Source organism: Podarcis cretensis, assembly GCF_951804945.1.
Source record: "Podarcis cretensis genome assembly, chromosome: 11".
NCBI lineage: Eukaryota > Metazoa > Chordata > Lepidosauria > Squamata > Lacertidae > Podarcis > Podarcis cretensis.
In genome coordinates this window covers 45,424,046-45,712,403 of record NC_137180.1, presented here as the reverse complement: position 1 = coordinate 45,712,403, position 288,358 = coordinate 45,424,046, and the positions used below count along the sequence as shown (strand labels likewise).

The following is a 288,358-nucleotide window of genomic DNA, read 5'->3' as shown; positions in this document are numbered from 1 at the left end:
TAGATTTATTATGCCTAAGGGATTTTATTTTGGGCTGCTGTGGCTTTTTCATTTGTTTGTTTAAATCTTAGCACCCCCTCCTTCCTCTTCTCTGTGACTGGTCCCAATTTATCCTTAGAGGGAAGCAAGAAAGAAAGCTACAAAGTATGACTAGACAGTAAGAGAGAAATAGATTCTCAAAGGTACCCGTTAGAAACAAATGAGGTTTAGAAATACAACTTTCATTCCACAGGGGTAATCCAGATCAGGAAACTTCATAGCTATAGGACATTCCTTAATTAAACCTAGATTGCCCCAGAGGAAAATTGTATTTCCAAAATTGTGTTGGGCTCTAATAAACCCGTCTTGTCTAAGTCTTGTCCTTGCCTTTAATAACTCTTTTTTGTGAGCTTGGAGTTTTTGGGTAAAACTCCTCACAACACACAAATGCATGTAATGGTAGCCAGATAGCAAGGAAAACTACTTGGGGAGGTAAGTGAGGAGATAGAATAAGTTACTTAATCCTTTCACTGCCTGCTGTTATTCCCCTTCAAAAGCATTCCTTAAGGAGCATCCCCCCCATTCCGCCCCCAAAAGGTGTTCAAATGCATTTGCAAGGACCATTTGGAGGAGGAAACATTGAGGGGAGAAGTTCAGCAACCTCTCCCATCCAAATTTTTCAGATCCCAGTAATTTGGGGGGGAAGGGTCATAGATCAAAAGGAGAGCATCTGCTTTGCATGCAGAAAGTCCATGCCTTAACCCTGGAGGCCACTGTCAGACCACATCAGCACCATGCATTTAAAGCAGTTTCATACCACTTTAAGGTAGAAGAAGTTGACATACTTGGTAATGGGAAGGGTGGGGCAGTTGGATCTATTTATAGGGGATGTGCATGGGTTAAGGACCAGCTAGGGGAAAGAAAATAAGAGCAAAGGTCTTTATCTCTTTGGGATAGCTTCCAATGTGCATCACTGTTCAGAAAGCTGGATCACATGCATGGTTCATATCTCATTCTAGCTGATGGAGCAGGTGGGATTTGATGACCACTGAGGTCTTCTAAAACCCTTTGATTTTTGATCATGGTGTTTTGCTCATTGTGCAGCAAGGTCTCCTTAGTAACTGTTAATTAGTCACATCATTAAAAGTTTATGCTATACTCTACCTAAAGAGTAAGAGCACATCCTTTCTGTCTTCCTTGTAGTGCTATAAACAAAGTGAAAGAAAAGGCTGTCTTTCGACAGGAGGAATAGTTCTGAAGCCTGATATAATTAGGTTCTTCCTCTTAGCTTTCATTGAAAAAATATGTAAACGAAATGCGCAGCAGTCAGTAGAAATAGCACAAAAGTGTAAATATCCATATCAAAGCTCTACCAGTTGCAGTGTTTTTTTCCTCCCATTTATTCTAACTGGCATCTAGCATTGGATGAATGGCAGGTTCCAAAGCAGAATGTGCTAGATTTTTGTAGCCTTCATTTGCGCCCCGAGGCCCCCAAGCCCCAAGTGAGCGGTATTGGCCTAGGCATTGGTCAGAGACTATAACTGACTCCTGCCTCTGACTGGTAGTCTGAAAGAGTAAACACCAAACGAGGGAGCAGCATGGGTGAAGATCGATTGAAGCTCACCCTGGGTTCCTGTGGTCCTGGCATGGCCCTAGCTCCTCAAGCGGACTCTGGATGAGATCCAGGACCCCCAGATTCCTTTACTGGAATACCCTATTTCTGGAGGGGCAGGTGATGGCCACACCTCCCCTCCCACACATTTCTATAAACCAATGCCTAACTGCCAAACCTTACAAAGTTGTGACGATTGCTAAGGAGGTAGGCGAAAACCAAGTGGCCAAAGCCAATCTGCCAAATGGAAAAATTCCTACCCAGCCCCTGCTCTAAAGCAGGTGACCCAATCCAAAGCAAGGCCAAAGCAGCAGCACCAAATTGGTGGGGGGTGGGTGGGTTCGGCAGCGCGAAGCGAGTGCCCCACCCACATCGTGCTGCCGCATTTATAGGACCCTGGGATCACGCCACCTGCCCCAATTGGCCCAAACAACCAAGTACGATCCCAGGGCCCAACTGACAAGGCTTGGGCCACGCCTAGTAACAACTCACCCCGTGGGGGTGGCTTAAGGGGCCCGAGCGCAACCAGGACCCTCAATTTAGGAGGATCCCATTTACACCATACATCTTACAGAGCTCAAGGGAGCCCAAGTGCAGAACCATCTTCTTACCACACTCCACAAGTTCTTGGAAATATTAGGTATGATGATGCATTGATCATTGGCTAGACTGCCGAGTGGTCCAACATGTGGCCTCAGCAACATTTGATGCCCCATACCCACCCTTTGTGCTGCCTTTCCAAAGCCAAGTAAACTCAAATCCCTGCTGCAAAAGTTAACCCTGACCAATGGTCATTCATCTACAAGGACTAAAATAAATGATGATAAATTCTACTTGCATATGGCAGGGATGGGGAACCTGTGGCTCTCTATTGTTGTAATCCAACTCTCTCTTGCTGGTGTGCAACAACTTCTGGAGGGCCACAGAGCCAAAAATGAGTGTACACAATATGCCTTGAAAGCACATTTGGAGAGCATTCATTGCATCAAAGAATTCTGGGCACTGTAGTTTATGTTGGGATACTGCCAGGGAGATAAAGCCCATCATGGCCCCCACGTCACCTCCGGACGATCCATCGATCTCCCGTAGATATAGTATCAGCAATTAGCGACACAAGCTCCAGAAAATAACTTGCCACATTCCAGAGCTGATGCACGCTCTATCAGCAGAATTCGCACAGCGAAAGATGCACGCAGGAGAGCATTATTTAGAAGTTTATTCAGCGTTGGTCAGAACAAAGGAAAAAACATGACTGCCTGCTTGCGTGTTCAGGCACAGAGAGAGAAACGAAAGCATAGACACAACAGAAACATCCTGTGAACAGGAAATACGCAGGCTGTGACACAAACATCCTGCTCCCTTTTAAGGTGGAACGGAAATATCCCAACAGTTTACCCCTCATAGAGTTAGAATGCCCAGCCACCCTTAATGAACTACAGTGCCCATAATTCTTTTTTTTGGGGGGGGGATGAATGTGTTCTAAATGTGCTTTAAAGGCATAATGTTTTCACAGCCCAAGACCCAAACTAGACACGACAGCGGAGCTGCTCTTGAGCTTCCATCGCTCATGATGAAAAACAACACTGGTGGAGTCTACCCTTCACCGTACTTCAGGCCTGGAACTTTCACTGGAAATAAGCCAGGGCTAGCTAAAAAATTTTTAGGGCGATGGCACTAAAGGAAAACCGGGATTCAGTGTGTGTCAGGGGGTGGGTTAGGAATGAATGAATAGCATACCTCATTTCCATCTTGTTTGGGCCTTGACCTAATTAAAAGACACATCCTCTTTTCAGTGAAGCCTAGGAGCTGTAGTTCTGTTTGAGTGGCTTGGGACCTCTAGCAGAAAATTCTCCGTGCACTTATCTGTCAGCCAGATAAGTGGATCTAACCCCCCATGGCAGGTCTCCAGGAATGGATAAGACAAGGAAAAGTCCTTACCAGTTGCTTTTTATTCAATATTCACAGAGAGAGGCTTGGAAATGCCACCTCTTGGAATAATGGCGTTGCCTCGAGTGAGACTCCACCCCCCCCTTCATGCATCATCACTATGGGTGCTGAGATGTGCCCTCTGTCTCTGAGCTCTCTGTTCTCCTACTTTCATTGCTTGCCAGGTTCTGGGAGATGGGGGTCTGGAATGCTTTCTAAAGACACTGTGTCCGTCAGCTGTCCCCCCCCCCCCCCAGTGTTTCTTCTTCCTCCTCTCCCATTATTTCCCAGCTTTTCCCCTCATCTGCCTCTGAGCTTTGATCTCCCTCAAACCCCTGTTGTGACTCTGAACTGTTTTCTTCTTCTCTGGAAGGGTCAGGCTGTGGAGGCAGTCTTCACCATTCCTCCTCTGCCCAGTCCCTGACTTCATTCTATCGTTTCCAGGTTTCTTTACGGGAAGCCACAGCAATTGAAGTGGCCTAAAACTTAACCACAGGGACGCAGGTGGCGCTGTGGGTTAAAGCCTCAGCGCCTAGGACTTGCCGATCGAAAGGTCGGCGGTTCGAATCCCTGCGGCGGGGTGCGCTCCCGCTGCTCGGTCCCAGCGCCTGCCAACCTAACAGTTCGAAAGCACCTCCGGGTGCAAGTAGATAAATAGGGACCGCTTACCAGCGGGAAGGTAAACGGCGTTTCCGTGTGCGGCTCTGGCTCGCCAGAGCAGCGATGTCACGCTGGCCACATGACCCGGAAGTGTCTCCGGACAGCGCTGGCCCCTGGCCTCTTAAGTGAGATGGGCGCACAACCCCAGAGTCTGTCAAGACTGGCCCGTACGGGCAGGGGTACCTTTACCTTTACCTTTTAAAACTTAACCATCTTTATAGTTGTGATGGCCTGGGATTCGGACTCGGATGCTGAACCTGAGGGATCCCAGCCTGCACAGGATTCCCCACCTCCAGAACCGGCTGAGCTGGGCTGCAGCATGAGCCCAAAGGGTCCTCACCTGTACTGGATCCTCAGGTGCAGACACCAGCTGAGTCTGCTCTGGCTCCTGAGGTGATGGAGGACCCATTGCCTGCAGGTGTTCCACTCTCAGCCCAGTCAGGGGAAGCTGAGGTTGCCTCTGGGTCCGGTAACCCCCCAGCCTTTCCTGAGCTGCAGAAGCTCAGGGCAGAGAGGCGGAGGGAACTATGTTCCCGCAGGAGGAGTGCTTGCCTCCAGGCCAGAAGAGGCGAGTCACCAGAGGATCAGGGCCACCCTATGCCTCAGGGCAGATAAAAGCCCGCCAGCCCCCAGTCCCAAGTTGCGGGAGCAACATTGTTGGTTGCTAGTTCCTGCCTGAACCCTGTCCTGTTTTTCTGCCAGAGCTCCTGACCCACCTTGGCTCTCTGCTTGCATGCCTGTTCCTGACTACACCCAACTCCCTGCCCTGCAACCAGCTTCAGCTACTGATGACTGCCTCCACGTTGCACCTTTGACCACAGACCAGAGTTGGACCGTTCCTCTCGGGTAACCCATGGGACCGGCACAATAGTGAAGAGAGATACCCTAGATCAAGGATAGTTCCCTACTGACATTTTGGACTACAGCACTCATCAGCCCCAGGCAGCATGACTAATACCCGGGGATGAGAGGGGTTTGCAATCCCAAAAATATCTGGAGGACCCCAGGTTGGCTACCCTTGCCATAGATGAAAAGAGATTGGCATTTCATTCTTCAAGTGTTTACTCCCAGGGGCTAAATAACAATATTCAACATTGACATAGCACACAAAGAAATACAATAGGAGGGAAAATGCTTTTTTTTTTTAAAAAAAAAAAATCTCCATAAGATTCTATTTAAAGAACCAAAAGGAAGATTTATTACTGCAAAGCCATTTTGCGCCAATGAAATTATATGCAGTGACCATGCTGTTTATCTCAGTTAATGAAATAAAGTTCCATTAGTACTGATTAAGCTGACATTATTGACAAGCATCATTGTGATTGCAGCACATTTTTCATTTGTGAGCTATTAGCGTCGCAAGGTGGAGGGTAGCCTGGGGTTAAGCAGAAGATGGGAACCGTTCCTGGACATCTCTACTGAAAGAAGCAAGTGAGCTATAGATGGCTGGATAGAAGCCAAATGGTTTCCCTCAGCTAAGCATCTGTCTTCATTACCGGCTACTGCTCTCTCTCCCTCTAAAGTTTTACTGGAGTTGCATAAGTATATTAACTTGAAACACTCCAGTAAAACCAAAGAGACACTCGGCATGAGATCATGAACTTCTTAATCATTCAAAAGCCTGGAAGATGCCAACGAGGGAAAAGGAGGTCAAGGACAGGCTTCTAAAACTCTTACTATGTCTTCTGGCTCCCCCCCCCCCCACTTTACAAATACCGCTCATCTTCCCTTAGCGCTGAGCTTAAACTGGAGACAAGTTTCGGACACATTTCTGAACCCCCCAGAAATGTGCTGCTAAGGGGTTGACAGCAGATAATAATAATAATAATAATAATAATAATAATAATAATAATAATATATTATTTATACCCCACCCATCTGGCTGGGCCTCCCCAGCCCCTGACTCGGCCCAGCAGGTGTTTGTTGAGGGGAACCTGTGCAGACTGGGACTCTTCAGGATCAGGCCCCAGACTTGGTTCAGATGATGCCTGAGGCAAAGGATCCAGTGCAAACTGAGTCCCCTCTGGTTCCAAGTCCAAGCCCGAGTCCCAGGCCATCACACTGAGTACCTGGGACAGAATGGAGGGGGGAGTGCTGCGTTCTAAAGCTCATCAAGTATCATAGCACATAAACAGAGATGCCATTTTGTTTGTTTTTTGTTTGTTTGTTTTTAAAATCTAAACCCTAATCCCCCTCACAGAGCTACAGTTCCCAGAGTTCCCTGGCAAAGGGGATTGATTATTAAAGCAATCTGGAAATTGTAGGTCTGTGAGGGGAATGGGGGTTTCTAAACAAGCCTCTTTAACAAACCCTGATTTCCAGTTCCCAGGATTCTTTGGGGAATGGCTGTTCAAAATGGTATGATACTGCTTTAAATGTGTAGCGTAGGTGGGGCATACAAAAAGCACAAATACCTTTGCTGCCTTGCATTGATAACATTGCATACTCTCCAACATTTCTCTGATTAAAATAGGGATGTTCCATCCCATAATGATCATTTTACTATTTATACCCCACACATCTTATTGGGTTGCCCCAGCCACTCTGGGCAGCTTCCAACATATATTAAAGCATAATAAAACATTAAACATTAAAAAAAAAACACCTTCCCTATACAGGATTGCCTTCAGACGGCTCAGGGGTTGGATAACTCCATACCCTCCAACATTTCTCCAATGAAAATAGGGACATCCTAAGGAAAAATGGGACATTCCAGGATCAAATCAGAAACTGGGACAGCTTCTCTAAATCAGGGACGTCCCTGGAAAATAGGGACATTTGGAGGGTCTGACATTGCTCTATGAGGAATGAATGGGAAAATAATCACAAGAAATGTTCTTACCACACACACACACACACACACACACACACACACCCTTTGAATGAGTCAAAGAGTGGACTGCTGGACCTTGTTTAATGATGCTTAAGATGTGTTTTAGTCCTCAGGAAATAGCTCATCAGAAACCCTCAGCAGGGATGTAGCTGTGAAGAAATGGGTTGGAGGATTACATAGCCCCCAATCCCCTAGACGCCCCTGTCTTTCTTCCCAGAAACTTTTTTCCTATCCAAGGTTTCTTGATACTGTAGAGGTGACTGCCACCAGCAGGATTCTGAACCTTAACTGGGTTTGTTCATGACAGGATTGATGACTGGTTTGATTGAAGACTTGTGAATTGTTGTTACCTGGCCTTGCTTAACATTGTCTCCTCAGAACATTATTAATCTTGATCCTGACCAGAACTACAGGTGCACATCTACCATAGAATTCATTGCTTGTCACTTTGTGCTGAGGAGAATCAACATGGGAGACATTTCACCCCCTCTGGAGTCACGGTCATGCTGACAAGAAATATTAGAAGTATTGATTTATCCCCTCAGCTATCGCTCCAGTGCAGCATAGCACAGTTACTGTGGACTGTATTCAATCTGAAGTTGTTTGCTTCACTCAGAGGTGCCCCCTCACCAAGTGCTTAGCTGAGCTAAATGTGTCATAAAATCAACACCACTGTTCTGTCCTAGGTAGTAGTCTCAGACAGCTGAAGTTCTAGCCAATGCTTAAAGGTGAGAGAACTACAACTCCCAGAGTGCACTGGAAGAGGGATTGATTGTTAAACTGCCCTGGGAATTGTTCCTCTCTCAGGGGAAGAGGGATTGAGCCAATGGTCCTTCTAGTCCAGATGCCTGGAGGATGCTCCAACCAGGACCCAAGCTCAAAGTACTATTCTCTCCAGCAACTAGTGACATAATAATATCCTCCCTAGATAATCATAATATCTGCATTCACATGGATTTATTCTGTTTTCATGACTTTCCCCTAACTGTTAGGTTCTGCATTGTATTTGAGCTTTCACACAACATAAAAGCCACTTCTGCAACTATAGTTTAGTTTAGTGCTAATTTCTGTGTTACTTGCTTCCAGGAAAAAAAGGGGGGGGGGAATCACAAATAATATGGAAATGAGTGCTATATTCCATGACAGTTCCACTATATTCTGCTAGTTTTGGAAGTGGCTTCAACATTTTGTGAAACCTCATGTGGAAGCATCAAGAAAATGGAATTAACTGCCATATGAATGCAGCCCTTGAAAGACTCCCTCAGAATCATCCTAATAATCACTTTTGCTTACTCCTACTGTTGCATCATTAATAATTTTTTTTTAGCTTTGTTATCGTAGATTCTCTTGTGTCAAACAGGGACACATGTATGAATTGCCTCTCCCTACTATGCCCTAAACTCCTCTTGTCAGCAGAAGTTTAGACATATGGAAGTGGAAACGAACCAAATGGTCATATCTTCAGGCCAGATGAGCATGTCACCCATGGGACAGATCTTCAGCCTGTGTAAGCTGTAGAAGGCGGGTGTACTTTGAAGATTTTTCAATAACAAAAGAGCAATGCATTTAATCACTTAAATGTCGCTGATCTTTGTTTTTACGAAGCAAAGCAGCTGGCGTAGTGAAAGATGCACATGGAGAAATTCAGAAGGATGGGTCATTCATCTTTTGATAATTCATGCGTCTGTGATCACCAGCCCAAAGTGTTTTGAAATAACGCTCACAACACTGGGTGTTTATTATTTGGATCACATACTATAAGAACACAAGCCTGGGGTAATGGGCCATTAGGACAACAGAGAATCAAAGGAACTCAGGGTGAGATGGCAAATGGGTGGCGTCTCTTCCTACAGATAAAGCCAAGAACTCAGAGCCAAAATCTAAAGCAAAGCTACAGGCAGGCAGAGAGCCATGGCTAATGTCTGTTTGAATCCAGGGCTGTGCATATGGGAGAAGCAAGAACCTCTTGGTGTGTTGATGCTCTGAACCTCTTTTCAGGTTGTATATATGGATAAATAAACCAAATACCATAAATACCCAACGGTCTCCACTGTGCCTCATTTCCAAAAGGAAACATGAACTCTGGGTAAGCACCTAGAAGCCCTGGACTCCTGCATCGCTCAGAGATTGGGAGTGGCGTGCAACAATATATAATCCAGCAAAATTAATCATAATTCTGTCTTAAAATGCATTTGTCCCACTGTTCACTTTCTGTTTTGTCATCCTCACAGTGATATTCTAGACGCAAAAAAGAAACTCAGAAAAGTATTAACTTAATGCCATTTCAGTGGCAAGGCACACAATCTCAATCAACATCTGTTTTCCAATTTCCTGTTCCTGGCAGACCAGAGTGACCTCAATAGAAATCTCACTGTGGGGCGGTAAACAAGCAGGAGATCAAGCAATCACGCAAGCAAAAAGGAAAGAACGAAAATCACCACTGCTTCTGTGTGTGATTGTATTCCGGCTGCTGATATTAGCGGGTTGGTTTGCATGTTAAAAAAACCACGCCCATGTTGTGTGTTCTCTCGCTATAATTCATATGAATGGCATTTTGATTTATTTTTATTTGCATGTAAATGTGTGACTTCACTTATCAACAGATACAGCCACAGATGCTTAAGGATAGGGTGAAAGTTGCTGTCATGGAAGGCTTAGAGGACACACCCATCAGGAACCAAGACAAGAACCAGGATAGAGCACAGAAAACACTCCACCCGAATTCAACTAAGTCCACTGCCACTTAGTGATGAAAGTATATAATGACACTATCCACACAGTCACCACAGCTGTGGAAACTGCTGCTTGATCACTGCTACACTAGCCACGGGTGTGTTGCAATTGGTATATGACTTCCACATCAACCTTCCAGTGAGAATGGTTTGGGCTGCATTGCGTGCAGTACTCAGTTGTCTCGGAAAGGGCTGTAGTTCAATGGTAGAGGATCTGCCCTGCAAGTTGAAAGTCCCAGATAGATCAATCGTCTGACTCAGTATAATAATAAATAAATAAATAAATAAATAAATAAATAAATAAATAAATAAATAAATTTATACCCTGCCCTCCCCAGCCAGAGCCGGGCTCAGGGCGGCTAACACCAGTAAAATTACAATAAAAACATAATGGGGGGGGGGGACAATTTAAAATACAGGTTAAAATGCAATTTAAAATGCAACCTCATTTTAAAAGTAGCCCATAGATCACAACCATAAGGGGAGGGAAACATAAGGGTCAGACTGAGTCCAAACCAAAGGCCAGGCAGAACAGCTCTGTCTTGCAGGCCCTGCGGAAAGATGTCAAGTCCCGCAGGGCCCTAGCCTCTTGTGACAGAGCGTTCCACCAAGTCAGGGCCAGTACTGAAAAGGCCCTGCCCCTAGTTGAGACCAATCTAACCACCTTGAGACTTGGGACCTCCAAAATGTTGTCATTTGTGGACCTTAAGGTCCTTTGCGGGGCATACCAGGAGAGGCGGTCCCGTAGATACGTGGGTCCTAGTATAAGGCAGGTTCCCTCCAGTTTTAGCCTAATCATATCTCATTCCTAGTTCAAATCTCCTGGTCTTTGTAACCTTTTAAAAGGAGTATCAAAGAGGGCTACAAGAGAAAGGATGAAAGGCAAGAGGGACATATTAAGGTGTGTGTGTGGGGGGGGTGTCGTTTAAGACAAATGCTATTCACATCACCAATGGGGTGCTTCCAGTCTGCACACTGGTATTTAATTTTATCACATACGGTAGTAAAACTCTGGTATCCCCCCATGATTCCAATGTAGGTATTTTGGTGAAGTGGGATGCTAATCCACAATACTAATTGCCAGTAATATGTCTAGGGGTTTGATACACTGATGATGATGATGATTGTAGATCATTAAGTTTTCAAGGTAGATTTCAAATGTGAAAATAAGAAGAAAATATTGCATACACAAAGGCTTTCTCACCAGGACAAGCGGATCTTTATCGCGAGTAGCTACTTGTTAGGGTTTTAGTCTTGTTTCAAATATATTTGCTGCTTTTGCTTTTTAATTGTTTGCAATCATCTTACATGTTAACTACCTTGAGACAGTTGTTTAGAATGTGATTGATAAATCAGTCAGGAGGAGGACGACGATAATACAAGAACAACACTTATTTCCAAGTAGAATAATAGAATCGTAGAGTTGGAAGGGAGCTCAAGAGTCATCTAGTCTGACCCCTGGCAGAGCAGGAATCACAACTAAATAATTACGGACAGATGACCATCCAACTTCTGTTTATAAACCTCCAATGAAGGAGAGTCCACTACCTCTGGAGGCAGTCCGTTCCAGATTAATTAGTGAATTAGGTAGATAAATGTTGATTGAAGTAGTGTAATGTATATGAATACAAGAACACAAAGCATATTTCTCTATTATTTATATCACCACAATAAAGTACTTAATCTGCAATAAAAGGTAATGTTTTCTATAATTTATTTATGTCTTCAAATAAGGAGTACAGAGTTGTTTGTTCTTGCACCTGTTGTTCCAAACAATGCTTTCTTGGGAAGTCCCTTCTTGTGTTTGATATTCACAGGTACTGAATGGCTGAATAGGTTTTAATGCTCCCTTTGATGGTAACTGGTGTGTTTTAGCAAAAAAAAAAACCCTTATTGTGCATTACAGAGGCTTTGGGGCTGAGAAGCACTCTCTGACTTTCCCAGTTTTGAGCTGTTCTGTCTATCTCAGTAAAGGAAAGGCTTAATGAAATTGAAGCTCAGAATATTATGAGATACTACGGGAAGGGCACTGGTATCTTAAAGATCAAAATGTAATAACTTTTGGAATTGGTTTTTAATCGGTAAATTGCCACACTTGCCTGGCCTTGAGAGCAGAGCAAGTTACAATATAAGTCTATCTGTGCTCTTATTGGTATTGTCACCTAACAAATTCATGGGAGAAATAAAAGCAGGATTATTATTATTATTACCATCATCCTAGCTGAATGCCAGGCTCTCCACATGGACGGGAATAATAATAATTCTGCTTTTATTTCTCCTGTGAGTTAGTTGGGCGAAAATACTAATAAAAACACAGCTAGAGACAAGGCACTTCCGACCTGATTATAACGGCAAAATGATCCAATAGGTGTGCCCAATCTTGTTACAAGGCCAGCCAACCGGCTTGCTGCAACAATATAAAGATGAGAAGCATCCCAGCAACATTTGTCACTAAAAACTTGTGGCATGGAGACACGCATCTAGGCTGGGCTGGGATTCATTGACATCACACCAAACATTACCAGTTCATTTCTGGTTGATAACTCACTGTTTGTCTCTTGAACTTTCTTTGTTTCCTCTCTCCCTGGTTTTAAATGGAGGCACGAGTTTAGGAATGTTCATATGTTACATGGAACACAGGCACCATATCTCTCTCTCTCTCTCTCTCTCTCTCTCTCTCTCAGTACACACACACATTAGTGTTAAAACGTGTCCACTTGTTGAATTGTGTAGCTCAACTACTGTGTACACAGTTGCACAGACTCTAGACTCGCTGAATATTAAACAACATTGCATTCGACAAGTGTAAAATCTGTGCACCTGTGTACACATATTTGACCAGTACATTTGTACGTTTATTCACATGTAACGTTCAACAAGTGTACAGACGGTGTACCTGTGTACACAATAGTTGAGCTGCACAAATAAAGAAGTGCACGCTTTTCCACACATACACTTACTCCTATGTGGAGTGTCATGCGTGAACAGCTGTACAAGTGTACAGTTCAACTATTTGTGTATATTACTGCACACAAACCCTGATAAGAGCATGCTCATTCAGTGTATGAGCTAAATACGTGAAAGGGACTTCGGCCTTCACTTGAAAATCAAATAACAGGACCCTGTTTCAGATGGGCCACTACATTAACTTTGTAATCCTATGTATGTTAATTCAGATGCAAGTCTGAGTTCATGTTAGAGGATTACAACCTTTTATGTGCAGTACACCCATCACTATTTCTAGTGGGGGTGGGTCACTTACACATTGCCAAAACAGAGAAAATACATCAGACGTGTATGCATGCTTGCATAAAATTAGCACCTGCTAATTAAAATCTATAGACCTGCTGGCCTGTGCTCAGCCTGCAGTCTGGGTACCAATGGTTGATGGCAACTTCAAGACTGGGTCTGCTGCTCTCCCCTCTTGCGATGCTTTAGCTTTGAACTGGACTTGGACTGGACAACCCTTCAAACAAACGACTTCTTCACCACCCTAGTTTCTGAATCTGAATTCTGAGGAGAATTTCTACTCCTAAGGGGTTCTGCTTTTAAATAAACCCTACTTTCTGCCAAGATTGCCACACAACTCTGCTCAGTTTCTTTAGAGATTATTTGTTAATCTGGGCAAAGTCACGTAAGAGCATTACCGAAGTGCCAGAAGTCTTGACCAGGACGATAAGTAGGGCTAAGTTTTACAAGATTACAAACGCAAGGGCATTCTAGTAGGTATCACAGAGCTAACAGTGAAAGTAGGAACATATGATTTCAAATTAAATGGCAAGGAGCCCCCATGAACATTCGCAGCACTTGGTTATCAATAAACAGATAACAGATAATGGGTCACTGGCCCATTTGATTATTCCAAGACCACCTAACAGAGCACTTTAGGACAAACTCATTTAGTTGTAGCTTTTGTAGCCCAGCTGGCGAAGGTGCTTAAGTGACAAGCTAAAGCCTTTATCTTACACTTGTCCAGTTAGCAATGATCACTCCCCACATTAAATGGGGACACCCTTTGCATCGTCGCGCACAGCCCCCTGGACCCTATGTGGCACCATTAGCACAGGCTTGACTTTGCCTTCCCCAGGTCTCCACCTACCTCAGCCAGTTGCCCAATCCCGCCTGGGGAGGTGTTGCCAAGGGGATCAGGCCAGGTAGGGGGAGGGAACACCTGCTCACACAATAGGGGGGGGGATCTTACCTGGGAATCGTCAGTTGGCTCCAGAGTTTCTCCCACCCTACCCACACTCAGTTAAGACTTCTTTTGCAGGTTAACCTTTTCTCCACAGGTATGCGGGCGCTGTTGAAGGGCCAGAAAGGAATTCTCCTGCATTGGCAGGTTTGCCTTTCCTGTAGCAAAACATCACAACTTTGGCGGTATCAGGCCTTGGGCGGAATCCTTTAGTCTATCTTTGTGGCGGCGATACCAGGGTTCCCCGTTTAACAGGTTGTTTTGAAGGGAGGCTTTGGCCATATGCTTAGAGGTTGTCATTGCTCCCCCCTGCGATGGCGGCGTAACATATGTTCTCCAGAGCCAGCCCATTCCCCCCCCCCACTGGATAACCCTGATGTTCCCCAGATCCCTGGTGGGGGACTGGGAGGGATAAACGCCCAATGCCTGAGCCAAGGTCTACCCACATCTGAAATATAATAAAGCTGTGGCCAATTTTAATCCCATAGCACGTTTTCTTGCGTTGTTATTCCACACGGGGGCCACCCAGGGTTTGGGGGACTCCGCCTGTCCAAGCAATGGAATCTTCCATCAGTTTTTAACCCTTGCTGAGTACAAGACCCCAAGAATGGGAAAGGGACTCATGGGAAAGGGACTCGGGCATGATGCAGATGGGCCCTCCAAACCTGCAACAATATTGTTTCCTTTCAAATGATTTGTTTTTAAATTGGAAACCCTACTCAACAAACATCTCAGTTTGTGCTTTTGAGAGGGGAGGAGGAAGTGAGGAGAGGGAGAACAAGGCATACTGCCTTTGCTTCTGAATTAATGCAAAGGGTTTTTTTCCTGCCACTTGCCAAAAATGACAGGAAGGAAGGAGAGAAAAACGCATCAAAGGACCCCAACATGTCAAAAAGAGAGAGGAAAAACTGTGATCCTTTAGCAGGCACTGGTTTTAACTCTGTTTGTGGTAAAAAGCTTTCTGACTCAATCTGCTAGGTCACTGCTTGTTGCCTGAAAGTAGAAGAGAAACAGAACAAAGAAGAGAACAGTTTTTATATGGGGCTGCCTTTGCAGCCTTTTCCAGCTTTGTGGGGAGAAACGTGGCAGATTGCATCCAGGCTGTGCATATGTGTGCATACACTTCAGACACTATGTTCTGCTTAGAATCATAGTATCCCACAGATGGAAGGGCCTGGAAAGGTCATCCAAGCCAATGACCCCAACTAATGCAAATATCCTCTACTACTGCATCTCTGATAGACTGCTATAGTGCCTTCCAAAGCAGACTGTTTCACCATCAAACAGTTTGTGCCATCAATGTTGCTGTTGTTTAGTCGTTTAGTCGTGTCCAACTCTTCGTGACCCCATGGACCAGAGCACGCCAGGCACTCCTGTCTTCCACTGCCTCCCGCAGTTTGGTCAAACTCATGCTGGTAGCTTCGAGAACACTATCCAACCATCTCATCCTCTGTTGTCCCCTTCTTGTGCCCTCCATCTTTCCCAACATCAGGGTCTTTTCCAGGGAGTCTTCTCTTCTCATGAGGTGGCCAAAGTATTGGAGACTCAGCTTCATGATCTGTCCTTCCAGTGAGCACTCAGGGCTGATTTCCTTCAGAATGGATAGGTTTGATCTTCTTGCAGTCCATGGGACTCTCAAGAGTCTCCTCCAGCACCATAATTCAAAAGCATCAATTCTTTCACGATCAGCTTTCTCTATGGTCCAGCTCTCACTTCCATACATCACTACTGGGAAAACCATAGCTTTACTATACGGACCTTTGTTGATAAGGTGATGTCTCTGCTTTTTAAGATGCTGTCTAGGTTTGTTATCGCTTTTCTCCCAAGATGCAGGCGTCTTTTAATTTCGTGGCTGCTGTCACCATCTGCAATGATCAAGGAGCCCAAGAAAGTAAAATCTCTCACTGCCTCCATTTATTTCCCTTCTATTTGCCAGGAGATGATGGGCCCAGTGGCCATGATCTTCCTTTTTTTGATGTTGAGCTTCAGACCATATTTTGCACTCTCCTCTTTCACTCTCATTAAAAGGTTCTTCATTAAATGACACCTCATTAAAAGGTGTCATCAATAGGCCCATTCAAAATCCATTTTCTTGAAATTTGAACCTAGTAATTCTGGGCCTATACAACGGAGCAGCCTTCCCCAACCTGGTGCCCTCTGGATGTTTCGGAGAACAACTCTATAGTGATTGGGAATGGTAGTTAAATGTTGTCTCCAACTATGGGTTGGAGCTAAGACTGCAAAATCTTCCCAAGAGTCAAACGTAGAGAGGGACACGTGGGCAGTGATTTTTAACAGACAACAGTGGAAAGCCAAGATGGCTGTGGTAGACAGAGACTACCGGAGAGCGTGAAAAGTTTTGTGGAACTTGAAGTTACTTGCGAACAGTGTTCATGGCCTACATTCTCCGAAAATGAAGGCTACCATCATGACGTTCTACCTGTGCTGGTGCTTTTGAAGAGCATCTGTGGCGATGCTGTTCCACTTAGAACCTTGAACTGGTGCACTTGCAATTTCCCACCTGTGACTCGCTTAATGCACCAGCTCATTTTTCATTCTCCAGAGGTGAAGGGCCAGAGGCAGGGCTCCACTTCACATAATTGGGAGGCCTTGTCGAAGAAGCACGAGGCACCACAAGAGTCGGTTTTCCAAGTGAGACTTATATTGACAGTATAAAACGTCGAGCTTATTTGGGCAAAAATATCTCAGCAGTACTGACAGTGGTAGCTTTTGCTTCACTCTTTTCCAAGAAGATGGAGAGAGAGAGAAAGAAATAGAAAGAAGGAGAGAGAGGTGACTATCATTAAATGTCCTGCAATAGAAAGGAACCCTGGCTGGTTGCTGTGTAACTTAAAAGTGAGGTACTGAAAAATACCCACTTTGCGAAAATGGTAAACACCGTACATGCTAGGGATTCAAGGCTTAAGGTGAGGGAGATATTTATGGCCTTCCATGAAAAGAATATAAAAGATGTGACATTAAGGGAATTTATCCCACCTCTGTGCCCAGTCTGAGCCCCCCCCCCCCAGCTTCCTGCTATTGAATGCATATTTATCTGCTTCTTAAAGTTTCTCTCTCGCAAGGTGCAGTCATTTTTACTTATAGAGATTTCCATTCTCTGAATGCTGACCCTTATGCTAGCCAAAAGAGAACCACATGGAGAGAGAACAGGGTGGCCTTTGAGGCTCAGGGGTTCTTTGCAGTTTGCAGAAGTAGAAAAGAACTCTGTTTTCCAACACCTGCTCCTTGAGCATGCAAAGAGGGAGGTCTGTGGTGGTAGAGTATTTGTCTTACATGCATATATTTCCCAGGTTCAATCCCCAGCATCTCCAGACAGGGCTGGAAGAGAACCCTGTTTGAAACCATGAAGAGCTGCTGCCAGTCAATGCAGGCAGCACTGATGGTCTGACATGGTAAACCTCCTATGTTCCAAAGCAGCTTCCCTATCACTTCCCTTTAAGCAGACAGAGCAGGCACACAAATCACCTGGTCTCTTCCCATACCCTCCAACATTTCTCCAATGAAAATAGGGGTGCCCTATTGCATCATCATCATCATCATCCCCACCCATATGACTAGGTTGCTCCAGCCACTCTGGGCAGCTTCCAACACATATAAAACCATAACAAAACATTAAACATTAAAAAACCCCAAAAACCTTCCCTATACAGTGGTACCTCGGGTTAAGTACTTAATTCATTCCGGAGGTCTGTTCTTAACCTGAAACTGTTCTTAACCTGAAGCACCACTTTAGCTAATGGGGCCTCCCGCCGCCGCCACACGATTTCTGTTCTCATCCTGAAGCAAAGTTCTTAAGCCGAGGTACTATTTCTGGGTTAGTGGAGTCTGTAACCTGAAGTGTATGTAACCTGAAGTGTATGTAACCCGAGGTACCATTGTACAGGGCTGCCTTCAGGTGTCTTCTAAAGGTTGTATAGTTACTTATCTGCTTGGCTTGGGGGTCGCATGACTCCATACCCTTCAAGATTTCTCCAATGAAAACCGGGACATCCTAAGGAAAAGCTTCTGTGAATCTGGGATTGTCCCTAGAAAATAGGGATAATAGGGAGGTCTGTCTTCCTCACTACGGTGAGATGTAGAATTAAATTTCTATTTAAATTATAGTCATTATTTCCAGATTGGTGTCTGTAGGTTTACATTGCCATATGCACATTTTATGCAAATGTTGTGTGTGTATACGATGCAAATCTTCTCTTGGCAATACATAAATAGCCATCCGAGTTGCTTTGAGGACAGAACAGGAGGACTCCCTTCACACAGCCGCAAGCTCCTTGGAAAAATACAAATGTCAAATCCAATAAATAGATTTGTGTAAAGGGCATACCTCTCATAGGTGGAACTGAAAGTACATTTCAGTCTAATAATTCTGAAAAGCAGCCTACAACATTACTACATTTGAGCCCAAAGGGAATTTTTGTAGTTCAAGTGTAATCTTCTGAAAAATAGGATGGATAATGAAACTGCATAGTATTACAAATGACACTGCTTCCTATGTTTGTTATGTTCCCCCAAGGCTGCCTCTGTTTGAGCAAATGGGATCTTGGGAGTTTATATGGGGATGGGGAGAGTTTGTATTGAGAAGCGGAAAAAGTTCAGATAATAGACCTTCAAATCTCAATTGAGCTTGTTCCAGGTATTTTTTTTAAAACAATAGAATTATAAAATGTTGGGGGGTTTTCTGTGGGAGAAAGGGCAGTTCATTAAAACATTCTCATTCACCTGAAGAAGCTTTTTCATCCATCCCAAAACTAAAATGGAATATCCCACTCCAGGAATGATTTAATCAAGTGAGGTTCATTTCACGCAAACCTATTAAGTTAGAAAAGTCTCTTGCACGTGAAGCAATGGGGTGGAATTACAGTTGCTAATTCTCACTGACAGGCTCATTCAGCAATGGGAAAAGGCAAGCTACAATAGAGCAATGATGAGTTTCAAAGAGAAATATGTGGCAACTAATTACTTTTAAAACCGTGGTGAGTTGATAGGACTACTTCAGAGAGAGGTCTCTTTTGTTCCTTTTGTTTCAATAGCAGTGGAATGCAAAATCACAATTGGAGGTATCTGTGAATACACTTTTTGAATGAAATATTATTCAGATATCCACGTAGTCATCTTCATGTCCTTTGTAGAGAAATATATATTTAAAGTTACGCAGCAAGATGAATCAAGGGGCTTAGTTTTCATCCTCCAAACAGCAGCTTAGCCAAATAACCACATGGCGGCGACAGCAACAACAATCTTTTTTCATTGCAGAAGGAATAAATCCCATTGACACCAATGGGGCTCAGTTCTGAGATGCAACATCTATCTGATAGGAAAGTGTGACAGCCCTGCCCAGTTGTCTTAGCAAGGATGTTCCCTTCGCTTGACATGCTAATTTAGGCTGACAAAGCTTGCCAATTTGTTCATTGCCCATCAGAGTTTGCCAGCAAGATCATTTCCATTATTCAAATGGCAAGGCATTATAAAGGCTGGCTTTCACCCAAGCCACAGAAAAAGCCTTTGGTAATGTTGTTCATTATCTGTGATTCAATCTTAAATCATACTAATTCTAGAATTTTCATTGTAATCTATAAGAGCCCATTGATTTTTTTGTTATATTATATTGTTACTGTAATTTATTTTGTGAGTGCATGTGTATTGCAGCAAAAGCCAGGGGACATGAAGTGGGTGGGGCTGAACTGGTCCAGGATCCATTGGATCCCAACCCAGTCTCATTGCAGTTGGATGACAACATTGGTTCCAATTCAGGGCCTATTACTGTGCCAACTACTAGACAGGGGGAGGCTGATATGGCGTGGGGATGACCTAGGCTCACCCATTGAGCCTCATGGCTAAGCAGACAATCAGATTTGTCTATTCCTTTTCTAAGTCCAACACAGCACGTAGCAGCATGACTATGTAACTTGCACATCTTTATTGTGCTACAGCATTATGCCTGCCATCCTTTCTTCTTTCTTCTGTTGTTGCATTACAATTAAACTGAGGAAAAGTATATTCCAGGCCTAGCGCCAGCTGCACAACATCCTGCTGGGTCCTAACAGGGCCCATCCTGCCTCGGGTCTCACTAAACAATTCTTCCTCCCAGATTTCTTTCATATGTTCTGGACATCTGGGTCTGAACGCTACCATTTTAATTTCTGAAAAATGCATTGAAGATAGTTAGGTGCATGGTGAGAAATGTAAATGACAGGGTCCCCTGGAGGGTACCATTTTAGTTCCCCACAATGCCCACGGCACAAAATTGCTCCAGTGCATTGTGGGAAAGTTAAATAATGGCTCCCAGGCATCCTAGTACCTATTGGAACATAACTTCCCACTGGCATTGCATTGCCAGTTAAGCTAGCCATGGGTTCTCTGAAATCTGAAGAATCTCTTCTGATTGGCTATGTTCTAGTCTTTAAAAAAGGTAAAGGTAAAGGGACCCCTGACCATTAGGTCCAGTAGTGACCGACTCTGGGGTTGCAGCACTCATCTTGCTTTATTGGCCGAGGGAGCCTGCATACAGCTTCCGGGTCATGTGGCCAGCATGACTAAGCCGCTTCTGGCGAACCAGAGCAGCGCACAGAAACACCGTTTACCTTCCCGCCGGAGTGGTACCTATTTATCTACTGGCACTTTGATGTGCTTTCGAACTGCTAGGTTGGCAAGAGCAGGGACCGAGCAATGGGAGCTCACCCCGCCGTGAGGATTCGAACCGCCAACCTTATGATCAGCATGTCCTAGGCTCTGTGGTTTAACCCACAGCGCCACCCACGTCCCATTCTAGTCTTTACTAAGTACTTAATCAGCCATCATATCCTCTCTCATACAAAAATATGGGGAAGTTAGGAAAGAGAATCTCCCATTTGAAGAAAGGCATAATTGCAAGATTCTATGACCTTTGGCTAAACTTGGATTGGAACCAGGATACATGTATGAGAAAATGAGTGTTAGATTTGGATCATATAATAACCAGGAAACAATGGCACTGGATTTGGGACTACTTCCATTCTAATATAATTTCAACAGACCTAAATGAGCACTATGTTAAAATCCTCTATCAATGGCATTTAACTCCTTATAAATTGAATTTAATATATAAATCAGGATTGGATAAATGTTGGAGATGGGGATTAAATAAAGCAGATTACCGTATATACATATCTTTTGGAGTTGTTTTCAAATAGAAATATTCAGGAAATCCATTCAGACTCATATCTCTGATATGTTAGGGTATCATATGTGCTTGGAACCTAAAATATTTCTGCTTGGTTATCTAAAAGATGTTATTCTGGAACATGAGCAATAAATAGTGTTCAACTTTATAACTGCTGCAAAGATTGTAACAGCTAAAATTTAGGGTGGGGTGGAGCATATCTCCTATTATATCTGAATGGATTGAGAAAATTTGCTTCACAAAAAATGACTAACTTATTATAAAAGAATACATATAAACCAGCCTAACAGGTTTATGGAAAAATTGACATTTTTGTAATTTTTTGGAACAACAAGTTCAGTGAGGCTGCCCAACCTTATGCTGCTTTCATCCTGCTGTAACAGTATTTCTTTATGCTCTTTATCTTTAGTAACAAAAATTTCTTTAAAAAAACAAAACAAAGTAATTCCACCTAAGTGAGCTAGACTTCAGATCACCCAATGAGCAATATTAGATAGGTTACTGTGGGGAAAAAATGTACTATTTTTTTTTTATTATAGTGAAATGCACCACGGATTCTTTTGCTCAAGGAATGTTTCGAAGTGGGTGGAAAGGCATAATTATTGAAAGGAAAGCTAAATAACAAACCATGGATTAAATGATGACCAACTTCTAGATGCAATATGAAGGCATACAATTAAAATGCTATTTATGGTAGCATTTGAACAATGACTAGACAAGCCAGGCATCAGGGAGGGCTAATCCTATTAACTCTAATCACCACTGTTTCCTTGTATACAATGTGTTGGCAGAGCAATATGATTCAAATAACATTATATCATTACATGTGTATCCTAGTACAATATGCAAGGGTCAAAAATTACGCCTTAAGAAATGCATTCGTAAGCAAATCCTTTGTGCTGGGAATGATGCCCTTGTAGAATGGGAGGGTGAAATAGGGCCATAGCTCAGTGGTAGAGATCCTGTGCGGTGTCCAAAAAGGTCCCAGGTTCAATCCATGGCATCTTCAGGTAGGGGTAGAAGAGACCCCCGTTTGAAACCCTGGAGAGCCTCTGCCAATCATGGTAGATGATAACTGTGCTAGATGGCCCAATGGACTGACTCAAGGCAGCTGTTTCGGTTCCTAGATATTGCCAAACCCGTGATCAATTGCTGCAAAAAATGGATTCATAAATTCATTGACATTTCTGTTTATTGCACATAAGGGATTAATGGTACCAGTGTGGTCTAAACCACTGAGCCAAGGGTTTGCTGATCGGAAGGTTGGCGGTTCGAATCCCCGCAACGGGGTGAGCTCCTGTTGTTCAGTCACTACTCCTGCCAACCTAGCAGTTCGAAAGTGATGGTAGATAAATAAGTACCGCTCCGGTGGGAAGGTAAACGCCGTTTCCATGCGCTGCTCTGGTTCACCAGAAGTGGCTTAGTCATGCTGGCCACATGACCCGGAAGCTGCCTGCGGACAAATGCCAGCTCCCTCAGCCTATAGAGCAAGATGAGCGCACAACCCCAGAGTCGTCCGCGACTGGACCTAATGGTCAGGGGTACCTTTACCTTTACAACAACAACAACTTATTTATACCCCACTCATCTGGCTGGGTTTCCCCAGCCACTCTGGGCGGCTTCCAACAAAAGATTAAAAATACATTAAAACATCAGTCGTTAAAAACTTCCCTAAACAGGGCTGCCTTCAGACGTCTTCTAAATGTCAGATCGTTGTTGATTTCTTTGACATCTGATGGAAGGGCGTTCCACAGGTCAGGTGCCACCACCGAGAAGGCCCTCTGCCTGGTTCCCTGTAACTTCACTTCTTGCAGTGAGGGAAAGGCAGTAGCTGATCTCTCTCCTTTCTCGCCTGATAGAGCCAGACAAGAACCTGAATCTCCTGAAGTTTCTCACCCTTTTTGAAACCTGGAAAAAATGTGGTACACATGGTACATTTCCCTCTGAAAGTTGGCCTAAATTGGCATATATAAACATGTAGAATTTATGCAAATCTGAGGACATGACTGAAGTCTTTCAAGGACCTCACAGTACCATCTACTTTTTTTTTTAATAATATTTATTAAAGATTTTCAAATATAACAGAAAAAGAAAAACATCCAAATTTAAAACCTAATTTTCATTGGCATCCTTCCAGGACTTCCCCTCCCCTCCCCCTCTTGTATTCCAATTCTTTCAAATAGATTCAACAAATTCTTACCCCAAATTTTAAAATTATTTATCATTGACCCAATTTAAAAAATATTTTCCCATCCCCTAAAATCGACCTGTTCCCTTCCATGAGTTCCCCTCTTTAATATGCAATACAGATTAAAATAAACAGAAAAATAGAAAAAAGAATAAAATGTAATTTAACACCCTTTGGATTCCAAATTTCCCTCCCCCCTTTCCCGGTTGCGATCCCAATGTCTGTCAATATCTACTGTCATCCTGGAGCTCCCACATCTAAACCACAGTCCTTCACCAGTCCGCTTTGCCGTCTTTTTATTAGTCTTTGCCGTCTTTTGGTCATCTTTGATTTCACATGTCCAATCTTGGAAGGAGTCTATCTTCCAACTTTGTCCAGTTCTTGTTATTCTTCTTGTTCTTGTTGTTCTCTCTCCTCCTCTTTTTTTTTTTTCCTGCTCTCCTGCACAAATGTTCTAATTCCAAAAGCTTCTAATTCCTCTGCAGAGGCTTTGTTATTCAGGAACAAAACATTACGTCAAGTCCCTTCCATTCTTCAATAGATAAATCTATTGTCTCCTTTAGTGTGTAGACCTCTGTAGACAAAATAGTGTTCCATTTCTGCAGTTTCCCAGGAGATAAAAAGTCCTATTCAAATTTGATGCCAACAATACTTGTAGTGTCCCACAGCTCCTCTAGAGGGATTATAGTAGCTCAGTTTCCTTCCCGATCACACCCAACAGTCAAAGTAACTTATTATTCCTTGTTTTAAACAATTTATATCCAATTTGTAACAAATGTGACCAGCAAAGTCCTCGTAACAAAGTTCTCTTTTTGTTCTTCCACTTTGACAGCTCCTTTGACAGCTGTCGAAACCTCTATTTCTCCTCTCCCGGCGCTCTTACGGATCGCTCCCGGGGTTTCCGGGGGGGGGGGGGGTTGCCTTTTAATTCACATTCCACTTTTCTCCTCCAGCCCAGTCTTATAATTTTCCATCGCGAAGTTAATAATTTTATCAAAAAAAGGTTGCACTCGATCTTAGTTGTCAAATCCTTTGCTTTAGCTCCTCTACAACAGGGGGGAGGCTGACTTCCTTTTTGCACCTCCCCCGCTCGCTCCGAATTTAAAAAGAATTTTTCCCCTTTTTTAATCCAAGTTCCAATTACTCACGGGTTATTCTTTTAAAGTCCAAATTTTCAATGGAAGAAGTCAGCGCTCTCCGTCGAATGGCATGCGGCTTCGCTCGGCAGGGGAAGCGGAGGACTCACAGCACCACCACCCCCCTGTCACCCGCTCTGCAGCCTTTAAAAAGGCTCCTTCGCGGGTCGGGGGGACGCAAACGGTGCCCGCCGAGTCACCATGCCCATGGGTTTCAGCGCCCATGGTTTTTGAGGGTCCCCGCGTCGCCGGCGCGGTAGAACCCAGCCCCTGCCGAGCAGGCTCCCTCCGGAGCTCAGAGGGAGTCCGCCATTCGGCAATGGCGCCAACCCGGAAGTCCAAGGACCTCACAGTACCATCTACCACCTACCAGATCCTTTTAACTGAACTTGCCATTGGACCTGGGACCTTCTGCATATAAAAGCATGTGCTCTACCACTATGCAATGGTTTTCTTTCTTGTGGAGCTGTGGAAACCTAGTAGTGCAAGTCAGCTGATGTTCAGATGTTGAGAGTGCACCTGTTCCTTTTTTTTTAAAAAAAAAAAATATTAAATTTTCCAACATACATTTATAGTATCCAATCTAAATTTATCACATATTTTCTCTTTTAGACTTCCTTCAACCTCTCTGACAATCATCCATTATTCAAATTTTTTTAATACACATTTCCTAATTTTATATTGCATTTTATAAACCTTCACACACTTAGTTTTCATCAATACAATAGTCCTCTATCATTTACAGAACTTCTTGAAATCCCACTAGCGTTATTTGCTCATCACATACACATTTCAGATAGTCTGAAAATTTTCCCCAGTCTTCAATGAACTTTTGATCTCGTATATATCTGATCTTTCCTGTTAGTTTGTCCAGTTCAGCATACTCCATCAGTTTCACTCTCCATTCTTTGAGGCAGTTGTTCCTGTTTCCATCTTTGGGCCAATAATATTCTCGCTGCTGTTACTGCATATTGGAAAAGTTTACAGTCCATTCTATTTATTTCATTTCCTACTATTCCTAAAAGAAAAGCCTCTGGTTTCTTAACAAACGTATATTTCAACAACTTTTTCATCTCATTATATATCATTTCCCAGAAGCCCTTCACCTTCTTACAATCCCACCACATATGATAAAATGTTCCTTCTTTTTCTTTACATTTCCAACACTTATTACATGTTTTATACATTTTTGCCAGTTTCACAGGTGTGATGTACCATCTATAAATCTTTTTCATATCATTTTCCTTTAATGCAGTACATGCCGTAAATTTTATACTTTCATTCCACAGTTTTATCCAATCATTAAACTGTATATTATAACCCAAATCTCTGGCCCAGTGTATCATAACCGATTTAACTTCCTCATCTTTTGTATACCATTCTAGCAAGATTTTATACATCTTGGACAAAATTTTATTTTCATTGTTTATTATGAGAGTGCACCTGTTCCTAAGGTGATATTTCATTTGGCGAGGTCTGCCTTTCCCTCCTCCCTCCCTTATAAGGGCAGCGTCGATCATAAGCTCTCTTCACTTGTTACTCCCATGAAGAATGTAAGCGTTGTGACAGAGGCTGTGTGGCCATGTGTTTAGCCCCACCCCAAAGCTCCTCGGCTCCTCCCTTTCCTACTGCAACTGGGAGGAGCTTCACAGCTTTAGGACAGACCAAAGCAAGCAACATCTTGAGATGACCTTAAGCAGTTAGGCAGAAGCAGCTCACCAGCTTCTGGTCTCCATCCCGGGAAGCAACTGTGACCCACCAGCCAGGAAATAAACCTCGCAGATCCACCTCACCAGCAAGTGACTCCTGTGATTAGGATTAAAGAAAGAGGCATTGCTGGAGTTGTACCAAATATTCGTCATGCTCAAAGTAGACCCATTGATATTGATAGGGCATGCCGCATGACCAAGCTAGGCCCATTAATTTTGGTGGATCTTATCTGAGTAAAAAGCTTCAATGGATCTCTGTTCTCACTGCAAGAGATGGCGGATGTTGCAAAACAGAGGTGGAGAAGGCGTGTATTTCACAGAATGAATATTTTATCGAGAGATCTATTTTGAACAAAATTTGCCTAGACAGCTGAATCATACACATCATTTCCCCGCTTCCTTACTGCTGACATTCTCACAGCATCCACAGTTTAGATGAGCTTCTTTTAGGAGGGCGGGTGATTAAAAACAGCTATGCATTTCTGTAAAGAAATACTAAAAAAAAAAAAAAGCATTTAAACAAACAACTGGAACATAGGAAGCCGCCTTACACTGAGTCAGGCGATTCATCCATCTAGCTCAGTGCTGTATCATTTACACCGACTGACATTGTCTCTCTGCATATGAGGCAGGAATCTTTCACTTCCCTACCTGGAGATGCTGGGGCTTGCACAGGGAACCTTTTTCATGCAAAGCAGATGCTCTCTGTTAATGAGCTACCACCTTTCCCCAGGAATTCAGCCCAAACTATTCTAAGGAGTGGGATCTGTAGGCTTTGCTCCTTTTTTGTGCAGGACTGAAGCTGTTCCCAGGGTCCTGCATGCTGTTCACCTCCCTGTGGGGGCGCTTCAGAAATTTGCACAGTATGAAACTCTACCTCTTTTGTGTCTGGTAGTAACTATGTGCAGCCATTGTTCCTCACTGATGCTGCAGCAGTAAGTCTCTCTTCCCCTCTGTTTCTATATTCCAAATGATCCCAGCCAATCAGACATCACATACTGGATGTGATGCTGTGACATAGCTATACAGCCCCTAGCCAACTAAGATCACCCAGGTCAAATTAACCTAGTGTGAGAGAAAGACCTGTGCTGATTACTTCAGTGATCTTAGGGGAGGAGGGTGGGACAAAGCCTCTAAGAATCAAATCCCCTTCACAACAACCCTCTGATTTTATCAGCCTTTTCACAATGATGCCTGGAAAATTGGCAAAAGTGTGGCTGTATTTCAGTTCTGGAAAATACTTCCATGGATCGCCACTCCTTCCCCACCATCACTTAAAAGAAAATCAGCTCAGGGCTGCTTTTGACCCAAATATGAGTCTCATTCTGGACTAGAGATTCAGAAAGCATTCGGATGCTACTTTCTCTTCCCAACAGAAGGCTGAGCCAATATGATCGATCAGTGCGCACTCAAGTGATCTCACCACAGTGAGTCATCCGTTAGACCAATTGATTTCTAATGATATAAAAGCTGAAGAAGCTAAGAGGGCAAAGGTCAGGGATAGTTATTCGGCAAAGCTGCTGCCCACGAGACACTGCCAGGCACAGCAATGTCAGTGCCCTCAGCTACAACGGCAGTAACTAATAAGGGTCAGTGGAGATCAGAGCTTAAGATCAGAATGTTCCCATCCCAGATGGTATAGGAAGGCAGATCCAAAAATAAGCATTAAAGGCATGATTCAGTTCGGCTTTCCTGTTAAATGACACAAATCCAAGAGAGACTTTCTAACTTGTATGTGTAAGTCTGATTATATATTCAACTTTCCCAGCAGCACGACTGATCATTTTCGTAACAACTACAGTGGTACCTCGGGTTAAGTACTTAATTCGTTCCGGAGGTCCGTTCTTAACCTGAAACTGTTCTTAACCTGAAGCACCACTTTAGCTAATGGGGCCTCCTGCTGCCGCTGCACCGCCGGAGCATAATTTCTGTTCTCATCCTGAAGCAAAGTTCTTACCCCAAGGTACTATTTCTGGATTAGCGGAGTGTGTAACCTGAAGAGTATGTAACCCGAGGTACCACAGTAATTGTAATTTACAATGAAGATGCACAGGACTGTGCTGTACTATGGTGATTTCATATTTTGGTTTCTATTTTAAAAAATACAATGTTTGTATGAATCCACTTTAGCAATGCTACAGTCTCATCGTATGCATGTTTAATTAGAAGCAAGTTGCATTGACTCCAGGGAACATGAGATTGTAGACATATTTGCAGAATCAGAAAGAAACCTTGACTGAAATTTAGCTAACCTGGTCTCAGTTCCATAGGACAGAGTTAGTTTGTACTGCTTGGTTTGCATACAGAGAGAAATGAAAGCCTCAAACAGCATCAAAGTACGTTTGACAACAGCTCCCATAATCTCTGACAGTTTGTCTCTGAATAACAGCTACTGGAAATTTCAAGTGGAGATTCTCATGTCCTCCTTGCAGGCTTCCCATTTGCCACTGAGAGAACAGGATGTTGGATGAGACAGGCCACCGGCTTGATCCAGCAGGCTCTTCTTATGTTCTGCCAGGGACTGGCTGGATGATGAGGAGTGATGGGAGGCACCAGCTTGGGAACCCCAAGGGACACCTCAGAGGTGGAAAGCCAGGAGCCAGGAGACTGGTGGTGGGACACTGAGGAGAGATCAGAGGGAGTTGCTGGATGCTAAAGAGGCAACGGGCTTTAGTGAGCAAGGAGAGCCTGTAACAGGGAATAGTTCAGACTCAGAGGCTGAAGCAGAGTAGGAGGAGGGGGCAAGAGGCTGCAGAAGAATCCCAGGAGTCTGTTTCTCCTGCTGCAACATGCTCCCCTCCCCCATTGTCTCCAAGGGCATGCAGGATGATGCATAGATTGGAACAGAGATTACAGGTGCCCAGATGCAGTTTGAAACTGTTTGGGAAACATTCATCAAAGGAGGAGACTTAGAGGGGATTGAAGGCAGGGACAGTAAGTCCTGGCAACTGCTCTGTAGGGGCAAGACTTGCTGGGTGTTTCTGAGATGTATGCAGGTTTTTTGAATAAAGAGTTAGCTTCTCTGACAAACTCTGCTTCTTGCTTGCTAACCTGCATCTGACTGCAGCCCAGACACGTTCTTACAACATTAGCAACATAGGAAACTGCCTTGTAATGAGTTGGAATATTGGTCCATCTCACTCAGTATTGTTTGCATTGACCAGCAATGGCTCTTCAGGGTTTCAGACAGAGGTTCTTCCCAGGTCTACCTGCTGAGGCCAGGGATTAAACCTGAGAGCTGCTGGATGCAATGCAGATGCGCTGCCACCAAGCCATGGGCTTTTTCGTGACATTTGCCATGCTGGCTGGACTTGAAAGCTGTTGAAGCCTCAAAATATCAGAAGGGCCTCCCTGCCACAAGAGAATTATATCAAAGCTCCATCACAACCATGGTTGTGAAGATTTCCCTGCAAATGTATCCACCAATAGGGGGAGCCCTATGATATACATCAATTAAGAGCACCCCCAGGGTCACCAATGGGGTTGTGGCGTGGCCCTAGCCCACACCCTGGCTTCGGACAGGAACCACACCCCAGATCCCATATATATATATATATATATATATATATATATATATATGCATGCCTGTGTCATTGCATGCAAAATCCCACTTCTCTCTTATCTGATTGCATGACATGGATGAATAAAGGTCTTGGAAGACAATTCTGTTGCGTTTATCCCAGCAAGCAAACATGGTAACACTTCTGGGAATTAAATCAATGCATTTCACAAATGTTTTATTCATCAGCCCTATCATGATAAGGAAATGTGACACTTTGTCATATTCTGATCTGAAAGGCCAGAAACCAAAACTGAAATGCAAAACGTATACAGAAATAAACCAAATGGATCCCCACCCCCACCCCAAGCTCTGTATTAGGATGCAGAAATGCCTCATTTGCCTGTGCTAGACCAGAAACAAAACTGAGGTTAAATTCCAAACAAACAAACAAGCAAATATGATCACAGAGCAGATCCCAACCAATTACCGTAGTCTATGGTCCAGCCCTCTGCGACTTAGAGAGATCCTCCTATTCATTTCAGAGCTGCAGAGCACTTATCATACAAACTGGCTCATTGCTTCCTATAACCCACAGATATGCTTTCCCTAGGTGGATTGCCTAAGCTATCATATCAGAAAAATCTTTCTTTAGCTGCTGCTGCTGCTGCTGCTGCTTCAGCCCATGTGAAATATTCATAACGTGCATCCTCTTATCATGAAAGGGTATGTCAGGCTATCAGGGAAACTGACTGTTTAAAAAAAGTGGGGGCGGGGAGCCCAAGCCACAAAAATGAATGGAAAGAAAGAAAATCCAATTTAAGTTTTACTGGAGATACTTGAAAATTGGTCATCCTCCATCAGGGCAGATCCAGACGTTCAGTGGAGCACATGGCAAGGATGTTGCAGAATTGTTCCCACATTTAACCGGAATGGAGATAGATTAATTATCACCATGTTTTATTTCCACCATGCACAATTGTTCTCTTTTCAGCCATGGATTCTGTGAGCTGTGGATGGGGAGCTGATGGCTTTCCAAACATTGTTGGGCTCTTAACTCCCATCAGCACCAGCCAGCATAGCCATTGGTCAGGGGTGATGGGAGTTGTAGTTCAGCAATCCTTGTGTGATTTGGTACATATATGCAATGGAATGATGCTGTGTGGCATCAGATTTATGGACTTAGGTTTAAGTAAGAGGTGTGCTGAGAGGCTGCATGCTTATATGCACTGTTAGGAGCCAGGCAGCCATGAATCACACAGAGTGAGTGAAGTTAACTCTGTATTAGAAGAAACAGGATCTGCTCAGGAGTCCTGGGCCTATTGAGCACAGCAGCTCTTCTTCGATAGTCTCTGCAACTGCCTGACAGGGGCAAGACCTAAGGGCCCCTGCTTTCTCACAGCCAGTGGCGTAGCGTGGGTTGTCAGCACCCGGGGCAAGGCAAGTAATTTGCACCCCCTAACCTGTGGATTTGCGCCCCCTAACCCTAACCCCCAGATGTTGCGCCCGGTGCGGCCGGCCCCCCTGCACCCCCCACGCTACGCCACTGCTCACAGCTGCATAAGTCTCCAGGGTTTTTCCCAAGCAATCTGAGACTGCACTGGCATGCCTGCCTTTGTTCCTCCCACTTCATGCCTCTTCTGGTCCTGGGAGATTCAGGAGGATGGGAACTTGGTCACAGCAGGAGGGGGAGACCCCATGCTTCTTCACCAGCCTGATTCATCTCTGCCCATTGGCAGCTTCAGCTTCAGCTTCTTATTCTGATACTAGATTCCCTGCTGACTAAACCCTGCTACCTTTTCAGCTTCCAACACATCTTCCTCCCAGTCTGCTCCCTCTTCTCTCTTTGACCACTCCTTGTCATCCCACCACCAATCTCCAGCCTTCTTCCCATGGTGGTTTTCCACCTGGTGCCTCCCATAATTCCTCTACATCCAACCAGACCTTGACACACACTTACCTGCAAGTCCCGTTGTATTGCTGTATATGGTAAGTATTGCTGTATAAAGACAACACATAAGATGGTGACTCCAAGACTCATCAGATCCACCTTCACCAGTGTAAAATGTCTATAAATCACTTAGACATCTCTGTTGGCATACTAATTAATTCATTAACACCTCTTGCATTGAAAACAGCGGTCATTGAAATCTGACCATATTTTTGGTGTTAAAACTTTACCATCATGACTATCCTTTTTAAAATAATGCACTATACCAGTTTTAGATAGTTTCCGTCAAATAGCTACAAAAACATGTTGGTAGCACATGTTGCCTCAAAAATATTTTGTTTTGCTGTGTAATGGGCTATGGTTTTGGTTTTCCACTGAAACAGAGCCTACAGCTGTTGTGTGGGATGTGATTAACTGATGACTGAATACACAGGCGTCTAGAGGAACATGCTTCGGTGTGTATCAGAACTTCCTTGCAAGGGTGTATGAATGCACAAACATTAGAGGCAACAGGGAACAATCTACCAATCTGCTGCTGGTGAACCTTGCCTTGCAAAAATGTGCTTGGCAAAAATATGACCCTTTGTTTACAAAGATTAGGAAAAATCCACACTAAACTACTGATTAATTTTAATGAGAACTTTAAAAATAAGTTGCAAATTGATATGGAAACACAGAGAACTAAAAATGAAGAAATTAGCAACAGAGAGAAGCCAAAACTGGCAGATTTGCTTATTCCTGTTCTGTGGCCAGTGGAAGTCTAGCTAAGATCAAGCTAATTTTAAATTTAAAATATTTCTCTTTTTTCTGCCCTTCCCCCTACTCTTTTGGGAAAAAATGTATTAAAGAGCTGAAGTACCAATTATTCTACAGCCAACCTTTCTTGATACAAGCAGAAGAGTTAAGTAATCCAGGAATGGGATATACATTTATTTGTCTATTTTTAAGCAAGCAGTTTCTTTACTGACTACATATATCACATCCAGATACCCTGAAATGTCACAAAGTGTTAGGTGGGCAAACCAGGAAAGGGTCTTGATAGGAATTCACTCAGCAAGTGAAGTGACACAAAACTATATTTAAGGGGGGAAATTTAACCATGTCCCACATTAAAGAGACACAGCATTTTAAACAATGCCAACCATCTATGCAAGTTAATGAAGAAAGCATCACCCAACTAAAAATAGCCTACTGTAGTTTGTACAATACCAGGATGTTGCCTGGCAGCTATATCTAGGCTTACGGGAGACAGATGATACAACTCAAGAGTAGATGGGTATGACACTAAAAGCAGCTGAATGGAAGTTTCTGTTTTGAGCACAGACAAAGAAACCAACATGGTAAGAACATCTAATGTGTCCATCCAGTTCTTCATCACTCATCATCATAAAGGCGTAAGTAATACTTGGAACTGAGAAGGTTTGCTTTTTAATTTATTTTATTTAAAAAAATAAATCTCAACATTATTCCAAGTGGAACATATGGCAGGTATTTTGCGATCCTTAAAAAACATTTTTTGAATGTAAGAGAAAGTGGAATAAAAATGTAGCAGGTGTTCCATGTTTCACAAGAGTTTCCCTCTATGGTTAAGGCAGTGCTATGTTAGAAACAGGGATGCGGGTGGCACTGTGGTTTAAACCACTGAGCCTCTTGGGCTCACTAAGGTCGGCAGTTCAAATCCCCGCAATAGGGTGAGCTCCCATTGCTCTGTCCCAACTTCTGCCAACCTAGCAGTTCGAAAGCATGCCAGTGCAAGTAGATAAATAGGTACTGCAGCAGCGGGAAGGTAAATGGTGTTTCCATGCACTCTGGTTTCCATCACGGTGTCCTGTTGCTTCAGAAGTGGTTTAGTTATGCTGGCCACATGACCTGGAAAGCTGTCTGTGGACAAACGCCGGCTCCCTTGGCTGAAAACGAGATGAGCGCCACAACCCCATAGTTGTTTTTGACTTGACTTAACCGTCCAAGGGTCCTTTACCTTTATATTAGAAACAACAACATTTCCGTAATGTCTAAGTGAACAAAATAGTTCCCACTGCTGTCAGGAACATAGAAAGCTGCCTTATACTGAGTCAGGCCATTGTTACATCTAGCTCAGTATTGTCTCTACTGATTGACACTAGCTCTCCTGGGTTTCAAGCAAGATATGTTGGCATCTCTCTCCCATCCTGGGACCCAGTTGGCTGAGCTGGTGTAAGTTCTGAAAAGGGGACATTCTAGGGGCATAGGGGTGGGCAGACGTGGCATAAGGTAAGCCAGGAAAAAGGGCGATGTAACTCAACACCATCTTAAAGGTGTGTTTTCCCTCTGACAGTTCAGCCAGATGCAGATCCACTGCTGAGCAGAGTTTGAATCTGGTGTAACTTTACACAGGCTGAGCTCACACTGGCTTGCTTTAAGACAGCTTCTTGTGTAAAGGATTACTCCCGTAGAATATCTGGAAGAAATTTTAAGCATTCATATCCCCACACAGCAGAGAATGTGAAGGTTGTGAGGAGCAGTATCATTCAGCTATCAAAAGCCTGGGTGTACAAAGATGTTTTCAAATTCCTCACAATGTCAGTAATGATGGGAAGGGACACACCTCACCAGGGAGGGTATTCTATGAATGGGAAGCCACCACCAAGAAGGCCCTTTCATGGGTTAGTGTCAACCAGGCAACACCCAGTAGCGGCATTACCAACGACTGTAGGTCTTCAGATGGTTGATACTGTATTTTTACTCAAAGTATACATTGGTAGATGTGTTTTGTCTCAAAATGTGCATTTAAGACACTTTCTGATATTTTTTCAGCCAAGAGCTGCATCTCAAAATTCAGAACAGTGCAAAAGTCAAATGATAACTATGTTCTGTCCACCCATTATTCTGGGAAGCACAACTCTGTTTGGTTCAAAAAGATCCAATTCCTCAGTCATCCCAGATGTTTGGAGCACAGACAAAACAAATTGTATTTTCTCAGAAAACTGCATCCACTGGCAAGTCTTATCTGAGCTACTTGAAATGTGCATTATACATGAATGTAAATTATATATAAGTGTTTCCTTCAAGATGTCCTGCATTTGCATGAGTAATTACTTCTTTACTGTTGTCCCTGGGCATGTGCCACTGGGGGGAAAGGTTCTCATGATCATTTAAAGGCACAGGGAAATAGAATTGCTGTTGGGATAGCGTTTATTTGTACCTCTGAGTGATCTAAATGGTCATCGGAAGGAGTGGGGGGAAGTTGCATGAATATTTTCACATTAGATGTTGGCCATGCCTTAAGATACTACAGAGAGGAAGAACATTCACTCTTCAGGTTCCAAAGATGGCAGATTTTATTATCCCAAAGAACTTGTGGATAAGACAATATCCCACCCCACCCTCCGCAATTCTTAACTGCTTTACATATCAGAAACCAGGAGCATAAATAAAATAGTGGCAATCTGGCCAAAGCCAAGCACCCTTACAGCATTTTGATTTCCATTTAAACATGTATTTTAATGTCTCCCGTTGAAATTAATGGAACTTTCCAGTGTTCAATTTTGGCTGAATTGTGTCGAACAACCACAACAGTGAGGCTCTAGAGATAACTCAAATTGCTAGGACTGTATTAACTGCCCAAGCACCAAGAAACTGTTTTACATCCTGATTCCTGGATGTATTTACATTTATTTCAGTGTGAATTGCTTTAAAGTCTCAGGTGCACAGACTTAGGCTGCAATCCTAAACACACTTAGTAGTTAATAAGTCCCACTGAGCACACTTACTTAGTAAGAATGCTTATTATTTCAACACTCAGTATTCAATACTCGGTACTGCCAGTACACATCAGCTGAATGTTGTACTAATCAATAGTTGGGTTCTGCCAAGGGATTGTTATTGACATAGCTATACATTCAAAATGTTTGTTGTCATGTTCCAGATGGACAGCTGATCAGCAGAAAAACACAGCCTATAGCTATGTAACAGAACATCCAATTAAAGAGAAGTTAGATAAGAAGGTTGGCTGTTTCCTGATCTTGTAGCTTAATTACTGTATTTAGAAATAGGTCAGGTCACATAGTTTCTTTTGGCACACCCCATGCTTGCAAAACTTGGTAAGAAGATTACAGAAAGATTTGGTCTCTTAAATTTGACTTTATGTCCCACAATGAGGATGCTTCACAGTGCTGGCGTTACTGCATTAGAACCCACATTTCAAGGTTCCTGCATCACTTCCAATGCCTGTATCACTACCTAAATATTTTTTTTTTTTAAAAAAATATTTATTAAGATTTTTTAATACAAAAATGCAAAAGTAATAAACAATATAACATATATCATAACGTATTGTCAAAACTTCTTTGGACTCCCTCACGTCTCCCGCTCCCACTTGCATCATTACAAAACTTTTTCCAGCAATTTATCAACTTATTTACATTCTTAAGTCTTATTCATTTAATTTAATCTGATAATTCTCCAAACGTCTAATTTAGTGGTGCTCAATTGTTTATGATCTGGCATCCTTCTTAACATTCAACCAAATTACAGTGTTTTTGTAAATAAATCCTGAATTTCTTCCAGTCTTCTTCAACCCTCTCCTCTCCCAGGTCTCGGATTCTGCCGGTCATCTCTGCCAATTCCATATAGTCTATCAGTTGCATCTGCCATTCTTCCAGTGTGGGTAGATCTTGGGTTTTCCAATGCTTAGCGATGAGTATCCTTGCTGCCGTTGTTGCATACAGGAAAAAAGTTCTGTCCTTCTCTATCACCCTCTGGCCGACAATACCCAGGAGGAAGGCCTCTGGTTTCTTAGGGAAAGTATACTTAAATACCTTTTTCAACTCATTATATATCATTTCCCAGAAGGCCTTCACTCTAGGGCACGTTCACCAGAGGTGAAAGAATGTTCCTTCATTCCCTTTACACTTCCAGCATTTGTTGTCAGACAAATGGTATATTTTGGCAAGTTTAACTGGGGTCATGTACCATCTATATATAATTTTCATTACATTTTCCTTCAAAGCATTACATGCAGTGAAGTTCAACCCAGTGGTCCACAACCTTTCCCAGTCCTCAAACATAATGTTATGCCCAATATCCTGTGCCCACTTTATCATAGCCGATTTAACCATTTCATCTTGTGTGTTCCATCTTAACAGCAAGTTATACATTCTTGAAAGTACCTTAGTCTTAGGTTGTAACAATTCTGTTTCCAATTTCGATTTCTCCACCTGGAACCCTAACTTTTTATCATTTTTAAAGACTTCTTTAATCTGAGCGTAATGTAACCAGTCTCGCACTTTATCCTTCATTTTCTCCAAACTCCAAATTGTCTCCATCTTTTTCTAGTATTTCCCCATATTTTGGCCATTTGGCCTCCATATTGAGTCTTTTTCGGGCCTTAGCTTCCAGAGGTGATAGCCACCTTGGAGTTTTATTTTCCAATAAGTCTTTATATTTTGTCCAGACATTAAACACTGCTTTTCTGACAATATGGTTCTTAAAGGCCTTATTGATCTTAACCTTGTCATACCATAAGTATGCATGCCAACCAAAAGCATTGTTGAAACCTTCCAGATCCAGTACGTCAGTGTCTTTGAGAAGTAGCCAGTCTTTTAGCCAGCAGAAAGCTGCGGCCTCATAGTATAACTTTAGGTCTGGCAGGGCAAAGCCCCCTCTTTCTTTCGCATCAGTTAGTATCTTAAACTTAATTCCGGGCTTTTTGCCCTGCCAGACAAACTTAGATATATCTCTCTGCCACTTCCGGAAGCACTCCGTCTTGTCCCCAATCTGTAGTGTTTGAAACAAAAACAACATTTTTGGCAATACATTCATCTTGATAGCAGCAATTCGGCCTAACAAAGAAAGTTTCAATTTTGTCCAACTGTCTAAATCTCTCTTAATTTCTGACCAACATTTTTCATAGTTGTCCTTAAATAAATTCAGATTTTTTGCTGTTATGTTTACCCCTAGGTACTTTACTTTTTTGACCACATTTAATTCTGTCTCTCTCTGAAACCGTTCCGACTCTGTATCTGTCAAATTTTTCCCCAATACCTTGGTTTTCTGTTTGTTTAATTTAAATCCCGCCACCCGACCAAAGTCTTGAATCAATTGTAATACTCTTTTCGTACTAGATTCTGGCTCCTGCAAAGTCAAAACTAGGTCATCTGCAAAAGCTTTAAGTTTGTATTGTTTCGCTCCGACCTGAATTCCTTCCACCAATCGGTCCCCCCTAATCATATTCAAGAGCACCTCCAGAACCAAAATAAATAACAGAGGGGAAATAGGGCAGCCTTGTCGTGTTCCTTTTTCAATTTTAAACTCTTCTGTGACCACATTGTTAACTATCAATTTAGCCTTTTGTTCTGATTATATTGCATCAATCCCATTCTCAAAACCCCGTCCCACTCCCATTTCTTTTAAGTTTCCCTTCATAAATTTCCAGGAAATATTGACAAAGGCCTTCTCCGCGTCTATAAAGATTAACACTGCTTTTGTATTTATATCTGTTTGAAAGAGTTCCAAAATGTCAATAATGTTCCTTGTGTTAGCAAACAAGTGTCTACCTGGGAGAAAGCCCGCCTGGTCCTTATGAATTACTTCGTTTAAAACTTTCTTAAATCTACTTGCCAGAATATCTGCAAATATTTTGTAATCCACATTTAAAAGAGAGATGGGACGATAGTTCTTAAGTTGTGTCTTTTCAGCTTCCGATTTTGGTATCAATGTGATGAAGGCTTCTTTCCACGAATCTGGTGCCCTCCTTCCCTCCATAATTTCATTGCTAACCTCCATCAGTGGTTGTATCGGGTAGTCTTTTAGTGTCTTATAATACTTGGAGGTCAGCCCATCTGGTCCTGGAGATTTGCCCAATTTCATGTTCTGAATGGCTTGTTCAATCTCTTGTCGTGTTATTTTACAGTTCAGGATTGATCTATTTTCTTGTGACAATTTTGATAGTCCATTTTTTTCCAAAAATTGTTTAATCTCAATCTCATCTTGCGGCCCTTGAGTATATAATTTTTTGAAATATCTCTGGAAGCACTTTCTAATATCCACAGGGTTCTGGATGTTTCTTCCTTCAATCTCTAAATTTGTAACTGTATTTAATTTTTGTCTCCTCTTCAACTGCCAAGCCAGCAGTTTTCCACATTTATTCGCCGATTCAAAAGTTTTTTGTTTCATTAATTTAATCTTCCACTCTATTTCCTGGTTTATCAATTTAGAATATTGTGCTTGATGAAGTTTAATTTCTCTCAACGTCGGCTGTGACTTCGGATTTAATCTTAGCTTCTTTTCTAATTCTTTAATTTTCTCCAAAATTTTATCTTTCCTCTCATTTTGTGTCCTTTTCTTTACAGCATTCTGTTGTATCAAGAACCCCCTCATCACTGCCTTGCTTGCGTCCCAGATAATACTTTTTTCCACCGTAGTGTTCATGTTTATCTCAAAATAGTCCTTTAGAGCTTTTTGGGCCTTCTTGATAATCTCCTGATCTCTAAACAGATTGTCATTCATCTTCCATCTAAAGGAGCCGGTTGGTATTAATGTCATATCCATCTTTACTGCATTGTGGTCGGAGCAGGTCTTTGGACAGATTTCCAACTTCTTGACCTTGGGTGCCAGACCTGTAGATATCCATATTTGGTCGATTTGGTCCAGGTCAGTTGGGCTTCAGAGAAAAATGTTCCCTCTCTTCCCAAGGGGTTCTTTATCCTCCAGATATCAATCAAATCCATATTGTCTGTCATTTCAAAAAAGGTCTTTGGTAGTCTGCCATCTTTTGTAACACTTTGGCTTTGTGACTTATCCATGTTGGTTGATACGACCCCGTTCATATCTCCCATCAAAATGATGTTGTTGTAGTCCAGATAGTCCAGCATGGTCTCATGCAACTTCTTATAAAATTCCGATTTCCCCTCATTTGGTGCATAAATTCCTAATATCAAAAATTTCTCTCCTTGATATTGTATCTCAATTGCCAAAATTCTTCCATGTTCATCTTTGAATAGGAATTTGGGTGACAGGCTCTCTTTTGCATAAATAACCACACCTCTCTTCTTTACTCTGTCCGAAGATATAAATTCCTGGCCCAGTCTTTTGTTTATTAGCACTTTTCTATGGAGCCTAGTCACATGTGTTTCTTGCAGGCAAATAATGTCCAATTGTTCTTTTTTTAATATATGAAATATTTTCCTCCTTTTTTCCGGGATGTTACAGCCATTTATATTCCAGCTCAGAAGTTGCAGAGACATCCTGAAATAATCTAGTTATTTTTCCAGGAGTGGTATCTTGTTCGCTAAGTCTTCAGGTTCCAAGGGTGCCGGTACCGCCGGTGCTCCAGGCCCAAAAGGTAGTTCAATTCCTTTTTGAAGGTCCTCTCCATATGTAGTCAGAAATTTGTCTTTATCTTCCAGTGTTCTAATTTTAACCTTCTTCCCTCTGAAGGTGAAAGATAATCCTTGGGGAAATTCCCACCTAAAGATAATTGAATTGCTCCTAAGCAGTTTAACCAGTTCAAGGTAGGCGGATCTAAGGTCCAACAGTTGTTTAGGAATATCTTTGTAAAACTCAATTCTTCTATCCAAAATGTCCAGTGACTTTCCGTAATGTAGGCCCAAAATCTTATCCCTTTCCTCCTTTGATCTCAATATTATCAAACAGTCTCTGGGCTTTTCTTTCTTTACAAGTCTTCCAAGTCTGAAAGCAGACACAATTTTAAAGTCCTTTTCCTCTAAATTCCAGAACTTGGAAAATTCTTTAGTCAGAAACTCAGCTAGGTTGCCTTCTTCCACTTCTGGTATCGACCTTATCCTTAAATTACTCTTCCGGTTCCGCAGTTCTATCATAGATAGATAAGTCTGATGTTCACCTACTTGTTTGCAGAGTGGTCTTACCTCTTGTTCTAAATTTTCTAATTTTTGACTAGTGTCCTCAGCCAATTTCCGATTTTCTACTGTGGCCTCTGTCAACTGCCCAATTGCTTGTGTGTTCTGTGATACTTGTCCAGTTAATCTATTTAGACATTCTGTATTTTGTTCAATTTTGGCTGTTTGTTCATCAACTTTCTTGTCCAAAGATTCCCCTCTCTTGTCCAGAGATTCCAATTTTTCATAGATTTTCTCTAGGATAGAAGCAGCTCCTGAGGCCATATCTTCCAATTGTAGCTGCTCAGTTTCTCCCTCTCCTGCCCTTGGCAGAGAAGCAGCTTCTTCCTCTGAAGGCAAAGTAGGTACAGATGATCTACGTGCCTGCGAGACTGAGGTTAAAGTTGTCAAAGTTGCTTGTCTAGTTCTTCCCCTCCTTATTGTGCCACTCATTCCAAAGTTATCTAAAAGTCAAGGTCAAGCTGAGTTGTTCCCATGAGAAAGTAGTGGCCCAGAGGAAAACAATCAAACAGGAGGTCGGGGAAAAGGAAAGTGAAATAAAGTCACTGCTGTAAATCCCAAATCCTCTAGGGGGAGCTTAAAATGTCTCAAGGGAAGAGTCCAATTCTAATAAATTTACTAGAATCAAATTTAATGTCCAAGGACCTTCAATAGCAGGTTTTAAACAGAGTTGGTATTAACAGCCACATTGTATCAGACAGTGCATACTGGTACTTCAGTTGATGTTTCAAAGTAACAAGTCCAAACCCCATCAGATTGTTGCAAGTTCTAATACACAATAGCCAGATCTGCAAAACTGACAGCTCAAGTTGCTCAGGCAGCTCCAGCACCTGGGTTTCTCATCCAAATTGTAGTTCCAATAGAAGAAAGTTAGCTCAGTCCAAGTAGAAAGAGAGGTCATATGATTAATGTCCTTATTTTGTTTAAAAGCAACTTCAATGGATGCTCAGATCTTTTAGATTGAAAGTTTCCTCTAAGCCTCCACCCCTCCAGCTCTTTACTTTGAAGTTCAGTAGCAGCGGAAGATGGACTTCCTGTTTTTACGTCTCTCCGCTTTCAGCCAAATTCAGTGATTTAGTCTCAAATTATAAAAGTCCTTCTTTACTCATGGGTTGTTGCTTTTTTCTGAGTCAAAGTTTCCAGGAAAAAGGTCAGCGCTCACCGGCAGCAGCTGCGCGGCTTCACTCCACAGATTTGCGATCAACTCACAGCGCCGCGATACCCCCTCCACATTCTGGAGCCCCTTACGGGGTTCCTTCTGCGTTTTGGGAGCCGCTTCTGGCGCCCGCCGAGTCTCAAGACCACAGGCTCTTGCTGCCTGTGGGTTTCCGATGTGGGTCTCCGCTTCGCCGTAGCGGACGACCCAGTTTCCGCGGAGCTTCCTCCTCACGAAGTGAAGAGGACCGCCATTACCGTTCGCGCCGCCTCCGGAAGTGTATCACTACCTAAATAAAGACTGCTTCTCTTTTTCCATCTTGTTCCAGAAAAACATTGCTGTCAAAATGTTGAAAAAACCCTTCAATCAATTATGATGGGGCTTTCTAGAGCATGTTAGGTGCCATTACCAGGAAGGAGGTGCTACAAGATTCTTTTACTGTACAACATGTCTGGGCAGAACATAGACTCATGATCTGCTGATGATCCATTAGGCAGTTTCTGATGGTTCAGTCTCTGCCTGTTGATTCCTGGGATTCTTGCAAAGACTTCTGGCCTTGATCTGACCAAGAAAAGAACTTGTGTTCTTTAAACAAGTGGGCATAGCCTAAATCACTTATTAGTTATATCTTAGCTGTTAAGTGATTCTGACTATGAAAAACTGCTTTGTAAATGTAAAACACATTGATGGACATTGACGGTTCTGCTAACGGGGGTGAGAGTCAACTAACTGGTCCCACTGGTGAAAGCCTGTGGAAGGACATTTTCTAGCACAATAGGGTCACCCCTCTATTCCCCACAACCTTTGGGATTCAGTCAGGGAGTTGGTAGAACCCCCAAAACAGCACACAGGGCAAGGGTGTTTCAAATGACCTAAGACCACCCGTTTATAAAGAGTTAAGATGGAATAAATGTAGATTTTTAAAGAAAAAGATATGCAATGCAAAAGTTACAGAAATCCAACTAATTAAAAAAAAATAGAGTGTTAAGAGAAAGATATGCAATGAAGAGTGTATAGAAACACAATATATTCTTTTGGAACAAAATAAGAAAATAAAGTACAGTTGTACCATGGTTCTCGAACGCCTTGGTACTCATCCGTTTTGGCTCCCGAATGCCGCAAGTGAGTGTTCCGGTTTGTGAACGTTTTTTGGAAGCCGAACATCCGATGTGGCTACTGCAGCTTCTGACTGAGTCAATCAGAAGCCGTGCCTTGGTTATCAAACGTTTTTGGAAGTTGAACGGACTTCTGGAACAGATTTTGTGTGACAACCAAGGTACCACTTTAGGTTCACATGCCATTCATTTAAGCAGTCTCTCATTTCACCAAACTCTCAGAAGAATCTTACTCTTCAGTAGTAACCCTTGCTCTTTGTTTGCCTCTCCCAGGTTTTCAAAGCTTTTTCTTTATCACACTGAGATATACCTAGATCTAAAGGGCCTCCAATCTGGCAAACTGCAGTTATAGGCTACCTTGCTCTGCCCAACAGACTACAGGAAGTCATGGAGTCCTTCAGAAACTTCTCATCTGCAATGAAATTCCCTCTTACCAACTGAGCTTTTTGGGTAATGCCAGGCTTCACAAGTTAGCCCTATAATCCCAAAACAGACAAGACAGATATGCATTCTCAAATAACACACAATAGTCCCTACAGGAAAAGTCCATACAAACAGTCCAGGTCAGCAAATTCCAGTTCCTTTACACATACAAAGATTGGCATGATCATCTAACAGCAACAAGGATGTAGACTAATACAGAGAGAAGGAGTTCTTTAGGGATGCATGTCCCAAGTTGTCAAGATCAAACAAATATGCACCGAGATAACATGAAAAGTTTTACATAGATATAGATGGTTTTCTTTTTTAAAAAAAAATGTAGTGGGTAAATACCAAATTAAATGAAGGAATAAATATGATGATCCAAAAATATTGTCAGTGAACGTAATCGTAGTTCCTGTGGCCCACTGATATCCTTGCTATTCCTTTTCAATTTATGTAAAAGAAAATGAGACAGCAATTTGGCCCACGTGGAGACAGCAAGTGTCAGTCAATGAAGAGGTAATGTATTATCTTGCTCCATTATTTCCTGAGTATGAAACTGAAAGTTATTAGTATGCTTGTCTGGGTAGATGGCCAGGTTGCTAAGGGCACTTTGTGGGTCAGAATATGGGTTGGCCTTCCTTATTCTCTGGGCTCTGTGGCAAAAAGGTTCATCTTGTAGTAGGAAAGCAAGGCCAGGGGGCTGTGCAGCTCTTGATAAATGTTCCCTGGTCATTTATAGTCCCACAGGATCCTTTGGCTTAGATCTTCTTAACAATGTGAAGACGAGCCATTTGTTCTCCTAAGTGATAACAGTTATTTCCAGCCTGAAAGTGGACTTTATAAGGTTAACTAAATGTTGGCACTGGGCAGGAAGGTGCCGCCAACCTTTGAAGTACACCCAGAGCACTCTGGAAATTATATTTGTTCAGTTGGCCTAGAAATGGTTTTAAAAATAAATGGAGTGCCCCCCCCCCCACGGATGAAAGATAAGTGAACAAATTTTCCGCTTTTGCAGTCCTTATTTGAAGCATTTATGTTTCTGTCCTTATTTGGGGGCATGCTGTAATCACCTGGAATCCCCACCTGGAATCATGATGCTTGTAGCCCCAGATGGAAAAGGCACTCAGACTGTCATTTACTACCTGGGAAATGGCCCATCCTGCTTCCCTTGTGTTTTGCTGGAACCCACAGCTATGTGCTATTCCCTTCCGCAAGGTGAGACACGCCCCCCTGTTTGTTTCTTTTACTTGGGCTGCAGAAAGGGTTAACATACAGTGTACGACAGGGTTGGTTGTAAGCAAAATAGAGATGGAGACCAATTTTAAGTTGGACTCCCAAGGTTATCTGGTTGACTGTTGTGGGAAACGTGATGCTGGGCTAGTGTCACAGCTTCCGGGAATCGAGTCCCTCCGATAGTGGCAGCCAAGAAGTAGAAAAACAAGAAGAGTTCTTACCAGTCTTTCATTCAATATTCACAGAGAGAAAGAGAGAGAGGGAGAGAGAGAGAGAGAAATACTGTCTCTCTTGGATAATGGCGTTGCTCCAAGTAAAGTCCCACCCCCTCTGTCTCTTCTATTCTTCGTCATCCCTGTGCCGGCTAATCTGTGCTTTCTGCCTCTGAGCTTTCTGTTCTACTATTCTCAATACACGCCATGTACTGGGAGAGCGGGGCTCATGAATGCTGTCTAAAGACACTGAGTCTGTTAGCTGTCTCTTCCCTGGTGCTTCTTCTTCATGCTGCTCTTCCAATATTTCCCAGCTTCTCCCCTCTGCAGCCTCTGAACTATGACCTTCTGCAAACCACTGTTCTAAATCTATACTGTCTCCCTCTTCTCTGGGAAGTGCAGGAGGGGGACCAGTTCCTAACAGCTAGGTAGGACTTTGGTCTGCTTCAGTACAACTCTTCATATGCTCTTACAATTCCTGATTTAAAAGTATTAATCACAGTATCTCTTACACTGTCTGCCTACAATGTGGCCATCTCCTCACCCTAAAGGAGAACCAATGTCTTATTCAGCAGCAAGTCATTCTGGATCTGACTGTGCTTCACTATTTGCTACTAAATTCTGACCTAGGCCATTGTCTAGTGAACACATCTGAGGCATAAATTAAGAATTCATATTTCAAAAACCTGTTCAATGCATTTGTCTTTAGTAGATTCATATCTCCTTGAGGGAGCACAACTAGGAGTCAACACAGACCAGTTATCTAGTATGCTGGACACATTAGCGCTCGGTTTTGTCATACATTTAAAACTTTTATAACAAGAAGACAGAAATGTCCTGCTACTTTCAATTTCATCACTCTGTTCCTCCAATGTCTTTGTTTAGAATAATGATGGCCCTAAAGGCATCCATATAATTAATTCTCATACATGAAATTTCCCTAATGTGATTATCTCTTCCTGCAGTAATGAGGTTTCTACTCTGGCAGATTTGCATGTCGTCCTGCTCTCCTTCTTGCTTTTGCTGTGCTTCAAAGTGAAGAAGAACACCGATTTAGTCAGAAGGACCAAATGCTCCTTTGCCCCTAAACCATTCTGGGTTAAAAGCTATCGCTCAAATAGATAATTTACCTTAAATGCTGAGGAGGGGAGGGAAATCACATCTGTAGCAAATTGAGTAACAGAGCTCTTGATGCAGAGCTAAAATACTTTTTCAGTGCTAATTGCTGGACAGAGGAGGAGAGTGAAACTCTGAATGTGTGTGTGCTGCATGTGTGTATTTGTGTGGCATGTACATGTATGTATGTATGCATGGGTATCAGTATTTGTGGTGGGTGGGTGTTATATGTGAGTAGCATTCAGACAAAAAAAAGGTCCCCCAATCTGTGCAGCATTAATATTTTTGCCTGGTTTTTAGAGCACCCCTTGTTGAATGAAAATGTGCAGGATGTACTTTCCAGAAATAAGTAAATAAAAATTTAAAAGGAATAATCGTCTGGTTCAGTGCCTGCTGGTTTTTGTTGGCATCGGTCTCCTAGTTTAATTAAACCATAAAACCTAGAGATACAGTGAATTCACAGATGTGCACTCATCACTTGAGGACTGAACTGGTACCTGCATTTCAGTTCTCTTCTTCAGATAATTTGGAGAGCAGCATTTAATATTCTTCCCACAAGAATCTTGAGAGGCATGTAACACTCACCTTGCCCTTCGCAACTCTACATCTTGCCTGCCATATTAAAGACTTAATATTGTAAGCAACTAAGTCCTGCTCAGAGTCTATCCGATGAAATGAATGAACCTACATTAGCCATGTCTATTCATTTCAATGGGTTTACTCTGAGTAGGAATAACATTGGCCGCAACCCTTGGCATGTCTATATAAAGGAACAGTCTTAACTCTTCCTAAAAATGTCTTTAAAGATAAAGGATATTTTTCCATGTTTGCATCCACACAAAAGGCCTCCTATGGCCTTTTTACCTCTGTTGGTCATAATGAGGAGAAAATATGGGTTGTTAATGCAATGGTGTTAAGTGGCTCAGGAATTTTAGGGTCTTTGAGGGGCTAGCTGGTTTTGATGGGCAAGTTCTCTTTGCTTCATCACCTACCTGGTGCCCACTAAACACCAATTTCTTCCCTATGCCAAGCCCCCTCCCCCTCTACCACTGTTCTCTCCCCCTCCCCAATTTTCTTAGTATAAGATGGGGGGACCTGGCCCTTGGGGCCTATCCTCCCACCCCCAGCAAAGGGGGAAATATACTGAATGGCAATGGTGGTGGGGATGGATGTGGGAAAAACAGGAAAAGTGAGAATGCTGAAAGGAACAATTGATGGTATATATTGCACAGAGGCAGGTACCTTGGGAATCACTGCTGTCAATCATCAGTGCTGATTAAACCACTGATGAGACATCAAGGGTGAATCAGTTCTAAGTACCATTCAAAACAAAGCTGGCTGCTTTTTCTCAACCCCATTCTCAATCACATTTTCTTTACATTCACAGCCATATTATATGGTGTTCAATGAAACCAGGCCAACAAAGTGAGTGTGATCCCAGTAGCATCTTGAAACATTTCGGTTAATTAACATGATTCCAAAGTAACAACTAGAATAATAAATGTCAGTTTTCAGACCATTATCATAATTAAAATCAGCTTGGTATTATGATGTCCTCACTAACAATAACAGTTTTTAAAAAAACATTACACTGGTTGATTCTCATTAGCATCTTTATTAGAAGCACTCTGTTTAGAATTAGTGAAATAATTGATTCCAACTAACAATATGAATGTGTAATATATACATTAGCACCATGCCGAAAAGTTCTACTGCATTTCCCCCTCCGACTGCTTCCCACCAATTAATGAGAAAAGACATTGCATTTTCAGCAATTATCAGTGGGGATGGAGCATCACAGTGATATTGTCATGGGTGGAAGGCGGGAGTTCTGCTAAGTTTACCTTACTTTTGTGTCGGCCGATGTATCGGAACATATGGAGTTGCTTTAGACCAAGTCAGACCACAGGTACATCAAACACAGTATTGTCTACACTGACGGTCAGCAGCTGTCTGGGGTTTCAAGCAGGAGTCTCTCCTGACGCGCAACATAAATTTATAATGCAGAGTCTTCTTCAGCAAAAGAATAAAAGCTTTGTTGTTGTTGTTGTTTAGTCGTTTAGTCGTGTCTGACTCTTCGTGACCCCATGGACCAGAGCACGGCAGGCACTCCTGTCTTCCACTGCCTCCCGCAGTTTGGTCAAACTCATGTTAGTAGCTTCGAGAACACTATCCAATCATCTCGTCCTCTGTCGCCCCCTTCTCCTTGTGCCCTCCATCTTTCCCAACATCAGGGTCTTTCCCAGGGAGTCTTCTCTTCTCATGAGGTGGCCAAAGTATTGGAGCCTCAGCTTCAGGATCTGTCCTTCCAGTGAGCACTCAGGGCTGATTTCCTTCAGAATGGATAGATGTGATCTTCTTGCAGTCCATGGGACTCTCAAGGGTCTCCCCCAGCACCATAATTCAAAAGCATCAATTCTTCAGCAATCAGCCTTCTTTATGGTCCAGCTCTCACTTCCATACATCACTACTGGGAAAACCATGGCTTTAACTATACGGACCTTTGTTGGCAAGGTGATGTCTCTGCTTTACTGGGTTAAAATAAACTTGTTTGCAAATAACAGCATAATGAACAGAAGATTAAACTAGCTTCAGAGCATACACAGAGTTTCCATTGAGTGCAGGCTTCACAGAGCACAGGCCGTGAGAGAGACACAGACTGAGTCTGCCTGCAAGCAGATACATTACAGTCATACCTCATGTTACATCTGCTTCATGTTACATTCTTTCAAATTATGTCCCGCAGCAACCCGGAAGTACCGGAAAGGTTTACTTCTGGGTTTCACCGCTCGCGCATGCGCAGAAGCGCAAAATGTCGTCATGCGCATGCGCAGATGCGGCGAATCGCAACCCGCGTGTGCGCAGATGTGCTGCTGCGGGTTGCACTCTTTTCATGTTGCAAATGGGCCTTCAGAATGGATCCCGTTCACAACCAGAGGTACCACTGTACAGTGGTACCTCAGGTTACATATGCTTCAGGTTACAGACTCCGCTAACCCAGAAATAGAACCTCAGGTTAAGAACTTTGCTTCAGAATGAGAACAGAAATTGTGCCACGGCAGCGCAGTGGCAGCAGGAGGCCCCATTAGCTAAAGTGGTACCTCAGGTTAAGAACAGTTTCAGGTTAAGAATGGACCTCCAGAACAAATTAAGTTCTTAACCTGAGGTACCACTGTACTTATACAGAGAATGAGTCATCCTCAAGATGAGTCTCATTGATGTAGCATGCTAAATGATTCCGCAGCTTTTCACAGCATTAAACCTGGGACCTTCTGCCTGCTGAGCTATGACCTTTCCCCATGTGTGTTTGTATCTTTGCTTTCATTCCACGAAGAATGCAGCCTTCCTGGGTGCCCGTACTTCAAAGCTTCCAGGTTCTTCTGCAATGGAATACTTTGAGTCAGAGCGACATCAACAGGCCACAGGGTCAGGGAACTGACTCCATAGGTTCACCTGAGAACACTTCTGGGGCTGACCCAGCATGCTCTTCAGAGCCCCACATCCCCTGCCGATGAAGAGTCCAACTCCAGGGTTATGACACCAGCTCACTTTTGCCCCATGAACAGTAGCTTTTTCTGGTGGTGGTAATCTGGCCCTAATCCAGTTGCATGGGTGCACTGTAGATGATGGGCTTCCTTTTTAACCCCATGGGTGTCCCCATGGAAAGCAATCCCTAGTAATTGCACTCACTACATCAAACCAGCTCTCTAGCACATAGGAAACCTAAAAGGTGGAGAATGGGGCTGGGGAATCTTTGCCCTCCAGAAGCTGCTGAACTACAACTCCCATCGGGTCTAGCCAGCATGGTCAGTGGGCAGGGATGATAGGAGCTGCATTTCAGTAACATTTGAAGGGCCACAGGTTCCCCACCCCTACTGAAGATAATACAGGCTGTTATCCCTCCCCTCTTTTAATGGTACCAGCCTGATGGAACTCCTTAACAATACTGTATTATCTCTGTTTAAGAAAAGTCTCCTGCTCCCAATTAATTGATTATGGCTTCTTGCCAACATTTTAATGTGTAAATTCATCTTTATCTTCCCGCTCTTGAGACCTGGCTAGGTAACTGTGGAACAATAATTATAATAAATGTGTTGAACAAAAGTAGGTGATGATCTCTTAAAATTGCCTCTTAAATGTTTTATCGCCGTTGTGCGGTAAGATAGTTCCATAGAGAATGTTAGCCCCCCCAAAAAAGTGCTGTTTTTTAAATACTTGTCACAGAGAAAGAAAATAAGTCAAAATGTGCATTTAATGCTATAAACTTAACAGGAGTGATTATTGAGTCATTATACCTATTAACACAGTAGCATATACATGTGGACTTTTATGGATTATGAGTGTGAAGCTGGTGGATGAAGAATGAATTTAATTTTGTAAGGCATTTGGGGACATTTAAGAGAAAGGACATCTTAGAGACGGAGAGATTGATAGCTGAGAGGGAACCAGACCAAAGAGCAAAGTGCGGTGGTGGTGAGTTTTGATGTGTCAATGACATCATACCTTTCTGCTAAGGGTGGCAGGAGCATGAAATAGAACTGTGAGACAAAATGGAATGACAATAATAAAGCTACGAGAATGGCTAGTAGCAGGCAGCCCCCCAAAACACAGGATTCAGATAAAGCTCATCTGCAACCATGGCTGTTATGGAGAATGAGAGTCTTGGGAAGGGAGATCATCACTCTGAGGAAGAAATAACCCATTCCTTGAGGGACAAGCAGTTATTCCCCAAGCTGAGGTCTGGGGGTTGGGGAGAGCTTAGTAGTTGGTGATTCAATTATTAGCTGGGTGTGGGGCAGCTGTGCCAACCATTTGGTATGAGGTTAGTAGATGCCACCTACTGTCTAGGTAGCATGGTGGCAGTGGCGTGGCTAGCCGCTCAGGTGCCCGGTGTGGCACGCACATCCTGCAGCTGGAGGTGGGGTGAGCTGCCCATGGGGGAAGGGCAAGCTGTGTGGAGCCTCTCCGCCACCTCCCCTTCAGCTGTAGGGCGGCTGAGGGAGAGGCAGTAGACAGACGCAAGCCCCACGCTGCCATTTCAGGCAGCACAGAGCCTGCAGGTGCCCAAGCCACCACATCACGCCCAGGAGAGATGCATGGCTTGGGCATGTTGCAGGCCCCTGGTTTGGGTAAGTGTTGGCCCCTGCAGTGTGTTGCCCAGTGCCAGCCGCATTTTGTTACGTTTCTTGATGGAGCTAAAAAGTTTCGTGAGCCCTTTTTTTTTTTTTAAAAAAAAAAAAATACACCTCATATTTTTGTCACCCCCCTCAGTAATGACATCATCATGTTTCTCAGATACAAGTTCATGAATGCATTGAAAGAGTTGCGCACATTGTCCTTTATCTGTCCTTGATATAAGCAGATCTTAAATCTGCCTTTCTCCCTGTGGGCATAAATGCTAATGTTAACAGTGTATTAAATTTTCCTTCATAATGATTCTAGCTAATTGCAAGAGTTTTCTAAGATCAATAAGAAGAACGCTGAGCTCAATGCTCAGCCGTTGACCCATGAATGAGAAAAATGATTGCAGCAATCCAAATGGGCAAGATATGTCATCTTGGCTATGGCCCAGAATCCAAGACTATTTCCAGTCATTATACTAGCTGCTGTTACATTATTTTTCAGTCCAGCCTTCTCCAACCTGGTGCCCTCCTGATGTTTCAGACTATAATTCTCATCAACCCCAGCCAGGTCCAGCTGGAGTTGTAGTCCAAAACATCTGTTGTTGTTTAGTCATTTAGTCGTGTCCAACTCTTCATGACCCCATGGACCAGAGCACGCCAGGCACTCCTGTCTTCCACTGCCTCCCGGAGTTTGGTCAAACTCATGCCGTTAGCTTCGAGAACACTGTCCAACCATCTCATCCTCTGTCATCCCCTTCTCCTTGTGCCCTCCATCTTTCCCAACATCAGGGTCTTTTCCAGGGAGTCTTCTCTTCTCATGAGGTGGCCAAAGTATTGGAGTCACAGCTTCAGGATCTGTCCTTCCAGTGAGCACTCAGGGCTGAAAACATCTAGAGTGTACCATAGAAATTATTGGGTAAAGACAGGCAAACAGTCTAAGCATTATGGAAGTGGTTTGAATAAATGGCATCTGTCCTGGGAAAAATGCACTGGAATAAGTGAAACTGAGTTGTTGGTTCTAGATTCAGGTAGGTAGCTGTGTTGGTCTGAAGCAGAGGAAATAAATAAATAAAAATTAAAAAATTGTCCTGTAGGACCTTGGAGACCAACTAGGTTTGTTCTGGGCATAAGCTTTTGTGTGCATGCACACTTCTTCAGATTGGTGGAATTTTTAAAAATCACTTTCTTCTGACAACAGTTCCCATAATTCTTTCGGAAAAACAATGTGCTTTAAATCTATGGTGTGTGTGCAGTCTTAATATGTGAGGTGGACAGCTGATGGGACTTTCTCATATTTTTTATTGAGAAGCCTTTTTTATTCTAATCCCTCCATATATCTCCATTTTTTATTAATCTGTGAATGAATCTTATTTTTAAAATAGTATTCATTGGTAGAACACTAGCTAGATTGAGCAAAATTTATCCAACAGTCAGTGATCAATGGTGGACCTGTAAATAATCTAATTTGTGCTTTGTGGGAATGCCCTGTAATAAACACTGCTAAGGAATCTGTTCTGGCAGAAATAAGGAACAACCCAGGCTGTGAACTTGCAAGGGAGCCAGTTGTGATTTTATACGTGTCTCTTGGGAATATCACACCTCAGCATGTTTGAAAAGGCAGCTTCCCTTTTAGCAGCAACTAAAAGGAAGATTTGTCAGGTCTGGAAAAATCCTATAGCACGTTCTACTAATTCTTGGTAATGTAAAGTTTAGGAAATAGCTAATCTGGTCAAAGTTTGATTAGACAATGGGAAAGCAGACAAAAATATAATACATTTGTAGAAAAATGGAGCTTGCTCTATTGGAATGAATAGAGCAAAATATGATGGGGATTATTGAAAAAATCAACTTATCATGGCTGCAATTTTCCTAACCTTTCTTTATGATTTTGCTTGTTTAGAAAAAGAGAGAGATAAATAGGTGTATATGATGGAAACATATTTATATATGTTTTGATAACATAGTTGACTAGATTTGTATATTTATATGCTTGTGTGTGGGATGGCAAGCTTACCAGCATTATCCAGCAAGAAACACTCCATTCACAGTTAGGAAAGAGGGCAATTGCAATTTATTTTGCAAACTTACCTCATTTATATTTTCCAAAACAATCTGTGAGCTGAAACGCAGCCATCCTTTGAAATTCACACTTTTCCAAGTTGTGCACTGCCCAATTTTCCAGCTAAGTGATATATACAAAGAGGCAAAGACTAGGGTAAAGTTTGCACAAAAATGTGAATATTAGTGAAAAGAATGTACAAAACTGATTGAATTAGGGGAGATTTATTTGCAGAATGTGTATATTAGGTGAAATGGCATACAAAAATTTGTATATTGGAAGAAATTCACTGATAAATTTACAGAAAGATTTTTTTAATTGTGTGTTTTTAAGAAAAAAACAAACTGATGCAGAAATGAGAAGTGAATTTATGACTGGAAAAATGAGAAACTGAAACAGACAGATCTGCCCATCCCTATTCACATCCTTGGTTGCTGGCCTGGAGTAGGATTCAGGGTGCAAGTAGTATTTTTTGGGCAGGGGGTGCTGTATTCCAAGGATGATTCCAGTGAGGAAACCAGTTTCTGTACATGGAATGGATTGAGGCAACTGAGTTCACATCTATTTCAAATTACAACATCTCATAAAACATCAATGAACTCCCAAAAAGAAAACATATTATAGCAGGAGCATAATCTCTGTGATCCAGCAGGCATAATTCACATCTGAAGTCAGCTTTTGATAAATGGATTGCCTTGCTTCATGCCCTCCATATCTGCAACAGTGTGCTGTGTCAGGGAAACCGCCCATCCAGCCCCTCCATTACGGATTCATCTATAGACTTCCTTGTTGGATCAAGGCTGAGGAGGACCTGGCATATAAATGTTGCCAGGGCTGTCTTAAGCATATGCGGTGCCGGGGTGCAAAGATTCGCCCGGCACGCCCCCACCCCCCGATTGCCCAGTCCTAGGTGTGCAGGAGGGTGGAGCTAGCTGGCCGCCTCAGCATCTCGCTGGCTTGTTCGCCCCCGAACTTGCAGTGCAGAGCCGCCCGCAGCAGAAGAGCCCGTTGCGGTGCTCCAACTGACAGGCAAGCTCTTCCCCCAACTCAACTCTTGGGCCCCAGACTCTCAGCCTGGCGCTCCTGAGAGTCTGGCGCCCGGGTGCCCGCACCCCTAGCGCCTATGGGTAAGACGGCCCTGGATGTTGCAAATAAATTGTTAAAATAAATAATCTATTTGAGGTGGAGGAAAAATGAATTTTTAAAAGCCATATTACACCAACACTGAATGACTTGTTATATTCTCCTATTCTATATTGTGGGTGTGCATGTTATAATTTCAGTTTTCATTTTCCCCATTTAAAAAATAATAATATTTCCAACAGTGAGAAATGAAAGACATTTCCATAGAATTTAGCCACAGTGGGGCCAGTTAAGTGCACTTAGAGCTGCCCATGTCCCATGCATACCTGTTTGTGAAAGAATGGTGCTTTTCTTTATGAAAAGATACAATTTCTTAATGCCATAATGTATTATTCAAAACTTATTAACCCTATTAACCTTGTAAGCAAATATTTGCCAATATAGGCAACGATTGATTTACGTACGTCCAATTGACGGGCGATCACGCAGCTGCACACAGCGCCGAACCTGGAAGTGACCCCAAAACATCACTAAAACATCACTAAAAGCAAGGAATGGTGGCAGGGTGGGGTGGAGTGCTTTATGCAGGCCCCACTGATGTTCACGAGGGTCTGAAATGTAACCCCTGCACAAAACAAAGATTGTAGCTTCATTTTATCTTTAATATTATATAAGCTGCCTTGCCACAGAAAAAAAAATTCAGTGTCTTATGCTTACCTAGGATATCCTGTATGCTGTTTCTTTTCTTCTAATTATTGCTTTAAACTATTTAAAGGTAAAGGTAAAGGGACCCCCGACCATTAGGTCCAGTCATGGCCGACTCTGGGGTTGCGGCGCTCATCTCGCTTTACTGGCCGAGGGAGCCGGCATACAGCTTCTGGATCATGTGGCCAGCATGACTAAGCCACTTCTGGAGAACCAGAGCAGCACATGGAAACGCCGTTTACCTTCCCGCCGGAGCGGTACCTATTTATCTACTTGCACTTTGATGTGCTTTCGAACTGCTAGGTTGGCAGGAGCTGGGACCAAACAATGGGAGCTCACCCTGTTGCAGGGATTTGAACTGCCGACCTTCTCATTGGCAAGTCCTAGGCTCTGTGGTTTAACCCACAGCGCCACCCACGTCCCTTAAATATTTAGGTGCTGCCTATAATTGAAAGCCCTCCGCTTTAGGATGTTAGTGTACAAAATTGTGTATAATATTCCACTATTTCAACATGTTCTACTCCTAGATAAAATGTGTGGTCCCCCTCCCCCAATTGATTTAGACATCTATTGACTGCACATTTCTAATATTGGAATGTTTTAAGCGTTTGCCAAACAGCAGGAAGTTTAGAAATCAATTTAAGTCAACAAAAGGCAGTTAGTAATGGGATGGAGGGAACAGGAAATTAGATGAATTAGTCAGGGCAGGGAAACATCTTCCCCTTGTGACTAGACTCTTGGAAGATGAAAGGGTGGGTCAGTATTAGATACGTCTCTGTTTTCAACTTTCCTTTCCACATTTCCAAAAGTGTTAAAACTGAACAGGTACGGCTGATGAGAAATCGCAGTAGCAAATGTTCCAGGAGATTGAAAATGATCAGGAGATGGGAAATGCAATGTTAAAGTTTGCAATTTCATTTTAATGGATCTATAGCCTTGCACTACAACAACCTGGTATTGAGCAATCAGAAGAGGAAACTTTCCAAAACCACTGTGAAAGTAAAACTATATAGCCTTGCCATCATCAAACTGGGTTTTGCCCAAAAGCCTTTCTTTCAAGAATTGGGGGTTTGTGTGTGGAACCACCTACATCCAGAAGGACTAGGCTCTCAAACACATGGTAGAATGAAGTTCCCTAGTTTTGCAAGGTGATGCACCTGTTCCTGTTGCAGGATAGCATAGAGTCTCAGGGGTCAGCAAACTTTTTCAGCAGGGGGCCGGTCCACTGTCCCTCAAACCTTGTGGGGGCCCAGACTATATTTTGAAAGGAAAAAAATGAACGAATTCCTATGCCCCACAAACAACCTAGAGACGCATTTTAAATAAAAGCACACATTCTACTCATGTAAACACATGCTGATTCCTGGACCATCTGCGGGCCAGATTTAGAAGGCGATTGGGCTGGATCCGGCCCCTGGGCCTTAGTTTGCCTTCCCATGGCATAGACAGAAGAGGAATAGGTCATCGTTGCAGGAAAGGCCACAGTGATACATGCTTTGGTTACATCCCATTTGGATTACTGTAACACACTCTGCATGGGGCTGCCTTTGCAAAGTCTTCAGAAACGTAAGCTGGTCCAAGATTCTGTGGCTGGATTGCTGACCAGAGCAGTGGCGTAGCGTGGGTTATCAGCACCCGGGGCAAGGCAAGTAATTTGCGCCCCCTAACCCATGGATTTGCGCCCCCTAACCCGTGGATTTCCCTAACCCCCATATGTTGCGCCTGGTGCAGCCGCCCCCCCCCCCCCCCGCACCCTCCACGCTACGCCACTGGACCAGAGCCAGTCACAGGAAGATCTGAATCTCCTTGTTCCTATAACTCCACTGGCTACCAGACTATTTCCATGTACAGTTTAAGTTGCTGCTTATTACATACAAAGCCTCATAAGTCTTGGGCTCAGGCCAACAAAATTATTGTAACTCCCGATAGAAGCCTGCTTAGGCTTTGAGATCTTCAGGGAAGGGTCTGCCTTGGTTCCAGAAACCTCACATTTGGTGAGGGCACAAGAGAAGGCCTTCTTCATAGCTGCTCCCAGAATGGCCCCATCTCTGCTTCCCTTTTTCTGGTGGGCAGAAATTTTGTTCTGACAAGTCTTTCTCCATTAACCAGCAGTTGTGGCAGAGTCTACTGAGGAGGGGAGGGAGGTTTGTGTGTGTGCTTTTAAATGGGTTTAAGTGTTTTCCCATTGGTTTTTAAAATAGTGTTACTTATTTAATTGGTTTTTAAAATATTTAGATTTATCCCACCTTTTAGTTTTATCCGTTCTAATTTATGCTATGAGCCACCATGAGTCCTGTGGAGGTAGAAAGGCCAGATATAAAATAAAGCAATTGCAAGACAGCTCTTCCTCAGCATCAGCGAAAGAGACTGACAGTACATAAATATCCCAGAAAGACGTGGGTTGTTTTTTGTTTTATTTTTTGGAAACTGTTATTATTTAATCCATTTGTTTATTGCTTCCTATGAAGCATTTCAAAGCAACTTCACACTGCAATAAAGACATATACAGTGGTACCTCGGGTTAAATACTTAATTCGTTCTGGAGGTCCATTCTTAACCTGAAACTATTCTTAACCTGAAGCACCACTTTAGCTAATGGGGCCTCTCGCTGCTGCTGCGCCTCTGGAGCACGATTTCTGTTCTCATCCTGAAGCAAAGTTCTTAACCTGAGGTAATATTTCTGGGTTAGCAGAGTCTGTAACCTGAAGTGTATGTAACCTGAAGTGTATGTAACCCGAGGTACCACTGTATAAACAATTGCATATTAAAAAAAACAGTTAAACAATTACACACACACACATATCTAATTCAATATAAAAGCCATCTGGGATAAAAAAATAAAATCTCCCAGCTCTTTCATTTGAGGTCTTTGTATTGAATATTCATTTATGCTTTGTCTTTGTCTAGAAATGTTGGCATCTGTGGACGGCAGCTCCAGGTGGTGAACTGTTGAATTGCAGGTGGCAGTTTCTCAGTGAAGTACCTTCAGGCCCTGGGCTGCCTCCACCCATCCAAACTGGTCACTGATATTTCTGGATTGGAAGGGGTATAAGAGGGCTTCCTTTTCTAGTTGAGCTATGAAGCCCTCCTGAACTCTGGTGTGTTCTTGTGTCCTTTGATCCTACATTAAGGCTTACTACTCCATCCTGCTTCCTTGTTTGACCTGAGTCAAAGAAGGAAGCAGCCCTGGCCATTGGCTGGCTTCTTCACATTGTCTCCTGGCATTGGTCATGACTTGCCCTTTAGTCTTAATGACTGGCTTGTCCCAGAACCCCAGACTCATTCTCTTGACTCTGCTCAGACTACTGCCCACAGGCCAAGCTTTTCTCTGTGTCTTCGATATGTAGCAAACTTGCCCCTTTCTCTCTCAGTGCCTGAAAAAGCATACCAGAGTCAAAAGATGCCCTACCCAGGTGGGGACTTCTTTCATCCCAATACTTCTCATAATTCTACCTGCTTATTGGTCTGTGTCCTTTCCCAGTGTACTACTTTTTAAAGCAATGTGAGTTTTAGCTTACATTTGTCCATTTGATTTAGATTAATTAGACATGGTGCTAATCCCTTCCAGATTATGAACTGAAAAAAGTGCATGAGGGGGGGGGGAATCAGGTTGCCTAACAGCTGCATTTTGTAGGTCCCTGACACATCACATCTGAGTACTGTCAGGTCATTCCATACCCACCCACATCCTGAACAAAACCCTCAGTTGGACTTGAATAGAATAGACTAATTTTTTGAATTGCAAAAGGAAGTACATTTTTAAAATAAATGGCAGTCTGCTGTGTTATGCCCCCAGTTTAGGGACAAAAGACCAATTGATTTTCAGGCAACAGCTTAATGAGTTCACCTAACTAGCATGATAAGCTCATGAATAAGTGCCCAGTGAGATAGATATTATATATGTAATAAAATCACTAAAACATTTCCCTACTTACCTGACTATTTTGGGAGTATTTTGATCCCCAGAGATCACGGGCTATTTCTGTTTCTAGCTTTGCAAGTGTGGCTGTTTGAGAGGCTCACGGCATGTACAATACATAGATCATCCAGTCTCAAATGTGTCTTATTTTATGTACTAAAATATATTTGCAGGCTTGCAGTTTATACTGCTGAGTGGCTTTATAATATCAAAGACATGTACATGCAAAAGTTCAATGGGATTTAATAACTATTGTACAATACACTTTGGGCATTAAGAGATTATATCTTTTCATAAAGAAAAGCACCATTTTTCACAGACAGGTAAGCATGGGACATGGGCAGCTCTAAGAGCATTTAACTGGCCCCACTGTGGCTCAATGTATGGAAACGCCTTTCATTTCTCACTGTTGGAAACATAAAAAAATATTGGTGTAGCTTCACTAGAAAAATAGAAATAGCAGAGAAGTTCAGTGCTGTATTATTATTTTTGCTTTATAAGCAATTATAATCAAACTCTTCTGCTCCCGAAGAAGATCACAGTATAACCAGTATATAACACTCCAGCCAATATGATCTAACAAACAATATATAAAAAGCTGATGACATATCCAAGAATCCCAACCCTCCTCTCACCTGGTGTCAAATCAAGTGCTTGGTTGCATTTGGAAACCTGTGATGACTTTCACACAGGTGAGTTCCACTCTTAAGTTCTCAGAAATTTAAAATCTAAATAGGAAATAATACGCAAGTCACAGAACAGCCTCCATCCATGCCTCCAAAATCAGCCACCCTTTCCTCCGGTCCATTGTTTTGTTTACAATCTAGTTTGATGAGGAGTTGAACACTACTTTGTAATATTTAGATTTTCCTGAGTAAGGTAGATAGATCCCTAATGTAGGTTCAAGATTTTCTCATAAAGTTTAACATGATTGTTAATGGAGCAGGGGAGAATGTTTCTCAGTTTTTGAAGTTTTCGGAACCACTGCCACAGACAATTAAAATGACTATGGGTTATAATTATTCTTTTAATCAGTGAGGCTGCATCATTGCATCAACAGCTTCTTCTTTGGATTTATTACTGAAACAACATGTGGTCCTTCTTTCTGTTCTTGCCAAGTAATGAGTTCATTGGCAACTTTAGTACATTAGAGTATTCATGAGCTTTGACTGAGTCAAGTTAGACAATTCATTGAGTTCTGCCTCTTGAAATTCTGTGTGTACATTTGGTTGTTAGTTAGCGTCTAGGAAGGGGTGGCTTTCCCCATTTCATAGCCCCATTGAAGCATTCTCCATGTGCAGTGGAGGCTGTTCCATTAGGGCAGGTGAGACACTGCCCCACCAACCTCATTCTGCCCTCAGACAGCCTGCTATCTTACAACCAGTCCCAGGAGTGGCATTGCAGGCCAAAAACACAGGAAGCTACTTCATACTATAGGCTCCATCAAGTTCAGTGCTGTCTACAGTGACTGGCAGTGACTTTCTAGGATTCCAGATGGAGGGCATCCCTAGTGCTAACTACAAATGCTGGGAACTGAATCTGGGACCATCTTCATGCAAAGCAGAGGCTCTACCACTGAGCTATGCCTCTTCAGTCTCAGCTTTGTCACTTGCAGAACTCAGTAGGGAAGAGCACTTCCTGTCATTGGTTCTAGCGCCACCTACTGTCAGCCTCCCTGCCTTCCACCCTATTAGACCCAATTAGCATCAGCCACCACGGCCCATATGTAAGGCCTATGCATGGAAAGGGGGACAGGGAGACTATGCTGCTGCCACTGCACGATGCCCCTGGCCCCATCCTCTGGAATTCTGATAAGGGAAGATCTATGCATGAGCATTTCTGGGCAATTGGAGCCCTAGGACACATGGAAGCTTATGCATGGTCAGCGTTCCCTTTGCACTTACCCACATAGCACCTTGTAAGCAGCTGAGCAATACAGAACTGCTACTAAGGATTAATAATGGGGAAAAGTATAGGAACCTAGGAATTCACCTGTTACGTTTAACTTTATTACTCGTTAAAAAAATAGGCAACAGTTTAAAAGACTGACTATTATCTAGATTTTATATATATATTACAAGAAATCACATTTCTGCTCAAGGCTTTTAGTGTACTTAATGATCCATTTCTTACCAAGTTAAGTGTGATCTCAGAACGTCCACTTCCCATGAACTATGCAGTAGCACCAAATTTACTTTTTAAAGTCTGTACTTACTACTTGATTTTTTTAAAAAAAAATTCCCATGGCTATAAATTCCTAGTCAATCACTATGGTACTCTATATTTTATGTGTCTTAAAGACTGCCTGCATGAACTTGAATTTCTCTATTGGAGGATATACTACCACAGAGTGGCAACAATAAAGGCCTGTTTGCCTGGCAACCAGGAGATCATGGAATCAGGGGATCCTATCAATGACCATGGGAAAATATGAAGCTGCATTCTGTTGGGTCAAAGGGTTGGTCCTTCTAGTTCAGTATTGTCTACACTGACTGACAGCAACTTCTCCACAGTTTCACATAGGAGTCTCTCCTAGAACTGAACCTGGGACCTTCTGCATGCAAGACGGAGACTCTACCTCTGGATATTAGCCCTTCATTAGGATGAAGTGAATATTAGGCAAATACTCTCTTACAAAACAAATGCACCTTCTCTCCAATATGGTAGCAATCGATAGCTCTTATCCTACTTCCACTGAAAACTCCCAAGCGTTCCATATTACTATCCTCACAATTTTAAATGAGAATCGTGAAATTAAACAATATGCAGCATTTTACTGCTTGAGGCAAAGCAGGAAGTACCACCTTGCTGCATAATAATAATAATAATAAGTTATTATTTATACGCCGCACATCTGGCTGGGTTTCCCCAGCCACTCTGGGCGGCTTCCAACAGAACACTAAAATACAATAACCTATTAAACATTAAAAGCTTCCCTAAACAGGGCTGCCTTCAGATGTCTTCTAAATAATAATTGCTTGCCCCTCCTGCCCCACTGCCTCTGCCACTTACAGAAAAGTGGTGCCAGTTTGGTGGCAATTTTGGGCAAGGTCTTGCCCAAAATCAGCAACAATGCCATCGCCTCTTCTCCGTAAGTGGTGGAGGCAATAGGGAAGGCAGGGCACCCATGTGGGTGGCATCTTCAGGGTTTCTGCCACTTGAGGTGGTGGCCTCACTCTGTCTAATGGCTGCGCCGACCCTGCTGTACAGAAAGTGTTAAATGATTAGCGATGGAGTGATTGGAGGGGGCTTTTTTTAATGGGCAAGTTAAAAATGGTTCAGTTTTTCAATAACTGAACCCACTATTTGCCATGAGGAAGACAAGACAAGATGCAATACTGTCCAGATTAGCACCACATTGACAATTTCTTTTGCTTCTTTCGCTACCGTTCTTCATCAATTAATGAGAAAATAAATTTCATTCAAACATTATCAAAAGGGAAGGTGAAAGTCCTATGGGTGAGATGCAGGGCTTCTACTGTGCTTACCTTACTTTTGAGGTGGCTGAAGGGTCTTCTGAGTGTCCTTTCTTTCATTCTACAAATCATCTCACTAGTGGTCTGCACTCTGCAGCCTCCCCAGGTGTCTGTGCTTCAGTGAAAGCCCAAGGGAAGATACCATGAGGTATCATGTATGACTGCATCATTCACGCAGGCAGATAGCAGCAATAGGACTAACCCTGGATGGGAGGTGGATACAAACTTTAGCCTCCCAAACCTCCTATTTATTGCACCTGCATATGGAGAACAGGAGCCTGTTGAGGAGCTCCACCTGTGGAGACCAAGATAACATTGGGCAGCATTCAGTTCAGTTTTAATCAGAGCAGATCTGGTCCTAGATAGGCCCCATTTGCACAGAACATTCAGGGCTGCATCATACCACTTTAAACAGTCAAATCTCCCCCAAAGAATCATGGGAACTGTAGTTTGTTAAGCTCTTGAGAGTTGTTTGGAGACCCTTATTTCCCTCACAGTTCTCAGAGAGGTTCCTAGGGAAGTCTGGGAACTGTACTTTTAACTAATGTGTTTTCATGTTCATGCTGCTGTTTTATTGAAATTTTATTCCTGTCATTCTAGAAACACATTATATACTGGCTAAATTTATATTTTAATATTTTATCCCAATACTTTATTATTACTGTTGTTTTCTGTTTATATTGTCTACCACCATGGAAAATGGAATGGGTACACATTGCAACTTTACTACATAGTATTCTTCCCCTCAAAGAGTTAGTTAATGCTTTTTGGGAATTGTAACTCTGTGCGGGTGAAACTACCATCTCCAGAATTCTTTAAGGTTTAGTATGTGCACAGCCAAAGTCTTACCACACCAACATGTACCTGTACCAACATTCTCCCAGTCTTCCAGCTGCCTAAAAAGCCATTGAAATGGCAGAAATTACAGCAATCCTTTTCCTCCATGTATGCATGTGCATTCAGTTTTACATGGGGCACATGTGTAAGTCTGCAGATGAGAGAATGTGGCAGTGCTGCATGTTTTAGTCATTCCAGGGTACATGGGTATTAGGAGAACTTGCCCCACCTCTGCTGTGCAGTTGCAGTCCAGTTTAATGGGGCATGCCCATTTGGAACTCAAGAAAACACTATCAAAGGAGGCTATGCTAGAAGAGTGATTGGCAGACAAGAGCCTGAGGGTGTAGGAGGCTAGCTGTGACGTCAAATTCTTGTGCCTGGCTGGAATTCACAATTTATTCTGCCCTTGAAAGTCAAATTAGATGGTCCATTAAATATGTGATCGTATGTGAATATAGAATTGTTTGAATAGAAAATATGGATTCAACACCTGCAGCCCTCTCTTCCTTGCAAATCACAGGAGGATGGGCGGAGTGGTTAAACCTTTCATCGACCTCATTTTCTTGTTCTTTGCCACAGAAGGCAAACTTCAGAAAATTAAAAATATGAAAATGCAATCAGGTATTTTAACATAGCACCTGAGCATGCAGGAGCTCCATTTGTGCAACAGTGAAAAGAAGAGAGAGCTAAAATCTTGCATTGTCATAGCTTTGGTTCATTTGTTTTTAATGATGATGTAGTAGATTTACTAATCCAGGTGTACTTTCAGGAGTAGATCTTCAAAAAGAAGCAGGAATCCACGCTCTCTCTCTCTCACACACACAGCCTTTTGGGGGTATACACAGATATTAACCTATTCTTTTTGATTTGTGGTATTAACTCCCACTGCTTTAGCTTCAGATAAATAATCCCCATGTAACAATATATTGCCCAAAAATGGTTCTTTTTTTAATTAAAAAAGGGGAGTGGTGCATGAAATAACTATTCCAGCTGCAGAAATTTCTCTATTCCTTTGCATTTCAACTGCCAATCACTGAATCATTCACCAGAAAAGTCTTCCTAAATATGGTTCCTTGGCATTTGCAGGAGTTTCGTTTTCATTTTTTGTATTTTAGGGTATAAATTGAGTTATGGAAATTCATTAATATATGATATGGCCAACCCATAAAAATTATAACATTTCATTTCCATTAACTTCCAAGTATACACATATTCCATTGATGCTACAGGCTGATCATTTTAATGAAATATTGAAGGCCTCAGGTCAGCATGGGAATCTCACCAATGCGTCTTTTGAATGGACCTCAAAAAGGCTGCATATCCTTTAAACAATTTTTCAGATATTTGGAAATAATATAACTGGTGTATTGAAAAATGACAGTGTGAGCTATTCGTATCAAGAAAGGGCAGAAACATTCAGGGCTTAATAAGATGTGAAACACAAAACGTGGGCAAAAGACTAAAAACATGCAAAGCCATGAGCAGGTTGCAGAAAGCGATTAAGAATAAATGGTTCATTTTTGGGGGAACACATTAATACAAACAGAAGAAGAATAAAGTGGAAGTCAACTGCTTAAAATTAATGAACCTAATCTTCCCAGTCACAATGGTGTGACACTGTAATGAATTTTTGAAATAGGTCTGAGCCAACATGCCCTGTCCCTAGTTTTGGCACCTGATTTTGTGAGCCCTGCAGTGCTGTTGGGGTTGAGCTTGAGTTGGCAGGAAGAAATGGTGTGTGTGAATTGTGGGGACCCTGGGTTGAAGGAGGGTGGGCCTCCCCTTTGCACCCAGACTTTGGAAGGGGTGCAGGGATGCTAGCATAGTGTATACCTTCAGCTGAGGCTCAGGCGGCCTTTAATGAGCTCAGGGTCAGCGGGGCAGGGGGAGAGACTGAGCAGGAATTGGTGATGACTGAACCAGAGGCAGAACAGGAAGGAGCAGTTATAGAATCATAGAGTTGGACGGTACCAAGGATCCTCTAGTCCAACCCCTTGCAATGCAGAATATGCAGCTGTCCCATATGGGGGTCAAACCTGCAACCATGTCGTTATCAGCATCACAACTGAGCTATCCATGCTGTCACCTAGAACCAGGAACCACCTTCACAGATGGGAGCAGATTTGCCCCCTACTTGAAGTCTTGGCATTCCCACAAGGCAAGAGTCTTACAAGTGACAGTGCCATGCCTCATCATTAATAATAGTAATAGTAATAGTAATAGTAATAGTAATAGTAATAAATAATTTTATTTATACCCCACCCTCCATGGCCAGAGCCGGGTTCAGGGTGGCTAACACCAATAAAATCACAGTAAAAACATAATAGAGGAAAAAGGGGGGGGGGGAATTAAAATACAGGTTAAAATGCAGCCTCATTTTAAAATAGCTGAGGGGAGGGAAACATAAGGGTCAGAGGGAAACCAAAGGCCAAATGGAACAGCTCTGTCTTGCAGGCCCTGCGGAAAGATGTCATCTCTTGCAGGGCCCTAGTCTCTTGTGACAGAGCATTCTACCACATCGGGGCCAGTGTTGAAAAGGCACTGGCCCCAGTTAAAAACCAATCTAACCTCCTTGAGGCTCAGGATACCTCCAAAGAGACCTTAAAAGCTTGGTGGGAGGCATGAGGAAACTTGTTGGGACATTTTTGGTGATTCCATCCAGTTTTGAAATCCTTACGCTGCTCCTGAACTCCTGAATTGTCACTCCTCAGCACTGTGCCTGCTGCAAGAGCTGTGGGAGGTGATATTCACACTGGATCACTAATCTCCACATGGATCTGTCATGGATGCTTTAGCTGAGATTCCTGCATTGAAAGGGCTTGGACTAGATGACCCTAGGGGTCCCTTCCAACTCTACAATTCTATGATTGTACAGTAGGCCAAGGAGCTTGGAGGTAATCGCCTGCTACTGATCACAGTTGCTTTAGACACCGTTGGTTGGATCCAAAGACTGCATGGGACGTGAATTTTCCCTCCCCCCCCACTTCCTCAGAACAGCATACCCAAAAGTTCAGAGTACTGTCCTAAACTGCATGGACTGTATCACAGGTAGAGATGGAGAGGTTTGGTTCAGTTCACACTGAATGGCGAATCTACATAATCTACATGAAACAATATGTGAACCAGAACACAGTCATCCTTTCACATTTTCACTTCTCTGAATTTTGCAATGCAGTTCTCCAGCCAACTGAAGTCTGGGGAAATGAAAAATTGAAATTGACAGATCCCCCCCCCCAACCTTAGTCACAGGAGCTTGTAGTAGTGGGAGATGAAAATGGCCTCAAATAGAGCAGAAACTCCCACAAAGTGCCTTCAGCTGATATGGCGCTGTTCCCCTCTCACACTGCAGTCCTCGTGTGCTCCAGCCCAGGCTACTCAGGGGTGCACTGACCATCCAGACAGGGGATGATAAGGGGCTGAAGGAGATAAGGGGCTGAAGGAGAGAAGATATGGGAAGGCTGTTTGCACTTCTACTGAATCCATTGACTCTCAACACACGTTCCACACACAGATACCCTGCACCAGAGAACAGGGAAAATCAGGCTTCTAGAATGCAGTGGTAATTGGGGTGGGGCAGAAGCCACTTTGCATGATGACAGCAAAACAATCCAGTGTTATGGGAAATGGTTATTAGAAAAGACAAATGCTTCCATTTACAACATGCATCATGGTAATGGACTTTATGAATCATTATGTCTCAGTGAGCTAGATTGGTTCTCAACCTTTCTACCATCCTTCATATTGAAACATCAGTTTTTTCCAAGATCCCCCAAAACTAAACCCACAGGTTGTTGTTGTTGTTGTTGTTGTTGTTGTTATGGTTATGTTTTTACTTTGGTAGGTTGGGTGCACCACAAAAATACATGAAAATGGCCTATCTAAATAACCTATCTCAAATTCCAGGTATGCTACACTAAGTTATTATTTCTCTCTCCCTTTTTCTATTACAGTGTTGGGGAAATTGTAGCCTTCTGATTGTTGTTGAATTTTAACTCCCATAAGCTCTAGCCAGTGTACAAATGGTCAGGGTGATGGGTGTTGGAAGTCAACAGTTTTCCCACCACGGTTATGTGAAATATTGGTTACAATGAGATGTAAGCAGTGGGACTGTACACGAAGTTACAACCAAACACTTGAATTCAGAAAGTATGAGCTACAGGTAAGCAACAGAGATGTGCAATGCTTAGATGGGTCTACTAAACTGGCTGTTGGCATCTTTTGCTGTGGACACATCTTCTTGTTCATGACCTACTTGTACCCAAGCCCAAGGTCAGTAGAGAACATGGTTTGTAAGCAGATGGTCTCAGATCCCAGGCAATTATAAATCAATGATCTCAGGTAGTGTCAGGGACTGTGCTGAGGAGGGCTGACCTGAGGAAGAATGGTGGGAGCCACCCCCTGCCCCTGATCCTGAATCTTCCCGGGAGCAGGAGGACAGTATAGATTTGGAACAGTGGTTTGCAGAGGGACACAGTTCAGAAGGCAGAAGCTGGGAAATACTGTATGGGGAACAGCTAGGAGAAGAAACACTAAAAGAGAGAGAGTTAACAGATTCACTGTCTCTGGACAACATTCACCCCCTGTCTCCAAAGTCATGGAGAGCTCAGAAAATGTCAGAACAGAAAGCGGAGAGGCTACAAGCTCAGATTACAAGACATAGGAGTGACCGTTAATTAGGAGTATTTCTATTTCTAGGAGATGTGTTCTTTGTTCTCTTGCTGTGATTATTAAAATTCTAACTGGTAAGATGTTCCTTTCATTTGATCTTCTTATCTACTGCCATGGGGGGGGGGAGGAAGCCAATTCCCCAAAGCCTGGCAGGTAGCAAGACTGGGGGTGATCTGTGCCTCAGGGATTGGAGAGCTGCTTCCAGTCCAAGTACACAGAGCTGAGGGACCCATGCTCTGACTCAGTATATGGAATAGGTACATGTATAGGTAGGTTCACATGTATAGGTAGGTTGGGCCCAAAGTCTCCAGATATGTGAGAATGGCATTTTAGGTTTGTTTCCAACTAAGGTCTACAGAGAGCAATCCTATTGATACTAATATTTAGTCATGCCCATTAATTCCAGTGGGTCTCCTCAGAGCTCTTTGGAGTCTTCTCAGATGGTCAGCCCATCATTTGACAAATACATGAGTGAGTCTCATCAGGGAGCCAGAACATAGAGCTTCTGCCAGAGCTTCATTTCCCTGGAGCTCAAACTGCAGTATTTTGTTAAGGGGAAATAGTAGTTACCCTGTCAGCTACTACCTAGCCAAGTTTTAGCTTGGTAGACCTGCAGGTCTGATTCTGAGTCAGCCGTGAAACATATTAGGGGGCATCTGGCAAGTAACTCAGCCTAATTCACGTTTTAGCACAAAATGTTTCACTAGGAGTTCTTTGAAAGCAAGGTTGTGTGCACTCTGAAAAATATATAGGATATGTGAAAGATGGGATCATGTAAGGTTACCTACTTGTTTCAATGAAATTATACTCATGTGTTCAAAAGGATTTTGTGTGCAGACCAGTCCCATCCATTGAAGTGAATGGATATTTTCATTGGTGTGATTTTCAAAGCACCTGCTGCAAGTCAGTAAACTGGGTAATTACTTTTCTGATTCTGGAAGTGTTTGTAGGCAGATTTAGATGAGCCAAGTGATGCTTTCTTAATTCACAAGCAGATGTAACTGTTTTATTTTTATTTTTTTTAAATATTTTTTTAAAATTTTTTAAACATAAATGCAGAAATAAAAAACAATGAAACATATATCATAACATATTTTCTTAGCTTCATTGGACTCCCTCACGTCTCCCGCTCCCACTTGCATCATTGTCAATTCTTACCCGCAATTTATCATCTTGTTTACATTCTTATATCCCATTCATTTAAAATATAATCTATTAATCCTCCCAAAGGTTTATGTTTTTTCCTCAATCTCACTTGTCATCCTAATTCCATCTAGTTTAGTGGTGCTCAATTATTTATGATCTAGCATCCTTCTTAACATTCAACCAAATTACAATGCTTTTTAAAATAAATCTTAAATTTCTTCCAGTCTTCTTCAACCTTCTCTTCTCCCAGGTCTCGGATTCTGCCGGTCATCTCGGCTAGTTCCATATAGTCTATCAGCTGCATCTGCCACTCTTCCAGTGTGGGTAGATCTTGGGTTTTCCAGTGCTTAGCGATAAGTATCCTTGCTGCTGTTGTTGCATACATAAAAAATGTTCGGTCCTTCCTTAACACCTTCTGGCCGACAATACCCAAAAGGAAGGCCTCTGGTTTCTTAGTGAAGGTATACTTAAATACCTTTTTCAGCTCATTATATATCATTTCCCAGAAAGCCTTCACTCTAGGGCAACTCCACCAGAGGTGAAAGAATGTTCCTTCATTTTCTTTACATTTCCAACATTTATTATCAGACAAATGGTATATTTTGGCAAGTTTAACTGGGGTCATGTACCATCTATATATCATTTTCATTACATTTTCCTTCAAAGCATTACATGCAGTGAAGTTCAACCTAATGGTCCACAACCTTTCCCAGTCCTCAAACATAATGTTGTGCCCAATGTCCTGTGCCCACTTTATCATAGCCGATTTAACCATTTCATCTTGTGTATTCCATTTTAACAGCAAGTTATACATTCTTGAAAGTACCTTAGTCTTAGGCTCTAACAGTTCTGTTTCCAACTTCGATTTCTCCACCTGGAACCCTAACTTTTTGTCATTTTTAAAGACTTCTTTAATCTGAGCGTAGTGTAGCCAGTCTCGTATTTTATCCTTCATTTTCTCCAAACTCTGCAATTTCCAATTGTCTCCATCTTTTTCTAGTATTTCCGAATATTTTGGCCATTTGGCCTCCATATTGGGTCTTTTTCAGGCCTTAGCTTCCAGCGGTGAAAGCCACCTTGGAGTTTTATTTTCCAATAAGTCTTTATATTTTGTCCAGACATTAAACACTGCTTTTCTGACAATATGATTCTTAAAGGCCTTATTGATCTTAACATTGTCATACCATAAGTATGCATGCCAACCAAAAGCATTGTTAAAACCTTCCAGATCCAGAACGTCAGTGTCTTCGAGAAGTAGCCAGTCTTTTAGCCAGCAGAAAGCTGCGGCCTCATAGTACAACTTTAGGTCTGGCAGGGCAAAGCCCCCTCTTTCTTTCGCATCAGTTAATATCTTAAACTTAATTCTGGGCTTTTTGCCCTGCCAGACAAACTTAGAGATGTCTCTCTGCCACTTCCGGAAGCACTCCGTCTTGTCCACAATCTGTAGTGTTTGAAACAAAAACAACATTTTTGGCAATACATTCATCTTAATAGCAGCAATTCGGCCTAACAAAGAAAGTTTCAATTTTGTCCAACTGTCTAAGTCTCTTTTAATTTCAGACCAACATTTTTAATAGTTATCCTTAAAAAGACTCAGATTTTTTGCTGTTATGTTTACCCCTAGGTACTTTACTTTTTTAACCACAGTTAGTTCTGTCTCTCTCTGAAACCGTTCTGACTCTGTATCTGTCAAATTTTTTCCCAGCACCTTAGTTTTCTGTTTGTTTAATTTAAATCCCGCCGCCCGACCAAAGTCTTGAATCAATTGTAACACTCTTTTCGTACTAGATTCTGGCTCCTGCAGGGTCAAAACTAGGTCATCTGCAAAAGCTTTAAGTTTGTATTGTTTCGCTCCGACCTGGATTCCTTCCACCAACCGGTCCCCTCTGATCATGTTCAAGAGCACCTCCAGAACCGAAATAAATAGCAGAGGGGAAATGGGGCAGCCTTGTCGTGTTCCTTTTTCAATTTTAAACTCTTCTGTAACCACATTGTTAACTATCAATTTAGCTTTTTGTTCTGAATGCAATATATTGCATCAATCCCATTCTCAAAACCCCGTCCCACTCCCATTTCTTTTAAATTTCCCTTCATAAATTTCCAAGAGATATTGTCAAAGGCCTTCTCCGCATTTATAAAAATTAACACTGCTTTTGTATTTATGTCTGTTTGCAAAAGTTCCAAAATGTCAATGATATTTCTTGTGTTAGCAAACAAGTGTCTACCTGGGAGAAAGCATGCCTGGTCTTTATGAATTACTTCATTTAATACTTTTTTGAGTCTACTTGCCAAAACGTCTGCAAATATTTTGTAATCCACATTTAAAAGGGAGATGGGACGATAGTTCTTAAGTTGTGTCTTTTCAGCTTCCGATTTTGGTATCAATGTGATAAAAGCTTCTTTCCACGATTCCGGCGCCTTCTTCCCCTCCATAATTTCATTGCTGACCTCCATCAGTGGTTGTATCAGATAGTCTTTTAATGTCTTGTAGTACTTGGAGGTCAGCCCATCTGGCCCTGGGGATTTGCCCAATTGCATGTTCTGAATGGCTTGTTCAATCTCTTGTCGTGTTATTTTGCAATTCAGGATTGATCTATTTTCTTGTGACAATTTTGTTAGTCCATTTTTTTCCAAAAATTGTTTAATCTCAACCTCATCTTGCGGCCCTTGAGTATATAATCTTTTGAAATATCTCTGGAAGCACTTTCTGATCTCCACAGGGTTCTGAATATTTCTTCCTTCAATTTCTAAATTTGTAACTGTATTTAGTTTTTGTCTCCTCTTCAACTGCCAAGCTAGCAGTTTCCCACATTTATTTGCCGATTCAAAAGTTTTTTGTTTCATTAATTTAATCTTCCACTCTATTTCCTGGTTTATCAATTTAGAATATTGTGCTTGATGAAGTTTGATTTCTCTCAGGGTCGGCTGTGACTTCGGATTTGATCTTAACTTCTTCTCCAATTCTTTGATTTTCTCCAATATCTTGTCTTTCCTCTCATTTTGTCTCCTTTTCTTTACAGCATTCTGTTGTATCAAGAACCCCCTCATTACAGCCTTACTTGCGTCCCAGATAGTTCTTTTTTCCACCGTAGTGTTCATGTTTATCTCAAAATAGTCCTTCAAGGCTTCACTCCGTAGCTTGCGAAACGACCCACAGCGCCGCTACCCCCTCCCCTTACGGGGTTCCTTCAACGTTTCAGGGGTTGCTTCTGGCGCCCGCCGGGTCCCGAGACCACAGGCTTTTGCTGCCTGTGGGTTTCCGACGTGGGTCTCCGCTTCGCCGTAGCGGACGACCCATTTCCCACGGAGCTTCCTCTTCACAGAAGGAAGAGGACCGCCATTGCCGTTCGCGCCGCCTCCGGAAGTCTCGCAGATGTAACTGTTTTAGAACAGGAAGTATTTAACTCAGCTTTCAGAGTAAAAGCCATGTTAGTCTGTTGCAGCAACGGTAATCTACACAGGCTTATGCCGTAATATATTTCCTTGACTTCCCATGCTACAAGACTCTTGGTTGTTTTAACTTTTTAAGTTTATGATTCGTAACCAATACAGTGGTACATTGGGTTACAAACGCTTCAGGTTACAAATGCTTCAGGTTACAAACTCCACTAACCCAGAAGTAGTGAAAGCACACCTCAGGTGAAGAATGGTTTCAGGTTAAGAATGGACCTCCAGAACGAATTAAGTTCGTAACCCAAGGTACCACTGTACATATCTTGTACATATCTAGAGTATACAAATTACCCAGGCCTTTATCATTGTAACATGACTCTCCATAATTGAACCACTTATATTTCCCCACCTTAGACCACCAAATAACATGTTTTTCCAGGCATGGGGAAAATCAATCTATCTCAGGAATTCTATAATACAGAATGTGTTTTACAAAATTTGCCACACATTCATTTGACAATGTAAGAAAACATTTAGGAACACCTTGAAATAACATGACATACCTTCGTGGAAACACCACAGATCAAATAAAATATTCATGTTTTTTATTGTTTTATATTTTTGTTCAATTTATTAATAATCTTTATATTTATATATATATTTATGGCTTTGAGCAAAGACAAAAGAAAAAAGTCTAACTCATCCCTGATCACACAGTCATTGTAAGAATCAGTTTGATGTATATTGTCTTTTCAGCAGCAACATGATCCAACCTCATCATAAATACATTTCATCCTATACAGATGCAAGGTTCCATATTTAAGGGCTTAGTTATATACAGAGAAAAATAGGTTGATTCTCAAAATAGCAATGGATATTCTTTATACAGTATTACAGAAATGAGAGTCATTTGATTCGTAACCTAAATATATATATATACACATTCATACATACATATATGTATATCATTTTATACCCTGTACCATTTTTAGTTAACTTACAAATCTTAGATTTTGCCCACTCTATTACAAAGTCATTAAAAAGGTTTTTTTTAATGGTTTCACTGAAAGACCATGTATGTTAATGTTTCTTTATAGTACTTAAAATAAAATAAACATATGTATAAAAATAGTTCACTACCAACTCCATTATACTCCTATCAAATGTAAACCTTGAATAGTTTTAAGGACCAGAATATGATCATCTTAAATTGGATAAAATTTATTATCAGTATTAAAATAAAGTCAGGGTTCTATTGTACCAAAAAATAAATGGTCTTGCAGTTTACCCATAGCGTTACATTCCTTGTATGTGATTCATGACCACTCCCATTCAACCACCATCATCATATTCACGGAATAAATTACGTCAATAACTTTATTTCAGTTGGGAACGGGGATTCGCTAAAACCTTTAAGTAGGCATTTGAAATAGCATCAGAGAAAAGGCATAACAGGCAAAATGACTTTGGGCGGCACTCTCGAAGCTACCCTTCCTTCTACAGTGGCCTTATTGGGGACAAAGAGGCTCCTGTAGAGAAAAGACTCTGTACACTTCAAAGACCACCAACTTTGAAACCATCCGTTGGGGTGTCTTCAGAATAAATCCCATTGGAATGGATGCATCTTGCACAGGGAAAACATTCCTGGTGGGTTGTGTTTTTCACTGGAATTAGGACACGCTTAACCTTCAAGTGTATACGAAAGCACCACAACATACACAGATGCGAGGTGCCATTTTGTTCTTCCACTGCTCAGTGATGTCAGTACTAATGGGCATGTTCTCTTACCAGGCGTTACCCATTTTGGGCTGAAGGGATGGGCAGTGTTGTTTGCACCGCCGTTCAGTTACGGCATGGTCAGCTTAACCGTGGCCCTCCCCAGGCACTATCAATTTGCTAAGGGGCTTCCTTTGTGAGGAGGGTGACACAGGTCTTGTACAATTTCCTCCATGTCTGCTTCTGAGATGGAGGATCACATCAGAAGGAAAGAATGTCCCGGGGAAAAGGAACAAGGGATTTGCTTGCAACAGGTGCTCTATCAGATTCTTATATACGCTGAACTTTGTAGCTCCCAGTCTACTACCTGGATCAGAAAGGATCGACAGAGTTTTCTAGCATAGCTTATATGAGGAGGCAGCAACACATCAAGCCCTGGTTTACATATTACTTACAGCAACATGATGTTCACCATGCCGGGACAGCTGCTCCCAGCAGTTCTGTCTTATTGTGAATCAGACTGTTGGTCTATTTAGCTGAGTATGGCTGGCAGCAGCTCTCTAAATCTTCATTTCAGATGTGGGACAATCCTACTCCTGTCTGGACATGCCAGGAATCGAGAACTTTCTGCTTAGACAGAAGATGCTGAACCACTGAGCTACAGTTGCAGGAATGTCTGCAGCTTCTGTTCCACACAATAAGAGAAAAGTGTACTGTTATGTTTCATGCTAGCAAACCCATCTCCAATGCGACAAGCACTAGGAGCACGGTAGGCAACATTTGACTGGGGCCTGAATCAGTTGGAAAATCCTCCCCCTGGAAGCCCTTGTAAGTCGTATGTTAACTTGAGAACGGAAGCGAAGGAAAGAAAAGGTTTACAAAACCGTATGCTTTAACCCTGCCTTCTGTTAATGACTCCCTCCCTTTTGTGCAGACATTAGAAGAAGAAAAAATTAACCTCATTTCTACGGTTGACAATACATGCCATAGTAGAATATGATGTCCAAATTATTATAGTACACACTGAGCAAGTCGTGCATTCCCAAACAAACAGGATGCTATAGTATACTTATTTCTTGTTTGTAAAATATCGTCACAGTCAACTACAGGACTACAGTGAGGACAGAGAACACACCTGAAAGCCTAACCGAAGCAGTGATTGACAAAATAATTCATTCAAAAAATCAAAACAAATTCACTTTTAGTTATTAACTACAGATTTGAAGTCAGCATTATAGGAAATGAAATGCAGAAACCATCCATTCACATTGATCATTTTCCAAGTTTTAAAAAGACACATTTGGGCTTTTCCCTAAAACGGCTGACTGAAGCGATGAGTTGTACCGGGGTGCAGGGTACTTTTGTTGTTCATTTTTTTTGGTTTGTTTACTGCTAAAAAAAAAAATAAGAATCCAAGCATGCGTGGAATATTTTCAGATACCACCTAGGGCAATGAAGAAATAGGTGATGGTATTGGTGAAATACACAGAGCAGGATCAAGCATATAATTTTGCATAAAAACACTGCATGTAAAAGGAGCATTGTAGGTCTCAAGCCATTGCATTACAGCTGTGTTGCATTTTATATTTCGTAAAATTTAATTTTTTTATATTTTGGCGTGAAGAGTTGCAAACTAAATTTCTAAACAAATACTTTGCAATGGTACACCACACAGGAGCTATTTTTGTTTTTGTTGTTGTTGTTGTTGTTGTTATTTGGGTCTAAAAAGTTATTTACAGTAAGATTAATGAGTCTCCACTAATTTTACCCCCCCCCCCAATATGAAGATAGAAGTCCACCCAGCTTTCAGAAAGAGGAGAATGATTCTGAGGTTAGATTTCATCCAAAACAAGCAGTACTGCTAGACCTTTTTCTGTAGACAGGAAGAATTTCATTGATCCTTCAATCGAAAACCTGAATGTAAAAGCACCAAAAAGTAATCTGGACCTCTAAAATGGGAAATGTGTCTCAATTATTTTTGTTTAAGAAAAGTTAAAAACTACTGTTTGCGAATTCCAAGCTAATGGGTGCATTATGTATGGATTTTTATTAGTGTTATTGTTATTATTATTTCTGTGTGGCTTAGTTCCTGGAATTATTAATACTGCCTTTTAATGTAGAATAAAAAAAGGAAATCTCTTCATATTTCTAACCAGGTTAAAAATAAATAACATTACAACCACTGTTTTTAGACTCATTTTAACAATTTCTAAGAAAGGAAGACATGAGAGGCCATTTTGGATTTCTCTTCTCTCTCCCTCTCTCTCTCTGTCTCTCTCTCTCTGGTGTCCATCTGTCTCTCTGTCTCTCTCCATACATTCAAGGGTTCAGTTTGTCCAAAGTGCTCCTTTTCATTGTAGACAGCTGGGATCTATTGGAAATCCTGGGAGTGATCTCAGTTTTATGTCAGTCTCCGCTTATTCGAAGTCTGCATGAATCATAAGTTTGAAGCAAACCGTGGTTTATCGCCCTCTAGTTCCGTGCTTAAGACTGCAGAAGAATCCCTTTGCAGCGTGGCAGCTGGTGGTGTGGGCCCTCGCGTAGGTGGAATTGCTCCTGAAGACATCTGGCGGAAGAGGGCCACTCTTTGGGGGACAGTGCCTTTGCTCCCAGCCTGGATACCTGTGCTTTGGAAACCGGAGACGGGCTGTGGAATGGAGGCTAAAGATTCTCCCACTGTCGGGTGAGGTCTAGAAATCATAGTGGAAACCTCGTGGGGTAATGAAGGCTGTGAGGCAGAGAGGGGTCTCACCTCTCTTGTCAGACTAGCATTGTGAAGAGCTTGTGTACTCTTGTGGACTTCACTCTTCTGCGACCCACTAGGCATTTGCTGCTGCTGCTGTTGCTGTTGCTGCTGCTGCAGTTGCTGCTGTTGCTGCTGCAGCAGCGACAACTGTGAGGCTGTGGGCGTTGCATACTGAAAAGTTCGGCTGGCTAGAGGGCTTTGTACCGGTGGGCTGCAGACTGCGGAAGGGTAGGAGCAGGGGGAGAAAACGGCAGCTTGCTGAGGCGTCTGTGTGCTCGGCGTCGGAGAATTCAGGCTCATCACAGAATACACAGGCGGGGATTGAGTCCTCATCTGCATCGAGGGGGCAGTGGTCAAAGGACTCGAATTCAGTGCTGGCATTTGCTGCAGATTTGCCGGCCCGACTGCCTGCACCATCTCCCGGTCGTGTTTCACTATCTGTTTCAAAATTTCGCTCTCCTGGTTGTTGAAGACACCAGTATTGAGATCTTTTTGGAATTTTTGCAGCAGAAGCGAATTCTTCTTTCCTTTGTGGGCGAAACGGACACAACATAGCATGCAAGTTAGCATCTCTCTGGTGACCTGTCAGATCATACCATATCTATCTAGCTGTCTGTTTCTTGCATCAAGGCAATAAGGGAAATGGTTAAAATAGCCAAAAGACTTAAAATCAGTCACATTCTTTTTTATATTCCTCAGATTACGTCACACTATAAGAAAAATAACATAGGGGATGATCAGGCAGATTGATGAGGCTATCCAAAATGGGAATAAACACAATTCTCAGATGCTAGAGTAACTGGGATCATCACTACAGGGCAGGTTAGGTCCCTTCCCACTCGTGTCTTCCATTACATCCTTTCACTTTCCCCCATAGGAAATTGCAACCGTTCACTTCTATAGTTCAGGTTCCTGGGAAACCCACAAACACAGCAGGAAGGCAATAGACTCCTCTTGCCTTTCCTTCCCAGAAGCTATGATTCAGTGGCGTGCTGCCTCCTAACATAGATGTTCATGTCTAATAGTCATTAATCCCCACTTTTAAGGAACATGGGTCACTGCTGTGATGACAGTGCCGTGCCCCATGGTGCCCCATAGTGCATATAAAGACACTATGTTAACTGCTTTTAATTATCTTATGTGTCAATTTCCTTAAGGTGGCTGTTTACAAGGAAATTAATAAGTCGATGATGCTGTTCATAATACTACTAATCACAGGCATGATGCACATGAAATGAAAGCAAAAACCTGTCTTGCCCTCGCTGACAAGGGTTTGTGTTTGTGTGTGCACAAGTGAGCATGAATGCACAGCCAATTTTGCACATGGCGAGCAGACACTTACTTATGGATCACCTATAACCATAAATCTCTAAGAAACTTACAACAAAATAAAATACAAAACAACATACGTCATAAAATAAAGCAGAGTATTAAAAGTGGCCAGATAAAAAAGAATGTTCCGGAAATGCTTGCTGAAATAAAAATGGTGCACCAGAATCCAAACAATGCCAACGTCTGATTTGCTCAGCATCCTATGAAATGTTGCATGAATATTTGCATGGATTTGCAGTATCCTATGAGCCGTGGTTAGCAATCCCTTCCCCAAAAAAACACTTAACACAATGACCACCATCGTGATGAGCATTTTACTATTTGTTAACGATAAAGGCTAATGCCTGCTAATACTTCTGCATTTTACTCCTATTATTGTGGGGACTGGTTTGACTCTTAACGTGCAAATATACTTTGCAATCCAATCATGACAGGTTGCCAGCAGTGGAAAGGAAAGGAAATGAAGTAACTAGGTTGTGTTAAAAGAGTCTCTCTCTCTCTCTCTCTCTCTCCTTGTTGAGCTGCCCTAATTTTTGAAATGCCCAATGTGTTATGTAAGTTATAAATACATGTGTCCATTTAACACATTTCCTGGAACTAATTATTAAACATTGCTTAAGTAGTGACCACCAGATTGAGAGTAGTAATCTTTCCAAATGGCTGTGAACTAATATGAACTCAGGGGATATTATGTAGTACCTGGTTGTGTAACACAAGTCACTGCATGCAAACTGACTATACTTGATTTGGGTGCTGCGGAACGTGAGATCTATATCATCCACTGCCCCCAAAGTAAGTCTACAGGCCTCAGAAACAACTTGCATGACTCTTGAAGCAACGCCCTACAGCTTCAGTCTAAACAGCAGAGCAAAATGCATTTGAATGCATTTGCAGCAATCGCCTGAATTAATCTGCAGTTTGAATAAACAACACTGCTTTGGAAACTGAAGATACATTCAGCACCTGAGGGCCTTCTCTCCATGTCCCTTTCAAGGGTGGTTCGGAGGCTGGCAACATGAGAATGAGCCCTGCTTATGAAATGCTCTCCCCAGGGAGGCATTCCTGGCGCCACCACTGGAAAAAAATCTTTCTGTTTACCTAGGCTTTCATCCCTTAAACTGGAGGGTTTTCGATTTTTGTGGCCTCCTTTCAGCGGCTGGGATGCGTTAGACCTGCCTTTTTAGTAATGATAATTAATAATAATTTTATTATTTATACCCTGCCCATCTGGCCGGGTTGCCCCAGCCACTCTGGGCGGCTTCCAGCACATATAAAACATCAAACATTAAAAACTTCCCTATACAGGGTTGCCTTCAGATGTCTTCTAAAAGTTGTGTAGTTCTTTATCTGCTTAACATCTGAAGGGAGGGCATTCCACTGCCAAGAATGCAGTGTTTTAGGGTTTTCAGTTTGTTTTGGTTTTTATATGCATTTCAACCTTTGTGCTATTTTTGTAAGTTGCTTTGGGTTACTTTTTGTTATATAAAAAAGAAGTAGCCTACCAATTGCAATAAATGATAATACTAATAATAATTCCTACAGGTGGAGGGGGGGTTGGTACATGTCTATGGACCTCGGTGATCATATGGATAATTTGAGGATAGCGAAATGGGGAATTTCCAGCTCAACATTTGGCCTGGCTGATTGTCTCCATGCTGCTGGTCTGTGGTGGTTTGAAGAATATTTCTGACAAATTTCTGTAGGTGATGTACTGCACATGTCTGCCATGTTTGCCAACTTAAAAACAGCCTTGATACTGTATTCACTAGGCTCAGCCATAATTCACTAAATCCAAGCCATACACAAATATGGTCCTATCATTTTGGCTCACAGACTCAGAGACGCCCCCCCCCCCACTATCTGTGCAATAATGACCTTTCCCAAGAATGCTGCTGACAGCCTCTATACATGATTAATAAACAATAATAAGTATGACTTCCAAACTTAGATTCTTAGGGGATATGTGAGAGCCTCGGATTACTTAAATTTCACTTACACTTTCTCTTTTATAGCAACACATCTCTTATTCATAAATCAACATGGCCATTTAATGGAATGGAATGGGATAGTGGGCTGCATTTGTTTTGTTTTTTTAGGTTTTAAAAGTATTAATATTTGATTTTGGCCACTTCTCTGCAGTACCCGTGGCTCTTTATTTAAAACATTTATAAGCCACCTTACTATTAAAAGGAATCAAAGTGGTGTATAAAAGGAACGGAAAAACAATAAGAATGGCAAAAGACAGCAGAATAATCATGACACTCTCATAAAACTTAGCATGCGCTGCACTGCATTGCAGTGATTCTGCTCCTACCTATGGGGCTGTGTCCAGCGGTGACAATTGGGAGCCACTGTTCGGCGCCATGGGAATTGACCTGTGGTGTCCTACAGGGCTCCATCTTGTCACCCATGTTGTCTGACATCTATATGAAGCTCCTGGGAGATTTCATCAGGGGATTTGAAGTGAGATGTCATCAGAATGCTGATGGCACCCAGCTCTATCTCTCTGTTCCATCTGAATCAGAAGCTGTTGAGTTCTGGACCAGAGCCTAGAGGTGGTTATGGTGTGGATGGGCGCCAATAAATGGAAATTGAATCCAGCCAAGATGGAGGTATTGTGTGCCGAGTTCTTGAGTCCGGGAAGTGGAGAGGTGTCCTGTCCTAGGTTTGCTCTCCCCTGGGAAAGGGCAGGTTCATAGTTTGGGGGTGCTCCTGGATCCAGCATTGTCATTCGAGGTGGCCTCGGAGCACCAACTTCCAGCTACAGCTAGTTCGCCAGCTACGACCTTTCCTGGAGAGAAATGACTCGGCAACAGTGACCCAAGCTCTGGTAACCTCCAGACTGGACTATTGCAATGCACGGGGGTGGGGAGGAGAGAGACTCGGACACTGCAGCTTGTACAGAATGCAGCAACCAGACTGGAATGGCCAACAGAACCCATATTGAGAGAACGGCACTAGGTAGCTATTTGCTTCTGGGCCCAATTCAAGGTCTTAATTTTGACATATAAAGCCTTAAATTAATTGGGTCTAAAATACATGAAAGGCTGCTCTCAGAGCTCTGTGGGACAGTGGTGTGGCCCCCAGACTTTGGTACTTGCTACATTTTGCTGTGGGCCTGGCATATATCTGGAGTCATGCAAAAGATTGTACCTTCCTTATTCTCACCCTTACCTCTCCTAGTGTTTCCAATGCTTCTTGCATGCTACTCTTGCCTTTGCAAAATGTTTTAGAGATTCTGCAAAAACTCAAATGGTTAAGATTCAGCAAGACTCTTTTATATGTCACAAGAAGATCTGAAAGCAAGTGAGCTGTCCTTCCTTGTTTTCATGTTTCCACTGCAACATGCAAACATGTGGGGAGAGTCATGTACCACAGGACTAGGGGGTGCAAGTGCTGCAGATGCAGAGAGCTGCACGGTTCTCCTATTTCACCCATTACAACGGATGACTCATTTGTGCAAACTGGAGTATGCAAACTAAGCAATGTTGAACAAAGTAGTAATTCATGTCGCCCTGGAGTAGGGATGGATGGACCCATTAAAGTCTGGTCCACATCAGTTCTCCATGGGGACAGAACTAAGTCCATCCCATTTCCATGTGGATTTTTAAAGGGAAAATTATTAAAAATCCACAAGGAAACACAAAGGTGGTTTTTTTTAAAGTACTTCCAAGGGTGCTCCATTGATCTAAAATATACTTCTTTCTTTTAAACTTTAAAAACAGGTAATCCACCACTATTTGTGTTTACATGGTGGCAGCCATGAAAACTTCCTTATAATTCCTTCTGAAAGCAACAGAATGTCATTAGGTCCCATTGCTCCCTAAGGGACTTGCTGTATTGTATTCACGGTATACAGCAACAAGCAGCAGCAAATGCTAGCCACTCCAGACTATGTGGAAAGAAATAAGTTTTGGAGGAATGGGGACCACACTGCAACCTCTTGGACTGCTTCATAGAGGGGCCCTCAGAACAGTGGATTCTGAAGGGAACCCATGATTTGATTTGAGTCATGATCTGCCCAGCTTGAATCAGTAGTGCCTGCTTGGAAATCTGAGTTTGGTGGATTCCTCTTCTGACCCTACCTTGGAGCTTCAGAGGCTCTGTTCCAGGGTATGGCAGTCAAAACAGTCCTGGGGATGGGGAGCTTTTAACATGCAGAAAAGTGTGGCTTTGCTTCCTTCCCTCCTCCTCACACATATATACACATGCTATCATACCCAGCCTTCTTCAAAGGGTTATCATTATTGGGTTGGCCCTATTATTTGGCAGAGAGAGGCATCTGCCTCAGACAGCACAGGCTGGGAAGTTGGGGAGCGGTAACGAAGTGCGAAGAGGACAGAGGTGTGTTTGTGCGTGTGCCACACAGTCTGCCTTTACCCCACTAAGCAAACTAACTTCTGCTCCCCTCAGGTGCAGTGTATGGGGAAGCCATCTTGTCCTCAGGCAGCAAAATATCTTGGGTTGGCTCTTATTTTTGCATTTATTTACTGTAGTTATTTATCCCTCCATACCTTGAAAGATACCACTATGTTAGTAGAGCACAATGTTTTAGTTTTCTTGACCTAAAAGACAAATACTTCTGTGGCTGGTGCTATATGAACAGAAAAGGGGGGAAAAACACCAAAAACATACCTATCCTATCCAGCCTGTCAATGGCTACTGTTTCAAAGGCTCTTCTCATCATGGGGTATTCCTCCAGAACCTCGTTGAAGTTGTCCACAGAGAGAGAATACAGGCGGCAGTACGTGTCGGCTCTCACACTGGCGGTGCGGCGGCCCTTGGTCAAAAGGCAGATTTCTGGGATAAAGGAAAGAACAAAACACAGGAAGGAAAAGAGATGAAATGGTTTCAAAAAGTAACTGATGAGTGAGCAGCAGAGGTGGGGAGGACAGCAGCAATTCAAACCCAGCTCCAATATTTCCTGCTGTTTTGTAAGCACCTCGTGCCTCTTCACTCCGGCTCTTTTCGTTAGGTTTATTTCCTGCCATTTCAATCTAGGCAACGACCAATTTACACATGCCCAGTTGATGCACAACCACACATGCATGCATTGTGACTACCCAGAAGTGGCTGGAAAAGCAGGTAAAATGGGCCATCATGCATGATGACCCAGAAAGCAACTGGGTTGCCTGTATAAAGACATTATATATTTTTACCCCAGAACAGGGCTAGGAATGTGTGGCCCTTCAGACATTGTTGGACTCCAGTTCCCACCAGCCCCAACCAGCCAGGCCCAATGCTCAGGGATGATGGGAGTTGTAGTCAAGCAACATCTTCCCTATCCATACCCTTGTATAGAAACAGCAAAGTGCAACATTTTGATAAAATAAAATGCCTGCATGGAAATCAAGATATTTAGTACCTGCACTAAATCAGAAGGCTCCAAGCCTTTTTCTTACCAACCTCTCTCAGTAGATGCAGATCCCATACTGTGCTCAGCCTATTTTGCTGCTCTAGGTGGATGTTCCTTTTGTCACTGCCCTCCTTGCATTGTCATAAAGGAAGCTAACATGCTCCCTCCCTCAAGGGTCTGCCCCACCAATCACACACCTCTTCATGTGCTCCATACACATGAACAATGCGTTGGGAGATGGGACACAGGTGCTTTTGCCCCAAGCTTCATTGCTCTGGGGTGGGGGAATGGAGAAATGTGTGTCTCCCTCATGTGTTGCCCTTGTGATTCTATTGCCTTGGGACGTAACTCATTGAAGGGAGGCTTATTTCCTCCCTCCCTTATTTCCTCAAACTCCCTCTTCCTGCTAGCACCATTTCCCACACTATTCTCAAGGTTTCCCCAACCCCCAGCAGCAGATTTCAAGGTTGCAGCATGACTGCAAGGCAGGAGGAGAAGCCCTCTTCCATGAACTTGAACTCCATTCCATTTGTAGGAGGGAAATTAGGAGCCACTGTGTTCCAAAGATGGACACCCACCACATCTTCCTCCAAAGAACACACATTTCCAGTATTTGCAAAGCTGGACCCAGTTGTGATTAGCATACTTACTGTATATTAAAAATAAGGATTCAGTTAGCAATACAGAGACATTCCCAAATGCTAGCAATCGCATTATTAGCTAGAGATGGCATCCAAATGAAATTTTCAAAATTGGAACCGCGCTGCCACATTGGTAGAGGCTCTGGTAGAGGCAAACCCTGCTTAGAACAGTTTATTAACATGTCCCTGTGCATGCAGCTTCATCAACAGAGTGAAAGAGGATATATATATCATTTTGTGAATCCTTAATATGAGGATCACACTAAATTAACTTGAGGTTATCATTTACTATCACTTTGGGAATCCCTGCAACTGAAACAGTGCTGTGAAGAACCACTGGCTCATGAGCCCTGTGCCATTTCTTGCAGGAAACTTGATCCCACGGGACCAATATAATTCCGTGTGATATTAATGGCCACCCTCTGGTTCTGGAGGGGGGGGGGGACATTGCAAGAGAGGAAGGGAACTTCTGGAATTCATATAGAAATCTTTCCACTTTCCTATGAAACATCTTAAAAGTTTGATCCCCCAAAAAAGTTAAATCGCAAGCAATTGATATCCTGGAAGTGGTTAACTAAAATAGCTACTGTATATGGCTAACAGAGCAATCCTATATCCTTGAGCTGTGTTCCTGATAGGGGGATACAATTGCTTCTAAACCCCTTTGTCCAGGTGGAACACACAATGCTTGAAAACACACACACACACACACACACACACACACACACGCACGCTCAGTTGAAATGATATTGGAGGGACTCTTGTCAAGCAAGATGATAAACTGGCCAAAATTCTGTGATCGCTAAGGAGTTGATCTTGCCCCTGATGACAGAGTGACATTATACCTGCAAAATAGATGGTGTTATAATACTAAGTCAATAGAGTCAACAGAGAACACTGGACATCTGCCCTCATGGAATTTTCCGAGCTGTAACATTGTAACGTACATTCGTTCTTAGTCACACCACTTTCCTCTGCAAAAATTCTGGCTCCCTTCACAGAGATATCAATACAAGAGTCCATGATTTATTTTATTTTATTTCCCCCCTGAGTGGACGGGTTGTTCCTAAGTGGATTCAAATTCAGAATCCTCAGAGTTCTCTTTGTAGACTTCCTACCCATAGTTCCATGAAGGCACCTGGTCGTGCGTTCTGTGTGTTTGTGGGAGACATTTGCACAGGGTTGCATGGAGCCCATTTGACTATCTACACTTGCTGGTTCTTATCTTCTGGGACTGGCTACTCCGGGAGCACAATATGTGGCTGGAATTGTGATTAGTGGGTGGTTGAAAAAAATCCAGAGATTCCTTGGGTGTGTCTGTTGGCATCAGCGCCAGCTCCAGGTTTTTGTGGGACCTTGGTGGCTTTCAGAGGGCTCACCAATTCGCTTGCCCTCTTCCTATGGGCCCAATCCATATAACCACAATTGACCTTTAAACCACCCAGAGACAGAATCTGATTCAGGCGTATCGTAGGAGAGATTTAAATGAGGAGGAACTCTCATCAATCTTATCTGACAGCTTAGTAAAAGCCATTGCATGGTTCTTAAAAAAACCAAAAACCAATTGGGGTGAATTTCTCTCTCTCTCTCTCTCTCTCTCTCTCTCTCACACACACACACACACACACACACACACACACTAGAATTTGTGGATAACGAGCATTCTGAAAGCAGGACACCTGTGTGTATTTTTGATTAGCCAATCACCTTAATGATTGTCCATATCGTTTTCAACAGTGTTTAATGTTTAAATGTTGTACACCAACTAGATATTTTATGATTTTGTTGTATATTAATACTTAGAAATAAATAACAATAAGCAATGAGTGTGAATGCTAGACGAGACAGAAGATTCAAATGAGAAATATAAAATTATCTTAAATATTTAGATGATCCATTATGTTACATTTTAGGTCCAATGAAAGTATGGGGAGCCTATGGTCCTCTAGATATTCTTCCAGGATTCCTGACCAATGGCTGTGCTGGCAGGGGCTGATGGAGGTCCAATAACATCTGGTGAGTCAAAGGTGTTTTTGGGGTGGAGTGTAGGGTTCCCTTCAGCAGAATGAGCAGGAGGGCCCACAGATGAACCCCTACCCCAATAACTCACACATCACTCATAAATTTTGTTTAAGGTTTTTGGCATAATTTTGGCCACAACTTTATTAAACATACAAATTGTGAGTGGTTGCTTAGGCAGTGGTTATGACTATCTGCCCCCCCCCCCGCCTTGGGGGACAGCACTGACTCCCGGATTCCAGCGAAAGCCAGTGTGGAGGAACAAGATCAGGGATAACTGGAACTGTGGCACAGACCCTCAGCTTCTCCCCGCATGCTCCCAGGGGCTTATTCGGCCCAAACCTAATTCCAGGGGTTTGGACGAAAGGATGGTAAGCCCCTGAATTCCTTTAACGGAATTCCCATGCAGCAGCATTGGAGGGGCAGGCCCAGCCAATCCATACCCCTCCACCAACCAATGTAAACCAATGCCTAACCGCCGACCTTACAAGTTGTGACGATTTGCTACGCAGTAGGCAAAATCCAAATGGCACACACTAATCAGCCAAATGGAAAAATTCCTACCAGGCCCCCGCACTAAGGCAAACAACCCCATGACAGGCATAGCAAGGTCAAGGCACAAGCCCAAAACAAGGGAGGGCGGGCGGGTGATCTGGTGCCCACCGCAAAAGAGAAAGCAGCTTGCTGTGAACCTTGTTTAAATAACCTCTGTTCCCACCCCAAATTGACAACATCAAATTTACCCCAGCAACACCAACCACCAATCCAAGCCAGGCCCCTTTCAGTCTATCCTGCCTGGCAACTACGGGGTGCTTTGCCTGGCCCTATCCGCAACACGTGCTCTCCTTTAGTGAGAACACGCTTTATCATTTAGTGAGAACATGCTTTATCATTCGTTGCACCACTTTTTAAATGTCTTTTTTTCCCCCTTACAAGACTGGAGAGCAGAGTCTTTTGTTTAAAATTTAGTTAGAACACCTGATTTTTAAAATATGCTGTGTAACTAATAAATATTGTCACTATTTAATCACACACCTTCTCTGAGCTGCCTTCATTTCATTTCAGTTTTGCCTACTAATCATTATCCCAGTTAGGACAATTTTACAATGCTATTTTAGCATGCTAGCAGAAAGTTCTCAGAAGGTATGTAAAATATTCCCCCCTCAGTCTCTTATTTTGCCCTTATCCCTGCATTCTGAGTTCATTCTTTTGTTTGGAAGGGGGAATCTTTTAAAGAGAGATGTATTGGAATTCCCCGTGTTAAACTGAAGCATATCTGACTTTTATCCAACTGGTGCTTACTGTGCTGCACAGAGAACTGTAATTTACTACAGTGATTCATGCCTGACGGATTGGTTTTTGAGTCTTGTGTTGCATTTCGTGCCTCACCTGCTCTTTTATAGCTACTTCAGAATTAAAGGTCTGCAGAATTAAAGGAGGAGGATCACAGCTCACTGGTAGAGCATCTGTTTGCATGTAGAAGCTTCCAGGTTCAATCCCTGGGAATCTCCAGGCAGGACAGAAAGAATCTTACCACTGCCAGTCCATGCAGACCATACTAAGCTACATAGACTTAGTATAAGGCAGATTTCTGTGTTTATACAAGGTCTGGTACATCCTGAGTGAAGAGGACTAGCCAGGAAAATGACTAGGTTACCTAGACCTCTGGGTCTGTATTATTTTGATTATACAGCGGATGCTCGGGTTGCGAATGTGATCCGTCTGGGATGCACATTCGCAACCCACAGCGTTCACAACCCGCGTCTGCGCATATGCGGGTTGCAATTTAGCGCTTCTGCGCATGTGCGACCGCTGAAACCCGGAAGTAACCTGTTCCTGTACTTTCGGGTTTCGGCAGTCTGCAACCCGAAAAGACGCAACTTGAAGTGGCTGTAACCCAAGGTATGACTGTATTTCCAGCTTTCTTTTTTTATCCTGGCCCAATTAAAAGATCAACTATGCAATTCTCATTAAAATTTGAGCCGAGCTTTTGCTTTTTTTTGTGATTGTGGGAACACACTTCTGTTTGTGTGTGCATTTGTGCTCTCAGTTGCCCACCTGGCACTATGTCTATTTCTCATCCAAGTCCTGTACGCCAGAAGGAAGCAGGAGGAAAGAACCAAGGGTAGTTTCTTTTTTAAAAGGTTCCAGAAAACTGTGTGGTTGTGAGCCAGCCCAGAAGGTGCAGCTCAGGGAAGCTCTTGAGGCCTGGAAAGGAGGGTGTCACACAATACTTAACAGAGCTAGAACTGAGACACAGCCCTGCGAGACACTCTATGAACGCCAGCTCAGTCCATGCAAATGGCAAATAGGATGGACACTGATAACATCACCAAAAGAGAGGGCAAATGAGGACAGAGATATTTTTTTAAAAAAAAAAACCCAACATGTACGTACGCTGGATTACATGTATAAATGCAAATTTAGAAATGATGGTTGTAAGTTAAATAGAAATATATCTCACTGCAGCGGGGAAGGCTGTGATCTGGTGATACTTGTGGCTGCTCAGCCTGCTAGTTGTTGATAGGCAACTTCAAGGGCCCAGGTAGCTCAGCTGGTGGAGCATGAGGCTCTTAATCACGGGGTTGTGGGTTTGAGCCCCATGGTGGGCAAAAGATTCCTGCATTGCAGGAGGCTGGACTAGATGACCCTTGTGGGTCCTTCCAACTCTACAATTCTATGATTCTATATTTACCCTTCTTATGAGTCTTTATAGAGAAGATTCCTTCAAACAGAGCTCTCCAAGCAGAGGACTGTGAAGTAGGGCACATGACTATCTGACTGGTACACCACCTACCTGGCTTATAGATAACATGGACTAGGATGGGGGAAGAAAGGTTCAGAGTATATGGATGGAATACATTTTGGCTTGCATTTCATCTCAGTTAGAACTTGATGACATTGGTCTTACAAATTGCAGGGACTGCACATTGGCCTGCCTCAAAAGGTTCAGTGGCTCCTGTTAGATGTTCTGTGAACTATCTTAGGAATGCAGTCTCTTGGTGCCCTTTCTCTCTCTCCCTCTCTGCATTTTCACCGCTCTGTTTTTTGTGTTCACATGATTTACTTAGCTGTTTCATTCAAGATTCTCCTTTGCTGAACACCTGACACTAAATGCAACACCTGACATTAAAACTGAAAGACACAAAAATTTAGCTAAGCCCCAATTAAAAATTATGCACTAGCATCATTCAATGGCAGATTTATTTATTTTTTAAGTTACTTGGTCTTTATGAACAACTCCTCCCATGAAAACTGCTTTTAAAAAACAATAAGGTTGATCACTTTCCTAATGGGAAGAGAACCATCTGAAGGCAGCAAGGCAATGCTAAAAAGCATCAGTTTATTTCCTCAGGCCAAACTGCATAATGACAATTAGAGGTTTAATTAAAAAGGGGGGGGGGGAGTCATGATTCGTGCTGCCCCTAAAACAGACGGCGTCACATATCTCCAAAGCAAATTCAGTCGTAATGCCTTTGGAATGTAGAATTAGCGTTCAGCTAAGCCTGTCTCAAGGCTTTCAGTAAGAGGGTAGGACTTCTAGAGAGGCATCTACAAATCATGAATAGAAATCTGAGGTGCAGAAACTAATTCAAGTTATGTCCCCATCTTCCTCTATATTGAGTATGGCAAGGGCAATACTGAAACTAACAAGAAGGAGCACCATCCCTTAGACTAGTTCCAAGTAAGAAGGCAGGCCAATGGGGGCTAGCAGAGAACAGACTGGGGTTGGTAGGGCCTTTATGGACCAGCCTCCAATGTTAAGCCAACAGACATCACCCTTACAAAACCTGTAATTCCGTTTATCTTTTTATTATAAAATTTATATGCTGCCCTTTGTTAAAAGACCACAATTATGGCACAAGCACAAATGAAGAACTGAAAGGGTGCATGGAGCTATTAATTTTAAAGCTTTGTATAAGGAGAAACATATTGAATGTCCATCAGCCCTGGTCCTAGTGGTCATATCAGCCAAAGACACTCTATGAACGCCAGCTCAGTCCATGCAACTGGCAATTACTCCATAATGATATTTAAGGAACACCTGAGCTCTCAAATCTGTTTGTCACAGATCATTGCAAAGTTTACCAATAAATAATGGCGCGGACAATTCTTTTTTGTTTTCCCCTCCCTCTTGGGTGTTACAGAGCTGCTGTGGTGTGGTGGCTGGACTAGGACTGGAAAGATCCAGGTTCCACTCCCCCTCAGATATTAAACTCATGGAGTTACCTATCTAACAGGGTTGCTGTAAGATCAAAGTAGGGTAAAGACTACGTAGACTGCTCTGATCTCATTAGAATAAAGGCAGGATATAAATGAAACATAGGGTGTAGTTGTATTTTATTCCATATTCCTGCATTGCAGGGGGTTGAATTAGATGACCCTCGGGTTCCCTTCCAACTCTATGCTTCTATATGGATTGGCCAGACTGCTATACATTTTTCTGCGGGAAGGTATGTATTTATTGTCCTGCCTCCTCCAAGCGAACCCAGGCCTTTGCTGTCATCTGGTGCAGAATTCAAATTATAGGCTGTAATGAATTATATCCTTCCAGCTGAGGAAAGCTGACTTCAGCTTTAATTTCTCAGCAGGGAGTGGGTGTTTCATCATGTACCAGGCATATTATGTTGCTGTCTAAACGGGCAAGCTGTTTATCTAGGCCATATGGTAGTTTTCAGCAGGCAAAGGAAGAAGAGGACGCAGCCAGGTCTATCTATCAAACAGCCCAGTCTTGCTTCCCATTGGCTGTGGGGTTCATTGGTCAAGCTATAAGTTCTTTGTGGTGGGAGGAGGGAATCTAAGAAATTATTAAATTCTACTGATGTTGAAATCATTTATTGATAATTCTTACGACCCTCCATTTCATTATGGATTAAAGACTCCTCGAGAACTCCAAGCAAACAGATTTCCGCTCACACTAAGTAAATGGCTGGAGGATTCAGTCAATCACTTTTCTAATACGCACATCCTTCTCCCTTACAGAGAAAGGCAGCTTCGGACTCCAGCATCTGTCACCAGTTCTCAGCTCTGTTTGCTCATAAATCTTAAGATTTGTACCCATCAACGTTAGAAAGGGAGAGCAAGAGCCCATATGGAGCAGACCAGTGCTCCGTCTAGTCCAGAATTCTGTTTCCCACAATAATATACCATATTTTCTGGTGTATAAGACGACTGGGCATATAGGACAGCCCCCAACTTTCCCAGTTAAAATACAGAGTTTGGGGTATACTCGCCGTATAAGACTACCCCTCTTCCAATGCACACACACACACACAAAAAAAAACCAGTCTCCAGTTCGGCTTGGAAATCTGCTCCACTTCCCAGTGGCTGGGGGTGCGCTTAATGCTGTTGTTGGTTCCCTGCCATTGGTGTGAGCCTTCCCTTTTCTTTTACTGTGGGGGCTGCTTGGGCTGAGGCAGCGGCCACGTGTCTAGTTGCTGGGGCAACGCGAGGCTGCCATTTTGGACCACATGGTCTACTACCGGGAGCAGTTAGGGTCATTCTGTTGCTGGTGATTGGGGGGGGGGGCTTCTGGGGCCAATTTTCAAGCGTATTTCTGCTTCATCTAGAGAGCTTGGTGCCTTCTGATTTAATTTGCTGTTGTTTTGTCCTTTGGTGGGGAGTTGCTGCAGGAGCTGCTGCTGTAGCCGGTGTATAAGACGACCTCCGACTTTTGAGAAGATTTTCCTGGGTTAAAAAGTAGTCTTATAATCCAGAAAATACAGTATATATAAAAAAAGAACAGTCCTGCTGAATCAGGCCAAAAGCCCATCTAGCCCAGCTTCCTGTTCTCACAGTAGCCAAGCAGATGCCCATGAGAACCCCGCAAGCAGGACTTAAGCGCAACAGCTTTATATTGTTTGTATTGCCCATGGTAGCACATAAGGTATCCTTGTTTTATCCTCATGGAGGTGAGCCACCAGGGCCAACCCTACCATTAGGCAGAGTGAGCTGGCCACCTCAGGCAGCAGATTTGTGGAGTCATGAAAGGGCAGCAAAGACATCCAATGTGTTTCATATGACCGAGCAGTGGTTTAAAATGACCAACATTTCAAACAAAATGAAACACACAGCCAAAATATAATGTGCTTAAAGTTAACATGGTGGGTCACAGCTTTCGTCATATCCATTTTTGCAGTATGGCAAAGTGTAAAAATACATAACTGTGCAAAGGAAGCACAGAATGGCAGATTGCATTACAAAGAACAAGGCAATGCTGAATTTGTTTTCACTAATCTTATGCGTTATGATGTGGTGACATCAGAGTACACAGAGCCTAATTAAAAGGGATTTTCTCGTACATAATGCAATGTAACACTGCTTCCCAGTTCATAATTTTACAGTACTGATCTAGAAAACACAGATAGCTGCTCCTCTAAACCATAAGCAGATAGGTCAAAGTCTTCAGCAACCTAAACAGACTGAAAGGCAATATCCTGTTCTGATATGGCTACATTACTGTCAGAAATCATGCATACACAATAAAAACATTAAAGATAATACAAAAAGAGGAGTGCTGGTGCCCTGATATACTGCAAGCAACAGCAAAATGCTTAAACTTGGCTCTTTTGCCTAGTCAGCAACCCACACGCAGGCAATACAGTTATGGAAGCAAAACTGTAATAATTCACAAACCCTTCCTTTGAAGGGAGAGGGAATTATTTTGCCTGTAGGTTGGCTTAAACAGTCTGGAGCTTGCAGTGTCCAGTCTTATTTTAGAAATACATTAAAAATCCAAAATTCAACTATTATCCATTTGCTATTCAAGTTTTGTCCCCGTCCTCCTCCCTGCTGAATCCCACAAGGGCACTGAATCCCACTGAATCCCACTGAGATGGAGGAGAAGGAGAAGGAAGAAGATGGCAGTCAGTGCCATCCCATTCATTGACTGGTTTTAAGGAGGAAGGTAGAAAGGTGGTGGAAAGTTGAGGCGGGTGGGACAGTGTCCATTCATGCAGATGCACCAACTTCCATTGCCTTTATGTATGGAAAATGTTCCAAAATTACAGTATACAATTCCAGCAATCTACACAAATAGCTGGATTTTACACTAGTTTAGCTTTGTCAATGTTAATTCATCCCCTCTTCCCCCCAAATCCCTAAATCTTGAAAAATAGGCTTACTACTTTTTTTTTCCAGACCTGCGTAGGACTAACCACTGCTTGTATAGGATTGCACTGTTGGTAAAGCTGAAATCTGATGTGATGGGTGCACACAGCTTGTGTGAGCATTCTTGCCCCAATGTGCATGTACAAAAATGTACTTGAAACTATAGCATTTTGGCTCTTTTTTAAAACACCACCACCACCAAACCAACTCACTGCTCTGGTGTTAATTTAAGTACACTCCCTCAGGTGTAACTGTCATTAGAAATTGAACAAGCAGCAGGAGCTAAACTTTATTAAGTACAGATATAGGTTCAATGACCCAAAGTATCCATTTGCCCACCCATAGGAAGTAGAAGGTTAGGAAGTGACCAGGAACAAGTTCTTCTTAAATACTTGCGTTATCCAGAGCAGTGTGTGTGCACTGGGGTGAGGGGATACTGCAGAAACTGAAAGCTCATACTGAATGAACTCTAAAACAGCACACCATTTAAATTAGCTGGAAAGAAAGGGAAGCAATTTACATGCATCGTTGTTTAAAATTAATCACACAGCCTTCTCAGTGAGCCATCCATGCATCAAGATGGGAAATATTTAATGGAAAGTCATTATGATGTTTCTTAAGATGGAAAGTATCACTGGTGCAAAGGATCCTTCAAACATTGCATTTCTGCTCTTTTACTTCTTAACTCCATTGTTTATCCAAACGTAATTCTTATCTACTTAATGTGTCTACCTCAACTGCACTGTAAAAACAAAACAAAAAAACACACACAAAAAACAAAACAAAACAAAACGTTCCTCAAACTTTTGTGTAATGATCCTTTAAAATATCACAGAGGATAACATCCTAAAGACAATTAACAATAGTTGGGTCACAAAATGGTAATCACATAATGAATAGTGGTATGTGTTCAGGGAGACTTCTGAGATTACAGGTGTTGCACAGTTTCATTTTTCTTGTGTAAATAAGAATGTTTTTGGCTTGGAATACTTGGCTTAAATATGAGGTGAGAATTGAGGCTCTAAAAGATCTGCTCTGGCTCAGATTTTAATAGAAATTGAGAACTCCTGCTCCTCTGCTATCAGAGATGGATTTAGGGGAGGGCGCAGAGTCTTGGAGATGCTGTGACTGTTATTTAGAATGGAGTACAAGAGGTGAGGGTGCACTGAATTTTGGCATTGCACATGGCACTGATGAAATTTTAGACCCCAAAGTCAGCCACCGCTGCTATCAACACACACACCTCCAAACTCCATCTCGCACCCATGTGTCTTTCTTGCTACTTAGATGGTGATTCCGTCTCCTCCTCTCTGCCTCTAACACTGGGATAGAGAACTTTTTCAGCCTGAGATTGTTGCATTTCCTCGCAGGCAACTTTCTGGAGGCTGCGTGCAAGTGGAGAGTGAGGCCAGAGGCCAAGGCAGGCAGAGCAATGAGTGTGACTCTTAGCTTTGTACAGCAGGCTGCATTCTAGCCATGCAAAGGCCAGAGGTTTCCACATACCTTCATCTCTCAAACCGAGAAAGGTATTATCACAGTTCATGGCGCGGGGGGGGGGGGAATCCTTGAAGGTACAGGTCAGGCCTGGAGCGCCATGTGGGAATGTACCAAGGGCTGGTGAGACGAATGGAAGACCACATTCGACCTCTGAGCAGAGGTTCGCCACCCCTGCTCTAGTGTACTGCATGCAGTGAAGACTATGAGAAGTTCCAGGTACAATGGAAAATATCATTTTGACAGCACTGTTCACATCTGTTTGGAGGGAGGAAGGCATTTTACAGGGGAAGCGAGATTCCCAGTGACCTCAATGGCATCAAGGGCTTAATGTGTTCTGATTCGGTTTTCTATTTTCCTGCACCCACCAGGCTTGTTTCTTAAAAAATAAAAAATAAAAATCCAAAGTGAAGGATTTGATGCAGTTCTGAATCATGGGATTCAAGAAAGACATTAATGCCATGCCTAACTGCCAGCCAAGTCTGAAATTTCACCCGGTAGTTTTGCCAACAGATTGCTTCCTGCAACAGGATGTAACTTAGTAAACATTGTGATAGATTAGCACCCATTTTAAGCTAACCAGAAATTAGCTGTTGTTGTCGGGAAACTCAATACATACCACCCTGTCTAGTGTAACCAGCTGCAATTAGGTAGTCTTTGTACAGACATACATTGAACTTTGAAAAGATCGGATGATCATCAATTAGCAAGTCTGGATAGGAGAAGGGTTACCGTCAACTAGCAAGTCACATATAGGAAAGGCTTGACCAACTGCATGATCCCTTAAGAATAATGATGAAAGTGTGCAGCACAAGAGGTTTGTTCCTTTTATAGCATGGTCCAAGATTAGAGGAGATGTCTATTGGGACTTGAGTCAATGTGGCTGGGGGCAGGCTACATTCATGGATTAAAAGACATAGCTCATTCTTCCTTTATCATTTAGCTATGTATTTCTGTATGGATAAGCAAACACTGTGGACTTTTACAGTACGCTGGGCCTTGATCCTGCAATGGAATCTTGTACACATAAACCAGACATCTTAGCTAGATTGGAAAGGTGCGTGCAGATAGCATGCAGATGTATTCAGATTAAAAAAACCTGCAATCCTAAACATCCAACAAGCGTTTTATGTAAGATGGAAATACTGGTGGTAAAAAGGAAGGTCCAACTTGGTGGGGATGCTCAAAATATTGTACTTCTCCTGAAGGAACAGGTGTGTTCTCTGGTAAGGCTCTTTGGCCCAGTTTTGCCCTCAAGTAGATAAGGATGATCTTGTCATTTTGAAATTAGCTTATCCAACACACATTACATGGCGCTGCTCTTGAACGTGCCTAGAGGTTTTACTTGGTACTGAATGCAACAGCCCCATATTCTGACTTCATGGCACCAGTACTTTAACAATTGCACTGGCTTCCCAGGGGCTAGTTATCATGCCGATAATGGAGAAGGGCTGTAGCGCAGCGGCAGAAAACCTGCTCTGTATGTGGAAGCTCCCTGGTGCAATCCCCAGCATCTCCAACTACAGCTGGAAATGTCCCCTGCCAGAAACTCTGGAGAGCTGCTGCCAGTCCGTGTGGGCAATATTAAGCTAGATCAACAAATGACCCTTTTGCTCATTTTGGTTTTGTTTTTTTTAGTTCCCCCCCCCTTTATTTCCCTTTCTTTCCCTTTTCTCTCCCCTTCTCTCTCTCTTTCTTTTTTTTGGTGTGTGTGTGTGAGAGAGAGTGGGTTTCTCTTTTTCTTGCCTTTTCTTCTTTCTGACTTTGTTCTTTTTCCAACTAAGTATCTGGTTATCTTAGTCTATTATATTAAAAAAAAGATATTTTGTAATGGGTTCGTATTTTTGTATAGCTACGAATAAGTATCAATGAAGAAGTTATAAAACAAAAACAAAAACAAACAAGTAAGCAAATAATCTGGCTTGGAATGAGGAAGTTTCCTATGTCCCTTCCTATGTTCAAAGCCCCAAACAGTTTGGGTCCAGGATATGGGAAAGACTGACCTACACTGCATGCAGACTGTAGTCATGTATGCAGACTGTATAACATATAAAACCTGCTTTGTTGGGTTTTCTGTTATAAGAGTCTCTTTCTTCATCTGCTTCCCCCTATATGGGGAGAAGCTAGAGAGGGAGAGAGGAAGTGGGGTGATTTTTAACAGAAAAATAGCTATGGGGAAAGGATTAGCAACAACCCTCCCCAAGGCTGCTTTGGGTTTTTTTTAAAATAAAAAAATAGTCAGGTGAAGGATACATGAGACTGCATGTCACATCTAGTGTGGGCTGAAGAAACAATGAGGGGATTCAGTAGCAAATGACACACAGCGGGGAACAAAATGAAACAATTGCAGTATTTATCCGAAAGCACTCTATACTTGTGGGTGGGTGGGGGGACCAGGGCCTGTTGCTGACCTGCTGGCAAGACTGCTGTTCCGCTGAATTCCAAATCAACATTGCTATAGTTACGTGTCTTTCAGTTATTAAATGCAGAGGGATAGGCTTGTATTCATGTGTTGGGCATTTCAACTAGCAGGAAGTAAATGGAAAATGGCTCTTTATCGCAAAAACAAAACACAACCCATTAAAAAAAGACAAAGCAAACAAATATATTGCAGCATATATTGCAGTCCATGCACTAGAATGCACTTCCATTAGATACAAAGCTGTCAAAGGAAGACACACACACCCTGCCTGCCCCCCAGCCCAAATATACATATATATTTCACTACTTTAGGTATAACTAACTGAAGTATATGTAACTGAAATAATGACATATCCTCCCTTTGTTTATTCCGGCCTCTATGGCCCTCTCCTTTCCCTCAGGTTTCCTTTGTGTCTATTTTTAGACTGTAATCCCCTCAGGGTAGAGACCTGTCAAAGCTATTCTTTGCAAAGTGCCATCTTCATAGATGGCGCTGTACAAATAAACACATACACAAATTGAGAGAGAGAGAGAAGGAGGCACAGTGAAATTTGTAAATGGGCTAAAAAAACAAGGCAGAGTCCAAATGCATACAAGGTAACAACAGACTGATCCATTCCTAAACAGTCACTATGGTGACTATGATAAGCTGTGCTTATTGTACTACCTGCACTATGCTAATTTGACATCTCTAGTGGTGAAGACACTCAGAATCCCAAGCGGGAGAAGCTGGTCTATTAGAGCACATGGGGCGCTGTCCCACTAAACTCAGCTGGCCTCACCTATCTGCCTTCTTCCTTACAACCAGCTCAGAGGGTGGCTGTCAGGGACTGGCTGCATGAGGAATGGTAGTGGGCATTGCCGGCTCAAGAGCCCCCCAGGGATGAAACAGAAGAAGACGACCTAGACCCAGGACAGTGATGGTAGGACACAGGGGACCAGTTCGCAGAAGGGACAAGCTGGGAGATGCTAGATGCAGGAGGGCTGAGTGATCAGGGAGGGGGGGCGTCAGAAGAAGGAGGCCCTTTCAGGGCAGGGTTCGAGGCAGAGAGTCTCAGTGTGAGTGCCGACTCAGACAGGGAGGGGTCAGAGGTTGCCCCTGCTGCTCAGGAGCTGGACAGTTCCAGTCCTGCTGGCTCTCCTCCCCCTCTGACACCCTCCGCTCGAGGAGAGTCCAGGACATTGCTGAGCAAGGGGCCAAGCAGGACAGGCACAGAGAAGAAGTCCACCCCCTCGCCGCAGTCTGTGGCTGCTTGGGAGGGATCAGGAGTGAGAGGCTAGAGGGGGAAGGCGGAGTCAGTGGTCAGTTCCAGCAACGGTCTTCAAGCTAGGTGAGATGAGCCACAGGGACTCTGCTGTGTTGTTTACTTTCTGTGAATAAAAGCTAATTGCATTCCATGTCTCAAGTTCTTTCCTGCTCTATGAATGATTTGTATTCGCCTGACAGCTCCTTGACTGCCTATCAGTTTCTTCCTCCCACAGCCTCAGTGTTGCCCTTGTAGAATTCAACAGGGAAGACGATGGGGTCAAAACTAGAATGGGCACCATGTAGGAGATTATGCTCTAAGGAAGGCTAATATTGTGTGAGTTAAAAATGAAACATACAGTGGTACCTCTAGTTATGAACTTAATTTGTTCTGTTCTTAACTAGAGGCGTGCTTTTGCTAATGGGGCCTCTTGCTGCTGCTGCGCCGCCAGCACACGATTTCTGTTCTCATCCTGGGGCAAAGTTCTCAACCAGAGGTACTACTTCGGATTAGCGGAGTTTGTAACCTCAATAATCTGTAACCTGAGGCATTTGTAACTCGAGGTACCACTGTACACTTATCAGATTCATTATCAAAATTGGGCGGTTTGGTGCGTGCGTGTGCTAGATAAGTTATATTGCTCCCTTCTCTTAGTTAGAAGCTATTGAAACTTATAAACACAAATGGATAGGAGACTTGACAGGAAATGGCAAGCCTATCTCTGAGGTTTAATAAAAATGAAAGCATTCAAAGATTAAAGCTATTTCCATGCAAAATAATATTATGCTAATTGAATCTTTGCACACCTAGTCTCTCCTAAGGCATGGAAAACATTTATTTGTCATTAATCCTAAGTATAATCAAACTGAAAGAGAAGTTGCTGCAAGATTGCTCTCTCTCCCCGCCTCAAGAAGTTATTACCATGTTGACGTAGGAGACCGTACTATCTAAAGAACAGCAATACCTGTAAGACATCTTTCCCTACTGCTCTGAGGAGCTTCCAGATCCACTGTCCTTGCTGCCACGCACCAGCATATGCAACATTAAGTATGGTCATTGCATACAAACAATCATGAAGAAGCTAATTGGTTGTACTGAACATCACATGGGCAGTATTATACTTGTGCAATGGAGCTTCCCTTTCTTCTCTTCCCTCTTAAGCCCCTTCAGCTCCCAAATCTGCTCCAGAGAGTCCCCCCAACATTATAGAGCAGATCAGAGGACATGGAGAGCTTCCTGGGGAATGAGAAGAAGTGCCATTGTGCATGTTCCAGTGGTACATAAAGTACAGTTGGAAATAACCCAATGCAGGTCCTGCCATGTCTCTTTTTGTGCCAAATAGACATCCATGTGCTCTGTGACTGCATATAAACAGCATCATAGTGAGTTCACACATGCATTTGTCAATGACAGCAGCATCAAGCAATGACTTTTGAAGACCACAACCAGTCATTTCGTATCAACCACTGTCCCCCCAAAACACAATGTTTTTATACAGCATTAACTTAAACATTTTTCTGTGAACCATTAACCAATGAGCAATCAAAATGCTGTGGAAGTGTGAGTGAACTAGCAAATCAGGACACAGGCCATCCTTCTTGGCAATTTAGCAATGAGTGCAGTAGAAAGCTTTCAGATGAGTTACTGTATCCTGTTGCCACAATCCTTAAGGAAGGAAGAGAAAATATACCCAACAGATGTGCTATGTTGTCTTCATAACCTTCCTGAATCCAAAGGGTTTAATCTGCATTCACTCCCTCTATATATAAACCTCAAGGCATGCATTTCCTTTGTACTCACCTCCAAAGTAAGAGCCATCTGTCAACTTCATCTCTTTACTGGATTTAGTGATAACACCGGCAACCCCATGTTGAATGAAATACATCTTTTTCCCCACAGCCCCTTCTCGGATAATGTAATCTCCAGGCTGGAACACCTCAAACCGCAGCTTGCTCAGCATAGCCGTTACAAAATTTGGGTCAGCATTTGCAAAGAGAGGCATTGTGGCGACAAGCTTCCGGCAGTTAAAGTTGACAATCTCCTAAAAATGGGAGGAAAAATAATTGGGGTCATCACAAAGGCATGTTCAGATGGAAGGAAATTAAATGGAAAAGTGAGAAAGACACAGAATCATGTGGCAAGATCAAGAGGCAATCTAGTTCAGACATCTAGCACCACAAAACTATATACACACAGCTACTTGACTGGCAAGGAAGAAGTTGAAGTTAAAAACACAATGATTCATTAGGAGTGTCTTCTGTGTACACCCAACAGAAACGAGTGGCAGCTGTGTTAGGAGCAAATATGTGCTTTTGTGCATGCCTTGTTGATTCAGATTTGCCCAGAAGTACTTCCTGGACTGTGTATGTGCAGGTGCACTTATTTCAATGCAGCAACTTTACCAATGAAAATCTTTTCAAAAAAATAATTGCCGATCCAAAGAAGCAAGTTGTCCAGAAAAAAGGCAGGAGGACCAACAGGATTTTGTCACCTCTGCAAACTCTCTTTCTCTTTTAAAAAACTGCATCAAACAAGCAGCAAATACTACCTTAGCAATTACCACTGTGTGGATAGAAGATAGAAGCAGTCTGGGGAGTGATTAAATTATGATGATGGCTGCATCCCACAAGCTGGTTAAGTGGGAGCAGTGGGACTTCAGTCAATTTAGTCCTTTTGCCTACAGAACAGAGCTAAAAAGGCATAGTGGTATGAAAGGGAAAAGCAGAACAGGAATCAAGTCATTCTAAGCCCAAAATGCATGGAGTTGAGGACATGGAGTTGCCAACAAGGGACGAGGTATGCCACTCGTCCTGAGGACATCTAATATGGAAAATGAAGACAAAACAAATTGTTCCAAATTATGCTTCTTTCACAACCCTGCTGCTTGGATAAGGAAGGTCAAGGATAATGTGTTCGTCATGATTCTGCAAACCACAGGATGTGGCACTCCCAGATTTCATTTATGAAAGAAAAGGACATGCTATAAAAGGTACACGGAATTTCTAGTGACAGCACAGAAACCAGAGGAACTGCTGAATGTGTGGATTTCTAATAGTTCCAGGTTGAGAATCTTCATTCTTTCATTACATTTTGGGGCACTTCCAGACTGCCAGTTTTTTTGTGGGAGTGATTCAAGCACATACCCAGAAATCAATGTTTGTGGAATTGAAGTGGATTAATGCAGTCTGCTGCCCCAGGACAACAAATTCACATTAAATAATAAAAAAAAGGAAACAGACTTTTTTTGCAGGTAGGAAAGTGATAGAGACGTACACACAAAAATATGGAATCTATGAATTATTAAAAATCCCCATGCAAACTGTTGTATGCTGCTAACAAATCAGATTGAATTGATGGCTACTGGCCATGATGACTATGTCCTGCCTCCACAGTGAGAGGCAACAATGCTACTGAATGCCATTTGCTGGAAACCACAAGGGGGGAGAATGTTCTTGTGCTCAAATCCTACTTGCAGGTTTCCCATAGCATCTGGTTGGCCACTGTGAGAACAGAACGCTGGGCTAGAGGGGCCTTTGACCTGATCCAACAGTTTCTTCTTAATGTTCTTCTGTCCTCAGAACTCTCCCAAGACCACGGCCCTCACCAGCCCTGCTCCTGTCCTTCAGGAGATTTTGCCTGTGTCCTTCAGCCTTATGAATGTCTCTTGTTTGCTTTGGTGGTGGGTGGAGAGGTGTGTATACGTGGATGGTAGAAGCCTCTGCCTTCTGTATGAAAGGAATGTAGCCTACCGTACAAAGGTAAGAGTCATAGAATCATAGAATTGTAGAGTTGGAAGGGACCCTGGCGAGCATCTGATCCAACCCCCTGCAATGCGGGACTATGCAACTGTCCCATACAGGGGTCAAACCTGCAACATTGGCATTTTCAGCACCACACTCTAACCCAGGTTCTCTCAACCTCGGCCCTCCAGATGTTTTGAGACTACAATTCCCATCATCCTTGACCACTGGTCTTGCTAGCTAGGGATCATGGGAGTTGTAGGCCAAAAACATCTGGAGGGCTGAGTTTGAGGAAGCCTGCAGTCTAACCAATTCAGATCCATGGATCTGCCCGCTTTGGTCTTTGTTTCCCCACCACCACCACTGGTGTGTGGCCCTGGAAGTTTGCCTAAGAGGCAATGTGGCCTGGCTCCATCTCCTTAAGTAACTCATGTGGCCAGTGAATCTTAAAAAGAACATTCAAATGACTCAAAGCCAAGGCTGGCTAATTTACGGACCTATTACAGCCTGACATGTCTTTTGTGGTGAAGAGCATTTCAATTACGTTTATCTCACCTAACTTATAAATTAATTATGAACCAAAGATCATTTCTGTAAGAAATAAGACTCCTCTGCCTTCGCCAAGAAGTGGTTTGAATTATTCTGAAACACGCCTGCATGTTAATCACCGCTTCTGCGATTCCACCAAAGTTGATTTTTATAGTGCCTGAGCAGTCTTCGAGAGCCGGACACGAGGTCTAATCTCTTCAAGCCAGTGACTCGGATGCTGCTTATCGGCCAGAATGACCAAGTGCCACCATCTGGCTGTGGAAGGGGGACATCAGGTCTCCTGGTGTCAGCCAAGGTGGAATGATGGCAAACCTTGCGAACTTACTGCCCAAGGGGCAATGCAAAAAATGTTGTAAGTGTCAAGGCACAGTGCACTTAACACTTTGGAGCTAGACAGATAAACACTGCATTCGAATAGAGTTTAACAAAATGTATTTAGCGGTTTTATGTTTTGATTTTGTTCTGTGAAGTTATAGGGCGGTATATAAATTCAATCAATCAATTTCACATTCACTGCTCCACCCACTTTTACTTTTGGCCTTGCCTGCTACTGGGATGCAGCCCTGGAACATTGTCAAGAAAAAAGTTCAGCCCTTGATCTGAGAAAGGTTGGGTAGCCCTGCCCTTGAGGCACAACTAGTGCCAAGACTTTGGTCATTTCAACACTAGGTGACAAATCCCTCATTTGCCCAGGCTTTTCTTTTTTTAAAAAAAGTCATTAGGAATTATGTTGTTGCTGCAGATGAGAAGCCCAGGTTGTGCTTCCTGGGTATTTTTAATGATGCTGCTTGTTTGTTTTTTAAAATTGCTTTTATAAAGCTGTGCTGAATCTGGTTTCATAGTGTTCTCTTTGTTGCTATTGCTCTTTTATTGCCGCACAATCTACCCTGGGATCGTGTAATGAAGGCCAACCTAGAAATCCTCTTGCCCATCAATGAATAAAATATATGAGCAACTGGGAGAGTTGTTCTTGCTGGGTACAGCTAGCATACAATACATAAATAAGTGAAATCACCATTAAGAAAGAACTTCTGAGCATGATGGGAGTACCACAGGGCACTGGAGAAGACAATGGTGGGGGCTTGTGGATTTTTCATTTGTCTGCTTTTGAAATGGATAATATATTCTGCTGCTACAGAGTGTACTGCTTGAGAGCTAAACGTACGTTCTGCCAAAACAGTACCAAGACAATGGAAACTTGGGGATAGCTTGACCTTAGCCACACCCAAAATGGGCTAGCAAAACCGAATCTTAACTAAATCCACCCCTGCCCCACCCTTTGCTGTGCTCTGTGTTCTTAGGAATACTCACATAAGATGAGAGGTTTTTGTAACAAATCTCTTTTTACAGTGCACGAAAGGTTGAAAGCAGGGAGGTTATATCCCAAATACCAATTATGTTCTCTGAAAATGAAGTGTCCCAATGTTCTATATTCTACAAGGAGACGTGATCTGTATCTATTTTCAGCCAACGTCTTCTCACACTACGATCTAAAAATAGGCTGGCTCTGAACTTTAAATAATGGCTCAGAAAGGGTATTAACCTCTTTCTCACAAGTTGTGTTTGCTGTGCTGCTATAGCTCTGTCACAACTTGCATTGTAGAACTGTAGCTGTCTCCTACCTTGGAAAAGCAACCGGGCTATAATTTTCTGGGGCTGATCTGATCTGATCTGCAGAGCTACAATGGAGCATGCAATGGCATGCAATGGGAGATGCTGAAGTATCCAGTGTAAGGTGTCCAGAATAGGTCTGCCCTACAATGCTATGTATTAAGGCTTTGTCATGGTGATGCAGAAATAATACCATCCAACTTCTAGTGTGTCACTTCTTAAGGATGGGGAGAAATTTGATTCAGTTCACATTTGATTTGCACTTTCCAAAACAAAGCGGGAATGAAATACAGCCATCTTTTGAAATCCATTCTTATCTGAATTCTGCAGTGCAATTCTCCAGCCAAATAATTACATAAATGTGTACATTGGGGTAAAGCACTCATAAACACGCATATACTATTGAACATAAATGCATTATTTTTCTTTGCAAAAAAATGTGCAGTTTTGGCAAAATGTCATGCATACATTTACAATATAAAGCTACACTACACTCTCATGAGGACTTTTTTTTTAAAAAAAATCACAACTGACATGGAAATGTGGAGAACTGAAGGTTAGAAAATTGAGAAACCAAAATTGACCAATTTAAACTTCCGTAGTCACATCTAACTGTTGATGAGGCAGACTGGATTTTGATCAAAGTGTTGCTTTCCTATTATACTTGGACATGCAGAGAATCCAAGTACTGCTTAGAAAACAGAACTCTGCTGGATCTCAGCCCTCAACCCATTTCCCTTGAAGATGGTTTGGAGGCTGCAGCTGGTGAAGAATGACGCTGCTCAGTTATTGAGTGAGTTATTTCCCATGATCTGGGTGCCTATTTGCTATGGAGTCTACTTTAAGATACTTATTTTGTCTTTGTTGTTGTTGTTTAGTCATTTAGTCATGTCCAACTCTTTGTTACCCCATGGACCAGAGCATGCCAGACACCCCTGTCCTTCACTGCCTCCCACAGCTTGGTCAAACTCATGTTAGTAGCTTCGAGAACACTGTCCAAACATCTCGTCCTCTGTCGTCCTCTTTTCTCCTTGTGCCCTCAATCTTTCCCAACATCAGGGTCTTTTCCAGGGAGTCTTCTCTTCTCATGAGATGGCCAAAGTATTGGAGTCTCAGCTTCAGGATCTGTCCTTCCAGTGAGCACTGAGGACTGATTTCCTTAAGAATGGATAGGTTTGATCTTCTTGCAGTCCATGGGACTCTCATGGATCTGCATGGTTTGGGATCTAAATGGTTTGGGATCCAAGGACCCAACTGAGTGCCTCTCCTAATATGTGTCAGCCTGGCAGAAAGGATCTGTGGAGGAGGCCCTCCTTATAATCGCACACCTGAGAAGTGGGGGTGGGGACCCATTGTAGCACCTTCTCAGATGTAGTGGAACTCCCTGATTCTGAAGGTCCATTAGGCTTCTTCCTGATGTTGGGTCTATAGGCTGCTTAAGAGACATCTTTTCACTCAAGCCTTTGAGTGCTCGTGCGAACAGCTTGATTTGGTCAACAGTCTGTAAGGAGTATTTTCTTCCTGCTGTTGGTTTCCGTTTTCTGTATTTCAAATATTATTTTATATATTTTTGTAAGCCACTCTGAGATTTTGTTATGGAGAGCCATATAGAAATGAGGAAATAAATAATTTTTCCGTTGCTATAAATTGGCTTAAATCCTCTTACTTATGATGATGATTATGATGATTTATTAAATTTCTATATTGCCCTTCATCTGAGGATCACAGGGCGGTTTACAATATAAGAACACAAAAATACACAACATTTTAACATACTAAAACAATATCCACCCCAATTTAAAAGGCCTTGTTTAAAAGGATTTAAAACAATTTAAAAGGATTGTTTGATAAGCCTAGGAGAAGAGGAATGTTTTTGCCTGGCAATGTGTTATGAACCAGGTTAAGTTTCATTTGGAAAGGTAGATTCAGGATCTGAAGAGCTTTTGTAAGCAATCTGTGTAGCTGAAATGGTTTGGTGCTATTCAATGGCCAGATGTGATGGGGGGTGGGGGTGAGGAAGAGATTTGTTGCCTTCAAGATGGTTGAAGTCTCACTCAGAGAGACCTTTATATTTACTTTAAATTTGTAAAATAGTTACAAGGAAGACTCAAACAATTTGGGCAAACAATTATTTTAAACCCCCAAAACAGATTACATCTTTCCCCACGTTTCTGATTAGAGGGACAATTCCACCAACAACTTAATGGATTATACTGTAGTGTTGTGTACTATACAATAACTATCTTATTATTCGTAGAAACAGTGGCACACACGGTTCCCTGCACAGCTTTGAAGTTTCTTCTTCATCCCCATGAAACAAACTAATGGAACCAATTATAGCCTGGGTAATAGTCAGGCACAAAAATCTTTCATCATATTCAAAGTGTCAAGACTTTCTTTTCATATATTTTTTTTTTTTTACAGGAACTTGGAGCTGCTTTAAGGAACTGCAAAGAACACTTATCCGACCGATGCCATCCCACTGCATTACTTGTTATTATCTGCAAGAAGCAAGTACTGATGCCCACGAAACCCCTGTGAGCAAGGTCAGCTAGTGGAATGCTATTCTCCAGACAGTTTAACAATAAGGCACATCGCCGGAGAGAGTTCCTGGCATTTTTTATCCTAGCGTTCATGAGTCTGGAAATCTTATCACTCGGCAATGGGGCACTAGTCTCTTATTGTCCCAGTGTTATTTTTTCATGTCCCTCAAAACACAGTTGCTTGCTGCTCTTCAGCTTTCCCCCTTAATTAAAAACAACAACACACACAAATCTATGGGATTAGCTGTGCATGATGCTAAATGTGCCACTGCTAATCACATCTGGGTTTGGGTTTCTTTTTTGGAAGGGAGTGCTGAATCTCAGGACCAGCCATGGCCCTCAAGTAATCTCCCATGACTTCACATCCTGCCTGGACTTAACTTCGCACCCATCTTGAATGTTTTTGCCTAGCTGGAATGAATCCTTTGAATGTCTCTTGGTGGCACAAAAGATGGAGATTGGTCTCTGTGTGTGTGTCACCTAATGTACAAAGGGAACATTCACATCTGCTCCCAACAGCGCCAGCCCAGAAGGGAATGTATGAAATAAAAATCTGCTCTTGCAGATTCACGCCTAGATTTTATTTTATTTATTTTTGTCCACCAATCCTTTCATTAGCATTAGTATTTATTTAGCAGCAATTCTTGGTATGGCATTTTCAGTCAATGCTTGGCTCCACACATCTGCTGGTACTGAGCCACCCGCAGTTCATTCAACTGCTTCCAACTTGTCAGCATGACCAAGCCAGTTGCTTCTGGGCTCAAATAATAACCTGGGTGTCTCAAACATCCTTTTTTTTTTCTTCCTCCAACATATTGTGCAGTATTCCTCATTTTGGGATAGAAAACAGATTGTTTTCCATCCCCATCCTATTAAACATCATTGATGGCACATGGAAATTTTAAATTTAGGGAGACATTTGTGCCAGCATTTGTAGGTTGAATTGTTGTTGTTGTTGTTGTTGTTACCCCACCCACTATCCTGTTCTTAAGTAACTTGATCAATGTCATGCCTGTTCATAACATGCTCTTACAGTCGGCTTTGTCAAGTTTCCACAAACATAATTAAAATCTCCCATCAGTGATAATTATGCACTGTCATCAAATGATTGCTGTAGTCCTCATCCTGAGCACAGTCCTGTATTTTAAAGTTTTTATGCAGTTTAATTTTTTAGAACAACTGAAATCACAATGCAATTACAACAGGAACAGCAATGACCTACTGTAGTTAATGCTACATAAGCATTTCAGTTCTCTTGCTCATATTTTCAGAAGCTCACCTCTTGAGTAAAGCATTTGCATGTGTTTTTGTTAGCTCACTCATATATTTTTTCCTAGGGTCAACTTGAGGGGAAAAATATGAATTGTTGCTCCTTGTGTGCAAGAGAAATACAATTTGTTATCCAGTACATGGAAAGTGTTGTTTGGAAAGGTTAAAAAATGTTGGCATTAAGCACTATCAGGCATGGAAATTTTAGCATTTGTCATTCCATATCAGAACTTAACAATTAATGAGCATGACATTTTGATAATGCTAATAGCAAATTCATGCTTATAAACAAAGAAGGAATTTATGCTGCAGTCACCATTAGTTGGATAAAATGCAAAAATATTGAGCTTGTCGAAGCTGCAAAGTGCATTATTTGCTGGGTAAGTTGAGATGACCCAGTTCCACTTGGTTCTCAGTACTTTGTGACTTCAGAGTCTATTGACCAACCCTGCTAGTAAGGTGAGACTTTCTTTTAGAGAAGCTATGCTGATTCTTCTTCAACAAGGGCTGAGATTCTCCAACCTCTTTCATACATCACTTTTAACCACCACAGCTGTGCTTAACTGTAGCTTAAAGGCAAATGTACAGGGAGGAAAGAATGGCCATTTTACTTTTCTCCAGCTCCTGTTGCTGCATCACTACTGGGAGCTAAGCCATTCTGTCCATTAACATTCTGTCCAAACTCAGGTTCATGGTTTGTCTCCACCAAACAAACCACAAGTAGCAGGCCAAGGAAAAACAGCTTGTGGTTTGTTTGCAGAGAGATAAACCATAATGTGGATGTAATGCTGAGCCAAACCATGGCTTAGTTCCCAGTAGCGCAGTACAGAGGAAAAAGCAAAGAGCAAAGCAGCGAATATATTTTTTCTCTCCCTCTGAACTAGCACACTGTATGTTCACTTTTAAACCACTGTTAAGCTTGTAAAGTGATTTGTGAACCTGGCCTATTTTTTAAAAAGAAATCTGGTCTTAATATTGTTTTCCTGGGTACTAGGGCGGAGTGGAGGAACTGGGATGATGTTTGCTGAATTTTCCCAGGTTGGTGGTTTTTCAATCCTCTTTTTAAGAAGGGTGGTTTTAGCAATACATTACATAATAACTGAAATGCCATAACTGAGTTGTTGAGAAGCAAAACAGAACAGTAAACCATATTTTAAATAAACACATCATCGCAATAACTTTTTAGTTTGCCTCTTGTGTCTAACTGGAGACAAACTAGCAAAGTTCTCCTGACCCAAGCCAAATTCAGAAAAACTTCAGGGGCTCTTTAAAGCCCACCTAAAATGAAGGGTGTACTTTTCATGCACCTGAATTGTTCTCAAGCTCAGAATGAGGGAGAAACCCTCTCGCAATGTTGACATCCTTACCTCCCTAAGTGGGTCGTTGAGTTCGTTGAGAATGCTATCTTCATCGAAGATCTTTCCCTGGTAACGGTGTTCATAATAATCATGGATCTTCTGGCGCATATCGGCAGGTAGTTTATGAAACGACATGTACTGTTCCACTTGCTTGTACTAGAAAAAGAGGAAATGTAAAAAAAAAAAGGTATATTAATGCAATAGGCTTTTAAAATATAATGGGGAAAATCCATAATGAGTGAATTACTAACATCATAAAAGAAAAAGGCAAATGTGTGGCTATTAACAGAGGGAGTGAAAGGATAATAATAAGTGGTTTCTCCCTTGCTTTGACACTGCACAAAGTTTTGAGGTGATAATTCAGAAAAGACTTTTTGTTAGCGCACTGTGTGGTCAAAAACTTCTTTCTATATAGCTTGGCTTTTGAACTTTTCCCCATGTGGGAAACAATGGCCTCTTGCATTGGACCCATGGCCATTTGAATATTTGCCATTGAATGCCAGAACTCTTCACATGAGTCATGTTCATGTTTTAGAGCAGCCCCACAGTTCACATGGGATCCCAGTCACGACTGCTGGGCCTCACTAGAAGTCTAAAAATGACCTGGAACACATGTTGTCTTTTCCACCAGCTGAAACCACTACAGGAGAACATTGGCAGTGATGGCTAATGTGTTCTTCAAGCAAACGTATCGTCTGTGAGACCTGTGACCCAATGGGTCCATGTGCCTGGCTGTTAACCAGAAGGTTGGTGGTTCGAGGCCACCTGGGGACAGCTGCAGGCACTATTCCTGCACTGAACAGGGTTGTGTTGGATGCGCCTTGGGGTTCCTTCTAACTCTGCAGCTCTATGTCAGTGATCATTCTTGAAGTGATACTTGAATTTGGGGTGCCCTGACTCATAAGAATATAGGAAGGAAGTCAGATCAAGCACAGTATCGTCTCCATTGGCTGACAGCACTTTTTCTAGGATTTCACCACACTAGGAGAGCCAGTGTGGTGTAGTGGTTAAGAGCGGTAGTCTCGTAATCTGGGGAACCGGGTTTGCGTCCCCGCTCCTCCACATGCAGCTGCTGGGTGACCTTGGGCTAGTCACACTTCTCTGAAGTCTCTTGGCCTCACTCACCTCACATAGTGTTTGTTGTGGGGGAGGAAGGGAAAGGAGAATGTTAGCCGTTTTGAGACTCCTTAAAAGGACTGAAAGGCGGGATATCAAATCCAAACTCTTCTTCTTTCAGATAGGGATCTTTCCCAACTGCAGATTGAATTTGGGACTCTTCCATGCCACATATCGACTCTACTACTGAGCTGTGCCTTTCAGCACATACCACATTAGCCACTAAGCTATACCAGATCTGTATAAAAAGGATAATTGCATTCTCATAAATGCATCAATTATAATAATGTATCATAATTATGTAATATAAAAGTATATATCTGGGATAAAATATGTTTAGAAATGTGTATATTGAGACAAAAATGTTGAAAATACATATTTAATCCTTTAAAAATACATATTTAAATTTAATGTAGAAATAGGATTACATGGATTTGTGAATGAATTTATTTCTATGGAATGGAAAGAGACTGATACATCCATTCTTACCTTCGCCCAGCGGTAGCTGGAATTAAATGCTGGTTGCAGGTGTAATTTTCGCCATTAAGTCTGTGAGGACTGAGGAGGATTATCTGGCTGTTGCATTCAGTTCCCAACCCCTGGCCTAACCGTCCCCCAACATCTGAGATTCCTAATGCCAATGCTAAAAACAACCATAGGAGGGATGGCATTTCAAGGAGCAATCCTGCTTTAGTCCAAACATTATAGATTTTAGAGAATCAGGGGAAGACCACAAGCAAATCATGTACAGTACTCACTAAAATGATTGCTAAAAAATTACTAACCTCACAGAGGGATGCTGTAGAAATGAAAAGGCTAAAACATATACCGGTATATTAAAATCTGCATTTTCTGCTGCCTGAAAAATGCAAGCTGTAAACAGCAAACACAGTAGAGCTGTTTGCTGACTCATCCATAATAAGATTTATTTTCAAAAGGGATTAAACCGAAAGGTCATTATGAGGAAGGTCACTGTTTAGTCCTCAGCACCAGATGTTATAAAATCAGTATATTTGCTGTCAGGACATTGTGGCTGATATTGCACTAATTACTGGGGATGGATAGGCTGGCTGATTTTGATTTGTACATATGAGCCATGTTTTGTGGTAAAGGGTTTTTTTGGGTGTAGGCAGCTAATTCAGGAAGATGAACCTGGTCCGCTTGCAAAACACATGAGACCTACTACCAAGGTTATATGAGAGAAGGTGAAATAACCAATGGTGTAAGATTTTCATCTACGAGCCCTTCTGTCAAATACCTTTAACTGAATGCTTTTACACTAAAGAAGTACAAACATTTCCTGTATGAATCAGTCGAGTATGTCCATATGAAAAGCTCTTCATCTATGCAAACAGAGAATGTCTGGAAATATTCTCCTTGAAAAGTTCCCAGCAGTGGCAGGTAGGGAAGGAATGGGTCCTACAACAGCCTAACCCCTAGATCTTTCTGAGATGATCTTCAGCTGGAAATACCTGCCCCAGAGACTTCTCTTTTTATAAACTGCTTTGAGGTTTTTGGGTTTTTATTTTGTTTTTTACACTCAAGCATTGTACAGTGGTACCTCAGGTTACATACGCTTCAGGTTACAGACTCCGCTAACCCAGAAATAGTACCTTGGGTTAAGAACTTTGCTTCAGGATGAGAACAGGAATCATGTTCCGGCGGCGCAGCGGCAGCAGGAGGCCCCATTAGCTAAAGTGGTGCTTCAGGTTAAGAACAGTTTCAGGTTAAGAATGGACCTCTGGAATGAATTAAGGACTTAACCCGAGGTACCACTGTATAATTTTTCATGAAATAAATAAAATAAATTCTGAAATCCACCCAAAACTGAGTCCAAGGCAGAGAACTTGGTGCAATCTGTCAGAGTAAGAATGGATTGTCAGCAGTGAACACCAGACTGGTTTAATATCCCTGATACATCAGCTCACCTTACTCCTATGTTTCCAACTGAGGAGTCAGAATCAGACACCAGAACAGGAGGGGCACAAGTTTCCCCAATCCGTGCCTTATAATCTTAGGGAGTTGGGGCTCCAGGTTTAAAGGCTCCTTTGGACACTGCATAGCAAGAGCAATGCTGGATCAGACCAAAGGCTGAACCTGTTCCCACAGTGTCCAACTAGATTCCTATGGGAAGCTCACAACTGCCATTCAGAGACATGCCACCTCTGATGCTGGAACTAGTACGTTGGCATCATAACTAGTAGCTGTCAATAGTCTTGTCCTTTATGAACATGTCTAAAATACTTTTGAAGCTACCCAAGTTGGTGGCCATCACTATAACCTCTGACAATGAATTCCAGCTTAACTGTGCAGAGTTTAATGCTGGCCTTCACACCAAGAACGCCACTCTTATTCACAGAGCCCCTGCAAGGAGCTATCCCAGGTACTTCAGACCTTGTCACTGGTTGTTGCACACATTACCCTATCCATTTAACAACCCAGCTAATTTTAGTCAAAATCATCTTGCTGCTGTAACCCAGCTACTCCGGCTCCTTCTACCTATTCCTTCTTGCTTCTGTTTAAGTGTCCATATTGGCGTGCACATGTCTTTTATATCTCAGTATCAATACACAGGTAGAAAAGGTCGAGCAAAATGGCACCCCAAAGTTTATAGTTCGGTTATACCTGCTTAAAGTAACAATTAATTGATAATTCAACACACATGTACACTTCAAACACATGGTATGTTGAAGAAAATTATTCAATTAGTCTACTGAGCAAGTGAACCACAGCATGAGAACATATAGGACAGGACCAGGAAAAGCCTGTATCTGTTGGTGGAGGTAATATCTGGTCTAATCACCATGACATTCAAGCTTTGACCACAGAATTAGTGTTTATAACTTTTCTTTTCCTGCTTGGTTCCCCAGAATTTGACCTTTACAAGGCAATGTACGCCTTTTTCAGCTGCACTGGTAGCATTCTAGTACATGACAGTCCAATTAATTGCTTCTGCTTAAGCCATGCCTTTTGTACTCTTATCCACATTTCTGCCTCTTGGCAGATTACTGACCTAAGAGATTTGAATTAATACACTTTAACAAGTTCCAATCCTAGCTTTGACCCATTTCCTTTCCTTATCCTTTGCATGAGTCGGATAGCCAGTCCCCTGTGCATTGATCTGTGATCTTCTGTCACCTGTTCAAATCCTCCTTTGTTGCTTGTTTCTTTGACTGCGCTCTGCTTTGCAACTGAATAGCCTTCGACCCACATTCTTAGGTGAAAGATAAATAATAAAGGTAACAAAGCAATTCGACTTGCTGGAGCCAGGTCTCAAAAGACATTTGTAGGTATTATACCTCATTTACTATTTTGTTGGCCAACCTAAAAATCTTTTGATCAGCCTCAGACACTAAGAGTGATTAACCTGAGATTTAATGACACCAGTTTTAGCTATCTGTTCAAAGTCTTTTGGGTAAATTGCTAGGAAAACTAAGGACACTATCTAGCTAACTTGTTCAATCAGTGCAACAATTTCCACTTGATCAATGGAACCCACCCCCCTACCTTGCAGTCCTCCCTAAATCTGTTCTGGGGGGAGAGGAGGGGGGTGGAAGTTCCATTGTGAGTGCGTACACACACACACACACACTTTTTACCATTCTCTTAACCAAACTATCTGTTGTTCAGAAGTGCTACATATGACCGTAATCTCCCAATAAGCTTCTATTGTTCTTGATGATTTAAAAAAACCAATTGGTTATGCCCCCTCCCCAATCTGCTGAAGACTAGGCATGAAGGGAGTTGGACTCCAACAACATATGGAAAGCCACAGGTTTGCCACTTCTACTTTAAATGGATCACTATGTTCACAAAGACAAATCAACAACAAAGAGGCTGCACAATCACATCAATAAGTCCAGGTCACATCCTGCCAATATGACCAGAGTGTATTGATGGCTAATGACTGTAGTTGCTTCCCTGGTTCATGATGATGGTGCTTTCATTACTTAATACCAAGGTATGTTAACAGCAGGATTTAGGAGGAGTTTTCCAGCCTTCAGTCAATGAGTTTTTGCAGAACACTTTTTAAAGATCAGAACTCTACTTTTTCCTGCTCTTGGAAGATACAGAATAAAATGCATTCTTGGGTGTATATGCCCTTCATATGCAGCTGTATCTCACTGGATAATTTGTGCTTTAACAAGTCTAGTGTTCACAGAATTTACAACCCATATTCTGTTCACTGGGGAGAGTACTTAGGACTTTAACCAGCTCCCAGTGAGAGCTCAGTATATAGCCTTCAATTGGCTAACAAGTCAGATATTTTAATGCCCAATTAATATCCCTATTGTTCTGTTTAAGAGGTGAACACTGACCCCAGGTATCAGTTAGGTGGGGAATGAAAATAATATCCTGCACTGAAAGTAGGACATGTCACACAGGATTAGCATCAGATGTGAGGCCAGGTGCTGTTGTTGCTGAGCAAATGCTCTAGTATATGTCTCACAAAGTCAGATTATAGGGGATACTAGGCCATCTCAGGAGATAAGGTGCCCAGGTGGCAATGGGTAGGGCCCTAACATTAGGGAAGTAGCCTCGCTTGTTTTCCTTTTGTGGGAGTTGCCTATTTGGGAGAAATGGACACAAATAGGCAATTTAATCCACATTAGACCCCGGTGAAGAGGAAATTGGGAAAGTAGCGAGTTGTGAGAAAAAGAGTGAAAGAGACTTTGAGTAAGTCCCCTACCAAGCTAAGTCTCTTTCTCTCTTTTTCTCACAACTCGCTTCTTTCCCAATTTCCTCTTCTTCACCAGGCTGCTCAAGCTATCACCAGCCTTGCTGTGGCCAGGAGCTAGCCAGCAATGCAATGTAATGTTCACTGCTAATGTAATGAACAGCATTTGAAACCCAGTATGTTGACCCTGATTACTGAATGGCACAAACCCTCATTTGCTTACCTGGTAAGGATCAAATTCATATGCTGTTTGGTAAAACAACAACAACAGCCCCAAAACCCTTAATTGCTAGGTTTATTTAATGTTATATATGTTCAGTTTTTCTCCCAATTCAGGAATAAGGAGATCTGTACAGAGCTGGGCCTAAGTGGGATGCTTTGATTTTATGTGTTGGCTACACGCGCTGTGGGTTAAACCACAGAGCCTAGGATTTGCTGATCAGAAGGTTGGTGGTTCAAATCCCTGTGACGGGGTGAGCTCCCCCTACTCGGTCCCTGCTCCTGCCAACCTAGCAGTTCGAAAGCACATCAAAGTGCAAGTAGATAAATAGGTACCACTCCGGCGGGAAGGTAAACGGCGTTTCCGTGCGCTGTTCTGGTTCGCCAGAAGCGACTTAATCATGCTGGCCACATGACCCGGAAGCTGTATGCTGGCTCCCTCAGCCAATAAAGCGAGATGAGCGCCGCAACCCCAGAGTCGGTCACGACTGGACCTAATGGTCAGGGGTCCCTTTACCTTACACATAATTTGCAGGTGTTCCTTCTTGAAGAGAATTGAATGTTCAACTGTGGCTCCAAAGTTGTTTCATGGCGGGTGTATCGGAATAGAACCTACAACACCTATTTGCCTGGTTATGGGTTAGAAGACTGTATGGGATCCTGTTGGGTCTGTCTAGTCCAAAATCCTGTTCCCACAGTGGTCCACCAGATACCTATAAAATCCTGCAAGCAAGACATGAGCACAACAGCACTCTTCCATTTGTGATTCCCAGCAACTGGTGCTCAAAGGCCTATACCTAGCTATAATGAATAACAGGAATTGATAGTCTTATTTTTCAAAAAATTGCCCGATCCTCTTTCAAGACTACCCAAAAAGAGGCCAAACCCTGAATTTCAGCTTTGTTGACTGGCCCCAGGAAGGCCATTATGGAAGGTGGGAAAGCTGATAAGGATGATACCTGAAGACACTGCTCCGCTTCCATGGAATTTCAGCATGAGGTGGGGGTTTTTATTACTTCAAAGTAAATTAAGTTATGAGCATTGTGTTCTATATTAAAAAAAATAAAATAAAGCAAACCACTGACTCCATGGGAACAGACCGAGGACATGAATCTTCTTCAAAAAATTCAGTCAAACTTAATTAATTTCTCAATCATTGTAACTGAAATGCACAATAGTAAGACATTGTATAAACTGGTTATTGAGATGAAATGTTTAATTACTGAGCAGAAGTTAAATGGTATTATAAAAATTCTTGGAAGGTAATTAGTAAGGGGTCCTGGATGAGGGAATGAGCAGGCAGACATGGCAAGCAGAAGACTGCTCACAGTGCTAAAAATAATAACTGCATTTCTCTGTTGAGAAAAAAAAGGCAGTGAGGCCATCAAACCACCTTTGACAAACAGTTACAATTATTATTAGCTTGATAGCTCTAAGTATGTGCATAGCCTTCCTGGCAGAAAATAAACCAAGTAAGATGAACCCTTTTGCTGAGGGAAGGGATGGGAAGTGAAGGTTATTTTTTTTTTGGGGGGGGGAGTACTTGGAGCGCATGGTAAAGGTTCACATATAATGCTAAACCATGCCTAACTATAATGTCAAGCATAGTTAATAAACCACAGCTAAAACAGAGACACTTGGCAGACAATCACTTAAACCTTAGCTTTCACCACAGAATAGTTAATAGTACCAATGAGAGCAGCCGAGCCCTGAGAGCAGTTTAATTCTTTTGCCACTCTTCACTCGCAGCTCTGTAGCTTTTGGGCAGTGACAGTCCTTCACCATGGTGGGCAGTGACAGTCCTTCACCAGGATTTGCACATAATGCTAAACTATAGTTCACATTAACTAAGCTTTATAAACCAGCTATAAACCTTGGTCGACAAGTGGTTTTTGGCCATAGTTATTATATAAGCCATAGTAAAGCTGCTGTGATGGGTTTGCGCATACTGCTAAGCCATAGTTTAGTGTTATGTGAGAACCATGCCTTTCTGTGATAGCCTAACTGTTAGCCTGATATGTCAGTGCATCAGATGACATGAAGTCATCTAGTGGGGTGGGGAAAAACATACCTCATTTCACATTCAGTCAGTCATGAACAAGCTGTTAATCACCAAGTAGAAGGTATTTTGGCTATACTTGACAAATATCCCACAATTTAAAGAAAATGACCCCTCCTGTGCTAAACATAGCTAAACATAGCCGGCATATGTCCAGAATTTCCTGGACATATCTGGGATTCATCCGCTGAAAATACTGCCCAGGTGGAATTTTCAGAAATTGGTTAAAATGTACAGGAAAATCTAGGTGTATGGCAGCTCTTATTGGAAGTTTTGATTTTTGTGTGAAATTTCTAAAAACATTCTTTTAAAATATCTCAAAAACTATTTTTTTTGGGGGGGAGGAGCTTTTGCTATTATTACTACTAATAAACACCAAGGTAAATAAATATAAGCAACCTTCTTATTTTCCTTTACTGTTCAACAGATGGTACTATTAAGAATCCCAAGGCACAAGCTAAATAACTGTATCTAAATAGCACTGAAAGAGAACACCCATTAAACCCAGATGACTAAAAAAAAACTTTTAAAATCATACTGAGGTTTTTTTTGACATTGATCATGCATCAGCCACACCATGAAATGGTTTTGATTACTCACATTATTTCACCCAGAGTGACATGTACTATAATTTCAGCTATTTCTTAGGCTGAATCAGTAAAATCGTTTTATATGAAGAACTGATTGGAGGACTGTTATCGGCCAAATGGTATAGTTATGCCATTTAACTGTGACTCTCAAAGCAATGGCCTGGGATCCAGACTCACTTACAGTACAATCCTAACAATGTTTGAGGTCCAATCCCCAAAATCTCCAGGTAGGGCTGGGAATTTTTCCTGTCTGAAAACCAGAAGACCACTGCCATTTTGTGTGGAGAACACTGGGCTACATGGACCACTGGAAAGATTCAGTATGAAGTAGCGTCCTGTGTTTCTAAGCTTTGTCCTCTAGCATTGCTGGGCAATGTATCAATACAACATCTAAATTGGTTTGAAGTCCACATCGTGGTAATGGTTTCACAATATCCAACATGACAATATATCATGAATCATGATGTGTGTGTGTGCAGGGCTGGATTTAGGTTTGATGAGGCCCTAAGTTACTACAGGTAATGGGGCCCTTTATATGTCCAGCTGTCCTTTGTCAACAACAAATTGTCGCTGTTTTTTGCATTGAATATATGCTATATGGTAATTTATGGATCTAATAGGTATCTAAAGCCATTTGCACATGTTGCCATGCAGAATGTAGAAAGAAGCAGAAGAAGAGTTTGGATTTGATATCCTGCTTTATCACTACCCAAAGGAGTCTCAAAGTGGCTCACATTCTCCTTTCCCTTCCTCCCCCACAACAAACACTCTGTGAGGTGAGTGGGGCTGAGAGACTTCAGAGAAGTGTGACTGGCCCAAGGTCACCCAACAGCTGCATGTGGAGGAGCGGAGATGCGAACCCGGTTCCCCAGATTATGAATCTACCGCTCTTAACCACTACACAACACTGGCACCCTATATATAGAAATGAGCAAACCAGTGATATTTTAGGGAGCAGGCTAGCAGGCGGGGCCCATTACTTACATCATAGGAGCCTACACCACACAAAACAAAACACTGTTGCTGTATGTAGGTTTTATTTTGTTTTTTATCTTGTATTTTGGAAATGTACATCTAGTTTTTTTCCCCTTTAATTTTTTTTGGGGGCCCCAAGAGAGTGGGGTCCTAAGCTATAGCTTGTTTAGCTTATAGGTACATCCAGCACTGTGTGTGTGCCAAGTAAAAATGGGGGGGGGGGGAGACGTGAAGCGGGTCATCGTGATTCCTGCAGCCCTTGTAGCTTTGTACTATAAAATAACAGTTGTAATGTAACTAAAGTAACTAAAGTAACTAATGTAACTAAAGTAACTAAAGTAACTAGTAAAGTAACTAAAAATGTGTCAGTTTTAGACTGCTAAGTAGTAGCTGTTGCCCAGGACATTTAGCTGATTTATCATGATGTTGAAAACCAGACATCTCTCAGCCCAGACTAACATAGGGAATGGCAGACTCATAAAGTGAGTGACTTCAGATATTCTGCTTCAAGCTCACTCTTACAAATGATTGACTTCTTGCGGGAATACTGTAAACACTACGGTGACTAACTCACAATAGATCTCAGCTCTTCTCCTGTGAACTGGAAAATTGAGACTTGTGATTTTCTGGTTCATGGAAAAGAAAGGGCAATCTAGTGTGAATTAAGCTGCTCCAACATCACACTGCTAATGGAAACAGACCACTAGCATGAGAAGGCATTTTGTGTGATTGGTGCTAGCTAGATTATTGCAACTGATTTGTTGACAGCACTTTCTTGCTGCAGCCTTCGCCCATTTTACTTGTTTTTCTTTCTGTACAACTATAACTCACTCCAATCACCTCCTATATGGATCCTGCTATGTTAGAAGAAATTAGTTACTGTACCGTGATTTGATTCTAAGCCTACCCAAGGCTCCTGCTTTAATGGAAGATACTATTGGCAATGAGTGAGTCTTTGTATACACAGATGTATTTTCAGTTATTAATATTCTTCTTACATGCTTTAAAGAGTTGGTTTAATATAGTATAGGTCTTTAAAGCAACTTTTTCTCTTCCAGGGATATTTGGTAGCATTCTTTATAATCACACGTGTGTACCATATTAAGTGTGGATTGCTCCACTATAACTCATATTGTCACTTTCTCCTACTTATTAATGAGACACTCTCCTTACAGTAGGGCTTTTACATAAGGGAAACTGCCTGAGGTAATTTATCATAACTAAGCTGACACAACAAACTCATTTGCCTTTCACTTTCTCACCTTCCTTGTATTCTCTCCTTGCATTTCATGTTAATTATAAAGTATTATGCAGCTGTACTTAAGTGAGAGATGGCTTCCCACTGACATTGTCATGTGGCTCAATGGTCCTAGGACCAAACTTAACACTGCTGGAAAGATTTTAGGGCTTCCTTTGTTTCTGGGTGTTTTACGGTCACCCAGATTTTGTCCACTACACATCAAAGGGCAAATCCCACCAATAAGTGTCATTATTTTACAATCTTCCATGCAAGTGTCTCAGAATTTGCATAAGGTTTGGTCCAGACAATATCTAGCATCTGATTCACTCTTCCTAATGACATCAATGGGACATGACCTCCAGAAATTGGTCATGTTACTTTGTTCACTGTGTTACACACACACACACACACTGCACAAAAATAAAAATAGATGCATCAAAACACTTCCCTGGTAAAAATCTTTAGACTATCATAGAGATTTTTTTTTTACACACTGTACTTTTTCTACGAAGCTTTCAGCAGATTTCTTTTGCTGTGTTTCCCCCTGCTAAACTGCCACAAATATCGATCATGCAATATTATATTTTGTTTCATCATGCATCTTCAATAGCATCAGAAAGCTTCGATTCTGCTTTGTAGGAGATAAGGCACAGGCTAAAGGTGTCATCCATGGAACACTTCTACCGGAAATATTAACTATGTGCTCTCAGCAGTCAACAAGAGCCAGCAAAGCACACCAAGGATCAAACTAATGCTTTGAAATACAGAAGTGAAAAACAAAAACAAATTAATACTTCAGTGAACCCAGCGATATGGATCACAGTATTGCTTTACACGTGCATGCACACTGAGCGGAAAGGGGTAGAGGAAACACAAGATTTTCTACCAATCTCTCAGCCTGTCAAATGACAGCAGGGAACCCACAGAGGGCTGGTTAACACACGTTTATCGCTTGATGATTGCAAGGTGATGACCTGCATATATGGATCAAGCCTTCATCAATGTTATCACAAATGTTTTTCTTTCCAGTAACTTGACTCTCATTGTTCGAACATATGCAGTTATGAATCATGAAGTATACAGTTCTCTAGCATGGAGCAATGAAACGATAGGCATGCCATGTATGGGGTAGAGCTGAAGGCCTCTAAGTGCTCCTTTATTTCTCGTTATTGTACTATCAATGTTCAGGTTGCCTCAGATACCAGTTAATTCCAGACTTTTTCGACCTGGGATCCTCCAGAGGTATGGGACTACAACTCCCATCACCCCTGATCATTGGGAAGAATAGGATTTATAGTGCAGCAAAATCTGAAGGGCACCATAGTAGCTACTCTTGGTCTGTAAACCCCTGGTTCCAGTCTTAGCAAATGTTTGATATCTGAGCACTCAATTTCTGGCTGGAGAGTTTCAGGATGGACTTTGCTAAAGCATGACGATTAGTATGTAAATATTCAGCAGTACATCAGAGAATTATGTATAGAGTTGTTCACACACTGGGAGGACTTCCGGGTTAGCGCTTCCGGCAATGGCGGAGATCCTCCGAACGGGAGGAACTTGCTCCGTGAAAAGTAGGGTCTGAACCGCCACGGTGAAGGCGGAGACCCACTGAAATCACAGGTGGAAGAAGTCTGTGAACTTGGGATTCGGCTGGCACCCTTTGCGCCTCCTCTACTCGCAGGGAAACCCTGTTTTGGGGATCTGGAGCGACGTGGGGTGAGTGGCGTGGTGCTTTGAATCGACTGCTTCTTTCACGGAGTGAAGCCACATTGCTGCTGATGGAGAGCGCTGACTTTTTCCTGTGGACAACTGGACTTTAAACAACAACCCGTGAGTAGTACGGAAAATTGGATCTTAAATACCTTAATTTGACATCGAACGGGGAAGGTTCAAAACAGGAAGTCCGCCTTCCCCTTTTGTAAATAGACTGAAGCAAAGAGCTTACAAGTTAAGGTCTTGGAAAGCCTTATGTAAAGGACTAAACTTCCATTGATTGAAATTATTAGACCCCCTTGGAAGCAGGAGAAGAGGGGGGAAATTTAGGAGCATGTATCCTGCAGGAGAGAGTGATCAGAATTAAATTGCCACTGCTCTGAACCTGGGAACGGACTGACAGTGATTGACGTTTTGGGAGAGTTCATTGACAGCGAAGAGAACGGATGTTGACTGTCGGTTGAATAAGAGAAATATATTGTTTCCATTGTCCGCTTCTGCGTTTAAAAGGGAGGAAAAGTAACTGAAAATTGAAACCAACTTTACTTTTTGAACTTTCTTTGAAAGGATTGATACAAGTGGAGACTGTTTCCCTCTAGAGGGAGCTTTTGAAACTGTTACAAGAGTGGAGCTGGGAAATCTCCAGCTGCTTGATAAGAAGTGTGGGAACTAGAGATTGACCTTGGACATTTGAGAATGTCGACAGGAGAAGCCTTAGTAACTGCATTTTGCAAGTTACTTTGTTGGAAAAGCTTCATAAAAAAATGGATGCTATGATTACTAAAACTGACATTTTGGGACCAAAAGTGAGCACCAATACAGAAATTATTCAGGATATGACACAGGAATCTATTTTAGCAGGACAAATTGTTGAAAAGGAGAAGGAGAAAGTTGCTGCTGTCAAACCTAAAGCAATACAAGGGGGAGCCTGAGTCTTACAGAGGCAAATCGAAGACTATAAGTTGAGGCCCTTTATGATTGAAACTAGAAAAAGTCAGACTTTGAAGATCGGAGCCTGGCCTGGACTGGAAAAGGAAAGTTGGAAAGATCCCTCTATGCAGGGATTAATTGACTTTTGGAATATGGACTTGGGTCAGGAGGAGATTGGAGCTCGGGGGGCCTTTGGAGTAGGAGGAATTTTGAAATATGCCCTGAAATACTTTATGGATCCTAGCTCTAATTGTGGAAATTTGGCTGACCTGTCGAGAGGGAGTGGAGGTGTCGTTGGATTGGAGTTTCCTCGAGATCTGCTCTTTAGCATCAAAGAATATGAAGAAGAACTGCAGAAGGGATGTGGAAAAGAGTTAAGAGCCTCGGACATAAGATCTCCAGGTTGATGGACTATATGGAGTGGACGGAAGTGTCTGGCAGAGCCTGAGACCGGGGAGAGGAGATGGTGGAAGAAGATTGGAAGATTTAAAATTTATATATAGAAATATTGTAAAATTAATGAGTGACAGGAAAGTGTTGGAATGAATTTTTTATGGCCTTAGTAGAAATGCTATAAGGAGTTAAGCTTAAATAAGTATACTAATTTTAATGGAAATAAGATTAAAAATATGTTAAGACATTTATATGATAGAAAATGGAGAAAGATGGAAAGGAATTGCTAAAACAATTAATGGAAGTGGAATACAAAGAGGGAGGTGAGAGGAGGTTGATGATATAAGGGAATGAAAGTTAGAATATGGAAAAGGTATGATGTATGTTTTTAAATTGTTTTTGTTTTATTTTGCTTATGTGTTGAGGTTGTGTTTTGTATGGTTTATATTTTGTATTGTATTGTTTTATTTTTTCTTGTTCTTGTTCTCTCCCCCCCCCTTTTCTCTTTTGTCTCCTTTTCCTTTTTAAAAAAGTAATAAATATTATTATTATTTTTTAAAAAAATAGAGTTGTTCACACACTGGGCTACCGAGTTTTCAGCATGTAGTCTCACTGATTTAGGGGGAACTTTGAGACAGCATTGTATAGTGGTTAGAGGACTGGACCAAGACCTGAGAGACCATGGTTCAAATCCACACTCAACCATGTAGCTAACTTGGTGACCTTGGGCTTGTCACTGCCTCTCAGTGTAACCTACCTTACAGGGTTGTTGTGAGAATAAATTTGGGAACAGGGAGAATCATGTATGCCACCTTGAGCTCCTTGGAGGAAAGGTGGAATATAAGAAGAATAAGAAGAATAAACTTTCCATTAAAGATAAATGACCGATGATATGCCCCCAATTGCTTTGTTTCCCTCTATAAGAGCTGGAAATTGGTTCTAAACTCTTAATCACTTTGTATTGCTCTCCCCTTAATTCTTTTGGGACCAACATCATAGAATCATAGAATCATAGAGTTGAAGGTCCCAGAAGGGTCATCTAGTCCGACACCTTGCAATGCAGGAATCTTTTTTCCAATGTGGGGCTCAAACCCACAACCGTAAGATTACAAGTCTCATGCTATACCAACTGAGCTATCAGGTGGAGATGATAGGCCATCCTTGTCACAAACACCTCCAATCTCAGCAGCCTGAAACATGGTTTTTTAAAAGCTTGTAATGTGTACTAGAGCAGGCTGTGCACACATAGATCTGCAGGATTGCAACCTTGGGCTTCTTTCATGAGGAATCTCTCAGTAAAAGGCAGCAGATTCAAGCACAGACACAAAGTTAGATTCCCCGTCTAACTTCTTTCCCACAGAACTGATTTAATTTTGCTATGAAAAAGCTGGTGTCTTCGCAATGAGCTTACTGTGCATTTTCCTGTGGAATACTGTGAGAAAACGACTGCATAACTCAAGCTGAAAGGACATTTTACAGGTAAATTCCCATGACAAAGAAAACGGTGTGGGGAAAGGATTGTGCTATTTGTCATCTCTAGAACAGGTAGAATCCAGGAGAAAAACAACTATATTTATACATGGCATGTGTATTTTATTTGTATTAAATGTCTATAACATATTTTGGGAGTGTTATTTGGAGAACTGCAACGAATATACAGAGAATATTGGGGATGAAAAAAGAACCAATGATCTTCTACAAGAATACCACAAGCATAGCAGAAGTCACTTGCTCACTCCAACAAACTAAGGCTATCATGAGTCTGCCAAGAATTCTGGCTGTTTGGAGCTGTCTATGAAAAGAATCTGAAAAACCAGGGGAAGGGAGATGGTATGGAGGAATGTTGGTGGAAAAGGGGTGGGCACTCTTCATGGTGTGTGTGTGTGTGTGTGTGTGTGTGTGTGTGTGTGCAGGCATGTTTCTGTGGCCCACTGCTCCTTTGTTCAGCATGCTCTAGTCCAGTGGCCATTTGAGTTGTCAGCCATTGTCCTTTAATCTGCTTTTGTCTCCTGCAAATTCTGAACAGCTTCCAGCCTTTTGTCCATTCTGCAAACTATTTGAAACCATCTAATTTTGAAAAGTTCAGTGGTTTCAAATTACTGAAATATCAGAGGTTGGGAACAGAAGGGTCCTGAAAACAGCCATCAAAATCTGGGGCAGGTGGATTTTGTTGGTTGAAGCCGTTCAGCAATTCTAACATTTGCATCATGCAAGCTACCCTACATAAGTTGAATACTAAATGCAGCTGATGGATTATTTCCCTAAAGCAGGTGGCACCAAAGTGATTATTACTATCAGTTTGCTCAAGTATCTGTCAAAGTCGAAATCTATTATGTGGCATGAAATACAAGCGCTAAAATATAATGACAGAAACAAGACCAGAAAAACAACAGCGGCACTCTTCCTTAGTACATTTTGAAATTATCTGGATTTCAAGACAAGAAAAATGCATCCAGATATAAAAGAATCCCAGCACCCTTTTATCACAGAAATACTGATAATTCTCCTGATGGATTTTATATCCTCCTTTAGTCAAATAAATGTTTACAGGAAAATAAGCCTATTTTTAACATGCAGAAATGTGGTGACAGAACAGGCAGCAAAGAAACCTAGTCTTTGAAACAGCCATTTATCCTCTTTGCAAGAGAAAGAGAATAATCCTTATCAGAGGCTTGCATGATACTCACTCAGTATCATTCAGTGCATTCAGTTTTCAGGCCCGCAAGGGACACAGGGTGAAACAAAAAGAGCAGTACTAGAGCCAAAGAAACAGGTGTTGGCTTCTGTCTATCATTTCAACTTTAATATTTAGTTTTTCTGTCTGAACGGTAGATCCCAAGAGACTCAAAATAGATAACGTCTTAAGATAACCCAGCCAAAATATGCACAAATAAAAGGGCAACCTCTGCAGGCAGACTATGCATTATGTAATTCTGGATTTGCAATCAATGGACATGGTAGAGGTAGTCTGCCCTATCAGATCTTAATAGCAAGAGTCTTCCATTTCTCAGTGCCAGATATCACAGAGGGAATGTATGGAGAAACCTAATATGAACTCCTGGCTCTCAAAGACCTTCAAAAAGCATAAGGGTGATTTCAAACATAAATCTTAATTGCCTAATGATTTACATATGTTTTAATTTATATATAATAACTTTCCACCAAGTGGCCACCAAGGGTTGACTTGTGGAAACCAAAATATTACAGGATTTTCAAAATTCTGGGGTGGGGGGAATATTTATTCATGACAAAGAAAAATAAATAACCATTTAATTCAGTGTTTCCTTTGTTTATGTGAGTGAAACAGGCCAATGAAAATTTAATTTAATGGTTTACTTGCTCTTGTACAAAAAATGTAATTGTTAAATGCTACCTGAGTTTGAACATAAGGGTATTAATTCAGCTTCCATACAAAGTCGGGAAAGCCAGTATTTAGTACAGTTTACTCTAAATAAATGTTTCTACAAATTTACATTTTCTTTTGCACTACACTATGAACTCACATATATATTGTCAAGTCGTAATCTTTTAAGTAACAGCTGATGAGTATTAAAATTTAAAGAATCACCCAATACAAGCATTCTAAAATCCATGATTTTAGCCACAAATCATTTGTACTATAGTATTTATAGAAACATCACATTTCTGAAAATTATCAAATCAAAATCAAAAACATAATATAAACATTACAAGCAACAGAAAACGTTTCAAACAGCAACACTACTAAAACGTTTAAAAGGCCACATAAAAATGTGTCTTGTTAACTTTTCTAAAACAGAGAGGGCAGGGACCAAAGGTAGCTCTGAAAGGAGCATATTCCACAAGCTGGGAGGCACACAGGAGAAAATTCTTTCATGCACACCATCAAGAGGGTGTCTTACAGGTAGCAGTATCCTAAACTAACATATCGAACGGAGTCGAGGAAACACTGGCAACTAGCACAGTTCTTTCAATATTGGAGTAATATAATCCTGATGCTGCCTAGTAGTTGAGCAGCTGTATTTTGTATCAAATGAAGCATCTAAACTAGTGGTTCCCAACCTTTTTTTGGCCATGCCCCACCTAAGCATCTCTAAAATCCTGATGCCCCCCCCCCCATGATATATAATTCTTATTATTCAAAAAGTGAACTCCTGTTCACGTGGAGGAAGCCTAAAATGCCATTAACTTGGTCTAACTCATTATTAAATTGCCCCTCTTAAAAATCAAATTGACCCCCTGTAGGGTGTGTGCCCCACGTTGGGAACCATGGATCTAGACACGCTTCATGGGACGGGGAACAATGCAGCAGTCTAAATGTGATATAACAAAGCACGAATCTGGTCTCCAAGCTTGATTCAGCTCTAGCATCTTCTCCTTTGTTCAGATATTTACTTTGAATGCCAACATCCAACTCAACCACCTGCCATTGACAATTCTACATCAACCCTCTGTCTTCACAAACCCTCATTACTGCATCCCTCTCCCAATGAAGATACCATGATCAGGTTTCATCTACTGCTGATCAAAATGCCTACTGCTTTAGGTTCTTCTGTTCCCTCCCCATTTAGATCAACTGAGCCTTTTGTTAACAGAAAGTTTTATATTACCTTCCTATTTTCAGTTCATTCCCTCATTGAATTTCCTGCAGCCTTGTTGGTCAAACAGTATCTGTTGCCTCAATCCCCACCCCACAGAATCTCCTTGCAATGTATTATAAACACTTTATTCTTTAAAGCTCGTGTTTTGCCCACATTTATTCCCTCTGTTTATAAGTATTTGCTACTGTATAACTGACACTAAAGCAAAATAAATTGCAGGTATAATCGTTGGCGGCTGTTTTGCTCCTTTTAATCTACAGAGGGTGACATTCTTAAGGAAGGAAATTACATTTTTCTGATACTTATACACATATACACTGTTTGTCACAATGTAGTATATGACAGGACAACAGGATCAAATCACACAGATAATTTCAGTAGGAAGCTGCACATGAAGTTCAAGAACTTCTTCTTATGTGTCACAGGATGGGTTTAATAAGCATTTGGAATGTACAATACTTGATTATGAATACTAAGAAATTCTCACAGATGGTATTATCCTCCCTGCCCCAGCAAATTCTCTGGGGCTTTATCCTCTTGGTTTGCACATAACTTTTAGCCATGGTTTATTCAGCTACGGCTGTTTGATCATCCAAACCCTACCTGCTGGTTTAACTATATTTTGTTTCCTGTCAACAAGCCATGATCTGAAGCCATGATTTGTCATTGGCTTATGAACCTTAGTTTGTTTTAACTATGGCTTGGTGCAAATTTCCTTAACCATAGTTTGTTTGGCTATTTCACCTCAGCAGTTCCCCAAGTTACAAACATGGGAGGTGGCAGCAGTTAGAAAATAATCCAAGCTTTGGAGAAATAAGCTGCAGTCTACTTGTGGTTAGCTCATGGTTTGGTCAACAAACCATGGATTAGTGTTACATGTGAACCAGGCAATTATCTATCATTTCTCTCTCTTCTCCTTATCTGAACAGATTCTGTGAAAACTCCACCCCACAAGATTTAACACAACTTGATAACTAGAGGCTTTGAAAACAAAAGTCGTATTTCAGAGCAAATTACCTTCTCTTGGTACTGACGCCGTGATGAATCCAAAGACTGAATCAGGGCTGTTGCATGACCCACAAACATGGCGTAGCAGGTGGCGCCCACAATCATACTCAGCATGGTTATCCAGAGATCCGACATACTGACAGGGGCTCTGGCTCCATAACCAATGCAAAGCATGTGGCTCATGGCTTTGAAGAGAGCATATGAGTATTGTTTCCCCCAGGAATCATTCTGCAACAGAGAAAGGTAACAGAGAAAGGGCTTGAGTCAGCTAGGGCAACAAAGGAATCTGAGCCTATGTCAGAAGAAGACAACTTATCTTGAAGGAGGATCCTTGTAATACATAACTCAGAAATGTTTAAAGGGATATTCATTATCACTACATCGTCACAATAATGCCTTCGAGGATGTCAGATATCGATACAATCGCACAGAAAACTGTTTCACACATTGGATTTCCTTACCAATATTGTATTCTTAAGCTCACTGGGTGAAAGGGAAAGAAAAGAAGACATTCAAGGCCTTGGGATCAATGTATTTAAAATAAATAAATAAATAAATAAATAAATAAATAAATAAATAGGTACTATTTTGATAACTAGTAATATAGCTTTAAGGGACGCGGGTGGCGCTGTGGGTTAAGCCTAGGACTTGCCAATCAGAAGGTCGGCGGTTCAAATCCCCGTGACGGGGTGAGCTCCCGTTGCTCAGTCCCTGCTCCTGCCAACCTAGCAGTTCGAAAGCACGTCAAAGTGCAAGTAGATGAATATGTACCGCTCCGGCGGGAATGTAAACAGCGTTTCCATGCACTGCTCTGGTTCACCAGAAGCGGCTTAGTCATGCTGGCCACATGACCCGGAAGCTGTACACCGGCTCCCTCAGCCAATAAAGTGAGATGAGCGCCACAACCCCAGAGTTGGTCACGACTGGACCTAATGGTCAGGGGTCCCTTTACCTTTACCTTTAATATAGCTTTACCCTTCATAGAATGATAGACCTGTAGAGCTGGAAGGGACCATGAGAGTCATTTAGTCCAACCCCCTGCAATGCAGGAATCTTTTGCCCAACGTGGGGCTTGAACCCACAACCTGGAGCTCTACCAACTGAGCTCCCCATTAGCCAGCCTTCCCAAACCTGATGCTCTTTGGATGTTGACAACTACAATTTCCATCTGTCCTCACCGTTGCCCATGCCAGCTGGGGATGATGGAAGCTGTACTCAAAAACATCTGGAGGGCACCAGGATGGGGAAGGCTGGCAATAAGTAATATGTTGCAAACCTCTGACAGTGCTGATTACATGGCTAAAGAGGGAGGGGTGAACTGACTCCCCAGCCCTCCCTTCTTCCTCCTCTGAGCAGGGAATTGGCTGCAAGAGCAGATAGCAGAGAATATCTGTTTAGCACTGTGTGCAGAGTCTAAATGCAGCAACCCAGAGTCACCCATGCCTCAGATTGCTGAAGCACAGGATAGGAGATGACCTTCTTGTAATTTACTCAGTCAGAGATCATGCATGGATTTCCACCATGTTGTGCAAAGGATATATGGACTGAAGTTTAGGTAAGTGTGGGTTTTCTATGATTCAGGTGAATACACACACACACCCCAGCCCCCGTACACTTTGGTCCAAAGCAGATGTGTTTAGAAACACGTAATCCAAACTGTAAATCTTTTATTTCCACATCGACTTTTAAAACAGGGCTATTCTGTTATATTGTTAGCCTCCTTCCTGCCAAAAACTCCTACAAAAATGCAGCTTTTTTTGTTTTGTTTTAAAATCTCTTCTGCTCCTCAGAGGAGCTGGAGGAAGCATGCCATCTACCTTGGAAAGGGGGCATTTAATTTCTTATTTGACATCGAGTTTATCACTGGCTTCAGCTTAGTAGTAATCCATTTTAACTGATATAAATAGAATAACATTAATTTGAGGGGGGAAATAACCTATTAAAGACAGTAATTGTGGCAAATACGAAAGCTGTTTATCCAAGGATTGATTATGTAATAAAGCTTGAGGATGTCAGGAAATCTTCACGTTTGTAAAAAGCACCGGTCGCTGATTATTTGCAATTAGTCTACCAAGTCTAAGCCTTAATTTATAGGTCTTCCTTAGTAATCAGTGTTTAAATACAGTGCATCTTCTGTGTTTAAGGGTCTTTTCTATGCTGCTTAATCAAGGAATACTGCCTCCCACACAGAGGTCCCACACAGCAAAAGATAACCAGAATGAAGCTAAGCTGCAATCCAATATCCACTAACTCAGTGGAGCTTACTTCTGAAAAGGCATGCAGAAGATTTCAGTGACTAACAGAGCAAGCCGTGCGACTCAATTAGTTGTAACTGACTTGTTCTGTTGAAAATACGTTCTTTTTACAATAAGCAGTATATTATCAGCTAAAGCGACACTGTCATTTTCCTATACTGTGCCACTTTAAGGCTGCAGGCAGGCGATTGCATGTGTGAACGTTTTCCTGGAACAAAATAATCCTGTTTGAAAAAAGTCACTGGGTATGTCACTGAGAAGAATAAACTGAATGTTTCTTCCTGGCATGCTAGGTTTCTAAGTTCAGGGAAGTGGGCTTCCTTCAACCCTCCTTGCATGGAAACAAGGCAGCTCAATGGCATAATAATAGTATGTAGTAGTAGTAGTAGTAATAATAATAATAATAATAATAATAATAATAATAATAATAATTTATTAAATACAGGTGCAAACTCAACACTGAGGGAGACCTACATTTCTGATCAAGAGACCTCTAGGTTGCTGACCACAGCCTGAGAGAAAGTAGAATTCATCCCCCCCCCTTCAGTATTCATCATAAACATTGGTGTATGATATGTATGGCACCTAAGTGCCCTTTCCCATCCCACCATGCAAAAGGACATGGTTAAACGGGGAAGGGAGAAGAGCAAGTGGAGGCCAGGAGGACTGGAATGGCTGAAAAGCACCTCTTTGGCCACGTCTTTCATCTCCAAAGGCAATGCACATCTTTCACATAGATTAGGGTCACTAATGTGGCACCTGCAGGTGCCCATGTGACCGCCACTACCTCATATGCTGCCCGTGAAAGATCTGTGTAAATGCTCCCTCAAAAATCCACAGTACGGAAGAGACGGTTTACTCTTCCTGCTCAGTTCCTGTTTCCAGTGGCTTCACCTTTTCAGCATTCCCTGAACGTGCTCTCATTTCATTGGATGCCAGGCCTGTTCTGAACAGATGGGCGAACACAGCAGCGGCTGACATAGGTGCCTCTTCCCTCATTGATGGGATGGCTGACTTGGGAGTGGATAGGATATCCCTGTACCATCTTGTAAGTCCTATTTCATGTGGCAACCATTGTGACACCCCCACAGCAAACATTTTCTGATATTACACAGAGAGAGCCAGGCAGGCAGACATTTGGTACTGGTGCCCACAACACCTTCTTAAAATTCCAAATGTGTCCATAAACAGCGGCTCCCTCAGCCAATAAAGCAAGATGAGCGCCGCAATCCCAGAGTCAGTCACGACTGGACTTAATGGTCAGGGGTCCCTTTACCTTTACCTTTAATATATGTAGCTTTACCCTTCATAGAATGATAGAACTGTAGAGCTGTAAGGGACCACGAGAGTCATTTAGTCCAACCCCCTGCAATGCAGGTATCTTTTGCCCAACATGGGGCTCGAACCCACAACCTGGAGCTCTACCAACTGCGCTCCATATTAGCCAGCCTTCCCAAACCTGATGCTCTTTGGATGTTGACAACTACAATTTCCATCTGTCCTCACCATTGCCCATGCCAGCTGGGGATTCCAAATGTGTCCACTGGCCTAAAATGTCTCGTGACCTCTGATGTTGTTCTTCAATTGTTCTTTAATCCACAGCCTCACCCTCTGATACCTTTTATTTTTATTTTTTTACCAGGACAGATGGCAAGGCATGCACTCATTCTAGCCTGAGGATGGATGATTGATTCATCGTCACAGGTAGAAATGTGCATTCGCCATTCTCAAAACTACAAGGCAGCCACCATCTCAGGTAACCATCTGTTGTTTAATGTTGTTTTCAAGTTTTGATGAAGTTATTCCTGGGATATTCTCTCGTCAAGCAAATCAGCTCTGTTGCCACACAGCAGCTTCGTCCCTTAGGCGAGGCTTATCATCACTCATCCATACACCCACATTCGGATATAAATTGATTCAGAAATTTTGAAGCTTGAAGGTTATTGCCTAAATGGGGCTTTCCTTCTCTTGTTACGGCAGGCTAGTTCCAGCTGTCACAGCCTGGTGGTGCGGGTTTGCAGAATTATTGCCCCAAAGCAGATGCTTCTGCTTTGCAGCAAAAGGGAAAATAAATTATTGGCTGTTTCCAGTGATATTTTGAGCACAAATGCTTTGAATTTTGTTTTTGCTCTGAACGCAGCAGCCTCATTCTTTTTTCACAGAAGGATTTGCAATATTCATTAGCAAAGCAACATTTTAAGGAATACTGGGTTTTCCTTTGAACTGAAGCTGGTTCGGCAGTAGTATTTCTCAAGAAAGTACAGAATAGATATAGATGGTGGCTAACGTGTGGTCACAGCTTTAAAAGAAACACTAGTGGGTTTCTGGATATAGCGCAAATGGTAACATGCACAGCCTCAGTCTAGAATTCTTCTCTTTAGTAAATTAAGAAAATGAAGTCCCTTATATCTGTAGAATTTTTTCTCCTCTTGGAATTAAAATCCTTCTCTCGGAATGTCTCTGTGACTTGTTAGAAAGTTAGCTTGCTTCTCCTTCCTTGTCCTCTTTTGTTAATTAAAATATTGAAAACAGAGCGTCATTAGTAACTGAGACATTATACAACAGACTACTGCTGAAAGATTATGGCCAAGCCAAGTTTTGACTTGGTAACAGTGGTGATCTGATAAGAAAATAAAAACAGATGATTCCGAAGTTTTATATAGTAACAAGTCTTGGAGACAGACAGTTGAAGGAGTGAAGTGATATAAACCTGACTAGCTATTCCACAGCATGTTCTCTCTCTAAGAAGTGCAAATGGAACCTCCAAGGCAATGGAAGCTGTTTACAAAAAAACTGTGGGGGTGGGGGACATCCCTCAGCTGATGCATACTTTCCACAGAAAACAATACATTTTGCAGAAATACTCAGTATACAATGTGGAAACCACCAAGTATAAAAGCACCTCGTGTGCAGAAACAGTCTTTATGGAAATTTACATTTCCATGCCCCAGGAATTCACAGCAGTAAGATGCTGAATGTAAACATCTATGCTCAAGCCAGTGGATCAGAGGAACACAGGGGCAATCTTATATTCTCAAATTGGTTTTTTTGTGTGAAATTAGCCAAGATGGAAGCATGTTAAACCCGAGCCTTGGTGTTTTTATGCATGCTGTGATCCTATCTGCTATATGTTTTAAATGTAGCCATTCACCTTGTTGTATGTCCTGACTGTTAGCATTGGCTGATTGGCAAAAAGAGTTGTTCCCTGCCTTCGTGGGTCCTGAACCACTTTCTCAGGGAGGACTGTGTGTGTACCTGTCCTCTATTTGGTCCTGCATGGGTGCTGTGAAGTGGGTACTCGCTTTCCTTTCCTTGGTGTGTTTTACTCTAGTTATGAGCAGCTCAAGAGGAGATGGACCCCTGGGACAAAGGAAATTGCCTTACACCAACTCAGACTCTTTGTCCATCTAGTTCAGTATTATCTACTCTGGCTGGCAGTGGCTCGCCAGGGTTTCAGGCAGGGGACATTCCCAGCCGTACTTGCAAGATGCCAGGAATTAAAATTAAGACCTGCATGCAATGCACGTGCTCTATCACTGAGCAATGGCCCTCCCCTGCCTGCAGAGATGGCTGGAGATTAGCAGTGGTGGGGTCATGGCTGCCTGTGCTACTGGGACTCATGGAAAGGCAATTTTCTGAAATAATTGTGTGCACTGTGTGCGCATGTTGATTCAGTTGTTTGTTTCCTTGTTGACCTGAGTTCACTGGTTACTTCTGTCTGTGGGCAGCATGGTGGACTTTGCTGGTGTTTCCATGGGTGTGGATCCAGAATTGGCCTCCACAGTTACTTATGGACTTATTGTTAAAACCGTGTTTATGGAAGACAATCTTACTTGGATACAAAGAAGAAGAATACATCTCCTCCCCCCTTCAAATTATAGGCTACAGAATAGCTTGGCCCAATATCAACTTTGCATCATTTATATATCTCAGAGCCAGTCCTTAAGAAATTCTACAGTAATTACACATACTGCAACACAGATGCTCTTTTGGGGAACCTCAGGTCTGGGGCCAAATGCAGCCCTCTAGTCCCCTCTTGAAACTCTCTCCAGGCTACTCCCTTCACTGCTTTGCACCCTGAATGTTTTTCACCTGCTTGGATTGTCTCCTTGAATTCTGATAATGCCTCTTTCTTGCCCAGTTGGAGGAGAGAGAGGGATCCTTAGAAACTAGTCTACTATACACAGGCAAATTTACATTTGTTGCTCCGCTCACATTTGACTCTGGCCCTGCTCACTACTAACATGTGGCCCTTACAAAGTTGCCTGGAAAGGAAAGTGCCCCCCTGGTAGAAAAAGGGTCCCCTGTCACAGTGTAAATAGCATAATGGCAATGCCGCTAGAAAATGCAGAAATGCTTAGCAATCATTTCAAACACCTTTCTGAACGGAAACATAGCATATCTATTCACATCTGAGCACCAAGCCATGGTGTTCTGATTACAGGATGATCTACAAAATTACTCTGCAGCGCAAATATAGAATCCACCTGCTAGTCTTCTTTAAAGGAAAACTACATTGGGAGTTCTAAAAATGTAAAGATGTTAATGTTGTTGCTTAATTCTGCCATTTCACAGGAAGCAAAAATTGGGGGCAAGAAAACAAGGTAGGGAATGTTTATTCTAAGTATTTAATACTGCTCTTCAAGCATATTCCTATGGCAGTTTTTTTTTAAATAGAATAAAACAGATAGCATGTAAATAAATAAGTAAAACAAAAAGGTAAAAGCCACAAAACTATATAGGCAGTGATAAATAAATAAATAAAAATCAGCATGATTAAAATTGCCCCTCAAAATCGCAGGGAAATAAAAAAAAAAAAGGACAATAAAATGGATTCCAGACAAAGATCTCTAGGGACTACAAATGGAATGCCCTATCATAGGTTGGAAAATCTCCAGGAAAAATTCACACAGCCTGAATAGCTCAGCTGGTTAGAGAATGGGGCTGATAACACCAAGGTTGCAGGTTTGATCCCCATAATGGACAGCTGCATTGCAGGGGGCTGGACTACATTATCCTCAGGGTGGCTTCCAACTCTACAATTCTATGATTCAATCTCATTCCTAAAGCAAGCACCCGTTGTACCTATGCTTCTGTGTTTATGCGTCATTTCAGTTGCAGTTAGTGGCCTGGTTCACACGCTATGCTAAGCCAAACTATGGTTTAGTAAGATTAAGCAAGCATGTGGGTACCGACAAGGAAAATCACAGCTCGTTTTCCTCCTCCTCCAGTATTGCTGTCATCACTCTACCAAAAACTAAGCCACGGTTTGGCTTAGTGTCATGGGTGAACCTGGACTTGTGGTTTGTATCACTCCCAACAAGCCAGATTTGTTCCAGGTTTACTGCTCATGGTTTGTCTGGGGGAAAACAAACCACAAGTTTAGGTTTGCATGGAATACTAAGCCAAACCGTGGCTTAGCTCCAGAAAGTGGCAACAGGAAGACTGGAGGAGGAGTAAAGCAGCTGTAAATTTCTTTTTGAGTACCGAAATACGTGCTTGCTCTTGCTAAGCCACTGTATTTGGCTTAGTGCTACGTGCAAACAAGACCAGTAAGTTACTCTCTTTGGTTTCAGGAACTGTGTGTTCTTTGTATTTAAAATGGCATTCTGCTGTTGCAAGGCCTTGGGAGAATTGCTAAACCTGCGTTCTACCTACAACTCCCGGGCCTACAATCTAAGGAACAATTCATCATGATGTTGTTTCTGCAAAGCCTCTATTCATTTCAAGGAGACTTGCACAGGAATAGAGTTCTGCAAAATGAGTTCTTACATCCCAGTCCCATGCGTTAGATAACTAACATAACTGTGGCAAAAGTAGGATCCTGAGATACATATGTTGATGCATTTCTCTACAGGGAGCTATTTAGCCATCACTAAAGAAAGAAGAAAAGCAGAGCATATATGGAAACTTAGAAGGTACATAAAATGCCAGTTTATTCTCTTTATAGCCATCATTCTGCCTCTTTTACCCAGAGAAAGAGAAAAATGCATTCGAGGGACTCGACTTCCTCTCATTGACAGCAGTGCTATAGCCATTATCTGGGAGTAAGCCCATTAAATTCAATGGCCCTCATGTTTGTGGGGTCAGGCTGCCAACAGCAACAGAAAAAGAGATTGTGTGTGGTGAAGCTAAGCTACTGCAAGCGAGTGCCCCAACCCTGAGAAACTGTTGGACAGTATCTGCTCTCTCTGGGAAATTTCAGCAAAGTTGTGCCAGTTTCTCTGCCATTTGCACACAACTCTATTTCACAAAGCAAAACAATCTTGCTAACATTAACTCCGGTGCAAGAATCACTGGGATAAGCATTGTCTCCAAAACCACCTACAGTACTTCCATATAAAAAGGTTCTGGTGATGGAAGCCTTTTTCCTCTGAACTGATTGGTGCTATTCCCATTACATACACTTCAAATTCATAGCTGACCTCCAGAATCACAGGTACGTGATCTGGAACCAGGTATACTTCAAAAAGATTAGATATTTCTTTAACATAAACTCCTAAAATGTGCGAGATAAATAGGGCTGCTTCTAAAATTCTCCTGCTTCAAATCTCCACCTGCATTTTGGAGATCCACATTAGCTGGTTTTGTTTTTGAAATGAAATCTCCATGGTATTCAGCGGTATTCACTGAATGTTCACAGAGCATTGGGCATGCTGAGTTTGCCACACATTTTTGTTCTCTCAGTTCTCTGATAATTGATAATTTGCATGTGTGTGTTAATAAAATACAGCAAACATCAATCATGATGTGGTTGGCATCCGTCTGTCTCTAAAGTGAAGTCAAACTCGACTCGGGTGGCGAACCTATTTGGGCTCGTCCGCGAAAACTGATGGATCCTGATAGATTCCGACAAGCCTTGCGGAACCCTGCTCCTCCTGGCGACTCATTAGATGACCTTGTTGAGGACTGGAATAACTGGCACTTGGCAGCCATTGATGAGATCGCGCCTAAGCGCCCTCTGCGACCCCGTCGAAACCGGGCCCCTTGGTTTACTTAGGAGCTCCGGAAAATGAAGCGGGATCTCAGACGGCTAGAGCGAGTATGGCGACGGACTCGTGATGGAGCCTCAAGAACATCTTATAGGACGCTTATGAAAGCCTATGAGACGGCTATGAAAGCTGCTAAGAAATCTTACTTTGCAGCTTCCATTGCATCCGCTAGCTCTCGCCCGGCACAACTTTTTAGAATAATTAGGTCAATAACGTCCTTAGGAGGACAACCAAATTTAAGCACAAATTCGACCCACAGCTGTGAGGCATTCGCGAGTTTTTTTGCGGAGAAAGTCCTGTTGCTCCGCCGTGACCTCCCTGCCAATTTAGATACAGTGACTGAACTGGAGGCCCCTCGACTGACTTCAGGTCCAGTGTTGGACCATTTCGATCGGATACTCCCTACTGATGTGGATAGATTCCTCCAAGTTGGTAGGCCCACCTCCTGCCTCCTCGATCCGTGCCCGTCTTGGCTAATTAGGGAGTGTCCAGATGTTGTGCGGACCCCCCTGGTTGAAATTATCAATTTGTCCCTTGACACGGGGACATTCCCAGGGGAACTGAAGGAAGCAGTGGTGTGTCCACTCTTAAAAAAAACTTCATTAGATCCCTTAGACCTATCCAATTACCGCCCAGTTTCAAATCTTCCATACCTGGGTAAGGTAATTGAGAGAGCGGTTGCTGAACAGCTTGGTAGGTTTCTGGAGGAAACATCGGCATTAGATCCATTTCAGTCCGGTTTCCGTCCTGGTTTTGGGACGGAGACGGCTCTGGTTGCCCTAACAGATGATCTCCGTAGACAACTGGATCGAGGCGGGTCAGGACTGCTGATCCTTTTAGATTTGTCAGCAGCCTTTGACATGGTCGATCATGATCTTCTGGACCACCGCCTCGCAGACGTGGGGATACAGGGCATAGCCCGTAACTGGTTGTGCTCTTTTATTTCTGGTCGGGGACAGAGGGTGGCACTAGGGAGGGAAATGTCGTCGGGCCACTCCTTGGTGTGTGGAGTGCCGCAGGGCGCAATTCTCTCCCTGATGCTTTTTAACATCTTTATGCGCCCCCTTGCCCAGATTATCTGGAGCTTTGGGCTGGGCTGTCACCAATATGCTGATGACACTCAGCTCTATCTGCTGATGGATGGCCACACCGACTCGACCCCGAACACACTGACCAGATGCTTGGAAGCTGTGGCTGGATGGTTTCGTGGGAGCCGATTGAAACTAAATCCTTCGAAGACAGAGGTCCTATGGCTAGGTCGGGATGGCATGGGGATGAGGGACCAACTCCCTTCTCTTGCGGGGGCCCAATTAGTGCCATTGCCTTCTGTTAAGAGTTTGGGTGTAATCCTTGACGCCTCCCTTTCCATGGAGGCGCAGGTTACAGCAACAGCCAAGGCAACATTTTTCCACCTTCGCCGCATCAAGCAGTTGGTCCCTTACCTTTCCCGCCCCGACTTGGCCACAGTGATCCATGCGACGGTCATCTCCAGGCTTGACTACTGTAATTCGCTCTATGCGGGGCTGCCCTTGAAGCTGTCCCAGAAACTCCAGCGGGTACAGAATGCTGTAGCGAGGCTCCTCACGGGGTCTCTGCCATGGGAGCATATTCACCCAGTGCTTTTCAAGCTGCACTGGCTCCCGGTGGAGTACAGGGTCAGATTTAAGTTGCTGTTTTTGACCTTTAAAGCCCTTCACGGCCTAGGACCCTTGTACCTACGGGACCGCCTCTCCCGGTATGCCCCACGGAGAGCCTCAAGGTCCATAAATAGCAACACCCTAGTGGTCCCGGGCCCTAAGGAAGTTAGATTGGCTTCAACCAGAGCCAGGGCCTTTTCAACTCTGGCTCCAGCCTGGTGGAACGCTCTGCCTCATGAGACCAGGGCCCTGCAGGATCTGATTTCTTTCCGCAGGGCCTGTAAGACAGAGTTGTTCTGCCTGGCCTTTGGCTTGGAGCCAATTTGATTCCCTCCCTCTCTCTCTCTCTCTCTCTCTCTCTCTCTCTCTTTTCTTTTCCTTCTCCTCCTGCGATGAGGCTACATTTTAATATTTTAATGTTCCATTATTTTAATGTTGTATTTTATTTTTGTTTGTTTTTTTTATAAATATTTATTGAGATTTTTTTAAAATACAAAATGCAAAAATAATAAACAATATAACATGTATCATAACACATTTTTCAGAACTTCTTTGGACTCCCTCACGTCTCCCACTCCCACTTACATCATTGTAAATTTTTTCCAGCAATTTATCATCTTATTTATATTCTTAAATCTTGTTCAGTTAATTTAATCTAATCTCCAAAAATTTTATGTTTCCCTCAATTTTTGTTTTTAAGTTGTAATCATTCTTCTTGTTTTTATTATTGTTTGTAAGCCGCTCTGAGCCCGGCCTTGGCTGGGGAGGGCGGGGTATAAATAAAAAAATATTATTATTATTATTATTATTATAAACTGTTGGAGAGTTACAGTGCCTGCTGTGGCTGTAGAGACTGATATGAGAGAGACATGTTTCATTGCAGCTGGAGCAGATGAAGTTGCCTGGTTCTGCTGCTGCAGGTGTACCACGGCACCCTCCTCATCATTCTCACATAGCAAGCAAAAAGATAGTCTCCTTTAAATAATAAAAAAACCCTTCCTTTTTCATATGGAGGAAAGCTATTTAGGGGGAACCAACAACATAAACACCACCAGAAAATGAAAATGGAAACTCTTCCCCACACTTTTTTTTCACTGGTGGGGTGAGGGTGAGGAAAGAAAGATAGAAGAGCTTTCCAGTTCTTTGTTATGCTCTTTGTTTACTTTGCAGCTGGATCTATGGTTGTCCAGCCAGCCATTTGGGGGGGGGGGGGGGTTTCCCTCCTGGATTGTTAGCAGGCTCTGCATAATTAGCTGAGCTCTAAATGGAAATATACCAGTGAAGCTGAAAAAGTTTGCTGGTTTGTGCAAGGGCTTATCTTCATTTCAGTTAGGAGGGAGAAAGGAGACAGCAAACAAAGCTGGAGACACCAGTGCCTGCATATTATCTGCAAAGTATCTGTAAAGTATTGGTTCAGCTGAGATACCCCCTGGGAAGCTGTTAAGTCCCCACCTTTTGTTCACCAGTATATTGCTTCGTTGAACAATTCAACGATATGGCATTTACTGCACAGCCTTAATATATAGTTGTAAAGTACAATATTTGTCCAAGTATAACACCCCCCGTGTATAAGACGACCCCTATTTTGAGGGATGCCAAATTAAGGAAATGGGGGGGGGATTGCCCAGAGTTGTTGAACTTTTTTGGGGGGGGGAATTGCCCAGGGTTGTTGAGCTTTTTTTTGGGGGGGGGGAAATCACCTGCCTGACCCACAATGCCAACTGCATGCTTCACCGAAGCCACCTATCATCTGCCCACTTGCCGCCAGCTGCCACCAATGGCCCTCCCAATTGTCGCAGCAGCAGCCAATTGTCAGCAGACCTTCCCACAGCCACCAATCACCTGCCCAATTGCCGCTGACAATCTCCTGCTTGCGGCTGTCACCAATCACCCGTCCCCTCTCTGCATTACTCGTGTATAAGATGACCACATTAAAAAATAGTCTTATACACAGAAAAATACAGTATTCTGTTTTTAGTGTTCTGTTGGAAGCCACCCAGAGTGGCTGGGGAAACCCAGCCAGATGGGCGGGGTACAAATAATAAATTTTGTTGTTGTTGTTGTTGTTGTTGTTGTTGTATCAAGATACCGTTTGCATGTTGTTTTACCAATGTGCAGGAGTAATGAAGTGATGATTGTGTAGGGCATGGAGAACATTTGAAATAACTGCCCTCACATTTTGTAGATATGCAGCCAATTGTTCTGTATCAGGTGTGCAGAACCTACGGCTCTCCAGTTGTTGCTGAACGCCCAGCAGCTCTGGCCATTGGAGCAGGAGAACTGAAGATAGGAGTCAAAGTCACAAGTGCAGAGATTTGCTTGAATGTTGGGGATTTTTCTGCCTTGTAGACATTGCCGGCATCTGCATGTAGCATGAAGTCAAACCGTGGTTGCAGCTCCTAGTTTATCTGGGGAGAGCTAAATCACAAGCTTGAGTTCAGATGACATACTAAGCCAAACCATGGTTTAGCTAAGTGTAACACAGCACCAGAGTGATCAGAAAAGTAGCAGCACTCTCCCTTCCAGGAATCCACATGCTTTCTGACTTGTGCTAGTCCATGGTTTGGTTTGGCTTAGCATTACATGCAAACAGGGCCATTCAATGGAAATAAGTCCCAGTTGTTTCCTTGGCCTTTCACACAAGTCTGCTTGGAGTTGCAAACTGAAGGTTAGACTCCTAGTTCTTATGCAGTTTCAAAGGTAGCTGAGCTGTGCCTACTTCTGCTGTCTTTTCTGTGGCTCTTTATTGAACACAATACAAAATCTGCTCCTTTCATTCAGACTAGCTGGTTTGGCAGTGCTTTTGTTCCTTTGGTTCAGGCACTTGGTTTCTTCAGCAGTTCAGCAGGAAATATGCACTTTTTAGTTTCCAATCTATGCGGAGCGGAAGCCACAAAAGCAGCTGCACAAAGATTGCCAAGACGTGCCAGTCAGCAACTCGGTGACCTACTTTTTATTAGAGTAATTACATTTTTGAAGATATGTCACTATTTTGTCAGGAAAGCTGCACTTGTGAAGCGTCAGCAAACATGCCATTTATCATTAAAGATGTTTCTGGATGTCTACAGTCACTTGGCTGTTGTGAGACTGGCATTGTCACAGTGAGACATCAGGAACAATATTCCAAAATAGAGGAAAAAACCAACAACTAGCAGATGAAAACATGCAGGTGCAGAAAACTATCTATTTTTACTCATAACACTTCTTCTTCTTCTTCTTCTTCTTCTTCTTCTTCTTCTTCTTCTTCTTCTTCTAAAAATAATAATGGGTGGGAAGAGTTGCCTTGGGGCAATTTGGGTAAACTAATAATACAACTAGTTTTTGGCTGTTATTGATTGATTTCTAGACATTTATGGCCGGCCCTTCACCATGAGGGTTACATGCAGGTCAATGCAGTTTAACAATGTAATGTATTCCATTCACAAAGGTCTGTGAACAAAGGTGCCTTATATGTTGTAGTAGTAGTTGTTGTTGCTATAATGATCACCATCATCAGGAGGGCTGATTATGCAATTAAATATCCAATCTATAATTTAGCTGGGCTCAGCTCTAGAGTCTGTTGGAAATGTAATGCGAAGAAAAAAAGTCTCATGAGACATTTTCCCAGAGAAAACATTTGAGGGTTTTTTAATTTTTATTTCACACACACACCCCACGAAAAAGTAGCTCCCTTTACAGCATTTTATCCACATATTCCCCATCATTTTTGTGCATGTTAACAACAATTCTGCTGCCAACACATAATGCCTTGGAACTAGGCTAGGTCCTGGGCATTGTGGAGGACACAAAATGGTGGTTAGGCTGCCACATGTACGTACAACTTTGAAACAAATAGAAAAGCTATGTTACTACCATTGCTAACGATGAGCTCCTCCCTCCAGAAACTTTAAGATAATCTCCTCTCCTCCTTGGCAAATAAAAGTAAAATGGTCCTGTCTCTTTCCCCACAAATAGGATAAAGAATTTCAAGCAGGCATTTTTGCACAGCTCTGTTTTCAAATGTCATGATGTACCAACAGAACTGATCAACAAGTGTGCATGCCCCTTGGTAACCTCAAGGCTGTATGGAGGATGTAGCTAGCGTCAAAAGTGGCAACTAAGCTAAGCTGGTGGGGGCAATCTGCCAGCATGTAACATCTTGTCAATGGTACCTGCCAATCTGCTACTGGGCCAAGTTCAAGGTTTTAGCACTAATATCCAAGGCTATTCACAGCTTGGGATCAAGTTACATGAGAGACTACCTTACTCTTTACATGACCGGTTGGCCACTGTGTTCTGCAGGATAGTTGCTTCTTTTAATTAATTAATTAATTAATTATTATTTATACCTCACCCATCTGGCTGGGTTTCTCCAGCCACTGTGGGCAACTTACAACATATCTATTCAGGTGTCTTCTAAAAGTTGTGTAGTTCTTTATCTCCTTTACATCTGAAGGGAGGGTGTTCCACGGGGTGGGCGCCACTACCGAAAAGGCCTTCTGCCTGGTTCCCTGTAACTTTGCTTCTCACGGTGAGGGAACCACCAGAAGGAGGAGGAGGACCTCAGTGTCTGGGCTCAACAATGGGGGTGGAGATGCTCATTCAGGTATACTGGGCCGAAGCCGTTCTCTAAAATGTCAGAAGTCCACTCCTTAGTAGCTCACAGCAGGACTTCCAGTGTTCTGGAACAGCATCTCTGCTGAGATACTATAAAGACCCAGTGTTTTTGATTTCTGGAAACAATTGAATGCCTTTTTGTTTTCAAAAGCTTTTCTAGATGAGGGGGAAAGTCTGTTATTTTTTAAAACAATATAGCATAAACACCTCTCTTCAGTTGTCATTTTTGTGCTGCTTGCTTATAAAGCAGCTTTTACTTGTTTTTATGTAAAACACCTTGATACTCATGTGGAAGGAGAGTCATAAATTAATATATTTTTTAAAAAAACATGCTGAAATGGTTTCTGCCTTAGGTGTTTACTCTGTATTGTTTTGGGACTTAGCTTTCATTTTCTGATCTTAAAAGCTATTTTTATCCGTTTTTATGTACATCACCTTCAGACTCACATGGAAGGTGATTCATAAAATAAAATGAGCCAACAACAAGGGCTGTCACATGGAAGAGGGACCCAGATTGTTTCCCCCCGCTCTGGGGGGTAGGACTTGAACTGATGGCTTCAAGTTACAAGAAAGGAGATTCTGACTAAACATCAGGAAAAAACTTTCTGAAAGTGAGAGCTGTTGGGACAGTGGAATGGTCTCCTTCGGGAGGTTGTGGTTTCTCCTTCCTTGGAGGTTTTTAAGCAGAGGTTGGATGGCCATCTGTCATGGATGCTTTAGCTGTTTGTGATGGCCTGGGATTCGGACTCAGAGGCTGAACCTGAGGAATCCCAGCCTGCACAGGAGTCCCCGCCTCCAGAACCAGCTGAGCCGGGGTTGGGGCATGAGCTTGAAGGGTCCTCACCTGTGCTGGATCCTCAGGTGCAGGTACCAGCTGAGTCTGCGCTGGCCCCTGAAGGGATGGAGGACCCATTGCCTGCAGACGCTCCACTCTCAGCCCCATCAGGGGAAGCTGAGGTTGCCTCTGGGTCTGGTAATCCTCCAGCCTCTCCTGAGCTGCAGAGGCTCAGGGCAGAGAGGCGGAGGGAACTAAGTTCCTGCAGGAGGAGTGCTTGCCTCCAGGCCAGGAGGGGCACCTGTGGACCAGGGCCGCCCTATGCCTCAGAGGAGATAAAAGCCAGTGAGCCCCAGTCCCAGGTTGCGGGAGCAACGTTGTTGCTAGCCTGTTCCTGCCTGCACCCTGTCCTGCTCTTCTGCCAGAGTTCCTGACCCCACCCAACTCCCTGCCTTGGACTCAGCTACAGCTTTGACGGACAGCCTCCATACCGGACCATTGACCTCGGACTGGACTTGGACCTCACCTCTTGGACCAGCACACTGAGATTCCTGCATTGCAGGGGTTTGGATTGATGACCTTTAGGGTCTCTTCCAACTCTACGATCCTATGATTCTAACACAGCAGCAGCAGCAGCAATGGGGCAGCAATGGGGCAGAATCTGGTCCCACAATCAATCCCACTGTTTTCTTACACCATTACAAAGAAACAAGTACAGACATCCCCCCCCCAGCAAGCTTATAGGTCCTCTTCCCAACTCTCTTTCATCTACTTGAAAATAAACCGGAACATGTGCCTCCCATTCTCCTATGCAAGACTTTCATAGCAATACAAACACCGATTGACAGAATCGGGATGATCATTCACATTATCTTCAGTTGTCCAAAAAATAATAATTGTGGGGAATGCCCCAATGAAAGAGAAATTAATAATTTAGCACATTTTGGAAGCAAATGATTTTTTTTTTTTTGCAGAAGTATAAAATAATAATTACTTTGTGTAAGAAGGGCATGAACAGTAACATCAATCAGATGCAACTTATAGGGTCGTAGGTGTTGATGGTTCATAGCACATATGCTAGGCTAAGAAGGCATGTTGTCCACTGGTAGCGTACTGCAGAGGCAGGTGAGTTATGGAGATTTCACTTTTCCTGAACTGATCATCCATCACTGATCATCGCTTACAGACAAAAGATAACAGGTTCAAGGCGGTCATTGCTCTGTCCGTGGAAAACAACATTTCCAGATTACTTCTTATTTGAAAATGCTGAACTTTCTTTTAACCCATTTTAAAAATAGGGCTCATTGTGCCAAAACATGAATCACTCTGCATTTAATCTGGGCACATAAGCATAACTGATTATTAGACATTCTACTTGGAGAACAGCCAGTCTTAGAATTCTTCAAGGATCTCCCCCTACATGCCTGCCTTTCATTATTTAGTGTCGTCTCCCAGAAATGTCAAAGTGTCAGAAGTACATAAGGGGGAAAAATTGAGATGTATTTTTTAAAAAAAAGCTGTATACCACTCAGAGTTTCCTTTTCCATTTTTTTTTTTTTGGCAGCCAAGTTTTTCAAAAGCTGTGTAAAAACTTTTGTTAGTGACTTGCATAGAAAACTCAAAACAAATAACACAGGTATATGGGCATCTGACAAGGGCGCCAACAGGACATTTTCTGAACTGTGATGGGTAGGTAAGCACTCCAAATAAATACATAAACATCCATAACTAACATCTGAGAACACATCTTTCATTTCTGGAAGATCTGATGACTGGATGGGCCTGATCTCTGAGAAGCTTCCCAGTCTACCACTCTAGTGGTTCTCAATAGATAGACCTGAGGCCATCTGCAGATGAACCTGACATCCAGACAATATATTTGCACTCTCAGCTGGAAACTTCCATTCTTTCCCTGGCTCCCTTCACCTCTGCCCGCCCTTGATTAATTGCCCTGCTGCTACAACAACCAACCTCACTGGCCAGCCTGGGTGGGTGGAACAAAACCAGATCCAGAAGTCTCATTCCTGAGAGCTTGCAGCTGCATGACTCACCATGTGGCACAGTGGTCAGCAGTTCCTAGGGACAAGCCATCAATTACCTTGGGTGAGAACACATTTAGCCAAATACCTGAGCCATCTGCTTCTGCAGCGGTTCTCTTTCTCTTCTTTTTTTGCTATAAGTCAGTTTTACAATTGCATCTCTCCACTACCCATTGTTTCCTTGAGCCTATGGGCATCTCTGTCACTCTCAGCTGGCCTCTTGCAACCCAGCACCCACACATCTCTCTTCATCAATTTCCTGGGAACTATATGTCATTTTCATCACATCCTCAGGTGCCTCAGATTCTTAGAGACATGGCAGAGTATTTAACCTTTATGTTTTGGGTGGTGACGATGGGGAGCTTTCAGACAAAAGATCTCCATTTTAATAGGAGGCAGGTGAAGGCTCAAAACAGAGTTGCATTCTCTCATGGGCAACCCTCTAGGGGCCACAGCATTGAGTGGGGACAGAAGCAGACATGAGCAGAGCAAAAGATGTGACTCTTACAGTTTACAGTGCACAGCAAGCTACGTTTCAGCCACAACAACTGAAGTCTCTACACCCATCCTCCCTATGCACGTATTAGGTGCATAGAGGCATTATCAGATCCCAAGGACTCATCCCAGCCGGGCAAAAGCACTCAAGGAGGGCATAGTTAGGTCAGTGAGAGTTATGGCCCAGAGAAAGTCCGCAGGGATGGACAGAATGGACTGGAGAACTGCATTTGGCCGCTGAGCCTGAGATTCCTCATCCCTGGTTTAAAACACTTTGGACTTGCTATGAGAGGCCGGGGCAGCTGCATCTATTCTAAAGAGGTTATATCTCTCTCCCTCTCTCTTTCTTTTTACACAGTACTTTTTCTGCCTAGGAACAGCAGCCACTGAAGTGCCCTGGAATAGCAGCAGTCGGCAGACAGCTGGACAGCAATGTTCTTCCACAATGCATTGTCAGAATCTCTCTGCATTGCGCCATAACATTGTTCCAGTTGCATTGTGGGTGGGAAAATCAGAAATCGGAACAAGCAGCAGAGAAATTTGAAGGAGGGAGAAGAAAAGGGATGGAATGGCAGGCTCAGCAGGAAGAGGGAGTCAGAACCAGCGTGGCAGGTGAGGAAAACGAAGCAAGACAAAGAGAAATGATGGTTTGACTGACAGGTCTGGCAGATTCCCCTGCTTTCCTCTTGGCTCAGAGGAAACACATGGAAATTCCCAGCACGGGTGCCCAGGGACACATTGCAACATTTCACTGCACTTGCCACTTGATTATCTGTTGCTGATGTCTGGTCCCATCATCATCATCATTATCATCATCATCATCATCATCTACAAAAACGACCTTCAAAACCTTACTAGCAAACTGTACATACTGTTGAAAAATAACAGGCTCTGAATATATGCCTTCTTCATTACAGCTCTTAAAAGGACGTTTGAAAAAACACAATGAAAAATGAACAATACTTACAACCATACCATTTAGGGACACCCAGCAATCGTGCGGGAAATCCTGGAGCAATGGTACCAAAAACTGAAGGCAACCGTCCCAGTGGCAAAGAAGGAGCATCATTCCAATCAGGTTGAAGATTCTCACTACAGCGCTTGCAAGATCATATGTCATGTGGAAAATCTGTAGAGAAAATTAGAAATTGTATGACAATGAGACCAAAACCGTGCAACTTGATGAGTCCTCTCTTGTCAAGGCAAGTGATCACTCTGAATCTGTTTCTATTTTCCTTTAGCTTTGTATGCTGCCCTGATATCTTGGCAGTTGAAGCGGGGTCTAGCAGCATATTTAATCAACAGAGAATAAAGAAAATCCTCTAGAGACAGGCAAGCTCAAGAGGCCATTCAGAATTCCATTCAGAATGGCCATTCCACCATTCAGAATTTTTTACAATACTTGAGGTTTCTTTGGTAGACAAATTGGCCTGGAAAGTATTTTCTGTATGCACTAAAGGAGTGGTAGGAAAGCTGTGACCCTCCAGATGTTGTTAGACTACAAGCCCCAACATCCCTGACCATTGGCCATACGGGCTGGGGGTGAAACAACATCTGGAAGACCACAAGTTCCCTGCTGTAACAAAAGTATGGTTGAATGGAAATGTCTATCTCTCCCAGTATTAACTAGATGAACAGGTGCAAATGTCAGCATGCTCCATCCACACAGTTCTCCATTTCCGATTTGGGAATGACAGAAACTTCATATGGGTGCCGTGCAGTGAAAATTTGCTGAGTCGCTACATGGTTGGAACAATACCAGAGGCATGTTAGTGTGCATTGATTCTAAACACAGTAGAATAAGCAGTAGAAGCACTAAATTCTATAACACATTTGGCTTTACAAAACATTCTGCTGTTATCAAATGTATCACTGATGATTTCAAAGTATTTTTACAAATATTATTTTTTATCCTGTGAATTTGATACTATTGTTGTTGGGGTTTCCTGTCTAACTTCTGTAATGCTACCACAGTGTAGGTCTCCCTAAGGCAATAGCTAAGTAGGGGCTTGACAACATGCAAATATTATTTATTAGTTGTACAATCGCGGTTTCCTCAAATTTCTATCCAAAGCACAGTGTATGTATCCACACCCTGCCTTCTGAAGGAAAATATAGAGATGCACTCACACTGCCTTTATCTTGTTCAGCCCAGCAACAGCTTCACTTCACCAGTAAGTAATATAGCCATTTTGCAGATGAGAAAACTTACTAACAGAGCAGTCCTACTGGGTGGAAGAGGAAAGTGTACTGGTGGTCGAGCCACCAAACCTAAATCCCTGCCTGGTAAGCCTGATATTCCTACCCTGCCTCAACATTATCCTAGAATGCAAACTGGCGGTGGGGCTGGGATGGCATCAGCCTGTTTACCTAATGCCTGAATCCTTGGCCCTATGCTATGCTGAACACCGTGAGCAGTGTCCATTAAAGTTTTGGTCATTTTAAACCCACTTCAGCCCATGTGTAGTTCTTGGTCCTATGGCTAACCCCATTCCACAAAGCCACTTCTCCCTATTAATAGCCTCAAATAACTAAAACCAACCTGTAGGGCAGCAGTCAGAAAGAGGTGAACAGGTAGAACCAAAACAGGTAGAACTCATGTAAATAAATAACTTCTGAGCCAAGGGTATGTGATAACATTTTTATAATATTTGAAGTGAGGATGGAGGCCAAATCTTTTCTCCTTAAAGGGACCCGTCAAGAAGACATCTATGGCCCAAACTATAAAACCTAGAAGCCTAAATGTCTGGTCTGGTCCATTTTTAGGCACTTAACTATAACTGGCTGGCATTTCAGAAACACTTTCCAAATCCAATTTAACTCTAAGTCAGACCCTGCAGGTGGTGAGCACCTTTAAAAGAACAAAACAAAACCAGGCCACTTATATATAGGTTGTTCAAATCACGCTGGAACAAATCTTGGTTGTTAGCTGTGATGAAAATGCTTTAAATAAATAAATAATTCCCCGGAATGTGGTTTTAAGAGACCATTTTTCATTAATGAAACTCCCAAGTTTCTAATTTTCCAAAACGGTCAACTAACTGCTCTATATACAGTTCTATATAATATAGCCATCACTGCTCTAACTTATCAAAACTAAAAATACTCTCAATGCAATGGTGATCAGTATCAAGGAATTGTTTCATCAATGACAGTTTAGAATGGGTTTTGGTTTTTTTAATTCTTGAACAGGAGCTGATTGCCATAAAAACATCCCGGTGATAGATAACTCTGTTGCTATAAAATAATCCTACGCTGTTCAGTTCAGCATTACACTGAACATTTGCAGGAAAAAAAGAAAAGGAGGGAAAAAACCACAGGTTACTTAAGACAGTGTTAAGATAAATCCTACTAAATACACACACATTGCAAGCTACACTGAGGTGCTCTAATATATTTAATTAATTTGGCTAATTAATTTTTCAGATTGCAAGATATAACTCACATTTGTAAAAAGCAATATAGCTGGTTTTTTTAAATCATCAACAACAGCTTGGCTCCTGTATAATTCATTACTATTCATTACAGTTTTCAAATATGTCAATCTCATGATAGGCAAAATCTTGGGGAGGGGGTACTCTAAAGCTGAACCCCTTACATTGTGTTCCTCATACAAACTAGACCTTTCTTATAAACTTAGTTACTGTATATTGTAACCCCTTTATATCACCTTGCTGAAAACAACTTCAGCAAAAACTGAGAACGGATCAGCAGCGACGCTGATGGTTATGAGAAGGGATTGGCCTCTGAAGTCAAAGAGGTTCATTGCACTATTATCAGTTTCATTCACACTTGATTAATAATCCCTTTTTTATTCATAGGTATATACTAGGAAGCCACTTTGTGCCTAAAATTCTTTAAACATTACAAAGCTCATCCTGATCTTTTGGCTTCATTTGAAAGACATATATCCTTGCATTAGTCATGTTCCTTAATGACACTGTATGGTTAATCATACTCAGAGCAGACCCACTAAAATCAATGTACTTAACTTACACTAGTCCCCTAATTTCAATAGATCTGTTCTGAATATGAGTAATGATGAGCAAAGTCATTTTTTGTGGCTCCCAATAATTCCATACACAATTTGTTCAGGTCTTTTTGAGGGCAGCTAAGTGCACTCTTGCACTCTGATGTGGAAACTAACTAGATACATGGAATAAAACATCTGTGCATTTTAATTAGTCTTTAACATCTGCACTTTAACCCCCTCACCCCCCAAATAAATACTAGCACAATTTTGCTGCTGAACATATGAACAATGTGCAGAGAGGGGCCAGGTTTATACATGCTATTGTCCCCATCTGAAGTTTGCAGTAGAGCCTACATGTTTTGGAGCAACATCTGAAAAGCCAGATCACTGATTAACCAGACCATTGCATTCTACTACTGCAGCTTGCAAAACCTCTTCAAGACCTCAGAGTCAGTCTTCTACTCCAAGCATTCCTTAAATGCTTGGAAAAGAAGACTGACTCTGAATCAAATCAGCATTACCCTTGAACTATAGTCCTTCTCATGTTCCACAGTGAGCCATTACATTGTTCATAATGATTGCATGAGATTAGAATGGAGATTATTAGGCTACTAATGGACATATCAATAATAGTGAACTTAGCCACTCCACAATTACTGATCTATGAGTTGGACAGACAAGTTTTAATTTGACAGTTCCGTCTGAGATGCTGTGATCTTGCATGGACCCACCGTCTCCATGGGGCCCAGGGAAGTCTGCTACAGGTTCTTTTTATTGTTGTCCATGCAAGTAAGTAAATCAACACTTCCTATCTCCTTTATGCAGATGATTTTGCTTCTATCGAGCAAGAAGCAGACAAGCAAAGAGCACAGGAGAGACCGTCCAGGCATGCGTCTTCTTCAAGGTGTGCTGCAATCGGTCACGGCATGTGCCATTTATGGTATCACTCACACTGCAGGTTGCCACCCATGCACTAGAAGCTATAAAAGTTAGCAAAGAAACCTCTTAAGCCATTTCAGCAGATTCATCTTGTGCTCTAGATAGGCAGCATGTCAACTAAGCAACTATTGTTGACACTTGTGTTCTCAGCAAAAGATCAATAGCAAACTGTTGGCCTGATTCGACGTCTGTTGAAGACAAATGGACTTCTCTCACTGACATCAGCAGAGTCAAGTCTAGCCCTATTGCCCTATATAGTTTGTAACTCTTTGCTAGGCATGAAATAGAAGCTGAGTCTGAGAACAAAGAGCATGTAAAACAGCTGCTGAGTGCATTTTATTTTACCTGGAAGGCAGCAATGTTTGTTCAACTGAATCCTTATATATACGGTTATTTTTCAGTATATTTCTTTGGGAAACTAATCTTTCTGCAAAAGAAAAAGTGGGTAGGCATATACAAGACTTTTAAATCTGGTTACATGGTTTATGCAAAGCTGCTAATGAGTGTAGAAAGCTTGGATTCAGCTAAACTAATGATGAAGGGGAAAACACCAGAGAGATTTAATGAAGTGCACACTAATTTTAATCAAACGTGTATCTGGAAAACATGAGCTGAAGGCAATCAGTGTTTTCTGTCCTTTTGAATGTGTTATTTTTTTTTCTAAACTCAAATTCAGTAAGTATGGCATTCAGTTTCATTGTGCTGGCCTCATTTATTCCACAGCAAGACTTCCTAACCCCAAATGGACTGTGAACGAACAAATGAACGGATGCGCGCGTGCACACACACACACACACACGAACATGCTCACCAAGTCCACTATTATTGCAGAGGTAAGGTGAATATTAAGCATGGTTAGTACAGATGCAGAGAGAAGTAGAAGATTCATTTAGAAACTAGGTGATCCATTTGGCCACAGGGATACCACACTCAAAGAGGCAATTAATAGTGATCTGTAGAGTTGAGTTCCACATGTTGGCCTCATCTGGAAATAATAGTAAGCCATTTACTATGGTGAAGCAACTCTTCCCACACTCCGCTGCACTGGATGACCCTGGGTTCTAGAATTATGAAAAGGGGGAGGACTGCCCACTTTTTCAATACCATTGCCTCCTTTACTCACCCTTCTCTACACAGAAAACCCCAAATATTGTGACCCTCCATCATAGGGAGATCCTTGAACATTTTGGTTGCCCTATTCTGCATATTTTACAGCTCTACAACATCCTTTTTTGAGCAGAATTGTACGTAGTATTCTTAGCACGGCTGCAAAGGTATTATGATTTTGGCTGTTTTACTTTTGACACCCTCCTTAATGATCCCTAATGTGAAATTCAACTTTTTCACAGAGGCCGCACCCAGGGTTGTATCTTCCATTAAGCTATCCACCATGACCCCAAGGTCTTATTCCTGGACAGTAACCTCCAGTTCGGAACTCATTAGGGTATACTTGAAGTTCAAATTCCTAGCCCCAATGTATATCACTTTATACTTGCTTATATTGAATAGCATTTGCCATTCTAATGCTTATTCACCCAATTTTGAAATATAATATTGGAGTTCTTTGAAATCCCCCCTTTTTTTCAACCACCCACAACAATTCGGTGTCATCAGCAAACATGACTACTTCATTAATCATCTCTAACAGCAGGTCATTTATGCACAAGTTAAACCGGGCAGAAACAACGTGAAATTTTAGGGGACAGGGGTGGCGCTGTGGGTAAAACCTCAGCGCCTAGGACTTGCCGATCGCATGGTCGGCGGTTCGAATCCCTGTGGCGGGGTGAGCTCCCGTCGTTCGGTCCTAGCTCCTGCCCACCTAGCAGTTCAAAAGCACCCTTAAGTGCAAGTAGATAAATAGGTACCGCTTTATAGCGGGAAGGTAAACGGCGTTTCCGTGTGCTGCTCTGGTGCCGGTTTGCCGGAGCAGCGTCGTCACGCTGGCCACGTGACCCGGAAGTGTCTGCGGACAGCGCTGGCTCCCGGCCTCTAGAGTGAGATGAGCGCACAACCCTAGAGTCTGTCAAGACTGGCCCGTACGGGCAGGGGTACCTTTACCTTTTACCTTAAAAAGCACAGGTACCAATACCCCCCCTTGGGGGGGACTCCCCTTTATACTCATATACTTGCATATAGACAAAATTTTGAAAAGTTCAGTACAATAAAATAGCTTAACAGAATCTGCATCTAACATTAAAATACTGTTGTGGTTTGTTGCAGAAACCTGGCTACTATCTCCATCTTATCCCCATCCTGAATAAACATTAGGAAGGCTGCCTTACAGTACATTGGTCTGATTTCCACTCCCTACTAGCATCCAACTGACTAATAAACTTATATCAATTTGTCTGATACAAGGGGCAGTGCAAAAAAATAATAATCTATATGACTCTGTCCACTTTCTGTCACGGCTAAAAATTGGCCGCTGTTTCTTTAATGCTTAAAAAGCTGGGTCAGCATGAGTCAGCAGCCTGCACTGGGTTGTATATATAGAGTGAGAAATGTTAGTTTGGTGTTGGGTTAGTTGGTTGGTTAGTGAAAGCTGGTAGTGTTGATGTGTACAGTTGGTCAGTCGCTTTTGCAGAAAGACTTTTAAGAACAAAAGCAGAAAGTACTCTGCAAGGATACTTTTCTTGTGAACTCTTTTATGCCGACAAAGGTCCGAGGACCAGGCTGAGGCGACAAAGGGTGGTCAGACCCCCCCTTTTTTTTTTTATACAAACACTGACACTTTCTACATTTCTTCACTGGGGATTTATTCCTAGTTTCTTCTTCCTGGTTTCTTAAATTGATCTCAATGAAGGTCCCCACCAGGAGATGCTAGGAATTGAATCTGGGATAGTTTAGAAGGCACCAGGTTGGGGAAGGCTGGGGTAGCTCAGTAGAATAAAACATGTTTTGCATGCAAAATATCCAAGGTCCAATCCATGGCATGTCCAGATAGGACTGAGAAAGTCTCCGTTCTGAAACCTTGGATTGCCACTGCCCGTCAGAGGAAGACCAGTCTTCCTCAACATGGTACCTTCAAGATGTTTTGGACTACAACTCCAGTCATCCTTCATCATTGGCCATGATGGACCAACAGTCAAAAATAAAAATAAAAATATGGAGGGCACCAGATTAAAAAAAGGATGGACTGGACAACACTGAATTAGATACACCAAAGGCTTGTTTCAGAATAAGGCATCTTATTATATTCCACAAAGCAGGCAACACTATATTCTAGATAAAGGAATAATGGATGTAAATATAATATGGGCAACTGCCAGGTCAAGTTCAGTGGTGCTATTTTCCCTCTCTGTTCTAAATGCAAGGAAAGATGCAGCCCAGATTAACTTTTTACCAGTAGCAAGAGTTCAGGGATGTGGGATGATAGTCTTTCCTCTCCCACAGCCTGCGTTTGCTCTCAGGCATGAACAATGCCAATGACTTTAGTGACCAGCACTGCAAGAATTAATTACCCAGATGTCTTGAAAATGGATACATTCCAGGGATGGTTTAAGCATGAGTTGCAAAACAAGAAGTCGCTCCAAAAAATCTTATCGGGTGAAGCCAGAATCTAAACAAGTCTACAGGGACAAGTCTCCCAATCTCTTACAAGGGCTGCAGGAATATTAAGGAACATGGTTCATGATAAATTACCCTGAACATTACTCACAGTGACAATGAAGGATATGCTGGGTGCCAAATGAGCAACAGAGGAATGCCCCGTGTTATGGAGAGTTCCACATGAGTCAACATTTGGAGCGATACAGAAAATAGCCTGTAAACCTTTTAGCTGCCTTCAAAGCTTTGGCTGGCAAGAATTTCATGAATCTAATGTATTTGGCCGAGAATGAATCTAATGATTTTTGGTACCATCTCATACTTATCCATCTTTTATCAGTACAAAAAGAGAGCATTTTATTTGTCAATGTCAGGGATGAGGAACCTGTAGCCCTCTGGATGTTGCTGGAATTCAATTCCCATCAGTCTCAGTAAGCATAGCCAACAGCCAGGAAAGATGGGAGTTGTAGTCCAATAATGTCTGTGGGAGGCAGTGGAAGACAGGAGTGCCTGGCATGCTCTGGTCCATGGGGTCACGAAGAGTCAGACACGACTAAACGACTAAACGACTGTCAGGGAACTGCCATCAGAGCCAGAGGGAGAGGGAGGGCTCCAGAGGGATTCCGGCCCATATTCTGGGGAAGGAAATCAGCGTAACTCTAGTGGAGAAGTGGGGCAGATGGGGGAATCGGCGAGGTGGCTCCATGACTCCTCACCGGAGACCAGCGGGGAGAGCACGGGTCCTCCGCTGCCCACACCCTCCCTGCGCAGAAGGCTTCCGTGCAGGGAGAGTAGGCGGAGACTAGGCGTCAAAGAGCTTCTTTGCTGGAAGAAGTTCAAGAAACGCCCACTGACGGATTCTGCCAGCGATTGAGACAGCCATGGGTGAGTGGCTGTCCGGACAGAAAGAGTTCACCCAGGGAACTCAGCCAAGCGTGGCGCCGATTTATGCACGAGCAACCCCTAGAACCATTACAACGACTGAACAACAACAATGTCTGAATGGACTCAAATTTCGCAACCTTGCTGTATGCGCTTATCTAAAGAAAATGCTAGTGGCCATAACTTTTTAGATCTGACTATTCTCTCATTTCCATTAACAAGCAAAAACTAAGATTACTTAAGGATGGGAACAAACAATAATAACATTGTTTACTTTCTCTGAAGCCATTCATTGTTTTGATAAATTCTGATCATGTCAGCTCCTATTCCCCCCTCTCTGACAAGCTGTAATCCTTTAAATATTTCCTCATACAGAAGTCCTTACATATTTTTAATCATTTCTGTGGCCTATATAGCTCTGATTTTCTGTAAGAAATGGGGTGAGCTGCACTCTCCAGATGTCACCATAGGTTAAATAAATCATTATTCAAGGTTAGAATACATTCCATTTGTTGTAGTAAGATCAGAAAAGTTACTCTTTTCATTTTATTGTAACTAGAGGGCAACATAAATCTCACCATATTTTAATAGGTCTCAAAGTGCATCATAAATCATACATCTAAACCAACAGTTTTGTCTTTAAAATGCCATCTAAAGAAATGCTCAGCTCACATAAAGGGCTTGTGCTGGTTCCATGGAATTTTTGAGTATCCCGCTCTCCTCTGAATTGCAGATACCAATTTCTTTTTAACTTCCTCTCAGGTTCAACAGCAGTTTATAATGTAGCATGACAAAATTGGCAGAGGGGACTCCACTAGCCTCAGAAGTGTGGGGAATGGTGGTCCAGAATGAGCTTTCTCTCCAACACCCTCTAAACCATGGGTAAACAAACTAAGGGCTGGGGACCGGATCCAGCCCAATCGCCTTCTAAATCTGGCCTGTCCGGGAATCAGCATGTTTTTACATGAGTAGAATGTGTCCTTTTATTTAAAATGCATCTCTGGGTTATTTGTGGGGCATAGGAATTCGTTCATCCCCCTCCCCAAAAAAAGAATATAGTCTGGCTCCCCACAAGGTCTGAGGGAGAGTGGACCGGCCCCCTGCTGAAAAAGTTTGCTGAGCCCTGTAGTTCTCCCCACAGAGGTGCATCTAGCATCTTCAGTATATCATTTTTGCTGAAGATACACATATCTGCCCCAGCCTTTGGACAGCGAAAATGTTTTGTTTTGTGGGATGAACCTCTTTTGTTGAATTTTCTGTTCTGTTGTAGCCGGAACAGATTTTTTCCCCCATCTGCTTTTAGAATGTCATATTATATGGCTGTAACCCATTCTGGGACCCTATGGTGAAGGGTTTGGTTAGAAATAAATAAGGAAGGAAGAAAATCGGTAGTACATTTCACTTGTACTAATGTTATTATGCAAGATTATATTGCCTCTAGAAGTACAAGGCAGTAATTAAATAGATTGTAAATTTACTATAATACGAATCTTAAAGGATGTTTTTGTCTATTTTAAGTGCTTGGAGAATCTTCTGACTGGCAGTACCCAACCCGGAATCATGGTAGATAATTCAATAAAATAAAAAATTATCAGGAAAGGGGTTCAAAATACCACTGTGTTTAATGTCCTTAATCTATCCTTCAGTCATATTTTAAACACAGAGTACTATTCTAGGAGCCCCATCTGAAAGAAAGAAAGAAAGAAAGAAAGAAAGAAAGAAAGAAAGAATTGTAAATCTGAGAAAAGTAGATAAAAGAACAACCTAATGATAAAGGGTTTATTGTTGTTGTTTTTATTTTCATTTACATCCTGCCTTTTCTCCTGAAGGAGCCCGGGGTATTTTCTCCTTTTTAAAAAAGAAATGAGCTTGAAGCCTGATATTAATTAATATTGATTCATTATTTTATTTGCTTATTTACTGTGAAGAAAATTGCATCTAGTGGCGCAACTGACACGTATAAAAGCTTTTTGCGAAAGCTGGGCTTATTTTATTTTCTAATCAGAAAAAAATTGTATTATGTGGAAAGCAGAAATATTGGATTTCATACTTCCATCATTTTATCCCCTTCAGAACACGAACGGCTAAATCTAGAATAACAGCAAGTTCTTATAAATAACCCGTTTTAATCAATAGCTTTTATACAACGGCCCAAAGATCAAATCGTCAGTAAGTTGTTTTCGTAAAACAAATGGCCATCGGAACTGGAAAACAAAAATTCTAAAAAGTATTAGACGTGCTTCACATTAATTCATTGTGGGGAGAGGGGTAAATTTTTACTAAATGTGCTGAGCAGAGAGGAACATAGGAAAGTGACCTCCCTGCGCTGCTGTTGGTGCAGCAGACTTAGACGTTAAAGCAGAGGTGTGGTCAGTGTGGCATGTTTCCGTGGTACAAACCACACTACTGCCTTGCTTCTCCTCATCCCACGAAGCCACAGCAATGGCAGTGACAACTACTACTTTTTAGTTCTTACCGGACCACTGGTCTGTGTGGTCCCTAGGGTGGGTGTGTATGCCTTCTATGTTACAGAGGACAGTCGTGTATTTGAAGGGCTGTTAGAGGTCAGTCCTCTATTTGAAGGGGTGGCTGATTCAAGCACAATGTAAAGGTTGAATCTTGGACAGTACACAGAGTGAGTACGCCTGGGCACAGTTCTTCCCTAGAATGGGGAGATGGGTTGCATTTCTGCTTAAATTATTGTTTCTAAATTTGCATATGGGACACGGGTGGTGCTGTGGTCTAAACCAGAGAACCTAGGGCTTTCTGATCAGAAGGTCGGCGGTTCGAATCCCCATGACGGGGTGAGCTCCCATTACTCGGTCCCTGCTCCTGCCCACCTAGCAGTTTGAAAGCACGTCAAAGTGCAAGTAGATAAATAGGTAGCGCTCCGACGGGAAGGTAAACGGCGTTTCTGTGCGCTGCTCTGGTTTGCCAGAAGCGCCTTTTTCATGCTGGCCACATGACCCGGAAGCTGCCTGCGGAGAAAGACCAGCTCCCTCGGCCTATAGAGCGAGGTGAGCGTGCAACCCCAGAGTCGTCTGCGACTAGACCTAACGGTCAGGGGTACCTTTAACTTTATGTGCATATATATAAACACACAGAGAGACATATTAGCATATGCAAATGTACAGTGTGCATCTATTTACTTCCTTATTTGGTGCTGCATTTCATCTTTTTTTTGCCGGGGGGGGGGGTGAAGGGTCCAGGCTCAGCTGCTCAACTTTACCCTCTCCAAACATGCAAAGGCCAGAGTGAGAAGACGCAGCATCCACCTTCTCTTGCCTTGCCTTCTCCTTCTGGACAGTTGTGTGGACTAAGTTGAGCAGAAGAAAAGGTAAGTGATGGGTGGCCAGGGGCCAAATGGGGCCCTTCAGGTTACCCCCTTCTCTCCCCAGGCCATACCTCTCACTGGGCCTACTTTTACCTTGTGGTACCATATTTTTCGCTCTATAGGACACACATTTTCCCCTTCAAAAATGAAGGGGAAATGTGTGTACGTCCTATGGAGCGAAGACGCCATAGCCCCGCGACCCTCTCCTGGCTGGAGAGGTGACGCGCGGCTATGGCAGCAGCCTCTCCGCTGCGCCTTTCCGCTGCTCCCTGACCTGCTCTTTGGGGCTGGTGGTGGGCTTCCCCCACCAGCCCCAAAGAGCAGGTCGAAAGGAACCTGAAGCCTGGAAAGTGAGAGGGGTCGGTGCACACCGACCCCTCTCGCTTTCCAGGCTTCCAAGGTAGCCGCCTGAACGGCACCTTGTTTTAGAGTGGGAAAACAAGAGGGGGAAAATTCTCCCCCTCTCTGCGCAGCGCCTCCTGCCGCTTCGCTGAAGGGGAACTGGGCAGAGAGGGGGAGAATTTTTTTTTCTTGTCCTCCCCCCTCTAAAACAAGGTGCATCCTATTGTCCGGTGCGTCCTATGGTGCGAAAAATACGGTAATTCCTTTCGCTTGCCTGGACGGAGGGATGCCTGAATGTTTGTAAAACTAGCCTACTGTACAAAGGTCAGATTTACATCCTTAGCTTCACACACATGAAGGCTTTCCAGAAAGGTCTGTGGCCCTCAGCCTGAGGGGAAAAAACTTCCTTATCCCTGAGTTAAGTGAATGAGTAGCAAAGAATCGTAGAGTTGGAAGGGATCCCAAGGGTCATCTAATCCAACCCCCTACAATGCAGGAATCTCAGCTAAAGCATCCATGATAGATGGCCATCCAACCTCTGCTTAAAAACCTCCAAGGAAGGAGAGTCCACAACCTCCCGAGGGAGACCGTTCCACTGTGGCAGTCACAAAGAGGAGATGAGCTCTTTTGCCCAAAGTCCCTCCAAAACCTGGAGCTGGCCCTGCCTTAACATATATACCTCAGGTTTACTCTGAGCCTGCCTTTATTTCTGAGAGCCAGTGTGGTGTAGTGGTTAAGAGCGGTAGACTCGTAATCTGGGGAACCGGGTTCTATTTCCTGCTCCTCCACATGCAGCTGCTGGGTGACCTTGGGCCAGTCACACTTCTCTGAAGTCTCTCAGCCCCACTCACCTCACAGAGTGTTTGTTGTGGGGGAGGAAGGGAAAGGAGAATGTTAGCCACTTTGAGACTCCTTCGGGTAGTGATAAAGCAGGATATCAAATCCAAACTCCTCCCCTTCTTCTTCTTCTTCTTCTTCTTCTTCTTCTTCTTCTTCTTCTTCTTCTTTCTCTCCTGCACAGGTGCTGCAATTTGGGCAGCATAAGCTCAAGGCTGGGAAGATCTGAACTGGTATTTGTATATACAGTACAGTAGATGCAGACGAAAGTGGAGCTAGACATTCTCTGTTCATCTTTGAATAACATATTAGTGAATAACTGGCCTGCTTCTCCCCAAATGAGAAATTTAACCAGCAGGATGCACTGCATGTCCCTAGAAATGGTTCAAAGCTAATTTGGGCCTTTCTTTCTTGCGTCTTGACTGGACGATTCTAATGCTCCCTCAGCAGATCTGCCAGAAAAGCTGATTAACAGATTCCAAGTAATTCAAAACCTGCCTGCTAGTCATATAACTAATACCAAAAACCATATGCACATAATTCAATCCCCAACATGCTGCCTTTTCTGTGAATTACCTTGTGCATTTTATTACTTTGCAATAGTACAAAGAACAGGGATTTTAAAACATTACATTCATTTTCCCCTCAGATATTTAATCTTTTTTTTTTTAACTGCACTTTTGGGATCAAGTATTTCATTTGGCTATATGTTATGATGATCAACTGTAATCACAGTGTAGAATAACATCTGTATGTAGATACAAATAGGAAACTTTTCTGGGAAGCAGAAAGTAGATGTTAAATTTTTGATTAAAGCCAGATCTCAACATATATCATTGCTTAGTACCCCTTATGATATTAAATTTTGCAATATAGGTGTTTAGAGAACTTCTGCTTTTAGTAGGATGCTTGAAAGGGGAAACGGACCATTTTCACATGCGCTGGCATTTAAACTGATGTTTTGTGTTCAGGTATCTGTACCAGAGTAAATAAAATAGTGTAGAAACATAACGCGCTGACTTGAGCAGTTGAACTATTCCTCCATCCAGTCCAGAACTGCATTCTCTGACTTCCAGTGATCTCTAGAGTGCGATCCCATTAACTGGAAATGTTAGAGATTGAAGCTGGGACCCTATGTTTGCAAAGCATTTACTCTACCACAAGCTTAAAGATCCTCCCCATGCCTTCACTGCTAATGCATATGGTTTTCTTCATTTTTAGAAGGGAGGGCATTCATTGAATGACTGTAGATTCCCATCTTTGAAGGGATCAAGACTTTAAAGGGCTGGACAAAACACTTAGGCAGTCCCAATGTTTTTCGCTTGACTGCCCTCACAAAAGAAAAACCTTTATTGTGCCATGCAGTGATGAAAAGGTGAATTGCCACAACAGGAAAATTCATTTTCCCTTATAAGACTATAGTTTATATTCTTTTTTGGGCTCCCCCCCCCCATATATAAACATGTAAGGAAGTAGGCAGGTCGGGGCTGCCTGAGGATAGACTGAGGCTGCATGTAGACACATCAGGAAAGCATTTCAGACAAACACGTTGTAAACCTCAAAGTGAGAAATCACATTGACGAAAGACGGAGCTCCACAGCGCCATCCGGTGCCACAGTGTTATAACGCATATAAAACGATTTTTCTTTGCTAATGTAGCTGAGTCCTGAGGTTCCCCCATTCGCCCTAATGGACCAGACTGCATTGGATATTACCCCACCCCTTTTTTGTATGCCTGGTAATGTCACCCCACCTAGAATCATTCCTGCCCTTTTAACAGCATGGAGGAGCTATGCTTTAAGAACTGCACAATGCCTTCACTGACACATTTATACAGGTGAATGCACTAAATTGTAAAACACCCGCAAGCGCTCTGCCAGGAACACTGCTGCATAGTCAAGGAGATGCTTCTGATGATATAGGAGATCTATTCTCGAAAATCTATGAAACAGCCTGTAGTTAATGGCTCTAAACAAATTCAAAAGCAATCTGATTTGAACAGAGAATCAGGTTAAGAGTCTGCCAGCATGTGCTCCAATGAGCTTGTCATTCTAGCATTCCAGTTAAGGGAGCACTGAATCTAATGCTTGCATAAAAAAATATAATAAAGCACAGAATCTTAAAACAGGCCACCTCACCCAGCACCCCAGAATTGGTCAATATCAGGTGGTTTTTAGTGGAAACTCTTTCCCAGTTAGTCCTTCCAAACATTTTGGGACACAGGAAATGCTTACAGCTGTGTCACCCAGCCAGGGCCAGCCCACACACGAGGCAAGGAGGGTAGCTGCCTCGGGTGGCAGAAGTCCAATAGGTGGCACCCTTACAGGTGCCCTGCCTGTCCTGACACCAGCAGAGAAGCAGCACCCATTTCTGGTGAGATCTCACTGAGATCTTGCTGGAAGACAGCGATTCATGGGTGCTGCTATGCAACCCAGGAAAGAGATGCTCGCCTCAACCAGCAAAACAGCATGTGCTATCCCTGCAATCTTTTTCCATATGACATCTGCTAACAGAATCCTTTTTTAAATAAAAATAAAAATAAAACACAAATAAGGAATTCTCTTTGAAATTTCAAAAAAACCATCATTTAGGATGGAGAATAAACTGCAATGTTTTGCTGCTAGTCCCACATATACTATGGTGCTACTTATTCCCTGCCTTTTATTTTGCTTTTGAGTTTTGCTGCAGTTGAGACGACATTTTTTTTCTTACTGAAATTATGCACAGAGACTATTCTCTCCCCCCCCCCCAAATATCAAAAGCACTTCTATAACAAGTTATTCTTGCATATTTATAATGGAAATTATCCCCTTTAATGTGTTCCTTATCAAGGCAAATGACTTTTTATTGAAAGGAGGTGGGTGGCAGGGCTCAAACAAAATCTACTGCTATAAATGGTATAGCAGGTATTTTGATACAATAGTGGAAAAAATAAGCATGCAATCATTCATGAATATTTTACATCCTGTAACGTCAAATAGTGTCCTGCAGAATTCTTGAGCTTTACACTGGTCACATTCATCCTCCCCGGCGCAGGCAGGAACCTATTTTTAGACACAAAAGAGTTCAAACTGAAATTATCCTCCTGTGTCTGGGATATTTCAGGATATATAATTGGTGCCCCTGCCATTTCATTTTTAACCAATTTGTATTTAAAGATCCATAACTGTTCATATGCCAATCCCTTTCTCTCCACCGTAAAGTAACCTTTACGGTGCTATCTCTTTGGAAAGATACAGGTCATACCCGAACAAAGAAGTTACTCTATACATCTCACATCTATGAAATAGTCTTAATATTACAGTCTTAATTTCACAGGCTATTACTCGGCCCAAATATCGTTGAGCAGTGCACCATTCCGCATAGACGGCAACCTCTCTTTGCAACTGTGCTCATGAAGTGGGAAAAGCCACAGCATCCCAAAATATGTGAGCTTGCAACTACAGACACATTTAATGTTTAGAGAAGTTAGCAAACATCTTCAGGTATAGGTAAAGGTAAAGGTACCCCTGCCCGTACGGGCCAGTCTTGACAGACTCTGGGGTTGTGCACCCATCTCACTTAAGAGGCCAGGGGCCAGCGCTGTCCGGAGACACTTCCGGGTCACATGGCCAGCGTGACATCGCTGCTCTGGCAAGCCAGAGCCACACACGGAAACGCCGTTTACCTTCCCGCTGGTAAGCGGTCCCTATTTATCTACTTGCACCCGGAGGTGCTTTCGAACTGCTAGGTTGGCAGGCGCTGGGACCGAGCAGCGGGAGCGCACCCCGCCGCAGGGATTCGAACCGCCGACCTTTCGATCGGCAAGTCCTAGGCGCTGAGGCTTTAACCCACAGCGCCACCTGCGTCCCATATCAGGTATATCCTGTGTTAAATTAGGGCCAAGATAGAAGACCACCTGAAAAAGGCGCTCCCATTAATAGTTTGCTTCTTGGGTGTCACAAACACTTGTCTACCTCTAATCCTTCTCTCATTTACACACCTGACCTCAACACGATACAGCCAGATTTATTTATTTAATCTTTAGCAATCATTTTCTGCAGTGAGCTCAAGAAGAAGAAGAGTTTGGATTTGACATCCCGCTTTATCACTACCCGAAGGAGTCTCAAAGCGGCTAACAATCTCCTTTCCCTTCCACCCCCACAACAAACACTCTGTGAGGTGAGTGGGGCTGAGAGACTTCAGAGAAGTGTGACTGGCCCAAGGTCACCCAGCAGCTGCATGTGGAGGAGCGGAGACGTGAACCTGGTTCCCCAGATTACGAGTCTACCGCTCTTAACCACTATACCACACTGGCTCACACTGGCATGCCCACTGGTAGCATACTTCGTTCATTCTCTCCCCCCCCCCCCCCGTAGAAATACAGCATAGGAGTTGAATGCATGTGAGCTGTGCTGAAGCAAGCAAGCAAGCATGCTCCAAGCAAGCTGCCGGCTAGCTCTGCAAAGGCTCCTTTTATTAGCAGAAGTCAACAATTGGAAACAGTAGCGAAACCACCCTGAACTTAACGTATTTCCATCAAAGCACATTTCCAGCATTAGCAAATACACGTGTCAGCAGGTGCTTCCCTCAAATGTTCCTCTGATACTTGATAACGCCAGTTTCACCCGTCCTGCTCCAGCCAAGTGACATGTCTAAGCAAACAGTTTGCGAAAAGACGAAAGGTCAAGGAGAAAACCCTGTCTTCTAGCCAAGAAGGCAAAAGGTCAGAGAAAGCAAGAGTAATGCTCCTCAACCAACATACTGTGACACATCTTTGTGCGATGTTTGCCTTCCCAATATGGAGCGTTACCCCTACACCCCCCCCTTTTTAAACTCTTACAGCATCCCTTAGATGTGGGATGGTGGCTGGCTCAAGGTCACTTCAGTGAGCTTCATGGCTGATACTGCAGGGTTCTTTCAACTGCTCAGGGAATCTCCCAGGAGTGGAGAGGGCTCATGGATCTTGGTCCTCAAACTCATGGAGGGCTCTAAACTATGTAGAGGTGACCCTTCTCCTTGAGTGTCGGCTTGCATGCAGGGAGACTGAACTCCCCAACAGGGCTAATGCTGAATGCACTTCAGAGGATACAGGTTGAATTCATACCAGCAAAGAAAGATTTAAAGTTTCCACACTACTGACGTCTTCTCTACTGCGCAAGCACTGGGATCCATCAGTTCCAGTTGCCACATACTGCCCCCAGGAGTCCTGTGTACCCAAATCTTACTGCAACTGCACATTCAACAATAAATAGAACTTTTTTTCTTCTCTTTTTGCACTTGCAAATGTGAGGTGATTCGTGAGGAACTCTAATTTCAGCTGTCTGTTAAACTGGGAGGACTTTTGCTCGTTTACAGAAGCGGATTTAAGATTGTTAAGATAAGGCTCAAGCAGCAGAAACTCTCGAAGGAGAATGACATTAATTTTGCACCGTGATGTTACATAATGTGAAAAGCCTAATTTAGTTAAATCTCTTTCTGAAACAAAAAGGCAGCATTTTTTTTCTTTCACAGAAACTGGCAGCATTGGCTTAAATGCCATAATTTGCCTAGTAAGAAGGGCCTGTCTAAATTAGACCAAAGGCCCATCAAGTCCAGTATCCTGTTCTCATAGTGGCCAAGCAGATGTAGACAGGAGGTGGATTGGGTCCTCTGACCCAACGACAAAAGAGCACACAGATTTGCATCCAATTTGCTTATGCTTTATATCATAGGCAAATTCGTACCCTCTCTTGAAGGAGAGGAAGGCAAAAAATAAATTTCCTGAAAGACATAATATGACCAGGTTTTCCCATAATTGTATTTCCATCCTATTAAAAAAAGTTAGCCTGTTGAATTTATTCCTGACACAAAGCTGTTTAAGTCATAAAAGTCATGATCCCTCCAATCAACCTACATCAAAGTCCAGTTTCGAATCTCTGCACTGACTACAATCTTCTTTTCCTAAATGCCTAGCCCAGAGGCACCTGGGGGAAGGCAGGGGAATCACATGTGCTGAACATATGCCCATCTGACAATGGAGTCATTGGAGATTATATCTAGATATTCAATTATAAAAAATATGTATTTTTGATGCAAGTTGAAGTGGGTCCATCAAAGTCCATGGGCCTTGGCATTTGCACAGCTATGCTGATGGCGCTGACTGGGCTTGATGCTTCAGTTGTGCTTCGAACAGAAGAGCAGACATTTTGGCTGGCTTGAAAATTGCCCACAATGTGAGAGAAAGGCATTAACTCTTTATTAGATGTACCACTAGCTGTTGTGGCCATGTACAAGTCCCGTTGCCAAATAAGGAGAAGCTAGGAGTCTCTGAGGAACTCTTGCCTGACGTTCACAGAGTCAAGGATCCAGATGGAGAACAGGAAGCAAGGTAGGGCCAGGAACTACAGGCATTGTTTCCAGCATCTGACTACTGCTGAAGAGCTCTGTTTAAGAAGGCTACTTCCAGCTGGTTTTCATCAATGCCTTCTCCACTGTGAAGGCTGATCAGCTGCCTTCTCCCCCTTCAGACTGCTGTTTAGCAGACGTAGCCGACTCCTGTCCCAGGACACTAGTCTTGAGTCAATTAGTTCAATGTGGCAGAAGATAACATTGCCAAATGGCCAATGAAGATCGAATACATATTTTCATTACCCATATGAGAAGGTGTATTTCATCTCTCCCTAGACACAGAACTGATTCAGGAGCATGTGCCCATGAGGTGTCTTGAGGAGAGTTCTCCTTTTGAGGATTCCTGGTACCCTTTCATAACTACCTCTCGAAAGCTATACTTATCACATGTTTTCCAGTTATCCTCATTGTAATCCTGCAGACAGACAATGCATAGAATTCTGCGTCTTTGCCAATGGCAACACAGTTCTGGATGTGCTGATTAAGAGCAGGAACCATTTAGGGCAAATTGTGACCTCCTGAATCTTGGTGAGAACTTTACCATGGGGGAGATGCATGAGTCCTCTTGGCAGTCATTGGTGGATAAACAAAAGCGTGACTCACTGCTGCTTTTGTGTAGCATGTAAACTGCTGATTAGTTAACAGAGGCATGGTTTTTTAAAACACACACAAACAAACAAACAAGCAAACAAACAAACAAACAAACAAACGAGTTGACTTCATCAGATGAAGCAAGTGAATCATAATTGATCTTTAAGGTGCTACAGGGTCCTCTGTCTATACAGTGGTACCTCTGGTTACGAACTTAATTCGTTCTGGAGGTCCGTTCTTAACCTGAGGTAGCACTTTAGCTAATGAGGCCACCCGCTGCCGCCACGCTGCCAGCACATGATTTCTGTTCTCATTCTGAGGTAAAGTTCTTAACCCGAGGTACTACTTCCAGGTTAGCAGAGTCTGTAACCCAAAGTGTTTGTAACCCAAGGTGTTTGTTACCCGAGGTACCACTGTATATACCCACACACCTAGAAGAAGAGTTTGGATTTGATATCCTGCTTTATCACTACCCTAAGGAGTCTCAAAGCGGCTAACAATCTCCTTTCCCTTCCTCCCCCACAACAACCACTCTGTGAGGTGAGTGAGGCTGAGAGACTTTAGAGAAGCGTGACTAGCCCAAGGTCACCCAGCAGCTGCATGTGGAGGAGCGGGAAATTGAACCCGGTTCACCAGATTACGAGTCCACTGCTCTTAACCACTACACCACACTGGCTCTACCTATGACAGCAATGCTAACTTTTAAAATGCATGCTCCATGACACTGGGTGACATTGTCTCAAAAACAACAGAATGTGAGCTCAAGGAAAAAGTTACAGCTCATGTGGCAAGATACCCACTTGCCATAAAGCAATAATAGCTCCTACCTGCCTGGATAGAAGGATGTGCTTCAGGGGCTATATTAGAACACTCTGACTTTTGAGTGGCTGGAATATAGGCTATTCTACAAAGGTTAAGAGCCTCATCCATTGCTTCACCCACTTTTAAGGTAAAGGTAAAGGGACCCCTGACCATTAGGTCCAGTCATGGCCGACTCTGAGGTTGTGGCGCTCATCTCGCTTTATTGGTCGAGGGAGCCAGCGTACATCTTCCAGGTCATGTGGCCAGCATGACTAAGCCGCTTCTGGCGAACCAGAGCAGCGCACGGAAACGCCGTTTACCTTCCCGCGGTAGCGGTACCTATTTATCTACTTGCACTTTGACGTGCTTTCGAAATGCTAGGTTGGCTGGAACAGGGACTGAGCAACGGCAGCTCACCCCGTCGCAGGGATACGAACCGCTGACCTTCTGATTGGCAAGTCCTAGGCTCTGTGGTTTAACCCACAGCACCACCCACGTCACCCACTTTTACCCCTAGCCTAATCCAGCCAGTGGCATGCAGCTCCTGGGTTTGCAAGTTGAAAAGTGTCGTTTCGTGAACTTAGCACTTCACAACGGTCTCAGAATCTACAGTCCTGCAATACAACAAGAACTGGATACCAATGCACCATGGCTATTTTCTTCTCTGCAATCCTCCCAGCAGTCATTCCTCCTCTGGTCACTGCTAACTGACTGTGTGTCTCCAGGCACTGTGGTCATCTACAAGGGATTCCCATGTGGCATGTCTTAAAAGTAAGTGTCTAAGATTTGTAAATGTGGAGATACGATGCATCCACTTTTGTTTTGCTGTGATGACCCAACCAGCCTGATTCCACTTCCAGTATTTTACTGCCTGCCCATACACCTGGGGGTGTGGAGAGTCATTTGGATGCCAGTAGCTGTGACTCCAGTCTCTCACCAAAGCTGCTGCTTGAATGATTTGGATGTTAAAGTTCAAATTATGAAACCAAGCAATGATTTTGGTAAGGAATCAGTTTGGTTGGCAGCAGCTACAATTTAATATTCATGTGAGTAATATGCATAGGGGCTAATGTATTGGGACAAATTTCACAGCTCCAGTATCTACTCACTAATGTCCAAAAAGTGGAGAAACAAGTATTTTTTGGACTTCCATGGATTTCATATGGAACTGACAGCATTCATAGCTGATTATCAACATCCACCAAGTTTTGGACATTCCCATCTGCACCGAACCTTTTTAGTTTGAAAGCCTGGGGGCAGAGCCTTCGTTTGATACAAGACAATAATGTATGAAAAACAGGATAAAATCAAATAACTATCAAATGAAGAATGTTGTTCATTAAACATTTAGCTGTATATTGGGACTGAGCAATACTGAGCAGGAATAGCAAACATATTACTGCGATGACACTTTTCAGTCAAAACCACTCCTTTTTTTTTCTTGTCACAAATTGTCAAAGCTCTGCATTCTCACTCTGCCCCTTGATATCATTTATGAATGATTTGAAAAACTGAATCCCGCAGTAGAATATCCAGCATTCTGCACCCAATTCAGAAGACTCTGCACTGGCTTGTATAATGTGCATCCTATTCCCTCTATTTCTGAAACAATAAGAACGGTGGGGGTTTTTATTTAAAAAAACAGACACACAGAGATGTAAAGTAAGGACACGATGTCGTGGAAACATCTGAAGGATTGCTGGAGATTTCTGCCACAAGTACCTGAGTTTCTGCAAATATTTCAGCCAAAAATCACTTTGTTAGACATGGACTTCATTCACTTAAGCACTCTAAATATTTAAGTTCCCATAAGAGTTTCTAATATTGGGACTAGGGGTGTTACTTATTTTTCTTTCTGGCACATAAAGGCAATTTCAAGAGGCCAAAGCATCATGCAGAACAATGCACAGACATTTAATTTACAGAAACATGCACATTTATATCGGCATGAACCTACTTTCAACACAATGGGAAACACCCATTGTCTTTTATGAAGATGTTGAAAAGCAATGGGCCTAGGACAGAACCCTGTGGCAGTGTGGCACCCCACTTGACACTTATTTCCAGGTTAATGAAAAATCATTAGTGCACACTCTTGGGGCTCAGTCAGCCAACCAGCTACAAATCCACCTAACAGTTACCTCATCCAGCCTGCATTTTACCAGCTTCTCCACAAGAATATCATGGGGGACTCTGTCATAATCCTTACTGAAATAAAGATATACTCCATCCACAGCATTCCTGATCCACCAAGCTTGTAGCTCTACCCCCAAAAAGAAATTAGTTTTGTCTGTCATGACTTGTTTTTGACAAACTCATGCTGGATCTTAGTAATCACAGCATCCTTTTCTAAGTCCTCACAGATGGACTGGTTATTCTGTTATCACCAGGTTGGGCATTGCTTTCCTTTTGGTTGAAGGCAGAGGCAAAGCAGAAATTAAGCAGTTCCACCTTCTCACTGTCACCCAATAGCATTTTGTCATCCTCTCCACGCAAAGGACCTACTACTATGGATGAGCTGCTGTTTTGCTTTTTCAGGTGCTTTGATTACTGTGCATAGTTATTGCTCATATTGTGCATTAAAATTATTGTGCATACTTTTCATCAAGTTGTGCACCACCCTGAGAAGGAGGAAGGCAAAGCAAGGGAAAAAAGAATATGCAAATAAACTCATCGGGACAGTTGCAAACTGCTCAGAGGCAAACCTAGACTATCTTTTCTGAGTGCATCAGATGCTACTGGGAGGTGCTGCCAAGATTGGGTTCATACAGGTTAAGCATTTGCTGGATCTTCTCCAAGGCTCAGGGGCAGTAGCAAGATTGATGCACTAGGACAGGTACAGTGGCATAGCAAACTTCAAGCAGGGCCGTTAACCTGAACATTTATTTGACTAGATCAAGATGCTCATGGAAGGAGCAGAGGCTAGTTAAGGTCAGGCACTAAGAGCTCAATCAGCCAGCAAAGTAAGTGGGCAGCATGCGGGAGTAAAGTGCAACAATAACCTTCTGCACTGTCCATACCTGATAGCTGCCCTTAGAGCAGTATTGTTAGTCAATGAACTGCAAGTATGGTGAGAGAAAGGCCAGGGCTATGGAGTGCCTTTGCTGCTGAAGCAGATATATCTCCCTAGGAAGATCTGGGTGCCAGATGGTGCAAGAGATGCCAATGGTCTTGACTCTTGGTTCACTGTCCACCATCTTATTTTGGTGGCCATGGTTTCTTCAAAACAACAGCACACTGAATGTTGGTTTCCGCTATGCTCATTTTTCAAAGTCTCTGTCTCGGTGCTTTATGCCTAATTATTCGTTGCCCAATATAATACTGAGCATTAGCTCCAGCAGGTTTCTATTGAAAAGAGCAGAGAGGGCTTATGGAAAGCCACAATTTGGAACTGCATGATAATTAATCCAAAACGGCCAGGGAAATAATGCAATGGAATCCTATATTCAGAAGTGCCTCACTTTCAAAGACTTAGGTCCACTTCATGTATTTCAACTCCACATGGAGGCCACAAAAACACCTTCACATTGGTGCTCCATGCAGGGTTTATAACAAGTAAGTCACACTCTGTGCATCATCCCAACCACGGAGAGTCTTTGTGTCTCCACCACATGCATCTAATGGCTGCTTCTGCCAGCATTAAGATTTTATATGCGATTTTGCCAGGGAAACATTTTAAGAATCTTACAAGAGCACAATGTAAAAGTGCTTTTAATAACAGCCATAGACCATAATGTATGATGCAGTCCTTACTATAGAAACCTAGATGGAGGATTGAACAGATAAACTAGCAGACTCATACCTAGTTAAAATGAAACAAATTCTCTCTTCAATGCACCTTCTTGGGGGGGGGGAACCCTTTTAATTTCACATCAATTTTTTTTTAAATAATTATTCCACTTTATTACAAAGTTTATAACCCACTTCTCATCACAAGTGATCCTGGATCAGTCGCAACAATGTAATATACAACATAACAGTTAAAATTCACCAATGCAGCCCTTTAACATCACTCTGTTGGGAAGAGCTGCAGCTCAGTATTAGAGCAACTATTTTTATATGCCGAAGGCCCCAGGGTGCAATCCCTGGTGTCTTAAGAAAGACCCCTGCCTGAAAGCCTCGAAAAGCCAGCCCCAGCCAGTGCACGCAATACTAGAGATGGGCTGACTCAATATAAGGGAGCTTCCTATCACCATCCTCATCCTCATCCTCATCAAAATTTATTATTTCTACCCGCCCACCTGGCTGGGTTTCCCCAGCCACTCTGGGTGGCTTTCAACAGAACATTAAAAACAGAATAAAACTTCAAGCAGTAAAAACTTCCTTAAACAGGGCTGCCTTCAGATGTCTTCTAAAATATATCATAGAATCATATAATTGTAGAGCTGGAAGGAACTCTGAGGATCATATAGTCCAACCCCCTGAAAAGCAGAAATATGCAGCTGCCTCAAGTGGGGATCGAACCTGCAGCCTTGGTGTTATTGGCACCATGCTCTAACCAGTATCTGCCCAACAAATTTCCATCTCCAGAAGGCCTGTTCAAAGGCCAGAAGTAAAGGAACTGTCTTCAGGCGGTGCTGAAAGATAAACAGAAAAAAGAGTAGGCCCCTGCCAAATTTCTGATGGATGGCTATTCCACAACTGGGATAACATGGGGAGAAAGCCCTCTGGTGGGTGATGGATTTCCTGATCTCAGTTAATGGAGTCACTGCCAGAAGGGGAACTGATTTTTTGGGTGTGAATAGGAAGTCAATACAAAAACACGTGTGTTTCTGAAATATGTTAGCAACATCAGAATACTCAGCATGCCGAAACTACAGTATATAACTACCACAATATGAAGAAGCAAGTTGTAATGCTGTCACAGTGGAACTCGCTGCAGTAATTCGCTTTGCTGTCAATTATTCTCCCCGTTTGTGCAATTCAGTCACTGCACAGGGAATCGGTGAATTAACAACTATAGCCTTGAAGTGAAACAAAGCCTACCTTCAGGCATGTTTCAAAGGACTTGTCAACTAATTGGTGTTTGTCTGATAGGCTCAGGATGAAAGTTTAGCCTCGCAGCATCCATTGGCCTAATCTCCTAAAAAGAAAAGAAACGCAGCAGGATCCAAAAAGGTGATCTCCAGAAGTTATTTTCTATGCGTGCCAAAATGGTAGAGCTTAGAAGAGGAGGCGTGGAGGACCCTTTTCAGCCTGAGGAGGTCCTTACTGAGAGAAGCCTTCCAGGAGCTTTCTTCCAGGGCCTTCTCGGTAGTGGCGCCCTCCCTGTGGAACGCCCTCCCACCAGATGTCAAAGAGAACAACAACCGCCAGACTTTTAGAAGACATCTGAAGGCAGCCCTGTTTAGGGAAGCTTTTAATGTTTGATATATTACAGTATTTTAATATTTTGTTGGAAGCCTCCCAGAGTGACTGGGGAAGCCCAGCCAGATGGGCGAGGTATAAATATATTATTATTATTATTATTATTATTATTATTATTATTATTATTGCCAGTGATGGATTAAGCCAGGGGCAAAAGTGGGTGAAGCAATGGATGAGACCAGGCACAGTCAAACTCGGCCCTCCAGATGTTTTAGGACTACAAATCCCATCATCCCTAGCTAACAGGACCAGTGGTCAGGGATGATGGGAATTGTAGTCCCAAAACATCTGGAGGCCCGAGTTTGCCTATGCCTGGATGAGTCTATTTTCTTTGTGTGGCACGCTATGGTCCATCCATTCAAAAACCAGAGGGTTCTAGTACACCCCTTCAAACACATTCCTCCATCAAAGCAGTTAAGAGCGTCACAGTTCAAAAGCATTAAATGAAGGCTGGGGAGAGGGGCTGAGGTCCAGGGCCAGTGAAAGAAATCTAGAGGCATCTGTCCACTGCATTTCCCCAGTGCTGCCTTTGAGCGAGGTAAATAATATTTAAAGTATGCATCTTCTGTGTTATATTATTTGTTCTTGGGCATTTTAATAAGGTCCTGTTGAGGCCCCAAATTGCTGATGAACTTTTCATGCAAAAAAAGAGAGGAAAACTCGCTCACCAGGCAAATTTGTCCCAAATTCCCTCAGCTCTGCATCAGTGGGGTTGGCTTCTATAAATATCTTTCTTTGCAAAATGTATCACGTTTCAGACTGCAAAGTCAAATTATTAAACCTGACATTCCATTAAGTCCGCTGGTGCCACAGTTCCTGTTTAATATTGGAGTTCTCTTCTCCAAGTTGCAATCTGTGGAAACACTGCAGCTTTCATCTCTGAACTCAAATGCATCAGGGGTGCTCCTATATGCTAAAATTGTCAAAGCAAAAATCACTGGAACTATTAAGTGATCTGCGGCAAATGGCATTCATTTTCTGCAGCGTGACTTATTGTCAACATAATAATGATTGTGCAAATTGAATATTCAGACAACTCCCAAGCTCTCTAATATTCAATATTACCTCCAGAAGCTTACAAGGCTAATAGATATATAGATACAGATACAGATACAGATACAGATACAGATACAGATACAGATACAGATACAGATACAGATACAGATACAGATACAGATATGGATATGGATATAGATATAGACATAGACATAGATATAGATATATAGAAAAGAGAATTTCTTCAAAATATGTGGGCATTATTATTCAAGCACTATGGCAGCCTTTGGCAAATGGGTGCCTTCTAGATATTCTAAACTACAAATCCCATGAGTCCCAGCCACCATAGCTGGGGGTCATAAGGGAAAGGTCATAGCATTTCATATGTCAATGCACTGAGAATAGGTGGTCATTTGTGGAACAGAGTTTTGCAGTCTTTTTCTTTCTGCTGCCTTCCCTATTAAGTCAGAATTGTTGGTAAAGGTCTCAGGAATGCTGTGAGATGTGGTGCAGGTGGGGACAACACAGCTACAGATTTTCTATCTTGTCCCTATTAATAGTGGTGGGGTGGAAGGCAGGAAGACCAACAGTAGGTGGAGCCAGAGCTAATAAGAGGCAGAGCCAACCCAGTCTGGTTTTGTCATCTTATTCCCCCTTCTGAGTTCCAGAAGGGCAACTAGATCCCTCTTCCCTGGACCATATGGCTGGGAGGTTGCCTGCTCTTGCTGGGGTTATACTCCCTCTCAAGGAGCAGGTATGTAGCTTGGGGGTACATGCTCATCGGAACAAGATGATTTCAGCATATTACACAGATCGTGGCCCAATTGCATTGGTTTCCAGGGCCAATTAAGTGCTGGTTTTGACCTATAACGCCTTAAAACAGCTCAGGATTGCAATACCTTAAGGACTGCCTCTCCCCATTTGAATTGACCCAAACCCTGAAATCATCATCTGAGGCCCTTCTTAATGTGCCTCCTCCACAAGACATCAGGAGGGTGGCAACACAAGAAGGAGCCTTTTCTGCGGTGGCTCCCCATTTGTGGAATGCTCCCTTCATTGCATATCTTTATTTGCCAGGTGGAAACATTTCTTTTGGCTTATTAAACCATCCATGGCCTTTTAAATGTGTTTGTGGAAGGCGGGGTACTGGTTTCCTTTACTTAGCTTTCTGTTATGCATTTTGTGTTCTTATTTCAGATTTTTGTGTTGTGAACTGCGCTTTGATCTTCTGATGAAGGGTAAGGTAAAGGTAAAGGGACCCCTGAACATTAGGTCCAGTCGTGGCCGACTCTGGGGTTGTGGCCTCATCTCGCTTTACTGGCCAAGGGAGCCGCGTACAGCTTCCAGGTCATGTGGCCACCATGACTAAGCCGCTTCTGGTGAACCAGATCAGCGCATGGAAACGCCGTTTACCTTCCCGCTGGAGCGGTACCTATTTATCTACTTGCACTTTGACGTGCTTTCGAACTGCTAGGTTGGCAGGAGCAGGGACCGAGCAACGGGAGCTTACCCCGTCGCGGGGATTCGAACCACCGACCTTCTGATCGGCAAGTCCTAGGCTCTGTGGTTTAACCCACAGCACCAGCCACGTCCCGATGAAGGGTAGTATTGAACAAATTTAATAATAATTATTATAACTTTGAGGCTGAGGAAGAAAGCTTACAGGCAGTTCTGTGAGGAATGCTGCATGTGAATCCAGTATTGCAGAACTGAGCAGGTGGATAGACTACGTGACCTTCAAGATCTCTTGCAGCTCTAAAATCTTACGATTCTTCAATTCTGTCAGTTCCCCTTCTTATCACGCAGTTCTCCATCAGTACTCCATGCCAATACCCAACAGGGCTTGTTATGCATTTCTAAAGGTACACAGTGTGATCAAATTTTGGAAGAGAGGTAAATTATGTTTTTTTCTCACTTGCTTGACATTTTAACATTGGCTCACAGCATTAAACCTCAGTAGGGTTTTAATGTATGTAGCATTTTTAAAAAATAAAAATTAGCCCACCTTAAATTCTAAGTTTTTCCTAAGAGAGCAGATGTCAGTGACCTAAATTGAAGTTCTGAAGTTCTAACTTTCATTTAATCTTCCACAATTTCATCCTGTCTGCAGCTTATATGAATACTTATCTTTACTTCACTGCATATAATTCCAGAATGCTAGAACTTTATAGAGTAATAAACACACATGCTTTGGTAAATAAAGATAGATTGATAGCTAGCTCGATGACAGCATATAAAAAGCAGGGGATCAGATTGACAGCATAGGCCAATTGTTTTGCAGCACTGCAAAATCTCACACTTTATTCTGCATTGTTTGGCAGCCAATGGAAACAATACAGGACAGAACCTTTTCTTCTTTCTAAATTGCATTGTCCCCCCATGAACTAAATGGAAACGTGCCATACATGTCAAGAGAAAGCATTTGAGCCATTTGTCATGTTGCTTTAAAAAAAAATCAATGCACAGTCCAAGTTTTCATTTTCCAAGTACTTTTCAGCAAATGACTGGGTTTTTTGTGGAGTTTAAAAATTTTTTACAAAACACTGACCTTCAGTCTCAATTGTCCAATGGGTCCCTATGTTTTGACTGCACTATAGAAAGTGCCATGCTCACAACTGTAATGAAGGCTGCATTTGGGGACTGCCTTTGAGCTCCTGTTATTTGATTTTCAGACATTTAACACATTTTAATCCTACATTTGGGTCCGTAAATCCCTGTGATAGATGACCTGTAGTTACAAAATCATATTATTGTGCACACAAAAATAAAAGGATGTAGTTCCTTTAGCACAAGGATTTTTCTGCTTACGCAATGCAACATCACCTCCCACTCCCCACATCATTCCCAAATCTGCTCTGGAAGACTGGAGATGTGACTTCCAGAACAGATTAAAGGGTGCATAGGGAAAGTAGATGGGGGCAAGGGCCCATTCACTGTGCAGCCAAAATCCTTATGCTAGCCAACCTTTTTTGTTGGATAGCATCCTAAAAATAAAAAATAAAAAAAAATCAGTGGTTAAAATTTGTACAGTTTTGGATTGTTCAGTCCACCATCTTGGTTCAAAATGGTATCCAACTGTATTCAAACATAAACCAAAACTTTGATCATATTTGTTTAGAGTATCTCAAGAGGTCTCCAAACGCACAGCAAACAACTTTCCAAAACATATCTTAAGTATATGATACACCCACATACAGAAGCATTAGGGTAGCCATGTGTCCTACTTCACAGTGACCAATATGAAGGAGTTCTCTATTTTTACAGGCAAATGGAATTCTTCAGAAATGCTGCCATTACAATGTCCATTGCAACTATTTATTTGTTTGATTTAACATGATTTATAAGCTTTTTAATCAACAGCAACTAAAACCCTCTAAACACTTTGCGCAAAATCATATAAAATATTTGTAAGGAAATGCCATAAATCCACAGACTTTAAAAACAAATAGATATAGTGGGACAGATTCAATTATCACTACCTATAAACTTCCCATGCCTCCCGCTCCTCTGAGTAAGTTTCAGGCTGTTCCTGGAATGTATGTCCCATGTACTGTTGATTGTTTCAATTGCTTTTATGTTGTTTGGTTATGATGGACTCAAATATGATTGCAGGCCATTCTAGAGGAGGATGAATTCTTTGGAACGTAAGAGTGGCATACAATAACTTTATGGAGAGAGAGAGAGAGAGAGAGAGAGAGAGAGAGAGAGTGTTCTGTTACAATTATCTCGGTTCCATTTTAGCTGTAAATGTTAGGAAAGGTAAAGGGACCCCTGGCCGTTAAGTCCAGTCACGGACGACTCTGGGGTTGCTTGCTCATCTCGCTCTATAGGCCGAGGGAGCTGGCGTTTGTCTGCAGACAGCTTCCAGGTCATGTGGCCAGCATGACAAAGCCGCTTCTGGCGAACCAGAGCAGTGCACGGAAACACCGTTTACCTTCCCACCGGAGTGGTACCTATTTATATGTTTGCACTTTGACATGCTTTCAAACTGCTAGGTGGGCAGGAGCTGGGACCAAACAATGGGAGCTCACCCCGTCACAGGGATTCAAACCACCAACCTAGGCTCAGTGGTTTAACCGACAGTGCCACCCGCGTCCCTCCAGCTGTAAATATTACTAGATGCTAAAGGAACTTTATTTGAACACTTAAAATCGTTTGGAAACTCCTTCCCTCCAATGAAATTCAGTAATTTTATTATTATTTTTTTACTGCAGCTACAGTAAAGGTAAAGGTAAAGGTACCCCTGCCCGTACGGGCCAGTCTTGACAGACTCGGGGGTTGTGCGCCCATCTCACTTAAGAGGCCAGGGGCCAGCGCTGTCCGGAGACACTTCCGGGTCACGTGGCCAGCGTGACATCGCTGCTCTGGCCAGAGCCAGAGCCGCACACGGAAACACCGTTTACCTTCCCCTGCCAACCTACTGCTAAAGTGACATGTTGCTAGATTAGGTAGTGTCCTTTTTTTAAAAAAAAAGAAGCGAATTCTCTTGTTAGTCAACAACTCTGCTCTGTGTAGCTACATGGAGATAGTGGGATATTAATGTGCACTGCCCATGTCTTTGGGGCGGGAGGGACTCACCACCAGCATTTTATACACTTGAAAGAAGGAAAACATGACCTATGATGTAGTCTTGAGGAAGGAATATATTGGAAGAAATAAGAGTCCCTTACTGAGCAAAAAAGAAGAAAAGAAATAGCTATGTGCCTTGGTTAAAGCCGCTCTTCAATGTCCAATAAAGAAATCAAAGCAAGGGGGAAACTGTACATGGGTTTATAGATGCTAGCAGGCAAACTCTGGCCCTCCAGATGTTTGGGACTACAATTCCCATCATCCCTGACCACAGGTCCTGTTAGCTAGGGATGATGGGAATTGTAGTCCCAAACATCTGGAGGGTCAGAGTTTGCCTATGCCTGCTACAGAGCCTTTAAAGCTGCTTTTAACTCTGAACCATTTACAGTTTGCACAGGAAATAAATGTATTGGCTTTCCCCCCAAAGATACAGCATATGTATGGCTGGGTAGGGAAGGGAGAAAGGATCTGGGTGCAAATGGTGCACCCAGATTATGGGGACACCTCTATTCATTGAGTGTGGCTGCTTCCCTTCCTCACTTCCCCCCCGCTATTACAGAAGATCTTTTTTTTATTATTATTCTAGCAGGCTTTCATTTTATGATGCAGATAGTGATTTTTTAATGCTGCTGACCCTGTCATTTGTTCTAATGATTTTATGTTGTTTCTCTACAGTGTGGTGTTCTATGCTACAAGTTCCTCTGCATGGTGTTTTTACACTGGTAGGGGGGATAGAAATTGTTCTAAACAAGTGAACAAGCACTTGGTGTCTGCCAACCTAAGGCCTGGGTGCAAACCACAACAGAAATGCTAGGATGAAAGTGAAATACTATGGTGACTTCCGGGTCGGCGCCATCGCCGAATGGCGGACTCCCTCCGAGCTCCGGAGGGAGTCGGCTGGGTAGGGGTCGGGTCCTGCCGTGCCGTGCCGGCGACACGGGGACCCTCAAAAACCATGGGCGGAGATGCCCATGGACTTGGTGACTCGGCGGGCACCGTTTGCGCCCCCCCCGACCCATGAAGGAGCCTTTTTAAAGGCTGCGGAGCGGGTGACGGGGTGTGTGTGGTGCTGTGAGTCCAATGCTTCCCCTGCCCAGCGAAGCCGCATGCCATTCGGTGGAGAGCAACGACTTCTTCTTTGAAAATTTCAGATTTGGACTAAAAGGAACAACCCGTGAGTAAATTGATTGGACTTAAAAGGGAAATTTGATCTTTGAATTTGGAGCGAGCAGGGGGAGTGCAAAAAAGGAAGTCCGCCCCCCCCCCTGTTGTAGATGGCTCAACGCAAGGATTTGACAACTAAGATCGAGAGATGAACTTGTTTACCTGAAAAAAATTTTTAACTTCACGAAGGGAAATTACAATAATTGTGCTGGAGGAGAAGACTGATTTGTGGGAACTAAAATGCAACCCCCCCGGGAACCGGGAACGATCCGCTATGAGAGACTGGTGAAGAGACACAGAAACTTTGACAGCTGTCAAAGTAGCTGTCAAAGCAGGAAAATAAAAGAGAACTTTGTTACGATGGCTTTGCTGGTTAGATTTGTTACAATTTGGACATAAATTATTGGAAATAAAGGCAACAAGTTATTTGACTTTGGGTCTGATTTTGAAAGAAATTAAGTTACCATATTCCCTCTAGAGGGAGGCTGGGACATTGCAACAGTAGCAGCAAGTGGAAAAATACTATGAATTTGAGCAGGATCTGTTATCTCTTGGGAAAGCTGCAAAAACGAAGCATTATTTTGTCTACAGAGGTTTCTATACTAAAGGAGACAATGGATTTATCTATTGAAGAAAGGAAGGGACTTGACGCAAGTTATGTTCCTGAATAACAAAAGCCTCTGTGGAGAACAAGAAGTTTCTGAATTAGAAGGTTTCTGCAGCAGAACAGGAAAAAGCAACCTGAGGAATAAGAGCTGGACCAAATTTGAAGCCGGAGTATTTGGAACATCCAGACTTTAAAAGGACCAAGAAATAGAATTTAAGTTAGACTCTTAAACATAGAGGTCTGGATGGAAGAACAATGACTTTTTCTGAGAGTTTTTTCGAGATTGGACTTTCTGAAATTAAAAGCTATCAAAAGACGGCAAAGTGGAGTTGAGATATAGACGTGGATACACCAGGCTGGCAGTAGACAATGGATGAACTTTGGGGATTGGAACCGGGGAATGGGGGGGGGGGGAGATTTGGAATCCAAAGGCTGTAAAATTATATATTATTTCTTTCTTTTCTTTTTTCATGTTTGTTGTTTGAAAATAGGGGAATTCGTAGAAGGGAAATGGGGTCGATCTTGGGGAATTATATAAAATATAAGGAGAAATGGTTCATTAAGATAAATAAGATAAATTAATTTGGAATAAATGGGTTATTTAAAATTACAAGTAAGGTTTTAAAATTTGGGGTAAGAATCTGTGGAATCAATTTAAGGGAAATGGAATACAAGGGGGGGGGGGAGTCCGGGAAAGATGCCACTGAAACCAAGTGTAAATCATATTTGTTTTTTCTTTTTTTCTTGCTATCTTTCCTTTTTATTCTGGAAAATTTTTAATAAATATTATTTAAAAAAAAAAGAAAGTGAAATACTATGGAGCATTACACTTACGCTACATACTCATGGGCTGCTGTTGATTGACCTACTGTATTTTCCAGCATATAAGACGACTGGGTGTATAAGACGACCCCCCAACTTTTCCAGTTAAAATATAGAGTTTGGGATATACTCGCTGTATAAGACTACTCATCTTCCAACACACACCAAATAAAAATTAAAAAAACAGTCTCCACTCTGGCTTGGAAATCAGTTCCACTTCCCAGTGGCTGGGGGCTTCTGGGACCGATTTTCAATTGTATTTCTGTTTCATCTAGAGAGCATGGTGTCCTCTGATTTAATTTGCTGTTGTTTTATCCTTTGGTGGGGAGTTGCTGCAGGAGCAGCTGCTGTAGCTGGCATATAAGATGACCCCTGACTTTTGAGAAGATTTTCCTGGGTTAAAATGTAGTCTTATACGCCAGAAAATACAGTATATATACCAACTGGACTTGATGCTCCTACGAGGATGCTTAGCATTGCTCAAGACCTGATACCTTCCTGCAAAGGTGCGGCTTTCAGGTAATTTCACAAACCAAAGTTTCAAATTCTGCTTATGTCTCAGCAGGGAATCTTTGGAATGGTTTTAGAGTGAGGAGTATTGACTCCACAAACCCAATCTCCCAGTTTCTGAGTTTGGCCAATCCTAATGTCTTCCATTTGTTTGTTCCATTTGTTTGTTCCATTTGTTCCATTTGTTTGGCCAATCCTAATGCCTCCTTGTTCTGCTTAGCACACACACCGCAGAAAAGAAGAAGCTGTGGTTGGTATTTGGTGGCACAGTAGAGCTAAGTTGTTACTGGACTACTGGATCTATGGCAGTGCAACTGGTTGACCTGCACTGGGTGTGCAGCCAAGATGGGTGCCTTCTCAAAGCCTGTGAGGGTCGTAGAATCTGCCTTCCTTCTTCCGAAAGTTGGGCTTTGGAAATGAGGTAGAAGAGCCCTAGGACCTTGCCAGAGTTTTGTGTCTCCTTCCCAAAGCCCAGCTTAAGCCAGCACTGTGAGGGCTGGGAAGGAGGGCGTCAAATGTTGACCTTGCACAAGATGGCGTATTAGCAAGATCCCCCCCGCTTGCATCAAAACTATGCTTCAAGAATCTGCTCACAGTGGGATCCAATGGAATGGAAGGAAGGAGGAAAATGTTGATTCCCTCTCCTCCTGCTAGGGTGTCCATGTGCTCTACTTTACAGAGGACAATCCAAAATTTTGAAGAGCTACCAGGAGACAGTCCTCTATTGGAAGGTGTCCTGTATTTGATAGCTGGCTGGTCCGATTCTGGTTTAAAGATAAGGAACCATAACAAGGGCAGAGCAGAAGACTTGACGTTGTTTACCAACAGCAACAACTTATATTTCTGTTTCAGTAACAGTAATTCTTTCCAGCGGTGGCTGGTGTTCATTGGAACTGGTGGGGCTAGCAATAGTTGCAGCCAGAGCCAGTGACAGGAAGAGCCAACAAATTTTAGTTTTCTCCCCATCCTCCTCCTTGCTGAGTTCTACAAGGAGGTTGGGGACAAATCTCAAATTAATTGGCTCTGCCTGTCATTGGCTCTGGCTCCACGTATTGCAGTTGGGACTAAGGAGGAAGAAACTGACAGTCAGAATTACCCTCTGGACTGTTCTAAGGCAGGCAGGTGAGAGATACTTGAGTGCCCTACTTGCCCTAATGAAGGAGCCTCCACTGATAATTTTTAAATTTGTATCTGTACAGTGGTACCTCAGTTTAGGGACAAAGGTGGCGTCGTGAGTTAAACCACAGAGCCTAGGACTTGCCGATCAGAAGGTTGCGGTTCAAATACCTAACCTAGCAGTTCAAAAGCATGTCAAAGTGCAAGTAGATAAATAAGTACCCCTCCAGCGGGAAGGTAAACAGCATTTCCATGCGCTGCTCTGGTTCGCCAGTAGCAGCTTAGTCATGCTGGCCACATGACCTGGAAGCTGTACGCCAGCTCCCTCGGCCAATAAAGCGAGATGAGCACAGCAACCCCAGAGTCGTCCATGACTGGACTTAATGGTCAGGGGTCCCTTTACCTTTACCTTTACCTTTACCTCATTTTAAGAACAGCCCTGTTTACGAACTATTTGGTTTAAGAACTCCGCAAAACCGGAAGTAGATTCCCGGTTTGTGAACTTTACCTCAGTCTACGGACGGAATCCAAACGGAAGGGCACAGGCGGCGAGAGGCCTCATTAGGGAAAGCGTGCCTCAGTTAAGAACAGTTTTGGTTTAAGAACGGACTTCCGGAATGGATTAAGTTCGTAAACCGCGATAACACTGTACATATAAATTGCCTCATAAAAATGGGTGTACTCTTTTGTCCTCTTTTTTCATGATGCAAATCCTTCCCGCCCACCCCCCCCCCTCCATGGAGAACTGGCCACTCTATAGCCTCCAGCTATGAATACTTTCCTCATCCCTCTGAAACCTATTTTCATGGATTACAATGGGCACCAGGGAGAACTGGTGAAAATCATCTCTCCTCTTTCTGCAGGTGGGAGCATCCTGTTTTTCACACACAAAACTGCAGCCATGTGAGATTACCACACATGGCTGTATGTGAAGGGCACCTATTTTTTGAGTAGAATAAAATTGGAACTCAAAAAGAAACTGATTTGTCAAATTATACTTGCCTAAAGAAGTAGTCAGGCAAAAGGGAGTAGAAGTGTGTACACATTGTGCAAATGTCACATGCGTGCAGACTCATGCTGTGGTGAATTAATTGAAAAACTGCAGCATGCATTAATGCTGGCTCCCCCCCCCCTCCTTCTAGCTACTGTTCAGCATACTTATCACAAGCTCCCATATAGTTTTCTAAAGTAATTTGCAAATGTTTATTATTCCTTCCAAACTGGGCATATATGAATAATTTTCATTAAATGTCTTGCGCTCCCTTCTCCCAACCTTTGTTTGCTTCTTCTTAACAATTTGAACAATGCAGCTGGGACACAGGAAACTTACAAGCAGGAAGAAAGGAAAGCGGAAAAAATCCAAACTTATGGGCAGCACCAGAGGAGAGGCAAGCAGAACCCTCTCAATTAGAATCTTGCCTGCCTTCACTTGCCACCTCCCAAATTACTGGACTTATGCCTTTAACATATAATATTATTTTTCTTTTTGTGATCTTAATATATGAGACATAGCTCAATCAGAAGTATACTTTGGCCTTTCTATGCAAACTCCAACCCTATTATTTTCCTGGTGTGTACTGTCTCCTAAACTAAACCATGAACATCCCATAGCCAGAAATTCCTGGATTCAGATCCAAATGTTAATGTAAACTTACTTGAAGGAAATTTGCACAACAAATCCTTGCCCCACCTCCAAAATCAGAGTTTGGCAAATTTCCTGAAGCAGAGCTGAGAATCATTATTATATAATTTGTTGTTGATGTTATTTACTAACAGTATTTTAACCGCTCTTCTGGCCTCAGGATGATATACAACATAAAAATAAACAATGACCAGGTTTGCATGTCACAGTAAACAATGGCTTAACAGGACCTTGTGAATGAGCTAGCTTATGAATAGGTGCTCACATCCATTTTGCTCCTTCCTGGTCCTTTTAGATTGGTATGGTGGAGCAACTAACCAAGGTCTGGCTTAGCATGTCTTCCAAACCTGGGGCCATGGTTAAGTTCTCTGCTTCCTAACCATGATCCGTTAGGTGTGCCACCTGGATAACCCATCATTTGAATTAGGCTTGTTTCAAATAAGCTAGTCTGTCCGATTCAGATGAGATAGCAAGCTGTGGTTGATCAAATTCAGAAGTAAACCTTTCCAAAATCCTCTTTGTGGCTGTACTGCAGGAGGAAGGGGAGGAAGAAGAAACAATCACAAGGTTCACTGCACACTAAACTATGATTTAATGTGGTGTCTGAATATAGCTAGCAAGTAAGACAGGCAAGTAGCATAAGCCATTTCCAAGAATTCAAAAGCTGAAGTTTTCAGGATAATAGGAGGCAGCACAGGACAATGAGCAAATTAAAATTTGGTTCGCATGTAATGCAAATTAGCAATAATGTGTGCATCAAGACGACTTGGGCTAATATTTCAAGCAGCCCTTATCTACTGGCGTTCAATTTTCAGAGGCAGGGTACTGTTTACACAGTTTTGCTTGATGAGCTGAAGTACATACTGAAAAACTTACAGACCTAGGTAATTACAAGGCAAACTTGAAGTATATTGTGGCATGAGGAACAGAGACATTGACGAAAGTTATTACGCTGTCCCGGACGTCTTTGTTTTACCCAGATACTTGATCTTCTAATTACAAAAGGGTAGGTCTTGTGCAAATATCAGAGCAACCATAATCCATCTTCTTTCTTAGTAATTTCATCTACTGCTAAATCCGACCTGTTTGTTTTTTATTATTAATAATGCTATTATTCGTTCCAGTTCTCTTGCTGGCTGGAAGCTAAGTGCATCAGATATCCAGATTCTTCTTTCAATAATTCATTGCCCTATTTACTAAACATCCACTTGGTGCAGGAGAGGCCAAATCTACCTGCCTTATCAAGGCTGTATGGCAGCACTGTGAGATAGATAAGACTTGTGAAATTCCTGCAAGCCTGCCAGTTATTACTGTTTGATCATTAGACTGGTGGTTATTGGGAGCAATAAAAGCATGAAATTTCTTTATCTTGCAAAGCAGAGAGGGGCAATTCCTTAAACTGTGGCAGTAGCAGATGGCATGGCAGGGCAGTGGCGCTCCCATATCAAGGACTGATTGGATGAGGAACAGCGGTGGGAGCTAATTTGTATGTGGATTGCTGTTTCTGCATGCACCTTCATCTACACATCAGTGCTTTCAGTTTTATGCCTCTGAAATCCATCCTGGGTGTTTCCCATCTATGCTGGTAAGCAGCAGCGGAGGAAGCCACTCCAGTGCCTGGGGCGTTGCGCCCAGGGGCAGGGCTAGCTGCCTATAGGGGTAGGTCACACCCCAGGGCCTCCGGAGTCTGCCTGCCTCCTCCCACTCAGCCGCCCTATAGCTGGGGGGTAGGCTGCGGGTGGACCATTTGGGCATTGCAGAACCTGTGCGCACCCAAGCCACTACGTCTCTCCCAGGAGAGATGCGTGGCTCGGGTGTGCTGCAGGCCCTGTGATGAGTGCCGTCCGGCATTTTGTCAAAACGCCTCCTCAGTGCTGACACCCAGGGCGGCCTGCCCCCACCGCCCCCCTTCCTCTGCCCCTGCTAGTAAGCAATGCTTGATGGGATGTATTTGTCCAGTGTGTGAGAGGAAAAATTGTGTAAGAAATAACAATGGAAATACAGTTGTTTTTTGGCAGACCATACCAGATTACAGTGGTACCTGGGGTTATATACGCTTCAGGTTACATATGCTTCAGACTCCACTAACCCAGAAATAGTACCTCAGGTTAAGAACTCTGCTTCAGGATGAGAACAGAAATTGTGTGGCGGTGGTGCAGCGGCAGCGGGAGGCCCCATTAGCTAAAGTGGTACCTCAGGTTAAGAACAGTTTCGGGTTAAGAATGGATCTCTGGAACGAATTAAGTATGTAACCCGAGGTACCACTGTATCACAAAAAAGCAGTAAAATTATAAAGCCGTGTATCACTCCAAACCAGAAGAGGATTTCAACTCACTCACATGATCGGCTGCGAGTGTCTTTCTTCCCACCTCCTCTACCTACAAGGGCAGTTTTTATTCTGATTTTTAAGAGCTGTTTTGAGCAAGAGCAAAATAGCTGTTTAAAAGGTTCAAACGTATGCCTCCAACAACAACTGGTGGAAGAAGGCAGGCTGCATCTTTTCCTCTGGGCTAATGGAAACAAAATGGAAGTGAGGGTATTGCACCACACAGGTAAAACTTTGCTCACACAATGCACTTTAATGCATCCACAATCGGGTAGCATGCAATTCTATATTGGATTTTGTTCCCTTATTGGATTATCGGGGAAATCCAAATTTAGTTGGGGGTGGGAGTGCAGGCTGCCACTTGCATCATGCGGATGAAGAAAAACCAATACAGACACAAAAAACTCCAGATCCACATTAAACTCTAGTGTGGATGAGCCCAGGGGTTTCTCTATCACTGCATTCAGATTATGGAACACCTTTCCCCATGAACCATGGCTGGATATCTCCCTCACTATTTTGCATCAATTACCGAACACCATTTTATTCCAGCAAGCTTTTTTAAAACAACACGTCAGATAATGGTTTTACCCAAGATTTTAGCTACTATTCCTGTCTCCTTGGTTGGTGGTTTTATATTATGTGTGTATGTGAGCCTTTTATAAATAAATAAATAAATAAAATGTTTTAATCAGCATTCGCCGTTCCATCAGGCTAATTTGAATCATTACAGCTGGTCATGGTAAGAACTGTAACTTTTAAGAACTGGTGCTTGAATTGCTTTTCCCCACCCCACCCACCCTTTTAAAAAATTTATTGTTGTGTGTTTTAGACCCTAAGCCTAAGGGCAGGAACTGCCTTGGTTTCTTTACTGATCTGTAAGCTGGGAGCTGGTTTGGCTGAAGAATCACAGGACTGTAGAATTGGGACAGGATTATATTAGCTGTATGTTTTAGGAAACAGACTGGATCAGGAACAAAAAACTGGTTTCATTTAAGATATGACTCTATGAACCCATTTTGGTCTGTTAATTAAATTTTGGGCTGAACAAGCTAATAATAAATAAATAAATAATATAAAAAATCTCTGCCCTTTAGAATTTTTATTCCAGACAAAGGCTACACTGCAAGTCAGCATGAGTAGAAGAAGCTACCCCTGAACGTTTGGTAACAAGCTGTATGCTATATGAATTCTAAGACAGTTTTAGTGTAAAGTATTTAAATATGCAATGGATAGAAAAGTAGGGGCAAGAGCATCTATGAAACTTGCATAAGGCAAGAATCAGGCTTTTTAACAGAATGGGAAATATTTAATGTGCTCTTCCTTCAATATTTTAAAAAGCAAATGTTGGGTGGCTTCAGGCCAGCCAATGAATTCACATGGCTGAGCTGAACCATATTATAGTGTATATATTCTAGAAATGGAAGAAAGAAGAGAGTTCGAAGGCCAACTTCCTTTAACGGCTCAGGACTGCAATATCTCAAGGAAGACCTGTCCCCACATGAACCAACCTGGACCCTGCGATCATCTTCTTAGGCCCTTCCTCGTATGCCGCAAGAGGCCTGGAGGGTGGCAACACGAGAACAGACCTTTTCCGCGGTGGCTCCTTGCTTGGGGAATGCTCTCTTCAGAGAGGCTCATCTGCCATCTTCACTTCATACATTTAGACACAAGGCAAAAGCTTTTCTCTATAACCAGACATTTGGCCTTTAACTATCTATGGCCTCTTAGAAGAGGACAGGATGCTTTAAATATACCCCCCCCCACACACACACACACAAACCCAACCTGCCTTGGTTTTAATGTATCTATATGGGGTTTTGTTTGCCTGGTTGGTTGGTTGGTTGGTTGGTTGTAAGCCAATATGGTGTAGTGATTAAGAGCAGTGGACTCGTAATCTGGGGAACCGGGTTCGCGTCTCCGCTCCTCCACATGCAGCTGCTGGGTGACCTTGTGGCTAGTCACACTTCTCTGACGTCTCTCAGCCCCACTCACCTCACAGAGTGTTTGTTGTGGGGGAGGAAAGGAAAGGAGAATGTTAGCTACTTTGAGACTCCTTCGGGTAGCGATAAAGCGGGATATCAAATCCAAACTCTTCTTTTTCAGGTTGCTAGATGACCCTCAGGGTTTCCTGCAACTCTACAATTCTATGATTCAAAGATAAAGCGACTAACAAACTTAATTAATTAACTAATTAATTAACTGACAATTCCCGAACCCAACTAAAGTACAAATGCCTTATGCCATTACATTTCCTGAGCTGAATCAAATCCTGGGCATTCAGGCAGATGAAACACATTTGCCATCTGTTTTTATAAAAGCCCCACTGCATTGCTTAAGTGCTTTTTTTCTGGAGGGACGAGGGGGGACGCATACCCCTAAACATTTTATGAATCAAAGTTTGGCCTCATTGAGGAGAAGTATTTCAATAGTAGGAAAATGAGAGTACCCCAATCATTTTTAAGGGGGGGGAGCACTGATTGTCTGTATGAGAGCAGACCCTCCAAGTGTCCCTATTTTCCAGGGATGTCCCATGTTTACAGAAGCCATCCTGGTTTCTGTTTTAATCCCAGAATGTCCCGCTGTTCCTTAGGACATCCCTATTTTCATCAGATAAATGATGGAGGGTATGGAAAGACGTCCCTATTTTCACTGGAGAATTGTTGGAGGGTTTTCCAACCCCTGAGCCATCTGAAGGTGGCCCTACATAGGGAAGCTTCTTTATGTTTTTATATATGTTGGAAGTTGCCCAGAGTGGCAAACCAGTCAAATGGATGGGGTATAAATAGTAAAATTAATAATAATAATAATAATAATAATAATAATAATAATAATAATAAATGAAATAGGACGTCCCTATTTTCATCAGAGAAATGCTGCAGGGTATGTGAGATCTTCTGCTAATGGTTAGGAAATGTGGTTTTGTTTGTCTGCTTGCTTGCTTACATGACTCCACTTGTCCCAGCCTGCCCAGAGTTCAGTGTCTTGTCTGCTTGCAGTTAGCACCTCTCAGGCAGGAAAAAAATGCTTAGCATAGTCTTCTCTCTGAAGTGCTAGTTCATGTGGCTTTTTATGTGAAGGAGCATTCAAAAATCTGCTCCATGCACACCTCTCCTGTAGATTGAAATGATACAAATTTAGATTACCCCCCCCCCCCATTCTTGATGCTACTGCATATGGCTTTCACATTTGCTAAGACTGCAGTAATTAAGGAGTGGAAAGAAAACCACCAGGTGAGTTTTATTAAGGCAAATATAGACAAAAATGCTGAAAGCAACAGAAAACTGGCAATCCCCGCTGTTTAGAAATCCATACAGCAAGTAGTTGCTGCTGTACAGCTAGACGCTATGGCTTAGATCAGGGTGGTACCACCTCTCAGACCAGGTGGGCGACAAAAAAAGTACTGTATTTTTCGCTCTGTAAGACGCACCAGACCACAAGACACACCTAGTTTTTGGAGGAGGAAAACAAGAAAAAAAATATTCTGAATCTCAGAAGCTGGGATAACTGCACAGCCTGCATTCGCTCCATAAGACGCACACACATTTCCCCTTACTTTTTAGGAGGGAAAAAGTGAGTCTTATAGAGCAAAAAGTACGGTATTTTGACAGAGACTCCACGGGCTACACTTTGAATTAAATTTCTATATCATTAATTAAAGTGTGCAATACAGTTAATATTAGTTAATATACATAGATATATATTATTAAATACACAGTTTAATATATTTATTTATTAAACAAAATTAATGCATAAACTTAAGGTGTGTCCATGACAGATAGATGCACAGCACGGAAATGTGGGAGAATTCGACCCTGAAACCCCACCTGGGGAAGTTGGAATGGGATCCAAAGTGATCCCATGCTCCATGCACACGAAAGCTCATACCAATAACAAACTTAGTTGGTCTTTAAGGTGCTACTGGAAGGAAGTTTTCCAACTGCGCTTAACACAAAAATGTTCGGAATATAAACTTGTTAGAAGTCTGTGCCACTCTATGCAGCGCAAACTCCTACACTGTATGCACCATCTGTGAAGGAGTTTGCAAGTCGCAGAATCCCAGAAGTATAATTGAAGACCTAAGTAATTGAAGAGGCTCATGGCATTAGGGGATCTTTGCCTGATGTGTTACACGGTTACTGGGAGGATGATCTTAGCGTGGGAGGAGATTGAAAGATGGCCAATAAGCACCATACGCCAGTTTACAAATCCCGAGACTTACATAAGTTGATGAAGACAGGCTCAGGGAGAGGAGGAGGAGGGAATAAAAACAGTAAGCAAAGAAGAAGAGGAAATGCTACCCACAGAGCAAATTACTTGTGCAAGGGGAAATTGCTGCTTTCCCTTGAAATTCACAGAAGGGAGAGCGTGATCCTTTTTCTGGTAACTGGTTCTCTCTCTCTCTCTCTCTCTCTCTCTCTCTCTGTGTGTGTGTGTGTGTGTGTGCGTGTGCGTGTTCACACAACTGATGAGGTATGTTTGCACTGTGCTGTCAAGCAGCTATACTTCCAAGAAACAAACCTAAGCTGTTGGGGGTGGAATAAGGTTCAGAAATGAAGCCTTTAGACTGGGATGGGGAATCTGTAGCCCCACAAACACTGCTGAACTCTAATCAGCCCCAGCTAACATAGCTAATGGCTAGGAATAATGGGTTCAACAACATCTGGGATTCCCCCATTCCCACTCTACACTATGCACTATGCACAAAGCAAGTGCTAGCCCAGTTGTAGGAATAAGTGGATGGAAGCAGAGAGGTGTAAAGGAGACTTCATTGGGAAATAAGTCCTTCTCTGTGTTTGTGTTGAGCACATGTACTGATGCATATCAATATTTTGCCTACAATACCAAAACTTCCAAACTTGCACTACAACATCCTTCCTCGACCCAATGCCTACCAGATGTGTTGGACTCTGTGGACAGGGTTCAACTCACTAGCCCCACCAGCATAAACCTGCAGAATAACTTACACCAGGCTTCCTCAACCTCAACCCTCCAGATGTTCCGAGACTACAATTTCCATCATCCCTGGCCACTGGTCCTGCTAGCTAGGGATCATGGGAGTTGTAGGCTAAAAACATCTGGAGGGCCGAGGTTGAGGAAGCCTGACTTATGCTAGTGCACTGGGACTTTCCCCCCTCTTCCACACGTATGCCCCCATGCCCCCCAAAAACACAATTGGCTCACAGGTGGAGTAGAAGGCATTGTTCACTCAGGCAAGCAGAAATGATTGCTTTTGATGGGACAATCTGCTTAGCATTCCTTTGAATTCCTCCCCATTTCTCATCAACTCCAGCCAGAATAGTCAATCGTTATGGAAGATGGGTGTTACAGAATCCAAAGCATCTGGGTGGCACCAGGTTCAGAAAGTCTGCACTACAGATATGATTTTTTAAAAAACCCCAGCACATACGCAGATGTCTACATTCACTTAGGTTGAAAGGAGAACACAGAAATGGGAGTTTGACAGATGTATGTCTGAGAGGCGTTTGTTAATCAACAGTTCCACCAGCTGGAAAATAAAAGTATCTCAGACAGTACCGTATGGAAGGAATATCACAACTGTTCAGTTTTAGCAGCATATTATTTTAATTAAGTATAATCTAATTGACAATTTTGCAAGCCATAACACAATGTCATGGTAGGGACAGAGTTATACATAGAGAAGGACATTCTGGATGACTGCTCTGAGAGAACACTAATGTTAAATTATTGCTGAAAGGCTTTTGTTTTTCAAGATATTGTCTCAATTATACCTATCAAATTGCTAATGCACTCTTTTGTTGGTGGATAAAATGAAACATGGAAGCTGTCCAACATTAGGTAAAGGTAAAGGTACCCCTGCCCGTACGGGCCAGTCTTGACAGACTCTGGGGTTGTGCGCCCATCTCACTTAAGAGGCCAGGGGCCAGCGCTGTCCGGAGACACTTCCGGGTCACGTGGCCAGCGTGACATCGCTGCTCTGGCCAGAGCCAGAGCCAGAGCCAGAGCCGCACACGGAAACGCCGTTTACCTTCCCGCTGGTAAGCGGTCCCTATTTATCTACTTGCACCCGGAGGTGCTTTCGAACTGCTAGGTTGGCAGGCGCTGGGACCGAGCAGCGGGAGCGCATCCCGCCGCAGGGATTCGAACCGCCGACCTTTCGATCGGCAAGCCCTAGGCGCTGAGGCTTTAACCCACAGCGCCACCTGCGTCCACCATGGATAGTGGTAACACACTTTGCTAAAATTGTTCTGTTGGGCAAGTAAACTCTTCTTTTAGTTACATGGAGGGGGAACCCTCCCCCCACTATTAATGTGAGAAGGATTGCTGTTATTGAGAGGTGAGAGGGTTATTTTAATTGTTTTGTACTCATCAGCTATTTAATTGCACATGCTGTATCAACATCTATTAAGGGGAAGGAGAGCACAGAGTGAGCTAATAGACATGAACCCCTTTGTAGCAGCTGCAACCAAAGAAACAATGTTAATTAAGCCATATCCTGATACAATGGCATCATGCAAACTGGTCGCCTCATTTGCAGACAGAGAAGGGCCACAGCTCAGTAGCTGAGACTTATGTCAGTTGATGCTTTGCATAGTTTCCCAGCTGACCAACATGCTTTGCATATACAAGGTCCCAGGTCAAAACTTCCAGGTACAGCTGGGAGATGCACAATTTTAAGATGGATGGACCAATGATCTGACTCAATATACAGCAGGTTCCTATGTTCCTAGTCTCGTCTATCCTGTGAAAGAATATGAAATCTAGTGTAACAGTGCTGGCAAATACAGTGGTACCTTGGGTTAAGTACTTAATTCGTTCCGGAGGTCCGTTCTTAACCTGAAACTGTTCTTAACCTGAAGCACCACTTTAGCTAATGGGGCCTCCTGCTGCTGCCGTGCCACCAGAGCACAATTTCTGTTCTCATCCTGAAGCAAAGTTCTTAACCCGATGTACTATTTCTGGGTTAGCGAAGTCTGTAACCTGAAGCGTATGTAACCTGAAGCATATGTAACCCGAGGTACCACTGTACTGGGTCTTAGATCAACCCTATTACCCATCTGAGCCAGCAGAACTTGCATCTACTCTATGCAGTTATCCTCCCCACAAACTCCTCCATTTGAAGTGACATACCCTCTCCTTTTCCTGTGGAATCATGGGGAATATATAGTCAGTTTCTTCTTCCTTCACTCTCTGTAGGCACCTCTAGAAAAACACCAGGGCACATCACTTAAAACTCTGCCAATCTCCCTTCCTCTACCTTCTTGTGCAAGGCCCACCCGCGGGCCTCTAGATGCTTTCATTCTGCTACATGAAAGGAATCTTCCTCCACATGTGGTGATGGCACTATGTTTCGTGTGTGGCATGACAACTCTGCTTTAGCATAATAAAAATCTTTGGACTTCCTTCAGAGAGCAAAGTTTAGACTAGACGTCATACTAAAAAAAGAATGTAAAAAAGCCCTCTAGACGTTTTGAACAGTACAAAGTTACAACACAGCATGTGGGCATTGCAACAACAACAAAAACGGAAGATTTGAGTTTTCCTTTATTGCCCACAGTCCATCCTTGGGTTTCTTCTTCATGTGGGAAGTATGGAACAATATGGTTTCAAGAGAACTCACAGAAGGGTAGTATATGGTTATCTGGGTACTTCCCCTTGCACTGACTCAAATGAAGACATGACTATGTCCATCCTTCTTGCTATTGTGAAGCCACACCTCCATTATCTTCCCCTAACTTTAGGCAGTACAAGTTGAATATTTAAGTGTTGTTGGCAATGCCCCTTCCGATCTTCAGGAGGAGGGGGGGTTGTGGGATCACGACCCCGCCCACACTCACTCTGCGAGGCTGGTGTCAGCCTCGCAGGAGACTGGGATTCACCCAATTAGCATACCCTGTGGCGCCAGCCAATTGGCTGGCGGCAGGGGCGGGCCTTCCTAGGGCCACTTAAGGTCAGGGCAGCCCCTGGCTCGCCCCCTTTCTTCCCTGGAGACGACGCAGTTTGCAGTTTGCAGTTTGGGTTTCCCTCAGCTGCTGGACCACGTGGAATTATCTCAGAAGAGGCTTGCCGGCAGGGAAGTTAAAACTTTTGTTATTCCTTTCTCCTCTAAGAGTGAGCGCTGCTTAATTCGCCTTTATTGTGCTGCTCTCTTCATAATTGGGTACTTTGGCTGAATTTTAATTGATTGGGGTGCCTGGGGGGTGACTGCATAGCCATTCGTTGTTAATTCCGCTGGTGCGTTGCTGTTTGTGTGTGTGTTTATTGTTCCCGTGGTCAGCAGAGGTGCTTCAGAATTTCCTTATCCTTCCTCCTTTGTCCCTTCTCCCCCTCTCTCCCCGTGGTTTGAATGCTCTTTAATCAGCTGATTTTAAACGGTCTCCATTCTGCCTCCCCCTCCCTTAAACAGCCGACTTTAATCAGTCTCCTTTCCGCCCCTTCATTTCCCCCCTCTAAACCACGTGGTTTGACTGCTTTTTAAACAGCTGATGTTGAACAGTCTCTGCTTCTCCTGCTGTATTTGTTATTTGTTATTCTGTTATTTGTGGACATTGTAATTGCTCCCATTCCCTGTTACCCTCCCCACCAGCTTGTTTAAAGTGGCATTTTACTTCCGTGTCTGCTTGGGGTTTTAATTCTTCCCTGGGCTCCGAGCTTCTTCCCCCACCTCCCCACCCCTGCTGGGGGCTGCATTCTGTGGTTGTCATAGAAACGCTATTGCTGTTACTCCATTAAGGAGGCTTTTGTTGCCTGCTGGCTGCTTGTGTAGCCATAGAAACGCCTTTGTGTGCTGGCCGGCAGGGCAATTCACAGCTAATGAGCGATAATTAAGGGCATTGTCTCCAGAGGCTTATCTGCTATACGCTGTTGCATAGTACTGAGTTTGGTTCCTTGTTCCCCTGCCGGTCGCCATTTTGGGAGGCCACGTGTGAAGCTGGGGCAGCCATTTTGTTTAAGGGAAAGGGGCTGGCAACCGCATTTAAAATTTTAAATATTCTTGCCTGCGATTTGTTTTGAGTTTATATAGATTTCCCGTGGTTCTAGGCTCTGATACACTCAGGTCTTCTATCAGCGCGCCTCTAAGCCACCAGCAGGGGAGCCCCTGCCAGTGCAGTTCGCTGGGAAATAAATAAATAAATAAATAAATAGACAAATAAATAAAAAATAATAAAAGCCTCATACTTACGCTCCTAACTACTAATCAGTAAAAATCCACGAGACAATACTAACATATATCACATTTGCAATTGGCAGCTACTGTTTATTTAGCGTTTTGGTGAACAACAAATTTCTATTTACGTTGGTTCCCGTCTTCTGCGGTGGGTTTAAGCGTATTCCTGGCGAACACTGCCATCTAGCGGCAAGAAGTATAATTGCAGCATTTTGTGAAGTGCATTTCAGATCCCTTATTTACAGCAACAGCCAGTGATTGTGGGGCAGATCAGGTTGCCTGTTTCCCATTGCGGTTGTTGATTATAAACAAAACTATATAAATAAATAAATAAATAAATAAAGATAGATAAATATAATAAATAAATAAAAATAAATAAATAAATAAATAAATAAAGATAGATAAATATAATAAATAAATAAAAATAAATAAATAAATAAATAAATAAATAAAAATAATAATAATAAATAAATAAATAAATAAATAAAAATTGTTTTGGTAAAGATAGGTAGAAAACAATAAATAAACATTAAATAAATAAATAAATTCCCGATTTGCATAAAACCGAGCGCTCAAAGTGCCGGGCCATCGGTGGCCTCTACATCAGCCCCCCGCCAAGAGGTGGTGGATGTTCCCAGTGTATTTCGGGACAACCCTAGGCGACCGGGCACCTCGGAGGAGTCATCTTCCGAGGAAGAGCTGCCCCCTCAGCAGGTGGCCTCAGCCAGCGACCCGGCCCCCGGTGACGACACATCACGGAGCGGAAAGCGGAAGGCGAAGAAGAAGCACCGGTCCAAGAAAAGCAAGAAGAGGGATACTTCGGACTCCGACGATGAAACAGGTACCTCCTCCTCAGATGGGGATAGTGACGCTCCAATGGAATCATATTGGGGAGAGGGGGAGGACATTGGAGCTCCCCAGTGGGTGCACGAACGGAGGGCCAACTCACACAGGAAGACATTTAATGGCACGCTTGATTGGAAGGATGGGGCCCTGGTTCCAGACGTTAAAGTCTCAACCAACGCCGCCACTGACTTTATTCTGGGGAACCACCTCTCTAAGAGGAAGAGGAACAAGATATTGAATGGCAATTATGTAGATATGTTCTCCTTGCTGCCCCCAGCTCAGGTCAGGGGAAAAGGGGAGAAAATTAAGTACTATGGGAAGAGGAGGTACAGGGTACCCCGGGTAGAGCGAACGTTTGAGAATTGGCTTAATGGCTATCAAGTGTTTATGGCTGTGGTGTCAAGTTGCTATCCCAAGAGGGGCGCGCATCTCGTGTCCTATCTGGCACACGTCAGGAGGGCACGGGAGTTGGCAGGAGATGAAGCTGCTTTGGCGTATGATGAAGACTTTCGGAGGAATGCCTCGCTACTGTCTTCAACGCGCTGGGACCAAAAGGACAACAATTGCTGGTTTGACCATGTGGGGCCCAATATCGAGAAGAAAGCCACCCAACAGCCAAAATTGGGTAAGGTGGAGACCCAACGCCGTAGGCAGTGCTGGGACTTCAACAAGGGTACCTGTCAGCGCGTTAATTGTAAGTACTTGCATGAATGCGATAGGTGCTTAGGCAGCCACCCTGCAGTCAACTGCTTCAAAGGGAGGCAGCAGCCCTTTCGGGGAGGCAGGGGTCACCTCGCTCGGGGAAACAGGGGTGGCTCCGTCGGACCAGCAGCCCCCGCCCAAGGGCCAGCTGGGGCTCGTTTCTAACATCTCCCTAGGCCTCGCGTGCTCTCCGATAAAATTGGAACCCTTGAGAGCATTGCTAAAGTTCTATCCAAATAGATGTGCAGCCCACCTACTGGATGAAGGGTTTTCTGAAGGTTTTAGAATTCCGGTTGCCTTCACACCCAATTCCAGTTGCCCCCCTAACCAAAAATCAGTCTTGGAAAGGCCTGACATCGCGTTTAAAAAGATACAGAAGGAGGTTACAGCCGGCAGGGTGGCCGGTCCATTCGCAACTCCGCCTATCGAAGGGCTTCATATCTCCCCGCTTGGTATTGTCCCAAAGAAGGCCCCCGGCGAATTTAGAATGATACACAACCTGTCCTATCCCAAAGGAACCTCGGTTAATGACGCCATTCCCCAAGAGATGTGCACGGTGAAGTATTCGTCTTTCGATCAAGCTGTGCGGTTGGTGCGGAGCTTTGGCAGGGGCGCCTTTTTGGCAAAATGCGACATTGAGTCAGCGTTTCGCTTACTTCCGGTTCATCCGGAAGACTACCGCTGGTTGGGTTTCAAATTCCAGGGAGCTTACTTCATTGACAAAGCTATGCCCATGGGTTGTTCTATTGCCTGTGCTGCATTTGAGACTTTCAGCACATTCTTGGAATGGGCCCTAAAGTTTAGAACAGGTTCTCTAGGGGTGGGTCATTATCTCGATGATTTTATTTTGGTGGCAAGTGATGCAGGGGAGTGCAGGTCCCTCCTCTTGGCCTTCGAGTCCTTAGCTAGGGAGCTGGGGGTCCCTCTGGCAAGCGAGAAGACCGAGGGTCCGGTCACTACCATGACCTACCTGGGCATTGAACTTGATACCGTAGCCCAAACCTCGCGCTTACCGGCGGAAAAATTGGTTACCTTAAGAGAGCTTATCGGCCAAATGCTGCCCCTAAAGAAGGTCACCTTGAGGCAAATTCAATCCCTCCTGGGGCACCTCAATTTTGCCTGCCGTGTAATTTCCCCCGGTCGTCCTTTTTGCGGCCGCCTAGCAAAGCTGTCCACGGGCTTACGGTCACCCCATCATAGGGTACGCCTTTCCAAGTCAGTAAAGTCGGACCTCCTTGTTTGGTTGCAATTCCTGGATGGTTTCAACGGCATATCGCTTTGGCAGGATAGTTTGGCGCTGCAGTCTGATTTCCAAATACATTCGGATGCGGCTGGGTCCTTAGGTTTTGGGGTCTACTTCAGGGGCCAGTGGTGTGCCCAGCACTGGCCTCCCTCCTGGCAAGGCAAACCAATACTACGTGACCTGACATTCTTAGAATTCTTTCCCATCGTTGTTGCAATTCATTTATGGGAAGACCAGTTCAAAAACCATAGAGTGTGCTTTTGGACGGACAATCTATCGGTCGTGTCAGTTTTGAATAAACAGTCATCACGCTCACCCAGAGTAGCGTCCCTTTTACGGTACTTTGTCCTTACCTGCTTGCGCTTGAACCTTCACGCTTCAGCCAAGTTTGTCCCTGGTATCGATAATAACATCGCGGATGCTTTATCTCGTTTCCAGATGGAGCGCTTTCGCTCATTGGCGCCGGATGCGCAGCAGCAGCCGCAACCATTCCCGGAGCACCTCTGGAATATTGGCAACGAGAAGCAATAAAGGGAGTATTGTCTGCGCTAGCGCCCTCTACCCTGAGATCGTATAAGAAGGCATGGCTAGACTTCACATCCTTCCGCATCAGAAAGGGACGGTCCAAGCCAGGCAGGCCACCGTCCAAGTCTGAAGTCATAGAGTATTTGGTCCATCTTAGAGATCTTGGCCGGGCCCCCAAAACCCTCAATATTCATTCAGCGGCTATATCCTTCTTTTCTAAAACTCTATTTTCGGCGGATCCCTGTTCGCATTTCGTGGTGCGTAAGATGCTTGAGGGCTGGCGCAGGGCCAGGCCTCAAGGCCGGGACAGAAGAAGGCCAATAACTTTAGATATACTCACCCAAATCCGTAGGAAGCTCAGGGCCCTGTGTTGGTCAAGATATGAAGCAAGATTATTTTCAGCAGCGTTTTCTTTTGCATTTTTTGGCGCCCTACGCATAGGCGAAGTGGTCTGTGAGGACCGCGCAGCCTCTAGGGGACTATTGCTGGAGGACGTAACTGTGGGTAGTTCGCATGTAATGTTAAAAATCCGTAGTTCTAAGACTGATCAGCTTGGCAACGGAGCCTTGGTTCGCCTTCAGGCGACTCAAAAGGCGGGCCCTTGCCCTGTAAAGGATGCTAGAAAATACCTGTGTGTAAGACCAGAATCTCGGGGCCCCTTTTTCTTGCATTCCGACGGTTCCTCCCTCTCAAAGCAGCAGTTCACCAGGGTCTTGCGCAAAGCAATTGCCGCCATTGGGCTTCCCCAAGAGGAGTACGCCGCGCACTCCTTTCGCATTGGAGCAGCGACCACCGCCGCCCATATGGGCTTACCGGCGGAAAGAATTATGGACATGGGTCGATGGAAATCTAACGCATACCAGGGTTATATCCGTAAGCCCTTCTAAATTCCCCTCAGCTTTCTCCCCGGGCACTCCTCCTGATCCGGTTCTCCGATTCTCTCTTTTCAGGTACTGGTGTGGTTCGACTGTGGATCCTCGGCCACAGCATCGTATATTGGGCTAAGCGGCGCGCCGAACAAAGGGGCTGGGATAAGGAGCTATGGCTACCCAGCAGGGTCAAATTGTCATGGATCACTAGGAGGGGTATGCGTTGGGAAGAGTTTTTCCCAGTCGTATCCAGAAAAATCGCTGCCGAGGGCCCACCCAGTGCCATGGTCATCCAGCTGGGCGAGAACGACTTGGCGTATAGGAAAGGGGTGGACTTGATATGGAACATTATCAATGACTTGGAATTGTTGAGGGCATCCCATGGAAACATTACAATAATTTGGTCTTCTTTGCTGGAAAGGCGATGTTGGCGGGATGCAGAGAAACCCGTGGCTGTGAATAAAGCCAGGAGGATTGTGGAGCGCACGGTGGCTGGTAGAGTGGCCGCATGGGGCGGTCGGGTCATTCAGCACCCATGCATACGGTTTGACAAGGAAACGCTTTATCGCTGGGATGGCGTGCATCTATCTGATGCTGGCAATGATATTTGGTTGGCAGATATTTTTCAAGGCGTTAGGGATTGGTTACAGGTCTGCGGGTATTGGCGGCGAGCCGGCTTGCGGCTCGGTGGCGGTAGGCATTGGCCGGGGTATTATCATGCAGATGAGGTTGGGGGGGAGGAACGCCATCACCTCCCCCAATGCTTGAAGGGTAGTTCGTTAAAGGACTCCGAGGGGCGACGCCTCGTCCGAAACCTACGGAGGCTAGGGCCTAAAGCGCGCCCCCGAGCGGTAACCCCTCGGGGAGCGCCCAGGGATATGCATCTCGGGTGGCTCCCCCTGTTGGTGTTTAACCCTTCCCGGTCAGACCGGATAGTCGGTTAGGGCCAATGCCTAAAGCCAATACCCTTCTTTCCTGTAATCAATAAAGTTGTGGCCATTTTCGCCCATTAACCTAAAACTCTGTGTCCGTTGTCTTCATTTATTCCACCTGTGGGGGGGAGGGAATAGCCACACAATGCCCCTTCCGATCTTCAGGAGGAGGGGGGGTTGTGGGATCACGACCCCGCCCACACTCACTCTGCGAGGCTGGTGTCAGCCTCGCAGGAGACTGGGATTCACCCAATTAGCATACCCTGTGGCGCCAGCCAATTGGCTGGCGGCAGGGGCGGGCCTTCCTAGGGCCACTTAAGGTCAGGGCAGCCCCTGGCTCGCCCCCTTTCTTCCCTGGAGACGACGCAGTTTCCCACCCACCCGCCCTTTAGGTTTTGCCACTGACCTTGCTATGGGCTTCGGCTGGTCGCCGCAAGGGGCCTGGTAGGAGTTTTTCCATTTGGCTAATTGGCTGGTTTTGTGAGCCACTTGGTTTTTTCGCCTACCTCGTAGCAAATCGTCACAACTCCCTCGGTTTTGGCGGTAGGCATTGGCCGGGGTATTATCATGCAGATGAGGTTGGGGGGGAGGAACGCCATCACCTCCCCCAATGCTTGAAGGGTAGTTCGTTAAAGGACTCCGAGGGGCGACGCCTCGTCCGAAACCTACGGAGGCTAGGGCCTAAAGCGCGCCCCCGAGCGGTAACCCCTCGGGGAGCGCCCAGGGATATGCATCTCGGGTGGCTCCCCCTGTTGGTGTTTAACCCTTCCCGGTCAGACCGGATAGTCGGTTAGGGCCAATGCCTAAAGCCAATACCCTTCTTTCCTGTAATCAATAAAGTTGTGGCCATTTTCGCCCATTAACCTAAAACTCTGTGTCCGTTGTCTTCATTTATTCCACCTGTGGGGGGGAGGGAATAGCCACACAATGCTGCTTTTGCACAGCAAAGAAGAGGAACTGTAATGAGTATAATCATAACGTCATCTCATCTCATCAAGTTGAAAGGGACCCTAAGGATCATCTAGTCCAAACCTCTGCAAAGCAGGAGTATGCAGCTCTTCCTTACCGGGATCGATCCTGCAACCTTGGTGTTGTCAGCACCACGTTGTAACCAATGAAGTTATCTTTAAAGCTAACCTAATTGAGGAGATTCTTTGGTAGCCCAGGGCAGCTCTCAGGTTCCACAGAACAAACTCCAACCATATTCTATAATCACAACATTTCACAGGTTTATATTTCTTCAGATTTTCCCATTTTAAGAAAAGAGTAATAATAATATGGGTGGCACTCAACTAAGTTTTACTTGGATCAGGCCCACCAAAATTAATGAACTTAGCTATAGCCTTTCTCGCCAAGAGTTTAAGATTATTCTTGTTTGTTTTCATTTTGAAGTAGCAAGTTATCATCAGCTCCCATCAGACATGCACTTAACCTTCATGGGGATATTTGAGTGTGAAATGCCAAAGCTGAAAAACTTCCACACAAGTCTGCACTTATTTAACCTGTGTGTGGCTTTTACAAAATCAAGAGAGACAGAATAGCAAGACATCACCGTGATGTTATGATCTGATCACAGCTGCTTCACTCCTCCCTGCTAGCACTGGGGAGAAACAAACCACAATCTCCAGCTTAGAACTAGATCCAAACCAGAGATCACTGCTTGTTTGGTCCAAGATCTTCATCCTTACAGGCCACAATTTGATATGGTCAAAATTTGATTCTGTGCATGCAATTTATTTTTACTCTGGCTTGTATTCAATACTGTGCTCTCAAAATGATGTTCATGCAAACCAAGTGTGTGTGTTGGGGTGGGAAGAAATCACAGAAATCACCTGTCACTCATTTTGATGCCTGCATGTCATGTGACAGGCAGCTGTTTGAGGGACTCTTTGAAAAGTGAGGTGAGGGCAGGGTTGGAGAAAGAAATATGGTAGTCGTCCTGTTGTAGCTATGCTTCTTTTGCTGCCTACCGGCATGTGGAGCACACAGCTACTTAAGAAGGGCCTTAGTTGAATATGAGGGTGGAGGGAGGATATGGTAATGCTTTCTTGTTTTTGCTGCATGCCATACAGCAGGAATTGTCCCAAAGTTGTTGGGGTGGGTTCTGAGCCATCATCAGCATCATTATAAAAAAATTATTAAAAAATCTAATTGTTTCCAAGGATTTACAGGGTGGGAGAATCCATTTTCAGAGGCATCATTATTACATCACCTTTTTCTCCAGACTGGTCTCCACAGCACTCTTTTGTGTGTGTGTGTGTCCAAATTGTGTTAGAAGCTGGAGTCAAGCATAGGCCAGCAATAAAAATACAGTGAAGTTAACTCTTTATTCAAAGCAACCAAAACAACTCAGGCCTAGTGATCACAGCAACTCTTCCTAGTACGTCTTGCCCCAGTGAGGCAATTAAAAGGACTGAAGGCAGTTAAAAGGACCTTCCCACAGCTACCTAAGTCCCCTCCTCTCTAAGCAGCAGTAGACTGTATCTGTGCACAGACAACCTCTCCTCTGCCCTTTTCAATTCTCTGTGTTCTATGAGACCAGGGTGGAAAGAAGCTGGTCATGGCAGGAAGGGCAGACACCCCGGATTCTTCAGCAGCCAATCTCATCACTGCCTCTTGGCCCCCTCTTCTCCAGCCTTCTCTTCTGCCCCCAGCCTCTTCCTACTCCCTAAACCCTCCGGCCCCTTCACTTCTGACACCTCCTCCTCCCAGACTTCTCCCTCTTCACTATCTGACTGTTCATCATCGTTCCACCACCAATTCCTGGGCTCTGAGCCTTCTTGCCTTGGGGGTTCCCCAGCTGATACTTCCCACTACTCCTCTTCATCCAGCCCGTCCTTGACAGTTGTTTGGAGAGGGACAGCACAGTACAAAAGCAGAAACATTAATAACACCATACCCTCATACACCTCTAGTTTTGACATAGTCACATTTGTTAAGTTGAATGAATAGCCTCCTCTCCAAAAAGGCCTGTACACAGGGTCCTGCCTGCAGATCATAAATTCGCCACTGCTTGCAAGAAATGATAATGAGATAATTTGCTTTGATCCAGCAGCTGCTGATAATTCAACACTGACTACCTTTTAATACAGTGTGTTTAAGTTTCAAAAGCTCCCCCTTCCCAGGCAGGTTAATTACTCTAATGTGTTTATCTAGTTCTCTTAACCATAATACCCTGGTGTCACGTGGCTGGTATCGCTTTAAAATAGAACAGATTAAACAAATCCCTTTACTCGCCCTATAAAAATAGTGGTTGTGTGCTTTCATAAATGTGTGTTTAATGGGTTACCTATTGAAATCCAAAGGCCTGCCTTTGCATGCTTCTTGATGAAGTGCAAGATAATTTAAAATGAAAAATTAAAACAGTGCCTTAACCAACTTGCAATGGTAAATGCACATTTTTAAACAACATCAAAACACACACACACACACACACATTACATGATCAGGTGATACCTTTATTAAAGAGCAACCAAAATGCCACAAAATAATGAGCAAGCTCTCAATTTCTCCAGAATTCTGCACCAGTCCGGACGTTAAACAAAGCAGGAGTGGGGTTGGGGAGGGAAAAGGTGGCTGGAGGCTGAAATCGCAGAGTCTGCATTTAGTCTCTTAAAATAGAGTGTGGGCAAAGAGTGCAGACTTAACTAGATTAGGCTTTTGCATGGTGTGTTATGCAGGTTTCAAGTTGCACCTAGAGCTGCCCCTAGGATTGTTGATGATCCCTCATTTTGAAAATATAAAATCCATCTGTTACCCAGTAACTTAGCAGCACCGAATTAGACCAATGGCCCTCTAGTTCAGCATCTTGTCCTTACAGTGGCCAACCAAGGAAACTCGCAAGCAGGACCTAAATGCTTTTTGTTTCCTAGAAACTGGTATTCAAAAGCATACTGCCTTATCCATGTTTGATTGTTACCTATAATAGGCTATGCTCACGCTAGTGGCTTGCAATGCTGCGAGGTCATTTCCTCCATCACCACCAGTCTGCTATGTTTCCAAGTTGCTTTCTCCCGCCACCAGGTTCACATCAGAGCACAGTAAGGATGCCTTCACCCAACAATGTTTTTCCGTGTGCCAAGTGAAGCTGTACCTGTGCGTGCAGAAAAGCAGCCTGAGCTGTTTGCACAGCAACAGAACCGTGGCTTCTGTTTTCCAGTCAGATGGAAACTAAGTTCGAGCAAAAGCACATCAAACAGGAGTACTCTAAAAGCGAAGGGATACAGATGGATTGTGGCTAACATCATGCATGCTTGGCTTGTGTGGTGATAGCACACTGGAGCCATCATAAATGGTAATGTAGCCATGCTACATGTAAGCTATGTTGGTCTACTTGGCTATAGCCAAAGGAAGCCCCTTTCCCCAAATATACCAATTGAATAGAAATGGGGAAGTTTCCAAGGGAAAAGGTGCACATTTTCTGTGTTAAAAGAAAACCTGGAACTCCCAGGATTCGTGTGACCATTTTCTGAGAGGTTGGGCATGCCCAGTGAGACTCCTTCCTTTGAATGCCAAAATAAATAATTGCCTGTGTACGTTATCTCAGTTTAGGAAATGGTTTGCTATGGGGGCACAGCGGGACTGCTGTCTTAAGGAATGCAAGCCCCTAACCACACAAAGACATGCAGAATCAATTGTACCCATTTTATTATTTTTAGATTGATATCACACCATGTCAGCCAACCGGAATTTCTCAACTGGTTACATTTCCATTCCATCATTTTAGTTGGTCATTGCAAACAACTGAAAGACTTTCCAGAATGCCAAGACTGGCTGCAATCTTGTGAGTTGGTAACAATACAAACAAAAAAATAAAATAACCAGCAATCCAAATGAAATGCAGTTTCAGCCCCCTGTTAGCATTATTGAAAAGAATGGTGACTAATACAAGTGAAAGCCCCCTGGGAAAATCAGTGACAAGGGGAATAGTTTGATGCTACGCAGGAGACAGAGAGATGAGTGAATATGACAGTTTCTGGTTTTTCCAAACTTGAGTTCATTTCTCCCCATTACCACATCAGCTTTCTTTTTAAAGTTCTTATGAAAATCCATCGGCATTTTAGTGTGGAATTTTTCTTACACATTCCTCTTTTTTTGTATGCAATTTTCCCTAATATACACATTTTCACAAAGCAATTTTCTCTAATACAATGCATTTCGCATGTTCGTTTTATGCACATTTTAACCTAGTATATGCATATTTGTGTGCATTACTTAGCTGGAGAATTGCATTGCAAAAAATCAGAGAAGTGTGAATTTCAAACATTGGCTGGGGTTTGGTTCTTGTACTGTTTCAGAAAATACGGATTTGGCAGTGCAGCTTCACTTTTAAATGTGAATGGAATCCCATCTTCCCCACTCCTAAGGAAAGACTAGAGAAGAAAATAACAGCAGCCTGGCCCTCCCATTCACTGGAAGTATCATATATCACGATTCATGAAACTGAATAAGCATCAGGGCAAACCACTACTCCTACCCCCACTTCCATTACAAAGAACTTGATTTGTATTTCAGTGCAAATATCCTGGCCAAAGTTACACATAACAGCCTAACAGTGGAGCTTTGACATGTTGGTTAACAAGCCAGAAAAAGAAAACAGGATTCATTTGGACACAATGAGAAATTCTGGCTTAGCACAAGCCAGGATCTTCACACTGAAGCCAGCACACAAAGTGAGAAAGCAAAGCGAGAGGTTTTTAGCCTCAATATTCATTTCCAGTTTCATAAACCATGGTTTATGAAGCCTCGGTGATAATTGAAACCAGGCTTATCTCTGGCCCCCATGTTTAATAAGCTATGAAAGCCACATCTGCTATTTGCCAGCATACACAATGTCGACGCAGCCGGACTCTGACTGCCAATATTTCAAATGAAGATCTGAAAGGGAAGAGCATGTAAAATATTCAAGAGGCTGTGTGAGCTAAATTGCATAACTATATCTGGATCCCAAACTTTGACACCAGAATTTCTGACTATAGCACAGGTTTAATATCCTTATACTAAGCAGAGTTGTGGTGTCTAAGTAGCAACATGTCCATCCTAAACAGTGATTTGCTGAAACAAAATGGATGGATGGATGAATATGCCTATTGCTCAACTTAATTCCAGAAACAATGCCAGGTGAGGTGGCGCAGCAGGAAGAGTGTGTCCTGCATTCCTTTTTGAAGAAGGATTTTCTGTGTCCAGACAAATGACCCAAGTGAAGGGAGGGGTGCTGGAAGCTGGCAGGTCTTTTGTGTGCATGCATTTTACAAGCATGTGAACTCAAATCAAGATATAACAGGATTTTTTGAGTGTGCACACACATGCACCAATCTTTTCTCAAGAGGTAAAACAGGGACAAAAGACAGAGGGTCCCCACCCCCAACCAGTTAAAAAGAGCAACAGGCTCCAGAAAGGACTGTCCCTGGGGGGAAAGGGGCAGTTGGAAGTAAGATACCAGCACAGACAAATTTTTAACAAGAATACTTTAAAATGAAGAAAAGAAATTTATCCAGGGAAACAGACCAAGAAGGCTACTCAACTAAATCTAATCAGTCAACAAGGCACTTCAGGTAAAAAGATCCAGACAAAACAAAAAAAAAAGCCCTAAACGATATCCAACAATGTTCCTGTGCAATCTAATTCCACAAATTCTTTCTTGAAAATAGTTATTTCTAGTCATCATCTGAACCTCTTGAGTAATCAGTCTTCACAGTTACAAATGCACAACATTATTTCATGAAGTGTTGAAGCTTCTTTTGAAGACAGGATTTTAATGTATTACGGTGCAAAAGCCCCAGATCAGATCCAACAAAAATGACCCATTAGTCAGTTTGTTCTTATTTTGAATCCCAAAGGTTTTTTGTGTTGTTGTTTTTTCATTTTAAATACTCCCACTTTTGTCTTTGGATCTTTTGTTGGTACCTACGACCTAGCCTTAGTATACATGCTGGAAGGCAGGGCAGACTGGACTGAGAGAACAGCAAAAAAGAAGAAATAATCTCATCCCCATCTGCGATGTAATGCTCATCCTAATACTGCTGACCTGGCTGGATGTGTGTTTTGACATTGTTCACCCATATCCTAGACAACCTATTCTTAGATGTGATTAGTTGCCCAAATCTACATCTGAACTAATAGTTACTCAAGCCAAGAGCAGGCAGTCTTCAATCTTCTTGGGTCTACCTTGTGTGTTGTTGTTTTAACAGAACCCCAACATCTACCAACCAGAGTCAGGTGCAAAAGATATATTAAAATTAAAGAAAACATTGCTTGTGAGAACATTCTGACAGTGGTGGCTGGTGATCATTGGGACTGGCAGGGCAGAAGGCTAGAAAGCCAACAGCAGGTAGATCCAGAACCAATGATGGAACATATTCACAGCACTTCATACCAATTTAACAACAGCACATGGAAGTCATATGGAAGATGGAGCAAGTTTGTTTTCTCCTGCTCTGGAGGGTAGGACCCGTACCAGTGGCTTCCAGTTACAAGAAAGGAGAGCCCAAGTAAACATCAGGAAGAGGTTTAAGACAATAAGAGCTGTTTGACAATGGAACGGTCTCCCTCGGAAGGTTGTGAATGGACTCTCCTTCACTGGAGGGTTTTAAACAAAGGTTGGATGGCCATATTTCATGGATGCTTTAGTTGAGATTCCTGCATTGCAGGGAGTTGGGCGAGATGATTCCCAGGGTCCCTTCCAACTCTACAATTCTATGTTTCTATGATAACACCTAGCCCTAATGAGTTCATGGTGAGGTAAGATTCAAACCTGGGCGTTTCTGGTGCAGGAATCAGTCCCTTAACCACTGCACTACATCTACACTTATAGTTATTTGATGCAAGGGGGGATGGGCAAGTAACAGGTAGAAAAGTTCTATAATGCAAGGGAATGAAACATCCCACCCTATGCTTTTTGTTGTTTTTAAAAATATGCTTTACTCTTTTTTATTGATGGGGCCAGTCCATCAGATTCTCAAAAGCAGTTTACAAAGCATTTAATATTCATAGCTTAAAATCAAAATGTAGTAAGAAAATGTGAAATATGACACACACCACATCAAAAATCAATACAAAGTCAGAACAGCCAAGATTGAAGTCAACTACATTGAAATCCTAAATGGCTGCACACAGGCCAGACAATAGATTTCAAGATACGGAACAGTAATTACAATCTAAGATGTTCTTTTCATCCCACTCTAAAGCAACTTCCTGCTATTCAGATTCTGTCTTGCATTCATCTAGGTTTCTGCCTCTCTAATTTAGCTGGACATTGACAATTTTCATGCTGATAGTACAATGAGGAGGAAAATGTCAAGTAATCTGTACAGCATATATACTCAAAGGGCAAATAGCACAGAGAAACAATTGATCTTTCTCTATTTAATACTGGCTTCACCTTCTGCCCAAATGCCAGAGGCTACTTGGTGCCTTTGTTTAATCCTTGTCCTTCTGCAACATTTCACACAAAAATTCCACAGCAACAAGATACAATGGAACTTTGCCTGTGTGCATTACAAAGAGATTTGTTCGCAAAGCAGCAACAGAACAGAACATCTTGTCCTTTGTCTTGCTTCAACCAACCCTCTTGTATCTACGTGGCTGTTTTCCTGTGGCAAGAACGTAAATGTCACTGCTACGTGGAGAGGGACATGCAAGGCTGATGAGGTGCTCAGCTGCTTTCTTAGTTCTGTCATGTCTTCTCGTTGATGCATAGCTGCTCTTCTCTTTGCAGGACTATTGCAGTTACTTATCCCATTTTTCTTAATTGGGTTTCGTAAAAAGCCACTCACCTGGCTGCTTATGGTGAACAAGGGGTACCTCAAGGTGACCCAGCAGGGATGCATTTGTAAGCTGCCAGAGGCTTAGCTTGCTCCTTCCCCCACCCCCTCCAGTGCCATTAACATGCCACGAAACAACTGAAAGCAGGAAGAATGCATAGGGCAGGGGAGACTTATCTGCAAGGCCACTTTAATTTTTTGTGATTGATGAAGTTTACAATCTTGTCATAACTTCCTGAACACATCAATAACTCCAGGCAATGCAGTCATTAAAAATACCAATTTAAACAAGCAAAAGCAAATAGATAATCACAAAACCTTATTTAAAGCATCTCTCGCTCTCTCCTTTTCTAATATTTCTTTAAAGAAATGCAAAACATAACGACAGAAGACAAATTAAGAAAACAAGGTCCTTTGGGTATTTATTCATAGGCAGGCTTTGCAAAACATCCCTTTCTGCCTTTGGCTTGAATGTTCAACTAGGACTTAACTTTTCCTCCCACTGGATTCTTCTCCCTCAGATCTGCAGTCCTTGTTAATAACATTTCCCCATCTGCCACTCACACTTCTGTTTCCACCACCACCACCCAGACACTTTCAAAATCATACTATTTTCTCTTGTTTTATACAAGAGCGTTGCTCAAACAGTGGACCTTGGGCCACTTTCGGGTGGCCTCAGCCAGGTAGACCTCAGTCTGCCCAGTGCCTCCTCACTCTGCCCTGCTTCCAAGCCATGACATAGCCTTTTGAGTGGACCAATGCCAAAATCAGTAATTACTTGTATTCTGAGGAAAGGTGGCTGGAAGACAAAGGAGTTGGAAGGGGGTGGAAGGCCAAAGGCCAAGAGAGGTGTTGAAGAAAACTAGAAAGTGATATAAAAGCTTAATATGTTCCTGAATTATTATTTTTTAAAGTGTTTTATCCCCCTTCATGGATCACTGCCTTGCCGTGGCGAAGGGGCTTGAAGAACTCAGAGAAGCTATGAACTATGCTGAGCAGGGCACCCAAGATGAACAGGTCATAGTGGAGAGTTTTGACCAAACGTGATCCACCTGGAGGAGGAACCGGCAAGCCACTCCAGTATCCCTGCCAAGAAAACTCCATGGACAAAGACAACAGGCATATAAAAGTTATGACGCTGGAAGATGAGCCCCTCAGGTCGGAAGGCGTCCAACATGCTACTGGGGAAGAGCGGAGGACAAGTACAAGTAGATCCAGAGCTGATGAAGCGGCTGGGCCAAAGCCGAAAGGACGCTCAGTTGCGGATATGCCTGGAAGCGAAAGGAAAGTCCAATGCTGTAAAGAAAAATATTGCATAGGAACCTGGAATGTAAGAACCATGAACCTTGGTAAGTTGGATGTGGTCAAAAATGAGATGGCAAGAATAAATATTGACATCCTGGGCATCAGTGAACTAAAATGGACGGGAATGGGCAAATTCAGTTCGGATGACCATCATATCTACTACTGTGGGCAAGAAACCCGCAAAAGAAATGGAGACGACTCTACACATGGACATCAGATTGATTATATTCTCTGCAGCCAAAGATGGAGAAGCTCTATACAGTCAGCAAAAACAAGACCTGGAGCTGACTGTGGCTCAGATCATCAGCTTCTTATAGCAAAATTCAAACTTAAACTGAAGAAAGTAGGAAAAACCACTGGGCCGGTAAGATACAATCTAAATCAAATCCCTTATGAATACACAGTGGAAGTGAGGAACAGGTTTAAGGATTTAGATCTGCTGGACAGAGTGCCTGAAGAGCTATGGATGGAGGCTCGCAACATTATACAGGAGGCAGCAACGAAAACCATCCCAATGAAAAGGAAATGCAAGAAAGCAAAGTGGCTGTCCAATGATGCCTTACAAATAGCGGGGGAGAGAAGGCAAGCAAAATGCGAGGGAGATAGAGAAAGATACAGGAAATTGAATGCAGATTTCCAAAAAATAGCAAGGAGAGATAAGAAGGCCTGCTTAAACGAGCAATGCAAAGAAATAGAGGAAAACAACAGAATGGGAAAAACCAGAGATCTGTTCAAGAAAATTGGAGACATGAAAGGAACATTCCGTTCAAAGATTACCATAATAAAAGACAAAAATGGAAAGGACCTAACAGAAGCAGAAGACATCAAGAAGAGGTGGCAAGAATACACAGAGGAATTATACCAGAAAGATATGGATGTCTCGCACACCCCAGGTAGTGGGGTTGCTGACCTTGAGCCAGACATCCTGGAGAGTGAAGTCAAATGGGCCTTAGAAAGCAGTGCAAATAACAAGGCTAGTGGAAGTGATGGTATTCCAGCTGAACTATTTAAAATTTTAAAAGATGATGCTGTTAAGGTGCTACACTCAATATGCCAGCAAGTTTGGAAAACTCAGCAGTGGCCAGAGGATTGGAGAAGATCAGTCTACATCCCAATCCCAAAGAAGGGCAGTGCTAAAGAATGCTCCAACAATTGCACTCATTTCACACGCTAGCAAGGTTATGCTTAAAATTCTACAAGGAAGGCTCAAGCAGTATGTGGACCAAGAACTCCCAGAAGTGCAAGCTGGATTTAGAAGAGGCAGAGGAACCAGAGACCAAATTGCAAACATGCGCTGGATTATGGCGAAAGCTAGAGAGTTCCAGAAAGACATCTACTTCTGCTTCATTGACTATGCAAAAGCCTTTGACTGTGTCGACCACAGCAAACTATGGCAAGTTCTTAAAGAAATGGGAGTGCCTGATCACCTCATCTGTCTCCTGAGAAATCTCTATGTGGGACAAGAAGCTACAGTTAGAACTGGATATGGAACAACTGATTGGTTCAAAATTGGGAAAGGAGTACGGCAAGGCTGTATTTTGTCTCCCTGCTTATTTAACTTATATGCAGAATTCATCATGCGAAAGGCTGGGCTGGATGAATCCCTAGCTGGAATTAAGATTGCTGGAAGAAATATCAACAACCTCAGATATGCAGATGACACAACCTTGATGGCAGAAAGTGAGGAGGAATTAAAGAACCTTTTATTGAGGGTGAAAGAGGAGAGCGCAAAATATGGTCTGAAGCTCAACATCAAAAAAAAAACAAAAAAAAACGAAGATCATGGCCACTGGTCCCATCACCTCCTGGCAAATAGAAGGAGAAGAAATGGAGGCAGTGAGAGATTTTACTTTCTTGGGCCCCATAATCACTGCAGATGGTGACAGCAGCCACGAAATTAAGAGACGCCTGCTTCTTGGGAGGAAAGCAATGACAAACCTAGACAGCATTTTAAAAAGTAGAGACATCACCTTGCCAACAAAGGTCCGTATAGTAAAAGCTATGGTTTCCCCAGTAGTGATGTATGGAAGTGAGAGCTGGACCATAAAGAAGGCTGATCGCTGAAGAATTGATGCTTTTGAATTATGGTGCTGGAGGAGACTCTTGAGAGTCCCATGGACTGCAAGAAGATCAAACTGAACCATTCTTAAGGAAATCAGCCCTGAGTGCTCACTGGAAGGACAGATCGTGAAGCTGAGGCTCCAATACTTGCTAGCGTGTGAAATGAGTGCAATTGTGCGGTAGTTGGAGCATTCTTTGGCACTGCCCTTCTTTGGGATTGGGATGTAGACTGATAATACATACATTAATAATGCATACATACATTTAACAACAACAACAACAACAACAACAACAACAACAACAACAAACAGGAAATAGAAAGGGAAGAGAGTAAAAGGACCAGGAAGAAAGGATGAAAGAAACTGATGGAGTGGGAATAAAGTACAAACTGAGTGTGAAAGGAGAATAAGAGGAGAAATTACTTTTTATAAGGTATCTTCCAAGGAAAAGGAATCATGGACAGAGGATTCCAGGATATATCATGGCTTATTTTTGTACTGGGGTGTTTATACTGCAGTATAAAACAAAAAACCACCCAAAAGTTAAGCACACAAACTGATCTTGGTTTCACTGACAGTAGGAGTCCACATGCATATTTAAACAAATCTAAGCTATGTATCTGTAATTAAATTTTATTTTTAAAATGAGTCAATAATTCCTCACTAAAGTTCTTTTTTGTTTATTTAGTATTCAGCAACGCTCAGTTCTCTGTTAAGTTGGTACGCTAATCCTAAACTGCAGTAAACTAAAGATTGATATTTTTAATTAGCAAATGCCAGGTGTTCATAGTGATAGCAACATTAAAGCTATGGAGAAAGAAATGCAGTGTATTGAGATTATACAGTAAACAAATTGGGAAAACTAGACAAAAAATTAGACAAAACCAAACAAAATTACAAGGATAAGTCTAATTGGTGCTCAAACTATACTCTCTATATTATTGCTATTATTTTCTGATCAACAGAATAAAATATATGACATTCAGAACATGAATGTCAACTGTACATGAATGGGTTCAAAAGGCTCAGGGATAGTTTTTAATAGGATGTCCGATTAACAAAGAATGGCCACTCATAAGCAGTAAATTGCTTAAGTGGAAGGGAGGGGTCAGAGAAGGGAAGGGTATTATTTGGAGATTTAATTTTACAGCTGTGTTGAACCAAAGGTGAAATGTTCCGAAAGGTCTGCAAATGCCATCTTGGTAGTCCAGATAACCCCAAACTAACTGGCAGTTGTTGCAAGAATGATTCACTTGCTTTAATACATGCTAATTGGCTTGGTTTGATGCTATGCTTATCTGTGGCTTGGGGTGCTGGGCTCTGAGCCCAGAAAGGGGAACTATCTATAAGATTTGGGCATTTGCCACCTATGCCCTCATCTGGTCAGGTGAAGCAATGGAAAGTCCTGGCCTAAGTGGCATATGCTGCTTTATGTATAAAGAAGGTATGAACGTTTGCATGGCCGTGGACCTCTCACTGTTGCAGTGTCCATTTGTAAAGGTTGTGTGTCTCTACAGGCCGTGCAGTAAATCTACATTTCCTTCTTCTAATAAAGCACTAGAACTGATCACACTCTCGTTTTTTCACATCCTTCTTACATATACCTGCCCCAAACCACTCCCATGAGCCCTGCTTTAGGCTGCTGGATCAGGACAACTGATCCTCCAAGTGTCCCTATTTTCCAGGGACAGTCCCAGATTTACAGAAGCATCCTGGTTTTTAATTTGATCCCATAATGTCCGCTTTTCCTTAAAACGTTGCCATTTTTCATCGGAGAAATGTTGGTCAGTATGGAGTTATGTGATCCTCAAGCCAAGGAGATACAAGGAGGAGATACAACCTTCAGAAGACATCTGAAGGCAGTCCTGTATAGGGATGGGTTTTTTTTTAATGTTTAATGTTTTATTATGTTTTTATTTATGTTAGAAGCTGCCCAGAGTGGCTGGGGCAACCCAGTCAGATGGGTGGGGTGCAGGTGATAAAAACTGTTATTGCTGTTTTGTTGCTGTTGTTGTAATCATTATATGGTGCTGGAGGAGACTCTTGAGAGTCCCATGGACTGCAAGAAAATCAAACCTATTCATTCTAAAGGAAATCAGCCCTGAGTGCTCACTGGAAGGACAGATCCTGAAGCTGAGGCTCCAATACTTTGGCCACCTCATGAGAAGAGAAGACTCCCTGGAAAAGACCCTGATGTTGGGAAAGATTGAGGGCACAAGGAGAAGGGGATGATGGAGGACAAGATGGTTGGGCAGTGTTCTCGAAGCTACTAACATGAGTTTGACCAAACTGTGGGAGGCAGTGGAAGACGGGAGTGCCTGGCGTGCTCTGGTCCATGGGGTCACGAAGAGTCGGACACGACTAAACAACTAAACAGCAACAATCATTATTAAATAGGACATCCCTATTTTTATCAGAGAAATGTTGGAGAGTATGCAATAACGCTTTGAGACGTTATGTGGCATAAACCAGCTGCACTACTTACTTGTCCGGCAATGTAATTAATCCAAATCCTGACAAGTGATCAGAAATGGGGCTCGTCTACAATTCCTGAATACGGTAACTGATCATTTATTTATTTATGGTCACTTGGATCCATATCTGTATCTCTACATCAAAATGAAAGCCAACAGCATATGATGTGAAGCAACAGAGGAAGTCAGAACACTGGTCCATCTAACACTGGTCCATCTGAGTGTAGCAGTGGCTTTCCAGGGTTTCAGCCAGAGGTGTTTCCCAACCCTTCCAGAAGATGCCAAGGATTGAAGCTGGGCCTTCTGCATACAAAGCAGGTGTTCTACACTCTAAATAGAGTGCTGGGCTTGGACTAGGTTAACTTGAGTTCAGCCATGGGCAAGTCATAGTTCTCAGCAGCATCAACCCTGAAGGATTGTTTTGAGAACAAGAAAGGGGATATCTCCACTTACAAGTTACATTTGTGATAAAGGATATTCATTTATATTCCACTTACCGGTACTCAGCCAGCAGAAAGCTCAGTGGTCAATAAAACATAATCACCACAGTATTTTGCTACCAAAAGTTATGGCCGTGGCACACTATTATTCAACTAGATCCTGTTGAAGTCATTAGGATAAGTCCAAGTCTAGCCCAAAATGTTCTACTATAAATTGAACAGATTAAAGTGCAAGTGTTAGGCAGCTTTGACAAAATATCCAACTGCATTAGCACACTTTGCATTTCTCTTCAAAATGTTCAAATTATCTTAGCTTTATCCCAGCTCTTTCTTGTAAGCTATAGCCAAGCCACATCATTTGAATGCCTAATAATCATCTCCAGCTCCTCCTGAACATATTCTAAGGACAACAGAAAAAGACTTGAGGAGATTAGCATAAGAGATACATGGATAAATTTCCAAAGGAACAACGAAGTCCTGTTGCTTCAAAGATTATCCATCTCTGTTATGCTGATCACCTCAAGGCCTTTTTCCATTTGCAAGTTCTCCTTAAAATACCTTCTTGAGGAGATGGTTGTTAGACATTCAAATGATGTGGCTGAAGCAGCACAGAATTTTTGTACCAATGACTTTTACAATTGGCAACATTGATTTGGCAAAGATACTGGCAGTGTTAATTTTTTCTTAATATATACTTTTTGCTATTTTCCTCACAGAAGATTCCCTCCATTTTCTGAAATGATACACACCATATTTTCTTTGCATGGGTGAGAGAGAGAGAGAGAGAGAAGGAAGGAGAGAGAGAAAAGAAAAGAGAGAGAGAAAAGAAAGAAAGAGAGAGAGAGAGAGAGAGAGAGAGAGAGAGAGAGAGAGAGAGACTCTTCTTGCATACTCAGTAGCAGTAAGGACAAGAAAGTGAAGGCACGAAATGAATACTTGCCTATCCTAAGAAACTCACAATAACCCCCTCTGCCTGTTACAGAACCATATGTACATGCTTATTCCTGTGCCATGCCTGGATCACCAATGCCAAGAGGCTCTGAATCAGCAAACCGGGTGGGGTGGGGAAATTGGCAGCAGGTTCTCTTTTAATGTAATATTTTGAAGAGTTTCCCTGTGTGCTATATTCCGAGAAAAGACCAGTGGTGATATCTGGCTATCCAAATGAGAACACCATTAAGCAGCAGAAGTAGTGATTGAAATGTGGAAAGCTCTAACAGCATCATAATTGTTCCAGGCACTGTGATGCTTTTAGCTGTTCCTGAAATGGCCTATTATAGAGAATCCATGCTCACCAAATTTAGCATGGACAGAAAAGCTGCTGTCACTTGGAGCATTTCGGGCCTTTTCTCCATTCCAAACACAGACAGAAATCTGAGATGAGGCAATGAGTTGCTTTAACTGTCGCAGGCACTTCCAGAAAATCAGTTATTAAAGTTGTTCTGTGTTCAAAAACCTATACAGATATACATTTAATGGAAGATATATTGTTCAAAGACTGCATATATATATATATATATATATATATATACACACAGTATATGATTTTCCATTCTCAGGCACATAGAATGATAGAATTTGTGGGGGGCATGTTGACCATTGTCCAACTCCCTGCTCAAAACAGGAAATCCAAAGGTAGAACAACGGCCAGCCACTGATGCATCACCAAAATGACAGAGTGCATCATCATCACACATAAAACACACACACAAAAACAACCAATTACACATAAAATTCGCATATGATAATGTTAGTGTGCCTATGAGTAGGGAAGAGAGAAGCAAAATTAGAAATGATTACTATAATTTAAACAGAAATGCATCTCACCACAGCAGGGAAGACTGTGACCAGCTGACAATCTATTCCTCCTCAGTCTGCAGTCTGGGTGCTGACTGTTGATGGGCAACTTCAAGAGCCCTCTAGATCTCCCTTCTTCTTCATTTTTACCTTTAAACCAAACTTAGGCCAGACAGTCCTTCAAATAGAGGACTGTCCTCTGCAAAGTAAAACCTATAACCACCCAACAAATGGCTGTCTATCTTCTTTGATGAGCAATAGTGAGGGAGAACCCACCTCCCCACTAAGTAATTGGTTCCATTGGCCAACTGCTCTTACTTGCCATCAAGTTATTTTTCACAAAGTTCAGCTGAGCAATACTTTCCTATAACTGCAGCCCATTAACTCTAGACTGGCTGGGGGAGCCCAGCTGGCTGATGCAGCTCTTGGTGGGTGGAGAGGAGCACTGGGCTAGGCCACACTGGGAGAACCTGCATGAGGGTGCTTGGTTTGCACCCCTCAAAAATTGTGCACCCGGGACCATGGCCCCCTTGGCACTCCCAACACTACACCCCTGGTTGGACTACTACTGTTATCAGCCCTGACCGTTGCCCATGGTGGTTGAGGCTGATGAGAGCTGGGAGTCAAACAACATCTGGAAGGATCATGTTGCCAAAAATCTGTGCTACATCATGCTGCTCTCACAGTTGTGACTTCTATGCTGCTTAAGAGACTGCTAAAGTGGCCTGAATAGCTGCTTTCCATGTTTTCACTGTAATATTTGTGGAAACTCTCAGGGAGTTAGAAACTAGCAAGGTCAAACTCCCTTTGACTTGATTTAATTCACTTTTTGAAACTCTCATAAGCTGAACTTCACCCTCGTCATGAAGAGGGAATGAGTCAATGAAGTGAGAGCAAGCTTTCCATCATCAGATCCCTCTTGTCTTGTTTCCCCATGTGGTCCTGCAGCCAGTTCAAGAAAGGGTCACAGTGATTGAGGAAGGGAGGTTTCAGTTCATACAATCCTTGCATACGATTAAATAGTCTTTTGCCTGTAAAGCACGTGCAGCTGCTCTCTTTTCATGCTGACAGAAGCAACAGATTCCATCCATGCTTCAATTCTGCACCTCCAAATGGCCGCCACACATCTCCCACATATGCAGAACAGTCTCAATGAGACTCTCAAAGCAAATACAACAAAGGCCAAAAGACAAGAGTACAATAAGAAGCAAATCAATCAATCAAAACAATGTTAGCACTGAAACAGTTGATGGTATCCATCTGTCTCAAGAGACAATGGCGTGCGCCTTTTAGGGGTGAAGTCAAACCGCTGTGTTAGCAGCACCAAAGTGTTTTCTCCGGGGCTCAAGCCTAGGCAGTATGTATGGAGGTCCGGGGCTGTCCAGATGACAAGAACCCCTTCTTGGCCTCGATGATGTGGTCCAAAGGAAGGCAGGGAAATACGTTTGGCACCAGCTTGGCTACAAGAGTTGCTGGAAAGAGGCACACAAGGTGCCATCCAGCCGTCTTAGGGACTCCACTCCAAATTTGTGTAGGCATTACTCCTTGGTCTTTTCTTCTCCTGAAGATATCCAGCAAGGCAGTGGAGGTTTAGGATCAGAGTTTTCCTCCTCCTAGATAGGCTACCCTCCCAGGTTGATATGCTTCACCCGCCCTTCACTTCTTTCTGCAGCACATGCAGAAACTGCCTTCCTGTGATGGCCTGGGATTCGGACTTGGATGCTGAACCTGAGGGATCCCAGCCTGCACAGGATTCCCCGCCTCCAGAACCAGCTGAGCCGGGGCTGGGGCATGAGCCTGAAGGGTCCTCACCTGTGCTGGGTCCTCAGATGCACGCTTCAGCTGAGTGTGCTCTGGCTTCTGAGGGGATGGAGGACCCATTGCCTGTAGGTGCTCCACTCTCAGCCCCGTCAGAGGAAGCTGAGGTTGCCTCTGGGTCCGATAACCTTCCAACATCTCCTGAGTTGCAGAGGCTCAGGGCGGAGAGGCGGAGGGAACTAAGTTCCCGTAGGAGGAGTGCTCGCCTCCAGGTCAGGATAGGCGAGTCACCAGAAGATCAGGGCCGCCATACACCTTGGGGCAGATAAAAGCCAGCCAGCCCCAGTCCCAAGTTGCGGGAGCAACATTGTTGGTTGCTAGTTACTGCCTGAACCCTGTCCTGCTTTGCTGCCAGAGCTCCTGACCCGCCCTGGCTCCCTGCTTGCATGCCTGTTCCTGACTTCACCCGACTCCCTGCCCTGCACCCAGCTTCAGCTACTACGGACTGCCTCCACATTGCACCTTTGACCACGGACCGGACTTGGACCTCACCTCTCGGGTAACCCATGGGACCAGCACACTTCCTCACCATTGGACACACTATTTGTCTCATCCACTCAATCCACTGGAGCATGTCTTTGCATGCAGGGGGAATCAAAATGATTTAACCCCCCCAATAACCAACTAACAAGGAAAAGAACTTTTCAATAGTTTTCTTATTGTTTAAATCAGAGGTTCCCAAATTTATTTGGCCTACTGTCCTCTTTCCAGAAAAATAAAATTTACTCAGAGCCTCCCTGGAAATCAACCTTATTAAGATCTATCAGCAGACTTGATCACTGGTTATAACTTGCATTTTGTGTGTTTATTTGGAAAATAAGGTAATCACTACAACTTTAACTCTGTGTTACATCAGTAAGCATCATTAAACAACAATTTCAATATTTTCTCAATCTTCTCTTCTTCTTTTCTGCTTCCACTGACCCCTTATTTTTATTCAATGCCCCCCAATTGCACCTGAGGCTACTACAACCCCCCCCCCCGATCATTCCAGCACACACACCCAAGGGCATCATAGAGTCCACTTTGGGAAACACTGGTCTAAATAATAAAAGTTCATCTATTGGATTTTTTTGTTGTTGTTAAGATTGCAATTGGGAGGGGGGGGGAGTTCCATCCAGGATTATTTTCAATACCGGTAAATATTTTTTATTGTAACATCTTGAAATTGAATTAATGCCCTGAATGGAGGTGAAGCAGTACTGTACCAAGTCCTATTCAAGAGCCTAAATGGTATGGATGATTCCATGTAAGTTTGTCTTTCTCATCCTCATTAACTGTGGCAGACAGATTAAAATGCATATTTTCCTCAAAACAGCTCTAGTCCATTGTTCCTAGGATTCAAATCTGACTCAAAATAGAAGTTGCAATAAAGGAAAGATTTTTGACTCCTACGCATGACATTGCACCTTGTTCCTTTGTGACATTGGGAAAAGGCTGCAGCTCAGCATCAGAGCTCATGTGAAAAAAATCACAGTTTAATCTTTGGCCTATCCAGACAGCTCTGCAAAATTCTCCTATATGAAACTCAGCTGGAACAAGAAACTGCTTACCTGTTGGCAGTAGGGCAACAAGGATTAATGCTAGTTGCCGTATAACCACCCCACAATTAAATCCGAATGAATACTCAGCAAAGATTGGGCATAGTGTAACCTCTGTAAAAGCTCTGTGAAAGCAAATCAGGATGAATGCTCAATAAACAGGTCTGGCAAATTTATTCATCTGGCGAAGCCCCTAGTAAGCATCACCCTGCTCATGGTGAACAGGTTGTACTCTCACAAGTACAACTGAGCAAGTTATGTGTGTGTCGGTTTGTGTGTGTATATGACAGGCACTCATTTCGTCATTTTCATCAGATATACAGTGCCCAACAATCCAGTATCTTTCAACAAATATTAAACACACAGACAGAAACAGTTTCTAGATGACTATGGGTCACCTTTCCTCAAAGTCAAAACGAGAAGATGTCTTGTAAGCATATATTTTATTACGCTAGTCAAGAAAGACATTGTCACTAAAAACCAATCTTGCTTTGTATTTTCAGCCCTGGAAAAAGGATCAGAAGACCCTGAGCAACAAATTCAGCAGCATGTTCAACATTAGCACTGACATTTCACAACTCTTGCCTTTAAGCATCGAGAAGAGACTTTCTGTTTTCCAAGATATATCTGACAAATCGAGGAAAGGAAGGACGGTTGGGTGGCAGAAGGATGCTGCAAAATTAATGTCTGCTGGCATATTTTGCTTCATGCAAACAGCTGACTGGAGAGTACCTAAGCATCTCTGCAGTTAGAATGAACCATAGCTTGGACCTACATAGCAAATGTCTAAACGTAACAAAATGTAGTAGTCAATAGATTTAACTGAATTAACCACACATATTTCAGCTTTAGTGTGGAAGCAAAGCTCAAGGTTTCGCCACAATTGTGCACTTTTCCCTTAAAGCACCAAATTTACACCATTTATCCATAGTGATGGTTGTCAGATACTGGGGAATTTGGCGTTGTCAATGTGAGTTTGTGCACAGCATGCCAGTCATCTCCCTAATTTAAGAAATGTCAACCACAACCTATAATAGTACGGTATTGTTTCTAATGGAATTGGTATGCAGAGTTCTTTCTAAGGTATGAACTTTCCAAACAACTCTTGCAGCTTTTGCAGAACCCAAAACAGCTAAGCAACGAGGTAAAAGGGGAAAATGGAGTGGAACTGATGAACAATTCCAGTTCAAAGTATACTGTCATACAATTAAACAATAACAATATCCTAGTGGTTTCTACAGGGAATGCCTGTAGGAGGACCTACGGAGAGCAGAATTCAATATATTGTTTTTGTACAGTTGTGTAACTAGTTTTGAATAATAATGTGACTAATATCAAGATAATTACTATTTGCAACTCTATTAATGTAAAAGGTTTGACCTGGTGTGCTCTGTGGTTTCAGAAAAGAAGTTCCATTTGTGAACAGAAAAATACTCAGTTTATTCATTCAAAGTATTTCAACTTGCCCTTTTCAAAATCAGAGCAGTTTTCAACATTTGAATTAGTGCAGGTTATAGAACACCCAGATTAAAATCAAGTTTCAACTAAGGAAAATGTGTTTAGCTGTTTTCTAAAACCAAATGAAGAAGAACCTTGGCAAGATTCCCTGCAGAGGAAGTTAAAAAAAAAGGGGTGGAAACATTGCAAATACCTCTGACTATAATCCTCTGAATGCTAGGTTACATCCAACTAACTTACACTCAAAGCAGACTCACTGAAATTAATGGACCCAAGTTAGTCATGCCCATTAATTTAAATAGGTCCCATTTTGCACAGTGGGGCTTATTTCTAAATGAACTATCACCCTTTATCCACGCTATTGTTGCCAAAGACCATCCCCAAAGACAAGGCCTTTGTGGGCTCAAGGGCTCATTTGTTGATGCTGGGTGTCCATGTCTCTCTTGGGCCATTCAGAATTCACATCAGCTGCATCACCAGTCCAAGTCAGTTGCGGTAAAATGAAAATCCTGTTTTGCCTTCTTGTTCCCTCTGCACTTCACTGCTCTTTCTGCATATCTGAGTACACAGAGCAGGTGAAATAATTAACAAAACTACATGTCACGTAATTTTGCTAAAGTTTAACCTTAAATGGTATTAGCTAAATAAATCAAGAAACACATTTATTTTGCCTTTCCCTTCTTGTGTCCTCTGCTTAATGTGAATTAACTCTGTAGAGAAAAGCTTCACTGAAATACAGAAAAATGGAATAGGTCAATTATGCAAGCACATCTAATCAGTGTGCTAAGTGAGCCACTGGTAAGGTTGATGGATTTATTCATGTGCAAGAAAAGTTAAGGTTTGAGCCCATAAGGAACTAATCTTTGTGAGCTAAATTTAACCACCTGATCAATATCTGAATGGCTTGATAGAGCAATGTATTCACAGAGGACTTACAACTCTTGTTTTTAAATAAATATACCAGTGCATTAAGTCAAATATTGTCTTTCCCCTACCAGAATCACTCATATAAACTCTATATTATAGCCTTGGATGGATTCTCTCCATCTATTTATTGTACTTACATCAAAACAATTCCAGCACTTCAGATATTTGCATTTCTTCTGTCATTTTATAGTTCCATATCTTGAATAAGCAGATGACTATCCATTCCTAGTATGATCCCTCCCTCCACAGATTCTGTATGCTTATACTGTATATAAATATGTATCACAGCCACCCCCTATCCTCCAATATAAAGGACAGAGAGTGCTATTATGCTTGTGTCCTGCTGGTGGACTTCCCCTAGGCATCTCGTTGACCATGGTGAGAACAAAATGCTGGAACACAAAATCCAGTAAGGATTTTCTTATCTTCCTGGGTTCAGAACTGCCATAATTCAGTGGGTCGTATCTGCCTAGGCTTCCTTCTATACTGGTGTATATTTGATGGGCATATCTGAGGGAGCAGAGGATCTCTTCCCTCTGACATCTGAACAGTCTGCTGCTCTCACCTGTTCTGTGCAGCACTGGTGATTGATGAAGGGCATCAGTGCAAATGATGCAATGATGCAAAACGCCCACTCCCATGTCCTTGGAATATGATATTGTTTCTATTGTTATCTTTTTGGATAAGAATGAGAAGCAGCATACTTATTTGTCAATGCTTCTGTACTCAAAACTGCTGTGAAAATAATACACATCATTTTGGGCCAGGAAACCAACATGCTTACAGTGAATACTTTGCATTACATACAGTTAGGGCTGGGGGAGGAATATGGATCTATGGGCCAAAAGAAATCAGAATCTAACTAATTTGAGCTGGAGCCCAACATGTGAAGTGCCCCACATTGGATATCCCTGGACTACATCAATATTGCACTGGTCCAGAAATGCAGTGCTTGTGTTTTTATCTATTTCAAGCCCTATCACTTAATGCTCCATTCTTATTTGCCCTTCATGCTATTTGATGATACTGCCTTTGATATGCAGCCTACTGTTTTGATTGCTAAGTACATATTTCAGGAGAAAGCAACACTCCTATTTCTGTTTCCATCAGGCCACAGCTTGTCATAGGGGTTAGGCTGAGGTGCAATTTTGTATTTTGAAGTGTTACTTATATTGGGTAAGCCATATTTATTCTGAGAACAGAACAGCAATAAGATACTGTCAAGATTGCATGTGAAAAGATTTGTGGTTTTAAGATTACAGGAAACTGCTGAGGATCAGGATGGAAGTCTAGACAGAAATCTGGGGGAGTGACACTCCATGTCAGATCTCACACCAAATTGTTTGACCTCTCCATATCCTCAAGCTTAACAAGATGCAGCACACACAAATCAGAGCATTCAGTGAGCCCCAACTGCTCAATTTAAGTGAATGTGTTAAAATAGGGAGAGATTGCAACTGATGTTCATATACAGTGTTTTTTATTTTTATTTTTAAATAAATGTTTTAATTGTATCTACACATAGAAAACCTATAAAATATCGACAATACTGAAGCAAATGTACAAATATACTTGTGGTCTCTTCAATTTATACATATTGATTTATTTATACATCTGTGAAGACATGTGCTCTAACCTGTGAACCACCATTCTCAACTGGTAGGCTGAAACCTACAAAGGATTGTAATATGTTTTGGCTCGCATGGCAACTAAAATAAAATACAATTTGTGGCAAACTGCAACTCGTGGGACTGCTTCAGCTAACCCGACAGAAACCTACATCTGAACTGAACAAACTTTGTGGGTTCAGTATAATCAGGCAGCAGCCATGGGAATCTCCATGCACCGCACAATGTTTCAGGCAAGTTGTCATTATTCCTCAAAGAACTCCCTTATCTGGTTAAGGATAAAGCAGAAGACTTTCCCCCCTGCTGCTCCTAACTGCAGGACTAGATCTCTTGAGTTACAGGGGGATAAATTTTGGTTCACTTCTTGACAGTAAGAGCAGTTCAACAATAGAATCAATTATCAAGAGGAGTGGTGGTCTCTCCTTCCTGGGAGGTCATCAGGCAGAGGCTGGGAAGCCATCTGTTGGAGATGATCAGGCTCTGCTTTCCCTTCATCAAGCAGGTGGCAAGTGGTGAAGTGCACCTGTCTCTCTCATCATGGACTTCCAGGTGGGATTTAAAAACATTCCAATTCACCCAGGCATCTGATGGTTGAAAGATTCTGTTCCTAGCAACCTTGAAATAATTAGTTGTGAGGGCATGTGGCTTTTTAAAATGTTTGTTAATGTCCTTCATTGTTTTTATACACTTTACAATAGGTTTTATTTTGAACTTTGGTGTTTATTGTGCTTCGTTGCTAGCTGCCCTCAGCTCCTTTAGGAGGACGGGTGGGATAGAAATTCAATAAATAACAACAACAACAAATGCATGGTCCCCTGAAAATAGACAATTCAATGAAACCACAAGAAATGCTCTAAAACTGAGATCCAAACAGTGCATTTCTATATCACAGAGTCAACTTTTCAACTGTGTCGTGCATCTTGAAATCCCTTTACCGAATTCCAAAATGGCACAAAAACACACGGCTTTCTTGAAGTGAATAAACCTCTGGATGTGTTTCAGTTAAAAAAAAAACTGCACTCAAAAAACCAGAAACATCCCATGGGCATCAGCATTTGCACAACACAGGCCTTCCTCGGAACATCTGTATTTCATTCTGATTAGCAGTCTGGTGATATAAAATACTGCTCATTTGTTTAAATGTGTTTCTGCACTTTTCTTCATGTAAAAACCTATGAGATTTGATAACTTTTATGTTAGCAAAGATAAAAGCCAAGAGCCACAAAGAGACTTAAAAAAGGACTCCACATTTAAAAAACAACAAATCAAAGAGTCTTCACTCAGCATCAGAAATACATGAATCTCAGTATCAGATGAGCCTTCTGCACTGTAGAATGAGACAGCACAATGGAAAGGACAGCAATCAACTGACCTGAGTACGTAGAGCAGCTCAAAGGAGAAGCAACAGGGGTGCTAACTCCTGGGGATCCAACCCTTTGAGCCCCCCAAATGTTGGGGGTAAATCAGGGCCAGCGTGACTTTATTGGCCAGCTCCTTCTCCTCCTCTTCCTGCCACGGAAGGGAAGGAGGGGGAAAGCAGCACTCGGCCGATGGTGGCAGCAACAGCAGGAGGAGCTACTGGCCACTGAATCTGTGCTACAACTGCATTTGGCTCCACCCCTGGCTCCTCTGTCATCCTGAAGCGATGTCAGGACGTTGCACATGCAACATTGCCCCTCCCCATCTTCCTCACAAGTTGGCACCTCTGCTGAGGAGCACCTCAGTAGCTAGACAGGTTTGTGTGGAAGAAGGCAGTCTTGTAGACAACCCAGCCCCATCCTATGAGAGGGCTTTATAGGCCAAAATTGGCACCTTGAATTGAGGCTGAAAATGGAACGAGAGTTGGACGTGATGACTCATCAACTGGATAGCCCGGGTGGTTAGAGTGTGGTGCTGAAAACAGCAAGGTAGAAGGTTTGGTCACCATCAGGGACAGCTCCATATTTCTGCACTACAGAGGGTTGGGCTAGATCAGTGGTTCTTAACCTTGGGTCCCCAGATTTTTTGGCCTACAACTCCCATGATCCCTAGCTCACAGGAGATCCTCAAGATCCCTTCCAACTCTATGATTCTGTGATTCAAGATGCCCTGAAGACATACTTTATTTGAGAGCTGTCCAGTCCAAGATCAGGAAAACTGAGCAGGCACAAAACACCTTGTGCCTTCCCCACTACCAGTGAGATATATCTTATTTAAATTTCAATTATGGTAATTTAAAATTTGAATTTATATATAAATTACCATATGCACACTTTATGCAAATTCAGGCCCTCTTTTGCAGCGATGCATAACTGGTCCCCATATGGTCATGGCTGGCACACCAATCTTAGAAAGCAGGTTCTTGAAAATAAAGGATCCAATAGCACCTCCAGGATTTCGTTTTATTTCACAAGATTTGTATACTGCTTGATTGCAATAAAACCCAACACAATTTGAAATTATCAGCAAAAAACAACAACTATCCCAAACATCCAAAAGCAGTTAATAATAAACTAAAACCAGATTAAAACATGTGGCAACATTCTAAATGTTTGGACTATGAACCTGAACCTTCTGGGTGAGTGCAACTGCATCCAAAAACAGGCCAAACTCAAGGCACATGAACCATGTATGAAGATCATCTTCATCCTATCTGAATGGTGGATGCTCAATCTACTGGCTCTCAACCAGTCCCAAACACTGACTTTCTCAACAGGCCCAAAGAAAAATATTTGGTTCCACAAACTAAGAAACACTTAGATATTTTAGTAATTGTTGTTGTGGTTGTTGTTGCTGTGGTGTTGTTGTTGGTGGTGGTTGTTAAATTAACTGAGGTATTCCAAATGATTATTAGCAGAAAACCTGGAGGTAATCCGAAAACCTGGAGGTAATTTGTCCTGATACAGTAAATTAGGAGAAGTTCAAGATAAAATTGCCATCATTCAATGACAGACCATCTGCTTTGCGTGAAAAAGGCCCCAGTTTCAATCCCCGGTATCTCTAAGTAGCAATGGAAAATATTGTTGCCAAAAATATTCAAGACTGCTAACAATATCTCAGTGAAAATTCAATAAAACAAAAATACCAACCTTAACGATACAAGCCAAAATCAAGTCCTGTCTGGCAGAACGCCATGGCTCAGTCCCCAGTATCTCTAAGCAGCACTGGGGGAGACTCTTGTCTGAAACTGTGGAAAGGCACTGCCAGCCAGAGTAGACATAACTGAGATGAATGGACCAGAATTCTGACTTGGTATATGGCAGCGTCTTACGTTTCCTGTGTGAAGGTCAGCCAGTGCCATTTAGCATTTCAGAGGGCATTTAAAATATGTCCTTTCCCCTTTTAAGTTGTCAGGCTTTACAAGAACATGAGGATTTCTCATGCACCCCCAGAGTTCTTACCCATATGGGATTTTAACTGAGGGACTAATTATGTGTATTTTTTCTGAGCAGATTCATCAGCTGCACATTGCCAAATAATGATGTGTGTTCCATAATGGTAAAATAGACATATAGAGCAAAAAAAAAAGTATTTCAGATACATTATATACACCGTGTTCAGGCAGAGCCGTGTTCAGGCAGAGCCAACACAGAACACCAAAAACAACACAATCCACAGGGAGCAAAACTTCAGCAGAACTTTGCAACTGCACCTTTATCTGTACATTAATTATCAAGAACTTTTTGTTGGGTGCATGTGCAGCATCTATTCCGCTGCTAACATAAAAAAAAATCCAGAACTCTTGGCAGAATCAGAAAGCAGGAGAACCAAAGGGACACTGGGATGTCAGAACAATACAGTGGTACCTCAGGTTACATATGCTTCAGGTTACATACGCTTCAAGCTACAGACTCCACTAACCCAGAAACAGTACATCGGGTTAAGAACTTTGCCTCAGGATGAGAACAGAAATCGTGCTCCAGCAGCAGCAGGAGGCCCCATTAGCTAAAGTGGTGCTTCAGGTTAAGAACAGTTTCAGGTTAAGTACGGACCTCCGGAACGAATTAAGTACTTAACCCAAGGTACCACTGTAAAAGGTATGTGGATAAGTAACAGAAATCTAACAAGAAGAATAAACAGACAAACAAATCATTGTGATTTGTTTGTTTGTTTGTTTTTTGGATGGGGAACAAAATGTAAATCTCTTTGTTTTCATTTTTATTGCTAAAATACAGGGCATGTGTGACAATTGGTTATTACTAGGGCTTCTTGTTTCAGCCAGAACTCACCGAAACTCAGTTCCGGCATCTTTCAGGTGAGCACCATTGCCATTCTAAGAGAACAAGGGAAGCGTTCATGGTGAGTTCAGCCATGGTGAGTTCAGACAGTAGAGTAAACAGACACCTTGTGTTAATATTTTCTCAAACTGAAAGTATACATCAATTAAATAATAAAAAAAGATCTCATCAGAGGAGGGGAAATATACAAAAGGAGCATTGGCCTCAAGAAAATGATGGGGAATATTACCTATTACTGTTTTCCCCTCGTATCAAGAATCATAGAACTGTATAGTTGGAAGGAACCACAAGGGTCATCTAGTCCAACCCCCCTGCAGCGCAGGCATATTTTGCCCAAAGTAGGAATTGAACCCATGACCCTAAGATTAAGAGTCTTGCTTATGAGAATGAAAGTTATATCTATCAACAGACACATCAAGCAGTACCCATTTATGTATTCCTTAATTCATCATTGTTTGTTATGCTATAGTACATTTAGTCCTTCATAATGTTAATATATAAGAGCATCCTTGTGCAAATTTGTAAAATCAGTACTTATAAGTCCTGCCAAATTATCCACAGCATCTTAGTTTACACGTCTTTTGCTCTCATTCCTTTTGACAACCACTTGCTTGATTGAGCGGCTAACATAGCCTGGCATTACCTATGCCAGTTCAGATTTATATTCAATATGCTGAAGGCTACAGCTGCATCCTTTTGCTAATGAATAATCTGAGGGAAAAGGCTTCAAGGAAAAGGCTCTTTTTAATACCTTGGAATTCCTGAATACCCCTGTCAACAGCTTGATATTAAATGAAAAGAGGGTGGAGGCAGAGAAGGAAAATAAACCACATATGTACGGTAAGTGTTGTATGGAAAAGTTAACTCCACTGAAATCAATGACATCAAATTATTATTTATTACAGCAACTTCAGGTATGACTTAGTCCCCACCTGCACTATGCATTTAGAGCAGTACCATACCACTTAATGAACAGTCATGGCTCCCCCCTTAAAAGTACTGGGAACTGTAGTTCATTAAGGATGCTGTGAGTTAGGAAACCCTTATTCTCTTCCAAGACCTACAATTCCCAGAGTAGTTTAACAATCAATCTCTTCTCTCAGGGAACCCTGACAATTGCAGCTCTTCAAAGAGAAAAGGAATCTCTTAAATCTCAGCACACTTAACAAACTAGAGTTCCCAGGATTCTTTGTGGGAAGCCATGACTCTTGAAAATAGTATGATATTACTTTAAATACATAGTACAGACAGGGCCTTAGTTGGATATCACCTCTTGCGTCTGTATTGGTCAAAAGCATGAATTAACCTCGAATCATTTATTTATAGCACCTATAAATTCCCTTCCTCTCCCATAAGATCAAAGTTATGTATTAAAAAAGAAGACATTAAAACCATGCAAGGTATAGGGGGAAAGGCAGCATGGAATAGCAAAAGAGAAATAAACAATAAACAACAACATACTGAACCTCTCATCCCAGTTTCATTCAGAAACATACTTTTCATACGTAGTTATTAAGCTATCTAGGCTGCATTTATGAGACTCAAGAAGAAAACAAAACTGATCCAAGTTGCCGGCTGGGGTTCAGCTTGGCGAACTGGTTAATGCCATTTACCTCAAATTAGTGAATGGTCACGAATATTTTTCACTTCTTCAAGATCTTCACCAAATCTTATTTACTGCCATTAGAGTTGCTTGTCAAAATTCAGTTACATTTCATGGGACCACATACATTACACAGTTCTTCTTTTCTTTTACACAGTGGCTACATATTGATGAAATTATTTTCTGGTCCTGCTCAGTATCCTCAAGGATCCACCACAGGGACAGCGAAGCAACTGCACACGACTCTGCTCTAATGCACATTCACAATTCTACAGTATCTGCTTAAGTTAAAATAATGTAGTTCACCTCAATTCACTACACTCATCACTTTTCTTATTGAAGAGATCGAGGAAGCTCCACTGAGGAAATGAGAAAGGACTGTGCTCCCCACTGGCTTAGGGCTACTACTGCAACACACACAAACACAAGACTAGTCCGAAGGGATCATGGGAACATTGCCACTAGCTTATGACTAAAGCGATATTTGAAATTACTATTATTATAAATATGAACATAGGAAGAGCCTGCTGGATCAGAACAGTAGCCCATCTAGTCCAGCCATAGGAGTAAACTCCTAAAGGCCAAAGTCCCTTCTCCCCCTCCAATAAAACACTTAAGCCCTCCTCTGCCAGTTGATGGGTATTGCCATTCAAATGGTGCGTGTGCAGGGATTACCTCTTCCCCTCAATATTTTATTCAACCTGACACACTTGAGTTCAGCATCCTATTCTCACATTGGCCAACCAGATGAACGGAGTGCAACAGCACTCTTCCCCCCACCCCACCCCACATTTTCCAGCAACTGGTGTTCAAAAGCATACAGCTGCCAACAATGGAAAAGCCACTACCGAAGGTAGAATTATTACATGAAATAAATACCAGTCAGACTAATCAAGCTCTTGCGTTGAAGAGTACTGACTGCTCATTTTAGCCTTTCTGGAAAAGTCCCCCCACCCCGCTCCTGTAGCCTTAATACATGTACAGTGGTGCCCCGCAAGACGAATGCCTCGCAAGATGGAAAACTCGCTAGACGAAAGAGTTTTCCGTTTTGGAGGTGCTTCGCAAAACGAATTTCCTATGGGCTTGCTTCGCAAGACGAAAATGTCTTGCGAGTTCCTGCGGGGTTTTTTCCCCTCCCCCCCTTTTTCTAAGCCGCTAAGCCGCTTATCCGCTAAGCCGATAAGCCACTAAAAGGGGCTAAGCCGCTAATAGCGCTAATCCGCTAAGCCGTCAATGGGCTTGCTTCGCAAGATGAAAAAACCGCTAGACGAAGAGACTCGCGGAACGGATTCTTTTCGTCTTGCGAGGCACCACTGTATCCTGAATCTTTATTTAGTTTTTAATAATACTGGTCAGACATCATCAAAAGTAGCACAAAGTAAACAATAGTGGACAAGATAAAATGCTACACCGCACCCAGCAAGTAACCCTACCATTTCCTAAGTGTAATCAGAACTACGAAGTCTCAGTTGGCTGAAACATCTCAACGTAAGATCTTTTCTTTCTTTCTTTTAAAAAAAGCATCCATTTGATGAATATACAAAAGGAAAATCTTACCTCTTCCCACTGGTGAATGTATCTTATTAATCTTGAAAGCCGTAATAAACGCAGCAGACTGAGGATTTTTGTGAACCTTACAATACGAAGTGCTCTAGCAGTCTTGTAGACTTCTGAGTCCATCCCTTTTTCTACAATGAGAAAGATATAATCCACTGGTATTGATGAGATGAAGTCAACCACGAACCAGCTCTTTAAATAATTCATCTTGATGACTTTGGGGTCCAGGATTATCTCAGAGCTGTCCTCATTAACAGTGCCAGTTCTAAAGTTCATGATCAAGTCCAACAGAAACACAGTATCTGATGCTACATTGAAAATAATCCACGGTGTGGTTGTCTGCTCTGTGAAGAATGTGATCCCAACAGGAATAATGACAAGATTTCCAACCATCATGATAAGCATTATTAAGTCCCAGTAAAACCTAAGAGAAGATAGAAAACACAATAATTGAACAAAGCAAAAAATATTATTTTCTTGCAGTATAATTAAATTATATATTATAAGGCTTTTAAAAATTAGAAGAGATGTGATTATAACACAGATAACCATCAATATGCTGTCCTAGACAGCAGAGCATATTGGTAAATATCTACTGCATTCATGTTTGTTGCATGAAGTGCCCTTACCTTCAAAAAGGCAGGAAACTTTTCTTGGTCAAATGCACGGACAGTACAGTGATACCTCAGATTAAGAACTTAATTCATTCTGGAGGTCTGTTCTTAACCTGAAACTGTACTTAACCTGAAGAACCACTTTAACTAATGGGGCCTTGTGCTGCTGCTGCACTGCAAGAGCACGATTTCTGTTCTCATCCTGAAGCAAAGTTCTTAACCTGAGGTAATATTTCTGGGTTAGTGGAGTCTGTAACCTGAAGCGTATGTAACTCGAAGTACCATTGTATAGCCCAATGCGGTCTCTTCCAGATGTTATGGAACTACGACTCCTATAAGATCTTATTACTGGCTCTCATTGGAACCAATGGGAGTTTTAGTCCAAAACATCTGGAGGGCACCAAGTTGGGAAAGGTTAGCATTTAACATTGCCATTTATATCAGATTGTCTGTGTTGGATTGAGGAAAAAACACAAGCTATAGTCCCATTGACTAAATTTTAAGTGTAGGTAGCTAGCTTCAGTATAAATGTGCATGGGAGCACAAGTCCAGGCCCCACTCAATAGAAGGAGCAGGAGAACTGCCATGTGCAGCAGGGCACATGAAGAAAAAACATGTGGTCATCTCAAGAGTCAAGGAGTCCTGTAGAAACATTACATCCAGAATCTAAAATTACCCGACTCAGCCACTAGGCTAAACAGAGCAACACTCTCTTAGTACTGCTGCTCTTCTGGAAAACTCTGCTTAGGGATGAATACCATTGGTTTTTAGCAAGTGTGGGGTTTTTAATATATATATATATATATATATATATATATATATATATATATATAATCTCAGAAGACATTTGAATGACAAGTTGGTAGATTGAATTCTACTGCTATTTCCTGTTCAATGAAATAAAGCTTTAAAGGAACACCGTTGTTTAAAAATATTAAGGATCCCTGACATCCATGTGTGATCTGAACTAATCAGAGGGCATCAGAATACTAAATTCTGCAACCACTGTAAAACTCTCTCCTTGAATAGCACAATTGCAAAACACAAACTTTCTTGGTCATATGATTGGGAGAGATCTTTTTGATGGGGATTACTTGTTAAGACAAAGAGAGAGAATTCCTGCTATTATATCCAGAGAGTATAAGCAAGTTCTGCCATTCCTCCCTACCAGTTGACTGGCATATGGAATAAATGCAGCATTGTGCTGAAGAATTAGCTTATCATTCCATGGCATATTTGAAAGGATGAGTTGCATTTGGTAGATTTTTTCCCCCAGCCTTCCTGTCAAAACCTATCAATGTGTTTACATAAAAATGAACTGGTGCCTGCTGTTAATCATGAACACTTTGGCAATGAAATTCACTCTTGGTCTCCCTCCAAATGCAAAGCCAAAATGTACCAGAATAAGCTTAATGACAAATGGACAATATATAGCCTGCTCCAGTTTCTATGTATCTTCTTCTTGCTTTCCAGCCCATAACACATGAGTAATATATAGCCTGTCCACTGAGAAAATGGAGCACTTGTGCTCAGTGGAAGGCTCTTACAGAGAACATAGGAACTGCCTTATACAAATCAGACCAGTATTCTGTCTAGATTAGTTTTGCATATTCTCTCCAGCATTTCAAGCAAGAATATTTTTCAGCTCTACCTTCAGATGCTGGGACTGAGACGTTTCTGCATGCAATTCATGCACTCTACCACTGAGCTATGGCCTGTCCTCAGAAGGTGTTGTGGCCATCATCCATGCTGTGAAACACAGCATGTATGACACACTTTTTAGAGTATTATAATGTTGCTATGCTATGTTTGCCAATGTGCATGATGTCTAAAAGAGCCACTAACCCCACAGCCACAACAGACAAGGTTCACTCAGTTGTGGGAAGCAGCCTGCTAGGAAAAGTTGCCCATCCTTGCACCAAAACCTAAGGGCCACATTGTTTAATTTCAGTTTCAACAATTTCCATCCTATACCCAGATGTACCTCGAAGTGGTTCACGATAAACAACTGCAAACCATGAAATATGATGTTGCAAATATAAACAAGCAGTTAAGATAATGCTCACTGGAATAAACGTTACCTATGCATGCAAGCAACAAATAAAGGATAATATGGAGGGAGGAACCAGGTATGCCATATTGATGTCCTAGGAGGAAAATGTGGCATAATAATGAATTGGGTTCAGAATGACTGCATGGAAACAAAGTATATTATAATGTTGGAATACATTAGCCATTTTAAAAAAAAAAGGATTGCTGGACAAAAGCAATTCCTGAACGATTGTTCTCAACATACTGAGAACAATCATTTCAGCAATAAAAGTTGGCATTGGCCGAAACACCTTTCAAGTAATCAATACACTTCATATACATTATTTTAATTAACATGTGAAAACATTTAGGGGCTGAAGTAAAAGCTTGCCCCTTTTCAACCTCTGCAATGTCAGTAGACAAGGCTTCTGCTTCTCGTGAATTTTTTGTTTTCACTTGAAGGATGCTCTCTCACAAAAGGGGAATGCACCGACACATGCACAAAATCAGGAATTTCAACTCATCAGTATTCAAGTGTATCTTTAGCAATGAACACCACTCATAGCTAATGTGAAATCAGGGCCTATCTAAATAACAGTCAAGGGCTTAACAAACACCAAGTAATTAATGCTGTTACGTTCACTATACTGTGAAGTGTTACATAACCCCAAGTGATATTATATTAATACAGAACACATTAGTGAAGGGCACACACACACACAAGCAGGAAGGTTTTCAGATCAATTTCCTACAGTTTACTTCCTTCCTAAAGCCAAATATTTACACTTGAAATTCCAATTAGAACAGGCACCCCCAAACTAGGTCCTCCAGATGTTTTAGGACTACAGTTCCCATCATCCCTGACTACTGGTTCTGTTAGCTAGGGATGACAGAAGTTGTAGTCCCAAAACATCTGGAGGGCCAAGTTTGGGGGTGCCTGAATTAGAACAATTGAGCCACTTTCCTATCCCTACCAAATTGTTTTATGCTGGAGAGAACTGTCTTTCACACCTTACTTTAATAATAAAAAGTACATTTACATAGCGCTTTAAGGTATTCACAGCATTTCACATACATTCTTCCACAAGCAGTAACATTTGTCCCTTTTACAATACAATGCTATTATGCATGTCGACCTAGAAGCAATCTCCATTGAGTTCAATGGGCCTTACTCCTGCATGAATGTGTATACAATGTGGGGCTGCAGAGTGAGAGGAATTGCTGGCAATTGTTTCCCACCCTATTCCCCTGACAGAAACTTTGCCATTAGCTGAGCAACATCTATGGATGCAACCCAGTGCTGACATTTTTAAGTTAATGGGATTATTATTATTATTATTAACTTGGCTGCATTCAGCAATTCCTGTTCTCAATAAATGCTGCGGAAAGATTGCCAACTCACACATCTTATGGTGTGGGCCATGTATCTGCATGCAAAGAAGCTTTGTCAAGCTCCGAGCCAAAGCTTGCCACTTCATGACTATTGCAGGGTGGGAAAGGAGATGTCTCATTGTTAAGCAATTTTCTGCTTTTAAAAACATGCATTTTAAAGGAATGTAGGCTTATTATTTGCAAGGCCATGCATAGAGAAAAAGAACTGGTAAAATGTCAACTTTGTTCACGGCACTGACATTCAAATTATTTCTGGGGGTTTGTAGATACTACCCTGTCCTTCAGTATTGATCTAATTATTTCACATCTCAATGCAATATGGTATTTCATGGCATGCTGTAGGGAAGTACTTTTAACTCTCGAATCTCTTGTGTTGCATTTTCTCTAGGTTTGGACTTCAGCAGTTCATCTGCGGTCCCTGCAGCAAAATTCAATATGTGCCCAGACATGTGCAGATACAACCCTGTTACCTGCCATAACAGGGGGAGGGAAGAACCAGATTTTTGGCACATTTTGCCTTTTGGTTGCCCAAATATTCTCTATCTCTCTCACACATATGCACAACCAAATCATCTTAAAGAAAATGTCACCAAATGTCTATCTCCCTTCTATTTGGTCTAGAGTAAAATTACTCCTTAGCCAACAGGCTGCAGGCAGAAGCACATTAAATGCCTGAATGACTCTGGTATAGAATTCAGCCACCGCTTTTTCATTTCCTGGTCCATTCCCATGGCTCTTACAGAAGCTGTGATACATAGAAAATAAAACCAGGCATGGCACATAACACGTGTGTCTTGGACTCTGCAGTAGGGCTGGGCGATGTATTGATACATCGTCCAAAATCAGTTTTAAGTCCACATCGTGATAATGGTTTCATAATATCTGGCATGGCGATATATCGCGAAGCACAATGTGTATGTGCTTTGTAAAAAAAATCACAATATGGGGAAAACTCTGAAGACAGTCATTACTTCTCTCATGATTCCTGCTGCTCCTGTTGCTCTGTACTATAAATTAACAGTTGTGACAATATGTAACAGTAAAATGTATGTACAATATGTAACAACAGTTGTGACAATATGTAACAGTAAAAATGAATCCGTTTTAGACCCCTAAGTAGTAGCAGTTGCCAGGATATTATGCTGTTCACCTCTACACAGTTACATCCCATAATACAGACATTGTGATATACCACTATATTGACATGTTTATCTGGTGATATATCACAATGTTGAAAACCAGATGTCGCCCAGCCCTACTCAGGAATCTGAGCCACTACTTGAGTACAAACTGTAGCTGAGAAGCTGCTTTCAGATATCAAACAAGTTTTCAATGTGCACATTTGCACAGATCATCACCACCCAAGTATACTCTCACTCTTCAAATCTTCATTTCTTCCCTCCTCCTCAACTTCAGTGACACTCTTTGTTTCTTAAAGCCTTGTATCCCATAGGCTAAATCAGTGGGAAACTGATTTAAAGGCACCATTCAAACAAGGATATGGAACCAGAGTATGATTCTGGTCTGTTGCTCTAGTTTGGATGGAGCCTTTAAATCACAGTTTCTCAGTATGAACTTCTGTGGTTTAAGACACTGCATGAGCTGCCCTGGATCATGGAACAAAGAGGAGGGTGACCATTCATTGACCATACATTCCCAGGTCAATAAGCCATGCTTTATCAGACTAGGACTGTGACATTGAAACCAGGCACCTGTATGCAATTTCCTCTATGGGCATTTCTATTTAAGGATAATCTAAGGATAAAAACAAATCAAAATCACCTGGACGTCTGTCCATTCTTTCCTTCAGTGCAGTCCATGAAGTACAGATTAAGGCACTCAGCAGTTATCCATTTAACCTTGCAAGCTTTAGCATTACAAATACCATTATTGCCAATGCATTTAGCTTCCATTTGAGAATATTTAACCCTAAAGCTAAGTACTAAAGTCTCAGATATGCAAATGCTTCCATTAATTCTTGTCTTTTAAAAGTGAGCAAGTGGAATCAGAACTGGGGAAACAGCTCATCACTTATAATTTATAACATAATTTTGAGTGCAGAATCAACCTTCACTGGCCATGTGCCACACTTAAAAAAAAATCAAAATGTAATTTCTTAGTAGCTACATGCACATTAATATTTTCCCCCTTCTTCGTGAATTTGCTCTTCATTAGCACCATTAAGCATTATTTAATGCCTGAAACTTGCTTGGGCAAAAGGGTACAACTCCGTATTTGCTTCAGTTCTGTGAGAAGAGAGTGAAGAAGATGAAGCAAAGTTAAATCAGATCAAGCACAAAATGCATGTGCAAATAATGGATGTTTGCATAAGGAAAGTGACACCGGAATTTGATTTGCCAATTTATGAAACACCATTAAGAAGCAGAAAGCACTATGCGCTCCGTTATTACATCTTATTAGAGTTGCAGTTTGCAACGTGGTAATTTTTACAGCTCAGAGCTAAATATTTAAGAGCCATGTTATCAGACATTTGAGGGGGAGAACTGACAGACAGATCCAATGCTCATGAACTATCCCAGAAGAGCCTGCGGTCTCGAGCCACTGCCCCAACGAGTCCAGCATCCTGTTCTCACAGTGGCCAATTGCCTGTGGGAAAGCCGAAGGCAGGATCTGAGCACAAAAGCATATTCCCCTCTGAGGTTTCCAGAGAAGGGACCGTGAGGGTCATCTAGTACAACCCCATGCAGTGCACAAATCTTTCGCCTAACGTGGGGTTCGAACCCACGGACCTGAGATTAAGAGTCTCATGCTCTGGGGACTGAGCTATGCTTCAAGCAACTAACTATACAATCACATTTATAGCCATCTCCCCTACCCCCCCCAAAAAAAAAATTAATCCCCTCTTCAAGCAAAAAGAGGATTCCGAATCATTAATTCATATATGTATATATACACCAGGAACAAAGCGGAATTATTTCACACAATCCTGTTCCACCAGCACAACGTATATTTTGGAAATGCATTCCACTCTGCCGTCTGCACTCTCTGAAACCCTTTGAACAAAAAATCTCTCTGATCCCTGGGAGTTCAAAGTATACCTAGTTCCTTAATGACTTTGCACAGCACTGCCACAGCTGTTCCTTTGCTTCAGACGCACAAAGAACAGGTTAAAGGTGGCCTTGGAAAGTGTTTCCCTTAAAGTAAGTTGCCCATAGCTGCCGCTAACTGATATGCTGCTCTTAAAATAAGCACTTGACGAGCCTTAGGTCACCGGCACGAGTGACCCAATACGTCTCTTCCTTTTTATTTTGTTGATAAACAACTTTATCCTCAGTAGTTAAAACTTCCCTTTTCTACATCTTGGGATATGAAGTTGCTGCACTTTAAATCAAATTTGTATTTCAAGTCTCTTGTCTCTGCAGACAGTTTTATTATCGTTATCATCATCATCGTTAAAAATGCTTCTATCAAAACAGTATGTCAAGCACACAGAGAGAAAACAGGGAAAGCTAATAAGGACCTTTCTGCAGGAAACAGTGCAAATAACGCTGAAATTAAAACGAAGGGGAAATGGTAGGTTGCATTACATATTTGGCAAACGGTTATCCAATGAGTCAAGGGGAAATTGGGGCCTTCCAGATGTGGTTGGACTCTGCCTCCCATCAGTCCCAGAATGATGTGAGGGTTGCAGACCAACAACATCTGGAAGGCCGCAGATTCTCCATCCTGCACCAGGCATTCAGAAAAAATGCAGCTATTCTGCCAGCTGTCCACCTTCATCGCTTAGGAAAGGAGCTGAGTCAGGTTTGTTTTGGCAGAGCCAGTCTGGTTTAGTGGTTAGAGCATTGGGCCCTTAGGATTCCTGTTCAGCCATGAAGCTCACTGGGTGATCTTGGTCCAATCGCTGCCCCTCAGCCTCGCCTACTTCATAGGGTTGTTGGGGGGTGGGAATGAGGAGTGAGGGAACCACAGATGCCATCTTGACCTCCTTGGAGGAAAGATAGGGTGTACATACCGGTAATACAATTAAGTAAAACAAATTCAATGTAGGTGGCAGCCAACATGGTAACCTCCAAGTGGATTTTGGACTCCATCTCCCATCCTCTGTGACCATTAGCCAAACTGGTCAAGGCTGCTGAAGTCAACAACATATGCAGAGCACCATGTGGACTACCCCAGCTTCCCTTAATATTTAGGAAGTTGTCACATACAGAACCTGCAATTCTTGTCCATTTAATTTCTCTGCCCGCTGCTGTCCCCCAACACACTTCTGATAACTATTATCAGAGGCTGAGGACAATTACAGTGGCAGCCTCAAACGACACTTGCAAGATATATTGCTTCCCAATCAGGATGTTGCTTCTAATTTGTACTTAGGATTTTTCAAAGGCATTTCAGCTACCTTGCAACATCCACAGATTTTCAGTTAAGTGCTCATATTTAGCAGCTTTCAACCCAAGTAACAATACCTTTATTGTCAATGTACAACCTCTGTACAATGAAATTAACCGAGTACAATATTCTTTTAGCCACTTTGCATATTTCTGGTTTTCTGAGCAGAGCAAGTTATCTACATTTATTTATTTGAGGTCCCCCCCCCCTTTCTACAGCCTGAGCAACACACTTGGCACTGAAAACAAAATCTAAAAACAAGTCCGTGGCCAAAAATGGCTCCTATTTTATCTAAGACAGGGGCAGACAAAAGGAGATGAACGCTGAGAGGGAGAATTAAAGGCATTTTTATAACACGTATCAGAAAGTATCGCCAAAACGAAAGGAATATAAATGCTTCACATTTATTTCAGCAGCAGTGCCACGTTCGAATCTCAGAACGGTCCAACAGACATAGCTTATTTGCTTCGCTGCTATGCTCCTTTTCTTCTGTATCAAAATGAGGACAGCACTTTAAGTGTGTGCTTAAAAGATGAGCAACAGGTGCATCTCCGCTACTGAATATGGCTTTAGCAGACTTTAAACCCGAAATATCAAACACACTTAAATGTCAGATTTGCAGGACCACTGAACAAAACGGAAGGATAGATTGTATCTTGGAGACATGGAAGGATTTTTCTTTCTTTCTTATAAAGCATTAAGCCTGAAACAAAGCCCAACAGTCAAGACTGCATTCACCGCTACGTTAAATAAAATTAATAAGGTTGAAAATTAAGTAGAGTTTTAGCAGAGGGTCTCTCTAGGGACTTTTCATCTGACCACATCCCATTTTTCCTCTTTGTGCAGGACTCTCGACTTGAGCAACTCCAACTCATTAGAGCCGCAGGCAGAAAAGCCAGTGGTAATGTCCTGGGAGACCTGAGTTCAAATTCCTGTTCTTCAATGAAACTCATTGGCAACCCAGTCAGATGGGTGGGGTAATAATAATGATGATCATGATCATGATGATGATGATGATGTTACTGGGTGACCCTGGGTGACCCAGTGTCTCAGTCTTACCTCCATCACAGGGCAGTTGTGAGCATAAAATGAAGAGAACCATGTATGTTACCTTCAAAGCTTTGGAGGAAAGGTGCTGTATAAATGCACTACATTGGAGGCATGCAATGTTAGGATTTCTCCCTCAATTCACCTATTCCCATCATCTCCTCCTTGCAGCCTTAAAGGTAAAGGTAAAGGGATCCCTGGCCATTAGGTCCAGTTGCGGACAACTTTGGGGTTGCGGCGCTCATCTTGTTTTATTGGCCAAGGGAGCCGGCATACAGCTTCTGGGTCATGTGGCCAGCATGACTAAGCCACTTCTGGCAAACCAGAGCAGCACACAGAAACACCATTTACCTTCCCGCTGCAGCAGTACCTATTTGTCTACTTGCACTTTGACGTGCTTTCGAACTACTAGGTTGGCAGGAGCAGGGACTGAGCAACGGGAGCTCACTCCGTTGCGGGGATTCGAACCGCCAACCTTCTGATCAGCAAGTCCTAGGCTATGTAGTTTAACCCACAGCACCACCCGCGGCCCTCCCCTTGCAGCCTTATATCCTACAAATAAAGGACCAACTGTGCTAGCCTTCACCAAATCGTTTGTATTTGCTCTACTCTATTTGTACTATACTGTACACTATATTTTAAATTACAGCCAAACCAAAACAAAAGATGGGAGTTAAATAAGTAGGCTGAAATAATCACATCACAGCAATCAAAGTCCTAAACATGATGCAGTATTATGCAGAGATATGCATAACTTGAATTTTCCAAGTTTGCTTATTAAGACAGAAAAGTCTCTAGAATTCTAACTAACTAATTTAAATGCCCTGATTGGCAGCTAACAAGTCTGTCAGTGGATTGACAAGCAGGGTGCGTTTCATCAACACAAGAAGGGAAAGCATAGAACATGGGCAGGCAAACTAAGGCCCGGGGGCCGGATTCAGCCCAGTCACCTTCTAAATCTGGCTTGCGGAAAGTCCGGGAATCAGAGTGTTTTTACATGAGTAGAATGTGTCCTTTTATTTAAAATGCATCTCTGGGTTATTTGTGGGGCATAGGAATTCTTTTTCTTTTCTTTTCAAAATATAGTCCGGCTCCCCATAAAGTCAGAGGGACAGTGGACCGGCCCCCGGCTGAAAAAGTTTGCTGACCCCTGGCATAGAACATCAGAATACTGCAGATGATAACAACCTGGGACCTGTTTACCTGAGAGATCGCCTTGTGTGCCATGTGACCTGCAGAACTGGCACAGTTACAGGTGCCAAATAATACCTGCATTTATAAGAAATCGGCACTTTGGAACTCCCTGGTCATTGACATCAGGCAGACACCGTTGCTGTACTCTTTTCAGCACCTGCTAAAAACATTCCTCTCAGGAGAACCCTACCCAGACATGCAGAATGTTGATGTGCATTTCAATCTGCTTTTAGTTTATTGCTGATTTTATTTTTTATTTTTAAAATTGTTTTAAATACAGTGGTACCTTGAGTTACAGACGCTTCAGGTTAAAGACGCTTCAGGTCACAGACTCCGCCAACCCAGAAATTGTACCTCGGGTTAAGAACTTTGCTTCAGGATGAGAACAGAAATCGTGCAGCGGCAGTGGGAGGCCCCATTAGCTAAAGTGGTGCTTCAGGTTAAGAACAGTTTCAGGTTAAGAACGGACCTCCAGAACGAATTAAGTTCTTAACCAGAGGTGCCACTGTAATTGTTTTAAACTGTTTTACTGATAAATTTATTGTTTTGTTCTCTTTGCGAACCATTTTGAGGTTTTGTTGTTTTACCATCAGTGTATTAATTTTATGAAGTAAACAAGTAAAATAAACAATGCGTAGTTTCAGGCCTTACCCTTCAGCAGGAGCACTTAAATTGGCAGCGTGTGCATTTGGTTTTCAAATACTGGTCCATGGCAACATTTAAATTAACAGCTAACCTGCCCAAATGAAGACAATATTATCTGCGAAGCTATTGTGCCTGCAGAAAGGTGGAAACTGAATGCAATCCTGCACGGTAATCAGATACTGAAACATTGCACGGGAGAGGAATGCAGCCAGTAAATCGTGACAGGGGTCTGGTTGGAATCACTAAATCTGTGAAGCATCATAAAACTTATTTTTCTTTTTTCTTTTTTGTCGATGGGGCGGGGCAGTCAATCAAGGCAAAAATTACCCTGAAGAAGCTCTGGTGCAGGATGTGATTGCAGTTTCAAGTCAAAGCATGCCAAAATGCATTCATCCCACTTGCCAAGCAGGCAACCCCTACGATTCTTACATCAGAGCAATCTATTCCAAGTACCACTTCAACAAAACACATCTCCAGAGTCATGACATTCGAGTTCACAGTTCCAGAGAGGTGGCTGTGTTGGCTGTTGCAGCAAAATCAACCAAGAGACTTGTGGCAACTTAATGACTTGACAGATATTCTTATGGCACTGGCTTTTGTTGAACATACTTAATCAGATGCCATGATCTTGAGTTTTGGGTACGCATATAAACGGTCGGCGGTGGGAGACTGTAAACTGTGAGGTCAGAAGGAAAACCAGAAGTACAGGTGACATATTTTAAAATTTTATAATTAACAGTGGACATTCACTGGTGACCATGGACTTCCAGTGTTAATGAGAAGCATGGAAAAAAGCCACCATGAAGCAGCTCCCATCGCACTAAACATAAACAGTCATGGCTATGGAGGGAGAATTGAATCCTTTCCTCCCCTGCTGTGGTTTTAAGGAAAATCCCTCACCTGAAGAGGGGGAAAATCTCCTATTGGCGAGTGCCTCCTGCATAGGTGGGTGGGAAATGGAAAGAGGCAGGATGTCCACACTGGCAACATCTGTTTAGAGCTTCTCCACATATGACAGAGTCACCTACTGACCTGCCAACACACTAGCAATATGGATATGGTCCCTTCTGCATCCCTAACAAGTGCACTGTTTCTTAATGACACCAACATCACTGTGCAATACAAATGCTTGTTGTTGCTATTGTTGTATGAAGGCATTAGGATAGTCAGGTCCGGTTACCAGAACCTTCTCCTTCTAGTTCCCAAAGCACTTTGTGTTTCTCCTCTGGAAGCTGCCCTCTGCCATGGTGAAAATCTACATCACCTCCATCCCGTCCCAACTTCTCCACCTTCCACATATAAACCTCAGAAAATGTGGTCCTCCCTGAGGCTATTTAAGACCTGTGTGTCTTGAGGGAAGGTGGAAGGCAAGATGTCCAGGTCACTAAGCCTGTACCACCAGTCAGCTTGAGAAGACTCTTTTGCTCTGCATTTTATATTATTTATATGTTTTAGAAATGGCAGAAAGACAGAACGAACAAATGAATAAAATGAGGAATTTTCTGCTGTTGCCTTTGGAGGTGCAATTTTTTATCAAAACCACCACAGGGGAAGAAATGGTTGAACTATAATTATAGCTGGTATTTTTTAGCATAAGCAATGTATATTAATATAATGTTCTGGGCACACCTATGCAGAGGCACATTTAGAAATCTAAGGTTGTGGGCATCACAAAATACCCATTTTGGGGGGGGCTGACAAAGTTCAGAACCATCACAACACCCCCCCCCCAAAAAAAACACACACCTTCAAATCCAAATAAAATATTGCAGGAGGTACAGACAACAACCTCCCCCCAACAAAAACTTTTAAAATAAAATTGGGGTGGACAGAGAAGCTGGCAGGTGCCACAGGGGTGTCTAAATTAGAATTCATCTTCTGTTAGCATATACTTCTTGAAAACTATCTATTGGTAACCTTGGGAATGGCACAAATGACACTCAATAATTTTTGTCTTTAATTTGCTATGCTACGTCTAGCACGAGACCTCTAGGAATTAGCACTGAACACACGATGAATTTCAAAATTGAGTTCCAGCCTCCAGGGAAAACAGGTCCAGGGAAAAGATGGCTGAAAGGCTTTAGACAATTAACAAGTTGTCTGCTGTACATTTAATTCACACACACACCCAAACACATGCACAAATGAAACTGGGTTAAGCATTTCTCTCAAAAGGTTTGGTGGTGCCAATATGTATCCTTAAACCTCTAAATGGATTGGAAAGCAAATACCTGAAGGAGTCCCTGTATTTGGGTTTTTCTCCAGGTTCCATTGCCTAGCACAGCCTTTCTCTACTGTGGGTTTTTAGATGTTCTTTCACTACAACTCCCATCATCCCTAGCCATCCCTAGAGAGATTATGGGAGTTGTAGTTCAAGAACATTGGGGGGGGGCAAGGTTGAGAAAGGCTGGGTCCAGGCCTCTTTGAATGGTGCTTCAAACTCCCCACTGACCACCCCCCTCACTGGTCCCGCTATGTATGCTGGAATGTGTCCTTAATTAATCAAATTTGTCGTAATTGTTTAACCAGTTCTACTGTTGATTGGTTTTAGCTGCCTTACTCTGCTAAAACTGTATGTTTCTCATGGTGTGTTTGATGATGATGATGATGATGATGATGATGATGAACCACCCTTTATAAAAAGATCCTAAGGTGCTGTACAACATTAAGAACACATTTTATAGAACACAATAATAAAAACATAATAAAAAGCGTAATAACAGACAGTATAATAATAAAATAATCATAGTAACAGTCCCCCACCCCTCTCCCACAGCTTTAACAGGACATAGAATTATTTAATGACTGAAGGTCTGGGTACAGAAGAATGTTTTTGCCTGGTGCCTAAAGACATTTAATGATGTTGCCAGGCACATCTCTCTGGGGAGAGAATTCCACAGTTCAGGAGCCACCACAGAAAAGGCCCATTCCCACACACACACCCAAACCTCTTAGGGGGTGGGGACATAGAGAAGAGCTTCCTGCAGCCAATCGGAATCTGCGTCTTGGTTTCCAAACGTTTTGGAAGTTGAACGGACTTCTGGGATGGATTCTGTTCAACTTCTGAGGCACAACTGTATTTTTATTAAGAACGGGAGAAGGAGGAGGTGGTGGTGGAAGAGTAAACCCAAGCTGTGAACCTGAGTTTTCCGGGGCAGTGTAACCCCATCCAGCATGGGATGGATCCCTATAACCCAATCTGCCTTTTAACTGACCATGAGCAGTTCTGTCTTGTCTCAGTTGAGCTTCACCCTTATCCAGTCCATTACTGACACCGGTTTAGCACCAAAACACCCTCTGATTTAGACAGCCTTCAACTGGAGATACTATGGGTCAAACCTGCATATGAAGCATATTTCTCTAAACAGCATGTGGGACTGCAGAGGCTGGAAGGAACTGGTTGTTTTCATCAAATAACCCTTAGCCAGTGATTTTATAAATAAATAAATCAAGGAGGAGTATATATATGTTGGTGGTCTGCTAACCGTTACCTCTGAAGGGACTCATCACATAGAGCTACAAAACTGCTTTCCAAGCCCAAACAAGCAGCAAAGGGGACTAGAAAAAGCCCTGTGTGCACAAATTAGCAACAGTAGTATTTTTCACCCACTACTGAAAAGTCGACAGAGGGGCAGGCTCAGTGGTAACGTATGCAATTGCTGTGTTGCACTTTCTGTGTCAACGCTTCAATGTGTGTCAGCAAACTAACAGAGAACTGGTGTTTGCAGCATCAAAACACGATGCATAAGCAACACAGGACCTGTAGAAGAAGACTTTTTTGTAGTTTCAAATGAAACATGGGTTGCTATGCCTGTTATTCACCGTGGATGTGTTCAGAAAAGATAGTTGCAACAGCCCTGGCTACCAGCTCCCCAGGCAAATGATGCCTCTGGGGCAGGCCAGGGGTGCTTCCCAGGCCCCTGTGGGGTAATGTGAGGAGGCACCTCTCTATGGGGCAGGGGATGCATCAGCTACTGCCCAGAGGACTCCCAAGGACAGGGTAGAGGAGAAAAGGCTGAGGGAACATTCCACAAGGGACAGTGTTTGAAAAAGGGTGCCAGCCCTGCAGGCAAGGAGTGATATAACTGGGCTCCTGAGCCCCACAGGGGTGCTGCAGAAAGAACGTAGTTGGTCAAGGGAGCCGTGGACTCAAAAAAGTTGAAAACCTCTGCTCTAAAGCATCAAGGAGACCTCTGTATCACTGCTGTTGCCAGTAGTATGGAGGAAGAATTTCTTCAGCATGCTTTTTGCAGCAATAGACCAACCCGATCTAAAGCTCCCAAACTTGCTTGAAGATGGGGACACAGCTCTCATTGCACATTTAGCCAGATTTGCAATACACACACACAAAAGCATGGAAACACACACACACACACACTACTTTTAAATTGCATTCCGAATGCATATTCTACATGCATATTTTTCATAAAATATGTGTACAGAATCTGTACAATTTAAATGCAGACCTTGTTTATTATTTATTTATGAGGGTCTTTCTAAACCGCCAACTCATTTAAAAAAACCATGTTGGTGTACAATAAAAACATTAAAACATCATAATAATCATAAAATATGGAACATATGACCAATGCGGAATCAAATTAATTCTCTGAAAACTCTTGGCAGCACAGAACTGTTTTCAGCGGGTTACAAAATATCAAAACCATAGGTGTCTGTCTGATTTGTAGCCAGTGATAAGTAGGAAACGGGCTACAGCTCAGTGGTAGAGCATGTGTTTTGAGTGCAGAAGGTTCAATCCTTAGTGTTTCCAGTTAAAGGTATAGGGAAGAGGACCACTCTCTCTGAGCCCCTGCTGGTCAACACAGAAAAGATTAGCTGAGCTCAGGCTTCCCCAGCCTGTTGCCCTCCAGATATTTTTGACTTCTACTCCTATCAGTCCCAACCAACTTGCTGGAAGAAAAACACCTGGAACACAACAGGAAAGCAGGGCTAGATGGACAAATAATCTGCCCAAGGATAAGGCAGCTTCCTATACAGTGGTACCTCGGGTTAAGTACTTAATTCGTTCCGGAGGTCCGTTCTTAACCTGAAGCACCACTTTAGCTAATGGGCCTCCTGCTGCTGCCGCGCAATTTCTGTTCTCAACCTGAAGCAAAGTTCTTAACCTGAAGCACTATTTCTGGGTTAGTGGAGTCTGTGACCTCAAGCGTATGTAACCTGAGGTACCACTGTATTGCTAAGTTTCAAGGCTAAAGCAACTGAGAGCTCCTTTTCAATTTCAGCATTTGCCTGCCCATTAAATATAAAATCAATATTGATCAGATTGCTTGTTTGTTTGTTTTTTAGTTTTAAAAAAACAAAATCTCACATCATGACATTATACGGGCATCCTCAAAATTTGGCTTTAGTTCTCTCTCATACCTTCCTCATCTCTTTCTGAAACAAACTTGGCCTGCCCACAGATACTCCAGCCATCTCTGTTTTCCTCCTCTGTCCTACCCCACAAACATACAATGCTGTCATTTCTCACCAACACCCTCCTGAGCAGATTTGGGACACTATCTATCTAGCTTTGATAAGTACCAGTCTGAGCTGCTCCCGTTCTCAGGAATCCCTTCTTCCCCCTTAAGGAGACATGCACCATCCTCATGAACAGTTATTCTCCCTCTCTTCCTGTGTTTGCCTGTCTCTTAGGTTAGGATATTGGACTTTCACTGAAATACAAAGTAAGCTCAAAGCACAAAAAGATCCATGTCTGACGGTAGATTCCTGTCATAGGCAATTTTTGGGTATGAGGAGGAGGCTGCTGTAGATAAGGCATTTCTTTTTTTATTCAGGTTGTTCTTTTTTCACCCAACTTCCAGGATATGACATTTGCTGCAAACTCTGAAATACCCACCACAAATCTCAAAAGCAACCTCAGCTGCTCATCCGTATGTTCCTGGCAAGGTCATTTACAGTATATAGATTTATCCAAGCTAGAAAGCTCAATATTCTGGAAGAATAAGGAGTTAGAGGTTTGGGGAACATGCACTTGAATGTTCCCAAACGCACACATAATTTAGTTTCAGATGTGCATGTAAAAGGTAAAGGTAAAGGGACCCCTGACCATTAGGTCCAGTCGTGACTGACTTTTGGGTTGCGTCACTCATCTCGCTTTATTGCCCAAGGGAGCTGGTGTTTGTCCGCAGACAGCTTCCGGGTCATGTGGCCAGCATGACTAAGCCACTTCTGGCGAACCAGAGCAGCACATAGAAACACCGTTTACCTTCCCGCCGGAGCGGTACCTATTTATCTACTTGCACTTTGACATGCTTTCGAACTGCTAGGTTGGCAGGAGCTGGGACTGAGCAATGGGAGCTCACCCCATCGTGTGGATTCGAATGGCCGACCTTCTGATCAGCAAGTCCTAGGCTCTGTGGTTTAACCTACAGCGCCACCCGCGTCCCTCAGATGTGCATATAGAGAGCCACAAATATTCCCCATCCTCCCTTAGACCTACATACATATCAATGCCCCATTCCAGTAAATACAATCTGCATACAGAAAGAGGGTTCTGCAACTAAATCCGCTGTACTCGCTTTTCCAAGGAAACCTACTGTGTCCTTGGAGGACTAAGTCCAGAAACATGTTTCACAATCCACATTTCTGTGCATAAAAATATAAGGGCCATTCATACAGAATGTGTAATATAGGAAAGATGCAATTCTCACATTTTACAATGTCGGGGAAAGATGGCGATCCAGCAGCACTGATACCTACCGTTTTTAAGATCCACATAGTTATTTTTATGACTAACTATTAGGTTAACCACTTAGGCTGCAGCCCTTTAGATAATTTTCCCTGCTATATTCCACTGAAATTAATGGGACTTCTGCAGGTGTAAATTGTCTGAAGGTCTCAGACTAATTTATAGCGTCATGGCCATTTTTAGTAGCGCAATATCAATCAATATAAGCTGGAAATGTTAACTGAAGGCAGACCTCACTCCTTGTTCTCTCCTTGGGGAGAAAGCGAGAAGGGCATGAGCAAGAGGGATTTTCTAAGTTAAAATTCGCTTTGCAGCGCATGCTGTTGTTGTGAGGCACAAGATAATCCCTGTCATTTCTGAAACTGAACAATAGTGCTTTTATGCTTTCTAATTATCGCTCTACGTGCATACTAATTGATGTAGTAGGAGACCAGGAATGTATTATTATTTCAGCAAGTAACAGTAATACAGGTGTATCAACATTGCTTTTCCAAAACATTTTGAGTAACTGTGAAGTCTCTGCGTATGTTGACAGCAGAACAAACCTCCTTGGAAGGTTTGGAAGGTTGGAAGGTCTTCTTTAAGGTTTTCAACCTGAGTCTGGGAAACCACCAATGAGGGATGCTGTGGCAGCCAGCATTTCCAACACTATGATTCTATTAGAAACCAACTACCATGAATGAAAAAGTATTTAAGAAGTCAAGGCCCAAATCCAGTTTACGCTCACACAAGTGCATACACTTGCCCAAAGTAATTATTTAAACTTGCCCAAAGTAATTATTTAAACTTGGAGTTAGCTTTTGACCAGCTAACTCCAATGTCATATCACAATGCAGTTTGGAAACCTAAATCTAAAGAACTCTTGGACAGACAACACTTCTTTGAGCCTTGGTTAATAAGAGTTATTGCACCAGGCAGTGTCACATAAGGAACGCAACATTTTGAAATTATTAATGAGGACTGTGCGAGGACCAGTGGCGTAGCGTGGGTTGTCAGCACCCGGGGCAAGGCAAGTAATTTGCGCCCCCTAACCCGTGGATTTGCCCTAACCCCAGATGTTGCGCCCGGTGCGGCCGGGCCCCCCTGCACCCCCCACGCTACGCCACTGGCGAGGACAAAGGAAAACCATTCTCACAAAGCATTTCTAAATTTTATTTATTTACTTATTTAGAAGATGCACAGACTGCATCAAAGAGCTAAGTGGTGCACAAAAATAACTGTAGATAAAACACAGATACAATCCACACAACAATTAAAAAAAGAAAATATGCATAATTAAAAACACAGATAAAATTGGTAAGACTCTTCAAACAAATAAGGATAACTATTAATCAATGTGCATGAGTTTAAGCCAGAAAAGTATTCCTTTTACGCCATAAATAAACTGATTCTTATAAGGCTGATGGTTATAAAGGAGGAACCACAGCTTAGTGGGAAAGCACATGCCTGAGTAGAATGCGTCCTTAAATTCTGTTAATGCTTCTTGCCCGCCTGGATGGAAGATGGAGGATGTGTGCAGAAAACAGCCTGCACTACGAAGGTAAAATGCGCCCCTCAGAAGGTGCCCAAAGAGAATGTGCAGCTCAAGCTGCAAAAAGGTTGACATTCCTGGTTTAAGACATGCAAACCTGTGTGCTGACTATTTTGCTTTTCAGTCAAGTTGAGAATGGCTGGGGAAACCCAGCCAGATGGGCAGGGTATAAATACTAAAACTACTACTACTGTTATTATTATTATTATTACAGTGGTACCTCTGGTTACGTACTTAATTCGTTCTGGAGGTCTGCTCTTAACCTGAAACTGTTCTTAACCTGAAGCACCACTTTAGCTAATGGGGCCTCCTGCTGCCGCTGCGCCGCCGGAGCACAATTTCTGTTCTCATCCTGAAGCAAAGTTCTTAACCCGAGGTACTATTTCTGGGTTAATGGAGTATGTAACCTGAAGCGTATGTAACCTGAAGCACATGTAACCCAAGGTACCGCTGTATTATTATTATTTATTGTTATTGTTGTTGTTGTTGTTGTTGTTGTTGTTGTATTAAGGTCTAGTTGCCTAAATGAATATCCTTTAAACATATGAATGGAACCCACCAATGGTCAGCTTCTGGATGCATCTCCAACTTTCTGGCGGCAACAGAAGCAAAACCAGATTAACCACTCGTCTGAAACCAAAATACTTGCACAGGTAGAAGTAGAAATAATAATAACGAGATGTCGGTATTCATAACTTGGTAGAATCATTGTGGTTACCAATACAATGTACCAGTGAGTAGTGTCACACACAAAAATCACAGGGTTTCTACCAAGGGAGCCTTTGTGCAAGAGAAAACGGAGATACACAGCTCCAGCAGCACAACTGGATTGTGAAAAAATACGTGGAACCATTCAGAGAAAAGATCTGTCAGGCCACTTACATAATCATTTCTTAATTGGACGTTAATTCCCTGTAGAATGGCACGTTCTCTTTGGATTTACTTTGCAAACAAATAAATAGAATCAATTTATTCACTCTGCCATAGGGTGTGTGCACATACAGGGTGAGTCTTTTAAAAGAGGCCCCGTGGAACATGTGTACTCTGTACCCAGGGGGCCTCTTTTAAAGGACTCACCCTGTATATGTGTGCATACATATACATGCACGTGGGTGTCTATTTCAGGCATCCGAAACCCACCTAAGCTCATGCTACAAACATTGTTAGGCTTTAAGGCGCCCCAGGAGACTCTTGATATTTCCTTTGAGCAGACTACCAGGGGACAAAGAAAGTGGCCTTTGATGGTGCAGCTTATATAACACCTGCAAAATCTTGTTCCATCAGAACGCAAAGCAGTGACGGAGCACAGGAGCCCTGCAGCAAAATAGGCAAAGCAAAGTTGCTACAAATCAAAGCACAAGAAGAACTACAACACCAACAAGGGGGGAAAACATTATGTATACCACATAAAAGAGCTTAAGGATTAAGTGGTTTATAAATCTTTTTAAAAGTCACCAGGATGCCAAGAGAAAAACAGTAATCCAGCAGCGGCCACTACATTATTCATTGATCTTTGCACAATAAACTGCTTTGAAGGGTTTTTTTCTTTTACAATCAAGAAGTGTATACATTTTATGAAACAACCAAACTAATATTACTACTGCTACACACAGGAAATATAGGACCACAGCCTACATATAACCAAAATGCATATAATTGCAGGTGACTATTTTCTAGGTATTTTGGACTAGACAACATTTTTTTTCATTTCAGTACCACCAATTCCTATAAAATATGTATGTTATACATACATTTACTGTACTCCTGTAGCCAAGAAAGCCTGAAACATTTCCTTAGAGTACACTGTTAAATACAGTGGTACCTCGGGTTAAGTACTTAATTCGTTCCGGAGGTCCGTTCTTAACCTGAAACTGTTCTTAACCTGAAGCACCACTTTAGCTAATGGGGCCTCCTGCTGCTGCCGCGCCACCAGAGCACAATTTCTGTTCTCATCCTGAAGCAAAGTTCTTAACCCGATGTACTATTTCTGGGTTAGCGGAGTCTGTAACCTGAAGCGTATGTAACCCGAGGTACCACTGTATATTGTCACTTTGTGCTATGTAAATTATTTTGGTTTTCTCTTACTATTTTGTGGTTCCACTCTCCCCCCAATTGCTAATAATTTAGCAAGTGGAAACTTGCTGGAAATGGGGTGGGGTGGGGTAGGGGCTACAGAAGGAACATTTGTTCCTCTACTCAACTCCATTCTCACAGCACTGCCTCCCTCTCCTGCAAACAGCCCCCTGTGAATTGTCACACATGAAGCCAAACACCCCGCACTGCACAGGCACACCTCCTACTGTCTCCCACAAAAAGGAACCCTCACATATAGGTCCTATTTTCTATGTTTCTTCCGCATCCACATCCTCATCCTACTCATGGCTCCTTCTTCTTCTTCCTCATCCCATTTGCCAGCACAGAGAGCGATAGCCAGGAGCAGACGAATTAAATACCAGTTTGCTTGCTCTGTGGTCAGGATGCTCAGCCCTAAGATGATGAGTTGATGCTTGGATTGAGCTGGTAAATGAAGTAGCATGAGCTTTCCACCAGCCCCTCGCTTAACCATCTGCTTCAGGAGCAGGATCACTTCTAACACATGCAGCAGGGGATGTTATGCTGATGTAAACAAATGAAGCAGACTTGCATGCCTGGTCACCAGCTCAACGCAAGCCTCTGCTGCTCAGGGCTCAGATGGAGGGAGTACTCAGCTGTTTCAGGCTCTGGGGAGAGCAGTGGAACATAGGAAGCTGCCTTCTACATCTAGCTAGGTATACTGGACTCTCACTGCAACAGCTCTCCAGGATTTTATTTTTTAAAAAGGGGGGGGGGGACATTCCCAGCCCGATCTGGAATCTTCTGCATGCAAAACAGTTGCTTCCCCAACCTGATTTAGAAGCCAGCTCTGGAAAGCATTGGCCATGGATTAGCACTGATGAAGGTGTTTAACATTAACCATGGTTCAGGCTGACCAATGAAGTGTTGCAAGATTTGCATCTGAGAGGGAATAAATGCATGGCACACTCCAGGTCTTTCTTAAATTGTCTTGGTTTCAATGGGACTCAGTGCTTCTTATACAGTTATGTTTCACTGAGATATGTGGCACATAGGTTTGCTCCTGTAGGTGCAATTTGTTGGGTTGCGCCCACCAATTAAGAGGACCAGAACAAGATGGAATGGGTGGTTTCATTCAAGAGTTACTAACGGAGCGTCCAGGAGAAATACCCCATTATAGAGCAAATCTGTATTAACAGCAAAATGAGTTGCAAGGTTTTATGAATCAGTATTCATCAAATTTCAGGGGGGAAACAGTGAAGATGCCCAAACATCATTATGGCATCTGTAGTCTCCACCATCTGGAGGTGCATGCCTGCAGATCATTGGATCTTGACTGTTTTCACACACTAACAACACATTGTGTAGAATGCTACCTATGACATTTTATCTGTACAATCAGAAGAAAATTCAGTAACCAAATAACCAAGTACTGAAAAATATGAATTTTGAGCTGTCTTACCCCATAATGGCAACTAGACATTCTCTTTTGGCAACTGTAATCCTGGTTTAGGGAGCCATTTGATGCCTAGTTCATATATCTGAGTTTCTAACACTGAATAATGAAACCAAATGATACGATGGAAGTCTGTGGCTATGGAAGGCAACAAAAAGTCTGTGCTATATCGTCTCCTCCCAGGTAACATCTGAGGACACAAGTCATGCATCTCTCCCATGAGGATCTGCGCAAGTCCATGTACACATTTAGCTTAGGGAAGATATGCGTGTTACCACTTCACACCCTTGCCTGGAAACATGGAAAGAGGAAGCATAAATTAGCCACGCATCCTCCTTTCTGCAAGCCCAGTAAATGTCCAAAGATATGTGAAGATCACATTCTATTCTTGCAATATATCCTTTCTCATGTGCATGAATAATACCAGTGCCTATTAGGTGTAGGAACATCTTTCTTAGGAAGCCACATTCCCAATTTTAAATGCACAAGTAGGCCACTTCAAGAAACCCATGGAAATTTCCACCCTTCACAGACAGACATATTGTTGCCCTCATCCAGATACAACCTTGCTCTCTCACCATTCATCTCTCAGACTCAACACTATGCATTTCCTAAGAAGCCCTATTAAACCCATACACAGGTCCCTTCAACCTTCTAGCGCGGGCAATGACATCCCAGCAAGATGGAGCTTCAGGTGGATCAAAACCAGGTTGGCAGGAAAGCTGGAAGAGGACAGACAGGGGAAGTAGATTGATCTGGAACTGATTTTATTCAGCACAGTATGTATCATCAGCACAACTCATTTCATTTCTATCAAAATTCATTTAGTTCATAAACATAGCATCCAGGTTGATTTACATTCTATAGTAAGTGTAAAAATTTAATCTGGCGATTATGCATGAAGGTAACTTTGCTAGTATGAAGAATAAGACTAGCCATCCAAACACAGTTGCTTCGTGCCCACATGAGACACAAGAACTGCCAATGGAACTACATACCAAAAGGTTCATTCACAAATACAAAAATGGTTCTCAAAAATGCTCCATAGTGTTGGGTCTGCAAGATGGACCCAGGTTCCTGACAGTGGTCAGTTCTGAAGTGTTAAGCAGGTTAAGGACAATGCCAAACTTCTTGTTTCTCTGTGTGTTGCCATTCATTCATTTTCTTGAATAGTTCATTGTCGCCAGCCCAGAGCAGATCCCAAATAATTGCAAGGGCAGAACTATTTCATACTCTAGTTCCTTTTTGTGCACATGCAAAATACATGGTGCCACCATCAAGATATACGTGTGGTGACATAAAGTCTATACCCTGGTTTTTGACACCTGACCCACCCTATTCAATTGACTGTAAATTGTTCAAATTTAATTTAATCTTGTATTTTTATGCTGTTGGAGCTCACTTTGGAACCTTTTAAGGATGGGAAGCGAAGTGAAGGGGAGAAATTCAGCAGCAACAACCACCACACAGATGTGCTGGCTTGATCAGGAAAATGACAGGGTACTGATTCTATTTTCATGACAGTAAACGCTGATCATTTTAGCATACACATACATAGCATTCACAACCGACAACACTACACACACACACTTTAAAAATAGTGTACCAGAATTAAAACGGTAGTTCAGCCCTAAGAATCTCTTCACATAATTGCTCACTTCCATTTTTTCAGTGAGGCTCCCAGAGGTAAGGCAGCTCATTGGAATAATACTTGGTGGCCATTTGTCTCTGTCCACAATCACCAGGACGTACTGATTTCCTTCATTTCTTAAACATGCCAATACACTATGTATCCATTGTTTCTGCAAAGCACAGGCCATAAATAAGCTTTCCCCTCAAATTTGCTTGTTTTTCTTTTTCTTTTATTATGTGTTTTGTATTCTCATTGTGTATTTTTCTGTTGTGAAGCACCCTGGGATGATGATGATAATAACAATAATATGTAAGGACAGCTGAACTGACTAGTATATATTAAAATGCCAGCACTATCATAGATTAGTAGAGACAGGCACTGAATTACCACCAACTGGTAAAGCTCAAGGACTGTTTACTAGACACCACTTTCTCACATCACCTCCACAAATTCATATATATATATATATTTACCACGAGATGCTTGGTCCTATAGAGGAGCATTTTTTCACAGCATCCGTAAGCAACTCAATATTTATTACAAATACATTTTACATGAAAGGATTCCAAAGCAAACAATCCCTTAGTATGTTAAGATGCCATGGTGCTCTGAGTATACACAATGTTTGCATGGAAATTCATGACCTAAACATATGACACCTTGCAATTAGTAAACAATATGCAAAGGTTAATTGTATTAGCATCTTGTGTAAAACTATACACATTTGAATAAAGCGATACAACAATCTTCGGAGATGCATTTTTCTATTAAATTGTGTGTAGCTATCCTTCTTCAGATTTAAATGGCCTTCATGCCCATCTCATTCTACGCTTCCTGCAATCTATCTCACGCAAGGCACAACTGATTCTTTTTCATCTACCTGACAGATCTCATGAATATGAAGACTGTTCCAAGCCAACTATGAATGGTATGTCTCAGAAGGTCAATGAAACTTAACACTGCTTTCTCCCTTATGACATTGTCTTTTACACACATGAGAAGGGAAAACTACATCTGCTACAGGATATATGGGAGCAGACATGATGTATACTCTGGAAATGACAAGGACACAGATTCCAAGGTTAAAGCTGGGATTTCCAGATGCATTATTATTCAATACCCTGGATAGCTCCCAGTTAAGGATGGTGCATAAATTCTACTAGTTAATGCTATTTCTCCCCACATGTGTCCCTCCAGCACATAATAGTATAGCTCAAGGAGATACCGCGTTCTGGATGACTTTCAAGCACCAGGTAAATTAATAAGGACAAACCCCACTCTGGCCAAAAATCATTAAGCAAAATCCCAGTTGCCCTCAATCCATGTAATCCGTTTTTTCAGGTTCCTGCTTTTTTATCAAGCTAATAGCACAGCCTTTCCAAAAGTATCTGGGAAGAGAGCTAAAAATGTGCAGTTGTCAGACAAAAAAGCTTTCACACGCATATCAGACTGAGCGACAATAACAAGCAGTGCAAATTTTAACTAAGAGCCTGAATCTTACATGTTCGTGTTTTTAAACTTCCCATGGATATACCATGACTCAAGACGTAAAAGCTTTCATTTTAAGGGCAACACACACACAGAGAGAGAGAGAGAGAGAGGGAGAGAGAGCATCCTATTTCTCTCTGTCTTCTGTCTTTCTGATTTGCTCACATTCTTGTCTTTTTCTGACATAAAGCACTGATAGACTGAGGCATGAAGGAACCAAAGTTTTAATGAAAGAACCTAAAGCCTTGTGAATGTATTATTCCCTGAATATAGAAAGGGTAGATGGAGATTGTGCCAGATGACCCTGCCCCCTTGACACAACTTTAGTCCACACAATGGACAGAATAGCCACATAGAGACTTAAACATGTAGGCCCCATTCGCAAAAATCATGCATACACCATTCAGAGACAATAAATGCAACACGTTGGGTGTGCCAAGGAGGCAGAGCCAGTTGGCAAGATTACAATCTTCTCCCCTGCCCCAACGATGTATAGAGAAGAACATCTGCACAGGACATTAGTCAAGGTCAGCTGCACTGTTCCCGTAGCCAGCACCATACAAGGATTTTTAAAATGAAGCAAAGGGTGTTTATTCTCCTGGGACAGCTTGATAGGGAATAAGTCACCATGACTTTGGATATTTAAAATAGAAAGGTACGTATTTTAGATGTTTGCAGTTTCTGGGTTTGAGTGAAAACGGTATTCCTCAATTTTAGTTTATCATGCCCCAGTTTCCATGCAGTTCTTCCAAGATAGCCAAAACGATTAGCTTTTCCTTTGCAGATGAAAAAATTATACTCCCTAAATTAGGGACCAGGGGGAGAGAATCAAGCCACATTTCACATGCTTGACTTGCCAAAGTTATATATTTTTTTTCCTGTGCAAAGCTCCATTTTACTGGAATGCCAAAAAGTGACCCATGAAACTTGCAGCATCCTGGGAAGGGAGGGCTCCCTTATATCTTCCACCTGGAAAAGGGATGTGAGAGTTGTCTTTAAGTGCAAATGGAAAATAATCTAACCTCCATCTCTGAAGGTCTGTGACATGTCACCTGGGCAAGACTGGAAGTTGGGCAGTAAGTAGCATTTGTGTTTCTTCTATCTAGACGAGAGTTTGGTGGAAACAAGTTGGGGGTGAGTTATTTCATTGTGTTCAGTACAGCCGATGGAAAGAAAGTCTAGTCTAGGAGTGAGGAACCTCCAGTCCTCTAGCCATTGTTGGACTCCAGCGCCAATCAGCCACACCCAGAATGGCCGATAGTCGCCCAACAACTTCTGGAAGGCCACTGGCTCACTGTCCTTCCAAAAACGGAGGGTTGTGGGACCCTGAGGTTCCAAGAACTTGGAGAAAGTCTAAGGTTACAATCTTGCGCACAGCACACCTAAGCGGAGTGGAACTTACTTCTGAGCAATGCTACCAATGAAACAAGAAGCCAACCTGGGCTTCTATGCATATGTGTGAGCACTTTCAAAGCTCTGTGGGCAGAGCCTCTTCGATGCTCCCCATTCCAGCACTTGGCATGTTCTTTCTCTGAACGCCAACTAAGACTTTGCAAAGGGGGCGGGCAGAGGAAATAGGTTGGAGGGGATCGAGCTCAGAAAAATTGTCATTCTTCAGAACTCTGAGCTTCTGTTGAGGTGGGCTGAGTGGAGACAGAGAGAGGAGGAGATAGGAATATTTATTTCTTCCAGAGGGTTCAACTTCGGCTACCCACTTCAGGGACTAGGATCAAAATTGGGCACCAGAGCATCACAGACACTCAAAATGCCCAAACTGCACAAGCAGATCTTTGGGGAGGCAGAGCTGACACATGCCCCGGTTTTTGCGCGCGCGCGCGCACCGTGACCAACAGAAAAATCGATTCCCCGACCCACCCCAGAAAATAACCCCAGACGACCCCTCTCGCCCCTCACCTGAAATCGCTGTAGGGGTGGATGATCCAGAAGCCTGCAGTTTTAACCCTTTCCTGCTCCTTCTCCACCGCCTTCTGGCTGCCGAACATGCGGAGGGAGAATTTGTTGACCCCGGGCTGCAGCATGGAGGTGAACTGGCGCTGCATGAAGCCGTATTGGCGCCCGGCGGCGTCGGCATCGTCGAAGCCCACCGCCGGCTCCTCTCCGCCGCCGCCGCCGCCGCTTCCGCCGTCCACTTTGAAGCACACCGAGTTGCCATGGTCCTTGAGGCTGCCGCCGCCGCCGCCGGCTCCCGGGCTGCCCAGCGCCTTGTCCGCCGCCGCCTTGCCCTGGAAGCAGGCGTTGGCGCTGGGGCTGCCGTCGTCGCGGCTGCCGGGCGACGAGCCGGGCTTGCTGCCCTCCATGCCTCTGCCCAGCGAGCGGCCGGGAGGCGGAGGAAGGGAGGTGGCGCGGGAGAGCGAGCGAGCGAGGGAGGGAGGCAGCGCCGGCCAGGCGAGCCGGCTCCGTCTTGCAGCGGCGGCGGCTGCGACTGCTGCCCGCCCTTCAGCGGCTCCTCAGCCCCTTCTGGCGCGCCTCGCGTGGCAAGGGGACCGACGGGAGAGGGGAGGAGGGCCGAGCCAGAGGCAGCGGGCGGGCGGGCGGGCGGCAGGCTCCCTTCGAGCGCCCTCTGCCGACCGCAGCGGCGCGCCTGGGCCCGCTTCCCTTCGCTTGACATTGAGCGACCCGGACGAGCCCGGGAGGAGGGAGGGAAGGAGGGAGGGAGGAGGGAGCGCGCCGTTAGGCAGCTGGCCTGAGCCAGCGTTTCCTCCCCTTACATCGCCGCTACCCAAAGAAAGGGACCAGGGCTCCCAAGCTGGCTTCGCTTGCACAGATTTGCCGTCCACGATCGCTCCTCGGTCCCGGTGCCTTTAGCACGAAGGACGGCTTCCGAGGTTGTGCAGGCGTGGAGATGCAACCCAGCTGGGGGTTTCGCCTTGCAGACGGGGCGTCCGCCCGGTGCCGTTTGTAGCAACCGGGCGCCCTCCCCCCGGAACGAGCTGTTCATTGAGCATTTCACTCCCCCGGTTTGTCCGCAGCGAGGGACGTTAGACGACGTTGGCGCGCTGATGAGCACTCGCCTGCTTGGGATGAGGTTAGATGAGGTCGCATCAAGCGTCGCGCATACACAGCCAGTTCCCAGCAAGCGTTCCTGTCCCCTATCGCAAAAAGCCGGATCTTTCCGGGGAAGTGGGGTTCATTTATGAGTTTATTTATAACAAGTGCTTAAGTATCGCCCCTCTCATAAAATAGCAGGGTGATGTTTCGCAACATGAACGCACACATGCCCACAAAACACATTCAGTGCAGGACATAGGAACAAACACAGGAAGTTGTCTTATACTGAGTTAGACCTCCCGTCTATTTTCCCGTCTAACATCCCTGCACTCCCAATCTGTTCTGCTGTTTCATGTACAGCACATACATAGAGAAGCTGCAGTTGCCCATATCTTCCCAGCACATGAGGCACATTCAACCAGCCATCACTGCAGCATCTCACAGTGGCTCTTGTTGTGTGAATGAGCCATCACAGATATCTGGAGAGGTGTCACCCAAAAGATGAAGAAGACATCTACTCTGTTTCTCTGAAGGCAGAATGGTAGAAATTGCAAGCAAGTGGAATCCTGCTGAGCATTAGGAGAAGGATCCTAATAGTAGGGTCTGTTTGACAGTAGAACAGTTTGCAAACTTGTGACCCACCAAGGTAAACACAGCCCATCAGCTATGTTTTGTCAGCTGCCAGATGTTTGGCAAAATGCTGCCTCTGTTTCTATAATCCAAGTCAAGCAGAAAAGGCAGGCAGCTAGGGTGAGCCTCCTACCCAGACGTTAATACCTGCTGGATGAAGAGATCCTGTGGTTTGTGCCATGTTTTGCTTGCTTGAAATGAATGGGCCAGTTTTGCTAACCTAATTCTTTGTGGCTCTGGCATAAGGAGGAAAGAAAAATGAGGGATACTTCATCAGACCAATTACTCATCCAAGCCTGTCCACCCGTAGATGCTCCAGGAGTTTTTAGCTCTACAGTATTAATAAATAACCAGGGCTATTGACTGTTTGGCTCCGAAGCGCCCTCTCCGATTGCATGGAGCCCAGAGAGCCCCGTGGTTTTCCACGGATCTGAGGGCAATGAAACAATCGTTGAGACGGCTAGAGCGCGGTGGCGGATAACTCATTCCGAATCTGATCGGACACAGGTTAGAGCTCAACGTCGAGCCTACCAAGTGGCGATAGCGACGGCGAAGAAGAATTTCTTCACCGCCTCTATTGCATCTGCAGAAAACAGCAGCAGGAGACTTTTTCAGGTGGTTCACAATTTAGCGGAACCACCTGTAACATCGGGGCCCAGTACGGGCCACATGATCTCCTGCAATGATTTCGCAAAGTTTTTTGCACATAAAATCGCTCAGATTCGGGAAGAAGTAGACTCCACCGTGGGAGCAGGGCCAGGGCGGGAGAGTGCTAGAGTCCTGTCTAGTCAAGTTGTGTGGGATCAATTCCAATCTGTTACCTCCGAGGATGTGGACAGGCTGCTTGGACGAGTGAAACCAACCACCTGTCTCCTGGATCCTTGCCCATCCTGGCTTATAAAAGCTAGCCGGGAAGGACACTACAAAGCCATAGAACTGTAGACTTGGCACACCAAGGATCATCTAGTCCAACCTGCTGCAATGTGGGAACCTTGCTCACAGCCATCCCTGGTGGGGCTTGAACCACCAGTCTTCTGGTTAACAGCCAGATGCACTGACCCAGTGTACTTTGTCCATACCACTGTGCCCAGTGGTGCTGCTCTGTGTGGAGGATTTTCCTTCATCTGAACCACCTCAGTGTCATTACTTAGTGCAAAGAATGGCTTAAGGTACAGGGATGAGCTGCATTTCTAAGCCAAAGTGGTCCACTGGCTAAGGCTGGAGGTCCATATCATAACCTTAGCCTACTTACTACAAGTCTGGCCATGTTAACTGGCTGTAACTGAGGATCTGCCCATCACTCCTTATCTCTAAAATGGAAAGAAAGGGGTTGCGGGATACCAAGAGCAGTGCACTTCACAAAGGCTCGTTACTGGTCTATTTATTTATAGTCTGCTTTACTTCACAATATACACCTGCCCTTCAATAGAAAGATTTCCAGATCTAGTGTGTTGATTAATGAGATAGGTTTAATAAATAATAAAGCAAGACAGTTTGGGTCCCTTAGAATGAACTGACGCCCAAACACTTAATCTAGGTCATATTTATATTTTGTGAACTTAAACCAGAAAGCTTGCTTTATGTTGAAAACTTGCACACCGCTTTTCATTTATACATTGATAAATCTCAGAGTGATCACAATATACATAAAACCCTTAAAATCAATAAATAACAACGATGAAACACTTCCAGATAGTCACATTGTTTCAGCAACGGCAGCAGACAGTGGTGGGCCATGTGGGTAGCTCAATGTCAATAGACAGAAAATGCCAAGGTACACAGAAAGGTCATCAACTGTCTGCAAAAACACACACAAAAAAAACCTATCTGGTGTCTTATTCCTAAAGATTTGAACATGCAGCATAGGCCAGACAAATGTGACAGTGCTGTTTTGCTATATTCCCAGTGAGTGCATTGCAATTGCCATAGTTGTTGGTCAATTGCCTGGCTATTCAGATGGTTTATGTCATCCACACAGTCCCTGTAGATATATATTTTAAAAGCTCAATCTTCCAGTTTGAAAGCCAGAAATAAAGTTCTAACAAGCTGCAGAGCGTGACCAAGGCAACAGTCCAAAGCTACGTGGAATTATGAACAACAACTTTTGACTTTCTTGTTAAGTATTGTCTTGGGAAGATGCTCTCCTTACTATAGAACATGGGAACCTGAGAAGCATCTTGCTGAATCAAGCCAAAGGCATCTTCTTGTCACATTGGCCAACCAGATGCCTATGGGAAGCCCAAAAGCAGGAAGCAAGCACAGCAGCGCAAGGATACTTTAGATAGAAATGCATGCACAAAAGAGGAAGGAATTTTATGGATTGCTCATTTCCCAGCAGAGCATTTCCAAGGTCATCCAGATCTTCTCTCCCGACTTCTAATTTTCAGAATAAAGCTGGTGATGTACAATAACACTAGACAGAGAAATCGGGTGAAAAGAGTATACTTTTTTTGCCCACCGTCCTTGTCTCTTCTTCACACCAACACTCACAGATTCCCTGCCTTGTCAAGAGCTGAAGCCAGTGTCAGATGCAAGGGACGTGAACAAGTTGTCACAACTTTTTCTTTGCTTAAGAATATAACATCAGCTGCTGACAGATCATACAGGCTTATAATAAGGCACAAAACACATGGAACGAGATAATGACCTTGAAATATTGGAATAGTCTATAGACAGTCTGGCTTGGGGGTTCTTCCACATGGCAATTTATCATGAACTCAGTGCTGCTCAGGCATGCAATTTTTTGCAGAGTCCACACACAACTTCGTCTGGATTTACCATGGCAGTGTGGGGCCCTTTTCAGAATGAGGACCATGCTATCTTATGGGCACCCTTCTGGGGGTCAAAGGGCAAGGTGGGTGGGGCCAGAGGCAAAAGTGGGCGGTGCAATGGAAATGGCTTTGTATGGTACATTCAAGCCACACAAAAAGGGGAAAGATCTGGTCTGCTAAAGCATCTTGGATAATGATTAATAAGGTTAGGCAACCTTGTCCCCACATTTTATGCTGCAAAGGGATGGTAATTTTAAACTCTGCTAACTAGACATTCAACTCACACAAGTGAGTAAGAGGAAGGATAAATAATAAACGATACCCTATCCTACCCTCCAGATCCACACAAGAAAACTGAGTCCTGGGCCTGAGATTACCCTTGATTTGCTATTTCCACATGGCTTTTGCTTCAAGTTGATGTGTGATTTGGAGTTGGGCAGCATGGAAGCACTAGCCTGCAGAATCACATAATGTGCCATGACAGGCATCCAAACAGATCCAATCAGTCTTTTGACCACTGGACTATGGAAAATCTCTTCCTAGTACAAATGTGTTGGGTCTCTCTCTCTCTCAGATCAGAACGGTTCACTGAGCTATGAAGTGACCCTGCTGGTGGAAAAGGAGCATGATAAGAATGCAACTGCATGGGTCACCTGCCATGGAATGACGTCTCCATAAAATATAAGTCACCGTAGAAAATCGCAGCACCCTCCCAGAAGGTTTTCCACCTTACTGTCAAAATTCCAAATCTGTCAAAGGCTGGATGACTGGAGTGTTTGCTTCAAAACAGGAATTGAATTACTGCTTAATCATGTCTGGCTCACAACTGAAAATTACCTAGCTCAAAATATGCAAATATATTTTGAGATGAGCTCTCTTGAAAACGGTCATCTTTCTTGCACTGTAAATCAACAATATGTATCACTCAAAGGCACCAAAAGCAGGAAAGACATCATAGATTCATGTTGTTGTTGTTTAGTCATTTAGTCATGTCCGACTCTTCATGACCCCATGGACCAAAGCACGCCAGGCACCCCTGTCTTCCACTGCCTCCCGCAGTTTGGTCAAACTCATGTTCATAGCTTCGAGAACACTGTCCAACCATCTCGTTCTCTGTTGTCCCCTTCTCCTTGTGCCCTCCATCTTTCCCAACATCAGGGTCTTTTCCAGGGAGTCTTCTCTTCTCATGAGGTGGCCAAAGTATTGGAGTCTCAGCTTCAGGATCTGTCCTTCCAGTGAGCACTCAGGGCTGATTTCCTTCAGAATGGATAGGTTTGATCTTCTTGCAGTCCATGGGACTCTCAAGAGTCTCCTCCAGCACCATAATTCAAAAGCATCAATTCTTCAGCGATCAGCTTTCTTTATGGTCCAGCTCTCACTTCCATACTTCACTACTGGGAAAACCATGGCTTTGTAAAACTGGAAGGGGCCCTGTGGGTCAGCTAGTCCATGCAGGAATCTCAAGGTCTGTCCTCAGAAATTCATGCCCTGGGATGCCTTCCTGTAGTCACTACCAATGCTGGCACCCAGGAGGCAAAAAAGAGGCCAAAAGTCTATATTTCATAGGTCTTTCCCATTTTATCTGACTGTAATTTATTTCCCTTTTCATTCCTGGCTACTATTGCCTGTCTGAACATTCCCTCCTGCAACCTCCCAGCCGCAGATGGTTTTTCATTTTCCTTTGGTGTGCTGCACACTGAAATACATTCTTCAAGGTGATTCATAGCGCCAAAGTGAGACGGGAACAAGCCAAGAATGCACTTTCCAGGATGACAAAACATTAATTTGGTTGTAGGTCTAATGACTTGGTATGATTGAGCCACATTTCTTGTAAGTTGGAATGGAAATGCCATCCCTATCATTTTTTAAAAAAATATTTATTAATTAATTAAATTTGTATACAGCCAATGACAGGGCACGTCAGAACATAAATATACAAAATGAGAACACAAAATATATGCAATAAAACAAAAACAAAAAATCATCATGCCTCCTTGTCTATGGGCAATTATGGCATAATCTGCTGCTTGGCAGAACTGTGTGGCGCTATGGGGACATCATCAGCTTCCTTGGCTCTTAGTCATGTTGTATGTGTCTTAAAATGCTGTCTCACCACATTCTAGGACTACAGAGACCCTCAGGTGATACAGCCCAGAACCACTGGCATACACAAGCTTGGGACCCACTGTGATGCTGCAGATGAAAGGAGCTCATATCATTGCCTGGTAAGACCATTGCAACCAACAGTTGGAACCCTATGAGCCTTGCCATGGCCTGATGATTATCATCTTGTGGTCACATGGAGGTGGGCTTTCTCATGAAGAGCACTAGTGTTTTGGAATGCACTCCCTGATGAAATATGTGCGGCCCCAACTGTATTGGTATTCCGCGGGCTTTAATTGCTGTGTGGTATCAATGGGGTAGTTTATGGTGCATGTTACTTATGGATATTTTAAAGTCTGTGTAATAGGATATACATAAATACATGAATAAATAAGCAATCTGTGGAACTATGAAGGCTTGTTGATGTTTGTCCAGTCCCCTCCAGCTTCCTCCAGCCTCGGCCCAGTATACCTGAAGGAGCGTCTCCACCCCCATTGTTCTGCCCGGACACTGAGGTCCAGCTCCGAGGGCCTTCTGGCAGTTCCCTCCTTGCGGGAAGTGAGGTTACAGGGAACCAGGCAGAGGGCCTTCTTGGTAGTGGCACCTGCCCTATGGAATGCCCTCCCATCAGATGTCAAGGAAATAAACAACTATCTGGCTTTTAGAAGACATCTGAAGGCAGCCCTGTTTAGGGAAGTTTTTAATGTTTGGTGTTTTATTGTGTTTTTAATATTCTGTTGGGAGCCACCCAGAGTGGCTGGGGAAACCCAACCAGATGGGCGGGGTAGTAATAATAAGTTGTTGTTGTTGTTGTTGTTGTTCCTTTCCCTGGTCTGCAAAAGGAGGGAGCGAACTCTTTTCATTCCATCCAGGTCTCTTCCATTTCAGTCCTGCAGATCAGTGAGAGAGCATTTAGCTTCATTATTGCCATCCATTGCCATCTCATTTGCCTCCAGTTCTTTCTGCACAGAGCGAGTCCCTGCCATGGGTAGTTGGTCATTGGTAGACATCAGGTTCTGAAGCAGAGACTGAATGGCCACTTGCCAAGGATGCTGTAACAGTAAATTTTCTGCATAGGGAAACACTTAAGACTAGATTACCTTTGGGATCCTTTCCAGGGGAAGCAGAAGAAGGACAGGTGTTCAAAGGGCAAGAGATAAAACAAAAATATTCCATTGATCTTGCTCCATTTCTCTAGCATAGGATGCTATTTCAGTTATAGTTGCAGGGAACTCTGCTTGTGACAGAACTGTTAAAGCTGGCAACGTAGGATTGGGCTGTAATGAAAGGACGGATATTTCATTTTTAATATGCCGCTCTATTGCTGTTTATTGCTTCTATTGTGTGTCTGTAAGCGGTTTTTCAGAGGCGCTCCATAAAATAGATTTGCTTCCTGCACAATCTCAGTATAAATTATGCTTCTTCCAAACAGTTGGACTGGGACTCCTGAACAGCTGGTGAGTTTTACAAAAACTGAAAGAGACAGGGCCATGGCTTCTGGAAGATTTATTGCCCTTGCTTCCCTCCTGCTGTAGAATGGATGGGTGGTAGAGATCATGCTGGGGGGTTTTATTGCCCAGGTAGCATTTTTTGTAGATGTCACTGGGGAGAAGGTTGGTTCTCAGTGTTAGAAATATAAAATCCCATAAGCCAAAATATAAAATATCTGAATAGCAAACATTATGAAAATCACAACTTAGGTATAATAGCGTGCCTATTTAATGTATCACTTATAGTGTAACAATAACACCTTAAGAAAGACTCTTAAGTTCCCTGGCAAAGTGTCCAAGACTGGAGGAGACTTAAGGGAGTTGCAGTCCCCAAAATCTGGAAGGTGCAATGATGGAGAAGACTGTGTGGGACTCTTCAGGTTGTTTCATTAAGGAGTCATATTCTGCAAGCTTGTAGCACCAAGATGCTTTTCCTCCTGTTTACTCTAAATCCCCTTCTTGACACTTTAACCCATTGGTTCAGATCCTGTTCTGAGGAGTGGTTTAGCAATCAATCCCTCTCCCCTGTGAACTCTGAGAATTGTAGTTCTGTCACAGAAATACAATTCTCAACACTCACAACAAACTACAGTTCCCAGAATTCTTTGGGTGGCAGTTATGCTTGTTGAAATTGGTATGATTTTTTTTAAGGCATAGTACACCTGAGGCCTTAATCTTTTTCCCCCCGCAATTTTTAAAATTGATTTTCAACATTTATCACAAAAATAACATTACAAAACACAGATCAAAGAAAAACACACCACACTACAACAAACTAAATACACACAAAAATGGATATATCTTCAAATATCCAACTCTCATCACATTGATAACTGACTTCCTCAAGTCCCCTCTAACTGAATTTCATTATATCTCCTGTATAACAGTTCTCCAAGTTCATATTTCTAATAAAATTAACTCCTTTCATTTACTAGCCTCTTCTCCTTTATTGGTATTCTAATCCTTAATATTTATTACCACATATTCTTATTCTACCCATAGGCCTATTTGTTACTTCCAAGAATTTTCTATTTATCTCTGAGGCCTTAATCTTATATCTTTGCTGTTCTTATTACGAAGCTGATTTGCATACATCTGCTTCCCAATATTTTATCCCTGCTCTGAGACCTACTATAGTGAAGAGTAGACTATGACAATACCTAATAAATAGATGGGGAGGAAAACCTTTAGGGATAAGAACACTCTTCATCCCCATTTCAAAAAAGGGGGTCCACTGAGGGCATAGCATACTCAGTGGCTGCAGAATGCTGACAGAAAACTGTTGGGGGGGGGGCATCAAACTGGTAGGGAAGGGAAGGGAAGGGAAGGGAAGGGAAGGGAAGGAAATAGAGTGACGAGAATCTTGCCACAACATTTTGTTGCAGGCACTTGTATCACTTGATATCTCCTCCTCCCTCTTATACTTACTTATATTCTGTCTTCTTTCCAGAACCAGGACTCAATATAGCTTACAAAATTAAAACAAATGGATGAATCGCAGAAAGCTAAAACAACAAAAACAAAACAAAACGTAATTTTTAAAAAACACATCTAATAAAACACAAATAGTAAAAAATGGCAAAGCACTATTAAAAGCCCTTTGCTTAAAAATATTCAGCTCCCCAAAGTCCATCAGAATAAAACAGTCACAAAGAAGGCCTTCTCTTAGTTGATTAGCCATTACTTGGCGACTTGCAATTGAATACATGGTTGAATAGTTTAAAAACATTGTGTTGATGATGATGTGTGAGGATATGAGCCTTTTTCTTGCTGCGGCATTTGAACTGTGATGACTCATTTCCACATGCAAGTAGTGACTTGCTCCTGCAGTCATCAAGTGATGTGCATTTATATGTGAAGCAGCCCTAACTTCTTCACGTGGGATGTGACAAGTGCTATCTCAGCAGGTGATACCTAAAAGAGGTGTGCATTCAGTTAAGAATAAATGACTAAATTGAATCAAATGGGTTCAATGAATATATCTTCATTCTGAACTGTTTCCATGGAATTATGAATGAGCATGCTTTTCATGATTCCATTCATACCCATGTACCATTGAGGAGTGGGAGGGGCCTCAAGAGCAGCAGGAGCTAACATTGGCAGCCTCTCCTGGCAATCAACATTTCCCCCAATGTGAATTAAAGAGGCATTGTGGAAGTGTGTGTGTGTGTGTGTGTGTGTGTGTGTGTGTGTGTGTGTGTGGAAGAGGGAAAGAAGCTACCAGGAGTGCCTGCCAAGTCAGCTTTCCAGCTGCCGCTACAGCAGTCTTCAGAAAAAAGAAAAAAGAAAAATGGAACAAGAATCAAAGGGGGGAGGGAATCTAAGGAAAACAAAATGAATTGGAGAAATGAAGCATCTAATGAATGAATGATGAAACAAATGCAATTTCTACGAGGGAATAATGAACATGATGGCTTAAAACCTACATAAATGGCATTACAAAATGGGGGAGGAATGAAATTGCACACCCTAAGCCTAAGCTGGATACCCAGACATATTGAATGCCCGACTGGCCTCCAGATCCCAGCAAAGGTGCAGGGACGTAATGCTCTCCCCCCTTCCCTCAATCATTGACCTCTCTGCATGAAATATTCTCCCAGTTTTCTGGACAGCAGCAGGATGGTATAGAGGGGAGCTTGGTAGGAGATAGAAGGAAGCCGGCCTTCTGATATACCCCTGCATGAGACCCTTGTTGTTTAGTCGTGTCCGACACTTTGTGACCCCATGGACCAGAGCACGCCAGGCACTCCTGTCTTCCACTGCCTCCCACAGTTTGGTCAAACTCATGCTGGTAGCTTCGAGAACACTGTCCAACCATCTCGTTCTCTGTTGTCCCCTTCTCCTTGTGCCCTCCATCTTTTCCAACATCAGGGTCTTTTCCAGGAAGTCTTCTCTTCTCATGAGGTGGCCAAAGTATTGGAGCCTCAGCTTCAGGATCTGTCCTTCCAGTGAGCACTCAGGGCTGATTTCCTTAAGAATGGAGAGGTTTGATCTTCTTGCAGTCCATGGGACTCTCAAGAGTCTCCTCCAGCACCATAATTAAAAAGCATCAATTCAGCCTTCTTTATGGTCAGCAATTGAAGGAGATCGACAAACTGGAATGCATTCAGAGAGGAACATACCCTCCAATATACCCTCCAACATCCTGGTGATAAAAATCGAAACACGAGCCCATCCTCCATCATCAAATTTTCCCCTTGAAGGGGCAGATTTGTGTGTGTGTGTCCCCCCACAACACACACATGCCTTGCCTGATTTGGACCACCACCCCCAACCCATCTTCTCCCTTCCCCTCTGCACCCACATTTGCTGCTCACCCCCTTCACCCAGCTGCCCACTCCCTTTTCCCAGCTGCCAAGGACCCTGCTGAACTCCGGCCCCATCTGCCTCCTGCATCCCTCTACTCCACTCCACTCCTCACCTCCCCCAGCCCCTTTCTAGTGAATGCTCCTGGTCACACTGCCTCCATTGCTTACTGAGCTTGAGCCTCCCACTTCCCTCCAACTATCCCAGCCCTACCAGCGGTCCTTACCCCTGGGAAGACAGTCATCCTTCCAGGCAACAGCATTGCGTGCATCCGCAGCCTCCGCTCCAGCAGGGAAATGCCTCTGTGAATGTCCAGAGAGAATAGGGGCACTTGAAAATAGGGGGATAGTGGAGGCCCAAACGAAGGTGATGTGGTAGAAACAAATGATCAGAGGAGATGGGGATGCTTAACCTGAAGAAAAGACAAGGACTCCATCTGCACCACACATTTAAAGCAGTGTCATACCACTTTAACCAGTCATGGCTTCCCCAGAAGAATCCTTGGCTCTGTTGCCTGTTAAGGGTGCTGAGAATTGTTAAGAGGCCCCTGTCACCTCACAGGGGTCTTAAAAAACTGCAATTCCCAGAATTTGTTTTGTGTGTGTGTGTGTGTGTGTGTGTGTGTGTGTGTGTGTAAATAGCACTTTAAATGTTTGGCCTGGAACTTCAAAACAGCAGAGCAGGTGACTCACTCTGAGTCAGGAAAACTCTTGCGCTTCTAAATTTGCTCCCTTTTGTGCTTAGATGCTGCTGTTTTGGCTACTTAATAAGCAATGTCACTCAAAGCCCGAACATCAGAAATGGAGGAGACGATGAATATATGCTCATCCAGCTCTTGAGCTTAGGGGTCAGCCATCTAAACCAAACATCCCAGCTGACATGTTTTGACACTGCTGATGTTGTTCTCTAGGGCAGTGTTTCCCAACCTTGGGCCTCCAGCTGTTTTTGAACTACAATTCCCATCATCCCTGACCACTGGTCTTGCTAGCTAGGGATGATGGGAGTTGTAGTCCAAAAACAGCTGGAGGCCCAAGGTTGGGAAACACTGCTCTAGGGCACCCATTGCTCCCTTCCTCACCCTGTGCATGTTTGCTGGATCAAGCCCTTGGTAAAAAGAAAACACGACTGTTGTCTCCAACATAATTAGCTAATAGGCTTCCAGTTCTCTTGCTGCTGAATCACTGCTGTCTGCATTTTCCTAATGCTCTCTGGTCCCTCTACAGCCCTTAATGACTTTCTCCATCTCGTCTTTAGGCTCCCTCGGCCATCTGTGCAACTCCATTTAGCATTCAAGGAGCAGCCTAAGAGCTGCTCATGTGACAAACTCTTTGATTAGCCATATATATTTTTTCCTGCTCCAATTTACTAAGACATGAGATAATTGATAATCATTCTTGCCAGAATTGTTCCACTGGAAATATATGAAAGGGGTGACAGTGACGGTGGAATTCAATGCATGTGTAGGAAAGGCAATTGTTTGTTATTTCTAAGAGCCGGTTTACACCATTACCACCCAGAATCCAAGAGCCACGGTTAGCACTGGTCCTGTGCATCTCTTTCTGTGACAAGCGTAGAGAAACTCCCATCATCCCTGATCATTGGACATGCCGGCTGAGGCTGATGGGAGTTGGAGTCCAACATCTAGGATGCTACAGGTTTCACATTCTACTTGTTGTTGTTTATTAAATTTTTATAATGCCCTTCATTTGTAGATCTACCAAGAAGGCCCTCTGCCTGGTTCCCTTTAACCTTACTTGTCACAATGAAGGAACTGCCAGAAGGCCCTCGGTGCTGGATCTCAATGTCTGGGCTGAATAATGGGGGTGGAGATGCTCCTTCAGGTATACAGGGCCAAAGCTGTACAGTGGTACCTCAGGTTAAGAACTTAATTCATTCTGGAGGTCCATTCTTAACCTGAAACTGTTCTTAACCTGAGATACCACTTTAGGTAATGTGGCCTCCTGCTGCCGCCGCACCGCCACTGTGCGATTTCTGTTCTCATCCTGAAGCAAAGTTCTTTACTCAAGGTACTATTTCTGGGTTAGCGGAGTTTGTAACCTGAAGCATCTGTAACCCGAGGTACCACTGTATAGATGAGAGCTGCTACTCATTTTTGATTGATGCTTACCCTACTTGCTATTTAAAGTATTTTTCTTCTTAAAAAGTCGTCTTTGAAATCCAATAATAAAGTAGTTTCCAAAAAAAGAAAGAAACCAGGGATACAGTTAGTTCTAATGAAATACAGCTCCCGTTATCTGAAAAACGATGCTGAGAGGAATTTATCAAGCTAGCTAAGGAAATGAATAATTCATTTCTCCCATGTAGATAGTCACTTTAAATAAAGATTTCACTCGCTGATGAACGAGTGTTTATAGATGCTAGCATGTTTCTATTACACAAATTGGGGGGGGGGAGGCATACATTCCCCCCCCCCCCCGTTTACTGGTCTTCATTCTGAACATTCAGATATCTTCTCCATAACTTCCTGAAGATTATGGACACAATCTGACGGGAATTTCTGCTACACAAAATGAAGGGAATATGAACAAGGCTCTCTTTAGGTTTTCATATACATAAGCAGGGACTGTCATGTACTTGTGCTGATCCTATTATCACACTGGCAGTGCACATCTATGTAACAATTTACCATTGTAACTACTTAAAATTTACTATGTACAGTAACTACTTACAATTAAACCTCACTTCAAACGGACCTGTTTTCTCTGATCACTCAGTAGTAGATCGCAGGGTGGCATGGGGTGCACATAGGGCGGGGGGGGGAATTCCCTTGTGCTGGGGCTAATCCTTACATTGTCACAAGAATTTAGTTGACTACCACCCAAAGAGTTGGGAGAGCTGACTACTGAACTCCAATGCCATACCAAACAGATATGGCTGGTAAATTTACAGCTGCAGTCCCAACATAAATCTACTCCATGGCTAGATGTGGCTAAGAAAAAGAATCTCCTATCAGCACCAATGGAGACTTCTTTTCTGATGCTAATTGCAAAGGGCAGGGATTTCTGCCAGGATCGTGGCTAGAGCAGGAAGGAAAAAATCTCCTTCCCGTATGTTCAGTCCCAATGAAAATTATCCCTGTATCTGTAATTAAACAATGGGGGGACAGGTGTCATTCCCTGCTACATATTAGCATTATATGTCATTTGGAGCGATTTATCAGGAAAAACAAATATGCCCCCAGTAAACAGCCTTGGAGCATATGCTTTTGCAAGTTGTGTTCATTTCAATAGTGCTTCTGTTGTAGGAGTTCGTGACAGATTGTTCCCTTAAAATCTTTCACACATTAGCGATCTGCCAATGAAAAGGATGGGGAAGATTATTCATTTGTCTCAGACAGGACCATTCACATCCGTTTTTCAGTGATGCCTCCCAGATTCAAATGTCTGGCAATTAGGTGGCAATTGGCATTCATGTGCTCCCCTGATCTAACGAGTGTGTTAAATACTTTGCTTCTATTTCTGTTCATTCACCACATTGCCATTCCAAGAGGCTCAGCTGCATACTGATTACTGCACCTCTATTTTTGAATGAAATAATAGCATCCATCTATGTAGTAGTACAGGGACATGGGTGGTGCTGTGGGTTAAACCACAGAGCCTAGAACTTGCCGATCAGAAGGTCGGTGGTTCGAATCCCGCGATGGGGTGAGCTCCTGTTGCTCAGTCCCTTCTCCTGCCAACCTAGCAGTTCGAAAGCACGTCAAAGTGCAAGTAGATAAATAAGTACCCCTCCGGCGGGAAGGTAAACGGCGTTTCCATGCGCTGCTCTGGTTAGCCAGAAGCAGCTTAGTCATGCTGGCCACATGACCTGGAAACTGTATGCCGGCTCCCTCGGCCAGTAAAGCGAGATGAGCGCTGCAACCCCAGAGTCAGCCACGACTGGACCTAATGGTCAGGGGTCCCTTTACCTTTACCTATGTAGTAGTACACTTTGATCTTGGAGCTCATCTGCCTGGGTTTGTATTCTTATTCTTGGGAGAAGGGTTTGTTTGTTTTTTCTTTGAATGAAATGACATTATATTTTTTGTCCAATGGGGTAGGCAGAATCTCTTCCAGGCATGGTTGGTCTGAATCTTCAGTGGAGCCCAGTCTAGTAGGGTAAATGCATCACTGCCCACCAAGCTCTGCCTCTCCTCAGCCAACCCCCACCAACCAACTTCTTTACTTACAACTAGTCTATAGGGTGACACTAGGTATCACCTTCCTACAACTCATAGAGAGGCTCCTATGCATTTTAGAATCCTGATATTCCATGAGTAAAGGAGATTCCCTATTGATACATTTGCTCTCGAATTTTCAAAAGGAGAATCCCTGTTCTAGATCTGTGGGTGTTAAATGCTTGGGCTTAATAAACATTAGGATTTCATTAGAAGTGGTGGCAATAAACAAGGTAGCAGTGGCAAAAGCAGTGTCAGCGCATATTAGAGTGCAAGAAGGAAAGGGTTACACTGTCCAGCGGTCCTTTATGAAAGGATTTCCCAAAAAAGAGCATTGTCACCCATTGTTTCAGAGGTAGGCCACATTAAAAATGTAATTAACTCCACCAAGAGTGAAGAGTTGCTCTCTAGAGGACCAGCATGGTCAATGACCAGGAATGGTTGAAGCTGTAGTCCAGCAAGATTTGGAGGGGCTACAGCTTTACACACACACACACACACACACACACACACAGCCTATATCAGCTGGTTGTCGTATTTGAAATGCACATTTCATCACTATAGAATAATTTCTATTATGTTTTTTTTCCCCAGCTGTGAAGGGGGTCTCACTGAAATTGCTATTCTAGAATGCTTCTGTGCGATACTGTGTGGTTGCGTGAGAGAGAGATATGTCAAGTTCTTGCCAACTCTCTGGCGCTCTGTTTAATGCAGCTGCTTGCTGGAGCCAACATCACAGAAAGAAGCTGCAGGCACTTACATGTTTAGCCAGGAGCAACAGAAAAACCAGCCATTTAGCAAAAGTGTAGAATTGATTCCACTGTACTGTGCCTTTTGCCAGCTTCCTTAGCAAGGATGCCTGCCATTGGCCTCCAGTTCACATCCCAAAGCAATATATTTGCATAGGATAATTGTGCTTAGGGGCGAGTGAGTGTTCCAGTCCTTCTGTATTCCCATTAACAAGAACCCTCCTCAGGGACTCTCCATGAGGGTTAAGTAAACGAGCAAGGGGTGCTTGCATTGTCCCCACCCCATCAGATTTCAAATCATCTTACACACACACACACACACACACACTTTTAAAGGGACAGTGTTTGAACAAATGCTTTTAATGCGCAGAAAGATTATTATACAGTTATACAGAACCTACAAAGTGTGATCTTGAGTTGTCAGTAGCAACTCAACAGTTTGATTTTTCAAAGATAGTAATTTCAATCCTTCTTTCAAGCAAAGACATGCTAGATGCTAAAATCATTAAATTGTCCTAAGAGAATATTATAGAGCCAAATAGCTGGCCAACGTTCTTTTTTTTTTGTTTTTTTTGTCCTAGGCACAAGCATTAAATTCTCCTAAGCCGTTTAGTAAAAAGACTTCAGATTCCAAATATTTTGGTTAGGCGGTGCACTTCTGATCACACTTTATGACATGCCATACTCTGTTGTCCCTGCTGCTAAATCAATTTCCCATGCAACATTCTAAAGTATAAAAAAGGGGTCACTCATTACTCCCTTTCGACATCTGATCTCTTCCAAAGTGATCCAACAGCCAAGATTCAGTGCATTTCCTTTGATTCTGTTCTTTCTTTTAAAATACGGCTTTTTGATGCTGTTCCGTCTTGGCTTTCCAGTATCTTTGTAATAACAATAAAAATGTGAAGGTACTACACAGGACATCTGAACAATATATTTAATAAACTCCCTGGTGAAATCTTGAGCAGGAAAAAAAAGGAGAGTGCATTTGCTAGCTCTTTTCATGTCTAAACTGAAACCTCTGCTTCTTTGCTGTTACTTTAGGTGTTAAACAGAATTATTCTGACCTCCACAACACCCCTGGAAATTCAAAATCTCTGTTTTGGGTTCAATGAAAAAATTCAAGGGGAAGGGGAAGATAAAAGAATCATGCCAGAATATTCATCATCATTCTGCTTGACCATTCTGCTAGAAGTATTATGCGTAACAGTGGTATACCTCGGTTAAGAACTTAATTCGTTCCAGAGGTCTGTTCTTAACCTGAAGCACCACTTTAGCTAATGGGGCCTCCTGCTGCCGCCGTGCCGCCAGAGCACAATTTCTGTTCTCATCCTGTAGCACCCTGCTAGTGGTTAACGCTTAGCTGGAATGAAATATTCAACGCAGCAATAGAGAAATTAAAATAATAATTTATTTGTCAGACAAATAAATATGAGGCACAGTGGTATATGGTTACCAAGCTCTGGCCTGGCCTCTTGCCATTCTGGCCAGCACTTATGTTTCCTTAATCCAGCCCCCTTGCTCCTCCTGTGGCTGCCTCTGTCCAATCAGCCTGGTTGAAATTCCTATTGGCTGTTTGCTAGAACCAATCACAAAAGATACACCCATTTCCTTCTGTCCTTTTATGGGAAACAAAAAGCTATATATTCTTCTATCTATAAATGACAAATAAGTAGTAATATATCTTACATGTGTCTCAACAAGGAACCTTAATTACCAGCTCACCTCGCCCTATTGCCCTCCAAAACAGATGGTTAATCTTAAATTTTTATCTTAAACAGATGTCATGGATCATCATTGAAAGATCTCCTTCCTTTGGAGGTCTCTAAACAAAAGCTTGACAAATGCTCTAATGATGTTTCCTGCTTGGCAGGGGGGGCTGGGCTGGTGGCTGATGGCCCCTGTGATCTCTTCCAACTATATGAAATAAGAATCTAGCATAAGGATTTAACATTTCTTAGCTTCTAATTCCTTTGCATAATTACATTTAAGCCAATATATTTAATACATAACATAAATAACCTTTTAAAAGGAAAAGAAATCTTAAAAGGATCTCAGGTTAAGAAAGAAACAACTTTAGAAAAAGACTTCCCAAAATACTCTCTTCCTTTCTGCCAGCTAGATGCTTTTCCATTGCTCTTGACCTTTGAACCTTAGGAAAATATGGCTCAAGTTTAATGGGAGGCACATGGTTTTATTTTACTATTTACCCACTCTTAATTATGTTTATCTCTTTTTTTATCTTCTGTAATATGTAGGGTCAGTGTAACCTTGGCTGTCAGCCTGTAATTCCCTTTTTACGACTTTGAGAATTGTTTTCTGCTATAAATCAGGGGGCCCCCTTGTCTAGGAGGAAAAACATTTTGCCAAGGTCCTTAGGCAGCTGGTCTTCTGCCTGGCATGAACATTTGAAAATCTTTAAGCTCATTTTAAGATACAGGCCCTGATCAAAATATAAGCTTGATAAAAATGCAGGCTTATGATTAGATGCCTCAATCCTGAAGCAAAGCTCTTAACCCGAGGTAATATTTCTGGGTTAGCAGAGTCTGTAACCTGAAGCGTCTGTAACCCGAGGTACCACTGTATTTTAATCAGTATAAACTAGTGTGTAAGTCAGGGGTGGGCAACCTAAGGCCCGGGGGCCAGATGCAGCCCAATCTGGCCCGCGGACGATCTGGGAATCAGCGTGTTTTTACATGAGTAGAATGTGTGCTTTTATTTAAAATGGATCTCTGGGTTATTTGTGGGGCATAGGAATTCGTTCATCCCCCCCCCCAAAAAAAATATAGTCTAGCCCACCACATGGTCTGAGGGACAGTGGACGGGCCCACAGCTGAAAAAGGTTGCTGACCCCCGGTCTAAGTCCTTTTGTACACACAAGCTGCTTATGACCAGTGCTTTTTTTCTGGGGGTACATGGGGGTATGCATACCCCTAAACATTTTGTGAATCTAAGTTTGGCCTCATTGAGGGGCAGTATTTCGAGTAGAAAAATGAGAGTACCCAGTGCTTTATTTTACAAAAAAGTTTAGGGAAACTCTCTTTTTGACTCCAGAAAAATCACCATTTTATAGTTCAACTCAGGAAAAATAAATAGTAAATGGACAAAATTACAAAGATTCACAAAATGTTTAGGGGTATGCGCACCCCTGCGTCCCCCCCCCCCCGAAAAAAAGCACTGAGAGTATCCCTAAACATTTTTTAAAGAAAAAAAAGCACTGCATATGACCAATTACAGGAACATGAGTTACCCCATTACCCCCCAATGAGAGTACAACCACTTTCCAGTCTAGAAGGACACGCCGCCCCGATCAGGGAAAGAATAGAACATTCTGGAACACTCTGGAACATTCCTGCCTAACAGCCTTATGGGCATATACCCCTCCCTGTTTCTCCATGCTGCGCTGTTGGCAGATTCTGCTCTCACATTTGTGAGACTACAGACAAAACTGTGCCGAGATAAAGTGTAAGATGCAGTGGTTAGAGAGTCAGACCAAGGGATCTGGGTTCAAATGCCCACTTAGCTAAGCAGATCACTGGGCAGCTGTGTTTTATCTTGTACGTTTCTGTCGTGAGCCACCCTGGGATCTGTGGGTGAAGGGAGGTATGCAAATTTAACAAATACAGTGGTACCTCAGGTTACAAATGCTTCAGGTTACATACGCTTCAGGTTACAGACTCCGCTAACCCAGAAATAGTACCTCAGGTTAAGAACTTTGCTTCAAGATGAGAACAGAAATCATGCTTCGGGGGCACGGCGGCAGCAGGAGGCCCCATTAGCTAAAGTGGTGCTTCAGGTTAAGAACAGTTGCAGGTTAAGAATGGACCTCCGGAACGAATTAAGTACTTAACCTGAGGTACCACTGTAAATAATACATTTTGGGATGGCTACTGCCTTTTACTCTGAGATACCTCACAGGTGGCGGTGTGGGTAAAAGGAGGGAATAGAGAGCTACCACCCTCTCATCCTTGGAGGAAGGATGGAATAAAAACATAATGAATTGATAAATAAAATACCAATAAGTGCACTTGACTGCCACTCCTTCTCATACTTTGAAATTAACTTGAGACACCATTACAGCCCAAGCAACTCCATGAAGGAAATGTGCTACCTCCACACATGGCTCTGAGCACAATTCAACAAATGTTTTAAATCGTTTTAACGAGAAAAAACTGAGTACACGCGGGAATACAAAAGAGATCAGCAAAGGCAATACAAAGGAGGAGAATGTTCTAATTTCCCTAGGACTTGTTGCAAACATGATGGACTGTAAATAATCAGCAAATGTGCAGCAGAAGCTGAGCATGTCACGTTCAATAACGTCAAACTCACAGCAACGGCTCCGTTCAGGGGCAGAAGAGTTCACCACCTGTTTTGCTCGTAAGTATTTGCATACAGCCAATTTGACTTTCTTTGGTTTCCTGCCTGGGGGCGGGGGATGTTTGTTTTACATTACAGCCACTTGTATGTAGAAATCAAATACTCTTTCTTCAGAAGAGTCTTTGACCAAAGACAACTCCTAACACCAAATTCATATTTGGTGTATCTTTACAAACTAGAAAGAAAAACTGAGGCAAAATTTCAGTTGTGCAAACAGTTACCAAGCCCTATTCTCTTCATTATGTGCAGTACCTTCTTTGTTTTTCTTTTCTTTTTAAAATAATTTTTTATTGCGGTTTTATAATTGTAAATTCCATATATCACACACCAATTTCCAATCCTACTTTACTGTTACATTTACAATCTTCTCCCTCCCCACCTGACTTCCCTCAACTTCCCCTTCTGGGTTGTTACATTGCTTGTTATATTCTGCATGTATATATACTATAAGCTGTTGTTGCAATATCGTCCTCCATGTTTAAACTCAATAAAACTATGAAAGTTTAATTTGTATCTATTTTCTACTTGATGTGCATTTGTTACTATATTTATCATGGTGGCAGCATGCAAAGGGCTTTACAGTATACAGTGTCCTGGTATGCCCCACAGAGGAACTTACGGTCTTCAAATAAAAACATCTTGAAGGTCCCAGGCCACAGAGAGGTTAGGGTGGCCTCATCTAGAGCCAGGGCTTTTTCGGCTGTGGCCCCAATTTGGTGGAACGCTCTGTCACAAGAGACTAGGGCCCTGCGGGACTTGACATCTTTCCGCAGGGCCTGCAAGACAGAGGGCACAGCCTGACTCCCTCCTCTGGCAATCCTCACAGAACTCTAGCCCAATGGTTGCCATTAATCTGTTTTGAATTAACTTTATAATGAAATGATTTTAGAATATTTTATTATTTTACTGTTGTTAGCCGCTCTGAGCCTGGGTTTGGCTGGGGAGGGCGGGATAAATAAAATATTATTATTATTATTATTATTATTATTATTATTATTATTATTATTGTTATTGTTATTGTTATTATTATTATTATTATTTATTACCCTTGGCAGGTGGAGAGGAGCACTGGGCGCCTTCATGGGGATGCCTGGTTCACACCCCCTGGCACCCCCCCAATGCTATTCCTCTGCCTCCATGGGCAGATCTCCTACTCCACCCACAGATTTCTCTGTTTGCCTGCAGAGGGGAAGGTCACACTTTTGGCCCCTGGAAAACCAACAATAGGTGGAGCCTATAGGCAAAGCCAGCTAATTCTGGTCCCCCCACCCATCTTCATCCCTACATGTGGCACAAACCCTCCAGGTGTCCCTACTTTCCAGGGACATCCCTGATTTAGAGAAGCCATCCCAGTTTCTGATTTGATCCCAGAATGCCCCACTTTTTCCTTAGGGTGTCCCTATTTTCATTGGAGAAATGTCGCAGGTTAAAAAGTTATCTGACACCCCCCCCAAGCCGTCTGAAGGCAATCCTGTACAGTGGTACCTCGGGTTAAGAACTTAATTCGTTCTGGAGGTCTGTTCTTAACCTGAAGCATCACTTTAGCTAATGGGGCCTCCTGCTGCCACTGTGCTGCCGCTGCACAATTTCTGTTCTCATCCTGAAGCAAAGTTTTTAACCCGAGGTACTATTTCTGGGTTAGCGGAGTCTGTAACCTGAAGCATATGTAACCTGAAGCGTATGTAACCCGAGGTACCACGGTATAGGGAAGATTTTTTTTTAATGTTTAATGTTTTATTATATTTTTATATATGGTATGTTGGAAGCTGGGGCAACCAGTGGCTGGGGCAACCCAGTAAGAACCCTATTTTCATCGGAGAAATGTTGGAGGGTATGGGCTGGTTGTGAGTTCAAAGGTGAGCAGGTGGGGCTGGCCAAGGGCAAACCAAGGTTGGTGGGGGGCAGTGCCCCATTTACCCTAATGGATGGGCCTCTGCTGCTCTTCAAAAAAATAAGTGACCAATGTAGCTCCGCAGTTTCCATCCCAAAATTTCAGGATATACCCTCATTCTAGAGTGCCTGAAATAAATGGATGATCATTTTTACTCTGCTCCTTACTGTATACAAGAAACTGGTAGACTAAGCTGAGAAATCTGTATTGAATGCAAGACATAATGTTTTGAACAGCAGCTGTGACTCAAGTGGAACAGAAGTTGGTAGACTTTTTTTTTTTTTGCAAGTGAAGTGTTTAGTTCAAGCCCAGATGCTGCTGGTTAACACACAAGTTTTTTTCCTGTACATGTGCATTCCAAGTGGTGCACCATTAAAATCAGCCAACACAAGCAGTTAAAGCAGAAGTCGATAAAACAAGCCCCAAACAGACAACAACGGAACAATGAGGCAAGGCAAATTTTGGAGCTCTGTAACTGTCCAAATAAATTTGTTTTAACAGCCTGCTTAGGGACAGATAAAAGAAGCAACCCAGGAACGGAATGTCACAATAATAAACACAAAACAATTAAACCTTTCTGATAACTAATAAACTAATTAAATCTTTCCAATAACCGCATATTCAGTCTATGTGTCAATTTATACTTGCTGTTTGGGTGGCCCTGTGTCCTACTTTACAGAAGACAGTCTTCTGTTTGATAGTGTCCTTTATTTGTAAGCTGTCCAGACCAAGTTCACTTAAAGATAAATCACCATAAAAAGGAGAGCAGGAGCCTTAATAAAAATTTTATTATTTATACCTCACCCATCTGGCTGGGTTTCCCCAGCCCTTCAACAGTTAGCTGTCACCTAGTGGCTTTCTCACTATGGTGAGATGTCTGGTGCTTCTATTTAATTCATGTGAATTATTTCCAAATTGTGTCTGTAAATATAAATTACTATATGCCTATTTTATGCAAAGTGGTGTCCTGTTTTTTGATGGTACAAATTCCCTTTTTTGGGGACACAGCAAGGGGATGCTTTCCACAATATACAAAATACTGCTCCAAAAACCCACAAAGCCCCTCTATGTAATCTGAAAACAATGGGAGGACAGCATAGGCTATGAAATTTACCTTGCCGCTGTGGGTAAAACCTCAGCGCCTAGGACTTGCCAATCGCATGGTCGGTGGTTCGAATCCCCGCGGCGGGGTGCGCTCCCATCGTCCGGTCCCAGCGCCTGCCAACCTAGCAGTTCGAAAGCACCCCCGGGTGCAAGTAGATAAATAGGGACCGCTTACCAGCGGGAAGGTAAATGGCATTCTGTGTGTTGCTCTGGCTCGCCAGATGCAGCTTGTCATGCTGGCCACATGACCCGGAAGTGTCTGCGGACAGCGCTGGCTCCCGGCCTATAGAGTGAGATGAGCGCACAACCCTAGAGTCTGTCAAGACTGGCCCGTACAGGCAGGGGTACCTTTACCTTTCTAATGCACTAGAATGTGGTCTAAACCTCCTTTTATATCCATCTCAGCTAAAAGAAAAGAACTCACCCTGAAACTCACTTATAGATGGAACCTAGCACCACAGAAATAGCGCTGATATGCCCAGGAGCCTCACCAAAATGCTCCACAGGTACATACCTCCACACGTGGTGGGAGTGTCCCAAAATCCAACTCTTCTGGACATCAGTCATATAAGAAATGTGCAAAACTAAGTAAATATTAGAAGTCACCTCAGAACTGGCCCTACTGAACATTTCCCAAGATTACAATGCCCATTCACATTATAAAGAGCTCATAACCCACCTACTCTCAGCAGCCAGAAGCATCATAGCCAGACAACGGAAGAACCTGTCAGGAGTAAACATGGACCAATGGTATCAAATAGTAAGGGAAACAGTCTTACCAGAAAAACTAACCAATAAACTGAAACTAACACGGGGACAAATAGAAGAAGATGCCTTCACTCCAGTATGTCCTTCCTTCCTTCCTTCCTTCCTTCCTTGGCAATCACTCGTAGGTGAGTAAGATTGTCTTCCATAAACACGGTTTTAACAATGAGTACGTAAGTGACTGTAGAGGCCAATTCTGGATCCACATGTCCTTCCACAGTGGGGACATTGGTTTCCAGGCCCAGCCCAACACGACAACAACAAGAATCCACCGACTACATATGAATTGATCTGGCTAACCTGACCCAACCCCCCCCCCAACATCCACAAGCACATCTCACTGCAGCCAACTAAAGACAACCAACCACACCCTAGGCCACCCCCAACCTCTCTCACCACCAAGGAAATATAGCAAGCGAATAGAAAGAAAACCCACACAAGTGACGCTGACACAAAACCCTACACATACACTAAGTAGAAGAATAGAAGCATTGCCACCCCACCCCACCCCACTCCCCACACCCTCCCTCCCCCTCTTCCCCCTCTTTTCTTCCCAACCTAATACTGCATGCAACACTGATGTCTCACAACAACTATCACTGATCTGTAGAAAACACAACTTGAAATAATAGACAATGCACTTATTTTTGTAAACTAAGAAATCTTTGATAAAAAATATTTTTTTTCATCATCCACCTGCTATTGATACTCTGAGGGCAGAAAAGGCCAAAATGACATTTTCTAGGGATGTGTTGAGGAGAGACTGGAATAGGCTTTGGATCTGCTGGGTATAAAGCCCTTCCATTTCCCAGGTCCACTGCTGGGATGGGGGGAAATGTACACTAATCCTTCACCTTCTTTTTTAAAATCTCCAGCTGGCCCCCACTTTCTGCCCTTGCCAGCTCTGGATAAGGCAGTTTTACTGCCAAAGATTTTCTCTCCCTTGCCCTCATTGGATCACTCTGCCAGAAGGGCTGCTCGTATCTAACCCAAGCCCAGCAGACTGTACGGTTTATTTGGAACATTTCTTAATATATAAAAATATCTCCAAAAGCGGCAGCAACGGGCAACTTAAACAGCGGCAGATGTTACAGAAATCCAAACCGTTGCATATGCAAATGTTCCATTAATACAAATTTACTATAGACCAATATCAATTCCTTCTGACACACCTCTCTTCTCAGCCTCCCAGTGCCCAAACAAACTCTCAGCTCACCCAGAAAATATAATAAGGAAGGGGTTTTCTGGAGCCTGCAAACCTCAACCTAGTCTCTTCCCTCCAGACGTGCTTTGATGGGCAGGCACCAAGGTTGGACACGGCTTCCTCAAACTGCCCACAGCTGTGTCCTGTTCTACAGCCAGCTGCCCTCTTCACACCCAGTTCCAGCTGACAGCAGGTTTTGATAGGTTTCCTAGGAGTTCTCAAGGATAGCAGATAGGACACCCCCTCTACTCACAGCTGATTGTTTGGATTTTCTGCCCATTTCTATTCCTTCAGCTGATTTAAGATGCAGCAATACTATTTCTCCATTACTGGTCCAACATAAAAGGAAAGTCAACAAGTGTAAAGTGATGCACGTTGGAGCAAAACATCTTAATTTCACATAGACACGGACATGGAGTCTGAGCTGGAGGGGACAGACCTTGGGGTCATAGTAGATAGCTTGATGAAGATGTCAACCCAGGGTG

The 288,358-nt window shown here is 42.8% G+C and overlaps 1 protein-coding gene across 1 annotated transcript; it reads right to left on the bottom strand.

Moving 5' to 3' along the window:
* Nucleotides 1-72,702: 72,702 nt before the first annotated feature.
* HCN1 (hyperpolarization activated cyclic nucleotide gated potassium channel 1) lies at nt 72,703-262,722 on the bottom strand. The gene is made up of 8 exons (XM_079994786.1): nt 262,209-262,722; nt 234,147-234,570; nt 148,526-148,687; nt 128,779-128,997; nt 109,281-109,427; nt 100,002-100,242; nt 82,549-82,713; nt 72,703-77,108 (listed from the first exon to the last, which is right to left on the bottom strand). Exons 1-8 carry the CDS (start codon nt 262,610-262,612, stop codon nt 76,273-76,275), a joined length of 2,598 nt encoding a protein of 865 aa, XP_079850912.1. The 5' UTR covers nt 262,613-262,722; the 3' UTR covers nt 72,703-76,272.
* Nucleotides 262,723-288,358: the final 25,636 nt, after the last annotated feature.

Excerpts from the sequence above, each read along its gene's own strand:
- HCN1 (XM_079994786.1), bottom strand. The coding sequence starts at position 262,612 with ATGGAGGGCAGCAAGCCCGGCTCGTCGCCCGGCAGCCGCGACGACGGC. Across the intron at positions 234,571-262,208 it reads CACCCCTACAGCGATTTCAG|GTTTTACTGGGACTTAATAA; the intron begins GTGAGGGGCGAG and ends ATCTTCTCTTAG. Across the intron at positions 100,243-109,280 it reads TCAACGACCCACTTAGGGAG|GAGATTGTCAACTTTAACTG; the intron begins GTAAGGATGTCA and ends TCCCATTTTTAG.